Source organism: Heterocephalus glaber, unplaced genomic scaffold (assembly GCF_053883595.1).
Source record: "Heterocephalus glaber isolate CG9 unplaced genomic scaffold, H.glaber_assembly_v1.0 deba00001781, whole genome shotgun sequence".
Classification (NCBI taxonomy): Eukaryota; Metazoa; Chordata; class Mammalia; order Rodentia; family Bathyergidae; genus Heterocephalus; species Heterocephalus glaber.
The window spans coordinates 11,541,980-11,763,609 of NW_028258467.1; the positions used below are offsets into that span (position 1 = coordinate 11,541,980).

Here is a 221,630-nt window from a genome sequence, read left to right on the forward strand (position 1 = left end):
CCTTCGTGACATGATTGCCGCTGGGATCTTGGGACCTGGATTAGATGCCCTTTCTGGATGGGGATCTCTGTAGATTGGCACATAAGTTGTCCTGAATCTGCCCATCTCTCTCTGACATGACTGTGTCACTCCTCTCTGTATCGCTGTCCAGCATGGGGCTTTGCCTGACACACAGGCAGGCAGAATGGGTTGGGACTGGCTCTTAGGCCAGGAGACAGAGGAAGACAGAGGAAGGTGCGATGTTCCTGAATTTACACTTGGCTCACAGGAATTTTCAAATGAAAGGAGGCCCTCATGGGCCTTTTGAATCAAGCACCCTGTGTAGTCTATGTGGGGCCTGAGAGTGCCCTGAGGTACAGAAAGAATACTTGGAAAGGCCTAAAAGGATGGCGCAAAGGGAGTAAGGCAGTCGAGTCCAAAAGAGGACTTACGTGGTTCGGGAAGAATCTGAAATGATAGTCCCATGAGAATCACTGAATGTCTGTTGATAAAGATGCAAATCCAACTAAGAGCTTCGTGCCAGGGGCTGTGCTGGAAACTTCCACCACATTACTACATTTTATTTCCTTTCTCTGGGAGATGTGTTTTCCCCTTACAGACATGAAAACCTCAGCCATGGAGATGAAGTCCTTTGTCCCGGGGCATCCAGCCAGCAGGCCACAGGTACAGGTTGTGAGCCAGTAGGTTGTGTCTTCCCCCCTCCCTGTTGTCTGGAACCCTCTGTTGGTGGCAGGACCTTCTTTCTTCACCGAGTAGCATTTCCTCAGGGCAGTTCTGGGATGGGCGCTAGCACCCCCTGCTGGCCTGTCCCTGGGAGCTTGGCTGGCCTGAGCTGCCTGAAATGGGAAGACTGCCAGTGACCAGAATGAAAAGCCACAGAATGAAGTAAAGAAACAAAATGAGGCCATGGGAAGTTTTACAGATATCCACCCTGGGAGATTTGCCAGTTGGGGCCTGACCAGGGTAGGGGGTGGGGAGAGTGCTGGATTTGACCACCAGATGAGTTCTTTGGGGCCTGATTGTGAATCCCAGCCCTGCTTATTAACTAGACAATGTTGGGCAAGTTATTTCATTTCATCGAGCCTTCTTAATCTGGAGAGGAGTGATGATTGTGGTCAGAGAAGTTAAATAGCTTGTTCACAAGGCTGATGACCAGAATCCAGGCAGGCTGAGCAGGTGTTTAAAAATGTGTTTCCTTGGCCTTTCTGCTACCAAGCACACACTGAGCGGCTGTGTGCTGAAGGCTCTGGGGACCCAGAACAAGACACGTGACCAAGACACGTAACTGCTTCCTGCACACGCAGTGTCTTCTCTGATGCTCATCAGGCCTCATCTCCCCTGTATGCACCCTGACTAATTTCTCCATCTCAAGGCCCTTATTTAATCACATCTGCAAGGCCACTTCTGCTACCAAAGTAACATTCACAGGTTCATCATTCCAGCACAAGGGTGTTCTGCCTGCCCTCCGGCCCCCAGAGATGTGCATCTGTGCAGAGCAGGTTAAGCCCCAAGGTCTGGTGCCTCACTGCAACACAGCCTCAACTCAGAGTCCCCAGACCTCCCAACTGTCCTCATCTCCATCATCTCCATCTGCCACCGGGCAGCTCCAGGTGCTGTCCATCCTGTTCATCTGTGGCCCTGGAGAGCTCATGAAGCAAGTTACCTGCTCCCCAAACCATGGGCAGCCACCTGGAGGGTGCAGTCTAGTTCTCTTCTGATCCAAGGGAGCAGCACAAGACATAGACAAGAAAGATAAGAAAAAGCAAGTGCACGTGTAATCCCAGCTACTCACGAGGCTGAGGGAGGAGGAGACCACGTTCAAGGCCATCCTGGGCAACTTAGCAAGACCCTGCCTCAAAATTTTCAAAGGGCTGAAGATGGAGCGCGATGATAGGGCACTCACCTAGCATGTATAAGGCCTTGGGCTTAATCCCCAGCATGGAGAAGAAAAAAAGTAGCAGCAGTTTAGTACTTTTGAAAATACTAAACTCAAGCTTCCCTTCTTGCTGGCCAAAGAGGATGGAGAAACATTTCTTTAAAAGATCTGTCTGCATCTAACTGAAATGAAGACCAGGCAGAACCAGGGCTTCCATCCAGCAGTTGCTAGTGCCTGTTTTCAACTGACAGAGTGAGGCCCTGCCCTAGGGTCTCCCAGCGCACCCTGGGCCCCCCTTACAGGTGAAGATGTCCTCCAGTTATGGCCAAGCCTGGCCTTCCTGCAGGTAGGACTCGATTTTATTGTTGAATGTGGTGATTATCCGCCCCACCTGAGGCCACATTTTAGTTAGAATCCACGTGGGCTGGGATCAGAGAGATCTAAGCATTTAGAAAGCTTTTAGCCAGGCACAGAGGTGTACACCTGTGATCCCAGCACTTGGGAGGCTGAGGCAGGAGGACTGCCACAAATTTAAGGTTAGCCTTGGCTACACAGTGAGTTCAAGGGCAGCCTGAACTACATAGTGAGACCCTGTCTCGAAAAATATATATTTTTAAAGCCCTTGGGTGATTCTTCTAATCCAACAGGTTTGCAGCTGAGATCTGCAACTCCCTGGGCTAGAGACCCTGGGAAGGAGGAGTCAGAGCCGATGCCCACAGCACTGGTGGAGGCCTCCTCTATAGGGAGCCTGGAGTCCTGAAGACTAGGAGTACGAGCCACTCAGCCCCAAGGCCTTGGAGGAGGAGAAGCCAACACGCAGGAACCTGGCCATCTCCCTCCCCAGCATCCCAGACCTTCTTCAGGGCTGGGCTGCTGCCAAGGATGTCAGGAGGTGATACCAAGTTCCCTTGTCTAAAGTGAGTCCATTTCCAGTCAGATACTAAGTAAACAGTGATGTGCTTGGCACGTGGGTGAGTAGAACATTTGCTTCTCCCCAAATGGGACAGAGCTGCGCTAACACAAGGCCGTTGGCCTTGTGGAGCTGTTGAGAACTTGAAATATGACTGGTGTGCCTGGTAGCATGGCCAGTTAGGAAACAGAAATAGAGAAGCTTCCTCTCCTTCAGGGTGGGCTGTGCAGAGTGGCTTACAGTGGGGAAACCTGACACACTGCCTTGGCCAGGTGACCAAGGTGAACATCAACATTACATCAGTTGTCAGTGTGGTGGCACAAACCTCTGATCCCAGCACTTGGGAGGCTGAGGCAGGAGGACCACTGTGGGTTTGAGGCCAGCCTGGGTTACATAGTGAGTTCAAGGCCATCCTGAACTACATAGTGAGACCCTGTCTCAAAGCAAAAAATACAAAAAGCATTCCATCAGTGACATGGCTAGAATGCACCGGTGACCAAAGTTAACCGTGTGTAACCCACGAAAGAGTCCCGGTTAGGCCAGGACCTAAAATCGCCTAAGGACTTCCAAGGCCAGTCCTTTGTGTGCTCGTACAGCTCTTGTAGAGAGCAGAAACAGTGTCCTACAGGGCCCTCAGGAGGCTGTGATAGCCCTCCTGGAGAGCTATCGGGAGGTGTGACAGCTGGGACTGGTACTTGATACCTGTGATCAGAGACTCATAACAAACTGCCACAAATGTATGAAAACAACACAGACTTCTCATCCTGTCTTCCGTGGGTTGGGGTCTGACGGCCTGGTTGGATTCTCTGCTGAGCTTGGTGTCAGCTGGCCAGCTTGTAGGAGACTCCTACAGAGCCTGCTTCCAGCCCCTTCGGCTCATCAGCGGACTTCAGATTCTCAAAATTGTAGGACTGAAGTCTTATTTCCTTGCTGGTGGTGAGCAGAGGGCTCCCCTTGCCTCTTAGAAGCCCCCTTAATCTTCCTGCCAGGAATTTGAGTTGAATATTTTCTAAGCTTCCAACCTGATTTCCTATCTACCATCTGGGCCGAAATTTAAAGTATTCAGGTGATTAAATCCAGCCCCTCCTCTCAAGGTCAGGTGATTTGGGACTTCAATTACATCTGCAAAAATCCACTCAGAGGGGTTTTTTGTTTTGGCTTTTTGTTTGTTTGTTTTGTTTTTTTGAGACCAAATCTGGCTACTACATAGTTCAGAACTCACAATTATCCTGCTGCCTCAGCTTTCTAAATGCTGGAATCACAGGTGTACCCCACCATGGCTAGCTATCAGCACCTGGTAGTTGATTGAACACCTGGGAGAAGGCGTATGCAAGTGGGGGAATTGTGTGGGCTCCGCTGACCCATGACTGGGGCACGTGCCTCTGAGCCTGTTTTCTCATCTACACAATGGGAATGAACACAGGCTTGTCGGATTCGTCTGTGTTGATGCCCTGGCCCGGACGTTTCTTCCTGCTGTTACTGGTCACCTGCCTGCAGAGCTGCCCTGCCCGTTTCCAGACCTGCCTTGTCTTTAAAAGTATGAGAAAGGCACTTTCCCTGTGTTTCCACATTCTCCGCTTTCCTGGCTGGTGGCATGGCCCTTTAAGGAGAGAGAGCTTGCTGGCTCGGCTGGCTCAGGGATCTTGGTCTCTCCTTTTGGTAGGCTGGCTCAGACCTGGCATGGGACAGAAACATCAGTGGGAAAAGGCCTTTTTATAAACATGCGTAGTAAAATGTATATCCAAGTCAAACATACACGTAACTGCGCATGTCCAGGGTCCTTAATGAGCTGGGAGGAAGTCAGTTTCCACCTCCTCCCTCCCTGCGCAGCTCATGGGAGATGAGACATTTGGCTTTAGCCTTCGTTTCGCCACGAGCATCCTGTTTGTTCCATGGTTATGGGCCCTTGTACCAAATTTATCTGAAAACCTTGTGAAATTATTTATGGAGAAAGAAAGAATGAGGCATCATGGGGAATGGGAAAGCAACCAGCCAGTTTTGCAAAAGTTCCAACATGGGTGGTTTCTAACTAATTGGAAAAACATGTCTCTTCTCAGTTGACTTAATCCTTTCCACAGAGCCTGGGGCCTTAAGTGTTCCCAGAAGGCTGAGGGGCATAATCATCTCCCAGGGTGGCCACTACAGGGACAAAAAGGGCAAAGAGTTCCTGCTGCCTGAGGGTCTTTCGCGTGTGGCCAGCTTATCAGGAGACCCTGTCACCAGCCTTCCTGGTGGCATGTAAGGTGTCGTGGGTAGCAGACAGCGGGGACTCCTCCTGGCTTGAAATTTAGCCTTTGAAACTAAAGTTTCCAGAGACAATTTAGGGTGCAGACAGGAAAAGGAAGCAGCAAGGGTTGAAATGGCCAAGGTGAAGACTCCCTGGCCCTTTGGTTCCACAGTAAGCACAGTGCCAGGAACCTTCCACTCTTTGACAGTCACTTCAGAGGTGTGGAAGTTGATGGTCTTGCCCTCACTTCTTTGGAGCTCTCTGCAAGAGGCTATTCCCAGGAACAGATGATCTGGCTGGGCCCTTGCCCACCAGTGCCTTCGAGAGAAGCCTGTGGGGAGCAGAGGGAAACTCTGCCCTGGCTGACCCCCGCACCTCTGGCCAGGCTCTGCAGGAGCAGACAGAATGACCTAAGCCCACACCCCGGCTTTTCTGGCTGCTCTCAGTCCCTGGGCTGCTGGGCTGTTGTTTATGAGATGTTAAGAGCGACCCCTTCCCCATTTTAGGATGAAATGCAGCACGTGGACAGCCCTGTGCCCCGTGTGAACCAAGGGGGTGACCCTGCTATTAGAATTGTATTGGTCTGTGGTTTCCTCTCATCTCCCCACTTCCTTCCCGAAACTGAGAAGAGGCTTTACAGGAAAGGAAGGGCCTTTCAGATCCTGAGCGAAGCTGGGAATGGACCCTTGTTGGCCACGCCCCTCTCGCCCAGGGTGACTGCCTGGTTTGTGGGTTTGAACCATTGGGGCCACTGAAGCACAACTGGCCTGCCAGTGGGTACTGCCAGCCATCCTGCAAAGGCCACCTTTGTCCCTGGGAGGTGCTTCAACATTGACAGAAAGCTCTGTCAGGTCTTGTCCTGCTCAGCACAGGCCACGGGGAACCTATGGCACATGTGCCACAGCCGGCTCTTACCCCTGAAAGCTCTAAAAGGTTCGCCATCACTGGCCTATAGTCACATCTAAGGACAGGTCTGCAGGGGATCGTTGACACAGAGTGTGTGGGACATGGCTCCCGCCCTTCGGTGTTGGCCTCTCATCACCTCGGATTCTGCAGTCATGTAGGACGGCCCCACATGACATGCCCCCAGTCATTAAAACAGTGAGGGGCAGGTGGCCAGGCTGTTGTTCTGCAGCTAGCGATGAGCCTGCTGTTTGCAGGGACAACTGCTTCGTTTACAGGGCCCAGCACAAAAGAGACATGCTGTCTAAATATGGAGGTTCAAGATTGCAGCAGAAATGGATCCTCCTGAGCACAGCCGGGGCTCTGCAGTTTGTGCCTTGGCTGGGGAAAGAGTGCAAGGAGGGCAGCTGGCCACAGGTGTGGTGACTTTGGTCACTGCCCTTTGGGCGGGCGAGGCTCAGCTGAGCAGTGTGCTGTGTGCAAACATGAAGTGACAGAGCTGGAGGAGGTCCATACAGCAACAGCTCTCAGGACCTGAAGTCCCGAGCTTGGACACCTGACTTGATCAGCTGTCACAGGTTTAAAGTAAAACCTGGAAGACCAAGGGTTGATGCATTAATATTGTCACCACACAAGTCAACATTTTCTAACACCATTTAAAAATTTTTGTTATATCTGTGACTTTGGATTATGTGTCTTTTGTACTTCAATCAGAGAAAATTGGTGAACTTCAAAGCAGATCTATCACTGCCAGGTGAGCTTACTAACCATGGGCATAAAGGAGGCAAAAGAGTTTTCTGTTTTTTCTCTTGTTTTGTTTTTTTGAGATAGGGTCTCACTATGTAGCTCAGGCTGGCCTTGAACTCCTAGTGATTGTCCTACCTCAGGCTCCTGAGTGCTAGGATTACAGGCGTGCTCCTGGTTGTCCTTGCCTTTGACCTTTGGCCCCATGCATTCCTGCAAACTCTGCCTATGGCAAACCTTTGTGGGGACCCCAACTCTTCGGTTTTCTGTGAGATTTTCAAATGAACTTGTGTTATCTAGGAAGGCCAGTGCCACTCCTGGGGAGCAGTTTGTATCCGAAGAGAATGGGTGAGGGGTTGCAAAGGAAACTGCTGTTTGCAAAGTTTGGTTTATAGGAATTATGGATGGAAAAGAAAAGTGAGTGCCATTTTATTCTTTCTCCCGGATGGTAAGTGGGAGGGTGGCTGTTCCTGGGTAAAGTGAGTCATGGAGGGTGGAAGGTGAAGATGAGGCAGGGAACCAGAGCCCCTCCTTTCTTTTGGGGGGACCCCTATCTGATTCACCTGCCAGGCACCAAGCTCGAGGCAAACAGATGCTCTAATCTGACTGGAGGGGCAGATACAGATTCTCTAGAGGGGTGGTGGTATGGTTTCTACCTAAAACGTTCCCCAAATCCCCATGGCTCACAGCTGGGGCTTCTGAGAGGCAATGGATCATGGACATGTGATACTGGGTCATGGGTGTGTGGTGCTGAATTGGTCCACTGATGGTTTATAGCTGGGTGTGATGTTGGGCGGTGAAGCCTGGAGGGAAGAACTGGGTCACCAGGCGTGGCCTGGAGGGGGAGTGTGTGTGTATCCTTCCTCCTCTGACTGCTGCTGCTTCCTGCCTGACTTGCCATTAACTGTTTTTGGTTTTGTTTTAAAATTTTTATTAGTACATGTCTGCAGTACATAATGATTACATCCATTTGGGGAGTTGGTACATGTACATCTCAATTATTTTCCCCTTCTTCACACTCCTCTTTTTGCCAGCATTGACTTCATTTACTTATCTTATAAATCCTTATAAAGTTAATTATATATACAGATTAACAACCAGATTAATAGGCCAAAAAACATGTAAAACATATAACACAATTATAGTAACTCAAGGTACATTTTTAGATACATTGTCCCTGCTGGATTACAGTAACTGCTTTTCGTCTCCTTTTTTTTTTTTCCTATTATCTGTCTTTTATGTTGCATTTTCTTTATATAGCCATGGACTCTTTCTCCTCTGTGATGCCCCTCTGCCATGCTGCCCTGCCTTTGAGCAGGCCAACTATGGGCTTAAACCTCTACAAACTGTGAGGCAAAATGAACCTCTCCTGGGTTGGTTTTTTTTTTTTTTTTTGGTACTGGAGATCAAACTCAGGACCTTGCGCTTAGGAGGCAGCCAGCGGCACCACTGAGGTAAATCTTTGGCCGAAACCTCTCCTCTTTTAACTTGGGAGTGTCAGATACTTTCTCTCAGCAGTGAGAGAAGTACCTAAGACAGGTGGGTAGGGGACGGAAGAAGGGAGTCTGCAGAAACTGAAAGTCAAGACTTTTGGGGGGGAAACTTGTTTCATGACGAAACCAAAATATCATTTGTAGGTCTTCCTACTGGTCTTTTTAAAAATTGAGATGTAATTCACAAAGCATAAAATGCACCACTCTAAGTCAGGCATGGTGGCGCAAGCTGCAATCCTGGCACTCTGGGAGGCAGAGGCAGGAGGACTGGAGTTTGAAGCCAGGCTAGGGAACTTAACAAGACATTGTCTCAAAATAAAAAATAAAGGGACTGGGGGTATAGCGCAGTGCAAAGGCCCTGGGTTTAATCCCCAGTTCCATGCAAAACAAAAACCACTCTGAAAATTTTAAAGTTGTTAGGTGTATTCTCAAGGCTGTGCAACAATCACCACTAATTCTAGGGCATTTTCATCACTCTGAAAACAAACTGCTCACTACCAGTGATCCCCCAAAGCTCCCATCCCCCTTGTGCCCTGGTAACTACCCAATACTGTACATCTGCTTTCTGTCTCTATGGATTTGTCTATTCCAGACCTTCTACGTGTAGAAACCCAGAATATGTGGTGTTTTGTATCTAGCTTCTTTCTTTCAGCATAATGTAAAGTTTTCAAGGTCCATTCCAGCTATAGCGTATATCACCGAGTACTTTGTTTCTTTTTATGTCTGAGTAATATTCTACTGTGTCGCTATGCCACATTTTATCTATGCATCAGCTGATTGGTGTTCGGTTGTTTCCATTTTGGGCAAAAGGGACTTTTTGACTCCTAATGAGATTGTAGGAATCCCAGAGCTGGGCCTGGGTTTTAGAAAAGACTTAAACAGAAGTGAGGAAAAAGCACAGTATCTGATATTCCCCATGGAAAAAAGACATTTCTCAGTTGTTGTTTTTTTTTTTGGTACTGGGGATCTCTCCATTTTTGATTGTGCTACCAAAAAGTACGAGGCCCACATATTACATATCTACCTTGTCTAATATTAATGGAGCCCCCTTTTAATTCATATTTGTATAGATATCTTTCTCCTTCCTGCTGCTTTTCTTTAATTGTTTTTATATTGGAAATGTGTTTCTCCTACACAGCATATAGGTGAGTCATGTTTTGTGTTTTTTTCCAATTCCTTCTCACATTCTCTGTCTCTCTCTCTCTCTCTCTCTGTCTCTCTCTCTCTCTCTCTGTCTCTCTCTGTGTTGGAGTGCTCAGTTCATTTACATTCAGTGGGATTCCTGCCATCGGTGCTATTGTTAGAATGTCTTTGTTCCTTGCTCCTCATTTTCCTGCCACTCTTTGGATTAGTGGAGTGATTCTGAACATTTCCTTCCATCTCCTCTCTTGGCTCCTTGGCTCTGTCTTTTAGCTCTGTGTATCCGCAGACGTGTATTTTCAGTGGTTTTTATAAGGGTCACCGAGTATATCCTAAGTCATCACAGAACTTCCAGTTCCTGTGGCCCGCTTTGGCGGTGAGGCAGTAACAGAACCAACTCCGGGCTCAGATGGGCCTTGGAAACCTGCTGGGAGCCAAAGAAGTCAGTCACGAGGGCCACGTGCTCCACAAGGCCATTTACATGCAATGCAATGCCCAGCACAGGCAGACTAAAGGACAAGGAGGGGATTATGGGACAGTTACCTGGGGCTGAGGGGAAGGAGGGGTTGGGAGAGCTGGTGACCCAGGCCGTGGGTTCCTGCCATCGTGGGCATGGCTGCATGCTGCTGTAAATATGCTGTACTGAGAGCTGCTGGGCTTTCCACCGTAAGTGGGTGAATTGTGTGGTAGAGGAATCATCAGTCAATAAAGCTGTACTAAATAAGATGAGAACCTCACAACAGTAGAATTCATTTACCTTCTTCAACCTACTGGCTATTGTCACCATATTGTCTATTCCTGTGTATTACAAACCTTACCAAAAATTGTTACATTGGCTCTAGATAGTCAATAGGGTGAAAAATTTAAAAAGTCTTTTATATTTACCACATATTTCCTGTTTGGAAAGTTCCTCATTCCTTCCTGCAGCTTTGGGCTTCCACTTAGGGTCATTTGTCTTCAGCACGAAACACTTCCTTTAGTTTTTTGGTTTGTTTTGGTATTTTTGAGACAGGGTCTCACTATGTATTTCAGGCTGGGTTTGGACTCACTATGTAGCCCAGACTGGCCTCTAACTCACAGTGATCCTCCTGCCTCAGCCCCCTGGGTGCTGGGATCACAGGCGTGCCCACCACACCCGGCTCTTTTAGTGTCTTTTTCACTGAGTGCCTGGTGTTAAATTTTTTTCATTTTGCTTGAACTTTTTTTTTACGGGTAGCAAACTTTTATTAAAGGTAGGAAAAGAAACAAGTTCTATAGAGTAAGTTTCGGCCAAGTAAAAGTAAGAAAAGAAGTACACCCTACAGCGTGAGTGTGGGCTGAACTTTTTTTGTTTTGTTTTGGTACCAGGGATTGAACTCAGGACCTTGTGCTTGTGAGGCAGGTGGTGGCACCACTGAGCTAAATCCCCAGCCCTGGCCTACCTTTTGGATAGGTGTTGGCTCCTAGGTTGACAGCCCACTCCCCACTGCTCCATTTTCTGCTGACTTCCACTGTTTCTGATGAGAATCCAACTGTCATTATTATTATTGTACCCATGAATGTGATGCCTGTTTTATCCTCTGGCTGCTTTTAAGATTTCTTTTTTCTCTGATTTTCATTAGTTTACAATAAGCAGGTGTGGTCTCCTTTTTATTAATCCTGATTCAGCTTTGCTGGCTTTCTTGCATCTGTGGATTGGTGTATTTTTGTCATGTTTGATAAATTATAAGCTACTCTCCTCCCTGGTCTCTCTTTCCTTCCGGGATGCCAGTTACATGCATGTTAGACAATTTGATTCTGTCCCACGGGTCACGGGCATTGTTTGTGTGTTCATTTGTCCTCCCCACCCCCTTTCTTTTTTAGTTTTTATTTCTGTGCTTCACTTTGGATGATCGCTCTTGACCTGTTTCCTTCCTTCCTTTCTTTTTCAGTTGTTTTGTTTTTTGAGGCAGAGTCTCCCTTTGTAGTTCAGGCTGGTCCTGAACGCACTGTGTAGCCCAGGCTGCCCTGGAACTTGTGGAGATCCTCCTGCCTCAGCCTCTCAAGTGCTGGGATTATAGGCATGTGCTACCACACCCAGCTTGACTGGGTCTGTTAAATCTATCAAGGGAGTTTTTCATTATAAACATTTCTATTTTTCAGTTTCTTTTTTGGTGCCAGGGATCGAACTTGGGATATTGTGCTTTCGAGGCAGACGGCAGAACCACTGAGCTGTATCCCAGGCCAGTCATTTCTATTTTTCAATCTTAAGCATTCTTTTTGGGGTTTTTTCTTTTTAGTTTCCATTTTTCTTTTAATTTTCCATCTCTTCATCCATTTGTTCTTTTTTGCCTCTAAATTTTTTATAACTTTGATTTATATGCTGAACATTGTTGAGATTCTGGATTTTATTATCTTCCTCTAAAGCACGTTGAGGTTTGTTTTTAAATTATTCTCTTTTTTTGAGTCAGGGTCTCACTATGTAGCTCAGGCTGGCCTCGAATTCCTGGCGATTCTCCTGCCTCAGCCTCCCAACTGCCAAGGCATGTAGATAAATTACTGACTGATAACCTTAAACATGTGAATGCCTGGCTTTCGGCCGTGTTAGGATGGGCATTTTTCAGATCCCCCCCCCCCACCTTAGTCCTGTGGTATAGTCACTCTCTTAGCTTCTAGTCTGTACTCTTAAGGCTTAGTTAGCTGTTCTGTTATTAGCTGAATGGCAAAGGTACTCATGAAGGTGCCTCCCCCTAGGCAGAGTTGGAACTGTGTGTGCCTTAACTTTTCTGTTCAGTTTCCAGCCTCCTCCCAGCAGCCATCTCCACTGAAACGTCCCTGAGCCTCATGCTGATTACGCCCTCCTGCAAGGCCTGAGCCCTCGCTTCCTCGTGCTCCAGTCTGTTTGCCCCGTCCGACCAACCTTGGGGTGCCTAGAGGGTTACCTAGCGGGTGCTGCTAAGCGTGCTCAGCCCCAGCTAGCGTGGGTCAGACCTCGACCTGGGGGCCTTCTCTGTCAGGGCTACAGCCCCGTGCTGAGCTTGCCAATTCTTGCAAAGAGTTGTTTTGTATATTTCACCTAGTTTTAGAATTGTTTATGACAAGAGGGAGGATGCAGATTCTTACAAGGTTTTTTTTTAGGGGGGGGGGTCTCATATTTTACTTACATATAAATATTTTATATTTAAAATTTATGTTTTCTAAAACTTTCTGGGTTTTGAGTGACTTTTGAGATGACTTTCTAAGGGATGGTTTAAAAGTTTCTTGGATTCTCTTCTAGTGTTTCATAGTTTCATTGCTGATGTTTAAATCTTTGATCCAGAATTCATTTTGTTGGAAAAAATACAGTAGGGAGATCTGACCATTTTTTCCTAGCTGCTACCCAATTATTCTAGTATCAGTAACTGGAGGGTACTTCTTTCTCTACTTTATTTGAAATGGAGAGTTTAGTTAAATGCTAAGTTCTTAAATGTATTATATATATTTCTTGATTTTTATCTTCAGTGCCATTGATCTGTTTTATGTATACAGACAAACATACAGATTTGTTGGTACCAAAGTGTTTTAATGACTGGGATATCATAACCCGATTTAATATCTAATGGGGTCAGGGCTTCATTATTTTCCGAAATTTCCTAATTTTTGTGTTTTCTTTCTTTTTAGTTTAATGAACTTTAGAATGAATTTTTTTTAGAATGAATTTTAATGAATCTTGTCTCATTCAAAGATGCATAAAATTGCATATTTCCCCCTGGAGTATTTTTATTCAGCTCATGTTATTTTTATACTAAATTAGGGAGAATTTAGTATTTTACTGGCTTGATTTGCATACCACAAACACACATTTTAAGTGAAACACTATATTTTAATGGTTTTTCATGAATTGACGGAGTTGAACATCCTCTGCTCCAGGATGCTTCTTGTACCCCTTGGTAGTCAAGCCTGTTCCTGCCCCCACCCAGGCCACCACTAGGCTGCTTTCTGCCTCTGTCAGTTTTCCCTTTCTGGATCTGATGCACATGGAATCATACAACATGTGGCCTTTTGTATCTGATTTCTTTCACTTAGCATGTTTCTGGAGTCATCTGTGTTGTGGCATGAATCCGTATAGCACTTCCTTCCTCTTTACTGCTGAGTAGCATCCCACACATAATATGAACATAGCATAATTTGCAGTTGATGACCATTCACGCACAGGCCTTTGTGTAGCATGTTTTCATTTCTCTTGGGTGGATTTCTGGGAGTGGAATTACAGGGCCATGGCTGGGCCAGTGGCTGGGTAAATTAATATTTACCTTTTTTTTTTTTGGTACCGGGGATCAAACTCGGGTCCTTGTGCTTGGGCATCAGGTGGCGAAACCACTGAGCTAAATCCCCGGCCCTCATATTTACCTTTTAAGAGATCACAAAACTTAGCATGGTAGTGCACATCTGTAATAGCATGCTGGGAGGCTGAGGGAAGAGGATTGCAAGTTCAAGCCCAGCCTGGGCAGCTTAGTAACTTAGCAAAACTCTGTCTCAAAAAATGTTTTAAAAGTGTTGGGGATGTAGTTTAGTGCAAAGGCCCTGGGTTCGATCCCAACTACCATCCCCTCCAAAAAGAAAAATTTTGTTTTAAGGGCCGGGGATTTAGCTCAGTGGTTCCGCTGCCTGCCTCGCAAGCGCAAGGTCCCAAGTCTGATCCCTGTACCAAAAAAAAAATTTTTTTTTAAATAAAGAAAATTATTAAGCTATTTTCTGGAGTGGCCATCCCATCCTGACCTTCCCATCAGCATTTGTGCGATCTCACTCCCACACATCCCAAGACTTGGCATTGATTTTGAGGGGCACTCAGGGAGTGCTGAGCTATATCCTCATCCTTTTTGAAATGAGGGTCTTGTTAAGTTGCCCAGCCTGGCCTCGGATTTGTGATCCTCCTGCCTCAGCCTCCTAAGTCCCCAGTATTACAGACATTCACCACCACACCTGGCTTAGTCTGTCTTTTTAATGTTGAACCCTTCCTGAAAGAATATATAGCATGGGGTTTGGGTTTTTTTGCATTTGAAATTTTTCTTTAACAGCTTTAAAAAGATTTCTTCATATAGATTGTACATGTTTTAGTGCAGTTATTTCTGAGAATTATATTCCTAGGGTATAATATTGAAATGGAATATTTTCTTCTCTTTTTTTCCTTCTGACTTTTCCTAACTGTTATCTGTACATAGAAAGTCTATTTGTTTTGGTATCTTACTTTTGGACCCAACCCCTTAATGAAATTTCACTGTCTGCCTCATTTTTCAGTTTCTTTTCTTAGATCTTTCCAGAGTAAACATAATTAATTCACCTCCTCCTTTCTCCTTAAATTTCTTTTTTCTTGCCTACTGTCATCAGCTAGGACCTCCAAAATAATAGTAGTAGCAGAGGACGTTTTTTATGGGTATTTTGGTTTGTTTTTTGTTTTTGGTACTAGGGATTGAACCTAGTACCTCGTGCATGTTAGGCAAGCTATCTATCACTGAGCTACAACCCCAGTCCCTTCAGGTGGGTTTTATTTGCTAATATTTTAAATTTTTTTGCACTGGCTTATACATGAAATTGATATCTAAGCCAGACATGGTGACTCACACCTGTAATCCCAGTGTATGTGGGAGGCTGAGGCAGGAGGCTAGTGAGTTTGAAGACAATGTAAGCTGCATAATGAGAACCTGTTTAAAACAACAACGACAACCCCCCCACACACACACACAATAAGAAATTGGTGAGTGGCTTTCTGTCACTGTGCTATGATTGCTGGCTTGTGGTATGTGTCTCCGGTTTCCCAGCACAGAATCTAGAAGTCTTTCTGCTTCTGCTAGGCCCTGTGCAGTTTAAAGAGCCCAGGACTCAGGAATTCTGAGGCTGGGCCAACTTCTTCCCCTCCTGCTCCTACCCATTGTCATCTTTCCAACAACTTTCTCCTGGTGTGGTTCAGCATTTTCCCTTTGGGGAGCTGTTGCTACATTTCCCCTTAGAAAATAGCCATTTGCTCTAAATTTTCAAGTTTCCTTGCATAGACAATCTTGATAGCAACCTTTTGGTCTTGATTAGCTTATCCTGCCCAATAAATTAATTTTGGGGGTTAATTTAAGGTCATGGTTTTGCTGTTTGCTGATTTGTGCAAAAGCGGGCATTCAGGAAATTCAGGCCTGCTTCCAAGTGGGTCTTGGAGAAGTAGGCTGAGACACCTTGGCCCCAATGCCCCAGAGGCCTGGGCTGTCTGGGGAAAGCTGAATTCCAAGCCAACTGCCAGCGGCTCCAGGGTGACCTCACAGCCTGCCCCCCTTCCCTGTGTTTAAGGAATATCTGAAAGTCAAGGTCGGGAGTAAGAACTGAGTCAGATTTTCCTAAGCCATATGGCGCCAGGTGCTTGCCTAGAGGACGCTCGGTCAGACGTGAGCAGTGTCTCCTCTTTGTTTGGTGAGAAGCGCGGTCTCCAATGCGTGGCCACGAGGTCTCAGCCCTGCCGATGGATGGCAGATCGGGCCTGGGGGCTCTTCTCCTCAGGGACAGAACTCTAGTCTAGGGGAGCCTCACTTCCTGTCCCCTGGCTGCCCTCTTGCTCCCCACCCTCTGCCTCCTCCTCCCCCTGCTGTCCCCCTAGGATTCTGGCCCTATCCACTGCCGCCAGGCACCCCGTCCCAATCTCAGAAATTTCTTTAGGCCTCTTATTTTCTCCTTTTTTCCCATTAAAAAAAAAAAGTGGTAAAATACACATAGCATAAAATGTACCATCTTAGCCATTTAAAAATATACAGCTCAGCGGCTTTAAGTGCGACCACCACCACCCATCCATCTCTGAACTCTTCTGTGGCTCCCAGTTAAAGCTCTACCTGTCAGCTGGGTGTGGCGGTACACACCTGAAATCCCAGCTCTCTAGTTTTCATAGTAGGCAAGAGGTTCCCAAGTTCGAGCCCAGCCTGGGGAACTTAGTGACTTAGGAAGACCCAGTCTCAAAATAAAAAATAAAAAAGGCTGTGGCTGTAGCTCAGTGTGAAGGCCCTGGGTTCAGTCTCCCAAAAAGGTGGTAAAGTACACATAACACAAAATTCATCATCTTCAAAACATTTTCCCCGGTTAAACCACCCATCAAATAAATTCTGGTAACCACCATTCTGGTTTTTTTCCTTCCAAAAAAGGGGCTCAAACCCAGGACACATGCTAGGCAAACACTCTACCACTGAGCTACACCCCAGCCCCACTCTTCTAGGCTCTGTCTCTGAATTTGATTGGTCAGATCCCTCATAGACTCACACAGCCCTTCTGTGACTGGCTGATTTCACTCACCATAATGTTCTTAGTGTTCTTCCATGGTATAACATGTCTCAGAACTTCTTTCCTTTGAAGGCTGAGTAATAGTCCACTGTATTGCTGGGCTACGTGTTATTTATCCATTCATCTGCAGGTAGACACTGAGGTTCCTCCCTTCCTTTAATTTTTATTGTAATGGAATTAGTGTGCATACATACTGCATCTTAATCCTTTTACTTCCCCTTTCTCTCCCCTCTTGGTCACCTTAAAAAAAAATTCCCAGTTGGCCATTTGTAATTTTTCATCATTCTGAATAATGAAATTATTTTGAAATTTTTTGGAATAATTTATATTTCTTTCTTCCCTCTTGCACTTTGGGTGAAGTCCCAGGAGTAGGCTTATTAGGTCAAAGGAAAGAATGGTTTTAAGACATTCAGAATGCAAATGTGTATTAATTCAACTACACATTCTTTCTTTCTCTCTCCCTCTCTTTCCTCTCTCCTTCCTTCCTCCTCCTCTTCTCCCTCTCTTTTTTTGGCTGTACTGTTCTGGCAGTTGAACCCAGGGCCTTCACACATCCCTAGTTCTTATTTTTGTTTGGTTTGACACAGGGTCTCACTATGTAGTTCAGGCTGGCCTGAAACTCACTAAGTAGACCAGGATGGCCTTGAACATGCAGTGACCTGCCTGCCTCAGCCTCCCAGAGTGCTGGGATCACAGGCGTATGCCACCACATCCAGCTATTTTTATTTGTATTTGGTGCCCTCTCCTTAGTCCCAGGACCGGGGATGGAACTCAGGGAGTGCTAAGCTGCATCCTTGTCCTTTTAATTTTTTATTTTGAGACAGAGTCTCATTACAGTGCCCATGCTGGCCTTGAACTTGTGATCTTCCTGCCTCTGCGTGCTGTGACAGGCGTATGTCACTACACCCAGCTCGTAGGTGTTTGCTCTTCATACACTAGAGATGTGGATTTTGTTTTGTGTTTTTTTGAAGTGGGTCTCCTTATGTTGCCCAAGCTGGCCTCTAATTCCTGGGCCCAAACGATTCTCTTGCCCCAGCCTCTCAGGTGGGACCCTGGCATGCACCCCTCGCCTGGCCTTGCTGGTCTTTTGCTGTCATTTTCCCCCACCTGTCTTCTTTAAATTCTGTGCTGCACACCCACGTCCACAGGGTGCAAAGTGTTGGTGTTGCCACCACTGCTTTGACATGGGAGAGCTTTGTCCTTGCACCTGCGTGGTGCCCAGCCCACTGTGGTGCTCCTGGTAAATACACTTGATTGACCACTTGTGTGAGGTGGCTTCTCTAGTTTCCTTCTTGGAAGTCACAGATCCCTTAAGCATATTCAGAACCACCAGATGAGGTGGTTGCAAACGATAGGCACATCAATTCTGAACTGCCCCCTGCATTCCAGTGATTTGCTTTCTGTTGTGAACTGTCTTTCTTATACACTCCTAGGCTGAGCTCCCCGAAATCAGGCCCAGCACGGCACTTCTGAAAGGTGTGAGTACATTTCTGATCAAACCTAACTGACGTGTAGGGCACTGGGGATAAGCTTGATGCAGTGTTGCTGGCATCTTGGCCAGAGTTAACTCTTTCTTAAAGTCATGTGGCTCAAGGGTGTGGCAAAAGCAGCTGGGTGATGGAGCTCAGGGAGCCCTCCTGTCAGTGCCCCCTGGCCGTTTGCTGGTTGTATGTCTGGGTTAAGTCTCCTGCTCTCTGCACCTGTGCCCATTCTTTCCTCAAATGGGGACCATGCATTTGTCACTGGGCTATGAGAAGGTCCAAGAAAAGGCTGGGCATCTTTCAGAGCACTCAGAGCAGTTCTTGGGCTCCGGGGTCTTTGGGTTGGAGCTTAGGACAAGGCAGGTGACAGTCAGGAGCGCCCCCCACCCCGAGTTATGGCAATGAGCAGGACCCATGTCCTCCTCCTCCTGGACCACCCCATACCTGCTGTGTGCCAGGGATTAATGTGCGGGAGGCCAGGCACGAGTGATCTAACATCCGCCCTTGCACTCACCCCACTCCTCATAGTGGACACTTGGCTCTTTGCTCCGGAATCCAGACCCTAGCAGCTTGGGTCAAAGGCCTGGTATAGACCTGGCAATGTAGCTCGGTGGCACCTTCATAAAAAGAAATAAAGACTCCATGTATGGTAGGGAGGGCCTGAGGGAGCCCCCTATTGGTGTGTAGATTTCACAGCCACCCAGGCTCCCCTTCTCTTGCTTGATCAGCTGCAGCAATCCAGCGGACACTTTCTTGGATTCTGCCAGCTTTATTTCTCAGTTGAAACCTCAACAGAAAAGCCTGCTCCTGAAAGAAAGTGGAAAACTTGCAATACTAAACCCAGGTGGCCCAAGTCCCCTTGAAAAGGGGGCTCCCCCAGCCCCCCTGAGGCACCCACGTCCAGGCTGCTGATGGAAGGGTCTGAGACCATGGGTTCCCTTCAGAGGAACTGAGGCCTCACCGCACCCGGGGCCAGGCAGAGGAAGCCCTGCTTTCTGTCCACCCAGGGCGTCAGCCCAAGGGTCGGCTGCGGAAGTAGCTGTAGAGCAAGTGTAGCTATCTTGGCAGGTGCAGGGGTGGCCTCCTGGGTAGGCAGAGGGGAGTCCCAGGACGGCTGTCTCCTGAGGAAGGTGGGGCATCACCGAGCCAGTGGGGAGCACAGGGAAGGCAGAGCCTGCATCTCTTCTTTCCTGCATCTGGACCGCATGCAGTTCCGCACAGGGTCCCCTGCATTGCCTGCCAGCTGTTCTGTCCCAGAATCTTGACTTTGTTGTGAAGCTAGGCTTGGGGTGGAAGGCAGCCTGCTTTGGCTTAGGCAAAACCTCAGCCTGTAAGGAGACGAGAAGGAAGGCTGTGCAGGGCCCAGAGGACAGGACCCGGTCTCCCAGAACCCTCCTGGGGGCCCTCATTGAAGGGCAGCTCCGTCCACCCCTGGCTTCCGCCCTGCCTCAGGTAAGTGCTGCAGACTCAGCTGGAGAGCTCCCTGCACCTAGAGGCTGGGGAGGCACCAGGCCCAGTGCTCTGGGACACCGAACACTGAACAAGCACCTGTGAGCGCTGTGGAGACAGCGAAGACCAAGACACAGTGCCCAGCAGAAGGGCAGCTGGGCCTCAGTGCCCCTCCCAGGGTGGGGAGAAAGGAAAGGAAATCGGTGCCACCCTGAATCCTGAAGTACAGGCAGCGCCCACTCGGGGCAGCAGCGCAGACCTTTGGGCGGTTCCAGAACATCTGTGACCTCAGCATGACTCCTCTCCACTTTCGTTTGTGTGTTGTTTGGATTTTTGAGACAGGGTCTCACTATGTAGTTCAGGGGTGGCCTTGAACTTACTGTATAGCCAGGGCTGGTCTCGAACTTGGGGCACTCCTCCTGCCTCAGCCTCCTGAGTGCTGGGCTTACAGGCGTGTGCCACCACGCCCAGCACCTCTCCACTTTGAGAAAGAGCCAGCTCTGCCTCGTGGATCTCAGGCTCCCAGAAAGCAGACTCTCTGCAGACCTCAGGACACTCTCACTACCATCAGGGGAGTGCTACACTTTCTTCCTGGTTCTCCTCTAGGCTACAGTGCATGGGTGGATCATCAGTTCACCATGTGGTGGTAGCCACAACATGGGGCATCTGAATCTCATTGCTGACTTTAATGCATCGCCATCTAGGGTGATGTTCAAGGGTGTACACCAGCACCCCAGGTTTCCAGCTTACACAAGTTCCCCCCAAGCCCTTGTTTGCTAATAGAACTGTATAAAATTTGGGCATTGGAGAACTGTATTCAATGTCTTCCCTGACATCATTTTTTGGATCATTCAGGATTGAACCAGGGCCTTGCACATGATAGACAAGTGCTCTAACACTGAATCCAGCTCCAGCCTTTTTTAACTTTAAAACAGGGTCTCACCAAATTCCCCAGACTGGCCTTGAACTTGCAATCTTCCTGCCTCAGCCTCCTGAGTACCTGGGATTACAGGCACGCATCACCATGCCCAACATGTCATCTATTTTGGTTTTTGTTTGTTGAGACAGGCTCTCACTAGGTAGTTCAGGCTGGTCTTGAACTCAAATCCTCCTGCTTCAGCCTCCTGAGTGCTGGGATCATAAGAGGTGTATACCATGATGCCCAGCTCTATTTTTGGTTTTTATCCGATCTATTGCACTTGGAATAATTTTGAGTTCTCTGCTAGAGTCCACCATCTGTGTCTGATAAACCCAGCCTGGGCATCCCTGGGGCTTCTACCATCTGCCCCACCTGTCTCTTTAGAAGCCTGTTCTTTATCATTAGTTCAGCACTAATTGCATCACCTGCCTAGCACAGAATATGTGCTCAGTAAATATATTTTAAATTTTATGCCAACAGCACAAATTTATTTAGTGTCCCAAAAAGGGAGAAGTGGGAGCCTAACTTACAAATCAACTTCTTTTTTTTTCTTCACAGTACCAGGGATCGAACTCAGGACCTTGTGCTTTCAAGGCAGGCACGGTGTCACTGAGCTAAATCCCCAGCCCACAAATCAACTTAAGTAAATTTTTAATTGTGGTAAAATGCAAGTAACATAAAATTTATTACCATCACCACTTTTCAGTACACAGTTCAGCGGTGGTGAGCACGTTCATAATCATCACCCAGCCAGTCTCTAGAAATCTGTCTTGCAACACTGAGGATCTGTGCCCATCAAGCAACCTATTTCTGTCTCCCCCAGGGCTGGCAACCATCTCAGTTTGACTCTGGGTACCGTACTTGTCCTTTTGTTCCCTAAGCATAAGTCCTCAAGGTTCATCCATATCTTAGCAAGGGTTAGAATTCCTTTCTCTTTTCAGGCTGAGTAATATTCCATTGTATGGCTATACTACATTTAGTGTTCATCCATTCATGGGCATTTGGGTTGCTTCCACCTTTTGGCTGTTGTGGGCAATGCTGCTACAAGTATGTGTATGAGACCCTCCCTCCCACCCCTTCTCTCTCTCTCTCTCTCTCTCTCTCTCTCTCTCTCTCTCTATATATACACACACACACACACACACACACACACACACACACACACACACTGAGAAGTAAAATTGCTGGCTCACATGGTAATTCTATGTTTAATTTCTTTACAAACGGCCACGCTAATTTCCCTAGTGGTCATACCATTTTATACTCTAACCACCAGGTCACAAGGGTTCCAGTTTCTCCACCCCCTTACCGACTGTTGCTATTTCCTGTTTTGATGAGAGCCATCCCAGAGGGTTTCTAATTGTAGTTCTTTAATGAGAAGTGATGCTGAGTATCATCTTTTCATGTGCCATTTATTTATTTATTTATTTTTGGAGAACCGTCTCTTTCAGTCCTTTGGGCCATTGTGAACCAGGTTGGTTTGTAGTTGCATCGTTGGAGTCTTTAAATATCTTCTGTATAACAGCCCATGTCGGGAGCAATGGTACCTAAATTTAGGGGGGAAAAAAATCATTTGATTAGGCCTAGTTCTCCTGCCTACAGGCCAGCTATGGCATTTCGAGACATAATTCCATTTTGGCCTCCGGTCACAGCTGAGACCTCAATGATCCGGTGATGCTGTGATGCTCCAGGACAAGATTACACCAGCTAAAGACAACCTGGGAGGAACAAAATCTTCATCTACTCAGTTCCTCATTGTTCTTGGATTTCCGCAGTCCCCCAGTCATTTGTCACACTTGTTTATCCCGATGTACTGAACTCTCTGCAAGTCATCTGTTACATCTGTTTCTCCTGATGCACTGAATAAAAGGCGCAGTAAGCTGGGGGCTTTCTTCTTTGCAGCCCAGAGCAGCACTGATCAGACCCAAAGCTCAGCTTCGTCTCAGTCTCATTTTTCTACCTTTCCTGTATAAGTTAATTTGCCTTGTGCTGTCGTGGCTCACAGGAGACTAGAACTCACTGCAGAGGTTCTAGTAACGTCCCCTTTCCCTGTTACCTACAAGCCCCCAGAAGCTGCATGCTTTGCACTTTTCTCCCATCTACAGGTTGCCCATTCACTCCGTTGGAGTCCTCTACACAGCCTCATTCATCTATTTTTTCTCATCTGTCCCTTAGATGTCAAATCATTGTTAAATCTAATGGCATGAACCTTTGCCCTATGTTTTCTTCTAAGAATTTTATAGCTTGGCTCATACATTTAGGTCTTTGGTCAGCTTTGAGTTAATGTTCACATAACTTCACTGTTTGGCACTGGGTATCTGATTTTCCCAACACTATTTCTTGAAAACTCATTTGACCGTCTGTGTGAGGGTTTAGTTCTGGCCTTTGTCCTACTGCCCTGGTCTACATGATATCTTTAGGCCTGTACAGTTTTTATAATTACTGTAGCTTTGTAATAAGTTTTAAAATTGGGAAGTATGAAATTTCTAATGTTACTTCTCAAAATTTTTTGGCTATTTCAGGCCTCTGGAGATTTCCTCTGAATTTTAGGACAGATTTTTCTGTTACTGCAAAACTGGCAGGGATATCGCTAGAAAGCATGAAACCTGTAGGTCTGAGTAACACTACATCTTAACCTGTACAGATGCGCTACCTTGACGTTTGTGTCTAATTTTTCAGTAGTGATTTGTAGTTTTCTATGTACAAGTTTTTTTGTCTCCTGGTTAAGTTTATTCATAAGCATTTTGTTCTTATTGTTGCTATTGTAAAAGGACTTGTTTCCCTAATTTCCTTTTTGAATTTATTGTTACTGTATAGAAACGCAGTTGAGTTTGTGTGTTGATTTTTGTATCCTAAAACTTTGAAATTTTATGTATCAGGGATAACAGTTGTTTTTTGTTTTGGTTTGGTTTTTTTGTGCTACCAGGGATTGAATTTAGACCTTGCTCTTACAAGGCAGGTGCTGCACAACTGAGCTAAATCCCCGGCCCTAGCACTAACAGTTTTTTGTGGAATAGTTAGGGCTTTCTACATATATCATTCAAGTGCATTGTGATAATTTTCTTTCCAGTTTGGATGACTTTTTTTTCTTGTTTTATCTCACTAGGACTTACAGTATTCTGTTAATAATTCTCTTATTCTTGAATTTTGAGGGAAAATTTTCAATCTTTTGTCATTGAATGTTTATGAATTTTTCATATAGGGTTTTTGTGTTGAGGTAGTTCCCTTCATTTGTGCCTTGAGACTTTCTGTTTGTTTGAGACAAGGTCTCATTATGTAGCTTAGGTTGGCCTTGAATTCATGATCCTCCTGCCTCAGCCTCCCAAGTGCTGGGATTACAAAAATATGCTACTATGGCCAGTGTGAGGTATTGAATTTTGTTAAATGCTTTGTCTGGATCAGGTGAGATGGTCGTATCTTTTTTCCTCTTCCTTTAATTAATGTGATATGTTACTGTGATTTTTGTGTGTTGAATCATTCTTACATTCCAAAAATAAAACCTACTTGATCATGTTGTATAATCCTTTTATTCTGCTTTCTTTGCTAGTAACCGGTTGAAAACTTTCGTATTTATATTTAGCAAGGATATTGCTTTGTAGTTTTATTGTATCTTTGGCTTTGTTATCCGGTAACACCAGCCTCATAGAACGAGCTTGGAGCTAGCTCTTCAAAGTTTTGGAAGTGCTTGAGGAGGACCGGCGTTGACTCTTTAAATATTTGGTAAAACTCACCAGTGAATTCATTGGGTACTGGGCTTTGTTGCCAGGCTTTTGATCACTGATTTGACCTCCACAGTATTTACAGGTCTGTTCAGATTTCCTATTTCTTCATGATGCAGGCTTAGTAAATTGGGCGTTCTGAGAGGTCCTCCATTTCATCTAGGTTTTCCATATAGTAATGCATTATTCATGTCTTATTTCTGTAAAATCAGTTTAATGCTCCCTTTTCATTTCTGATTTTAGAGTCTTCTTTCCTGTATTAGTCAATCTGGCTAACATTCTTTCAATTTTGTTGATATCTTCAAAGAACCAAATCTTGATTTTACTTTTTTCTATTGTTTTTCCATTTCCTATTTCATTTATTTTTGCTGTAATTCCTTCTACTAGCTTTTGGGTTTAGTTTTTTCTCTTTCCTCTAATAGCCTAAGGTGTAAAGTTAGGTTGGTGGCTTGAAGTCTTTTAATACAGAAGTGTAACAAATTCACATTTGGAGTAATTACCAACAGGAAAAGACTCTTGCCGCTTCGTTGATTTCTGTAAGTCTTAGTTTTGTTTTGCTTTTGCTTTTGTGAGGCACAGTCTGCTACGTATTTCAGGCTGACCTTGAACTCACCACAGTCCTCCTGCCTCAGCCTCCCAACTGCTGGGATCACAGGCATGCGCCACCACGCCTGGCTCTTACAGCAGTTTGTTTTAGGGTTAGTTGATCTTTTTTGTAGTGGATAGACTTTAACTCCCTTCTCATTTCCTTTTGTGTACATTCTATGGATATTTTCTTTATGGGTATTACATTAAACATCCTAAAACTATAAGAACTGGTTTTAAACGGATAACAATTTCAGTTCAATTGAATACACACACTCCTTCACAAAAGCCCCTCGACTTTATTACTGATGTTAAAAATTGGATCATTTTATGCTGTCTGCCCGTTATCATGGGTTTTTAGTGATTTTTATGCTTTTGTCTTTTAAATCCTATAAAAGATTTAACAGAATTTAAACCAAGATAATAATGCAGGTCTTTAGCTCTGTCCATACACTTATCTTTATAGGACAACTGTGTATTCTGACAGCATCAGATTTCTGTCTAGTATCTTTTTGTTTTGATTTGAAGAATTTCCTTGGTATTTCTTTTAAGGTAGGTCTAGATGTAATGAAGCCTCAGCTTTGATCTGGGAATGTCTTATTTTTGCCAGGTAATTTTTGATCAACAATTTTTCGTTGTTGTTTTTTGAGAGAAGGTCTCTCTGTGTAGTTCAACCTGGTCTTGAACTCGGTGATCTTCCTGCCTCAGCCTCCCACGTGCTGGGATTACAAGTATGTGCCACCACACCTGTCTAAGCAATTTTTTTCTTTCAGCACTTTTAGACAGGGTCTGGCTATGTAGTTCAGGCTGGCCTTGAGCTCACTAGGTACCCTACGCTGGCCTCAAACTCACAGTGATCCTCCTGCCTCAGCCTCCCTGGTGCTGGGATTACAGGTGTGCACCATCATACTGGGTTTATCTTTAAATATATTATCCTGGGCTGGGGATTTAGCTCAGTGGTTTCGCCGCCTGCTGCGTAAGCACAAGGACCTGAGTTCGATCCCTGGTACCAAAAATATAAATAAATAAATAAATAAATAAATAAATATACTATAATGGGCCGGGGATTTACCTCAGTGGTTTCGCTGCCTGCTGCACAAGCGCAAGGACCCAAGTTCAATCCCTGGTACGAATGAATGAATGAATGAATGAATGAGTGAGTGAATGAATGATCCTACTGCCTTCTGACCTGCAAGGTTTTTGCTGAGAAATCTACTGACAATATTATAGAATCTATCTTCTATATGAAGTCACTTTTCTCTTGCTGATTTCAAGTCTTTGACTTCTGACAGTTATAATGATGAGTCTCAGTTTGGGTATCTGGGTTTATCCTACTTGAAGTTTGAGAAGTTTTTGACCATTTCTCTTCAAAAAGCTGCCTGCCTCTTCTTCTGTGAGTCCCATAATGTATTTGTTGGTCCACTCACTGTTGTGTGCTAAATGCCTTAATTTCAGCATTTTTGTTCTTTCTCCTTTTGCATTTTAGACTCAATAATTTCAAATGACTGTCTTCAAGTTCTTTGATTCTTTCAAATCTGCTGTTGAACTCCTCTAGTGTATCTTTTGTTATTACATTTTCAGCTCCAGAATTGTCTTAAGACAATTAATTTTCCTTATTCATTTTCATATATCATTTTCCTGCTTTTGTGTAGTTGTCTCTGGGTTCTCCTTCAGCTCACTAAGCACATACATTACAAGATCATTGTGTGAAAACTCTTGTCATGTAAGTCAGAGCCCTGTGTTTCTTTAGGCTTGCTTTCTGGAGATTTATTTTGGTCCCTTTTTTTTTTTTTTTGGTACCAGGGATCAAACTCAGGACCTTGCGTTTGAGAGGCAGGTGGCATCACCACTGAGCTAAATCCCCAGGCCCTTATTTTGGTCCTTTGAATAGGCCTTGTCTCCCTGTTTCTTTGATGAATACTGAGACAACTGCTACTTCTAGTCTTTGCAGACTTCCTCTGTATAGGGAATCAGGTCCTCTTGAACCTTTTCCAGGGGCATGGGGCATGCCTGCCTTCCCTCATTTAAACGTGCTTTCACCAAGTGCCCCTTGTACTTGGCCATGACATTGTATTCCTCTGCCCATAATCTTTCCCCCGAGTCACTTGCAGTTCTGTCGCCCCCTGCAGCTCTTGCAGTGGCACCCACCACTGCTTTTAGAATCCTCCAACCCTAAATGGCAACTAGGCTGCTGTTGTCGGCAGAACTCCAAGCCAAGCAAGACACAAACCAGCCTCCCACGTGGGCCTGGACAGCACAACTACTGCAAACAAGTTCACTCTTCCCTTCCATCCCTAGGGAGGAGCTGGGGTTTGGGTGGTGGCAGACAGAGGCACCATCTCTGGATTAGGCATTCATTTCACTGCTGCTGCTGAACCGATTTCTAGAGTTTTCACAAAGCTACCTTGGTTCATGTACATTTTCTCTTCTGTGTCTCTATGGGGCAGCGAGGGACTGGTGCTTCCTTCCATCTTGCTGATGCCGCTCTGTCTTCCTTTGGATTTTGACAAGATGTTTCCAATATGCCATGCTCTGTATGGTGTCCAGCATTATTAGCTATCCCACCAGAAGGGCTGTTTTGAATTACCTTGTACAAATGCAGATATTCCTCATTTAACGACCTACCTGTTTAATGACTGTTTGGACCTATGACCAAGGCATGCTATTTGGACTTACAACCCACTGCTCAGACTTACGACCTGTCTTTTTATTTTTATTTTTTGGGGGGTGGGGAGAGTTCTGTACATCCTGTTTATAGAGCCTTAATGTGTTTTCACCTTGTTTATACAGTACTGTGAATTTTGCTGATTTTACGATACAATGCTGTAGTTTTATGTTCTGCTATACATTATAGTACTGCGTGTAAGAGGTATGTAGATAAAAGCAAAGTCATCAAGTTGGAGTTTCCTTTGACCATTTCTTTGTTCTGAATATTGTAATGTACATACTATGTACAATTCCTCATTTAGCGACCAATGCATTTAACGACCCAGTTGCAAAAACAGAACCTGGTCATTAAACAAGGAACATCTATACCATCTCTGGACTCCAGCGATTAATCCCAGTTGGTTATTTATTTTTTATTTTTTTGGACCTTGGGCTTGTGAGGCAGGCAGTGGCACCACTGAGCTAAACCCCCAGCCTCCGAGTTGATTATGATGATTTGTTTTTATCTGTTAGTCTTAACACATTGAGTTTTGCTTGCTAATGTAACCGTAGCATCTGAGTTCAACATTAATATGTGCAATATCTCTGTTCAGGTGGGCAGCTGGCTTCTAATATTCCTCCCTGGCATTGCCCTTGTAGGGTTCTGATGTGCCAGGATAACAGTAACTTATGAGTCAGGTTTCATTTTGCCATTATGGAACAGTTTTACAACTTGTTATAAAGCTATCTGAGCCTGGTGTTTTAAATTTTTAGTAATTTTTATTTGGAAATAATTACAGATTCACAAGAATTTGCACAGATAGTACAGAAAGGTCCTATGCTCCTCCATCCAGGTTCCCCTGTACCCCCATAGTTACATTACCACAATTACACTGCAGTAGCAAAGCCCAGAAACTGGCCTTGGTAAAACCTATGTACATAGTTCTGTGACAAACTGTTACCTTTCCTATGAACAAGATACAGAGCTCTTCCTTGACCAGAGTCCTCTCCTGCTGCCCGTCCTAGTCACACTCTTGTCCCATTGCCCCTGACCCAGGCAACCACCAGTTTGTCATTCCGAGAGTGTCCTATAAAGAGAACCAGGCAGTGTCTTTTGTGATTGGCTATTTTCAAGATTGCACTTGAGGGCTGGGGTTTTAGCTCAGTGGTTCCGCTACCTGCCTTGCAAGCGCGAGGTCCTGAGTTTGATCCCCGGTACAAAAAAAAAAAAAGAAAGATTGCACTTGAGCTCCAAGAACACTGTTGGTTGGCTTAATAATGTAAACGTTTTTATGCTAAGTAGTAAGTAGTCTAAGGCAGGGATATATCAGAGTGGGATCCTCCACCTACTGTGGAATATTATAGTTGCTTCCAAGTTTGCGCGATTACAGGTAATGGCGCTATGAATTATTGTGTGAAGATACACTAATTTCTCTGGGATGACTGTTCAAGAGTGTAACTGCTGCACCAAAAGTAGTACATTCAGCCAGGTGCATACCTGTAATCCTAGTACTCAGGAGGCTGAGGCAGGAGGATTGCTGTGAATTTCAGGCCAACCTGGGCTATATAGTGAGACACCATTTCAAAAAGAACCCAAACCAAAACAAAACAAAGTAGTCCATCCATCAGTCTAAGAAACTGCCACACTCTTTTCCAGAGTATCACCAGTTTACATTCCTGCTAGCAATATTGTCCCGTCAGCACTTGGTGGTATCGCTATTACTTTAACTGTTCTAATAGGTGAGTGGTGTTACCTCCTTTCCATAAGGCAGACTGTTGACCACTTTCTGCCTGCTTATTTGCAGTCCATATATCTTCCTGGGTGAAATGTCTCTGTATTTTGCCCCCTCCCTTTTTTGCTGTACTGGGAATCAAACTCAGGACCTTACACTTGCCAGGCAGGTGTGGTGCCACGGAGCTACATCCCCGGCCCTGGCCCATTTTCTATTTACATTCATTTTTCACTGTTAAGTGTTAAGGGCTCTCTACATATTCTAGTGAAGTCCTTAGCTAGATGTGCTTTGGAGTTCTTTTCTCTTGCTCAGTAGCTTGCCCTTCCATCCTGATAACATGGTCTTCACAGAGCAAGTTTTGAACCTAGATGAGGTCCAATTTCTTGATTTTTTTCCTTTCATGAATCTTGCTTTGGGTGATGTCTAATAGCCCTCATTGAGCAGGGCCTGTTTTTTTCTCTTTTTTATGGTTACATTTTTAACTATAGATTCGTTTTAATAGCTGTGAGATTCTTCAGGTTTGATATTGTCAAATCGGTGTAGACAAACGATGTCGTAGACAGTAATGGAATCTCTGTCTTCTGATGTATCTGAAGTCATCGTGTCCCTTCTGGAATTCTGTCTTGGATCTGAGGTTTTGACCCCTGCTCATTCCCAGTACTGTGTCTTTTCCCTTTTACTCATTTCTAGTCACATCTTTCCTGTTTCATAAACTTAATTTCTTCCTTCTGCTTTCTTTGGAGCATACCAGAGATCAGCCAACTTCTTCTATCGAGGACCAGAGAGTAAATACTTGGGCTTTCCAGGCCACACGGTCTGTGTGGCCTCTGTGGCGCTGCCGATGCAGCAGGAAGCAGCCACACGTGGGGCTGGGCTAGTGTCCAGGACTGGGAACAGCGTTGGCTGAAGCCACTGCTGAGAGCTTAGTTCGTCCTCAACCCTAAGTAAGAAGTGAACTGGCCTAAAACCCAACTTGACACTCTCTGTTAGGGGTTTACTCCGCTCCCTTCTGCCATTGCTGGTGGCAGAGCTCTCATCTGCTTGTCCTTCCATGAAAGATCTTCCCTGCCTGTGCTCTTGGAGGCCCTGGGACTCGCGCTCCAGTTTTCCTGCAGGTCTGCAGATGGGTATGGAGTGAGTCCTAGTGTTTGGGGCTCCTTGTGCTTCCTGACTTGGAGGGGACTTGTCTCCAATACCGCATTTTCTCATCTGGAACTTTTAGACACAACGGGTCCTCTCCTGCCGTCTTCCCTGTCATATTTTCCCGTTCATTAATTTTTTTCCTCTGCCATTAAATCTGTTAAGTTTTAAATGTCTGTGAAAATTAGTTCTTCAGTCATTTGGGGCATTCTGCTTATATCATTGTTCAATGTTCTTTTATGTCTGTAATGATCTTATGCAGCCACTTGTTCTGGCTTCGTTTGTGATTGGGGGACTTGGTGGGTGTTGTCTTGCTGTTTGCCCACTGTCGTCTGTGCTTGTGACATTGGTGGAAGGTGGGTTTCTAGGCACTGAAGGTGGCATTCAGCTCCTCTAGGGCCAGTCTGTGGTTATAGGTTTCCAGGTGACTCCTTTGGAGACAGGGTCTCCAGGTTGTGTAGGCCAGGCTGGCCTCGAACTTGTGGTGCTCTTCCTGCCCCAGCCTCCCCAGTGCTGGGATTACAAGCATGTGCCACCACAGCTGGCTTCCAGGTGACTTCGAGGGTGCTCTGGACACTCGGTGTGGGGAGGCTTTGGACTTGTTTCTCTCTGCCCAGTGTTGCTCTGCACATACCTTTAGTGTGGATTCCCAGCTCACTGTACGATAATCGAGTCTGTGTCCTCCTTGTCAGGGCTAAGAGAAAAGAACTGTTTCCCTTTAGGAGGGAGGCGGAGGCCAGACCAGGGTCAGAGTGGCTGTGGGCCACACTCACCACACTGGAGGAGGGCCCAGGGGCACAGCACCCCGAGTACACAGGGGGATGTAGGCGGCCGCCAGGTTGCAGGCAGGTGGCAGCCCCTGGGTGTCCCAGGAGCCCTGGAGGCAGGGGCTGAGGAATGGTGCAGGGTCCACCTGACATCGGCGCCAGCCCCAGTCACTGCCCTCGCTCAGGGCACCCTGGGTGGCAGCCCGAAGGATGGGCCAGGCTCTCTCTTGCCCTGTGGTCCCTCCAGGGGCCTCCCACCAGGCTTGACCTTGCACTCAGCAGCCGGAAGCAGGTCCCCAGGCTGGAGTGGGGGTCCTGGAAGAAGGCCTGGCAGATGGAGCTCTGTCCGGGGCATGCCTGCTGTGTCCTCTCCGCAGCCCCGAGGTCTCCAACCACCTTTGGGGAAGACTCGAGACTTGGGCCTCCTGCAGCCTCTTTCCCTCATGGGCAGACTCCCTCAGGGCATCTGCCTCTGCAGAGACACCAGAGGGCCCCAGGTATGCTTCCAGCGAGAGGACCCCTGGCCCTGGGTCTGCACCCCGGCCCCAAGGCCTGGTGATACAGAGGCTCACCTGCCAGGCCCGGGCCAGCTCCCCCAAGGCTACGGGCCAGAGTGCCATCCGGCAGCATGAGCTCGTCACCTACCTGTTGTTGTTGGTTCCCAGCAGGCCAGCAGAGACACCTGTGGGGCAGGTGGGCTTTGGGAGAGGCCGTGTCCCTGCTTTGGCTCCAGCACCGTACGTGTGGGAGGAGCCTGCACAACCCCACCCACCCCACACTGGGTGGCCACAGCCGGAGGGGAGGAAGTGGGAGAGAAGGCCAGCCTCTGTTCCCTTCCTGCCCCTGTCCTGGCGATCACGGTGTTCCTTGGTCACCAGCTGCTGGAGAGCACCCGTGAGAGCCGACCCCACTCTGGAGCAGCCTGGGACTTTGCCAGCTCATCTGTAAATGGGATGGGAACTTCTAGGACTAAGAAGTGTGGGGCTCATGTGTTTCGCTAAAGATGAGGCCAGTGGTTGTGGCCTTCACTGGTGTCAGCCCCTGTGGAGGGACTGTCCCGGCAGGGGCCTGGCCAGTGAGGTTCCCCCCTACTCAGAGCCTCTGGGCTGAGCTCCTCTGGCTACGTAGGCCATGTGCCCCAGGAGCCTGAGGCCCCCACTGCAAGCTAGGGTCTGCTCGGAGGCCCGTGTCTCCCTCAGCCCTGGAGGCCTCTGGAAGAGCCCTTTCCAGGCAGGTCCGATACTTGGGACGCAAACCCACTGTGATGCCAGAGGCCCAGGTCAGGCCACAGAGCCCAGTGTGCACGTCACAGGAGATGGAGACACCGTCCTCACTGGTCAGCTCGATCCTGGGCACATCCCTCCTCATCTTGGCAGGCGGCAAATCAGGGTCCAGACAGCTGTGCCCCGGCAGGGAGGAGTCATACAGCACGTAGGCCTGTGGGCCACATGGTGGCTGAGTCGGATGTGCAACCCTCAAGCTGATGTCAAGCTCCAAGTACCACCCCCTGGGGAGGCTTTGTCTCCTGCACCCCACTCTCACTGACCTGCAGGCTGGGCTCGAGGGCAAGGATTGTATGGTTCAGCTCTATGTGCAGGGCCCTGATGCCTGAGCCCACCTGGCGCAGCTGCAGAGAGAACATGTTGTGAGCAAAGTCCTTGGCCAGCAGGAGGCTGTTGCAGTGGGCACTGAGGTCCCACACCCAACCGTCGAAGGTCACCACATGCCGGGCCCCGGCCACCACGGCATGGTCTGGGGAGAGGAGCCAGGCAGGCTTAGCACCCGAGAGCCAGGACCTCAATGTCATGCGCCCCCACCTTGAGGGTGATTCTGCCTGTACCAGCCTCAGGCTGACCCCACCCAGATAAACCACTCCTGGCTCTGTATCAAGGGGCTGGGCTTGGGGCACATGCTCGTTACCCACACCGGGCAGCCCAGCCGTGGTACCACCTCTGCTTCACACAGGAAGAAACTGAGTCCTAGAGAGGTCAGTGGCCTTGTGGGTCATCCAGCAAGCCTGAGTAGGATGCAAACTTCCCCTAGGGTTCCTAGAACAGCCCCAGTCCCAGGAGGGTGGTTGGCTGCAGGCCCAGCCTCACAGCAGGTCTGGACTCAATTAGCGCCTTCCGCTGTGCTGCAACTGGAGGTCAGCCTTCTGCTTCCCCAGCAGGGCCCTCGGGGAGGGAGCTGGCCTGGAGCCCTAACTGCTCTGCACACCCTCTGCTGGGCCTGGGATCAGGTCTTAAATTCTGGACAGAGGTCAGGCTGTGTGTCCACAAGCGCCCTCGAGGCCTAGCACAGTGATGCTGAGCCTTCCAGGCTCCCAAAGAGCAGAGGGGCTCCCAGGGTAGGACTCACACTCCAAGGGGCTCCCCAGCAGGTGGTGGCGGAGCCCATACCACTCGGCCAGCATGTTGGCCCTGTACAGCTCTCGGAGCAGCCGCAGCAGCTTCTCCTCTACCAGGTAGCTGGTTACCTGGAGCACATCCAGGGTCTCGTCCGCTGCAGGCAGCAACGGCAGCGGCAGCGTCACCACCACTGAGCAGTCCCTGGAGGAACAGGGAGGAGCTGGAGACCCCGCCAGTCAGGGGTGAACCTCCCTTTGTTGTTTAGCAGGAGCATCGGCGCCCCTCTTAGGGCCTGGTCTGTTGTCACAAGCTGAGCGGAGGTGGCTGGGCATGCAGGCAAAGCGCCCTGGTGTCAGGACCCTGCTGTCTGGCCTCGTGCTGGGTGCCCACATGCAAGCCCTGCCCCAGAGGGCGTAGACACCCAGGCCCAAGCCTGCACGCTGTGTCCTGGGGGCACAGGGGCACAGGAACATCCACCATGGAACTGAGGCCGCTGAAAGTTCTGTAGTTGAGAGGAGGCCTTGGCGCCTTCTGAGGTTGTGAGACGGGGGTCAGGCCGACCTCAGCTCACAGGGACGGTGGAGGGGCCTCATTCCCCTTCTCCTGGGAAGTGGCCCAGAGCCCTGCCTGCTGCTTGTGCCCCTTCTCAGCACCCCCACCTGTTGGCGACGGCTCCCTCTCACCAGGTGGCCCCTAGTCCCATTTTCCTTCTCCACACAGGGGCTAAAGGGAGGGTTTTTTTGGTTTTTTTGAGACAGGGTCTCGCTAGTTCAGGGTAGTTCAGGCTGGCCTTGACCTTACTGTGTATCCCAGGCTGGCCTTGCCCTTGGGTGATCCTTCTTCCTCAGCCTCCCAAGTGCTGGGATTATAGGTGTGCACCACCACGCCCAGCCAAAGGAGGCTTTCTCTTATTTTGGTACCAAGGATGGAACTCAGGACCCTGCAGGCGGAGAACCACTGAGCTAAATCCCCAGCCCTAAAGGGAGCTTTTTAAATGAAAAGCTGGTCACATCCTTCCCCAATTCAAACTGTTCTGTGTGTTCCCGTCTCAGAGGGACACCACAGACTTCTTGAAGACCTGGGCCCCAGGAGCTATCAGTCCTAGGCTCATCTACTCACCCTCCTCCACGGCCTGCTCGGGTCCCACCAGCTTCCCGGGTTCCTCAAGCAGGCCTGCACGCGCCCGACCCGGGGCTTTTGCAGTGCCAGAACTCCTGCTTCACCTCCTTCGAGCCCTGGCTCACAGTCCACCTCGTCACCAGAGCCACCCACAGCTGTACCACTGATGGTGCCCCTCAACCCACAGTGCTGCCCGCCGGTGTACGTAGCACTTGCTCCCAACCTACAGGTCAGGACTGGTAAACCACGCAGCAGACCACAGCCAGCCCATGGCCTGGTTTTGGATGGCCTGCAAGCCAAAAATGGTTTTTACATATTTAAAGGTATTAAAAATAAGCTAGAATGTATACAGTCACAGAGCCTAAAATGTTCACGGTCGGGCCCTCAACAGGGAGGGGGCCCACTGTGTCCATCTCATTCAGTGCCCGAAATGCTTGCTTGGAGAAAGTGCTCCTAAAATACCTAAGGAATGAAGACTGGCCCTCAGTTTTCTCATCTGTAAAATGGGGACTGCAGATGCTCGTGGGGCAGGGCTGCTGGAAGGACTAAGTGGGCTCTAGGTGTAGAGGCGTTCGGCAAGGTGCCGTGTGGGCAGGGACACAGATGTCTCTCCTGGTCCCGAGTTACCTGGCTGAGAAGTGGAACATGCGCAGCAGGGGTCTGCAGAGCCACCTCAGTGCCCTTGAGAGCGTGGCTTCTGCCCAAGACAGGGCCTGCTGGGCAGCCGGGGGGGGGGGCGGGCGGGGGGGGGCAGGTCCACCGTTGCCGGGCCAGGCCACCTCCCACCCCCTTGCCTCACCTCACCAGCTCTAGGGCTGCCCCAGTGGGCCTCAGCCCCCGGCCACCTGGCGGTGTGGGCACCCAGGCCTGCAGCCACCGCAGGGCCTCTTCCGCCTGTCCCCACCACACCTTGTCCAGGGGCTGCAGTGCCACCTCCAAATAGGCATCCTTCAGCGTGGCCAGGGGCCCTGCAACAGCCCACCGCCGCCTGCCGTGAGGCCTCGGGCCTGGATGGGAGTCCCCTGCCCACAGCCCTGCCACCCAATCCAAGGAAACAGGGCCTGCTCCAGAAGGTGGTGGGAGAGAGGCACTGCAGACAAGAGGGGTGTCCTCTCAAAGGCTCCGCTACAAGGCTGGCGCTTGTCTGGAGCCAGAAACCTGCCTAGAATCCAGTCTGAGGGGTCCTTGAGCCTCAGCTGTGTTTGGGTGGCGTGCTTCACCCTGCACGCCTGCCTGCCTGCTGGAGACACAACCTCGGGGCCAGAAGGCAGAGGCTGCCCATGCAACAGTACCCACCAAACCCAGGGCGCTGTCTCAGCAGGGCTTCCCTGGTGGGCAGCATCTCTCAGGGTATTGTCACAGGCACCTGAGTGCATCCTGTGTGACGGCACTGGGGCCTCCCTGGGCGTCACCCTGGAATGGTGAGGGCCTTTGGGTACTGAATGTTTGCTAAGCAGGGCTATTAGCTTGGGGTCTGGAAGGACGGCAGTGGCATCCTGCATGGGGATGAAGGCCAATGAGGGGCGAGGCCCAAAGGACCAGGCCTCCTTCCTGACCGAGACAGTGCCCGGTCGCGGTCCTGGTCCAGGGTGTGCCCCTCCTGCACTCATGGTCCAGCTCAGTCCGCAGCTGCTCCAGCTCCGCTTGCAGCCCCTCCAGGTGGTGTGGCAGGTGGCGGGTCAGCACCAGCTGCACCTGGCTGCGGCCCCACCAGGGGGCCACTGCCTGGCTGCTCGCCTGTAGAGTCCCCAGCCCTGCCTCGGACAGCTGCAGCAGGAAGCCCGCCGTGCTGTCCAGAACACCCATCGGCTGCACCTAGGCAGGGAAACTGAGGCAAGAGCAGGGTGGAGGCCGAGGATACAGCACTCCAGACCCTCGTGCCTGGGTGCGGGGGGCAGAGCCAGGCCAGAGCGGGCTCCACACACATGCTTCCCTGTTCTGCCTCATGGTCTACCCATCAGCTGCTGGAATCTTCTCACTTAGTCCCCCATGCTTCTGAGCTTCTCTTCCAGCTGGGTTTGCACCTGAGACCCAACCGCTGCGATCCTGGTCTGTGGGGACAGAGGAACGGCCTGGGGCTCTAGGCCTCATGGGAAGGAAGTGGACAGAAGGCTCTCAGAGCCAGCTGGAGGGCCCAGGATGGTGTGGGCTGTGCTCTGGGGCCGTCAGTGCTGGTTTTCTGGGCATGGAGGCACCTGAAGGAGAGACCACCAGCAGCCCCGGCCCTGCCCAGCCCTCTCCCCTCCACATGGTCCAGCAGGGGCCCCGGGCAGCCATGCGCCGCCCGGCGGAGGCTCTGGTTGGCAGCCTGCAGCGCCAGGCGTCCCAAGGGCTGGAGCGGCTGCTCCTCGTCCTGGAGAAGGGCCTCCACCTCTGCTGCCCACCCATGGGCACACACCTGCAGCACCATGCTCTCCTCTCTGCCCCCTGGCACCAGGAAGAGACCTGTGGTTGCACGCATGCCTTCTCCATCTGCATCCCCAGCTGCCCACTCCTCCTGCACTGTGCAGCCTGCTGTAGCTCCCCAGTGGTCCAGGCAAAGCCTCAAAGCCCTAAGACTCAGGGTCTTGAGCTGCACCACCTGAGCTCTCCTGCTCACCCGAAACTCCCATGTACCCGTCTCCATCAGCACGACCAGACCCTCCCAGGGTCACCTGACCCGGCAGTAGCACAGGCAACTACGGGGGAGTGGGGGTGCCATGGAGTCCTAACAGAGGGTCCTCAGGGTTCTGAGCACCCAGCACCCCACCTGTCTTCTCTGGCACCATGGCGGGGCCTGTCCCAGCTAGCTGAGTAGGACCTGGCCACTTCCACTTACCATCCTCGGGGGCCACGGAGGCTTGGAGGCAGCTGGGGATGCGTGACACAGCCAGCCTCACCTTCTCTTCTCCTCTGCTCTGTTCGTGCTGCCCTCCAGCTGGGCCAGGGTTTGGGAAGCTGAGGTGGAGAGCCAACCCTGCAGGCCAACCCACTGGGTCGTGGGGCCTCGGAGCTGCAGGGGATGGAGGGAAAGCAGTGGGTACCCACACCCCTGGGGCAGGGGACCTCCACCCTCACCCTGCTGCAGGGCTCAGAATCCCCTCCAGGTGCAGAAAGTCTCAGGGAAAAACCCATAGAGCCCAGCAGCACAGTGGCACCTCCACCCAGGGGCCCTGAAACTTCCTGCTGCCCTGGCTGCCCTCCAGAGATGGCTTTAATCAGTCGGGGACCCTGGGTACCAGCCCAGGCTTTAGGTTTGCACCAGAGCCGCTGCAAAGGTGTCAGCAAGGTCAAGGAGACCCTGTGGGGGCCTCCCAGCATCCAGCGCAGGTCACCGAGCAGAGCAGCCAGGTCTTGCAGGGAGGGACACAGGGCGGGGTTGGTCTGCCAGGGAGTTGGGCAAAGTCAAGAAAAGCTGCAGAGCCCCAAGAGAAGGTGACACCCTGCAGTGGGGAAACAAAAGGCTGGGGAGAAGCCCCCTCCCCGCCCTGTATTCTAGTTCAGACAGCCAACAAGCTGCAACCTTGAATCAGGGAGTCACCCTCTGGACCTCAGCTTCAAAGTCTATAATGTGATACAGAGCAGTGGTTCTCAAAACTCAGCAAGAATCAGAATCGCCCTAAGTGTGTGTGTGAGAGAGAGTGAGCGAGAGGGAGAGGGAGACTGAAATAGATACGGGTTGTATTCCTCAGGGATATGTTGAAGTCCCAATTCCTTAGGACTGTTACTGTGACCTTTGGGAATAAGCTCTTTGTAGATGTAACTGAGGAAAGACGAGGTCATACTGGACCGAAGTGGGCCAAGGATCCGATGGCTGCAGTCCTTATAAGAAGGCTATGTGACAGCCAAGGCAGACTGGAATGACTGCCCCAAGCCAACACTGCCAGTGGCACCAGAAACTGGAGGCGGCAGGGAAGCACTCTCCCCGAGGGCCACTGCCTTGCTGACGATTTGGCGCCCAGGGCATCCAGAACTGTGACAGAAGTTTGTTGTCTTAAGCCCCTAGGTTGGTGGTAATCTGTCACAGCGGCCCCAGGACTCTAATGCAGCTTAGTAGACACAGGCTCCTTCCCCAGAGGCCTCCGGGTGCTGGGCGGGGCTGCAGCCCAGGGATCTTCATGAAACCTAATGGGGCAGCCTGATTGCAGTGCGGAGGGCATCTGGCCTGGTGGCTGCCCATCCGCAGCTCACCCCTCGGTATTGCTGGGTAAGGACCCCACCGCCTGCTATGTGGCTGGGTGAAGCCTGACCTCCCTGAACCTGTCCCTCGCTGCCCAGGGGCTACCATATTGCTACGAGAACCAAACAAGACAGGGAGAGACTTCTATCCTCTCTAAGGAGGAGGGCCCCAGAGCGGGGCAGGTGACACAGGCAGGAACCACCAAGAGCTGCTCGGGATGGAGAAGGCAGAAAAGTAGCTCTCACTAAGTGCCCAGTGTGTGCCAGCCCACAGGGGTCTCTCTCCCAGGCTACCCTGGCGAGTAGAGGGGACTGTCAGCCCCACAGAACGAGGGCCTCCACTGAAAAGCTGCTGAAACAGCCAGAGCTGCTGGGCCAGTGAACCCCAGCCCAAAAATACAGTCCTTGTCCAGCTCCGGATGCCAGGGAAGGGAGGGAGGCGTCAGGCGCAGCGGTTCAGCAGAGTGAAGCTCTGGCCCCAAGCTTGGGGCGGGCCTGCAGTTCCAGTGATGACCACTAGATGGCAGGGGAGCCCAGGCGGTGGATCACAGCCCAGGGAGGATCGTGAGGGACAAGGGGCATGTTCCCCAGTGCAGTCTGTGGCCCACACTCACTTCCAGCTCCCCAGAGAAGTCAGATGCATGGGGCCTGCTGTGGTTGTAGAGGGTCAGGCTGAGATTCAGGCCATGGTCCAAGTCCGGAGCGAGGCCCAGATGGCAGTGGGAACGCAGCAGGAGCTGCCCGGGGCCCAGGCTGAGCGCGCCGGAGACAGAGAGGTCCTGGCAGGGCGACCCCAAGCCGGGAGTGACGGAGCTGCAGGGACAGCAGCGTCCTCTCCCTACTGGGACCGTGCACAAGAACTAGGGCAGCAGCCTGGGGGGTCTCCCAGCCTCCACTTCTGCCTCACCACAGCCCTCCCTTGCCTGGCAGCAGGACAGGCCTCTAAGAAATGCATATCCAACATTTCCTCACACACAGAGCCTCATTTTCCCTGCTTAGAAGAGAAGCCAGGCCCGCTGCTGGGCCAGTGGGCCGCAGTGTCTCCTAACTGCACCTCCTCGTCCGGTCGACCCCACCATGTTCTTCACACACCTCACCCCCGCTGGTGCCCAGGGCCCAGCTCCCCGACCTGTCCTTCCCGTGTCCATCCCAGGCTCTGACCCAGGCCACACAGCTCTTGCCTGTTCTATGGCCTCCACCCCTGACTGTGCCCAGGACAGCCACCTGCTGTCTCACACTCACAAGGACCTATTCATTACTCGTGGCCTAGGGGCTGGGGATGTAGCTCAGTGGCACCACGCCTGCCTGACAAGCACAAGGTCCTAAGTTTGATCCGGTACCAGGAAAAACAAAGTTTCAGGCTCGTGGCCTAGGGTGCTTGCATGGTACAAGGGAAGTTACTGCAGGGCACATAAAGCCTGGGGCACTTAATATCTGTCCCTTAGGAGAATGGGTGGGGCAGGGGGCGGGAGGGAAAGAGGCGGACAGAGAAATGGGAGGATAGGAACGCCGGGGAGGATGGAGGGACAGAAGAGCCAGCTGACATAGCCAGGAAGAGCCGGGCAGGAAGAGCCCCGGCAGCTCCCCACCCACAGTGGCGCCAAGGTTCTCCTCCTTGCACTCCCGAATCCCAGGCACCCTATGTGCTGGAACCGAGAGCCTCTTCCACCCCCACACAAACACCAGAAGCTCCCGAGAGACGTGCCCTGGCCAGTCACCCAGAGGCCAGATGGCAGAGCCACCACGCTGGCATCTGACCGCCCCCCAGGCCCTGCGCCCTGCACGAGCTGCCCCCCACCCAGGGCCCCGGCCCTCCCCTCCGGCGGCCCCTTCCCCAGGGCACTCACCCTGGGCAGCTCACACAGCCCCAGAGTCCACGTGGAGTGGCCGGCGCCTCTGGAATGAGGGGACACACAGGGCAGGGCTGTGAGGGGGTGTCCAGGCCAGCCCTGGGGGACCTCAGCAGGCAGCCAGAACCCCAGCGTGGAGCCCTTGTCACAGCGGCTGCCAGGGCTCTGGGGCAGGGCCCGGTGTCTCAGAGCGGGAGGTGGCGCAGGAGGGAGGGCCTGCAGGGCAGCTGTCCTCATTTCCACATGGCCGGTTCCTGCCTGGCTCTGCAGAACACCCCTCGCGGCGAGCGAGAGCCCCAGATGGGCAGCCCCATGCCCCACCTTCAAGTCCATGTCCTCTGCTCCCAGCGCTAGTCTGAGGGGCTCTGGTGTGCTGTGCACCTGCCTTATCCCCCAGAGTCCTCACTGCAGTCCACTGGGAAGGGGCTGTACTCACTTCATAGATAAGAAAGCAGGCTCGGCACAGAAACGAGGGCCGGGGTCGCACAGTGCAGCTAGCAGTGAGCCCTGGACCCTGGGGCCCCTGAGCCGGTGCTGTGGGCAGCAGTGGCGCCTGTGGTCACTGCCGACCTGGCATCTTGGCTTACCTTGTATGTGGCGTTCTGCTGCACCCGGTGTCGGCCCCAGCTCAGATCCAGCTGCTCGCTGAGCACAGCCGGGGGGTGTGTGAAGGCCCCGCAGGCCCGGAGGGGGCCCAGGCCCCAGGGCCCTTGGAGCTGGCAGGGAGACAATGGGGTGTGAGTGGGGCCCTCGCAGAGGCTGGGAGCCGGGTGGCCCAGGCGTGGCCAGGCATCAGCAGGTACATACCTGCCCCGAGAGGCGGCCAGGCAGCTGACCCAGGCCGAGCTGTGTGCCGAGCACCTGTGGGCCCAGGTGAGCTGCAGGGTCAGGGGCTGTGCTCTGTCCCAGGCCAGCTGCACCTGCATGGGGGAGGAGAAGCTCATCCCATCCCTGGAGGACCTGGGGTGGGGAACCCGCACTGCTGCTCTCTGCAAGAGCCCGGGCCCCACAGATGGGAGAGCAGGTGCATTTGGAGAAAAATGCTGAGCTTCAGGGCCACACTCAGCATTGCCAGAGACAGAGCCAGGGGAGGCCCTGCCGGTGCCTCAGGGCCCTGTGCAGTCCCTTGTCTCACCCATCGCCTGACCGCATCTCCCATCACTGCCCCTGCCTTATCTCTGACTCGGCTGCGTGCCTGGCTTTCCACCCGCAGGGCCTTGGCACTTGTCATCCTCCAGCTCCACGCAGCTGCCCCCCCAGTCCTCCGCTGCTGAGCCACCTCCCCAGGGACCCTCACTGACCGCTGGCCCAGCCGGTCAGACCCTCAGTGTCCTCAGCTTGCTTTGTGGTGCTTATGGCAACTTCTGAACGGTTCGTTTTCTCATTTGCTTGGGTTCTGCCTGTTCTCCCTGACCTGCTGTTGTGCACTTCGCAGATGAGAAAAACTGGCTCAGAGAGGCTCCGGGTGCTGCCGAGGCTGCCCGCCAGGTGGGGGTCCAGTGCCCTGCACCCCCTGCCCACCCCGAAGGGCAAACGGTTCCCCCTTAGGCACGAGACCAAGCTGCAGGTGCAACGGAGCACTGCTGAAGGAACGGGCGAGGGCGGGCCCTTGAGGTGCCTGGCCTCAGACACCCCCGATTCTGGAGTCACTGTCACTGAGGAATCAGTCACCTTTCCTCCCAGCCACGCAAAGCTCCGCTCACTGGCTGGCTTTGCCTGCCATCCCTGCTCCTGGCGAGGACCCTGGCCTCAGCGTGCCACCAGGGCAGGGTGAAGGGGTGGGCCAGGGCCAGGCGGGCAGCCAGCTCACCCTTCCTCAGCTGCAGAGAGGAGGAGATCGCCACCTGGGGAGGGCACAGCTGAGCCAGGGTCTGCTCCCAGCCGGTCCAACCCCAGTGTTCCCTCCAGTCCTGCTGCCTACCTGGTCCCTGCTGTCCCAGCTGACAGCCAGCTCATCTTGGTGGCTTCCGCCCTTGTGCTCTGCGGTCAGGAGGAGGCTGCAGTGCTGCGGCAGGAGGAGTGGCAGCTGGTGGGCGAGGGCCACTGGGTGATGGGGACATAGAGAGTGGCCCATGAGCTGAGGACAATGCTCCAGACAAAGGCGCACAGGGGACTCTGAGTGGACACCAACTCAGGCAGGCAGCCCCACCCTCGGGGAAGTTCTCCCAAACTCAGACACTGCATGCACACTCAGGCCCCACCCCACTAAACTACCTGCTGTCTGTGGGAGCCCCAAGGCTCCCTCTCCCCAATTGGGCTCTGTCCCCTAGAGGCGGAATCTGCTTCCCCAGCCTGGTCTGGTGCTGGCCTCATGACCTATGGGAACTTGGTGAGATCAGTGGAGCCCCAGTCTGGAACCTTAGCTTCAAGAGGCATCAGCTTCCACTTCCTCTCTCGCTCCCCTGCCCAGCCTCCACTAGACAAACCCAGGCTGGCCTACGGGACAGTGACATCATGCTGTTTCAGCTGAGGCTGTTAGGTTAGCTAACAGCCAGCCAGTCCTCAGGTGGGTCAGTGAAGCCAGAGAAACAACAGAGCTGCCCAGAGGATCTGCAGCCTTGTGAGCACTGACAGTGATTTTCACCCACTGAGATCAGGGATGATTTGTTACACAGCAGTAGCTAACAGATGCAGCCCGACACCTGACAGCCCATGCCACTCCGTACACCCATACCCCTCAGGAGCACCCCTCCTGTGCCTCAGCTGGGCATCCCCTGCCCTCACTCCATCCTGAGCCGTGACACAGGAGGTACCTCATCGCCAAAGCTTCCCAGCGGACAGTCTGCACCCCAGATTTCATCCCTCACCTTCCAGGGTGAGTCCAGCTCTGGCCCCCACCAGGCAGTCTGCTTTCCCACATCCCAATCAGGAGTCCACTGTGCCCCTCAGCAGAGAGCAGACTGAGTCCTCTGCATGAAGCTCCATCCATCACAGGTCACTCACAGGCCCAGGAAGTTGGGCCCCGAGGCCCTGGCTGATTCTCCTGACATCAACATCCTGTGGGTGGCAGCCACTTCCGTCCCCCCAGGCAGAACTGGCGTCCCTCACTCCCTCCAGACTCTGACCCCAGCCCAGGCTCCAGACACCACGAGGGACTGCAGGCTGTTCAGCCCCTCAAGGGCCATGTGCCCTCACGCATGCGCGCACACCCACTGTGTGCACACCCACGCGCCAGCTGCCCTGGCTTGCTGAGGATCTGCTCCTCCCCATCCTCTCCCCTGGCACACAGGTGGCAAACCCACAGGCCACCCAGCAATCTGTGCCCCACAGGACGGGGTCTACACTGTCCCCACAGCTGTCCTTGGGATGCCTGCCCTTCCATCTTAAGAGAACCCCAGCTCCTTGTGTGACTGGGTCCCGTCCCCACAGCCCCTGCAGTCTGGCCACACTGGCCTTGCCGCTGCTGCTCTATCCCAGGCTCACTGCCACCCCAGAGGCTTTGCACCTGCTCCCTGTGCCTGCAATGCTGCTCCTCATATCTCCACCTTGCCGGCTCCTTGTCATTCAGGTCTCTGCTTGGACATCACCTCCTCAGAGGGCCCTCCCAATCTACCACCTAACCCTGCAACCCCATAGCAAGTTCTGCTTGTCTCCCAGCTCTCCCTCTCCCCTCCTGTCCCCTCCCCCTCTGTCTCTCTTTCTCTTTCTGTCTCTCTCTCTCTTTCTCTCTGTCACACCTGACATGTTTCCCTGCTCACTGCCTGTCTCTGAGGGCCCAGACCTGGCCACCTTGTTTCCCAGTGGATCTCCAGTGACTGGAACAGCAGCTGGGACAAGCCACTGCCCATGGATGGCTTGCTGAGGTATCAAGTGTGGGGCTGAGCCACTTAGAGCCCCAGGGACACTCACCCTGCAGGCTGAAGTTCTCAGAGGGCTTGGGGACCAGCCCAGAGAGGCTCCCATTGAAAGCCACCTCCTGGCCATCCCACAGCACTGTCTGGTACAGGTGCCAAGTCCCCTGGGCTCACCTGTACCTGGTGTGCAGGACCAGCTCCCTGGAAAGGGCGTTGAGCTGGAAGGGAAGGGTGGGCAGGGTCAGAGCAGAGCAGGAACAGGCTGCAGAGAAGGGACTGTGTGTGGATCCTTCACAGCTTACTACGTGGTCACGTGTGTCAGGGGTCCTAGAGCCAAATGCTCCCTAATGACCAGAATTTGGCTGAAGGAAGAGGCACGGAGGAGTATGACCAACAGGACGTGGTGGCACGGCACACCCCTGTGGAGAGGACAGCCACCTCTTGGCTCTGCCTGCACACGGTGTAGCTCTGGGCAGATCCCCTAAACTTGCCGAGCCCCAGGTTGCTCATGTGTAAGATGGGGGCAAACACAACAGTGCCAAGTCAGGCACGGTGGCATACATCTACCAGTAGTCTGGGAGGCTGAGGCAGGAGGATCATAAGTTCAGGCCCAGCCTGGACCACACTGTGACACAGTGAGGCACTTTATCAAAATAAAGAGGGCCAGGAATGTAGCTCAGTGTGAAGGCCCTGGGTTCAATCCCCAGTACAGGAAAAAACAAAAACCAGTGCCAGGCGCTGAGGGAAAGACTGAAACCTCAGGGCCTGACCAGGAAGGGGGTCCTGGGCTCAGTTTCCTGAGCATGGAGGGAACAGGTATGATGCCTCCGCCCAGCACCCAGCCCCGGGCAGACAGCCAAGGCCTAGGCCTGGCCCTTAGGAGCTCCCAGGTTGTTGGGGAGAACCCAGAGACGGGCGACGTGACGGGGTGACAGCGGTGGGCGCCAGAAATACTCAAGGGATTGAGGGATGTAGAGGAAGCTGGGGGGTGGCGTGAGGGTACTGGCCAGGACTGCCAGGGAGTGGTTTTCTCCTAAATGTCGCAAACCCCTTTCCTGTTTCCTCAGTGGTCTCTCTGCTGCCACCTGTAGGCCCCTCTCCACATAGCAGCCAGAGATCTGAGATTTCATCCGGGCCCTCCAAGGCTCGCAGTATCAGAGTGAAAAGCTGCTCCCGCTGGCTTCCACCACACCCCACCCAGATGCCTGGCTCCAGTCCAGTAGCTTCTTGGCCACTTTTCAAACTCATTCCTACCCCCAGGCCCTTTGCATGTGTTGCTCCTTCTGCCTGGAATGCTCTTCCCCCAGATTTTCAAATGGCTGACACTTGTCATTGGGGTGTCACTTAAGCGTCACCTCAGGGATGCCTTTCCTGGCTACCTGGGATAAATCAACCTCAGAACATGGGCACTCACCTGGATTTGGCTTTTTTCCACAGTATATATCTTATATCACCATTTGGCATATACAGTAACAGTACTGGGGATTGAACCCAGGGCCTTTGCACTGAGCCACACTCCCAGCCTTTATTTGTCTGTGTATTTTTGAGACAGGGTCTTGCTAAGTTGCCCAGGCTGAGCTCAAGCTTGTGATCCTCTGGCCTCTGCCTATGTGCCATGCCCAGCTCGTATTTTATTTACATGATGTTATTTTGTCAACTGTTCCTACCAGACTGTACCCTTGATGACAGTCAGGAGTCCGAATCCTGTTCTAAGCCACATCCCTGCTTCTGGAATAGTGCCAGGCATGTAGTAGATGCTCAATTAATAATGCAGAAGGAAGGAAGGAAAGATGGATAAGAGGAATAGCTGAGACTCCATCCCAGCAAGCCTGCCCATTTCACAGGCTGTCTGCACTGGGTCTTCCCAGGAAACTGCACTCTAGCACAATTCCTCTTTTCACAAAGGGCTGCTGCAGGTGGCCCCTGGCCTGCCCAGGCCATTCCCCACTTACCTGGGGGAAGGTCTGCTCCGGCTTGATGGTGGTGGTGAGACCAGCCTCAGGGGCCAACAGGCTGGTGCTGATGTGGAAACGATGGTCTTCTACTCCTAAGTCAAAGGTGCCCTCAGCTTCACCCTTAGAGGACTGTAGCTAGTCACAGAACAGCACACACGAGATTTCATCAGGTCTCTGATGAACATTCAGGCAGATGCTGGCTCAGGCTGCAGGCCCTGCCTCCCAGAGCTCCAGACCCATGAGAGCCTCAGCTTCCTGGTCTGGACAAACTCCAGTGAATGAGGGTCTTGAGCCTCCGCTTAGGCCAGCAGGTGTGGCCATGGCCACATCTTTCAGCTCTCTTCCCATCCCCTGTCTACTGAAACACTGCCTTGAAGTTAGCTGCTGGCCTAGGGCCAGCTGGCAAGAATTCTAGTTGCAGTACCGCTCTCGGCAGCAGGGGGCAGTGTAGCACAGAGGATAATGCTCAAGGCTTGGCTTCAAACAGACCTGGGTTTGTCCTATGTGGGAGTGATCTATAGCTGGTTCCTTAGCCACTCAAGTCTTAGCCTTCTAATTTGATAAATGAGGATAATGATACCTACTTTATTAATGGATTATTGTGAAAATCTTATGAAATAATGTGCCAACTTCCAGGGTGGCTGAATAGCAGAATCATTTGGGCAGGTACTAAAATATAGATCCTGGGCTCCTGCTTGAGACCCATAGAAACACACTCTCTGGGAAGAGGGTCAGGAGTTAGTATTTACACAGGGCTGGCCAGATGCATAGGTACTTTCGTGGTTAGCGTGTAAAACTGTTCAACAGCATCTCATCTTGAGTGAGCTATCAGACAAACACAGATGAGAGTGTTTTGCAAATGAGCTGCTGGGATGCATTCAAATTGTCAGTGCAGCAATGTCGAAGGTGGTTAGTGATAATGAAACGTTTGAAACATTTACAAAAATATGATGGGGGAAGAGCAGTATGATAAAGTAAAATGTGGGTAAGAGTTCACTGTAAAAGCATCTCAATTTTTTTGCTGCCTGAAAGTTCCATTAGAAAATGTTGGTGGGGGAAGGTAAGATTGGGGAAGAAAGTTCTGGATCAGGAGTCACTCCCTTAGGTCAACCTAGGCCTGCAGCTGGATTTTGTAAATAAAGTTTTCTTGTCACACACTCATGCTCGGTCACTGACACATTGTCTGTAGCAGCTTTTGTCTTACAATGACGGGGCTAAGTCTGTGAGAGAGATGGGATGAGCAGCAAAGCCAAAAAAAAAAAAAATTACTGCCTGGCCCTTTCTAGTGAAAGTCTGCAGACCTCTGCTCTGGATTAAGGAAATGAGACACAAGGCAACAAGTGTACTGTGTGACCCTGGCTTGCATCCTGCAGTTAAATCCTGGGTTTAATGTTTGAAAGAACATTACTGGGACCCTGGGAAACATTACCCTGAGCTATATTTAGGTAATAGTACCATTTCAGTGTTAAATGTGCTGAATTTTGTAGTAACACCATGTTTTGTTATGGAATCCTTGCTACAGTATTTACAACACTTGCTGCAGTATTTATGAATAAAGAGGTTCAGCGTCTCCAGATGACTCCATGTAACTCTCAACAATGCAGAAAAACGTGCACGTACATCGGTACAAACTTTTACAACATGGCTCTATATATTCACTATCCTATAACTGTTGAAATATGGGTTGAAATTATCCAAAGTAAAACTTGGGGTGAGACAGAGACCTTCCCTGCATGATTGTGCAGTGCTGGGGAAGACTGGGGAGCATGCACACAGTGCACCAGCATGGGAGACGGCTGGTACACAGTAGCCGCCTACAAACCCCGGTGGCTGTGGCCAGGACTCAGGAGGGCATTTAACAGGACCCAGTGGGTAGTGGGAATGTGAGGGGACCAGGTGGCCTGTGTGATCACTGTCCTTCACTGAGCAGCTAGTATGTGCCAGGCCTTGTGTCAGGTGTAGGTATGCCTGCCAAGAAGCAGGACAAGTGAGGACACAGTGACAACACAGAGGCAGAGAGGAACTTGAGTGGAGTCTAGTGGACCCTCCTGTCCACCCCAGGCCCCCAGAACACATGCAGGGGTGAGAAGTAGGTGCAGACAGATGTGGATGGGCTAACACACCAGGCGGCCCTTCCGCCTGGGCAGGGCATCCGGAAGTACTTAGGTGCCCAGCAGTGGTCGGGGCACAGTTACCTTGATTGTGGCGGACACTGTGCTGGGACAGTGGCCCAGGAGGGAGGAGAGGTGGTGCCGGGCCCAGATCTGTAGCTCTTTGCTGGAAGGAAGGAAAGAGAGGACTTGTACCAAGCTCAAGGGCACCCTGTCCAGTGCCAGGCCAGGACCCACCCACTGCCCCCCAAGAGGCTCCATGAGCCATAAGACCCTCAGCAGCTCCATGAAGGCCTCCTTACCTGCCTGGGACTGGGACTGTGAGTCAGGGGACCACACCAGGATCCCAGCACGGTCTCTGCCTGGTTCTGACACCCTGAGCAAGTGCCTCCCTGAGCCTCAGTTTCCCTAACAGTACAAGGGCCAAGTAGCTCTGGGATTCTGGGACCCGAAGCCTGTGCGTTGCCTAACAGCAGCCAGCCAGGTCTGGGTGGTGGGAATTCCCCCTGGCCTCTTCTCCACACAGCACTTGGCCCTCGGCCCTCCCGCAGCACACCCACGCCAGGCCACCCTCAGGGTCCCCTCCAGAGGTTTTTAGGGTCTTAGTGCTGGAGCCAGGCAGGAGGCCAGGTGGCTTAGTGTGCAAGAGCTCCATGAACTGAGCCAGCCCGAAAGGTCCTCCAGCCTTAACAGCCTCTACTGACAAGCATGGAAGCACAGGGAGGACCGGTTCATGGACCAGAATGCATCTGTGCTGCTCCCAGAGGCTAGGGTTTTTGTTTTGTTTTGTTTTTCAGTAGTGAGGATTAAATCCAGGGCCTTCACATTCATCCCTGGTCCTTTTTATTTTTTAAATTTTGAGACAGGATCTTGCTAAATTGCTCAGTCTGGGATCAAACTCACAACCCTCCTGCCTCAGCCTCCCAGAGTGCTAGGATTACAAGCATGCACCACCACACCCAGATACAGCTCGGAGATTTTTTTAGAGCTACCTGAGTTTGGAACAGTGGCTTGGCCTGTCTCAGCCTCCCAGCCTGTGTCTGTGAGTCAGCACTCTGCAGAGGGTTCAGGAGGTGCCATGTGTTCAGTTGGGCACGGCAGGCACCTGGCCCTTGGCCCCTCCCCTCCCAGGGGACCCCGGAGCCCTGAGAGCCCCTCACCTGTCTGCCCGGTTCCAGCCATAGATGCAGAGGACCAGGTGGTCTTGCGAATCCAAGGTAAGCTGCAGTGAGGAGCTCAGTTCTCCTGAAGCCCAGAGTTCTTGGGCCATGAGCTGAGGAGGGGCAGGAGGAGAGCACGAGTGTTGACGCACTTGATTCTCCACGTTATGGGTACAATTGCCATCCTTACTGTGCAGACGAGATCGAGGGCACAGAGAGGCTAAGGAATCTGCTCAAGGTCACACAGCTAGCAATGGTGAAGCTGGGATCTCAACTCCAAAGACAACCTTCGTAAGGGTTGTGCTGTCTTGCCTCTTATTGGATGTCAGGAGAGCAAGCCAAAGACATGCACGCAAACCCTGAGAACAGCTAAGCATGGTGGTGCACTCCTGTAATCCCAGCACTCTAGGAGGCTGAGGCAGGAGGATCACAAGTTTGAGCCCAGCCTGGGCAACTTAGTGAGACTGTCTCAAATTGAGAGGTAGAGGCAAAGGCCCTGGGTTCAATCCCTAGTGCCACAAAAAGAACAAAAACAAAATAAAACTGAGAACAGCAGCAAAGTGAGCAGATATTTGGCAGGGGAAGCTGGTCCTTTGACTGAGGACTTGATGAGCAGAAAGAACATGGGGAGGGGCTCTGGACTCCAGCTCCTTGACTGAGAATAGAGAAATTGCTCAGTGCACACAAATGGCAACTGTACGTGGTACTAAGAGTGCTTCTGCAGACAGAAAGCGCTGGAGAAACATAGGTGTGAACGCCGTTCAATCACACTCAAGTGGGACAGGGCAGTGGGGACTGGGCGGAGGTGGCTGCACAGGGCACCCCATCAGCCCCTCACCTGGCTGAGGAAGGGCAGGCCCAGGCCCTGGAGAGCTGGCTCTGTGTGGCCGGCTGTCACCACCAGCTCCCGCATGCCATTCAGCTGCTGGGCCACCAGGGCTGTCACTTTCACGCTGAAGTTAACGTCCCCATCCCAGGCTCTCGTCTCGTCTGGAGAGGGAAGAGGACGTGGGCTGCTGGAGACTCTGACTCCCCCCTCCTAGGACAAGGACGAGGCCCAGGGACACAGCAGAAAAGGCCACCACGTGTGCACAGCCCTCTGATCAGCCCAGGATGAGCCTGCCACTCCCGGGGCCTCCCAGACATCATCAGTTCCAGCATCCGTGCCCCAGATGTTGCCCTGGGGCTCACTGCTGAAATGACCCCTCCTCCCAGAAGCCGCTCTGAGCCACCTCCCCGCCCTCAGCTCTGGCACCCTCCGTCTATCATGGCACAGTGAGCCCCAGTAAGGAGAGGCTGCTCCTGCCTGCACAGGGTTCCTCATCCTGGTCAGGGCTTGTCCTTATCACAGCTGGGGCCAGGAGCCCCAGAGAAAATGGGCAAGGCTGTTGCGCAGGGTCCTGCAGAGTGCAGCTTACTGCCTGGCCCAGTGCGGAGGCCAAGCCTGGCAGCTTGAGCCTCAATCTCCCCATCCCACCCGAGGGACAGGTCCAGGTTAAAGAGTGGCCAGAGGACCTGCGAGGACACAGGTCTCAGGAAACATTCTCATCTGCCCTTCACTGTTCAGCACTCAACACTGTGCCTGCTGTGGGGAGGTGGGAGGGGGTGTGGCCCCCATCCCAGGGACCCCCGAAGAGCTGGGACAGCTGAACGTGCCCAGCAGCGGGTCACCATCACCGGAAGGGGCCACCCTGGCCTCCTTGGGCTAGGAAACAGAGGAGCCCCCGAGAACCTGAGGCCAGCTCAGACTGACCAGAGCGGGGGCCCACCTGGTGGTGCTCACCACAGAGCAGGCTGAGGGCCAAAGGTGGAAAAGTGTAGGTTGGAGGAAGATGGCCCAGGGCTGGTGGAGTCTGCGGGATCCTTGTGCCCACCTGGGCCAAGGCCTGAGGCTGTGTCCTGGACAGGCATGGGGACACAGGCTCTGTAGCCCAGTGGTTCACCCTGCATCTGCAGCTGGGTATCAAGGTGCACCTGGCCAGGGACCCTGGCCTGCAACAGGGCCTCACTGTTGTGCTGGCCCCAGCTGGACAGCACCAGGTGCCCTTCGTGGTACCAGCAGCTCAGAGAGTAGTTGAGGGATGCGGGGCCTGACCAGATGTGTCCGGAATGCTCCAAGCCGGAGCCGCTGCTGCGGATGTCCACGGAGACCTGCAGTGACACTGAGGAGATGCTAGCCTGGTTGGCAGCACCCACAAGCCCTGGGCATCTGCAGTTCCACCCAGGCTGCGTGGGAGAAACTCAGACCCCAGAAGGAGCAGGTCCCCTGCAGATCCACCATGAAGAGGTAAGTCAAGAAGGGAGCAGGCTGGGGATGTGGCTCAGTGGTGCCACACCTGCCTGGCAAGCACAAGGTTCTGAGTTCAATCCCCGGAACCGGGGGTGGGGGGTTGGGGGGGGTGAGCAAGAGTGGCCCAGGGACATGATGGGAGATGAGACCAGCAAGATGAAGATGCCCTGGGTGGTGTGAGACAGGCACAAACTGCAGCCTGCAGCCACCAGGGACTGCCACCTGGTTTTGCAAATAAAGTTTTATTGGGACACAGCCCTGTGCATGTATTTTTCTCACAGGGTACTGTTGTCCCACTACAGTGGTGTGCGGGCCCCAGCTGAGACCACAGAGTCACAGAGCTGGAAACACTGGCCACCTGGCCCTTTATGGGAAAGGTTTGCTGACCCCGGCATGATCTGAGGATGTGGAGCGCTTAGGAGAGGGTCAATGTGAGTCAGTGCCGGATGACCTCAGCCCTGGCACACGCTCCTGAGCAAGGTGTTCTGGCTCCCAGTGGTGGACCAGCATGTACCACTGCCCCCCATGACAGAGACCCCTGTACCTCAAGAGGCCACCCAGGGCTGTCCCCTTGGCATAGTCCCGACAGCTGGGTAGAAGAGGCATCTCCGTGGCAGGTGATCTGTGGAGACAGCTGGATGGGAGACAGTGAGCTTTTTCCCCCGCCTAGACCTGGGGCCAGGCCGGGGCTGGGGAGAGGGCCACTGCTGTGAGCACTAAGATGGGCTCCACACTGTTGGGGACGACATCATGGGGAAACACTCCCCCAGGACAGATCTGCCGAAGTCTGGGGACTAAGCCCCCAAGCCACAGCAAATAAGAGGGACCACAGCATGGTCCTGCAGGGCCTCTATGCACCAGGCTGGGTGAGGTGGTTCCTGGTCTCAGCCTCAAAGTCACCACAGGAGGAAGGGATTATCAACAGCTTGCTTTGCAGATGAGGAAACTGAGGCACAGAAAATAACTTGCCCGAAGTCACACAATCCCGGGGTGGTAAGTGCCCGGCTTTGGCCCAGCTCCGGCCACCATTCACACTCTACCTCCCACACACTGACAGCACAGATGTAGCTTCTTGCTTCTCTTTACTGAGAGCAGCACAAGAGACAGCAGGGGACGCAACTGCCTCGTCCGGGAGCAGGTCTCTCAGGGGCCTGGGGGACCTGCAGGACTGCAGGACAGGGGAGCTGGGGGAGCCCGCCCAGCAAGAGTTTTACCAGGCAGGGCCCAAGGGCCTCACATGGTGGCCCTGGAGCACTTCCGGCCCTGGTGGGAGGGGCAGAACGGAAGAAAGAGAGGATGAGGAAGCTGAGCAGCTTTTTAAAAAGATCAAATTACGTCAGCTGAGCAGGTGTGTAGAGGGGAGGGCAGGTGGGGAGGGTAATGGGGGGGGTGTCAGGAGTGTGGATGGGAGGGCAGGCGGGGTGGGGAGGCATGGGGAGACAGGTGGGAGCTGGAGGCAGGTTTAGGGGACAGGTGGGATGGGGAAGCAGTAGGACTCTGAGGAAGGACAGTCAGATGGGGCAGGTCGGGGAAGGAGGCAGGGGGAGGCAAGTGGCGATGTCTGGAGAAGGAGCAAAAGAGGAGTCTGGCCACAGCTGGGTACACGGGCACCAAGCTGACTCATGTGCAGCAGGGAGGGGAGGGCAGGGCACCCAGCAGCCCCAGGCCCTGCTCTGGGGTCGCCCTCAGCCCTCCTCCCTGGGGCTGCAGGGGCCTGCTTGCCATCCAGGCTCACGTCAGCCCAGCCACTAGACCGTGTCCTGCCACCTGAGCAGAGAGCTGTGGGGGTCCCCTAGACCTGCTGCCCCAAGTGGGGCCAGTCCAGCCCCTCCTCACCCATCTGGAAATGCCCATGGCCATCCATGAAGGGCAGGCCCTGGTGCCTGAGGCCGGGCACTGTGTGGCTGAGCCTGGTGTGGAGCTGGCGGCCAAGGGTGCCTGGACTCGGACCCCACAGGCCAAGAGCGGCGTCCAGCTGACCCCTCGAGGTCCACAGCGCCAGGTGTGCTGAGCCGTTGGAGTTTACCTGGGCCAGCAGCAAGCGCATCCCTGCCTCCGAGGGGAGTCCTGGGGGCAAGAGGCCAGGGTGGGCTCCAGTGGACGGGACCACTGGGCCGTCCAGCCCTACCCAGCTCATTTTGTCCCGGCAGGGTCTGGTCAGCCCACCTGTCTCTGAAGGTCCCCTAGTCCCGGTGTCCCCAGACACACCAGGTAGGACCACATTCCACAGAAAAGGCCACCTCATCCAGCCCAACCTAACCCCCCAATTCCCACACGCAGCTCAGGTAAGAACTTTGCCTTTCTGCAGTCCCTGCCCCTTGGGACAGGACTGACACAGTATCCCCCTCCTGCTGTTGCACCCTGGGGGCCTCCAGGGCACGACCCAAAGAAGTGGCAGCCGGTGGTGTTGGAGTTATTTGTAACTGGAGACCAACTCCGATTTAGGTTTTGGGGCTCCTTCATCCCCTGCTGGGCTCCAGTAATGTTCTTTCAAACATTAAACCCAGGATTTAACTGCAGGATGCAAGCCAGGGTCACACAGTACACTTGTTGCCTTGTGTCTCATTTCCTTAATCCAGAGCAGAAGTCTGCAGCCTTTCACTAGAAAGGGCCAGGCAGTAATTTTTTTTTGGCTTTGCTGCTCATCCCATCTCTCTCACAGACTTAGCCCCGTCATTGTAAGACAAAAGCTGAAGGCGGCCAGGTTCCAATGGTGCTGTTGGTTATGTTCCATTTACACAACATTCTCGTAACTTAGAGAACTGAACCGTTAAGCACCAAGAGCGAGCACTTGGGGGCTGGAGGGAGAAGGGTGTGGGAGGGGCTGACAGCAGCAAGAGGGAAGCCTGGGGTGATGGCACGGCCTGTGCCGTAAGTCAGGCCTGGTGCTGGACATGTGTCAGACTTACAGAGCTGCAGCCTAACAAGGGCTCTCTCGTATGTAAATTATACCTTAATAAAGTGTATTTGCTTGTTTTGCAGTACTGGGAATCAAGCTCACAGAGTGCTGACCTATACCCCACTCTTTTCAATTTTTATTTTGAGACTGTGGCCCCAGCTGGTCTCAAACTTAAGATCCTCCTGCCTTACCCTTCCAGGTAGCTGGGATTTCTGTATAAGTGTTGTCATGCCTGGCCTATACCTCAATAAAGTGGCCAGGCCTGGCCGCACATGCATGTAATCCCATCACTCTAGAAGGCTGAGACAGGAGGATTCAACTTCAACCTCAGCCTTTGTGACTCAGCAAGACCCCAACTCAAACTAAAAATTAAAAATAATAAAGGGCTAGGAACCAGGTATGATGGCATATGCCTATAATTCCAGCGCTTCTAGGAGGCTGAGGCAGGAGGACCACAAGTTCAAGGCTAGTCTGGGCAATTTAGCAAAACTCTGCTCAAAATAAAAAATAAAAGGGGTAGGGATAACTCAGTGAGGAGGTCCTAGATTCAATCCAAGAAAGAAAGAAAAGAAGAGGAGAAAGGGAGGGAGACAAGAGGAGAGGGAGGGAGAGAGAGACAGAGAGGGAAAGGAAGAAAGGGAGAGAGGGAGGAAGGAAAGGGGAGGGAGGGAAAGAAAGAAAGAAGAAAGAAAACAGAGAGAGAGAGAGTAAATTGACTTTCAAAAACAAGGCAGAGCAGGCCAGGGATTTAGCTCAGTGGTTCCATCACCTGCCTCGAAAGCTCAAGGTCCTGAGTTCGATCCCTGGTACCAAAAAAAATAAACAAACAAGGCAGAGCATGTTCAGAGGCCAGCATGAAGCCACATGTGCATCAAGCACAGAAAATGCACTTCAGACAGGCTAAGGAGAGGGCATGACTGTGACTCCAGGGAGCCTGACAACTCCAGTGCTCCTTGGTGATGCTTTTTCTTTGACTGTGCTTAAATTTTCTCAAGCTGACGTAATTTGATCTTTTTAAAAAGTCTTAAGAAATTTGGTTCTGCCATAATTTAACCAACGGGGGGCTGATCAATTTCCATGTCACTCCACGACTAGAGAGGAAGAGGATCCCTGCTAGGTAACTGGGTTCACTTTCTCGGGTGTAAGCTTGTAATGCTGAAACTACTCTATGTAGTGTAGGGGTGAACAGTAAGTAAATGTATCCTGGATAAGTGGGGCCAGCTTCCTCACAGCTGGACATGGGAAACTGAAATGGGAAAATGGGGAAACCAGCACGAGCCCTTTGATGGAGGACAGGCGCTGTGGCCGGCTAGGCTGTGGTGTGTGGGTTCCCCGGAGGCTCACGTGCTGGCAGCTGGGTCCCCAGTGCGATGAGGCTGAGGTGGGGGAGTTTTAAGAGTGGGGCCTAGTGGAAGGGGGTTTGCTCACGGGCCCCAGTTCCCAAGAGGATGGGCTGGTAAACAGCAGCTAGCACCTCCCCGGCCCCCTTTCTGCATGTGCCATGTGCCACTCTTGCACACACTTCCCCCACGGTGGTGCCATCTGTCATGAGGTCCCCACAAGAGCCGAGCCAGCACCGTGCTCTTCAACATCCAGGACCACAGGTAAATAAACCTCTTTTTGGGTAATAAAGTAGCCAGCCTCAGGTGTTTTATTGTAGCAACAGCAAACAGATTAAGATAACTGGACTGGAGACAGCAGTGTGAGCTAAGCTTGAAAGTTACCTGTCTATACAGATGTGTATGTAGGCACCTAGCATGGCTTTACAAAAAGCTTTGTACACTTGTATCTGCGTAGACAGACACAGATACATGTGCTCCTACCTCGGCTTTCCAGGCCTGTCCACTGAGGACCCAGAAGCAGCAAAACCCTGTTGGGAATGAACACCCCCAGCACTGAGCTCTTAGTTTCTAAAACCCATTCTCCAGCGGGAGGAACCACAGAGCCTTTGCAGGAATGGTTTGTTCCATCTTGGGGAAGATACGAGACTGGGACATCGTCTGGTCATCAAGGAGGACGAGCTTGCAGAATGATAGGGACATAGCAGGATATGGGAGCGAATCCACTTCTGGCAGTGGTGGGGAAATTTAACTAGCCAATCCTTCCAGGGCAACGGCTAGAAACTAAAGACAAAATATAAGAACCTGTCTGAGCCAGGCATAGTGGTGCACACCTGTAAGCTCAGCACTCTGGGAAGCTGAGGCAGGAGGATCGAAAGTTCGAGCCCAACCTGGGCAACTTAGTGACTTAGCGAGACCCTTCCATCTGAAGTGACTGGGGCCTGACCACCAACCGCAGGCCCCCACGGGGGAAAGGACATGCCATAGGCAAGCCCTCTTCGGATTGGCCAGAAATCTGCAGTCTGCCTGAGGAAAGTCTCAGAAGCTACAGTTCAAGGTGAGGATGGAAGTCGGGAAACAGAGAGGGGAATTCTGAAGGGTCAGATGAGTCATTATTCCCACGAAACACAACCCGGTTCATTTCTGTACTTCATTTTTATAAACTCTGTCCAGGGCTGGGGGTGTAGCTCACGGCACAATGTGTCCATAGCACGCACAAGTCTCTGGTTTTAATCCCCAGAACCAAAATTAATTAAACAAAATAAATTCTGTACAAATCTCCAGCTGATCCCTGAATTTCTCATGTGTGAACAGACTCCAAGAAGCACAGTTAAAACTAAGAGAAATGAACTGATTTTAGCTATAGTCCATCACAGAGAGACAGAGTCTAGATTTTGAGCCTGGCTAAATTAATAACCTGCTAAAAGATAAAAAACAAAAATCAGTATTCCTCAGAAAAATATGAAAGAATCCAGAGTCTCTACATCATTTAAAATGTCCACAATACATTTTTTTCAATACTGGGAATTGAACTCAGCACCTCATGCATTCTAGAGAAGCTCTGTATCACTCAACTGAATCCCCTGCGCTTTTCATTCTTTACTTTGAGACAGGGCCTCTCTACATTGGCCAGGCTGCCGTTAAACTTGCTGTTCTCCTGCCTCAGCCTCCCAAGTAGCTGGTGTTATAGGTGTGTGCCACCACGTCCACTTCAGAACACAGTGGTTTTTTTTGTACCGGGAATCGAACTTGGGACCTTGCACTTGCGAGGCAGGCAGCAGCACCACTGAGCTAAATCCCCGGCCCAGGACACAGTTTTAAATTACTAGAAAGAAATCAGACAATGTGACCCGTATTTACAAGAGAAAGCAGTCAATGATGGTCAATTCCACAACGACTTAGACACTGGAAAAAGACAAGGCTATAAAATAGCGATTATAACTGTGCTCTAACTGTGCTTGAGGTCATAAGGAAAATATTGCATTGAATGCACGGAATGAAAATCCAAGCTGAGAAACAGAAACTGGAAAGAACCACTCTGGTCTTTTGTTTTTTTGGTACTGGGGTTCGAACGTAGGACCTTGCACTTGCGAGGCAGGTGGCGAAACCACTGAGCTAAGTCCCTGGGCCTAGAAAGAACCACTCTGGTTCGATACACTGTATCTTCCAAGGAATCCCATGCTCCACTTCTGGTCCCCAGTGTGGCTATGCTGAGTGGTGAAAGTTGAAGGTCAGGACCTGAAGGAGAGGTCAGGTCTGTAAGAGAGTAACACTCTCCTCACAGGCATGAGCCCCAATCCTGAAAGAAGTCTGCCAACAGCCTGTTAGAACAAGAACAGGCATTCTCTCCTGCTTCCTCACTCTTGTATGAGACTCTCTGCCATTTGGCTGCTTCTCCTTATGCTTCTCTGCCATGTTGTAGCACACCCTGGCCAGAAACTGGCACCATGCTGCCTGGACCCTCTAGTCTGCAAATAAACCTCTTTACTGAATAAGTTACCCAGCCTCGGGTCCTTTGTTATAGCAGCACAGAATTGACTAAGACAAGGACCCAGAGGTATTCTAGATCTAAAAAGGTACAAAATCTATAAAGAAACATTATGCTGGGGTTGGGAGTACACACCTATAGTCTCAGCTACTTAAGAGTCTGAGGCAGGAGGATCACGTAAATTCAAGTAGTTTGAGGCCAGCCTAGGCAATACAGTGTGATACTATCTTAAAAAAAGAAAAGGAAAAAATTTCTGGCTGTTCTCAACAGGTGTTTAAGGGAGACAGAAGAGTCAGTGAGATAGGTCAGTAAATGCCTGAAGAAAAGAGAAAAAGGACAAAAAGGGGATAGAACTTTAAACAGATGATAGGACAGAAAAGAAAGCCTAGAAATAGACACCCCTGCCCCAGGCATATGGCCAAGTGATGTTTTCACAAAGTCGCCAAAGCCATTCAACAGGGAAGAGGAGGTTGATCAGCAAGGGACATCAGGTCACCGGCATTAGTGTGGGAAAACAAAGCAGGGCTCATACTTCATATCAGGCCAAAAACCAGTTCCTGATGACCTCAGGCTACGTATCAGCACTATACACAGATCCACCAGAACAGGAGATAGGAGAACATTTTTGTAACCTGGGAAGATGTCAAGTTTCTTAGGACACAGAAATCAACACCCCAAAAATGAGAAAAAGATGGCTAATTTAGACTTCAGAATGGAAAACGAATGCCTATCAAGATGCTTAACTAATGCGCAAGCCACAGGGCTGGGGATTTAGCTCAGTGGTTCCTTCACCTGCCCTGCAAGCACAAGGACCAGAGTTTGATCCCCCATACCCCCCCCATATATATATATAATGCACAAGCCGCAGTGGGAAGCAATAATTGCAAAGCATGTATCTGTCAGAAGCCAGTGTCTGGAATGTGAAAGAATATATTTAGTTCAGCCAGGTGTGGTGGCTCACAGCTATAATCCCAGCACTCTGGGAAGCTGAGGCAGGAGGATTGCAAGTTGGAGCCCAGCTTGGGAAACATAGCAAGACCCTATCTCAAATTAAAAAATAAAGGGCCAGGGATTTAGCTCAGTGGCATTGCGCCTGCCTGGCAAGCGCCAAGTCCTGAGTTCAATCCCCAGTACCAAAAAAAATTATTTTTAAATAAATAAAAATTTAAAAATAATAAAATGACCTGGGTTCCATCTCCAGTTTTTAAAAAATACCCACAATTCAATAAAAAGACAAATAACCAATTTAATAAACAGGTGAAAACACTGACCTGACGCTTCTCAAAGAAGTTCTATGAATAGTTCCTGGGGACACGAAGAAGTATTCCATGTTATTCGTCATCAAGAAAATGCAAATTAAAGTCACAGTGAGCTACAACAGGACACACTAAAATGACTATTTTTTTTAAACACCCAAATGTTAATGGGGATGTGGAGGAACCATAATGTCACAAAGGAATAACAATGCAAAATTGTTTGGAATAAGATCTGGAAGTGTCTTAGAAAAGTGAACATAACAATCACCCCATCGCCTGGTAAATTCCATGCATAGGCCTCTACCAAGAGAAACGGAGATTCTAAGTCCACAAGGCGTCTCTCAGGATATTTATAGGGGCTCTGTCACACAAACCCCGAACTGGAAATAACCCAGGTGCCCACCATTTGCCTAGCAACGGGGACGCGTTCTGAAAGATAAGTCATTAGGTGATTCCTCATGTGCTGTGAGCAACACGGAGGGTCAGTCCTTCACAGAGTAAGATGACGAGGACATCCGGGAAACATAACTTCATGGTCTGCCATCATACATGGGTCCACTGCTGACCATAGCATCCTTAAGTGGTGACTCAGCAATATGAAGGGACTGCTAGTAGCACGGAGGAATGTGGGTGAACCTAAAACATCACACCACGTGAAAAGAATATATATTCTGTTTTCTATTTACATGAAGTTTTATGACAGACGAAATTAATGTACGATGAAGACATTCAGAGCAGGAGCCCCTGGATGGTGGGGTGGAGATGACAAGGAAGGGGACCAAGGGGCTTTTTGAGGGCTTGGCAATGTCTTCTATCTTGTTGGGGGTTTAGGTTTCAGGGGGTGTGCAGCCATCAGAACTCTGTTCAAACGTTTGAGGCTTGTATGCTACACTCAAGGTCTGTATATTTCACCATAAACAAATTTTACATGTACTAATTTTAAAAATATGGCACATTTAAATTTAAAAATTATTACAGTAAGATACATTGCCATGAAACCCCCTCAGAACATTCCCTTCCCTTCAAACACATTTATCCCATCGTTCTTGCCACTTTCTGAAGCAGTTCTGGAAGTCCTTTTTCGGGATCAGAAGCACAGTGAATGCTGCTGCTGAGTGCCGTCCAGCCAAAAGGCATCCACCTTATTCACCAGATCTGGCACCATAAACTTCTGGCTCTTCTCCAAAGTGAAGCTGACCATGGAAGATCAATATTCTGAATCGATTCAGGACATTGAGGTAGCCACCACAGGACAACTAGAGACACTCAAGAAGGAGGGTATCCCAGAACCGCTTCAGAAAGTAGCAAAAATGATGAAATGAGCGTGTTTCAAGCCGAGGGGGAGAATTAATGGCGATGTGTCTTTTACTCTAATAAATTTTTAGATGTAAACATTCACCATGAGTCACCATGATGTCGCAGAGCCCTTTTGAAGGGTCTCCTTTTTGGCCAAATTGGGGATAACTGAGCTTGGAAATTAGTGGGAATGGTAACAGATTATTGAATAAAATAAGAATGAAACAACAACATGAGTACATGTTTACTAAAGAAAGGGAGGGTTGAGGATTTAGCTCAGTGGTGCCATCGTCTGCCTCGAAAGCTCAAGGTCCCGAGTTCAATCCCTGGTACCAAAAAAAAAAAAAAAATACAACCCTACTAAAGAAAGGGAACAAAGGAGGAAGGGAGGGAAGGAGGAAGGGGGTAGGAAGGGAAAGCTCTTCCTACTGTATATGTAATAAATCAAAACCCAACAAAGCTCCAGAGTCACCACTCGGCCCCTCGTCAGAAATGACAGGTTCAGACCAGATTTACCAGAGGCCACTCAAGCTCATGGGTTACGATCTAATGAAGACACAAAACATTTACACGACCTCAAACTCTCTTGCCACAAGTTACTTATACTTTACACAGGAAAAAAATCAGAGCTTTACAGTGGAGAAACCTAGCAGACATCAGCCTAAGGGATCAAGGCTAAGGCACCAGTACTGGGACAGAGGGACCTCCTGGCCTCCCGACAGGACTGTTACTTCTGTGGCATTCTGAATGCAGGCCCCAGGAAGTGTCCAGTGGAGCCCAGGAAGGGAAATTCCACAGAGTGAGCACAGCCAACTCTAGAAACGTAAGCACCCAGCGGGGGACACGCGGAGGGTGGGGGTAAAGCCCTCCTCACCTGGCACACAAGCACGAGGCCCTGGGCAAAACAAAACAAAGCCCAAATGTAAAATCATGAAGAGAGAAGTAAATACGGGAACTGCTCCAGAATAAAAGAGACAGGAAACTGCACAATTGAACACTACGAGGCATGATCTGTGATTGTCTTCTACTATAAAGAACGTTAAGGACCTAACAGGACAATGGGCGGAAACTGAATAAGGCCAGTATGTTGCACCCAGTGGGAAAGAACCAACCAGAGACGGATATTAAATCCACACAGGAGTTTATTACCGGCCGGGACCCGAGCCGAGCATCGGACTCCAGCCCCGACTGGGGGAAGACAAACATGTTTTATACACCTTTGAGGCCAGCAGTTTCTAGGCCCCCTATGGGATAGAACTAGTAAAGCAAGCAAAAGGTACAGAAGCGGAACGTCCTGGTGTTAGGACATTTGTAAAACAATAGTTGATTGATTGTTATTTCTAAGAAGACTTTCTAAGGGGAGGTTTTTAAGTTTCCTCCTTCTGAGTTCATCTAAAGGGCAGGCAGGTGGGTCAAGCAGCAATATGGAGTCAGTCTTGCTAACTAGGGTCTTTCAGGTAGATCGGAGAACAGCACTGTACTCGTGTGCATTTTGTGATTCTGTTAGTGGAACTGTGGAATACAAGAGGAAGTCTATGTGTAGGAAACAAATGCTGAAATGTTTAGGAACAAAGGTCCTTTATGATGGCAAAATCACACTTCTGAAACTAAATATTATACACAGGGTATCATGAGTATTGATGTAATTTGTGGACTGACTCTGTAAATATAGAAAGAAAATATGAATATGAGAATAGTAAAAGAAATATGTTAGCACCTAGCGAATCTGGGTAAAAGGGCTAAGGGATTCTTTGTACTATTCTCGTGACTTCCCATACATCTAAAATTATGTCAAAATAAAAAAGTACAACAGAGCACCAGACCAAAAATCATAAATCCGAAATGCTCCCAAGATTTAGAATGCCTTGAGTGGGCCGGGGATTTAGCTCATTGGTTCTGGTGCCTGCCTCGAAATAGCAAGGTCCCTAGTTCAATTCCCGGTACCAAAAAACAAAAACAAAAAACTAAAACGCCTTGAGCACTGACATGAGACTCAAGCTCTTTCCCATTCCAAAACATTTCAGATTTGAGGGTTAGGGATATTCAACTGATAAAATCTATGCAAATATTCTAAAATCCAAAAGACTGAAATATGAAACACTTTTGGTCCAAAGCATTTTAGATTAGGGCTACTCAACCTATATTAGAAAAAAAATATGCTAGGGAAACTCTGCACCCAGCTCTCCCCACAGGAGATACACCATGCCCATTAGCATGTTAAAGGCTCTGACAAGTCCTGCACAAGGGAACCTGTACAGTTTGGAGACAGCAGATTTTCTGTCAGGAGAAGAGGGAGATAATCTCCAGCCCTTTATCTACACCTGCCTGATGTGCAGTATGAGGCCCCGGAATAGAGCATCAATGGACTTGTGTAGGGTTTAATCTACCCAAGGCTCCATGCACAGTGCTCACCCACGACCCCAGCCCATGCCCTGGGACCAGCACCTTCTCGGAGCACCTCCTTCCGCTTCAGCATGCCCCTGAGGCTCAGCAGGTGGGGCAGTGCAGCCCAGCCAGCCACCGAGTGCCGGGCTTGGCTCCACAGGCTCAGGACCTGGCCACCCCTGCGCGCCTCTGTCACCCTGAGGATGAGCTGGGCTGTGCTCTGGTCCAGCAGCGCTTTGGAAAACAGCCAGAGCCTAGGAGGAAAGGGAAGGGGTGGTGAAGGGCAGCGCCATCCCCCCAGCATGGGATTTCTCTGCCTCATGTGACAGGCAGCTCCTAAGAGGCAAGTTCCAATCCCCACTCTGGAGGCTGTCACAGGATCGTTTCTACCGAGCATGAGCCCCCAGGGAGGCAATGAAGGAAGGGGGTTGGGATGATGGGCTTTGGGGCCAAGCAAACCTGGGTTCAGATCCCAGCAGTGCTGCTGACTGTGTGTCCCCGGACACGGGTACAGCCTCTCTGGCTTTTCTTCTTCCATAAAGCAGGGAATGAAACAGAAACAGTGACATGGACACTGATGCTGACGTGTACTGATCTATGTGTGACAGAGCTTTGCACAGGAGGCTGTCCCTCCTGTCCCCTGAGGCCCTGGGACCTGGGTGACCACTGGAATGGGGTGGAAGCAAGGCTGAGTGACTCAAGGAGACTGTAGCTCTTGCAGATTGATGCCCCTAGGGCCCCAGCCACCTGCTGAAAAGTCTGCCTGGTTCCTCCAAGCCCATCATGGCAGGCAGAAATCCAAGCAGCCATGTGAAGGGCCAGGGTGTGGGGGACATCACAGTTCTCAGGACATGAGGGAAGCCTTCCTTGGACCTCTTGTCCACTCCAGTCACACATCTGGCTGGAAACTAGCTGGAAGGGATCTGACTCAGCTGGAGAGGGACTGTAGAATCTTGAGTTAACAAAATGATTGCTACCTAACCATGGTGGTTCAGGGTTGCTTGTTACACAGTAGTAGCTGACAAGTACACTGTACACTGATAGACTGACACCACCCTTTAGATGCATTATCTGATTCCTCACAAAAGCCTTGTGAGGTTTCAGTATTAGGATCCCCATCACACAGAGATAACCAGGTACACAGAGTCAGGAATTTGCCCAAAGCAGATATAAGCAGGCAGCAGTACCTAAAACGCAGAGTTGTTTTCAGACTAAAATGAATTTGAGACCACGAAGTGTTTTGGTCCTGACCCATCGTGAGTGATCAGCAGACAGCATCATGTTGAGCAATGAGAAAAGAGCACCCCTGAGAAGCTGCTGTTGGACTTATCCTGCTGGGGGAGGGGCTCCTGTCATTGTCAAGGGGGGGGTGGGGCTGGGGATGCAGCTCAGAGAACATGCCCTGGATTCAATTCTCACTACCGCAAAGAAAAAAAGAAAACACTCACATAACCATAGACCCTAATTGAGGCACTTTGGAAAGTGACTGCCTGGGAACCAGCTGCACTCCAGCTGTTAGAACATCACTAGAGGAACGTCCTTGCCCTTTGCTCTCTTCAGGGTCTCACCCAGGAAGGTGGGGCGCGTGAGAAGTCCATATACATCTGTAGACACCATTGCCCCGACCCACCGGAAGAGTATTCTCACTGTCTCACCGCCGCTGGGAGACAGCCCAGGGAACCCGTGGAGAACACTGCGCACGCGCAGAAAGGGCGGGGTGGGGGGGAGCATCGCGCAGGCGCGCCTGTCCCAGCCCACGCCTTTTTTCCTCTCGCTGGGCTAGGGTGGGGCCTAACTTCCCTCCCTTCTCGCACCCTGCCCCTTGCGTTGCCATGGGGACCCAGCGCCCCCCCCCCCCCCCCCCCGCCCCAGCCGGCCTGTGGCGTTGCGCCTGGCCTGGTCTCCTCCGACGGTGGTGGTGGTGGAGACAGTGGGAGGCCATGGAGCCTTCACGAACCAGCGTGGATTCGACGGGTAAGCGGTCGAGCCTGGGCCGCTGCAAGCATTTCTTTTGGCTGGGCGTCGTCTTCGACACGGTGGGCGTGGCGGTGCTGTTCACCGGCGTCTTCGCGGACCTGCTCTTCTACGACATGCTGCTGTACCTGGGTTCCATCATCATCTTCCTCAGCCTGCTCTGGTGGATCTCCTGGTACACCGGCAACATAGAGCTGCTTCCCGAAGAGTCCTCCAAGAACGGCTCCCATATGCCCCCCGGCCCCACGGCCGAAACTCTTCACCAGAGCGTCAGCCACCGCTTCTCCTGGACCATCGGGAGCATCTCCAACACCTTCCGGATCCAGCGGCGGCACCTGCGGAGGTCCCTGAAGAGGAGGGCAATCCTGACCATGACTGTAGCGGGCCTGGAAGACGAGAGCAAGGGCAAAGATGGAAGGGAAAGCGTCAAGGACAGCAGTGACTCTCAAGAAATCTGCAAAGAGAATTTGGGCCCCAAGCCTGAAGATGGTAACAATCCAGAGGCAGTTGGCTCCCAGGGCCCTGAAGCTGGTGGTGGGCTGACCCTTCCGATGGGGCCTGTGTTCCCACCATCCCATCTGGACCAGCCCCTGTCTTCTGCTATCGTGGCCTCAGAGAGTCCCTCTGTGGCCCTCTTGGTCTCTGCTCAGCCACCTCTCACTACTAGGAGCCAGCCTGCCGTGTCTGTGGCCTCTAAGATCCAGCCTCCCGTTAACCTTTCCTTGAGCCTTCCTGCAGCCCCCGTGGCCTTTCAGAGCCACCCGGTGATGCCTGTGTCTCCTCCGAGACCCTTCCAGGTCCACGAGGCCTCTGAAAGCCAGCCCTGGAATCTTCCTTGGATTTTTCAAACTCAGCCTCCAACTGTTCGAGCATCTGGAAGTCAGGCTATGGCCACCCACGTCCCAGTGATGCCTTTTCAAACTGTGGATCCACGGGTCTCACAGGCTGTCCAGGACTTTCAGCCCTTCCTTCCCACTCAGCAGACCTACCACAGCAGCCCTTCAGTCCAGGAGATTTCTCCAAATCAGTCTGCAAGCATCCTGGAGGTTCCTAGGGAGCCAGTTGCTCAGGATTTGGAGGTTCTGCCACTACCCAGCCAGAAGCTATATCAGAAGTTTCCTGAGGGTGCAGCTTCTGCTCCTGAGACCCAGCAGTCCAGCCCCTCTGAGAGCACCCCAGAATCTGGGGCAGTGAAGAAGAGTCACCCACTCCTGTAGGGACCAGACCCCAGCCATTTGCCTGGCTGACCAGACCTCTGCCAAGTAAGTACCTCTGGAGAAAAAGTCAACTACATTACCTTTAATCATTTCAGGTCTATGTTATGTGGTTTCCTCAACTCCTCCTATCCAAAAAAAAAAAAATTAAGTGGAAGGGAAGTAGCTTTGGCCTTCAGGGATTAGCTGTTTGGAGTGCTCTGAGTGGATGAAGGCTAAGGTTTTGCCTACTCTACCAGAGACAGGGAGAAAGTGAGGAATAATGACATCATTTTGGAGGCTATAAGGTCTGGGGTGGATGGGTGGGAAATTTGACTTCTGCAAGGTTTTGGGAACAAGACAGCTTCAAGTGGTACAGGGATACAGCATTGAATGACATTGTCTTCGGACGGGAAAGTTATTCTTTTTTCAGTCATTTTAATTTTATCAGGGGGGCTTGTCCTTAGTTTGGGGTAGTGATCTTTAATACCTCTCTCATTCTTCAGTGGGCAAAAAGTGCACTCAGCTAGAATTTAATAACATTTCATGTTCACAAACTTATTACAGTGGATTTACTTCTACTTAATGCAAGTGATACTGGTTTTTTTGTTTAAACAGTGATAGTTGCTTTTTGAAAATAAATTTATTTAAATAAAAATGTTTTACATGAATCAATTTAAAAGTAAGAGATCATTGATCAAGTGAAACTCAAATGATTCTCAGGTTTGGAAAACATTTAGCTATACATATTGTCCTTTTTTTTTTGCTTTTTTTGGTACCGGGGATCAAACTCGGGTCCTTGCACTTGCACAGCAGGCAGTGAAACCACTGAGCTAAATCCCCGGCCCAGCTATACATATTGTCACATGGCCTTTCTACTAAACTGCAAAACCCTTGTGGTACCTGTTTCGTGGATTTATGGATAAGGTTGCTGAAGAAGGCCACTTACCTCTCCAAATTGAAAAGGTCTTGTGACAGTCAGAATTGGTGGCCCTGCTTCTCTGTGGGTTAAGTGATCATAATGATATTGCTGTGCATGGATTTCTGCATCAATTTTCATTCTCCAGCCCTGTTTCAAAAGTTAACTGCTCTGGGGTATAGGACATAGTAGTATGGTGTACTCCTTGTTATTTAAACTGTACTAACATACTATCCAGGAAGATATTCATCTTTATTTCATAATTGTTGGTTTCATTCCAATAAGGGAGAACACTGATCAGGTAGAAGTCAAACTCATTATCTCCTTACAGTTTTCTTTAGCTCTCCTTTACGACAATGTAGGGCTGGGGATTTAACTCAGTGGCACCATGCCTGCCTGGCAAGTGAAGTCCTGAGTTCGATCCCCAGTACCAAAAAAAAAAAAAAGACAGTGTATATGCTTTCTCTGTAGAAGAATAAATGAACATACTCTATAGATAATCTTTAGGGCCAAAGTGTAAGTGTTTTGGCTGTTTTGAACACTTGGATTTTTTTTGTTCTTGGTCCCAAGTTCTATTCAAGAACTTACACAAAATACTACAAATAAATGTTAACATCTAGGAGTCTGGAATTGAACACTTAAAATTCTAACATGAAATACATTCAGTTACTTAATGGTTTGTCTATTTTGAAAAATAGAGAATGTTGGGGGCTGAACATAGCTTAGTGGCATAATTAGCATGCTCAAGACCCTGAGTTCAATTCCCAGCACCACAAAAAAAAAAAAGAAAGAAAGAAAGAAAGAAAGAAAAAGAAAAGAATGAAAGGAGCAAGACACCAACAAACCCTAATTCCGGAAGGAAAGGACTTAGTGTTATTGTTTGATGTCACCCCTCCCTTAACTCTAGTCTTTGGGGTAATTTATATGATTGAAATAATTCTCCATGCAATTGTTAGAGACTTGAACACTTACTAAGTGTCAGGAACAATGTTAGCATAAAGATAAAAGGATGCATATCTTGCCATCCAAAAGAGTTGTATGCCTTGTTCTCTAAATTAAAGGAATAACTAAAGAGGAGAGAAGTTTTGCCAAGGAGAGAAGAGTAGATTCTTTACCAGACCAGCAGAAAAAATTATCTTTTTTGACAGGATGAGCCACACAGTGCCCTTCAAATAATTAACTGGTCAAGTATTTATAGAATTCTTAGCAAGTGCCAGGCATTACATTAGGCACTCCCTAGTGGGGATTTCAGAGACAAATATAAAGTCCCTGTATTCCTAGCACTCACTATCTGTCAAGGCAGACAGACCCAGGAATAACTACCACACTGTGGTACTGAAGAGGATGGGGAAGAACATTCCATGTGAAGGGAAAAGCATCAATGAAAAGATTTAACAGTGTACAGCAATGATGGTGAACCTTTTAGAGACCAAAATGTAACCCAAAAGCACTCATTTTTTGTAAAGTGCCAACACAGAATGCTGCGATGCTGGAGTGACCTGGTTTGCTGATGGACAGAGAGAGCTCTGCATGCCCACTGTGGCACGTGTGCCATAGGTTCACCACCACTGGTCTGTACCCTGTGGCTTCTTGAGAATGTTACCTGGGAAGGAATCCCTGATGCTGGTCACAGGTGATTGAGACTTGGAGGTTGGAGAGGGAAAGGAATACGGAGTGTCTGAAGGTGAATTCAGGGAGTTAAATGGGGCTAGATGGTGAAGGATCTTTCCAGGGAATACCATTAATCCTATAAGCATTTGGGAAACCTTTGAAGGGCTTTAAGCAGGCTTGTGTTGTGTTCGTAGTTTCCAATTCTACCTTTGGCCTCTGCTGTAAAGTAATGGTGGTAGGCCAAAAATAGAGATTAATTGCTAAGGTCTCTCTCATTAAGTTATAAACTGAAAATAGACCTCTTAGATGTTAACAACAGTTCCTGAACAAAATGTAGGCTCCGTGGGTACTCATCTTGCAAAACACTTTCAAATGTTTATTTTCTAGTATATAACTTTTGTGTCTATAGAGACAAATAGACATTATATAGAATAAACACAAAGCTGTAACACTTTGTCTGTGTTAGTGGTAAGATAAATGCCTATCTAGGGCTGGGGATTTAGCTCAGTGGCGCCGCACCTCACAAATGCAAGGTCCTGAGTTCGATCCCCAGTATCGCAAAAAAAAAAAAAAGCCTATCTAAAACAGGAGTCCATCCATTTTTTTTCTATAAGGGAAATAATAGTAAATATCTTAGGCTTTGTGGGTCAAAAGGCAAAATTGAGGATATAATGTGTCAACTTACATAGCACAAAAGAAAACTGCCCTGATCTGCCTTATTTGCTTGGAGTAGGCTGTACAGTTTCTTTGATGCCAGTTGTATCATCTGTAGTCATTCATCTGACCTAAAGCAACTGGCCCAAAGGAAAGGAGACACGGAGAAGCAGACTTCACTTGGCCCCACTCACACCCAGAGTACCTAGGCTTCTCAGCTTGGTTTGTTGGCCTAAGAAGAGGTGATGTATTGAGCTTCTGACTCCCTACACCTTTCAGTACCTAACATTTCCAATACCAAGGTCCTCAGTGTACATGATGCCCAGGTCTGGGAAGCCCACTGGCCAGGGAAGAAGGCCTTGGGAGTGCTTGGCTTGGAACTTGTACCTCAGATTGGTCTTTGAGGCTCACATTGAGAGTATGCAGTGCTACAAAACACAGGGGTGGGGAGGAATGCTCTTGGTAGGAGCCCAAGATGTTGCTAAGCATCCTAACAATGCACAGGACAACTCCCACAATACAGAATGATTTGACCTGAGGTGTCAATAGTGTGAGGTTGACAAACTCCGATCTACAGTAATCATAAAAGAAATTCCCCTAAGCCAGATGTAGTGGTGCACACCTGCAATCCCAGCACTCTAGGAGGCTAATGCAGGAGGATCACAAATTTAAGCCCAGTCCAAAGCTTAGTGACTTAGTGAGACCCTGTCTCAAAATTAAAAATGATGGGCCAGGGGCCGGGGATTTAGCTTAGTGGTTTTGCCGCCTGCTGTGCAAGCGCAAGGACCAGAGTTCGATCCTTGGTACCAAAAAAAGAAAAAAGAAAAGAAAAGAAACAATGAAGTGCCAGGGATTTAGCTTAGTGGTACCGTGCCTGCTTCACAAGTCCAAGGTCCTGAGTTCGATCCCCAGTACTGGAAAATAAATAAAAAATTAAAAAGGGCTGAGAATGTAGCTCTGAGAAAGCCCCAAGTTCAGTCCCCAGTATTACCAAAGACTTAAGTAAAAAAAAAAAATCTTAGTTTGACTCTCTAGTGACTCAGTACCTCTTAGAAATGGTACCTTCTCCCATAAACTATAAGAATTTTATTTATCTTTGTTTCATTCATGTTTTTGTCCTCAGTTTGTATGATCTTTGAATCAATACACTTACATGAGACAGTCATAGCCATCAGATGTTTATAATACACTATACGTGGTACTAAATGATTTATAGGCATTTGTCACAATGGTCAGAATTGGGCACCATTATTATCCCACTTCAAGGACAAATTTGATATTGAGAAATTAAGTAATTTTTCCAAAGTCACACGAATAGAAGAGCTGGAATTAATGTATAATTGAGGTGTATTATAAGGTATTTATGATTTCCTTCCAAATTAAAGTGACTAACGAGCCTTCTTCTCAAGCTTGTTAATTATAATTTAAGCCGAAATATTCCATATCAATCTATGGGTCACTTCTCTGCTTAAAATCTTACAGGCAGAGAGAAAATGAGAATCAGCAACTCCTCAATTCCCTTGTTCCATTCTAGACTATCACATTTATAAATATCGTCTCAAATAAAATTGCCTTTTTCTTTCCAGAACCCACCAGTGTTTCTGCAGATTTAGCTGCCTACTTCATAAAAGCACAAATACTTAGTCATATTTTGGAAACTTCCATCTGGAGTCCTGATCGATCACAAACCAACAGACTCACTAGATTGCCTATGCCAAGTTCCACTGTGGACAAATTTCTAGCTTCTGATAATATTTATTGCCAGAATTTTAAACCATAATAAACTATACTGTTTCAAATGAATGTTGCTTTAAAATAAATTTATTTTAACAATAAACTTATTGGACCGGGGATTTAGCTCAGTGGTGCTGCCACCTGCCTCGCAAGCTCCAAGGTCCTGAGTTTGATCCCTGGTACCAAAAATAAATAAATAAATAAATAAAATAAACTTATTGTGAAACCATTCCAGCTCTCATAATGGAAAATGATGTCTCACACACTGGGTGAACATGTATGTAGGTAAAATTCCTACAGAAATTGACATGGGAAAATAAAACACCTTGTATTCACCGTTGCATTATGAAACAGCTTTCAGGAAAGTTTAATGCACTGAATGTGGTATAATATGTTACAACTTACGGTAGGTATATACATTCACAACTTTGGAGATTCCCATTTTTCCAAGGATTTGAAATCTGACTCTTTGTTTATTTTATTTTATTTTTTCCAATATTAGCCAGGCATTGTAGCTAAAAAAATTATTTTTCGCAGTGCTGGGGATCAAATCCCGGGTCTTCAACATGCTAAGTAAGTGCTCAATCTGTGATCTGTAGTCCAGGCTGGCCTTGAAGTCATTGCAATCCACCTGCCTCAGCCTCCCGAGTGCTGGATTACCACCATGCCCAACTCCCTGATTGCATATTTTAATGATAATCTAATAAATTAATTTGGGACTGCTTTCCTCATAGGGACTGCTTATGTGAGAATGTTCTAATATAGTTATAGCTTTCTTTTGGAATTTCCATTTATGGGCAAAAGTGAGCGTAATTTTTTTTTTTTTTTTTTAAAGATAGAGTCTCACTGTGTATTGCCCAAGCTTGCCTTAGATTCTTGAGTTCGTGTACTTCTCCTGCTTCAGCCTCCCTACTAGCTGGACTTTGAGGCACATGTCATCATGCCTGGCTAAAGTGGATTTTTAAAAAATGGTACAACACTTTGGATGAGAATTTCCAACAATTTTAGCTGTTTTAATAAAAAAGTTAAGGTTACCACACACCTGTAATCCCAGCACTCAGAAGGCCAGCCTCGGCTATATACTAGTGAGTTCAAAGCCAACCTGAACTACGCAGAGAGACCCTGTCTCAAAAAGATAAATAAGTCAACTCAAGCTTGAAGACTTCATCCATTGCAGATGTTTGGAGAAGGAGACACAATTAGAAGGACATGATAAACGAAATAAGCCTACTGTAATGACAGGGCTGTCGGTGAAATTCAACAAGAGAGCATTACTTAGCATGTGCGAGGGCTTGATTAGCAATTTGTAAGCCATATGACACGCGTTTTTTATTAAGATCTATGGTATCAGATAAGCAGAGTTGTTTTAATAACTGTAGAAGTGTAGTTAGGAACCTAGAGAAAAGTCAGTTCAATGTACTGTAGAACAAAGGACATAGAAGAGTGTTTGTATGAATCTACAAAAAAAGCTTTATTATACAATGGCTAATCTATTGTACTAGTAAGACTAGATTTTTATTGTGTAAATAATGATTCTTAAAAACTGATTAGTAAAAAAAAATGATTGTGGGCCGGGGATTTAGCTCAGTGGTTTCGCCCCCTGCTGCTCAAGCACAAGGAGCAGAGTTTGATCCCTGGTACCAAAAAAAAAAAAAAAAAAAGATTAGTGAACCTATAGTGTGGCTAGAAGTAGAAATTGGTCACCCTGCAAAGAAAAGAAAAACTACGTTAGTCTTAATGAATATATAAAGAGATGTTAATGTGTTGTAAAAACAATAAACTTGTCTGGTTTATTTTTTCCAAATTTAAAAAGGAACATTTTTATAGGATGGACAGATGTCAGGGGTGAGGGGTATAGCTTAGTGGTAGAGCACATGAAGCCCTGGATTCAGTCTGCAGCACATAAAAAAAATGGAGGACTGAGGATATAGCTCAGTGGTAGAGGCCTTGCCTAGCATGTACAAGTTCCCTGGATTCAATTTTAGCATGGCAAAAGATAAAAATTTAAAAATGAAAAAGTAAAATGGCAGAAAGTGAAATCTCCCTACCTCCCTAATTCTATTCTTCAGAAAAGTTCTAAGAAAAGTTCTTCAGAAAAGTTCTACTGACAGACATTAAATGTTATCAGATTTTTGTCAGTCCTTTCACTCATATAAACATATGATGAAGCTGGGTGTAGTTCCAGGTACTCAGGAAGCTGAGGCAGGAGAATTGCAAGTTCAAGGTCAGCTAGGGCAACATAGTGTCACACTCTCAAAAAATATGTGTGCATGCTTATATATGTATATATGATTTATATCACTTGTAGATATATAAAGTGCTCACATAGTCCCAAGAACCTTTGTGTACTGTGCAGAACCTTGGTTTTTCCACTTAACATATATTTTGGAGATACTAGTGGATATATCATTTTACCTGTTTCCTATTGATGAACATTTTGGTTGTTTCTAATCAGACAGGGTGTCACTATGTAGTCCAGGCTGGCCTCGAACTCACGGCAGTCCTCCAGTCTCAGCTTCCTGAGTGCTGGGATTACAGGTATGTGCCACCAGATCCTCTCTAAGAAATGTTTTTAAGCAATTGTCTTAGTTACTTTTCTCATTGCTGAGACAAGATACCCAACACTCAAAATTAAAGGAGGAAAGGTTTATTTCAGCTTACAGTTTCTAGAGGTTTCATTCCATAGTTGGCTGGCTCCAAGGTAGGGTGGCATGGCAGAGAGATGTCACAGAGGAGAAACAGTCCATAGCATGGCAGACAGAAGGCAGCGAAGTAGCAGCAGCAGCAACCAAGCCTGCCTTTATATTCCATCTAGGCTCCCCACCTTTGGGTAGTGCCACCCACACCCAGGGAGGGGCACTCTTAATCACATACCCTAGATTCAGCCACCTCTGGAAAAACCCCATCTATAACTACATGAGGCTTTGGAGGGACACCTAGCTACAAGTCATAACAGTAACAGTAAGTGTGGACCTTGGTGAACTGAAATGAGTGACCATTGACTCTAAGAAGCCCAAAGGCCATGCAGTCCTTCACACAGCCTGCTCCCACCTACAACCCAAAACTAACAAAAATTATAAGTAACCTGCCCCAAATCATATAGCTAGTTCATAGCAGAGGTTGGACTAAAACCTGAAAGAACAGTTTAAGTTCTCTTTCCACCATATCAGTATTATCATTTTACTATATTATAAATAAACTAATTTTTTTGTTTTTCTTTTCTGGTACCAGGAATCAAACTCAGGGCCTCATGCTTGCCAGGCAGATGCTGCGCCACTGAGCTGCATCCCTGGCCCTTATTTTTCTTATTTTCTTCATTTTTACTTTTTTGGGGGGGACAAGGGTACTGGGAATCATCCCTAAAATCATCCCCCATCTCCCCCCAAAAAGATTAAAAACCATTTAAAATTGGGCATGGTGGCTCAGGCCTGTCAAGCCAGCACTCAGAAGGTTGAGGCAGGAGGAGCATCTCAAATTCAAGGCCAGCCTGGGCTTCATAGAAAGACCCTACAGCAGCCAAGTCTCAGTCAGTCATGGGTGGACAACTGATCAGACCATGTTCAAATAAGGCAGACACATCCAGGCTGCAGCCAATCCAGCCTTCTCTGTGTGTCACTTCTGTTTCCTGTCCATGAATGGTATCTGACCACATTACAGGCTGGAATTCTGCTGGAATGCTTTAAACCTATTCTGGATTTGAGATCTGCCTGATTAGTGAATTGTTCTTTGCTCAAACTCAATTAAATTCCATATATATATATATATATATATATATATTTTTTCTTTCCTGTTCTCTGTTCCAAATGCATTCTGTGTTTATACCAATGGCTCATGACTAGGATGATCAAGAGACATGTGGCAATGTCTGGAGACATTTTTGCTTGTCACCACAGGGAGGAGGAGAGTGCTACCATCATCTAACCAGAGATGGTGTTAAATATCTACAATGCACAGGATCGGCCCCTCCCTCATGACAGAGTTATATAGCCCAAAAAATCAATAATGCCAAGATTGAGAAACTGCTTTTTACTTTTCTGTAATACTGTGATGAGGAAAGCTCTAATGGTTTTGGAGGGGGAGAATAAATATGTATGTATGTATATTAAATATGCACATATATATAAAACTAAAGATAGATGAGGTCTTACATTTTTGTTTATGGAGCTTTTGAAAGGTAACTCAAAATAAATGCTGACTCTTTTTCAGAAAGAGGAAACAAACAAATGAGATATCTACTGTTGGTTTTGCTATTTGGATATTGTTGATAATGGATCCTCCCTACTGTTCAGCCATTTGAAAAACATTTGCTGAACATATATTGGGACCTTCTCCATAGCAAAGATTCATCTGGTAGTGTGTGTGTGTGTGTGTGTGTGTGTGTGTGTGTGTAAAGGGGATTTCACTATGTTGTCCAAATGATCCTTCTCCCTCAGCCTTCCAGGTAGCTGAGTAGGTATGCACCATCACACCCAGATCTCTACATTGGCTGATTCTAGGGGGGGAACTGGACCCAAATTTGACCAAGGAGAAATTCTTTTTTGATACCTAATAATAGCCACATATCTTTAGAACAATTAACCTTTTCTGCTTAAGCTAGCTAGAGTTGGTTTCCAGAGTTATCTCTTGCAAGGCAAAGAGGGTTAACCAACCGAACTACTCCAGGGATGGTTGTGAAAATCATCCCTCAAGGAAGACTACTCTTTTTTTTTTTTTTGGTACTGGGGATCGAACTCAGGACCTTGCACTTTCGAGGCAGGCGGCAGAACCACTGAGCTAAATCGCTGGCCCATGACTACTCTTTTGAGAACACAGTTTAATAGGTCTTCTGAGTATATGAAAGTAAAGCAAAAATTCATTCTGGATGACGTTCAGAACAGTCACCAACAACTGCAATGCATGATGTAAATAGACTGCTACATTGTGGGCAAGGCTGTGTCTCTGGAATTAACACATTAACACTTGTTTGCTTTTTTTGTTATTGAATTTTGGAGGGAAAGATTTTTATTTTTCTACAGTTAAGACTGGTGACAAAGGAAAATGGGACTCTGGGGAAAGCAAAACTGGATAAAAGAGATTTTTATCCCAGGAAGATGAGTTGGCCCATGGAATGAGGTAACTGGATAGAGGCCCAAGGAAGGGACATGCCTAAAGAACTTCAGTAGTGAATTATGTTATTTCATTTTAAGTGGTTTTTTTTTTTTTTCAGGGCTGGGTATTGAAGGCAATGCCTTATGCTATGTTACTCCACTATGGGGCAACATATCCAGCCCTTGATCTAGGTTTTTTTCTTATATTATGTTCAAGGTTACATTTAAAAAGAATTTTATTTTTAACATGGCAGTCTAGTCTTGCTTGTATTTTTCAAAAATAAGCAGCTGTGCTCAAGCTTATGAAAAGGAAATTGCCAGGAGTGTGTATTGGCACAGCCACTAAGGCAAAAAAATTTTTTGTCTTGTATATGCAAATAATACCATGTAATATGGTAGAGAAAATAAAGCATAGCTATATACAACAAGGAAGTGGACTTCAGAAGCATGCTATCGAAAACAAATAGCTGTATAATGTAGCATGGAAATAATTTTATCATTATTTGTCTTTTATAAAGACAAGCAAAATTAATAGTACATTGTTGGCTAGGTGCGTAACTCAGCCATGGAGCACGTGCCTTTGCAAGGCTCTGGGTTCAACCCCTAGGTGCACACACAGAAGGAAGGAAGAAAGGAAGAAAGGGAGGGAAAGGAAAGGAGGCAGGGAGGAAGGAAGGAAAAAATAGTGCCTTATTTAGGAACAGAGATATGGTGTTTACCTAAAGGAAATTTAAAATTAATTTTTTTTTCAGTACCAGGGATCAAACTCCGGACCTTGCACTTGCCAGGTAAAATAAATTTTTAAAAAATCATCTTAATAAAATGACAGCATAGTGATTACTTTTGGGAGGAAAGCAAGGAGCAAATGGGATCTGGGAGGAGCACAGAGGGAGCTTCTGATAGTATTGATTCATGTCCCGCCCTTCCTCCGGGAGTTGAGGACTGAACCCAGGGCCTTGTATTTAGCTACATTTCCTAGCCCTTTTTATTTATCTTGATACAGAGTACCACTAAATTCCCCAGGCTGACCTCAGACTTGCCATCTTCCTGCCTCAGTCTCCAGAGCAGCTGGGATTACACGCGTGTACCACCCACAGTGCGTAGCACTGTTTCTGAAATTGAATGGTATATTCCCAGGTGTTCATTAAAAAAACACATTAACATTCTTTTGGATACATCTGACTTTTATTTTTTATTTATTTTTTGTTAAATCAAGCTTTATTGTTAAAATGGAATTCAGAATATCTTACTAGGAACAGCAGCAGGCCCAGCCGATCATGATAGCAAAAATGTGGCAGTCTCCTACTTTACATAGGAAGCTGCTGCTTATCAATTAGTAATTAAATGTAAGGACTTGTAAAAGAGGTGCAAAGAATGAAGGCATTTTAGCCCCAAGATTGCTCTTCATATGAATATACTGTGTTACCTGCAATACTTGTGGCAACATGGAGACAACATTCTGAAAACAGTGAAGTGAAGTGAAGTGAATGGCTTTACCAACCAGTCCTCTGCCAAAGACCATGAAGGCAGTTTTCCATAACTCCTTGAATTTCAGCTTTGTAAGGTTTTGAAATTATTCTCCATCATCGTGTGGATGTTTGAGCATATAGCTGACATGGCTGCTGCTCTCCCTGTCCCAACTCCAAATCCAAACACAACATGACTTGAAAGAACTATTGCATCACACAACAAGCCAGACATTTCTTATATCTTTGATAGTGAGACGTCCGACTTTTAAAATGAAAGACTAAAGTGTAATTGTTGAATAGCTTAACAGTTTAGTTACACTTCTACTCACATGAATTGCACCTATGGATTGTATTTATTTATTTTTACTTTGCTTTGTTGGGGGTGGAGGGAGAGAGATTTCTGCAAAAACAGCTATCTTGAAGCTCCCTTGTGAGCTACAATGCAATTATTTCCTTTACTCTTGTGACATTGATGATTTCTGCGCGACATTCTACAGCCACTCCATACTGGTACCAGATGGAGACAGAAGAAAGTTACTGATTTTACAGTGTTGCACAACAGAACTGTGCTTTATATTTAACAAGTTACTGTAACTGGTTTATGTATGAGTAGTTCTCTACAGTTTCCCAAAGTTCCATTTAGCCTTGAGTACCAAGGGGCAGGGTGTGGTGTCGCACACCTGTAATCCCAGCACTCACTGGAGATGTAGGAGGATCCCTGCAAATTCAAGGCCAGCCTGGGATACACAGCGAGTGCAAGGCCATCTTGAACTGTGTAACGAGACCCTGTCTCAAAAAAGAACTAAGGGGAGTGGCAGTTCCCAAACTTTGGCCTCTGCTGCTCCCTTTGCCAGGAAAACCCTTCTCTGCTTTGATGGTCTGACAGACTTTTGTTTCTTTACCCATTTATGTTTGGATTTCAGTGGTAAGGCACTTGCTTGGCATGCACCAGGCCCCAGTTTTGATCTCCACACGGGGGTCGGAGAGAGAAAAGTATGTTTAAGGGGTAATGCCTCTGATTTTTCACCACAGCCTGAGGCTGCTGGGTCAGTCCCTGGGAGCGCACAGCGTTTCTGAGAGGATAAGATTATCCTGGGTATCTGTAAGGATGGAGAGTGGGTACAGAGCCCAGGCTCTGGGTCACAAGTCGAGTACGAATCCCGTTCCTCTGTGAGTTTGGGTTAAAAATATGGTCTCTCGTTCCTTCGGTTTGATTGAGGAGGCTTGCCTCCCCAAAACCTAATACTAGGCGGGTTTGGGGGCGCACGCCCTTAATTCCAGCGCTGTGGGAGCCTGAGGCAGGGAGAAAACTAAATTGGAGCCCAGCCAGGGCAAATTAGATAGACCCTGTCTCAAGACACAAAATTTTTTTAAAAGGGCAGGGATGTAGCTCAGTGCGAAGACCCTAGGTTCAATCCCCAGTGGTGGGGAAACAAAACAAAACAAATCACTGATAACCGCGGGAGCCGAGCCACCGCTTAGCCCTTCTCGGACATTCCAGTGTAGGCCCCGCGCTGAGCCAGGAAAGTCCTCCCAGGTGAAAGAAGGGCCTCAGGCGGGGAGGGGCGGAGAAAGCTTTGGTGGCGCTCTAGCTTGCGGACCATGGGGGGGGGGGTTGTCACATGTGGGGACCTGATTGGCTGAAGGCCGCGCCTCGCAAGAGCGACTTCCGGGACAGAGGCGGGAGCTGGAAGGAGCATGATTTCCTGAGCGAGGCCCAGCTGGCCCGCTTCTCAGGAGGAATGGCAGCTCCGCTTCTTCGCACGCGGTTACCCGCGGAGGCGCCAGCTTCGGCACCTGCGGTAGCAACGCTGGGCGCGTCAAGGACTGGGTAAAATTCGGGCTTCTTCTGACTGGGATCTGGGAGTGGAGTTGGGGGAGCGGATTTGAGCGTCTGAGACAAAGCTAATGGAGTGTGGATAAAGTGCACGCATTTGAGTGTGGTGGGGGCAGGGAATAGAGAGTCATCTCAGCTTCGCGAGAGTGAGCCCGTTCCCCCTTCGTAGGTAAAGGAAATGGGCACAAATGAGTCTCCCACCACACTGGATCCCTCACCGAGTCCCAGACCTGGGCATTGCCTTGTGCTGCTTTACTCTTCCCTTCCGCGTCTTAGTCTAGATTTGGAAGGAATTTTCTGGACCACGAATTTTTCAACCGAGTGCTGTCATTGATGGCAGATCCTAAAAACCTAAAATACTGTTTTGAAATTTCTTTTGACATACGTATTTAATACAGTAGTCTTTATCCTGCTTAACTTTTAAATTCTCTAACTCTCCTAAAACACTTCGGAGTTTAATTCTCAGAGTTAGGAGGATGCTGTCTTTTTTTTTTTTCCACTAACCTTCTGTGTTTAAATAAAGCAGACCTTGTAAAACCCTTAGCATAACATTCACAATTACCATTAAGTATTTACTCTCAGTGTTAGACACTGGGGACAGGTCTCTCCAGAGACTAACAGTCTTTTTCTCAACAGACCTTACAGTGTATGTGAGTGTGAGAGACAGTGAATTGGCCAATAAATAAGCCAACGAGATAGTTTTAGATGTAAGTGCTGTGAAGAAGTACAGCAAAACAACAGGGTAATGGAAGGGGTAGGGGAGAGGATGGGTACAGTAGATTTCTAGTGGGAAGGCCTCTGACATTTGGACTTCAGCTTGAATGAAGGTAAGAATCTAACTTTGCATACGTCAGAGAGGATTGCTTCTGATAGCGTGAAGAGTAAGTGAAATGGGAACCAGATTGACAGGTTTGAAGACAGAAAGGACACTGCCTGTAGTAAAACAAGTGGTTGGAGATGAGGTCAGAGAGGTAGGGAGGGGCCAGATGTAAGTTCTTGTGTGATTAATGTCAAAATCTGGCTTCTTTTTGTAAGTGCATCTGGAAGACTACTTCCACTGAGTGAAGGAATTATCCCGGGGCGAATGGATTATTGGGGGATAATGAGGATAAAGGGAGACCATTTAAGAAGCTATAGGAAGCATACATGCTGTGATTAAAAAATACGGTGAATGTTTAAATATAGAAGGTATTATTAAAGTAAAAGATACATATCCACTGGACTTGTGATACACTCCTGTAATCCCAGCACCCAGGAGTTTGAGGTGGGAGGATCACCTTGAGTTCTAGGCCAGCCTGGGCTACATAGCAAGTTTGAGGGCGGCCTGAACTACAAAGTGAGACTTTGTCTAAAAAAAAGACACATTGCCATCAGTCCTCCTCAAAACACTCCCCATTGCTTTAAACAAACTTATCCCACCATTCTTGCCATTTCCTGAAGCAGTTTTGGAAAGCCTTTGTTTGTGTCTTTAGTTCTGCTGTTGTGACTGCCTTTGTGTCATGAATCAATTCAAAATATTTACCTTAATGGTCATTTTGACTTTGGGGAAGAGCCAGAAGTTGTATGGTGTCAAATCCAGTGAATAAGGTGGATGAGGACACCTTAATGTTTTTATAAGCCTGCTTTTTTGTTATACAGTACTCAGCAGTGGCAATCACTGTGTTCTTTTTTTAGTCACACCTCAGAAAAACAAGTTTCCCAGAACTGCTTCAGAAAGTGGCAAGGATGATGGCATAAGTGTATTCAAAGCAAGAGTATTTTGAGGGTGATTAATGACAATTTGTCTTTAATGATAATAATTTTTTGTAAACATTTACCCATACATTTTTGTCACACCTTGTAGGCTCACTGAATGATCTTGGTTCAATAAATGTTGGTTATTTTATTTTTCTGTGGTTCTGGGGATTGAACCCATGGCCGCATGCATTCCTGGCAAGTGCTGTATTAGTGACCTCCATCCCCATCCCTGGCTGTATTACTCACTGTCATAAATGTAATAGCTTGGTAATCTTGGTTTTATAGGATTTCAGATACACTTTCATTAAAGAATGAGTTCTTCAATTCTCCTCCAAGAAAAGCTGTTCGGTTTGGTGGAACTGTGAGAGAAGTCTTGCTGAAATACAAAAAGGTAAGAGATAATGTGTGAGGTTTAGTTTTTGTTGCTCATAATATCACCTGGTAGCTGATACACTAAAGATCAGCCTAGGAATTGACTAAATGTCAGCTCAGTGGTGGGCATGTGCCTATTTTATATAGGCCCTGGGATTAATCCTAGCACCAAAAAATAAAATTAAAAAAAGAATACACATAATAAAATGAGTTGTAGTCAGGTGTGGTAGCACATTAAAAAAGGGCTGGGGTGTAGCTCAGTGTGAAGTCCCTGAGTTTGATCCCCAGTGCTGCTTGTGGAAAAAAAAAGAATATCAACTATAATATGTCAGTATACAACTATAGTTAAATGTGAATGGCATTTTTCTCCAATACCCCTGGCTCGACTAACATGAGTTTTAAAGTTATTATAGTCATGATTTTGTTATCACAAAGGATGTGTGAAAATTACAAGGTTCCTTTTGCAATTTCATTAGATGTTAAGGTATAGATAGAAGTCCTGCTGTTTAGCACTTGGGAGGCTAAGGCAGGAGAATCACCTCAAGTTTGAGGCCAGCCTGAGCTACACAGAGAGCTCAAGACCAGCCTGAATTACAGAGTTTGACCCTGTCTTAAAAAACAAAAAAAAAGTTCTGTTGTTATTTAACAGGCAACCACAGCAAACATTTAATTTTTATCCCCTTCTTGTTCAGGGTGAAACAAATGACTTTGAGTTGTTGAAGAACCAGCTGTCAGATCCAGACATAAAGGTAATTTTTTGTTTAACAGGCAACGAAGCAGAGTTACTGGCACTTTGTACAAGGCGTTGTCTGCATATTTGGTCCTAGTCTGTCCTCCAGAGCTTGCTTTCTCCAAGGTGTCTGACTTTAACCTAGTGATTTCCAACCAGGGGCAGTTTTACTTCTTTGGGGTCGATTGGCAGTGGCTGGAAACATTTTTGTTGTTACAACTGGGAGGGAGGGGTGCTGCTGGCATTTAGTGGATGGATAATGTTGCTGTAAAACCAAGAAAGCAATGGAAGGTTTTTTTTCAACATGGAGATTTAAAAGAAAAATTTTGAGTAAACATGGGAATTTTTTAAAAAGTAGATTCTATGAGATAATAGGGCAGAATCACTTAGAATAGCTTCTCACCCAAAGTAAGGACTTTATAATTGTTAGCTGTTACTTTGTTCTTGTTGATAATCTGTATGTCTTCATTTCTTTCTTTTTTTAGACAAGGTCTCGCTCTACAGTTCAGGTTGGACTTAAACTCCTTATGTAGCTCAGGCTGGCCTCAAACTCACAGCTGTTCTCCTGTCTCAGCCTTCCGAGTGCTAGGATCACAGGTGTGGGCCACCATGCCTGTCTTTGTCCTCATTTCTCATTTAAATTTGAGTTCACTATCATTATGACTGCTGTAATTAGCCCAACAGAGGTTACCACTGATTTCTTACATGCTGATTTCAGTGGACTTTCTGTGTGTGGTACAGGGCTTGAACCCAGAGCCTCTCGCCTGCTAGCTGTGTCCCTATCCCTTTTTATTTTTGCAGCTCTCCTGCTCCAGCCCCCTGAGTAGCTGGGATTGCAGATGTGCACAGCTGTGCCTGGCTAGCGTGAGGCTTTAAAAAAATCCACTGAGCCACGTGCAGTGGTGCACATCTGTAATCCCAGCTACGTGGGAAGAAACACAAAAGCCCAGCCTGGGTAATTTAGTGAGATCTTGTCTCAAAATAAAAAAAAACAAAAACGACTGGGGATGTAACTCAGCAAAAGCCCTGGCTTCAGTCCCCATTAGTACACACAAACACAAAAGCCAAAAAACCCCAAAACTGCCTCATAGCAATTCTGTCAGTTGGGCTGTTAGCCACCCATTTTTTTTTTTTTTTTTGGTACCAGGGATCAAACTCGGGTCCTTGCGCTTGCAAGGCAAGCGACGGAACCACTGAGCTAAATCCCCAGCCCGGCCACCCACTTTTAAAAACCCTCCTTTAGTGACTGTGATCCTTTTCTCTTCTGCTAATATCTATTTTCTTTTATAAGTCCTTAAATGTAATGTTGATTGGGTGTCCAAACTTAACTTTTTCCCCAGTCTGTAGATTCTTCTTGTGTGATTCCCTTATGCATCATGCCTTTGAAATCTGTGCCTTGATAACTTCCCAGTTTATATCTGTAGCTCATTTCTCATGGGCTTCAGACTTGTCCATCACTTCCTGTTAGATGTATTTACCCAGAATTGTTACAGGTGCCCCAAACTAGCAAATCAAACTCATTTTCTCCCTCCTAGATCCACTGCTCTTCCATCTTCTTTTGTGCTTAACTATTGTTTATCGAGTTCTTGAGATAGGAACCTTTGAGTCTTTCTGGACTTTCTCACCTCTCATATCTATTCATTCACCAAATCCTTTTGGGGAAAAAATCTTTTAAGTCTTTTGTTTTGGTGATGCTCTCTTTTCTGGATTCTTCCAATAATTCTTTGGTGGCTTCTAGGTCCTGTATGGCTCCGGCTTTATCCCCAAATTATAGCCTGACACATCTCACTGGAACACAAGTCTAGACATGTCTTTCTCTTACTAAAAAAACTTCATGCCTGTGGAAGAATGAAGGGTCAAACTTCCTAGCACAGCTTACAACATATTTTCTATGTTCATTTCCACTAGATAATTCATTCCCTGACTTCACCCCTTTTTTTTTTCTTTTTTTCTTTTTTTTTTTGAGACAGGGTCTTGCTGTGTGGTTCAGGCTGGCTTGAACTGACTGTGTAGCCCAGGCTGGCCTTGGACTTGCAGCGATCCTCCTGCCTCTGCCTCCTGAGTGTTGATATTACAGGTGTGCACTACCATGCCCAGCTCGCCTTTTGCCCAGTTTGTTTTGCCTTTGCATGTGACTTTTCTCTATATCCACTTTGTTTGAGCGGGGACTCTAGGTACATTGCTTCCCTCCTTTGCTAGCTATGTGACCAAGGGCTCATTCATTCGTTCGTTCATTCAATTATTGGTAATAGGTATTGAACCCAGAATCTTCATACTGAGTTACATCCCTGCCTCCTCCTCTCCCCGCCACATCTTTTTGTTTTTGTAGGGGTTTTTTTGGTACCAGGGATCAAACTCAGGACCTTGTGCTTTTGAGGCACGTGGTGGAACCACTGAACTAAATCCCCCCACACACCTTTTTAAATTTGGAGACCATATTGAAACTTGCAATCCTATTATTACCATCGTTACTTTAATCTACAAAACTACTCTTTCAGACCCAGTTGCAGTGTTCACTTTAATGAAGATTTTCTCCTAAGCAGTAGTGCTATGTTCATTCAGTCCATTGCCCACACTTCTAGCAGATCTTTCTTTCGTTTGTTTTTTGAGACAAGGTTTTGCTATGTAGTTCAGGCTGGTCTTGAACTCACAGTGATCCTCCTGCCTCAGCCTCCCAAGTGCTAGAATTACAGACATGGGGCATTGTGTCCAGCAGATCTTTCTTAAATTATGTATCTGGCTCACAAGATCCTCTGTCATCCTGTGTAGTTCTTTGCTCCCAAGATTTATCTGTTGACTTACTTACCAGTGATGGCCAACCTTTTAGAGAGGAGTGCCCAAACTGCAACCCCAAACCACTTATTTGTTACAAAATACCAACACTGCAAATAAACCTGAATTCTGAGGATTTAGTTTTCAAAAAAAACAACTCATACATTAACATCTTTTGGCTTAAAAGAAAAACAACACACCTGCCATACATAGGTTCAGCACCACAGCTCTAGGCATACTGAACTACTTTCTGTTTTCAAAAACACCAAAGTGCTTTTTTCTCTGAAAGGAATGTAACCCCCAGAAAATACTGTTACTATTTAAAGACAGCTGAGGTATCACTTCCTCTTTAAAGCTGTCCCTGACTCTCCCCTTCTTTCAGGTACAAAGATCAAGTTCTTTGTGTTCCACCATATTTTATGGCAGCGGATTCTTGGCATACCAAGACTCATACTGGGTGTGTGTTTGCTTCTTCAGAGGAGTGTTGCAATTAGTCTGCTCCTAACAACAGTTCACTACTAAAGCATCAAAGTCTATGACTGGTTTACTTTTTTGCTTTTTCATTCTTTTAAAAATATTTATCATTATTATTATTTTTTTTCCTCAACCCTTGTACCTGTTTTTAAGTGGAAAAGGAACAGGATACGTTTTACTCATTGTTATTTGTACATAAATACAGGTCTTCTCTGTACCTGAGGTCTCCTGAGCTGCCATTAATGCTATTCTCCCCCACTCCTTCCCTTTTTGTGGCACTAAGGATTGAGTCCAGGGCCTTTGCATTCTGTATCTCTTTATTTTTTATTTTGAGACAGGGTCTTGTCCTGGCTGGGCTTGAACTTCAGTCCTCCTGCCTCAGCCTCCCAGAGTGCTGGGGTTATAGGTGTGTGCTTTACACAAGGTTTAATGTTATTCTTAATGGTTGTGGGAATTATGCAGTTAACATAGAGCAAATGAATTGTGACTTATTTCATTTTCCTGCTGTTACTTGGGGTTTCATCAGAAAATGGTCAAGCCTGTGGAAGTCTGTTGCATCGATAACATAGAAAGCACCAAGTAGTTGGATGGAAGTGGGGGGAAGGTGGCAGCTCTTTACATGGAACAAGGCGTCGTGAGAGGAGGTGGAGCATAGCCTTGATCCTGGTAGGAAGGTTTGAACCTTGCCCTTTATTGGCCTCTTGGTTGGGCAAGTTGTTTATTAATCTCTTAATCTGAGATTCCTCTACTGTAAAATGAGAATAACTAATCACCTGCCAGAGTATTTAGGATTAGAAGAAGATACACTGGGCATGGTGGCTCATGCCATAATCCCAGCACTCAGGGGGCTGAGGCAGTAGGATCCCTGTGAATTCAAGGCCTATTTTTGAGAAGTATAGAAAAACAAAAACAAAACAAAAACAGATTAGACACTGCCTCACACATGGTATGTTCTCATAAATAATATTCTGTTTCACATCTTTCACAATCTGTTGTAGGTATAACACTAGATTGCTTTTATTTATCTCTTTCCCTTACTAGATCTTACCCAGCATTAACCATTTTCTTTCACAAACTGGAATTTTTCCTTATAATTTTTTTCTGTGTGTGTTGTATATATTCATGAATATAAATGATATTTTTAGGGGGCTGGGGTGTAGTTTGTCACAAGGCTCTGAGTTTGATCCCTAGTACCACCACCCAAAGAATTTTCATTTTATGCTTCTGAGAAATATTTTATACATGGCTTTTTTTTTTTTTTGTATTGGGGATTGAACTCAGGACCTTGTGCTTGCGAGGCAGGCAGCAGCACCACTGAGCCAAATCCCTAGCCCTCTACATGGCTTTTTTTTTTTTTTGGTGCCGGGGATCGAACTCTGGTCTTTGCGCTTGCGTAGCAGGCAGCGAAACCACTGAGCTAAATCCCCAGCCCTACAGGGCTTTTTAAAAAAGCAGTTTTTTTCATGTCACTTAAAACTTTTAAAACAGTAATCTTACCAGAAAAATATTTCATGGTGGAATAGAAACAGCAATAGTATTTTGTGGTTGGGGACTGAACCTAGGGCCACATGAATGCTAGGCAAACACTCTACGGTTGAGCTACATCCTCTGCCCTAGAGCCATTATTTATCCAAACACATCCTAATGTGTTTAAATCAGCTGCAGGTTGGGTTTAGAAGAACTTTTTGTTGATAAACACTAGTCAGGTGGCTTAAATATAGAGAAAATGGAGGTAGTTATGGCTCCTCTGTGAACTGGTATTTGAATATTTTAAAATTCTGGAGTTTAAAAAGTTCCAGGGCTGGGAATTTAGCTCAGTGGCACCATGCCTGCCTTCCAAGTGCAAGGTCCTGAGTGTGATTCCCGTTACCAAAAAAAAATTGCGGTGTCAGATGGGTGTAGTGGTGCATGCCTGTGATCTTAGCACTCTAGGAAGCTGAGGCAGGAAGATCCACAGTTGGAACCAATCTGATCAGTTTAGCAATTTAGTGAGACCTTGTCTCAAAATAAAAAAGGGCTGAGATGTAGCTCAGTGTGAGGGATCCACGTTCAGTCCTTAGTACCAAACAAACAAGTCCTGATGTTATTAGGTTACCTTTCTTTAAAACAGGAAAGTTTATTATGACATCTTTGTTTGGTACTCAATTTTTATATAATTCCAAGTTTATCTTTTCCACCTAATTTATTTATTTATTTATTTATTTTTGTTTTTTGTAGGGTTTTTTTGGTACTGGGGATCGAACTCGGGTCCTTGCGCATGCATAGAAGGCGGCGACCACCTAATTTAAATAATATTATGTGTGTATTGTTGGGGCTGGAACCCTGAGCTTAAAGCATGCTAGGCAAAGCAAGTGATCTACCTTTGAGGTACAGATGTAGCCCTTTTAATATATATAGATATATATATATCTATCTTTTTTTTCTTTTTTTGAAATAGGGTCTTGCTATGTAATGTAGGCTGACTTTGAACTCATTATGTAGCTCAGGCTGGCCTTGAACTCCCCAGGGCTGAGATTATAGGAGTGCTCCATTCTGCCAGGCTTAACTTTTTTTTAAATTTTAAGACTGTTTTGCTAAGTTGCCCAAGTTGGCTCTGATTTTGTGATCCTCCTGCCTCAGTCTCCCAAGTACCTGGGGTTATTGATGTGTACCATTACACCCAACAGATATATCATTTTCTGTGACCTCAGAGTATTTGTGATTCTGAAAGTACTTCTCTTTATTTAATTTAAGGATGACCAGATCATTAACTGGCTGCTGGAATTCCGCTCTTCTATCACGTACTTGACAAAAGACTTTGAGCAGCTTATCAGCATTTTGTTGGTAAGTTCTTTATTTCCATGACTAGTAGGTAGTTCAGCACTTTGAAAATAGTGTATATCAGTGAAATGCTCCTCTTCTCCCAACTGTAGCGGTTGCCTTGGTTGAACAGAAGTCAAACAGTGGTGGAGGAGTATTTGGCCTTTCTTGGTAATCTGGTGTCAGCACAGACTGTCTTCCTTAGACCATGTCTCAGCATGATTGCCTCTCATTTGGTACCTCGTAAGTGGTTACTCTTTGACTTGTTTTTTCCCTTCCATCTCTGTCCCTCCCCCTTTTCTCCTTTCTGCTCTCCTTTTCTTGTAAGGAAAAGAGGTGTATTTTGGCTCACTTTTCTGGTCCCAGGTCAAGGGACCCCGCCTTGTGATGGCTGCCTTGCTGGCAGAGTGCTGAGGCAGCACAGGATGTCACAGGCAGGCAGAAGTGGGGATGCATGTGGTGTTTTGGGTTTTGTTTTTTAAATTTCTTTATTCAAAGAAGTTGGTTGATTTGGAGATTTTGCCATATGGAAGATTCCAGGGATGCATGTTGGCATTCTGGTAGACATCTGTCCCCTAGGGAGGTATCTAGATTCATTTGTAGCTAATTTAAATTTATTATTAATTTTTGATGGATTGTAGTTTCCTGTATTGAGTCTCTGACAGTCTTCGAACTTATCTAGGAATTTGTATCTTAAAAATATATCAATACTTTTATATATATATATCAAAATATATGTACTCCCCACCCCCAGCAATATAATCATTGTACTGAATTTGGACTGTGAAAAAATTGCTTTTTTTGTATAATTGTTCATTGTTCAGAAGAATAACATATTTCTTTCTCCCCAAAAGCCCGAGTGATCACTAAGGAAGGTGACATAGATGTTTCAGATTCTGATGATGAAGATGATAGTAAGTATAAAAGAATTAAAGCATAGAAGGCCCCCTGTGTCTAGAGAATGTATGCTGAATGATAAAATGTACTGGATCCCTGTCCAATAAGTAGATGGTGAAAAATAATAACTTTTGGTAGAGTCTTTGTGATACACAGTTGCACTAAATGTGTTACTAATATAATGAGTCTATTTTGTCTTCCTTGATAGTTGTAGAGAAAAATCTTGAAATATTTCTCTGAGAAACTGCCCAGTTTTGGTTAGCAAGTGTTTTTAGCTTCCAACATAAGATTTTTCAGTTTTCAATTTTGTTTTGATGTTCATACTCTCTGAACTTTCTCCTTACAGACCTTCCTGCAATTTTTGACACATGTCATAGAGCCTTGCAAATAATAGCAAGATATGTCCCATCGTGAGTATACTTTTGTTACTTTGAATTATGTTGTGTTTTTCTTAAGAAAACTGTCCGATTGGGTCTGTTGCTTAGTGATAGAGTGCTTTCCTATTATGTGCAGAGCCCTAGGTTCAATCTGTAGCACTGCAAAAAAAAAGAGAAAATTATAATTTACTAGTAGAAATTTATAAAATGTTCATAGCATCAAAACTTGGGTTGTATGCTATGTTTTAGCAGTGTATTGATGAAACATCAAGTTTTACCAAAAATGGATTTTCTGTTTTCTATTCATTCTCTTTAATTATTTTTTATAACTTATATGTAGATTCTCCCCAGTTCTGTATAGTGGTTAGAATTTTGCTTTTATCTTCAACAGATATGATATCCAAATATTTTCACTGAGAAACCCCATATGAATTTGTGTCATGCCATATGAATAAAAATTGCAGTTCTAAGAAAAGCTTTGCAGGTTTGTGAGTTTCTTTGGAGGGGTGGACTTCTAGTTCCCTCTGTAGGTTTATTTGTTAACTTAAAAAAATCCAAGTTGATGATTTTTTCCCCCTTTTTAAAAATCATATATGTATGGTGGGAAATGCTTAGCTTTTAAACTAAAGTTCTGTTAAATTTTTGCAGAAGAACCCCCCCTATGATTTGCTATTAGTATCAAAGTTAATAAAACTTGATTTTCTCTAAGCTGTTTTAGATTTTCTCTGAAACGGTACATTTAACTTTCATTTGCTTGTCGTAGAGACTCTGGTTTGCCTTCTGTATCTGTCCATGTTTGCTCTTAGAATCGAAATAATATCTTCCTAGGAATTCAGTTAATATGGATTTTTTTTTTTTTTTTTTTTAATAGGACACCATGGTTTCTTATGCCAATGCTGGTAGAAAAATTTCCGTTTGTTAGAAAATCAGAAAGAACATTGGTAAGACAATTTTTCATAGGGGAAGTAATGGAAAGATTGTTCAGTCATTTCATTTCAAATGGTCTTGGTCTTTTTTAAAAAAAATGTTTTCTAGATTTTTAAACTCAAGGTTAAAAATTTGCCTCCGATAACCTTCTTAGCAGGTGACTGCTGGGGATTCCCAGTGCCTTTTTTACCTCATGTGCAAGTCAGGCTCAGAGTCCATTTCAGAAACATCTTTAGAGGCTTAATGCTTACCCAGCTAAGAATTACTAGAAGTTAACCATTCTACATTGCTAATTATAAATGTGTTATTTGAACATGAAATCAGAGACTTGTATAAATTTTGCTTAAGTTTTTGTGCAATATTTGTGTGATCTTTAGAGTTTTCAGTAACTGGTAGTGGCTACCTTCTTAGCATACATGTTTCTCTAAGTAAGGTATTACATGTACAGTGTTTTGAGGAGTTAATAACTTACGTTAATGTTTTTGATAGTATGTTTCAAGTGGATTATTATAAACGATGGTATTGCTTATGAAAATAGATGCAGAAAATCTGAACAAACATTATAAAACTGAATCTCAACATATGAAAAGAATCAAGCACCATGACCAAATTAGATATTAGTAATGCAAGGTTAATTTAATACCTAAAAATCAATTACATACACCATGTTAATAGAATGAAGGACAGAATCCACATGATCACCTCAGTAGATGCAGAAAAAGTATCTGACCAGTCCTAAAACCCTTTTGGAACAAAAGTAAAAGGGAACTTCGCTGATGAAGGGCACCTATGAAAAAACCCACAGAGTGACATACTCAGTGTTGAAAGGCCAAACTCTTTACCCTAAGATAAGGAACAAAACAAGGATATCTGATTTGTGTGTGTGTGTGTGTGTTTATGTGTTTGTGTGTGTGTGTGTTTTTTTTTTTGTGGTACTGAGGATCAAATTCAGGACCTTTGGACCTTTTAGTTTGCAAGGCAGGCAGGGTGCCACTGAGTTAAACCCAGCCCTGATACCTGGTTTTTATCTGTTTCTGGAATGAGGTCTCACTATGTTACCAAGGCTGGCCTTGAACTGGACTCAAGTGTCCTTGGGCTTCAGCCTCCTGAGTAGCGGGGCCTACAGGCACATGCCATTGACTATCTCCTCTTGCCCCCAGTCTAGCCAGGGGTTTTATGCAAGAAAAAGATTTTAAAAGCATTCAAATACAAAGGAAGAAATAAAATACTTTAGCAGATGACATGGTTTTATATGTTGCCTTGAGGAACCCACAAAAAAACCTATTAAGAGATAATAAATTCAGCCTGGTTATAGGGTATACGGTCATTATACAGATCCAGTAATGGGCTGGGGATTTGACTTCAGGTAGAGGGCTTGCCTAGCATGTTCCAGCCCATGCACTAAAAAAAGAAAAGAAAACATACATAAAACATGTTTTTCTGTTTTTGTGGTACTGGCTTTGAATCCAGGGACTATCTACCATTGAACTATATCCCCAGACCTTTTAATTTTTATTTTGAGACAAAATGTCACTAAATTGTCCAGGCTGACATTGAAATTGTAATTCTGTCTTGGCCTCCTGAATAGATGCGATTACAGGCATGCCTAGCATGTGTATGGTCCTGGGTTTCATCCCCGGTACTACCAAAAAGAAGTGTATGGGGGGCCGGGGATTTAGCTCAGTGGCTTTGCCACCTGCTGCGCAATCGCAAGGACCCAAGTTCGATCCCCAGTACCAAAAAAACCCAACCAGACAAGAAGTGTATGAGTATCAGTATACAAAGATGAATTCAAAATGGATGGAAGAGCTGGGCATGGTGGCCCAGTGAGACCATGTCTCAAAAAACAAAAACTTAAAACCAAAACCAAAAATGGATGGAAGAATTAAATGTAAGAGCTAACACCAAATAAAACTCTTAGAAGAAAACATAGGTGTAAGTTTTCATGACAGTGAATTAGTAACTTCTGGATATAACACTTGGAGCGTAAGCAGTCAAACAGATTAATTGGACTTTAGAATTAAATACTATAGTGCTTCGTAGGGCACCGTCAGTAAAAATAAAAAGATATATTTGCAAATCATGTCTGATAAAGGACTTCCATCTGTAAAAAACCCCTCAATAATAGAAGAGCAAATAGGGCTGAGGATTTAGCTCAGCAGTTTCGCCGCCTGCTGCGCAAGTGCAAGGACCCAAGTTCGATCCCCGGTACCAAAACAAACAAAAAAATAGAAGAGCAGATAACTCAAAGAATATAAATAGGCATTTCTCCAAAATAAGCACATGAAAAATTTAACATCATTAACCATCAGGGAACTAGAAATCAAAACTACAAGGAAATGCAAATCTAAACTACTTCACATCTGTAAACTAGCATAGTTATGGCCCAAAGGACAAGACAGTAACAAGTGATGGCTTAGGTGTGAGGAAACTGGAGTCCTCATTGATAAGAATAAAATCATGTAGCTACTGTGGAAAACTCCCCAGTCCTTCAAAAACATTAAAAGTAGAATTTAACTTAGCTCCACTGGTAGGTACACACCCAAGGAAATGAATACATGTCTACACAAAAACTCATACATGCATATTCCTAATAATCAAATGCTTGGGTAGGTAAACAACATGATTTGTGCATACAGTGAATAACTATTCAGTAATAAATTCATATTAAACATAAGTGAAACTTAAAATCATGCTAAAAGATCACATTCCATTTATATGAAGTGTCTAGAATACAAAAATTAATAGCATACACTCGGGGTTATGTAGGGGTGCATTTTTTGTTTTTATTTTTTTAAGAGAACTGCTGGTTTTGCTATTTGAGTCCAGGTTGGCCTCAAGACATCCTGCATGCGCCATCACACTCAGCCTAAGGCTACTTTTTTAGACAAGATCTACTAATGGATAAGGGATTTCTTGGGCCGGGGATTTAGCTCAGTGGTTCCAGTGCCTGCCTTGTAAGCACAAGGTCCAGAGTTTGATCCCTGGTACCAAAAAAAAAAAAAATTAACCCATGATAAGGGATTTCTTTTTAGGGTGATAATGTTCTAAAATTGACATTGGTGATGGTTGTACAACTTGAAATATACTAAAAACTTTATACTTTAAATGAATTGTATGGTATGTGAATTAATAACTCAAGCTGTTTTTTAAAAGTGTAGAAATATGTAAATTTCAAATTCAGTTTATTGGGGATAATTGAAGGAATTACACTGAAATTTGTGTATTGAAATTACATTTTCTATATTGCTGGATAATCTTTATTTAAACTGTAGCCAGGCATGGTAGTGCATGCCGGTAATCCCAGCACTTGGGAGGCTGAGGCGAAAGGATCACCATGAGTTTGAGGCCTGACTAGGCTACATAATGAGTTCAAGGCCAACCTGAAGTGCATGGTGAGACCCTATCTCAAAAAAACCCCAAAAAACCTCTAGCTATATAATTGATACTTTGCTTATATGATTAGGAAACTTTCTGTGCCAAAACATTTTATTTTTTGATGCTTTTTGTTTTAGGAATGTTACGTTCATAATTTACTGAGGATAAGTGTCTATTTTCCAACCTTAAGGCATGAAATTCTAGAACTTGTTGTTGAAAAGCTACTCAGGTTGGATGTAAGTATTGAATAATATATTTTTTCTTCTTGATTTTCATTTATTGAATATATTGTACTTGTTATAATTACAGTATGTGAAACAATAGTAGCAACAGTGCAGAAGAATCCAGTCTCACTATTATTTGCTTCATTTAACATTTCTTGAACTCTGTGTGCACAAGAGCATATAATAATGATGAAGAAGTGGACATTTTGTTTAAAGAGGCCTGCAGTAAGATGCGTGGAGATTATGAAAGGGAATGGTAGATTCTAGCAACATTGTAGAGAGAAGGTGAACTGGTCCTTAAGACTGAGTTGGAAGTGGACAAGCAGAGGGTAAGGGAAAGAAATCCTTTAAAGGTAGTTACCTGTGGAATAGATTCTTGGTGTTTCCGTAAACAGCAAAAAGAAACAGGAGGTTGGAAGATGCTTGTTTCTTTCTAGGCAGTTGAGTTGCTGATAGGGATGGTAGTTGAAGAATATGCACCAGGTGGTTGTAGCTGCAGGTAAGGGACTGAGAACAAACCTGTGGAACCATGCAGTGCAGGCCAGAGGAGGGTGAGAGTGGTCAGAAGGTGGAAGAAACCAAGTAAATGCCACAGCAGCCATCTGAGGAATGGTCCACACAGCCCCATCACAGATTGCCGACATTTTGAAGAAGGTTGAGAAAAGCAAAATGCTTGCATTTGCTGATGAGAAGGAGGTCTTTTGTGCTTTCTGGAGGGCCTTGTCACTAAAGAGACAGAGACTATTTCAGGAGACAGTGTGGATGGTTAGGAAGTGGGTCTGGTAGAGACCTCCTTGAGTGCTGCCCTCAGGGGAAGGGGACAGAGCAGGGGTGAGAGACAGGTCAGAACTGGGAAGACCTGAGCAGGTTTGTGGCCTAGGGAGATCATAGCCTTGGTGAAGAAAAATATTTTTACTGTAGGGGAGCTGGGAAGTGGAAAAAAGCAGGTCTGGGAAGAGCTGGAAGTTGGGCAAGCTGGCACTTTCCTCTGGGGCTCTGCCAACTGCTTATGTAATCTTCCTAGTCTTTCTCTGGTACATTTTAAAGTGTGCCTACAAAGATCCTGCGTTGAGCCCGGGCATAGTGGTGCACATCTGTAATCCCAGCACTTGGGAGGCTGAGGCAGGAGGATTGCTGTGAGTTCAAGGCCAGTCTGAACTACATGGTGAGACCCTGTCTCAAAAAAATAAAAGATCCTCTGTAGAAAGTTTAAAAAGGCATGATTTGAACAGTATGTTAAAGTGAGGTATATGAAGTGTGGTACATACTTAATCATTCACATTTGGCTTGTACTTTATCATTTTTCTATTCTGATGATGTGCTTACAGAGCATGTATGTGTCGAGGATACAGAGGTTAAAGTAAATGTTGGTTGTGTTGAGGCTGATTTAGAGTATCTTGTCACAGTTTGTGTTGATTTTAAGTTTGCAGTAAAAGGCTTGGGTTGTAATATTTAATACTGGATAGAATGTAATATTGATGCTTTAATTCCTCCATGATGAAAATCAATTTATAGGTTTGTACTGTAATTGTTGTGTAAGGTGCTAATGTGGATGTCTTTGAAGTAGGTGTGGCAGAGGAATTTTCAGCCCTCAAATAGTTACATGTTAAATGTCTTTATTTTTTGATTATTATTATTTTGTTGTATTGTAGGTGAATGCCTCAAGGCAGGATATTGAAGATGCTGAGGAGACAGCAGCTCAAGCTTGTGGTGGGGCAGATTCCATGGAAGGATTGTTTAATATGGTTAGCATTTCTGTTAAAGCAGATCTGTGACTGTGAATTTCATCATTTCAGAGTATGGAAAGAGATACCTAGGGGCTTTTTACCTTTTTCAAGGCTTTAGGTTAAAACAATTAAAATAGTTTAGCAAATCTAAAAATAATTCCTTAAATGAGTATTTTGCTGCCATGTGATTTATTGCCTAATACAATTAGCTTATATCCAGGGCTTTGAATTAAGGTTTGGTGAAATATGCTTTGTTTTCATTCATATAGTTTTTTCAGTGTTTGTGTTTGAGCAAATGGGAAGTAGAAAAGCATAGTAGCTTAGCTTTGTGTTGCCAGTTGGATACCTTAAGGCAGCACTTTGCCATCTTGGGTGTTACCTGAGCGCTGGTGGGTTCTGTGGAAGAAGAGCCTAAGTCTTCAGGCAGGTGTTCTAGGGGACAGAGTGTGTCAGGGAGGAGCAGAGGGCAGGAGAAGGAGCTGAGCGAGGGCCTGGTCTCCCTTGGAGAACAGCAGTAGTCTTGTCCTGCAGTTGGGGCCAGGGACACAGGCTCTTCTAATCCCTTGTCAGTCAGTCTGTCAGTGGTCCTGAGGGATGGTCGTGGCTCCTTTTCTGCTGGCCAAGGGGGGAAGCTGTTGGATCTTGGCAGCCAACACTCACAGCAGTCTTGTGATCAGTACCCTAACCTGGAAAAGGGAACCCAGCAGCAGGAGTGCCCAGTGCAGTGGGCACCAGGAGCAGGGGCAAAGGAAGCCTGATGTTTGCATGGTCAGTTCTCCTGAGGTCTTTCAAGTGAGAGTGTAGGCTGGGATTAGCTCAGGGTTGGAACAGAGGCTTAGCATGTGCATGGCCCTGGGTTCAGTCCCAGAAACAACAAAAAAAGTAGAATTGAGCTGGCTCTCTGAATCTGCTTTTATCTCAAATTTCACAAGTGGCCCTGATTCACATCCCTGGATAAGAGCCCCTGCTTAGGAACATACCTGAGTATTTTCTCCCTTTTCCTGTGGGAAAATAACCACTTGTGAGGATTTTCTCCCACTAAACCATTTCCACTGAATTTTTAAAGTCAGTTTTTGCTTCTTCAAAGGATGAAGATGAAGAAGCTGAACATGAAACAAAGGCTGGTCCTGAGCAGCTTGGTCAGATGGTCCATCCTGTAGCTGAACGCCTGGACGTCCTGCTGTCCTTGCTTTTGTCCTATATCAAGGACGTCTGCTATGTGGATGGTAACAACCTGTGATCATCTCAGTAGCTCAGCAGCTCTAGGCTCTGCACGGGGCATCTTCTGTGTATGATCTCTAGTACTAATAAAAATCTAGTGTGAGATGAAAAAGGGTTTAGAGAGATCAGTTTACTTCCCAGTGTCACATAGGTTGAAAATGGTGGAACTGGTATTGAGACTCAGTTTTATTCATCTTCAAAGCCCCTGAGCTTTTCATTATTGTATTAAAAGATTATGGAGTTTGGTTAGTTTGAGGCAGAGACTAAATTATATGTAAGTTGTCAAGGCATCTAAGAATGGGGTAGTAGGTGTTCTGCGCTCTGCTTGCCAGCCTAGCCGTGGATGGTTGCGGGCAAGATGGCGGCAGCTAGTATGCGGGAGAGGCAGACAGTTGCTTTGAAGTGTATGTTGGATTTCATGTGCCTCATGTTAAAAACAGCACAGGAGAAACAGTATGGAAGGTTCTCATGACAGATTTGGTCAAGATACAGTCTCTCCTCTGCTGTCTGTGAAGGAGCTGAGAGACATGGGGATCACTCTGCATCTGCTTTTATACTCTGATCGAGACCCTATTCCCGATGTTCCTGCAGTGTACTACTTTGTAATGCCAGCTGAAGAAAATACTGATAGAATGTGCCAGGCTCTTCAGAATCAGCTGTATGAATCATTATTTAAATTTTATTTCTATTTCAAGAAATAAATTGGAAGGTATTGCAAATGCAGCATTAGCAGCTAGTGCAGTAACACAAGTAGCAAAGGTTTTTGATCAGTATCTCAGTTTTATTTGGAGGATATGTTTGTATTATGTAATCAAAATAAGGAACTTGTTTCATATTGTGCCATTAATAGAACAGATGTCACAGACACAGAAATGGAAACAGTTATGGACACTGTTGTTGATAGCCTCTTCTGCTTTTTTGTTCCACTGGGTGCTGTTCCTATCATCAGATGTTCAAGAGGAACCACAGCAGAAATGGTGGCAGGAAAACTAGATAAGAAACTTGGGGAAAATCTAAGAGATGCAAGAAATAGTCTTTTTACAGGTGACACACTGGGAGCCGGCCAGTTCGGCTTCCAAAGGCCTTTATTAGTCCTTGTTGACAGAAACATAGATTTGGCAACTCCTTTGCACCATACCTGGACATATCAAGCATTGGTGCATGATATACTGGATTTCCATTTAAACAGAGTAAATTTGGAAGAATCTTCAGGAATGGAAAACTCTCCAGCTGGTGCTAGACCAAAGAGAAAAAAACCAAGAAGTCTTACGATTTAACTCCAGTTGATAAATTTTGGCAGAAACATAAAGGAAGTCCATTCCCAGAAGTTGCAGAATCAGTGCAGCAAGAACTGGATTATAGAGCACAAGAAGATGAGGTCAGACGACTTAAAAGCATTATGGAGCTGGAAGTGGAAGATGAAGGGGCCATAGTGTGCTTTCTGACAATATTGCTAAGTTAATGTCAGCTGTGAGTTCTTTGCCAGAACTTCTTGGGGGAAAAAAAAAAAAAGTTACTGATCTCCATACAAATGTTGCCACTGCTGTTTTGGTTTTTGGTTTTTTGGTTGGTTTTTTTTTTTTTTTTTTTAGGTACTGGGGATCAAACTCAGAACCTTATGCTTGTGAGGCAGGCAGTGACACCATAGCCAAATCCCCAGCCCTGCCACTGCCATTTTAGAACATATGAAGGCAAGGAAGCTGGATGTATATTTTGAATATGAAGAAAAGATAATGAGCAAAACTACTCTGGATAAATCTCTTCTAGATATAATATCAGACCCTGATGCAGGAACTCCGGAAGATAAAATGAAGCTATTTCTTATCTGTTGTATAAGCAAATAGCAAGTACCTTGTGAGGCTGGTTTGGAGCAATATAAAAAACCTTTAACAGATGCAGGATGCAACCTTAACCCTTTACAATGTATCAAACAATGGAAGGTGTTTACTAAGATGGCATCAGCTCCTACCAGCTATGGCAACACCACCGCTAAACCAGTGGGTCTCTTATCACAAGTCATGAATACAGGATCACAGTTTGTGATGGAAGGAGTGAAGAACCTGGTATTGAAACATCAGAATCTTACTGTAACTCTTACTGTATTTTGGACAATCTCACGGAGGTGAGGTCAGACCCTGAAACTGATGACTATCGATCCCAAAATGCTGCGGGGCAGTCACAGCTCAGTTCCTAGAAACAAAAATCCATTCCAAGAGGCAATTGTTTTTGTGCTGGGAAGAGGCAACTACCTTGAATATCAAAATCTTGTTGACTACATAAAGGGAAAGGAAGGCAAACACATTTTGTATGGCTGCAGTGAGCTTTTCACTGCTGAGCAATTCATGAGAGAGCTGTCACAACTTGGACAGAAATAACACAGAAGAACCTAAATAAGAGAATCTACTTGGAACTTGGATAAATGTAAAAAGTCAAGAGCCAGATACTTTCCTCTCCATAACAATGGTCTAATAGGGAAACTCAGATTTATTAATTTTTAAGGAAATTCTACACTTAATATGATGTATACTGATCAAAAGAATAAAGCATTTCAGAAATTTTTTTTTTTTAAATGGTGCACTAGAAGGCATTGCAGTATGGTCCTTGGTGTAACACATTTAGTTTAGAGGATCTCTGCTTGGTACCATTGTTGCGCCAGATGTTGGGACTCTACTGGGCAAACCAGTATGCTTCTTGCCCTCATGAAACAATCTAGGGACTTTGCTATGAAAAAGGGCAAAATTTTTGTCCATCTGCTGTGCTAAGATTTAATAATGAGGCTAGTTATATGACATAACAAGACTTGAATCTGGTTGACACTGCTACTGTTTTTAACTGTTTTGCTATTTTAAAAATAAGACATGTTGATTAGAGAAAATTTGGAACGTACAGGAAAGGATAAGGACAATTAAGTGGCCACATTCCTACTAGTCAAAAATCATTAGCACGTTGATGTGTTTCCCTTTCCTGTTAGCACGTGTGTATGTATGACTTTATTGATTGATTACTTAGGTGCTAGGGTTCACACCCTTGTGTATAAGCGTTCTACCATTAAACCATATCCTTAGCCCCACAAATCTAATGAATTTGAGAGAATCACACTAAAAGTGTTTGCCCTTTACATGAATTATGACCATACTCTCATACAGTTCACTGTTCTAGAACAGTTTTCTTTTTTTATCTCCAGTATTAGGGACTGAGCCTAGGGCCTTATGCTTGCCAAGCAAGTGCTCTACTACCTAACTACATCTCAGACTTTTTGAATTTTATGACAGGGTCTTAATAAGTTGCCCGGGCTGGCTTCACACTGGAATTCTCCTGCCTCAGCTTCCTAAGTATCTGGGGTTACTGGCGCATTCCCCTATCCTAGCCTAAAGTGGTGGGTTTTTTTTGTTTTTTTTTGTTTTTTTGATCATATGAATTTAACTGGTTTCTCTTTCTTCACTAAGTAACAGCATGATGAAATTCTACACACCTGTGTTCAGTTATTTCCTTGTGATAAGTTCTTGGCAGTACAGTTAATCTATCAAAGAGCTTTTGCTTCATGAATTATAAAGTTGCCCTTTAAAAAGATTCAGATTTAAAAAAAAAATTTAGATTTATAGCTTCACAACTGTGTGTTGTGAAGTGACAGTCCACTTGCTTCCTTGTCAGTACTGGGTACACTTCTTGTGGGATTAAACCAAGGGCTTTTGCACCTTTGTGTTTTGAGACAGTCTTGCTGAGTCATGAGTTATTATACTTCAAAATCTGGAGTCTGCTTTGTGTTTTAATCATAGCCTAGTAGGTAATGCCATGTCTTGTATTGTGCTCTGTTTTAAAATTTGACAGATGAAATGGTAGCTTGAAAATAGCTATTTATAAAACTGAAATGCCAAATTTTCTCTGCAGGTAAGATTGAGATCAACAAAACAAAGGATTTATATCGTGATTTGATAGCCATCTTTGACAAACTCCTATTGCCCACCCATGCCTCCTGTCATGTACAGTTTTTCATGTTTTACCTCTGTAGTTTCAAGTTGGTAAGTAAAAAGATTATCTTATTTTTGCCCACAATTATTCCCTTAAAAACCAGGTGGAAGGAGACCATTGTGATTTCTTTTACCTGAGCTTGTTTTCTAAGTACCCTTAATACCCTTTTCACCAAACCAGTAGCTGCCTGTCAGTGTAGCTGGAGTTTCTGAAGATGTCACCATGCCTTTGGTCACTAGGTGGTGCCCTTTGCTTCAGAACTTTATATTAAAATCTTATATAGGGCTGGAGGTGGTGGCACAGGCCTATAATCCCAGCACTCAGGAGGCTGAGGCAGGAGGATTCCAGGAATTCGAGGCTAGTCTGGGCTACTAGTGAGTTTAAGGCTAATCTGGACTACATAGCAAGACCTTGTCTCAAAGAAAAGCATCTCATGGATATTTAACTGTTTCCTTTGTTCTCTCTCAGGATTGAGTTCTAACTAGCCCCAACCAAACTTTTTAATCCCTAATTTTAAAACTTAAAGCTTTGGGTTTCTTTTGGTGTAGGGGAAGAGAATACAAAAGGCTGTTACCTTTTCTTTGCAACTCCGTTGCCTTTAACAGTTAGGTCATGGGTGAGAAAGTTAAATTAATCTACCCAAACCTGGGGTTGCTAGCTAGTTAAATCCATTATGCACAAAGACAGGAAGGCTACTTTGCCATTTGAACAGGTACTGTAATTCCCATTCCAGGGAAGGCAGCTGATTTCTTCGGTTTCCAGTTTGGACTGGAATCACTTGAAGCATCTTACAAAATGCAGATTTCAGGGCTGGGGATTTAGCTCAGTGGTTTCGCTGCCTGCTGCGCAAGCGCAAGGACCCAAGTTCGATCCCTGGTACCAAAAAAAAAAATGCAGATTCCAAAGCCCTGTCTTAGATCTACTGAATCTGCACCTTCAGGATTAGTTTTTTGTTGAGTCGCTATTTTGCTCAGCCTGGACTCCAACTCCTGTGCTCAGGTGACCCTCTTACCTCTGCTTCCCTGGTAGCTGGCACAGATGGGCACCAACATGCCCAGCACTTAGCTCAGCTAGGATTAGGTTCCAGTGGACTATTTGTTACCTAGGATGCCTTTAGTTTTCAGTATTATTTTATGATGTTTTAAAAATAAAAACCATGGTCACTGTATTCGTTATTTAGTGGTGTTAACTGAGATACTAGAAGTTACCTCTCATGTTGGAGAATTTAAAAATCTTAGGATTCTGATAGCCAGAATATCTTAAGCATTAATAAGAGATCAGGCTAACACGTTCTCTTTTTATAGGGATTTGCAGAAGCATTTTTGGAACATCTCTGGAAAAAATTACAGGATCCAAATAATCCTGCCATTATCAGGCAAGCTGCTGGAAATTATATTGGGAGCTTTTTGGCAAGAGCTAAATTTGTTCCTCTTATGTAAGTAACCTAATTTTTGGAGTACTTGTTAATCATGCTTTTTAAAGATGATAGTATTGTGTCAGGTCAAAGAAATATCTGTCTTTTTTGGAGAGCCTATCTTTAAAGTGAAAAAGATCTGTCCCCCATTCTATGTAAGACATTTAAATTTCCAATAAGCACTTTCAGAATAAAGTGTCTTCTGTTTTAGATGTAAAACCTCAGGCAAAGCTTTTGTTAGCTGTTCTGTGTGGTTTCGTGTGAATGTGAAATACATTTGTCTTTGTGGATAGAATACAGCATTATATAGTATTTTGATTGATTTTGTCGGGTTGTCATTTTTCATGTGCATTCCAAATCAACTGTATCTGTTAGAGCTGAAGAAAAGCCCTTTTAAAGGTGATAGAAATGATTGAGGGTGTGGGCCAATGATAGAGCATGTGCTTAGCATGTGTAAGGCCCCTAGGATCAAACCCTGCACCAAAAGAAAAAGTAATGCAAAGCCAGTTTCTTCAGGTGATCGGTGAAGATCACTTTAGCCAGAGATACTGTTAAAAACCCTTTTGGAGGGCCGGGGATTTAGCTCGGTGGTTTCACCACCTGCTGCGCAAAAGCGCAAGGACCTGAGTTCAATCCCTGGTACCAAAACAAAAACAAAAAACCCTTTTGGAACAACTAAATCCATCTTGGTTAAATTGTTGACCATAGGACTACATCAGAATATCATGCGGAGTAGTGAAGCCCACCAGACCCTTGTTCGTGAGGTGTTGGTTCTTTGGCCATGTCGTCCTGAGGGCTGGGAGCCCATCCAAGAAGCCCCTTAGAGTTGGGGATTAAACCCAGTGCTCCATGCATCCTGGGCAACCACTTTACCACTGAAAAGCTGTACCCTCAACCGTGGGTAGTATATAAAGCCTATGAATTTTCTGTGGTTTGTAACGAATGGCAGTTGTGTATCTTTATGTCCCTGGAGTTTTCTCATGAACAAGTAGAGTTGACCTGAGCTTTTCTTCTTTCCAGTACTGTAAAGTCGTGCCTCGATCTTTTGGTTGATTGGCTGCACCTGTACCTTAATAACCAGGATTCAGGAGCAAAGGCTTTTTGTGATGTTGCGCTCCACGGCCCATTTTATTCAGCATGCCAAGCTGTGTTCTACACCTTTGTTTTTAGACACAAGCAGCTTTTAGATGGAAACCTGAAAGAAGGTCAGTATGTGGGACTGGTGGCCTCAAATTGGGTTTTCTTAACATACTCATCATACTTCAGAATGATAGTTCTTTTCTTTTTTTGAAATTTTATTGGAAACTATGGATTCAGAAAACTGCATGTGCACTCACACTTTTACAAATAATTTCAAGCATTTCACAGGCTCCTACAAGCCCTTTAAGCCTCCTCCTCTTTAACTGTTGATTGGTTTGCAGTTGATCCCTGCTTTCGAGAGTGGAGCGCTTGTGCTGTGTCGGTGCCCTGCACACTTCCGACGCACCCTGTCCCTGTCCGTGGAACAGCCCACTGGAGGGCTGTGCTTGGGGTCACATAGTTATTGCCCGGATTAGAGCCCGAAGCCATGCCAGGCTGATTATAAAGCTTGTGGTCATAGGATTCTGCTCCTCTGAAGTGTGGAGAGATAATTCACCAGTGTTCCATTTTGCTGACTTCTGAGGCTTATTTGTAACAAACCTACCAGATGAGATGTGTTAATGTATTTTTCAGGTGAAGAGAATCCCAAGAACAATGTAATTAAGTCAGTTTAGGTTATTTTATTTTCATGAAAAATCAGATAAATTACAGCTGTTTCCCGTAAGCCGAGGTCTCGGCCTTGACACTCTTGACATTTTGGGCTGAATAATCCTTTGCTGTGGAGGGCTATCCCGTGAGTTGTTTAGCAATATCCCTCACATCCACCTACCAGAAGCCTCTAGCACCGCCCCCCCCCCCCCCCAACTGTGGCAACTATACTCCAAGTACCTCCAGGCACTGCCACCTGTCCTCTGGGGACAGTGTCCTTAGGGCAAGAACCAGAGTGCTGTACTGAAGTGCTCATGTGTTGTTTCATGTATTTACTTATACCCTGCATACTAAAAAGATGTGGGCATTGACGTGTGAACTAGTAGGAAGATGAGGCTTCACAAGGTAAGGAAATCTCTGCTTTTTGTAAACATAAATATCAGGGATCTTGAAGTGTCTTATTTTACCAGGGTAGGAGAGGTGTATGAGAGAGGCTATCATGGTATCACCAGGCTGTCCTCGAATTTGAGATCCTCCTGCCCCAGCCTTCTGAGTCACTGGGAGCACAAATGACCCTAGCCATGCCCAGCTTCTAGGAGATAATTAGTTCCAAGGTAGGGGTTTTGTCTAAAAAAAAAGAAATACAAGCTGATCACACCTGAAAACATTGGTGAACTTCACTCATAATCCAAGATATGCAGTTTAAAACGAGGTAGTTTTGTAGTTTTGTACCTGTTAGGATTTTAGCTGTAATCAGACCTCGTGGTTTCCCCCTCTCAACAGCATATGGTATGTGTGCATTCCACATTTTCATAGTCCTACAGCCCACAGAGACCATGTGCTTACTTGGGTCTTGAAAGGAATCAGCTGTATTCAGAAAAGCTGTTTCAGTCCTAAGTGAATGCAATCAGTTTCATGGTGTGTCTAAGCGAAAAAAGCCAGGCATGATGGCACACACCTATAATCCCAACACTCTGGGAGGCTGAGGCAGGAGGGTATCAAGTTTTGAGCCCCAGCTGGGTAATTTAGTAAGAACTTCCCTCAATCAAATAAGGGCTGGGATGTAGCTCAGTGTAAAGGCCCTGGATTCAGTCTTCAGTACAGTACAGCAAGAATGAATGAAGAAATGAAGGGTAAGGCACATACTATACTACTGGCCACAGGGTCTCACTGTGTGGTTCAGGCTGGCTTCAAACTCCAGATCTTCCTGTCTCAGTCACACAGTGGTGGGATTACAGGTATGTGCCACCACCCTGGCCCTAAATTGTTTTATCAATATGTGGTAATTTGTGTTGTTGAAGATATCTTAGACTTTTCGAATGTATTTGTACCTTTCTAAAAATCTTGGGTTTTTTTCATTTAAATTGAAGGGTTAAGGTACCTTCAGAGTCTAAATTTTGAACGTATAGTGATGAGCCAGCTAAACCCTCTGAAGATTTGCCTGCCATCAGTGGTTAACTTCTTTGCTGCTATCACAAAGTAAGTTATTTCTTTTATAGATGTTATTTAAAGGTAAATTTCTGAGGCAAACTGCTGTGTTAAGGCACTAAAAGTAAATTTATGTTTGTGTTTGTCCTGTAAAATTCCATTAAATGTTTGAGAATTAATAATAGAACAGTAGAAGCCAGGCGTGGGAGTGCAAACCTGATCTCATCACTCGGGAGGCTGAGGCAGGAGGATCACCTCATGTTTGAGGCCAGCTTGAACTACATAGTAAGACCCTGTCTCAAAAAAAGAAAAAAAATTGAAACACTAATAACCTAGCCCCTACAGGAACTATTTCATTGCAGCTATTGTTTTTGTACCTTGGTGTCATTGGAAATGGCTACTACTTATTTGAAGGGGATAATTTGACAGAAGCCTAGGCAGTTTGCATAAGGCAACTAGTAAACTGAGGACATGTAAACTGAAGGTGCTTATCAGAGTGCCACAATAGCAGTAATAATAAACTGGTTAGGAGGTCTGTATTCCCCAGGAGGTTAGTTTCGAAGAGGACTGTCTGCTCTCAGGCTGAGTAATGATAGCTGATCCATAGCCTTTGCTGTGTGTCAGGTACAGTCCAAGCACGTCACATAGAGCTCGTTTAAGCCTCACACAACCTTGTGGTTGTCTTATTTCCCCATTTATAAATGGGGAGGTGGAGGTACAGAAAAGTTAAATTCCAGGCTTAATGTCCCTAGCTAGGCTGCCGAGCTGAGATGTAAATGCACGCAGCTGGGGTTGGGCTGTTGCTTAGTGGTGAGCCCTTGCCTATCGTGCATGAAGTCCTCAGTTCAGTCTCCAGCAGCAGAAATTTAAAAAAACAAGTGTACCCAGCCTGGTTCCTTCGTTAGCACTCACTAAGTCACTCTGCTTCAAGGAGACAGTGATTTAGACTTTGGTCACTTAAGTAGGATATTCAGGTAGGGTCATAGCTTAAAATCTTCAGCAGTTCAGACTTCTTTTTTTATGGCTTGTTCTCCTTAGCCTGCTACTCTCAGCAACCTCAGTTATTTGTGGGGCATCTAGTTCAAGGTATCCTTTCTCCTGAGATCTCAAAGTGATAGGGCTGAAGGTTGTAGCTCAATGGTAGGATGTTTACTTGGCATGTGTGGCACCCTAGATGATTACATTTGATCCCCGGCACTGTCAAAAAACAGAAGAGAAGATGAAGTAAAGAGTTTAGAAAAAGAACCTAGAAACAGTGGTATTGAGTGGGTGAAAGATGCACGCACACTGATACAGACAGGAAGCAGCTGGAGGAGTATAGACTGATGAGGTAAAGCAGAGGAAGCAGCCCTCCAGTAGCCCCGAGGGGCAGAGGCTCGAGGTTCAGGGTTGGCATGTGCGGCTGAGAGCAGAGGATTGAAATAAAGGTCTGTATCTAGGAATTTATGTGTATCATTCTGCAGCCGTTGGTTTTGCTTACTTGGTGGTTCTGAGCTGCGCCTATATTGACTGGTAGAACTTTTATTTTTAACTACTGTGTTTTTTTGTATCATCAGGCCTTTTTTGAGATTTAAGCTGTTTAGTTTTCCAGTATTGGGAACAACAGCTTAGGAACATTCTCTGTATGTCCCGGTGTACAAGGTCATACTCCTTGTCACACACCCAAAGAAGTGCAGTCGCTAGGCTGTAGGGGATCGAGGGCTTCCCCTGCACCTTCCCCTGCGCTTTGCTGGTTTACTCTCCCACCAGGAAGGAGAGAGATGCCTGTCTGGGCTATGTGTTTTTACAGTTGCAGCAGTCACCTCCTGTGAGAGTGGAGGGTTTTCTTCAGCAGCAGCCAGGCTTCCCATCAACAACCCCTATCCCCCCGGAAGCTGCCGACTCCCCTCTTCACCAGTGCCCCGGAGCTTTTGCAAACAAACCACCTATCTATGTAAACTAAGAATTTTGCTTTGTAGACAGGTTAATTTTTCAAAATAGCTATTAAGCTAAGCCCACTTTCATATTCTAAGCAATGATAGCCACATTTTCTTTCTTTGCAAGCTTGTAATAGGCCAAGGAAACTGCCATAAAGGTGTTTTATGCTATTTTTTTTGTACCAAGTTCATCAGTAGCTCTGTGGTCATCACAATTGTCACACGTGCTATGTCCATACAGGAGTAATTCCAGCCTGCTAATTGTCTCCATCTGTGTTGGTCTTGCTTGTTCCACAGTAAATACCAGCTAGTCTTCTGCTACACTATCATTGAGAGGAACAATCGGCAGATGCTACCAGTTATTAGAAATACGGGTGGAGGGGACTCAGTGCAGACCTGCACAAACCCGCTCGACACCTTCTTCCCCTTTGATCCTTGTGTGCTTAAGAGGTAGGCGCTTCCAAACACCAGACAGTGGCAGCAGGGAGTTTAACTGTGATAGATACTTGCTTTTGCTAAATTTGAGAGTTAAGAGTGTCTTTGAACCCCACCTGAAATACTCCCCCTCACTTTGAACACAGTCATCGTTCTTGGCTATGTAATTTTTACTATTAAAACTTTTTTAGGAGCTAGGGATGTAGCTTAGCACTACACCTTCCTGGCAAGGGCAAGGTCCTGGGTTCGATTCCTGGTACTGGGGGAAAAAACTTTAAAAAAATTTAAACATGCACTGTATGTTTTGATCACCCTTTGTAGCTTAGAAACAGTTCAACTTGAAATATGGGAAACAGTATTTTGAAATCTCATCTGTAGGAGTGAATGAAGTCAACAAAAAAGCCTCATCAGTTACAGTACTTACGTGGGATATTTTCTTTAATATTATTTGAGCTGTAGTCTTCTTGGTTTTGGAAAATGGATCTTGTGAGAGAAAAGCATAATGTGATTGTGATGAAATGTTCAGCCTGACTGAAATGTGATCCCTGTTGACAGGTCAAAGAAGTTCATCGATCCCATTTATCAGACGTGGGAGGACATGAGTGCTGAAGAGCTTCAGGAGCTTAAGAAGCCCATTAAAAAGGTACATGTATGAAGCTGCACTTCCTCAGAAGGCTTTGGTGGAGACAGGCCACGGTCACATGGTAAACCGCAATGTTACACTTTATTAATGCTGTGTTCATTTTACCTTTGCAATAGCCTAGACCTGAGTTAATGTTCTTTTTGTTGTTGTTTTGGTACTAGGGTGGAAGCCAGGGCCTTGTGCTTGCTGGCCGGTGCTCTACCTGAACTGCCTTCCCCTGCCCTGTCTCCTTTGCTTAATAAGTAACCTTTGGGAGGCCTAATTTATTTTTGTCTTTATATTTTGCATCTTGGGGTTCATTCATTCACTCAGTCTGATTAGGTACAAAGGCTATAACACTGAGCAAGAATGCCATGTTATTTTATCTGCCTTCATTGAGATTAAAATGTTTGAAAATCAAACTTTAAACAAAATAATTATAAGGTGTGTTGAGCAGTTGTTTGGATAATTTGTAATAATGGACTAAGTATCAAAGGAAACTTTTTTCCTCAGTACTGGGGATCAAACTCGAGACCTTGTACTTGTGAGGCAGGCATGGCGCCACTGAGCTAAATCCCCAGCCCTAGGAAACTTTTGAAATTAAGATATTTTATCTTTATCTTTGTAGAAATAGCACATTCCTGCCAGGCGTGATGGCACATGCGTGTAATCCAGCATTCAGGATGCTGAGACAGGAGGATTACCACAAGTTCTAGAACAGTCTGGAACACATAGTGAGTTCAAGGCCAGCTTGAACTACATAGTGAGACCCTGTCTCAAAATATAAAAAAGAGGGCCAGGGGTTTAGCTCAGTGGTTCTGCCGCCTGCCTTGGCAAGCACAAGGTCCTGAGTTTGATCCCTGATACCAAAATAAATAAATAAATGAAATAATAGAAATAAAAAAGAACTAGCCCATTCCCGTGGAAAGGATATTTTGAGATGAGGTCTGCTGTGTTCACCAGGCTAGTGTTAAAACTCCTGGGCTCAAATAATCCTCCTGCCTCAGCCTCCCAAGTATCTGGAATTCAAGTGCATACAACTGGGTCTAGCAGGAAAGGAATTCTTGAAAGCTTTCAAACCAGTGTTTGTGATCTTATTGATAATCTGGGTTTTGTATCCTAGGAGATGGTAGAAGATGAAGATGATGATTTTTTGAAAGGTGAAGTGCCTCAGAACGATTCCGTGATTGGGATTACACCAAGCTCCTTTGATGCACATTTCCGAAGTCCTTCCAGTAGTGTGGGCTCCCCACCAGTGGTATACATGCCTGGCCAGTCCCCGCTTATCTCAAGAATTTGTGATTGAGGTGCATTGCTCTTCCTGGCATGGCCTTGGTGTCCAGGCGTGTACTCTTGGCGCTGACTGGACTACAGTACAGACTGCGGGCACTGTGTGTTCCACTTAGACTCCTTAGCGTCTGATAGACACTTTTTCGGTTATGTTTTTTTTTTTTCTCCCCTTACAGACAAAAGGAAAAGACTATTATGTGCAATATTTTATAGAGGGGTTATGATAAATGTTGAAGACTGCTTGTTTAATGTGTATCTTTTTTTAATGTTGTGTAATTTTTAGTATCAGCACTAGCCCATTTTAATAGAAGGCCTTTTTAAACATCAGTTCTTTTTAGAGCCATAGTCAAAAAACTTTCTTGATCTGATTTCAGTAAAAAATCCTCGGATAAATCCTCTGTTTAAAAGCTAGAATGTTTATTTTGTCTGTATTTGTTTACTTTCTGCTGTAATTGTATTTGTGTGTTGGGACTTTACTGAGTTCAGAGAAGATGAAAGTGGGGAGATGCTGGAGCTGGGCTGAGAGGCCACATCTCCAGGGACTTCCGAGGACCGTAGACGACAGGAGGGAAGAGAGAAGGCATTTATGGAAACAGGGTCACACAGATGGTGTACTTATCGGTGTAAAGATGGATTTGGAAGAAAAGCAGAGGTCAGGTAAATGTAATTTGTGTTGACAAAGTGGGTTGGGCTTTTGTAAAACACACCAAACACTGCTTCACCCTTCAACTTCCAAGCATTCTATTAGAAATGACTCTGCCAATTTGCACTAGTTACATTTGGTTTTGACCAGTATCATTTGGTTATTTTGAAGTGTTTCTTGATTATTTGGTGGAATGGTTGCTGTCCACAATAGGCCAAAGTTACTCCTGCTGATCCATCTAATGGCTGTGCATATCATCGATTTGGCCTGATGAAATCCTTCTGGAGCAAGTCTCCATATTTTTATAATAAACCCTGAGAGAGGGCTCGGGATTTAGCCTAGTGGTTCCGTCGCCTGCCTTGCAAGTGCAAGGACCCGAGTTCGATCCCCAGTACAAAAAAAAAAGCCCTGAGAGAGGAGTCTTAGCCTTGCTTTGAACGACTTTGTGCAAGTGCTTCCAGAGGCACTTTGAACCTCAAGTATGTTTCCCTTTTGTTCCTTGTATGTATACTTTGTGTATTTGTGAAGATGATCATCTTTAAGCATATTTATTTATCTGCCATGTCTATTTAAAGGCAAGCAGTATTTTCATGATCACAAATATTTTGTAATATTACTTCTTTCCTAGGCTCTTGTATATACTCTTGTATGATTACATTGACAGCAATGTAGAGTTTGAATTTCAGTCTGTAAATAATCTTTTTGGAAAAAGGAAACTTACTGCTTTAAGAGATTTTGGGTGCTCACTTCAGCACATACACCACAAGGTTTTGGATATTGGTGACTTTTTTCTTGGTGACTTGATTCAAAGTCATTAAAGAACCTTCAAGGTTCTCTGTTTTTTTTTTAACTGCTGATAAAAACATGGATTTTTGTATATTGGATAAAGTAAATGAAATTGTATCCACAGAAATTGGGAGGAGTGGATGGGGTCTTTGTGGTTTGGGAAGTAGTTATAATATAGAATACATTTATTTACAGATAAATCGTAATTTTAAAGGGGTTTGAGGAAAATATCCATTGTGAAAATAAAACGATATGGTTAATCTGGAACTTTCATTCTTATGTCAGTAAAGAGGGGTACCTTAATAAAGACTTCTCACATAGACATTCTTTTGATGTGTGTGTGTTACTGATTTGTTGTATTAATGTATTGTTTTTTTATGTTGGAAAACTGCTTCTGAGTCCTCACTGTTAAGTAGGGACTATTACCAGTGTATACTTTGGGAGTGTTGAGAAATAAACGGCACACCGTGATGAGGATGGCTTCCATGTATGTTGTGTGAAGTGTCCAGGGCTTTCCCTGAGCACATCCAGCCAAGAGTCACAGGCCTGAACCAGGTACAAGGAAACAAACATCTCTCCAAAGAAAATTACATGCTTTGAAAGAACAACTATACAAAAATAGTGAAATGTCCTTGAAATTACATGAACATAATGACATTGTGGGTAGGTGAGCAAGATTTTCTTCATATCTGGCCAGGCAATTTAATCCAAGATGCAGACACAGTCTAGAGCAGTGATGGTGACCCTTTTACAGCTTTTAGTGATAACAGCAGGCTGCGGCATGCATGCCATAGGTTCGCCACCACTGGTCTAGAGATTCATAAGCCTGAAGTTACTTGGAAAAAATCACTTACTGAGACGGTCTCACTATGCACCCCAGGCTGGTCTTGAACTCATGCTTCCCAGGATCCTGCCTGAAACCTCCCCAGCGCTGGGTTTACAGGTTTGCGCCCGTGCCCATCAGGCTTGGAGAGATGTTAACTTGGTCAAGGTTACACAGCTGATAATTGATCACTGAATTCAAACCCTGATCTTGGCTCAGATATTCCTACTTGGGATTTACTGAATTTTACCAGCATTACAAGTTGCTTATAATCCTGTCTAGGAATATATTAAGGTGATAGCACTAGCTTTGTACACAAAGTTGAGTTTAATCTTAGCTCTACCACTGACATTATTATTTGTATAACTGGGCAAGTTAAGGCCTAATAGTGGTTGATACTGACCCGTATTTTGGGCACATGGGTGTGTTAATATAGAGAAGTACTTTGGTGATAGCAAGAAATAAAAGTTATTTGGGTGAAGAAGCTGAGGAGGCTGGGGCCACTCATGAGCGTCTCCTACCGTCACTTCTCTGATTATTATTTTGTTGAAGGGGGCTTGTAATCTGAGGGGGGAGTGGATGTAGCAGACATGATGGAGTTCCTGCCGAGTGAGGTGCGTACCTTTCATAAAGCTGCCTTTTGTTCAGGTACTGTGGAGTTGGGTTGGTTTGAGTAATGATGGGCAGCCATCTCCCACCATGGGTGCCTGTCCTCAGAGCAGTGACTGTTTCCCAAGAGTCCCTAGCCGACTTGTATTGTGTCCCCTAAGCGCCACGTGTTACTGACGACCCAACCCAGGGCCTTTATAATTGACCTATGTACCCAGTCCTTTTTTTACTTGGACTGCTAAAGTTCTCAGACTGGGTTCGAACATATGATCCTCCTGCCTCAGCCACCCAGAGTGCTGAGGTTTCAGGCAAGCGCCAGGACCAGTTTTCTGATGTGTGGGACTAGCACAGTATGGATCTGTTTTCTCAGTTTAAAACGGTTTGTGTCAAGTCTAGCGTGGTGGCACATCCCCGTAATCCCAACACTCGAGAGGCTGAGGCAGGAGGATGGCCGCGAGTTCGAGGCTAAACTGAATTACATAGCGAGACTCTGAAAAAAGAAAAGAAAAAAGATGGTTTCCGTCAATTACTGGTTGTGTACGATCCTATAGGGCAGCACAGCAGACACTCCAACTCAAGCCTGAGCAATAGCAAGGCCATGCACCGGAGAAAAGGTGGGGCAGGGACCTGAAGGGAAGCTGGCCAACCCAAAACCCGTCCTCAGGCCAGGCCGCACTCCGTGTGGAAAGTGAGCCAAGGGTCTCATGGAGTTCGCTTCTCCCCGTTCCCCCTCCCTTACTCCCACGCTTTCGAGACTACATTTCCCAGCGCCGCTTGCGGAGGAGGCCCCTGGCGCCCGCTTTCGGCTCCGTTCCGCGTTGGACCACATTTCCCGAGAGGCCTTGAGCCCGGTCCTGCTTTTCCCGGCCCTCTCGCAGCAACACTGCCTCGGATCGGACTACATTTCCCAGCAATATCCGCGGCGGGGCGGGACGGACAGGATGCGGCTGCTCAAGTCGGGGGCGGCGGCAGCGCCGGACTAGGGCGGCCGCCGCCTCCCAGGGCCTGTCCCGCTCCCTTCTCCGTTATGCCCCTGCTCGTGGACGGGCGGCGAGTGCGGCTGCCACAGTCCGCCGGGGAGCTGGTTCGAGCGCACACGTCTCTGGAGGTGAGTGGGTCCCAGGCGGGGGCTTCGGGCGCGCCCGAGGGGACCTGCCAGGGGGTGCGAGCCCTGCTCGCCTGCCGCCGCCGCTGCTCTCCCGCTTCCCCTCGGCGAGTTTAAACTTGGCACATCCGGAACCTGGCCGCCGACTGCCCACTTCTGTTTTCACTTAGGGTCCGCGAAGCTTTTACCTTCTTCAGACCTTAGAGGGCATCTGTTGAGGTTCCTCTTACCGAGGAGGGGAGCAGACCCCGATGTTAGGTGACTTGCCCAGGGTCGCACAGCCCCGCAGCGCAGCTTGAGGACCCTCGGACGCCCGGGCCCCCGGCGGCGCCCCCGGAGTCGCTTCCTCAGTCAGATTAGCTTGTCCGCGCTCCTTATGGCGCGCAGCGGACTCCTCCCCGTTTGTGTGCGCTTGCACGGTCCTGGGTCGTCCCGGCGTGGCTTACGGACAGAGTTGGGAGGCGGTGTCCTGGCGAGGTCATCTAGTTCTTTTCCTCTTTCCCTCCACCTCTGGGGGGATAGTACACCCGGTTATTTTTAGCCAGAAGAAAGGACTCTGCTTTCCCTCAGCTGGGCCTGGTGAGGACCACGCCCTGATGGAAGGGTGGTGGGTTTTTTTGTTTTTGTTTTGTCTTTGTTTTTCTTGCTCAGTCCCAGACTGGATCTCTGAACCCTTAGTCCACGCTCACGCAGGGAATGTTGAGGAACAGGGTCCGCGGCGTAAAAAACGAGGCAGACCAAACATCCCACGTGCCACAGATCCAGTTCAGTCCCGCTGATTTCAGAGACTAGTGTTGACCTAGTACGTGCTGGACACCCGTACTGCCCACTGTCCGCTCTCAGCATGTTGACTGTCTAGAAGGGGAAATGTTTTTTAAGCACAGAAAAGGCTCAAGTATAAAGTGCCATGAAGAAATGATGGAAAGCAGATGGCCGGGAGGAGTCTGAGTCTGTGGGGCTAGGAAAAGTTACAGAGGTTTCTTCCGTAGCAGCTGTATAAGTTTGTCATTGTTTGTTTGTTATTTTGTCTGCTTCCTTGTTTTTGTTTATTCGCCCCTTGATCTGTCCCCCAGATGTAAGCTTCCTGAAGGAACATAGTGTCTTCACTGTTGTGCCCTCAGAACCTCGTGCAGTCTCTGGAGTTGACTGCTCTCAGTCAATATTTGTTAGTAAAGGAACACAGTGACCCCTGAACATGATCTGCAGGATAGATCTTGGAATTCTTGACAGGGAGAAGGTGGACGGCTCCCTGGGCTTCTTCTCAACTTGAACTTCAAGACAATTGGAATATTAGCTAATTCATGCTGGGCTAAGCATTCTGCTGTGTCACTTTCCCTGTACTTTGTCACTGTCACAGTGTTAACTTTGAAGTTAGGAGTAATACCAAGAAAAAATTTCAGCCACCTAAGAAATTTAGGTGACTCTCCTTCTGTGTCTGAACGTGACTGTGATAAAATGTTAGGTCAGTGTCCAGGCCAGCTCACTGTGGAGGCAGGGATGTGGTGACAGCCTAGGGCCTCTCCTCTCCCAGGAAGGTTTTGGCCTATTTAGGGAGACTTGGCCTAGAAAGCTGTATCATGAGAACCCATTCGTGTTACAGGATCACAGAGGAGGGACAGGATGAGCAGCAGGGGGGCCCTGTGTGGAGTGGAGTGGACTGGCCATTTTCCCTGGCCCCACAGTGTGAGGAGGAGAAGGGAAATAAAGCTAGAGAGGGCAGTTGTTCCTAGTATGTATACTGAGGACTCCATGGATCTTTTACCTAACTTGTAAGGGGGAGAAAAGAAAGGTTTAATTATTTTTATTTAAAAAGCATGATGTAGCCACTCGTGGTGGTGGATGCCTGTAATCCTAGCACTTGGGAGGCTGAGGCAGGAGGATTGCCACAAGTTTGAGGCCAGCCTGGACTCCATAGTGATTTCAAGGCCAGCCTTAGGTACATAGCAAGACCCTGTCTCAGAAAAAAAAGGGCCGGGGATTTAGCTCAGTGGTGCCGTCACCTGCCTCAAAAGCATAAGATCCCAAGTTCAATCCCCGGTACAAAAAAACCCCAACAAAACAAAAAGCATTATATACTCTTCTTCATAGGGAAATAGAAAATGTAAAGATCAACTTTGGTCATAACGATTCTGCACGTTTTGGTGACTATCTTAACAGAAATTTTTCATAGTATATGATAGACTTAAAAAATGATAGCATATGTTGTTTTCTCATGCAACAGTATGTTATATATAATACCAGCAGTGTAATGATCCTGTGATTAGCATATACAGCCATTCCCCCTTATTTGCGGTTTTGCTTTCTGCAGTTTTAGTTACCAAAGTCAGCCACAGTCCAAAAATACTGAATGGAAAAATCCAGAAAAAAACAACTCATAAGTTTTAAATAACTTTTATTATTGGAGGGTGATCAATCCTCCGACTGCCTAGAAAGGAGGATGTTGAGAGCTAAAGAAAAAAAGACAATAGAGACTTCTGTAATTTCAAAGTATAGAGGCGGGGGCTGGGAGGTCAGTGCCTCAGAGTGGCCAAAGACAAGGACACTCTGAGCTAGCCACTGTTTATTGGGTACACAATAATTGGAGGTAGCATCAGGTGACTGGGCAGGGGGTGAAGGTGGCTCACATGCTGAGGAGGATCTTAGGTCAATGAGGACCTTATGTTATGAAGGCTGTAGGGAGAGCATTCTTTGTTTTTTTGGTACCGGGGATCGAACTCAGGACCTTGTGCTTGTGAGGGAGGTGCAGGTGCCACTGAGCTAAATCCCCAGCCCCAAGGGAGAGCATTCTTACAACAGTAGGTGGGATGAGTTAGGCTGATAAGGAATTTGCCCCTCCCCAGGTGAAACCTTTCTCTTTTTTGTATTACTATTGTGTTCTCAAAGAATCAGGATGTCTTTAGCTGATGTAATCTTGCCCTTGAGTGCCACAGCTTCACAGGGGACCACTGAGGCCTTAGCTGTGACTGTGACTGGAGACAAAACTGAGTTGTTTCCCAGGCCATAGCTGGCTCGAGGGCAAGGTGACATTGAGCATTAGACAGCTATTGTCATACTTTAATTATGAAATGATTTCCCCCCCAAATTTATGTAGAAAGACTCACAACATTTCATTACAGAATATTGCTAGAATTGTTTTATTTTGTTATTAGTTGATCTCACACTTAATTTATAAATTAAACTTGATCACTGGTACATCTGTGTGGGTAAGCATATAGTATATGTAGGGTTTGGTCCTGTCCGTGGTTTCAGGCATCCACGGAGTGTTGTGGAAGGTATCCCCCTGCGGGTGGCGGGTAAGGAAGGACTGTAGTAACGACAGTGAAGCTTGCTAAGCACTGCTGCCCTGTGGAGTGAGTGAGGTTGGGATCCTCACTTTACAGAGGACACTGCAGAGCAGAGGTTGAATGACTTGTTCAAGGTTCCATATCCTATAAGTGGTGAAGCCAGGACTGGCACCTAAATTCATTATAGTAGCCACTAGCCATGTGTGGCTGTTTTGCAGATCAAGTAGAATTTAGGAATTAGTTCTGCAGTCACACGGGCCACATGGCGGGTGTTCAACAGCTGCACGAGGCTCCTGCATGACAGTGCAGGCACCGACTGCTGCCGCCCTGCAGAAAGTTCCTTGGGCAGCAAAGGCTGCAGCCTTCACTCCTCACCAGCCCCATGTCATCTTATTCAGTGGTTCTGAGAATTCCACGGTACAAATGCATCATAACTTCATTTCTGATGTTATTAATTTATTTTTGTGGTGCTGAGGATGGAGCCCAAGTCCTCACAATGCTAGGCAAGCACTCCTCCACTGAGAGACACCCCCAGCCTTGCATGCAAGATGTTTGCAGTGGTTCACCAATATGGACATTCTCAGACCTAGTTTTTGTAAACAGGTTCAGGTTCATGAGCAAAAAAGTGATGGAACCAAATCACTCTTTGGAAGCAGTGAGGCTGGCAGCCAGTGAGTAGGACAGACTGGGCAAGGCTGACTTCGGAGTCAGGAAGGCACAGCTGAGGAAGATGGACACCCACCCATTGGTGAGCACTATTTTAGGGACCAGGTGCAGTGTAAGCCCCTGACACTCCCTCTCTTAATCCCCACCAAGCTAACAAGGTGGATATCCTCACGCCCACTGAGCAGGGAGGAAACAGAAGCAGAGGACCAGCAGTGTGCCTACAATCACTTGGCGAGTGTCAGGCTGGATCCAGTGCTCAGAGCTTATGTTGCAGTGTTGTATTTGTGGGGAACCTAGGGCCTCAGGCACTCTAGGCAAATGCTGTCCCATTGAGCTGTACCCCCAGCACCACCACAGTACAAAGACTTGACAAAGGACTGATAAGGCGTGATGGTGGGAGAGAAGTCTGTTGTCATAAACACCACTGTGTTTTATAACCTGTGAAGCACTTTCACACTTATCTAGGCATGGTCTAGGGCAGTGATGGCAAACCTTTTAGAGCTTTCATTGATACAAACAGCCCGATGTGACACGCGTGCCATAGGTTCACCACCGTGGTCCAATGCAAGGTTACAACTAAGTGATTGGCTTGGACACAGTCAGCAAACTCACTAGACAAACTGTTTTGTACAGTTCCATGAGCCAAGAAGGGGCTTTACATTTTTAAATGGCTGGAAAATAAAAATCGAAAGAATCATTGTATTTCATGATGTGAAATTACATGAAATTCAAGTTTTGGTGTTGGCTCTAAATAAAATCTGATTGGAACACAGCCATGCCTGATATTATGTGTGTCTGTGATTGTTTTCATGCTACAGCAGCAGAGACCACGAAGCCTTAGTATTTACTGTCTGTTGCCTCTTTAAATTTTGTTGCTATTCTTAATTCCTGGGTTAGGAAAATGGTGCCATGAATAGGAGTTGTGGAATGAAGATGAGAGACTGAGAGAATTTTGCAGAACATACTAGCATCCAAAGAAATTAGAAGTTGAGAAACTTGGGGCTGCTTTTGTTTCAGAAAGCACACCATGCTGGAGCTCTGTGTTTTCCCAGGGAGAAGCTAGACTAAGCTGCTCACACGTCTGGAAAAGCAAGTCTACTGTGGCATTATCACTTCTGGCCATTTTTGCTCTTATTTCTTTGGGAAATAGAAGCTGTGTTGAGAGAAATGCTTTTTGGTCTCTATGAAAGTGATAACTCGTTGGCACGACTGCCTTTGGGTGGTGACCCAGCTGTAAAAATGAGTCTTAAAATTTGTCTTTATCCCTTCCTTCCCCAAAGAACAAAGCAAAAGGTAAGTATTAAAGGAACAATAAAGAAGGAAATCTGGATTTTCTTTTCTGTTACTGTTCATTGAGGTGAGATGAGTAGTATGAGAATGAATCGTGGTGGTCCCTGAGAGGTTTGCAGTGTTTAAACAACTAGCCATATTGATTTCTTCTACAGCAAGCATAGTTGCCAGGCATGGTGGAACATCCTTACAGTTCCAGCACCTAGGAGGCTGAGGCAAGATGATTGTGAGTTCGAGGCCAGCCTGGGCTACATACTGAAAGCCCATCTCAGAAAAACAAAATTAACAAAAAAGCAAAGTTGCATTGCCAGTCTCATTTTACATTGGACTTCACTAAATTTTTATTAGTTGTTTTTTTGTTTGTTTGCTTTGTAGTGCTAGAGACCAAACCCAAGTCCTTGTAGTTATTTTATTTAGTGTGTGTGTGTGTGTGTGTGTGTGTGTGTGTGTGTGTGTGTGTATGTAGTCAGGGTCTTGCGCTATAGTTCTGGGTGGCCTTGAACTCACAGGGATCCTGCCTCAGCCTCCTGAGAGCAGTTGGCATTATAGGCAGGCACCACCACACCCGGCTAAGGTCTTGTAGTTTTTTCTCTTTTTTTTTCCCATTTCCTTTTCCCTCCCTCCCTTCCCTTTTTCATACTGGGGATTGAACCCAGGGCATTCACAGTGAGTGGCATCCCCAGCCTTTTTTATTTTTGAGATAGGGTCTTGCTAGGTTCCCCAGGCAGGACTCAGTCTTGTAGTCCTCCTGTCACAGACTCCCAGAGTGCTGGGATTACAGGCAGGCAGGGGCATCCCAGCTTCATTTCTTAAACTTAGGGGCTTCTCATGTTAATGACAGCTTTGCTCCCAATTAATGGAAATTCATTAAAAGAAGAAAGCAATGAAGAACTGCTCACGCTGGTTAGTAAATTTAGCACACCCCATGCTGGCCTGTAACCCTGCTCTGGGAGGCTGAGGCGAGATGATCACAAATTTGAGCCCAGCCTGGGCAATTTAGTGACTGAGACGCTGTCTTTAAAAAAAAAACAAAAAAACGAGTAGTTTGGGGATGTAGCTCCACTGGATTCAATCTCTTGTATTTTATTAAGTAATTGGATATAAACTTAAATTAGCACTGGACTTGAGAAATAACAAGCAGCCTATATAAGACTAAAACTGTTCTCCAGTGTAGATATTACACACTCCTCTGTGTTTACACATTTGAATAAGTTTGCTCACTGAGATTGTTGCAAGTTATGATGCTTTTTGGGTTTTTTTGTCTTTTGTTGAGCAGGTCTCACTGTGTAGTTCAGGCTGGTCTTGAACCCACTCTATAGCTCAGGCTGGCCTCAAACTTGAGCAGACCTCCTGCCTCAGCCTTCTGAGTGCTTGGGTTACAGGTGTGTGCCACCTGCCAAGTTGGAAATTATGATACATTTTAGTGTTGTATTGGCTTGACTTTTTAAGACAGGAGGGTCTCATTTTGTAGTTTAGGCACTCATGTTGACCCTCCTGCCTCAGCCTACCCAGTGCTGGGATCACAGGTGTGCACCACCATGACCAGCCAGTTTGACATTTTTGAAAAAGTTTAAACTTTCCTGAAAGAATTTAACCACCTAAGTTGTTTATTTATTGGGTGTGGGTAGTGGATTGAATCCAGGGCCTTGGGCTCTGAGCATGTTAGGCAAGTATTCTGCCTTGGAGCTACATCCCCAGACCCTGTGTTCTCTTCCTTTTTTAAATTTTTTTTTGGTGGTTCTTGGAATTGAACCCAGGGCTTTTGCATTGAACTACATCCCCACACCCCCAACCCTTTTTCATTTCTAGGTACTCGCTAAGTTGCCCAAACTAGGTGTAAATGAACTTGGGATCCCCTTGCCTCAGCCTTTGAGTGCTGGGGTCACTGGTGTGGGCGACACGCCAGGCTTTTTTTATAGGCTTACCTTACCGCGTAAACATTTATACAGGTCTCTTACGCTTAGTATTAACAAATCCTTCATAAATTCACATATCCTCTTTGTTCTACTGTAATAATGGCCTCATAGGACATTTAGAGACTAGAGTGTGACAGTAGCAGTGGTCACTTGTGTTTGCTGTGGCCCAACCATGCTTCTGTGGGTGAATTTTTTCCTGTGTGTATAAGCATTTTAGCACAGCTGTACTAACAGCATATTTATACAACTTCACAAGCTTTATACATTTGTGTTTTGCCCCTCATTTAACATCTCAAAGGTGTTTGTCCCCAATCTTCTTTTTTTTGTGGGGGATCCAACTCAGGACCTTTCGATTGTGAGGCACGTGCGCGCGGTGCCACTGAGCTAAATCCCCGGCCTCAGCCTTCATTATTTATGACTGGGCAGTGAGTGGTTGAGTTGGTTCCGCATAATCTGCTCATGTTTGGTGATTCCCAGCTTTTTGCTGTTCTGAGTAACACAGTGGTGGGGCTGTTGGTTTCCAGGGCGCAGACTTCCAGCTGTGCATTGCTGGATGCTGGAGAGGGAAGTCCTCACCCATCTCCTCTTGGAGGAAGTGAAGGAGGGCTGTGTGCTCTGGGCCACCAGCTGCTCCTCTGCCACGTCCGATTATCTGCACTAGGAAAGCGGTCAGGAGCCTCACACTCTAGAGAACTGTGATAAGGGATTCTTGCATCATATTTCATAGGTACTAAAATCTTGTTTTAATAGGTTAAAAAAACCAGTTTCATTGTTTCTTTTGCATTATTCCAAATGAATTTTGGGCTGGGGATTTAGCTCAGTGGTTCTGGCGCCTGCCGCGTAAGCACAAAGTCCTGAGTTCGATCCTCGGTACCAAAAAAACAAAACCAAAACCAAAAAAACCCCAAATGAATGTTATTCAGCCTCTGTCAAATGGTGCATACACACCCCTCAGTCACGCCAGCATGTTTCCCAGAGTACACTTTGGCTCTCTCCACCTTTAGTTACTTGACCCTCACTAATTCACGTCACTATTTTATTTTTTTTTTTAATTAAACAGGAAAGAGCCAGACTTCTCAGAGGTCAGTCTGTTCAACAAGTGGGACCCCAGGGCCTTCTGTATGTTCAGCAAAGAGAGCTTGCAGTGACCTCCCCAAAGGATGGTAGGTTAGGAAGCAGTGAATTGGGCATTATCCCAAAAGGCTACTGGATATTTTATTCTATTTCTTTTTTAAACAGGCTCCATCTCCATTCTGGGTTCTGATGATGCCACCACTTGTCACATTGTGGTCCTGAGGCATACAGGTATGATGAGGTGAAGGAAACTATTGCTTAAACCAACCCAACAATGTGGGACCATTTAATTTCTCAATTGAGTTTCCTGATGTTTGACTGGAAGCCTGACTTCACTCACCTCCTTTCTGGTCTGCATGGTATCTCCCTGGTGCCCTGGTCAGAATGGGTTGGCTGGGCAGCACGGACTTCTCTGTTTCTTGCAGGACATTCAAAGATGCCAAGCCGAATGGACAGGAGCCGTCCTGGCCTGTTTGCCAAGTTCTCATCGGAAATAACTGGAGTCGTTTTACCCTTGTTCTTCAGGTAATGGGGCTACCTGCCTGACACACTGTGATGGAGCGGATACCGAAGCCGAAGTCCCCTTGATCCTGAACTCCATAAAGTCCTTTGCTAACCACGCTCAATGTGGAAGGTGAGCTCCACGCTGCCTTGTTATGTGAACTGGGAACTTCGTGGCACTGTGCAGAGGTGACAGCCGTGGGGGCTGTTTCAGAGACACCTAATGTCACCGCCACTGCAGCTTAGAGCAGAAGGTGGCACAGCGTTGGCACTGCACAGCAGCTCAGTGGGTGGATGATGGGTACAGGGGAAGAGTTAGAGCTGGATTGTAAATGGACAGCTTGACCGGCACTTTCCCTGTTTCAGTGACAGGGCTCAGCTGTTGCTCTGTTAGAACCCTGACGTGTGGGGTGTGACACTCAGTTACTGGACGGAAAGCTTCCCATGAGCAACACTTGTTACAGGGCCAGGGGCATCCTGCCCACCATGTCCGCACTCTGAAGCAAGGCAGGAAGCAGCAAGGATAAGGCAGGGGCCACAGCCGTGGTTTCAGCCTGGATTGCTGGGCTGGAGCTGGCCCCTGCCGCCCCCAGTGAGGGGCACATTTCCTCCTCCACATAGACTTGGCTCACATTTGGTCGGTGGCCGCCGAAAATTAGACCATCTACAAGTGCTTCAGGGCCCCAGAACACTGTCACTTTCACTAGTGCAACACACATCGGAGAATTTTTCTTTTTGGTGCTAGGATGGAGCCCGGGGCCTTGTGCATGCTAGGCTTGTATTCTCCCAGTGAGCTACACCCAGCCCAGATGTTCACAGTTCAGCTTCCTGGCTGGCTGTGTCCCAGCCTGGCCTGCTTCCTGGGTGTGACCTAGCAGTAGCAAAACTCTTCACTTTGCACCGGGCTCTGCAGATGGCATAGCCAGGCTGGACTCCTTGATTCCAGGAATGTGGGTGTCCCTGGTCTGTTCATAGAGTTCATTTGGTCACTCTGGAAGGTATAAGGCAAACCAGGCAGTCTGATGGCACCAAAGCCACAGCAGTCACCGCCCCTCACTATATAATGTTCCTTATGAGGCACTGGACGCTGCGCCTTGTACGAGGTACAGCTTTTGGTTTATTCCCTGGAGAGCATTTGTCTCTGTAGAAGGCAGCATGAGTGTGGCAGCACTTTCCCCAGTTTCAGTCCTGCAGGTGGCTGTGGGCTGTGGGAAAGGGTGAGTGGGAAATATGGGGCTAACAGAATTGGTTTGGTACTTTCAGTTGTAGGAGTCGTCTATTCTGTGACTCTACCAGGGAGGGGCCGTGGTCGGCAGGGTTCCCCAGACTGACACCTTGGCCCGCCTCACAGGGCTGGTGTTCGGGGGAGGACACTGGGAGCCTGGTGTCAGTTCCCCGGCACGTGCTCTGCGCTCAGATGATAATCCGCACCCTCCAGCAAGCTCTGGATGGCAGGAGCTCCCTGCCCTCTCTCTCATACCTCAGTTCCTCTCTGGTGAAGGCATTAGGAGACTCTTGGAAGTGCCCCACTTGGGGTGGGCAGGCGAGGAGGGATAGTCACATTCCTCTAGAACAGTTTTCCATCTGTGTTCACACAGCCGTCCCCTCAGTGCTCGGGTACCCGCGCAGGGGCCTCTGAAGCTCCTGCCAGGGTTGGCAGCCTCACTCGTGCCCAGTGTACCCCGCACACTTCATGTGTGTGTCACATATGAAAAAGGCAGAAAGCTGTGGAGCAGGGCTTCATGGAGGCTAAGAAAGCGAAACCAGCACACACCAGAGGTGGGAGGTGTCGTCCTGGCCCTCACCAGCGCCCCATCTCTTTACCAGGCTGGAAGTGCACCTTGTGGGAGGCTTCAGTGACGACAGGCACTTATCACAGAAACTTACTCATCAGCTTCTTAGTAAGTTCACTGATTTTTTTTCTCCAAGTTTGATAAAAATTCGGACCTGTGTTCCTGGGTTAAAAATCCCACTGAGCCTACAAGGGACATACTTGGAGCAGATGAAACAGGGCCATTCGACTGGAATTGGATGCAGAATGGATGGAGGTTGATAGCATGGAGCTGGGGACCTAGGGGCCCTGAGATAGGGACAAGATTTTCTTTTAAAATAGCAATCGATGCATTCTAGAATAGTAAATCCTCTGAACTGTATAAAACAATCTGTTTTAGCCTATGAAAATGAAGACACTGATGATACCATTTTCCCTACTGAATTAGCAAAAAAAAGGTCGGGGGCTGTTCTTTGTTAACCACCTCCCCGGCAGGGAAGCAGGCTTGCCAGCCCACAGTCCCGGAGTGTGCACTGGGGCAGCTGGCAGCAAAGCCTCTGCTGGCAGCTTACGTCGTTAAAAGGTTCAGATCCTTTGACCCACTCATTCCCCTTCGGGCGGTCTATTTGAAGAAGTACCCTAAAATATGCACAGGTTTATGTCCAGAGATGAGAGAGAGAACACTGTGTACAATAGGAAATAAACTGGTGTCCATCGATAGAATAATAGCTATGGGTCACTAAAAAAATACGAAAAAGATTATAGTTTCCTGCACTTTCCAAATTTTTTAATGGCCCTGATAATCAGGAAAAAAGGTGACTTAGAAGACTGAAAGTCTTTCCCTGAGAAAGCAGGGAAGGCTGGAAAGGCTGGAAAGGCTGTCGTCCACTGTGGGCGTGGGGCTGAGACGGTCAGTGGCTGCAGTCGGTGTGGCGTCTGCTCACCTGGGTCTGGCCACAGGCTGTCGCAGTGGTGGTGGAACAGCACGCTCAGCGGTGTCTTCTGCTAATTATAGGAACTTTTTTGACATCTAGTTTTAAAACTCTAATTCTAGGTGAATTTGATAAACAAGAAGATGACATTCACTTAGTGACATTATGTGTGACGGGTAAGTTCTGCCACTTCCCAAAACAGTGTAGGTTCAGGGACATTTTGCCCTCACTGTTCCTGCAGGCCTAGCACCAGGACCTGAGCTGTACAGCACACACTCAGCATGTCCCACTCTTCCCGTGGCTGGCACAGCCTCCACCCCTTGCCCATGAGACCCTGTGCAGCCTCACTTCCAGTGCGGCACCCCTGCCTGCCGGTCTGTGTCTGCAGTGGAGCCACCCCTCTACGGGCTGCGTGTGGGGAGGGCCAGGGCCTGGCTCTGTGAGGGGCCTTGTTCCACCCAAGCCTGCCCGCCCCGCGACTCCACACGACATCGTCCCTTTCCTTCTCGGTTTTTCCCACTTTGCAGTGAGAGCTTTGTTGCTTTTATTAGAAAAACAAAAGCATTCGTTTAGTATTGCTTGACAACAGTATCTTAACTTTTCAGAGTTAAATGACCGGGAAGAAAATGAAAACCACTTTCCAATAATTTATGGTATTGGTAAGTAATGTGTTTTACCTGAGGGTTGGAGGCTTGGGTGAAAGGCTGATTGGGCAAAATAGCGATCCCACGGCTCGGTATGTGACAGCCTTAAGCGCAGATCCAGGCTCCTGGGTTACTGTAAGGCCTGAGCAAGTGGCCTGCCTGCCCAAACCTGTGGGAAACTGTGGTGATGCAGGAAAACAGGGACCACGTGTCCAGCACAGGCCTGCCCTCCACACCTGCGGGGGAGTCTGTTCTTGGGGCTGCGGTGTGCTCTTGGGGGAGTGACAGGACATTGGGACCTTTGTGCACTTTGCAGACCAGGTAAGGTTCTGAGTGAGAAAGGTCACACAAGAGAAAGTGTACAATTGTCAGGCTAGAGTTTAAACCTTCCTCCCTCCACCACAGCCTCGAGGATCCTGAGGATGTGGCCTGAAAGGGGCTGTATTTGCAGAGGGCTTCTACCCTATCTGTAATATTTTGTTTAGCTGTGTGGTGAGTACACAGGTGCTCAGTATTTTATTCTCCAACTTTCGTATACCTAAAATACTGCAGTGCCTTGGTTCACGGACTTCTTTACACGATTCTGGTCACAAACTGAGTTGGATGAGAACCAAATCAAAGTCAGTGGTTAGGTTCAATGTTGACTGACCTTACAAGGAAATTTGATTCTGTTCTCCTTTTTTTTTGGTATGGAGGATCAAACTCAAGACCTTGCACTTTGCGAGGCAGATGGCAGCACCACTGAGCTAAATCCCCAGCTCTTGATTCGGTTCTTACCTGGTTCGCTTTGTGACCAGGATCATGGAGAGAATGGAGTTCGTGAACCAAGGCACCACTGTAATAAACTAAAAACTGATGGTCTTTGCCCGTGGCTGTACAGGAATGGATTTGGTCACAGGGCTGCCCAGGGTGGCTGTGCACCTGCCAGTGGAACAGGGAGCGTCATTCTGGGCTTGGGAGTCTGACCTGGCCCAGGCCAAGCCTCAACCCCTTTCTGGAAAGGGGAGGCATAGATGCTTCAGAGTCGTTTAGTCCATTTCCGTTCTTTTGTCTCCATGTCTGGCTCTGAGGTGGGACCGTAGACTCCCCGCCCGCTGTGCTCCCCTCAGTTAAAGTGCTTCTGTTGCCCTTGCAGCTGTCAATATTAAAACTGCAGAGATTTTCAGAGCCTCCTTTAAAGATCGAGGCCCAGAGGAGTTGCTGCGTGCAGCGCGGGCTCTAGCAGGAGGCCCGGTAAGTGTGAACTCTGTGTTAAGGGGTAGCAGGGATGCAGGATGAACTGCCCAAAACTCACCTTAGAAAGGTTCGTCTGCCTCTACAGCTGTGAATTATCAGGGACTCCCACATGCACACTTTCTCACGTCATTGTAAGAAAAATTTCAGGTTTTAAGTTCAAGACCCCAGTTGTCTGCCTAGAAGGTGCAAGAGGTGGTGTGAACCCATGATGTCTAGATCCAAAGAGTGCTCTTTGGAGTATTTTCGCTGCTGAACTTTCTGTGTAACCTTTTCAAATAGAGGAGACCAAGAAAGGGAGAAGTTTCTCCTCTCTGGCTTGGGATTATCCTCCTCCTCCCTCTCCCCCCATTTCCCGGTTCTGAGGATTGAACCTAGGGCCTTTCACACCCAGCCCTTTATTTTTATTTTGAGATAGGGTCTTAAGTTGCCCAGGCTGGGCTTAAACTTGTGCTCCTCCTGCCTCAGCCTCGCAGAGTGCTGGGGTTACAGGTATGCATCAGAGAGCAAATTCTTTTTTCTTGTTTTTCAATTTTTTGAGGCAAGGTCTCCCTTTTGTAGTTCAGGCTGGCCCTGAACTCACTATGTAGCCCAGGCTGGCCTTGAACATGCAGCGATCCTCCTGCCTTAGCCTCTGGAGTGCTGGGATCACAGGTGCGTGCCACCATACCAGGCTATAAATTCTTTTAGACCAAGTCACTGACCAATTTGCCGGAATCACTTGATTAACCAAAAAAGAGTGACTAAGTTAACTTAAAAGTCTAATTTCCTTGTTATTTTGTTTCTGTGGTACAAGGGATCAACCCCAGGACCTGGCATATGCTCAGGTAAATGCGCCACCACTGAGATACATTCCAGGGTGCTTTTTAATTAAATATTTTTAAAGTTAGAAAAATAAGTCCCATTTGAATTCTTTTAAAATGCTCTGAGTAGAGGGTATAGCCCAGTGGTACAGCCCTTGCAGGCCCTGGAATGATCCCCAGTAATGCACCAAAAATGAAAAAGTGACTTTTGCTGGCCACGGTGGCACCCAGAACCCCAGCACTCTTGAGAGTTCGAGGCAGGAAGATCACAAGATCAAGCCCAGCCCGTGAGACCCTATTTCAGAATAAAAAATGGGGCACTCAGCATAAAAACAGAAATCAGAAACATGTTTGTTGAAACACTGGAAAATGTCTGGTGTCAGAGTGATTTGTTGTGCCAGACTTTTAACATTTTAAGGGTTCCTTTTGTTATTCCTCAAATAGCACAGCAACCCTAATTTACCTAGTACTCAGAAGATATTTCAACCTCCATAACCAAAACTGAATATTGCTGGTTAAGCTGAAAATTATCATTGGCTAATTTGGGGAATTTAGGGAATGGATCATTTGGCAAATTAGCTTTTTACAGTTTGTGTTTTTCCTTCCTTTTGAAGGGGCATCAGGCATTGTGAGTTTTCAAGTTGCAAGATTAGCTGCTCAGGGGTCAGTAATGAAGCAGTGTTTTGTGCAGCTGTGGAGAGCATCCACACCAGACACACTGGCTGTGAGGCCCATCTCATGCTCAGTGCACATGGGAGCTGTCGGGTGGGTCTTCACCCCAAGTGGAAAGAACGCCATCTCCTTAGAGGACTGTTGTCGGCACTGCATACCGTGGTACACATTACCCACAACGTGCAAGGCCACGCGAGGGAAGTACCCAGTAGGTGGCAGCTTTGTTATGAGACGGTTTTTAAGTAGTTTATCATCTAGACCAGTGCCTTGCCTGAGACTACACCTCTCTCGCACAGTAACGGGAGGTGAAAACAGGTAAACACTCCCTGCTTCCTATTCTTGAATTACTCTTTCAGATGATTAGCATTTATGATGCAAAGACTGAACAACTTCGAATAGGCCCATATTCCTGGACACCACTTCCACATGTGGATTTCTGGTTACAGCAGGATGATAAGCAAATACTAGAGGTAAGAATTTACAGACCAAGTAAATCTTAAATCTCTGGGTCCTGGTTTCCTCATCTGTAAGGAAAAAAAAAGGATTTAGACTAGCTAACAGCTGCTTCTCCCTCAGTGAGTAGCAGTTGTTTCTGGAAGCCATGAGCAAACCTTAACTTTCTGCCAGCTGGGGCTAAGTGCTGTCCTCAGTAGAAGTGTGCATAGGTGGACAGTAAGCAGCCACCTACACACATTTCAGATTACACGTATTGATTTGAGAACACCCTGACAAATATTTAAGGAACCAGGGAGAAAGGAACAGAGGCAGGTTCATCTCTGTCATGCCCACTTTTTTTTCTCCCCAGAATCTTTCAACTTCCCCTTTGGCGGAGCCCCCCCACTTTGTTGAACATATAAGATCTACCTTGATGTTTTTAAAACAATACCCATCTCCAATGAACACACTGTTTCCTGGAAATAAAGCTCTCCTCTACAAAAAAAATGAAGATGGCTTATGGGAAAAGATCTCTTCTTCAGGAAGCTAAAAATAGGAATTACCAAAGCAAGCAACTTTTTGGCATGACAAAGACCATTGGTGGGGTTGGAAAGAATATGAATTTGGAATCTATATCCATTGAGTCTTAGGTCTCTTTCCTTACTCGTACCTTTCAAATGACTTTCAAAATAAAATCTTATTTTGGCAAAGGCATTTGTTTAGCTTTATTTTTTGCTTTACTAAAAAGTCAGTGTCCAACCTTTTCTTTTTGGTCAGTAATAATGGGCAGAGGAGAAGCTACCTGTATCACTGGTCTGTAAGCAGCTATTTCAGATACGTGGGTGAGTACTCCTAATTCTTCTCATTAGTGCAGGAAAACTTGAGTTTTTAAAATGCAATAAAATTTAGTGAGAATTTTTAAACATCTCAATTTTTTTTTGGCTCAAAAATACTTTAAAAACTTCACATCCAAAACTGACCTATTATTTCTAGATAAATGAAAGGTTGAGAAAGAACAAACATAATTATATTTGAGAATAGTGAGATCAAACCCTAAGATAATCTGTGAGGCTAAATTTGATCAGAGAATTATACAAAGCCACTGATAAATCAGTTCTTTCGGATGTAAGGTCATTAAAATGCCCAAATTCATGCTCGCTTTGGCAGCACATATACTAAAATGCCCAAATTGTAGTTATTATACAAGTTATACTTTTAGAAACCTGTTGTTTCTAAAGTTCCTATTCAAAAGGAAATCACAATGTTTGATTAATAGTAAGGTTTATAAACTGAGTTCCCTAGTAACAATTTCAAGAACCTTTATTGAAACCAACATTCAAATAGTATCTCAAGGGTGAAATTCTGTTTCAGCAAAACTGATTTAACAATTCCAAATATATATATAAAAACATTTAAAAATTAATCCTGTTAAAGGTGATGATTTACCCCTCTCCCATGTTATCTGCTATACTTCATTGCACCAGATAAACAGGGAAGACTGTTTAATCTGCACCAAAAAATAAGAGGAAAATTTTTTGACAAGTGCCAAATGTCAAAAATCACATCAAATCAGTGTAATTACAGGCTTAATGTGGTATAACTAAGGCTTCCCACACTAGTCCACAAACCTAGTGTGAATTCCCCACCATCTTAACTTTCCCATTGCTCGACTTTGCGGGTCTAAAAAGGCACAGGGCCCAACCTTAGGACAAAGGAAATGACGTAGTACTTTGGGAAAATAGAAACTGGTAGGAATTTCGGAACTTACTTCCAGTCATTTCAGCCTGGGAGGGATGACTTTTCTGGCTCTCATTTCTGAGCAGGACCCAGGGTGAGCTGTGAGTAGAAGAGAAGCTACAAACCTCTCAAGTGAGACAGTCAAGGCCGAGCTTACTTTAGCATTCAACCCGTGTAGTGCTGCACAGCATATTAGCATCAGGCTCTCTGGGACAGAAACGAGCGCAGTCTGCACCTTTATGTTGATTTAAAAGCTTTACCAGTATTTAAAAATAGACACACGTACACACACATAAATACATGATCAGGAGGAGACTCAACAGTTATTCCTAATTAGACAAGTCCTTAAATTTGTATACAAAGAGCATAGAAAGGGAGAAAAGATTTGTGGCAAAGGACAGCTCTAGACAAGCCCTGCCACGGCTCAAGTGGACACAGTCCTTACTTAAGTCTCCAGGAAAAGCAGCGGTTGGGGGCGGCAGGAGAGGGCTCTGGACAAAGCCAGCCAATCCAGTGTCCACTGCAACACCACTGCACTACAGCCCATTACAACAGACCAAGGCCACCACTGCCTCGCCTCTGCGGAAGCACAGCACAGAACCTGGAGAGTCCTAATAAAAAGTCACTGTGTGCGATCTACACGTAAGCTTATGTTAGAAAGATGAGAGTGAGTGTTTCAGGTGGCAAGCACCTGAAACTGTAAGTGTTCTTTGGGAATAAAAGTGGGAAAGTCGTTTTACTACCTTTGGGCAGGCCAGAAACAATGTGGTTTTACATACACATAAAACAATCGATTGCCCTCCTGGAAAGCCTGGCTTTCAGGCATGTATTTGTGCAAAAATCCCAGCTCAGCACAGGTCATTTCTACTGGATGAACATGTGGCACAGTTCACACTTTTAGTGTAACTTCTTCCCTGAAATGACAGTACAGTCGCAATCCAACCCTGAATTTTATCTCAAGCTCTCCAGCTCCTCCACCTGCGGGTGGTCATCTTCGGGATGCTGGGCCCTGTTCTGGAGGGCTTCAGTCTGGCTGGCCTGAGGGGCCGGTGCCCCTGGAGGTTGCTCTGGGCTGCGGGCCTCTAGGGTGCTTTGCTCGGGCCCATAGGACATGTCCTCCACCTTTTCCAAGTCTTCAATGTGACTGACCGAGCTGGTCTCACTCATGGCATCTGAACCTCTCAGGGACCTCTTAAAAGGCTTCTGACCTGGGAAAAGATGGGATGAACAGTGCTGACAGCTTGGAGAGGAGGCCTGGTGACAAAAGCTGTCTGTGCACCTGGTTATTGCTTTGCTTTATAACTGCTTAGGCAAAAATCCTGGCATTTCTGGTCCTCAAACATTCTAGATGAAGAATGAACTGAGAACTGCTACTGTGATTCTATCATGCTCCCCAGGCTGGGAACTTCTGAAGTCCTCTTCATGAAGACAAGCTCAGGAGAACCAGCACCATGGTTAAAATAAGCCAGCTCTTCAGACCCCACCTCACCCCCACAGTGCCACCAGGGCATTTCTTTAAGGCAGAGTTTCAAGGCTACTGAGTGGTTATTTAAAGGGACAGTGATACATGGTCTTAAGTACAGAAAAATAGGAGTCGGGGTTGAGGAACCAGTAAAACAAAGGAATGCAAGTTAACCTCAAACAAGGGAAAACTGTTAAACATGACGCAAAGGTCTGTTTTCCTCCCCCCAAACAACCAATTTTCTTCCAAGTTACTGAACTCAAACTGTTAGGTAACGCACCTGGCAGTCTCTGTTTGGTGCGAATGCCTGAGGGTGTTGGAGGTGGTGTCACTCCTGTGCCTTGTACTTTGTAGACGTATGTGTGTTCTGTGGACTCGAGAGAGCCTGCCAGGGAGAAAGAAGCATGGGCAGAAGCTCCTGGCACAGGTTGCCCTGGGTGATGCCACTCTGCCTGTGCCTTCCCAAAACATGCCAAGACCCAGAGACAGCTGGGTTGAGTGGCCCCGCCCTGAGTGTCAGATCTCCCTCCCTACTCTCCCAAGTCCCTGGGGACACTGGGGCAGTGGTGTACACAAGCATGCCTGGGGAGCCAGCCTCACCTGGGGAATGTGCTTTAGCAACAAGGAATGGACGCCTCTGCTAAAGGCTGAGCCTTGGCAGATTATCTCCTGCTATTGTGACAACTCGGTCATTTCCTGGGGAAAGGACCTTGGGTTTCAGGAATGTTATTTCTTTGGCAGAACAGGAAAGGAGGAGTCTGGGCTTTAATATCTTCCTCAAATTCTAGCAACTGATTTTACTTCTGGCTGCCTGGTTTGAAATTAAATGTTGTAGTGCTGTGTGCTCTGACCTTAGGATTCCCCTTTCAAAAGCAGCCCTGTGCTGGGCAGGACACTCGAGGACTGCAAGGACCAGTGACCCTGAGCTCAGATGCCCAGTGGACCGGTTCTTGTGGATTCAATGGAGAGTACTCTGCTTACTGCAGGAACGAGCATCTGCCTTCCCACTATTTTAGTGGTGGAGGGGACTGGAAAAATGTAACAGGGCAGCAGGGACTCTCCAGAAGACCCAGGGACAGACACCAGCAATCGTAAAAGACTGCAGCATGAGGGGTGTTGGTACTAACGGCATCTGGTCAAAACTCCCATGTAAATGAGATCCGAGCCAAGATGAGTTAGTCCTACCTGCTGTTAAGTTAAATGTTCTTCCCTTTTGTGAAGCTTGTACTGGAGAAAACCAATTCAGCACAGATCCTACTACGGGGATCTGCCGCAACACCCCCTGCAAAACATAACCCTTGCTCAGGGTCAAGCGGCCGAGCTGGGCTCCCTGCCCAGTGCGGCCCCAGAGTTGGCCCCGGAGCCTCACCTCCTCCAGAAGTCGTTCCTCGTTTGCTTTCTGCAGCTGGACCTGAGCTTCCTGAATTCCTTTCCGGACGACTTCTGTCATGTTTTCCAGAAGCTACATAAGACCAAGAAAGGCATTAATGGCCTACACTTCTTTCTGGGGCCTACAGGAACCTCTGGCACAGCACTGGGGATGTTTTACAGAAGTATATCAGGAATGGAAGTCTGCATTTTTAGGCCAGAGTGAAAGCCAAAGAGAAGACAGTAAAATGCTTTGTGGAGGCCCAGACACACACCTCAGTGACCACCCTTACTTGATAGGCAACAGAGGAGAAAATACATCCCAAATGTCCTGTCACTAGAAAACAAATCACCCACTCAACATTCAAGGAGAAAAAGGTGGAAGTCATACTGTCAGGTTTGGAAGAAACCTTGAGGGTCCACCCAGCAGTGAATGGAACTGGTTCCTCAACTTCACTTCAAACTCCCTTCTCTTCTGACCCCTACTCAAAGCAGGACAAATGACAAGCATGTGTCTGCTCTCAGACACATCTGGCTTAACGAATGGCTTTCCTCCTGGTCCTCTGTGCCAACTGGGCAGGCAGCAAGGCCTGTTCCTGTGGGAGCCCTGTTACCGGAGATGCCCGTCTCACCTGGCTTCAGGCCCAGCTTCTTTCAGGAGCTCCGCACTGAGCTTGCAGGCAGGAGCCTTCTGGCATGTGCAGCTACTGTAACTGCACAGCACTCACTACACCTGGGGGTATCTCCCCACTGCCTGCTCGGCCCGAGGGCAGGGACTGTGTCAGGCCTCCTTGGCACTCGTGTTTGGCACAACGCCTCAATCTCAGGGACATTTACAAACTTTGTGGGAATGAGTGAATGGACATTTTCCATGGCTGCTTCCTCTCTCATGATCCCAGCTAGCTGAGGAGGCAAACCCCCGAAAAAAGCACTGATCAGTCTTACAGACCCTTGAGTTTTCCTCAATTTCCCGAGCTGTGACTGCAATCGTCTCTACCAGTTCAGACACATCTATGTCGTCACTTGCCATGCCAACATAAATGCAGCTCTTCATACTCTTGTACTCGGGGCCTGCAGGAAGAAACAGCAGACAAGCTTGGCTCCCTTTCTGTGGAGAGTGAGGACTGGGCCACTCCTGTTTGTAACTGTAGGACCATGAAGGAAGCCAAGAAGAGCTGCACCTTCTCCTGGACCTAACCTGAAGCTTCCTCCAGATGGATGAAGCCGTCTAAGCCAATTAGAAAATGCCCTTGCACAGCTGAGTTAACTCACAGAAGAAGTAATTACCCATTTTAAATGTAAGGTCAGATTCCAGTTCATTTAACTTTTTCAAGAGTCCAGCATGGATTTTTTCTCCCTCTGGATCTGATTTCAAACTGCTCTTATCATCATTTGCATGTTCATACCTAAAAACAATATCAAACAGCAGCACTTTAGTCAAAGACATCAACTGTCTCCTGAGATACAGGGTTATAGGCAGAGATTGACAGAATATGGAGACCAACGGGCAAAGGAGCCACAGACTGTGTCTTTTTGTTTTGGTTTTTTGAGACGGGCTTGCTATGCAGTTCAGGCTGGCCTTGAATTCACCATGCAGCCCAGGCTGGCTTGAACTCACAGCAGTTCTCCTGCCTCAGCCTCCCGAGTGCTGGGATTATAGATATGCACCACCATGCTTGGTTGAATAGTGTCTTGAGATTGAAAACTCTCAAGAATATAAATAAGGCCTAAGTGTTTGGCTTTATAGGAAAGAGAGGCAAGGTTTGGAGGTCTCATATATACAATGAAAAAGATATATGCAATGAAAAGTCCTCATTAAAGAGGACAGCGCTGCATGCACTGATTAGAGGCCAGTGGGGTGCTGTCTCCCTGGAAACGGTTGTGTTTACCAACGTGAAATACTCTATATACCCTGGATGGTAAGCATTTGTCCACTACATATGCCCACTGGCATCTCCCCACAGGCACTTGTGAGTAGGCACATCCAGAGCACACACTCACTCCAAGGGACGTCTGCCTTGCTGAATGCAATGGTGGGCTGAATCACCTGCCGATACTGGGCCTTTGTAGATGCCCGTAAGTTCTAGTTGAATTTTTGACAGACAAGTATATTGTGACTCCATATACTCATCTCGAATTTCAAAGCAGGTTCACAAAATGACCCACCATGTGCTTTATTTGGAAAAGTCTTCAACATCAAGAGGCAAGCCAAGCCTTTACCTGACAACCCCTATTCCAGGCCAGTTGGGGTCATCAACATATAGGAGACCTGCAGTCCCTTCTACTTCCTGCTTGAATTCTTCTCGAAGCTGCAGCGTACAGGTCAGGACAGGCAGTTTGCTTTGGATGCAGGCTACAAGCTCATCCACATCCTCTCCTTGCGTACCTAAAACTGAAAACATTCACAGAATATTTGAGAAATGTGTAAGGAACGGCTTACAGGGAATCAATCCCCTCCTCACTCTCATTAGCACACCCAAAAGCTCTAGGTATAGTCAGTTTAGCTGGAGCTGAGGAGTCAAGAAAAAGGCCACTCAACCCAGCTATGAAAGAATCAAGGGTTAAAAATGAGCACAGCTGGCTGCTCCAGCCAGATTTGGTAAACAATGAAACTCCAGTGTAGAAATCGGACCCTTCTCACACACAGCACTGCTTTGGTCTGGTGATAAGCATCCTGTTACAGATTAAAACAAGTGGCAGCCAGAGGTTCTCTCTACATTACCACAAGTGGAGGGAAAGGGAAGTACTCCGGTGTTCTGTTCTGGGACACCAGGAAGGGCAGGGCAGCCACAACTGGAGTCACTTCCAGGGCTCAGGCCTCCTTTTTCTGCCCGCTCCTGCTGCCTCAGGGTGTCCCGACCTTGCTCCCCCAGCTTTACAGACTCAGCCCCAAGGCTGCTGGTCTGGCCATCAGTAAGTCCACAATGGCTTTTTCTTTGCAGGATGAATCCTTAGCATTTTCCTACTTTCATATCATTAAGAAAAATACTTGCTGGGGATTTAGCTCAGTGGTTCTGACACCTGCCTCGAAAGAAAAATACCTTTCAGGGCTGGGGATTTAGCTCAGTGGTTCCAGTGCCTGCCTTGCAAGCACAAGGTCCCGAGTTTGATCCCTGGTACAAAAAAAAAAAAAAAAAAATATATATATATATATATATATATACACACACACACACACACACACACACACACACACACACCTTTCTAAAAATGCTGAACATACTTTATGATAAACTACCAAACATTTCCTGATAATGTTTGAGTCACCTCACAAAAAAGCACAAACGAATTTATACTATCTTTTTTTAAAATCGTTTTTAAGGCTTGAAAATTACATATTTATGGGGTACCAAATGATGTTCTGAGACATGTATATAGTGTGTAATGTTCAAATTGGGATGAGCACTTCTACCTCCTGAAACATTGGCCAAAAATATTCGAAGTCCTTCTTTCTGGCTCTTTTGAAATACACAGTACATGACTGTTACATATGGTTGCCATATTCATTCCTCCTGTCACTTTAGTCTTCACATCACCATCAGGTAGTGAGGACTGGGCCTGGAGAATGGTGCAGAGGCCACAGTCGCCAGGACTTTCTGTGGTAAAATCCACACCATTTCGGCTACAGTGCTTTCTGAAGTGTCTAAAACAAACAGGGGCTGTCAACTTTCCCTGGCCTATTAAAATTCCAGGGAGATTTTTTTTTTAAGAGTAGGAAAAATTTGAGAGAAAGATAGCTTCTGTCTGAGAGAGACAGAAGGGGGACTGGAAAGTGGGTTGTCTCCCACTTTTAAGATGCTGATGGCCAGAGTTTCTGAACACCTGGGAGATCCTGGAGGGTCCTGTGCCTGCAGAAGGCATGGGAGCTCTGTGCCCCTTCCTGATTCTCATCTTCGCCATGTACAATCAAAACATCGTATACTCCTTAAGTATATACAAGACAAATAAATGCATTTGAGAAAAGACCTAGGAAATCAGAATCTCTGTAGGTGGCCCAGCCACTGGTAGTTTTTAAAGGCCCACAGTGATTAAAAAAGGCAGTTAGGAGCAAGAACCCTTGGGATAGAAAATGGAAGGTCACACAACATCAAAACACAGGGATTCAAGTGACTTCAGAAGTCTGCTATTTTTGAGAAGTTACAATGGAATGCTGATCTAAATTTAGACCTGAAGAAAAGAAACAGCTGACCCCTAATCCACCACATCTTAAATGTGCACCTATTAGGATCCTGTTTTTAATTAGATCCATAATGTGGGTAATCTTGCTAGGGCTACAGCTCTTAGGCTCTTGGTAGTTTTTCTAATATTCCTCTTCGCCATGCTTTCTCCTCCACAGGAAATGTAGAAATCTCTAAATTGCTGCATCTGTCAGAGCCTACCTTTTATGACAGCCAGGAAATATTCTGACCTGCTCCTTCTTGGGCTCTGGATTCCAACCCAATAGTAAAGTTTACCCATTCAAGGCTTCAGGTGTGATACACACTACAGCCCAACTCTGACAAATTCACCAACCTTTCTCCCACTGAACAGGCAGCTCAAACTTGACATACAGACACACACTCCTGTCTCAGTGCCTTCAGGCAGGTTTTTAGCCCAGCATGGGCCACAGCATCCCCAGGTAGTTGGACAGCATGTAATCCCCACAAGGTAGCCCTGCAACCCCTATCAGCTGGAAGTAGCTACTTGAACATAAGAGACCTCCACACCCTCAATGTGGGTGAACTTTGGGGAAATGAGGCAGGAGGTGAGGGTGTGGCCAGCCAGCTGGGCAAGTGGGCGTGACCTGTCATGGAGATCCAGGACACAACGTGGGGGAAAAACAGTTCCCAAGGGCTAGTCATGGGACCAATCAGAAAATGCTATCTTCACTTCTGGTGCAAGATCAGCAGGTTTCCGATGAGGCATAGACCTGATGTCAGCCTGGGGGCTGGGAGATAAAGGGGATGTGGCCATTAACCTTGTGGCCACTGTGCTCTCTTCCACAGGGGCCCGCTCGCATTTGCAGAATGTACTACTTCTACCTCAATTGTCCCACACATGCGCTTTTCCTGTCTTTGATAAATGTAAAACTTTTGCTACCTTAAAAAAAAAAGAAATAGCTCCTCCAAAAACTGATGCTAGAAACCACAGCAAAACAGTATCATAGGGCGAAAAAAAGAATTTAGATTTGTTATGTACATGTATCAGTTCCCTACAATGAATGTAATCATTTACTGCAAACATGAACTAAAAAACAAACAAACGAAACAAAAACCCCAGCATATCATAAAGGGAAATTAAGTGGGGTGTGGGCAGCACATGCTTGTGATCCCGGCACTTGGAGACTGAGGTAGGAGGACTGCAAGTTCAAGCCCAGCCTGAGCAGCTTAACAATATAGTCAGGCCCTCTCTCAAAAAATACAAAAAGGAATTTCAGGGCCGGGGATTTAGCTCAGTGGTGCTGCAGCCTACCTCGAAAGCACAAGTTCCCACGAGTTCGATCCCCAGTACCAAAAGAAAAAAAAAAAGGAATTTCAAATTCCCTATGATGAATCTTATCATTTTGTATATCTAAAATGTACCAATAAATGTTTTGCTAAAAAAGAAAAAAAAAGGGCTGGGGATGCATCTCTGTTCCAAGGCGCTTGGTTCAACCTCCAGTGCGGCAAAATATAGACAGACGGACAGACAGATTTAATTGGCCCAACAGCCTGACTTTAATGGGCATGGAGCTGTTTTCCCAGAAGGAAGGGAAACGCGCAGACCAGTTACCTGCTGCTGTCGTCAGAGGGCTGAACCGCACACACATGCCCTCGACCTCCAGATCCATGACAGTGAGGCCACTGGCAGGCACCAGCTGTTTCAACTGTTCTCCCAGCTGCAGGGAAGAGGACAGCGCACGCATGTTCTCACACCACAGGACACCACGTCTTCCCCACCTCCCCTCTCTACTCAGCACAGACCGGAAGGGCTCCTGGAGCTCATTTCCTTTCATCTTCAGGTGGTCTTTGACTACTTATGGCCACTTTTTTTGTTTTTGTTTTTGGATACAGGGTCTCACTGTATAGTTCAGGCTGGCCTTGAACTCGAGGTGATCCTGCCTCAGCCTCTCAAGTTCTGGGATTACAGCCATGTGCCACAATACCCTGTGCCACTTTTTTTTTTTTTTTTTTAAAACTACGTATTACTTTTGGTGGTACTTGGGATCAAACCCAGGGATGCTCTACCACTGAACTATATTTCCAGACCCTTTTATTTTTTAAGACAATGTTGCTAAATTGCCTTGGAGGGACTAGAAATTGTAATCCTCCTGCCTCAGCCATCCTCAGTGCTGAGATTACAGGTATGAGCCACCGAACCTGGCCCCAGTCCTTTCATTTTGAGACAAGCTGTCACTAAGCTGCTAAGTGGCTCTGGTTGGGCTCAAACTTGCAATTCCCCTGCCTCACCCTCCAAGAATGGTGAGATTATAGGCTTGCACCACCACACCTGGCTTATTTTCCTTTTTAATAATAGAATTCATTCTATAAAACTCTACAAAATGCAGGTAAACAAAATATCAAAAGTATCCACAACACGCCACTCAAACACTGACTGCTGACATTTGGTACACTGCCCCAGTGTTTCTCTGTGGCAAATGGTGCATTTACCATAAAACATGATATTCTACAGATTCTAGGAATCTGCATTCCTCATAATCTATGCCGACCACTGCCTGGCTGCCTAACACACTCGGCACCATGGTTTATAATGGCAGTTGTGTGACCATCCTTACGCTGTTCAGGACACCCAAGACTAAAGCACCAAGAGGTGCTATTTCAGTGTCCACAAGGCGCTGAAGCACAATGCCTCTGGCCCACACTGCCCAACTGCCAAAGGTGCTCATAGGCTCGGCCCTGATGCCCTCTGAGGCAGCTGCATGCTCCCCAGGGCACCGTGTAGCCATAAACAGTCCCATGTGGAAACTAAGGGAATGATGCCATGAAGAACTGTCAGGAGTGACTATGAAGCGATCTGACTGAGAAAAGAACCCCAGGGCAAGTTGAGCACTTCTGTTACCCCAGACATGCTGCTCTGGGATGTAAAGAGAAAGGCAGACAACTGCCACCTTACCCAGCGATTCAGAGCGTCACAGGAATGTCTCTCCCGGCCGACTGTGGAGGGCGCCATGCTGGGCACTGGGACGGATTTAAAGACTGGATCTGAGGCCAAAACAGAAGGGATTCACTCCCCAAAACATGGCCAATTTAAACACTGCAATTCAACTCCGCTTCACTTAGATGCTATCATTAGCCCCAAGGGAATAGCCTCATGATTTCCTACTGAAATCAGATATAATTCTGCCAGAAGTCTTATCATAGCACACGTTTTTTTTCTCTCAAACTATATAACACCTGAATACACTGCCAGAAAAAGAATTTACTCTACTTTTTGAAAGTTTGTTTTGGAGGCCTTTGGATGAGTCAACTCCTAGTCTACCAAGCACTGTGCAGTCAACCACAGCACCAAGCATCCAAGCTGGGCTTCCCAAGACTTATCCTGACCCATCAAGTAGTCTGCATGCCTGCTCACACCCAGGACTATGCCAGACACCTGGGATGGACAAAGCAGGCAGGGCTTCTGTTACCTTCGAGCTTATATTCTAACTGGAGAAAGAAAATCACTATCTGCCGGTCATTGCTGGTGCCATGAAAGGCGACCATAGGCCACAGCATAGTAGGATGGAGCCCTTCAGTCAGGACATAGCAGATGCTCTGAGGAGGTGGGAGCTGAGCAGAGACCCAAGAGTGAGAGGACATGCACATGAGGCAGATGGGACAGCAAATGCCAAGGCTGTACACTAGGAAGGGGAGTGTGTAGGACTGAAGTACACTGCTTAGGCAGGGTGTTAGAGGAAGGCAGGGGCAAAACACACTGGCCTCGGGGGCCACAGAAAGAGCCTGGCTTCATTCAACCAAAACAGGAGGACACTACCATGCTCTGGGCAGGAAGTGGTATGATTTGATTTCTGCTTCTAATGCTCATTCACTGCTATGTGGCATATAGTCTGAAAGGGGCCAAGCACAATCCAGGGAAGTCAGATCAGTAGAGTGGGGACTGCAGTCATCTCGTTGAAAATTAATGGTGCCTTGGACGATACTGGTAGAACTTGGAGCAGTTTTGCTGAGGTACTGGGGATTGAATCAGGGCCTGTGCACCAAGCTGCATCCCCTGGACATTTTAAAATTTTTGACCTTGAGATAGCATCTCACTAAGTTGCCGAGGCTGGGCTTGAAGTTGAGATCCTCCTGGCTTAGCCTCCCAGAGTACTGGGATTACAGGCATGCTCCACATCCTGCCAGGTTACTCTTTAAAAACAGAGTTTCCCAGGTCTAACCTACTCAATCAAAGTATCTGGGAACTGCAGCACAAGAAAGCTATTTTCAGTGACTCTCAGCCATTCTAGCACAGGCCCAGAGACCGGTATTTGGGAACCAGTGGTATAATCACAGTAAACTGAAGCAATAAAAATATTGTGGGCTCTGTATTTAACTTGAAATTGTGCCACATTTAAAGCCTTTAAACAAAGACACAAAAATATACCCTTTTAAAATCACCTACCTGAGTTTGCTAATTCCTGGCAAAATCTGAACACCACTACTGGAGAACTGAGCTCATCTTCCACCTGCATAAACAGAAGTGTGGTGTTACCAGTGACAGTAAATGCTGACAACATCATGGACCAGACGGTCGGCTGGGAAAGTAGACTGGGCATGCTGTTTTGTACATAAACTTTTTTTTTTTTAATTGGTATGGGGGATCGAACTTGGGTCCTTGTGCTTCCAAGGCAAGCAGTGGAATCACTGAGCTAAATCCCTGGCCCCTGTACATAAACATTTAAAAACTCAAAGGTTAATTTTTTTTTCTCAAAGGTTAATTTCAGTTGCTAGAGTAACAAAAAACAAATTAAATTTTTTAGAAGTAAGTGTGACCCTCCCTGACAGTGTGCTGTGGTTCTGAGATTACTACTGGACACTGAAATTAAAGCAGGGGAAAATATTTATAAACAACATTAATATAATCAAAAAGGTAAGGAAAGAGTTGAACTAGAAGCAGTGCTCAGGGTGTAAATGCTTTCAAAGAATCCTAGAAAGCATTCAAGATTTACTAGAACTGGCAGAAAAGAAAATAGAAAAGAAAAAGAACAAGTATTAAGAATACTAAATCAGTATGGATACTGGAAAATAAATTATCTTTTTTGCTGATATAACTGTGTATTTAGAAAATCCAAATGACAATGGCAAAAACCTATTAGCATTAATAAGGAAATTTGCTAAGTGGCCAAATAAAAGGTAAGTGTACAGAAAAAAAAAAAAAGAAATAGAACAAGTACTTTCTCACCTTGTAAAACTTTCAGAAGAGGATGCCAGTGCTATTGGCAATGTACACTGTCACAGTAGAACTATATGTATTTTCTAAACATAGTTACTTATGTACGTAGATTCAGCACTTATGTGAGACAGGCATCAACCCACTTTGCCAGTGAATTTCCTAACAGACAAAAATGCTCACTGCACTACGCCAGCCCTTTGCCGGACTTTCCTTTGGCCATCAGCTGTAGCAAAGTTGGGGCACGCAGGCCACAGCAGTGTCCCTGTGGTCAATGTGGTATTTCTGTGGGGGTGAGGCCCTGGGGGACCAGCTCTCCAAGCTTTCAGTAACTGTAGTACTATTTATCTCCAGTCCTGAAACCTGTGTTCCTAGACTGAGTGTGCTGACTGACAAATTGAGCCACAACAGGAAATACTAACTTGAAGAGACAGGAAGTTAATCGGTCAAGAACTTTTCCACCAATTTTTAAAAGGACCATATGGATGTAATTCTGATTAAGAAAGAGTTACATTCAAATCTGCCAATAATTTACTGAGCTAGTTCCTGTGCTAAAATGATTTCCTGTCACCTCCTATAACTTTCACACAAATATTCATTCATTCATTCATTCATTCATTCATTCGAGATAAGGTCTCACTATGTAGCTTAGGCTGGTCCTGAACTATGTATAGCCCAGGCTGGCTTTGAACTCAAGGAGATTCTCTTGCCTCAACCTCCTGAGTGCTGGAACTACAGGCATGCAACACCATGCCTAGCTTCCCCTTGTTTCTTTAAAAGTAATAATATTTATTGAGCCTGGTGGTGCGTGCTATAGCAAGACCACGTTGGGAAAAAAAAAAAAAAAAGAATCAAGGGCTTAATATTTAAATAAACTGGAGTAAGCCCAATAAGGAAGTAGGAACAAAAATTGGTGACAAAATATTCTAACCATTTCCCCATCTTTAGTTAAGATAAAGCAATACAGGGCTGGGGATTTAGCTCAGTGGCACTGCACCTGCCTCATAAGCGCAAGGTCCCGAGTTCGATCCCCGGTACCAAAAAAAAAAAAGGAACTATCTTTAAACAGGGTCTTGCTAAGTCACTAAGTTGCCCAGGCTGGGTCCGATCATGTGACCTTCCTGCCTCAGCCTCCCAGAGTACTTGGGATTACAGTGTGCCACCATGCCTAGCCTTTTTTCCTTGAATTCTCATCTCAAATGTCTGTGTGCATAAGAAAGATTATACAAGGTTACACACATAAAATTCTGGTACTAGAAGCATGGTAGACTGAGCTAATACTGAAGTTATCAATTCTAAATATCAAATAGTGCATTAAATGTAACCAATAACCAAAAACTTTTAAACTACTGATGTACCTCTGTCATCTCAGCACTCGGGAGGCTGAGGGAGGAGTATCACCATGAGGCTGAGGCCACCTGGGCTACATTTCAAGTTCAAGGGCAGCCTGAATTACATAGTGAGACCCTAGCTCAACCACCACCCACCCCTCCCAACCCTGCAAAAAAAAAAAAAAAAAAATCCCTGGGCTCACAACAAAGGTAAATCTATAAAAAGGAAACAGAAACACGCAGCAGGAAGAGCAGAGCATGAACTCTGGATTTCATAGCCAGAACCCTGGGTTTTAATGCCCACGTGAGGCACAGTGGTAAATCTGCATAAAGCTTCCATAAGGCTTCTATGGGAAAAAACACACAATGAACACATGTGATTTCTGAGAGCAATAAGGAAGAAAACCTCTCAGGGCACAGAATGATGGGTTGCAGGGGAAGGTATCTGGAGTGGTCAGGAAAAATCTGTCTGCAGTTGACAGAAGATTCGAAAGCTAAGGAACTGTCAGGAGAAGAACTGGGAAGGGGGCAGAGGTCCCTGTTGTGAGGGCTAAAGGAAGTAATGCAAGTGAGGCACTTAGTAGCGTGCATGGTGTGGAGCATGCATTTTACAAAGCAGCAGCTACGGCGACAGTGACGATGAGGGACAGACCACAGTGCTCTGTGGGGTCTGCCAACTAGTACATCCGCTACTGAAAGAAGCAGCCACTGGAAGAAAGGACAGAGCAGGATTTGTGCCTGGGCTGTGTGTAGCCTTACAAGATGCTTCAAAAGAACTCGTGATGAACTAGCTCCATCAGACTCCCGCTTGGAGGAAAAAGGACACAGAGCCCAGATGGGTTTGGCAAGGCAGGGATTCCCAACTGCATGCTTAGTCTGAGTATCTCTGCCATCAGAAGAGTCCAACCAACAGACTTCATTTGACAGCCGAACTCACGTGCTCACGAGGGTAAGAAAATGACTCACCGTCACAGGGCCATCCCGTGGCATTCCAGGGTGCTGGCTGGGAGTCCTCTCCTCCATGCCTCTCCTGGCCACCCTATTTTCCCAAGGTTCCCCAGCCAGAACTCAGGCTGGGTGGCTCCAAGCTGCTACTGTGCAGGCCATGCACAGGAGTCCCCACCCCACCCTGAGGCCTAAGCATGTCCTAAAACAGAAAGGAACTGTACCAACTGGAACCATGCACAAATATTAGTTTAGAGCTAACTGTACTCTGTGAGGCTATTTAAATCAAAATCTGGCCTGCAATTGTAAAACGCAATGAAGTGAAACATTCCTGCCTGAGCCCATGCTCATTCTTGGTTGTGCTTCTAAATTTTCGTCTCCTCTGAGTTATTATCCCAAACATGCAATCTGAGAGTTTCATTTTAGGAAGATATTAGGAGAAGAAAAGAGCAGGGCTACTTGCTTTACTATTCCTCATTATCCCTTGGGCAAATACAAACTCCGGTGTCAGAAAATTTCAGAAAGGTAGCCCAAAGCATTCTGAGACAGAAGGATTTTTCTTTTCAGAAAATGGGTGTTCTAAAGTCCTTGCTGAGGTGAAGTCAATGGTGTTTATCAGATCTTTGTGCAATTCTAAATTTTCACAGGATAAACTTAGGATTATATGAAAGGCATTACAGAAATTTAAACCTTGTAAGGCACAATTTCTTGGTCTTGGGCTGTCTAAGTCATAAACAAATGCATGATGCTTTTGAAAAGGCTGCATTTTTCAAAAAAAAACTGGAGCTGTCACAATTCAATTGAAATGGATCACATTTGGAGAAAAGCATTTTGCGCTGCCATCCCAGGCTCCTAGGGCCAAGAAGATGAGCCGGTCCCAGCACCCGGAAGGAAGCTCCCCGCCTCCATCCCAGGCTCCTAGGGCAGTGAAGCTCAGCCAGTCCCAGCACCCAGAAGGAAGCTCTCCGCCTCCATCCCAGGCTCCTAGGGCAGTGAAGCTTAGCCGGTCCCAGCACCCGGAAGGAAGCTTCCCCGCTGCCATCCCAAGCTCCTAGGGCAGAGAAGGTGAGCTGCGTGGGTGCCAGAAGCACCCCCCCCACACCCGTGGAAATGAGAAAACACATAAACAAGCCTCAAAAACAGACTTCTGGATCACCTACAGCAACCCCAAAGGGAAACGAGATGGAACAATCTGATACTCAACCACCTGGACTCTCTGAACTGGCAACAAAAGAGGATCTGGGAAAAATGAAATCAGAAATAATTACTCAGATAACAGCAAAGATTTTGCTCATGCTACAAGACATGATTAATAAATCTAGAGAAGACACAGATAAAAAAATAGAGGATCTGAGGAACATGATGGAATCCCAACATAGGAAACAAATGGAATCCATAACAGATACAGATTTCCAAGAGATTAAAAACTCCATCAAAAGTCTGCGCAGCAGAATGAACCAATGTGAGGATAGAATTTCACATATAGAAGATAAGATTGCAATTAGTGAGGAGGAAAAGAAAAACTGCTTTAAAATTGTAAGGGAACATGAGAAATCAATCCAGCAGCTGCTAGACAATGCAAAGAAGAATAACATAAGACTGGTTGGAGTCAATGAAGAAAGAGGAGAGAGTGCAGATGACATAAAAAAACCTGTTCACAGAAGTGATGGCAGAAAACTTCCCAAAGAGGGGAAAAGAACTTGACATACAGATAAGTGAGGCATATAGGACTCCAGCTAGCCTTAATCAAAAAAAATCTACACATAGGCATATAATAGTTAGGATTCCAGAAATCCAACAGAAGAACAAAATTCTACAAGCAGTGAGAGAAAAGAAACAAATCACATACAAAGGAAAGCCCATCCGAATCACAGCAGACTTCTCAATGCAAACCCTCAAGGCAAGAAGAGCTTGGAGGGATGTATTTCAAGCCCTAAAGGAAAACAGCCTCCAACCCAGATTGAGGTACCCTGCAAAACTATCTTTCAACATTGATGGAGAAATAAGATACTTTCATGATAAAGAGCACCTCAGGAACTTCATGAATACCAAACCGGCACTCCAAAAAATTTTAGACAATACCCTAGACAATGAGGATCACAACCCCAGGAAACCCAGCAGAATGAGTCCATTGGGCGTGACAAATTAAACCCAAAGGGGAAGAATCCAACAAAAAGAAAAAGTCATGACAAGGCTTTTAAAACTTTTAACTTCATCTCCCTAATGAGTGTATAATTCAATCTTATTATTGTACTGATTAGTAGTTTTCTGATTCTAGAGTTGCACACCATTCCTTGTGCTATATTGGCTATCATCTTCTTATGTCTACATTTTAATTGGGTTGTCTACTAATGAGCTCTAAGAATTCTTTATATAGTCTGGTCATAGGTTATATGCATTGTTAATATGGTCTGTTTAAGGACTTTTCATTTTAAGGATGTCATTCAAAGTTCTAAATTTTGATGGAATCTCATTTATCAATTTTTTTTCTTTTATACATCATGTTTTTTGTATCCTAGGTAGTTCTTGCCTACCCTGAATTTATAAATATTTTCCCTTATAATTTCTTCTTAAAGTTTTATACTTTTAGGCTTTCTTATTTAGGTTCATAGATCCCTACAAGTTATTTTCATGTACGGAAAAAAAGGGTTGAGGTTAATTTTTTATATACGAATACCAGGTGTTCTAGTGCTGTTTGCTGAAGACACTATCTCTTCCTCAGGTCTTGAATCGAGTTTATATTCTATAAAATGCTAATGTTAAATAATCTTTCAAAACTCAGTGGACCATATATGTGTGGTTCTATTTCTAGATTCTCTGTTTTATTCAAATGATCTATATGTCTTTCCTTACACCAACACTGCCTTGATTACTGTAGCTTTAGAAGAAGTCTTAAAATTGGGTGCTAAATGTCTTCCAACACTGTTTTTTTGTTTTTGGCTTTTCTGGGTCCTTTGTACTCCTACATAACTTTTAAATTTCACTATCCAGTTCTTCATTTATAGCAAGTATACACAGACCTGAATTTTTATATATATCTTGTGTTTTCTAATCCTGCTAAATTCAAGTACAAGTTCTAGGGGCTCCTAGAGATTTCTTAGTATTTTCTCTGTAGATGATCATTTCATCTACATATAAAGATTTTGCTTCTGCCATGCCAATCCTATCCTAGTTGTGTCATTTTATTGCCAGACTATTTTGGTTTAGACCTATGTTTCAAAGTCTGATGGACAGATGAAGAGTAGGCATATCTGCCCTTGTTCCTCACTTTAGGGAGAAAGCACTGAATCGTCTCCATTCATAGAAGGAGCTTTTGTTGGAAGTATGGAGTACATGGTCTTTGATCTGTTGAGAAGGTTCTGTTTTACTTCTAGTCTCCTGATAGCTTTTACCATGAACAGCTGTAGAATTTAGTCCAATACTCTTTCTCCAACTAGTGACAGGATCATATGGTTTTCTCCTTTCCTCGGTTAAAATGATTACTTTTTTTTTTTTTTTTTTTTGGTACCGGGGATCGAACTCAGGACCTTGCACTTTTGAGGCAGGTGGCAGAACCACTGAGCTAAATCCCGGGCCCAATTACTTTTGGGGGTGGATCTTCCCATGCTGAACCAACACTGCCATCCCTATAATAAAACCAATTTCTACATACTGCCAGATCTGACTTCTAAGAGTTTGTTTTGTTAAACAAATTTCTATCTATGTTCATACTTTTTTCTTCTATTATCTTTATCCAGTTTTAGGATTAGCACAATGTTGATATCCTAAAATGAGGGGAGAAGTGTTCCTTTTTTCTGCTTTAAATGTTTGATATAATTTATCAGTTAAAATGTTTATGAGCCTGCTGTTGTCATATAGGTAGGTTTTCAAGCTAGGAATATACTTTCTTTAATAGTTGTTATTCAAATTTTATATTTCCTCCAGAGTTAGTTTCATTAATTTGACTTCTAAGTTACTTCTTAGAAGTTGTCAAATTTATTTCAAAAAAGATTTTTGTAATATGCTTTCTATATCCTTTTAAATTCTGTAAAATCTGTGGTAATGTCTCCTAGATCTTAATATTGTAATTTTAAAAATGTACAACTGGTACTGTGTAACAGGAAGAAAAGGTCTAAAAGAGCAGGGGAGTTGAGAGGGATAGGGTAAGGGAAAAAAGCGAAAGGAAAAAATATGAGAAGAGGAAAAAAATGGAAACAAGGTCTTTGCAAATAGGGAAGGGTGGGCAAGGGAAGGGGAAAAAAAATAAGAACCAAGAGACTCATGTAATGGTACAAGATCCCAATGATGAATTAACTGTATTTTATACCTAAAATGTACCAATAAAGTTAATGGGGGGGAAAAAAAAAAAGAAAAGCATTTTGCTGTTGAAATTTTCAAAAAAGTATTTCAAAATAGGCAATTATATACCATACCAAGAATTTGATGTGGTTCACTTTCTTCAAACTTTCCTGCAACCGTTGACTCTGCAAATGACAAAGACAGCTTGTGTGATTCCACTAGATCAACATGCGTACTCACAGTTTTCATGAGGGGATCCAAGGCCTGCAAACAAGGATCTTAGGCATCTTCAACTTAGTGATTTCTAACTTTGGCTGCCAAGTTTTGCAATTCTAGATCTGAAAATATTCCCCAGTCTTTCAGGTAAGTTACACATAGTGGGGCTGAGGGTTTAGCTGAGGTTTTCCAGAGCCTGCCGCACAAGTGCAAGGTCCTGAGTTCAATCCCCGGTACCAAAAAAAAAACCCAAACAAAAAAAGTTATACATAGTGTTTCAAGAAAACCTGTTTCTGGCCAACCATGGTAGTGCATGCCTATAGTCCCAGCACTTGGAAGCCCGAGGCAGAAGGGTCATTGCAAGTTCAAGGCCAGCCTGGGCTACATAAACAGACAACAACAAAACAAAACAAGAACAAAACACCTGTTTCTAATGAGATGTGTGAATCTATCCTATTAGTGGTACAAGCCATTTATTTAAAAACCACTGAGTAGAAATGTGAGCAATGCATAGTACTATTAGGGGAGGAGACTGGTGATACATGAGAACACAGCTGGCCTAGGAGCAGGTGAAAAGCACAGCCCTGCCCATTAGGATCTGCAAGACTAGTTCCCTCAACATAAAATGGGAATGACAGTATCTATCTTTCTGGGTCGTCCGGAAAATTAAATGAGCCGACAATACATTATTGGGCACTCAGAAACTGTGTCTACAACAGAGTGCGTTTATGTAAGTGCCTGCTATCTTCATCTCTACTGTACGCTTCAATTCCTGCCTCCTTGTCATCAGTATGAGGACAGTAACAGAGTCTGACTCAAGTGTAGGGGTGCATTTATTCAACCAATACTCACTGAGCATTGGATGTTGAAAAACCCCTCATGAAACCTCATTTTTAACATGTTGTCATCAGTGGATCTTACATTCCAGGGCATCAATTGAAATTAAGCATGTAAAGTGCTTCATAGTAGTTGGTACTAAATAAATGCTACCACAAAGAAGAAATGGAGACGATGACAACTTTCTGCTCTCAGAATGCATGGAGTGTAAGGCATAACACTCAGACAACCACGCCCGCTAGAGAGCCACGTAGCTTAACATGCACTCAGCATGAGGTGCCAGCAGTATGGGGTCATTCAAGTCCTCTTGAGTATTTGAAATCAGCTACAGGTTTTGGTTGCAGGAAGATGCCAGCTTTTGTGACCTCAAGGGTTTGGTAATTAATGTCATCATTTATTTTCATGCACTTCACAGGCCCCGGTGAATTGAAGAACTCTTCCCTTGATGTCTAGACTCTCCCTAAATTAAATTACTATGGCAATGAAGGCTTCTCTTTCCTAACAACCAAATCAAGATATGACCTAATGGCATGATAAGAACACTTTTTAAAAAATAGAGCCTTTATAAACATAAATCTTACAATTATTAATGTAAAAAGGAACTAACCTATGAAGCAAAGAACTATGCTAGTGAAATATGAAAATGTTGATTTTTCTTAAATATAAAAATGATAACTAAGGAAGTGCCAATTCCCCAAGAAAACTGACTATGGGGCTGAGGGGCAAACCCAGGGCCTTATTTATGTTAAACTTGTGCTCACCACTGAGCTACACCTCCAGTCCAAGAACACATTTAAAACAGATATTTAAACCCATATGCATAACTTCCTGTAAGCAGGACAATGCTTTGAGCTTTACACACATCAACTCATTAAGTCCTCACATAACAATCCTTACTTGCATTATCATTCCTAATACAGGTGAGAAAATGGAGCATCAGGTGGTGACATCATGCTTCTAAATTTAGCAGTGTTCTGCTCTCATCACATGAATATTACACTTTGCTCTATAAATCTATGGTCTGAATGTCTGAATGTTTGCGTCTGCCCCAAATTCCTGAACTGTAACCCCCAATGCAATAGTATAAAAGAAGTGGGGTCTTTGGAGGTGATTAGAGGGTAGCACCTTCATGAATGGGATGAGTCTGCTCTCCCTTTGCCATGTGAGACAGAGCAGCCATCATCTAAGAGGAATGGGCCTTTACCAGATACTGGATCTGCTGGCATTTTTTTTTTTTTGGTACCAGGCATTGAACTCAGGACCTTGTGCTTGCAAGGCAGGCGGCTGAACCACTGAGCTAAATCCCCGGCCCCAACTGACATTTTGATCTTAGATCAGCCTCTAGAACTGCAAGCAATAAACTTCTGTTGTTTGAAAATTACTCAGTCCAAGGTATTTTGTTATAGCATGCAAATGGACTAAGACACTAACTATAACATAATTACATATTTTCCACAATTAGAACACCTGGAATGCAAAGATAATCAGCACTGCCCCCAGAATCCTGCAATTTGGGAAGCTAATCCAGTGCACTTGGAATATCTATGGCACTGAATCCCACTTTTAGCCTCCATATTCCCTTATCCTGAAGGCTGTCAGTCTACGGGAGCATTATCCTCCCTTCTGCACTCTTCCTCCTTCCCTGGAAGTCACTTGTGACCCCAGCTCTCACTCCAGGCTGCCAGTGGTATTCCTTTTCATCTGATTTCATCTGGGCCATTGCTGGTCAGTGCCAGCAGTCTCTCCCAGAACTTACTTCCAACAAGAAACATGCCCACAAGGCAGTCATCTGCTTGCTTATGAGATAGTAACCCTGATGACAGAACACTGGATGGAATGAAACATTTTCTGCTTTTGTTGAGGAGTCTTTGGACTCATTTAAACTTTAGGTTTCTACTCACGAGTTGACAGGCATGCTTTATCTTCTCCACAATGCCATCGAGTCCCAAGTATTGTAAAGACAACCACAGAGGCAGGGCACGGAGTTTGTCTGCTGGCTTATTTGATGTAAGACCAGCAACTAATGTCTAAAAAAGGCGATATGAATGCATCAGTCAAAGCCACTGGAATCCCAGGGACTAACTAGCTACCGTTTATACATGCTTTGTATTTGACACTTAGCTATACACTTGGCTTACATTATCCATTCAATCGTCCAACAACTCCATGAGGTAAATATTTTAGGTAGCTTAGCTCAGAGATCTGGAGGAGCAAAACCAGGATGAGAATCCTGATAGATCCCAGAAGTAGAACTAAGCTCCTTCAAGCAGCAGCTCTGTGTAGGGTTGCTCTGAGCATTCTCAAATACCTAGTCATTATACTGAGCAAGTCATCAACTGTTCTAGGAATAAATCACTTAACATTCATTTTGCATGTGCCTGTCACTAACCCATCCACTACCAAAACCCTAAGAGATTTGTTTAAAAACATCATGTGACAACCTATTGGACAATGTACATCAGAAGCCCTAAAATACTCCCAAGTCAGCAATCCTACTTCTGGGAACTTATCTAAGGAAATAATTTAAAACTGAGAAATATGTTCATCAACTCATTATTTCAGTAACAAACATTTGAAAACATCTTAAAAGTTCACAAATGGCCATGATTAAATGAATTGTGATACTGAAGTGACAGAATATTAAGTAGGCATAAAACACCACAAAATCCTTCATACACATAGGGAAGTACGGGGTGAATAAATAGAAAAACACATGTAATTCATATATATACCTATATATAAATTAAGTATAAATGAAGTGGAATTAAGTGAAAAAATTCACCCTTTCCTTCATTTCTTTGTATTTTGTCCCTAAAGCCAATAATGACCACATGCCCCTCCCTTTCTCCTCCCCAAGGAGAGTAAGCTCACCAAGGCTGGGTCATCGTGTTTGTACAGCGTCACTGCAGGAACCGCAGGCAAACCCAGCCATGAGCCAGGAGTCAATGTCATGCTATCACATTTAGTTGCAGCCTACCAAAGAGAGAACAGCATTTCATTAGATTATCAGAGTGCAAACCCAGCTCCCTCCTCCATTCACTAAAACTGAAAAACCAAGAAATAAGAGATTTTAAGTTCCTTCTCAGGAACACTGATATTAAAGAATTTTTTTTTTTTTGGTACTGGGGATTGAACTCAAGACCTCGTGCTTGCAAGGCAGGCAGCAGCACTAATGAGCTAAATCCCCGGCCCAACACCAATATTAATAAGTCAGTAACATACCAGCACTGATGAGGAGACATAACCTAGAGCCAATGTTGCCAGATTCACACTGGAAGAAAAAACACCAATCTAAGAACTACAGTAGTTATTTCCTGTTAATTACTAAGTCTGTGCTTTCCCCACATAACGAAAACCATGACTGTGCTACTGCAAAGTGACATGTAAATGTCTTTTAGCTGCGTGATTCTTTTATTGCAGCAACAGATGTGGATTATACAAATTCCGGGAAACGCTTCAAAAAACATTTTTAATAAAAATGTGCTTCAGAGGATAACTCATTTATTTAGTACGATGCGTGCACTACTCCATCTCTTTCACAACTACTACCTTCCAGGCATCATTCTTTTCAGAGACATAAGAAAGGAACCCCCTGGATGATGCAGTGGCAGTGGCACTCTGCCTGCCCTGCATCTCCTCCTCCCTCTTCCCTTAAAGGCGCTCCAGTAGACTTCTCAGAAACTACCCCACTTTCTTCCAACAGACAGAAGCTCTGAACCAAAGAGATTCCATGAACTGTCAGAGGACTCCGTTTCCCTGGCCATGGTGATTGGTTCAACATGAGACTTGCTGGCACTTCTGACCCACTGAACACAAAGTTGGAAAGAAAGATGGAGTTTCTGCAGCTACTATGCCCCAAATAGCACAGGCCCTCCGCAGAGCCAACAAACAGGAAATCAAGCCAAGTGACTGTGACTGGGGGAATGCAGTGGGGAGGACGACAATGAATTCTGGTTGACATTATGGCTAAAGTCAGACCTAACAATCGTCTTTTTAGTTATGTGGGGTACTGGAACCTCTCTTTGCTTTAGCCAGTTTGGATTATTATTTTTTTAATCTGCAACCAAAAGAGCCCTTAGTGAGCAGGGTATGGTGGCACATGCCTGTAATCCCAGCACTCTGAAGGCAAGGTAGGAGGGGCGGCAAAAGTTCAAGGCCAGCCTGGGCTACACAGCAAGACACTCTCAAAGAGCAACAACAATAAAACAAAACCAAACCAAAAACAAAAGAGCCTTTAGTGATAAATGTCACTACATGATGGGCCTGGATGTCCACTCTTCATGAGGACAACACAGAGCCAGCCAATCCACGTACCCCTCCACATGAAGCCATATGCCATACTGCTCACAGAGCTCTCTCAAACGTCCAATCTTGTCTGTGTGCCCGACTGCTGCAGTTCCTACCAGAAAACAAATAGGCAAGAAGATTAAAAGGAACAAATATCTTCTGAATGTTTATGGCATAAGAGATTTTATATACAGTATCTCTCCAGGAGGGAAGTAACATACCCGTTTCGAGAGTCTGTGGACCAAAGTTAATTTCTTTTACAAGTTGATTTACGTAAGCTTTGAAGATATGCAGTCTCCATTATATGTATCTAATTGTTACTGAAATCTTCTATATAGTGACTTTCTATATACTCTTCCTGTTAATTCATGAATACAGTGAAGTCTCCCACCAAGACTGTGGATCTGTTGACTTACACTTGCAGTTTTTTCTTTAGTTTTTCTTTATTTCAAAGATATGTCCCATAAGCATTTCTACTCTTTTAGCAGATTGTCTTTCACCAAACAAAGTTTATTTTATATACTAATACTGCTACAGTATTTTTGTTTTGTTGGTAGTATTTGCCTAGACCAGCAGTGGTGAACCTATGGCACACATGCAGCAGTGGCCTGTTTGCTGTTACTGAAAGCTCTACAAGGTTCATCATCCCTGGGCTACACTATCCTTTCCCATTCCTTTCATCTTTTTTTTTTTGTCATTTTACAGGCTACTGTGATTGAGGTGTGTCCTTTATAAAAATACACAGATGAATTTGTGTATTTTTCCATTCTGAAGCCTGTTTAAACATACTAAACACTTTGAGCCCCTCCTTTGGTAATCTGATTGCATTACAGATTTTGCCGGCAGATCCTTTTTCACACCGAGCTGAAATAAAACTTAGTCATGCATTTTTCCCATTGGTCCTCACTTTCCAGTTAGCAGAATCCCCAACTAGTAAAAGTTCATACCCTCCCCAAGGACCTCCACAACCCAGCTAAAGAAAATGGCTCTTTTGCACTGTCTGTGCCAGGAAAAGGGCTGAAAACTTCCCCTTTATACGTAAGTCTCTCTCAAAGTTTAAAAAATGTCTTAACACATTTAGGTTGGTTGAAATAAGATCAAATGCCAGCACAGTGCCACATGATCCTTCCCTCCAAATCAAGGCCCAAAGTTGTTTAGTGACTGGACCACATTCAGATTCCTTTCCGAATTTTTTGGCCGTCCGCTGACTAACCCGACATGTGCACTCTGGGCACAGCAGTGTAACCACTGACCACCCCTCAGGCACATGCCAGCTGCAGCTCCTTGCATCTAGCAGGTGACTGGATATGGGTGGATTTATTTCCTTATAAACAGACAGCAGAAAAGTCAGGCAGGAAATGGTGGTTTTCTTGCTCGCAATAAGGTGGACAGTTAAGTATTTTCTAATTTTAAATAAATAGCTTTATTGAAGTGTAATTCACAGGCCATAATTCCGCTCATTTAAGTGCATAGTTCAATGAGTTCTGACAAACATAGATAGGGCATAACCACCAATATAATCAAGGTATAGACTATACCTATCATCTCAAAAACTCCTTTATTCCCACTGTAGTCAGTTCTCTTCCTAACTCCTCACTGGCCCCAGACAATTCTATCTGTTTCTGTTAGTACAGTTATCTTTTCTAGAATTTCATTGTTTTGTTTTGCTTAGAGTCTTGCTACATAGTTCAGGCTGGCCTCAACTCTCGGCAATCCTGCCTCAGCCTCCTGAGTGCTAGGATTGCAAGCTTGCGCCACCAAGCTCAGCTAGAATTTCTTACTAAAGGAATTATATATTAAGTTGATTAACTTACTGTGCCTGGCTTTTCATACTTAGCATGTTTTGAAATTCCTCTATGTTGATGTGTAGGTCTACATTGCCCAGGTGAGGCCTGAACTTGTGATCCTCCTGCTTCAGTCTCCCAGAGTGCTGGGACTGTGGGTACACACAGCTGTTTATTGCTGAGTGCTGCATTACATGGATACACCCGTTTCTTTATCCATTCACAGACGAAGGAAAGCTGTGTTGTTTTATTTATGAACATTCTCACATAGGTTTTTGTGTGGAGATATGTTTTCATTTCTCTCTGATAAAATACCAGGAAGTGGAACTGATATATGGTAATTTAATATTTAGCCTTTTTTTTTTTTTCAGGTACCAAGGATCGAACTCAGTACCTTGCGATTTCGAGGCAGGCGTGGTGCCACTGAGCTAAATCCCCAGCCCTATATTTAGCCTTCTGAGGAACTGATGAACTGTTTTCCAGAAGGACGGCAAGATTCTGCAACCCCACCAGCAATCTATTAGAGTTCCAGTTGCAGTGCATACTCACCTGCATTTGGCACTGCTATTATTTTCTGCATTCTAACAGATACCTCATTGTATGTTTTTTGTTTGTTTTGGGTGTGTGTGTGTGTGTGTGTGTGGTGCTGGGGATCAAACCCAGATACCTCATTGTATGTTTTTTGTTTTGGGTGTGTGTGTGTGTGGTGCTGGGGATCAAACCCAGAGCCTTCTGCATGTGAGATAAACACTGTCACTGGGTGACATCCCCAGCCCTCATTGGTTTTAAACTGCATTTTTCTAATGACTAAAGATGTTAAGCATCTTTTCAAGTATTTATATACTTACATTTTCTTTGGTGAGGTGTCTGTTCAACTCTTCACTTTAATAAACTGTATCAGCTGTCTTGAGTTTAAGAGTTCCTTACATATTTTGAAATATTTTCAGAAAAATGTATTGCAAATATTTCTTCCAGTCTCTAGCTTGCTTTTGGTTTTTTTGCGTTTTTTTGGTACCGGGGATTGAACTCGGGTCCTTGCACTTGTGCAGCAGGCGGCGAAACCACTGAGCTAAATCCCTGGCCTGCTTTTTGTTTTCTTAATAGGGTCTCTCAAACAGCAAAAGGTTTTTTTTATGTTGTTTTGTTTTGGTGCTGGGAACCGAATTCAGAGCCTTGCATATACTAAGCACATGCTCTACCACTGAGCTATATATCCACAGCCATGCAGTTAATTTCTGATAAAAGTCTATCAAAACTGCTTTTTGTCTTAAATTTTTGCCTAACACCCAAGATCACAACGATCTTTTCCTCTATTTTCTTCTAGAAGTTTTGTTACCTTAGTTCTTATGTTTAGGTCTATGAATCATCCATAGTTATTTCCAGACATACAGACAGACAGACACGAAGGTTCAATGTTTTTCTATATGGATATCCACTTGTTTCAAAACCACTGGTAGAAAAGGCTACCGGACTATTGTTCCTCCCTTCAATTATGTTGATATCACTGTTAAAAATTAAATGATTAGCCGGGCATGGTGGCACATGCCTGTAATCCCTGCACTCCTGGGCAACCTAGTGAGACCCTGTCTCAAATTAAATAATAAAAATGAGCTGGGCCAGGGATTTAGCTCAGTGGTTCTGCCGCCTGCTGCACAAGTGCAAGGACCCAAGTTCAATCCCTGGTACCAAAAAAAAAAAAAAAAAAAAAAAAAAAAAAGAGCTGAGAATGTAGTTTAATGTGAAGGCCCTCAGTTCAATCCACAGTACAGCCACCGAAAAAAAGTGACCAAATACATCACATAAGTATTTCTGAACTCTATTCTCTTCATTTAATCTCAGTTTTGATTATTTGTAGTTTTGTATTTATGTGTATTTATGTGTGCGTGTGCTGGGACCTGAACCCATGGCCTCACACATGCTGAGTGTGAGTTCTACCACTGAAGATACTCTCAACTACTCCCCGAAGCTTTATAGAAGTCTTAACATTAGATAGGGTAAGTCATCAAAATCTGTTCTTTTTCAATATTATTTTGGTTATTCTTAGTTCCTCTGCATTTCCGTGACTGGTTTAGAATCAACTTACCAATGTCTGTAAGAAACTGCAGCTTCCTGAGATTCTGACAGGGACTAAATTGAATCTATAGATTGGTCTGGGGGGAACTGACTCAACGTTAATGACCCACACATGATGTATCAGTCCATCCGAGTCTTCTCGAATTTCTTTCAGGAATATTCTACAATTTTCAATGTACAGATTCTGTGTGTACTTTGGTAACTATAAAACTTTTTCATGTTTTTTATGCTATTATAAATGATATTTTACATTTTATTTCCACTTGCGCTTGCTAGTAGGCAAAAATCCAGCAAGCCTGCTAGGTTTACTAATTAGTTTCAGTAGCTTTTCCTTTAGCTTCCTCAGAACTTTCTACCTATACAATCATCAATAAAGATACTTTTACTTCTTTTCTAATCTGAATATGATCTAATTATTTTTCCTGCCTTACTGTACCATCTAGGACTTCAAGTACAGTGTTGAATTCAAGTACCTTCAATATAATAAACAGCAGAAAGCGGAAGTTGACATGCTATCTACAAGGTAAATGTTCAGGAGTAGCTCAGTGGTACAGCACTTGCTAAGTATGTGCTAGGCCCTAGGTCCAAACACCAGCACAGGGTTAGGAGTATGACATTTCAAAATTCAATTTAGAAAGGAGAAAGGAAGTATGTAAGAGAAGCATTTACAACCTAAATGAAAAAATACACAAAATAATTCTCAAAATAAATCAATAGCTGAAAAATCTAAATAGCTAACTTTTAATATTATAGTTCTAGCTACCATGTGGATAGACTACCTTAAACACGGAACACCCAAACATTTCTTCAGATTTGGTATTTTTTGGCTAAGCACTCCCCTCATACATCCAAATCGAAGATTCAGATTCATGATACCTACCAGCATTTGCAACAAGTAACAAGGGCAGTCTTCCTCTTTCTATATCATCTTTAATCAGTTTCTCCAGGAAGGCAACATCCTGAAACAAAACAAAACAAAAATAAAACCTCACAAAAACATGAAGCAAACAGCTAAAAGTTATACAATAAAAAATAATGACTTCCAAAAAACCACATGACTCTCAGCATTAATCACTCAAGTCAATTTTTATTCTTGACCATTTGTTTTCCCTAACACTAGATATGAAAATCAAAATTTTCCTTAAAGACTAATGAGAAAAATTAGTTAAATGAGAAAAAGGTAAGAAATGTACTGCTGGGTGTGGCGGCACATGCCTGTAATTCCAGCACTTGGGAGGCTGAGGCAGGAGGACTACCATGAGTTCGAGGCCAGCCTAGACTACATAGTGAGTTCAAGGTCAGTCTGAACTACACAGCAGAAAAAATAAAAAAAAGATTTGAAAAATAAATAAGTATACATATGCAGGCCCAGTTATTTCTCTAGTTTTAAATATTTACATTTAATGAAAATGTTTTCTCAATCTCCTCAAAAAAACAGCCAAGAAAGTATCTATATTGATACTGATGTACCTAAATTAAAAATGAAACTACCTTGAAAAAAGAATACAGATGTGTGGGATTTATTCCTTTTCCTCTGGCTTCAATACACAGAAATTTATCACTTGTATGTCTAAAAATAAGAATAGCTCAATCCCAACATTACAAAAAACTTCAATTTCAAAATCTGCCATTCATAACTACAAGCCATAATAATAACTACTTAAAAGTATTAGCTTTAGGAGGAATTTCTGGTGCTTAGTTGGCTGCCATGTTTCTACTGGGAGAATGATCGGGCTGGGTAGTGTGTGCTTACCATGCGTGATGCTCTGGATTCACTACTCCGCCCCTCCCCCGAAAAAAAGAAAAGAAGCAGGTGACAATGATTGTAAGATTCCTTAAGAGCCAGGTGTTCCTGACCTATATATCAGCCCGCCTTACGGACATTCAAACATAGAAACAACAGAAAGACTGAAGCAGCAAATGAAAGCTAGTAGTATGTGGAAGCCAGCAAACAGAACTTCAGTTGAAAAGACGGCATAGTTTCAAAACACAATTTCATATTATTTTATAAATCAAAAGGAGAACTCACCATCTGATGCTGGGACCCAAACATAGTGTTACAGGGCACACGACACAAGCATGGGAAGGGCAAACCAAGCTGCAAGAACAAACACTCGCCTTTAGAAGGAAGATTTTTATCCCCTCTCACAACTGTGAAACACCCAGGGTCTAAGACAACACACAATTATTCTTTCAAAACAAAATCTCAGTAGGGTGTGGTGGTGCATGCCTGTACTCTCAGCGCTTCAGATGCTGAGGCAGGAGGGTTGCTGCAAGTTTGAGGCCAGCCTGGGCTACACAGCGAGTCAAGGCCAGCCTAAACTACACAGCAAGATCCTGTCTCAAAACAAAACAAAACAAAACAAAACAAAAAACTCTCCCCTTAGGAATTAATGTTAATATTATGAATATATGTTAAAGTAATTTGGAAAGTCATAACAATAAAAGTGAATTTCCAAGTGCCTTACAAGAGGATACAATGTAAAATTTTCTAAAATAGTCAAGCAATACACCAAAAAGCAAAAACACTTTTCCAAAGAAACTCTGAGTGCAGAGCATTTTGGAGGATAATTTAGGATTCCTCCTCCAAGCATTTCTGGTAAATAACACTGGCTAAAGGCATGTGAAGAACAATATCTTATTTATGGGTCCACCCACTCCTAAAAAGAAATATGTATTAGCAGATGTACATTTTTTACAGAAACAAAGTCAGTGTTATGGTGACAGTTATTGTCAAATTAATTTTATATTCTTCATTTTTAGCTTCCAAATCCTTGAGGAATGTCTAGTTTTAGAATTATAAAGTTGTAGTATACTGTTTTGTAAAACTAAGACTTGGTAGCATTTAAAGGCCCAAAAGTTAGTAAGTACTTTATTCACACATTTTTCCCCTTAAAGGATTTCTTTTTAAAGCAGCAATGGGGCTTGAACCCAGGGCCTTACACATGTTAGGCAAGTGGCTCTGTCACTGGGCTACACATATCCCCAACCCTAGGATTTTTTAAAAGGTTACAAAAGAGATACCAAGTAAAACAAATCACTGAAAACTAGACTTTATAGGTCATTAATCCTACACTGTTAACAGTTTAGTATATAAACTTTCAGGCATTTTCTAGATAAAAATATATTTACAGATAAATCTATTTCTTGGGTATTAAAATAGGTATATAAACACATACATACTTTTTTTTTTGAGACAGGGTCTCGCTATGTAGTTCAGGCTGGCCTCAAACTCTTGGAGGTCCTCCTGCCTCAGCCTCCCAAGTGCTGGGATCACAGGTGTGTGCCACCATGTCCAGCAAAAAATGTACACACTTTTAAAAACATGAATGCAACCACCACACAATCATTAGTCTGCCACTTGCTTTTCTCAGTTAACAAAATACTCTTACAGCTGTTTTGATGATTAGATTACTATTCTAAGTCAGCTTCAGATCCACAGGAGCCTAGTTTTCTGAAGGTACGCAACTAATTTGTATCCTGTCTCTACAAAAAACACAGAACTCCCACTCTGGGAAAAGGTGGCAGGAGGATCAAAAGTTCAATCCCAGACTGAGCAAATTTGCAAATTATTGAGAACCTGTCTCAAAATAAAAAATGAAAAGGGCTGGGCATGTAGATCATTGTGAAGGCTTTGGGTTCAATCCCCACAACAAACAAAAACCACTTCCCACTTTGTATAACCTCAAAAAGAGGACAATCTCTTGTGATCAGTCTTTGTAGCTCAAAATCAGCTGAATTTCTTCTGTTCATCTCCAAGTGCCTTCACATCACATCTCATATCAACCCTCAAATCCTACGGGTTTTATGTTCAACATTCCTGGTCAAGAGGTTAACAATTTCTTATCTCAAGGAAGTTCCCTCCAGTTGGGTCACATGCAATCACGAACTTTAAACATGGTAATGCCCATTGATCTAGTAATTCCAGATTACCTCTGAAAACCTATCAACAGAATAAAACTCCAAATTTAGACAAAACTTTTTTTTTTTAAGAGAGGGTTTTGCTAAATAGCCCAGACTGGCCTTGAACTTGCAGTCCTCCTCCCTCAGCCTCCCAAGTGCTGAAATTACAGGCATGCGCCCCAACATCAAGCCAGACAAAGCTTTAAGTACAAAGATGTCCGTAACAGCACTGCAGAGAGCATTACCTGAAGGTGGTCACAGAAACCAAGGGACTGGAAATACTCCAATTGTCCAAAGGGGAAACAATTACATTACTATTTATTCACATGAGGAATTATCATAAACATATTAAAAATATCTTTATTTACTTGAATTCTTGAAAGATGATATAGTACTTCTGTTACAGCAGGAAGTTTTTAAAAAAGCCGTATACAACTATGTAACAACACACACACTTTGACTACTGTCTGGAAAAAAAGATAAAATACTCACCTTGGTTGCCTCTAGGCAATCAAAAAAGTATAAACTATCATACATTATTTCTGAATTCAATAATGCCAGATTTTTAAAATAACAAAATAAACATACAAGAGGACCATCTTTCTTTCAACTTGAAAACAATGCCAACTAAAGAAATGTGTCTGTAACTTTCAAAGTTACTCAGCTACTCAGGAAGCTGAGGCAGAAAGATTGCTTGAGCTCAGGAATTCAGAGCCAGCCTGGGCAACATAGTGAGCCCCCATCTCAAAGAAAACAAAAGTGAAAACAGAAGGAAAAATGGAAATGAAGCTTTTGTACATAGAGAGGGGAGGGGGCTTGAAGGGGAAATGGGATAAAATTTTTAAAAAAGAGAGAGAGAAAATTACCTGGTTACAAAGGTACTGGCCCAGGCCAGGTCTAGCAGCAGCACTAAGATAGACAACAGGCTTTTTGTTATATAACACGTTGAATCCATCTACTACAAAGTCTTCATATCGAGAATGAATGGCAAGCCTACAGATCTTGGCAAGTCCTTCTCTTTCTTCTTCATGGAAATAAGCACAGCCATTTTCATACCTGTTAAGAGACACTTACTTATTAATGTTCTATTTCTGATTAATTCTGATTTATAATCATACAATCATGGAGCAATTCTTCTGTCCAGCTAGACATTTTCACCTAGGTCAAGCAGAGAGGATAGGAATGTGGAACACCCCCATTTAGATGGCTGACAACTCCTACAGCTGGAGGTTATAAAGAAGAGAGGCAATGACCTTTCTTGCATGCCTACTCTAGAAAAAGCAGAAAGTACAGAAAACAAGTAGAGATTAGGAATCCTCTGGACACAAAAAGCTTGAAGATCCCAGTTCTGGCTGATGAGGGCAGCACTGGAAATGCAGGCATGACTGTCAGCAGTTTCGGTCCTAAAACATCCACACTAAATAAAGCTGCCAAAAATGCTAGTTGGGCTAATTTTTGGGTTTATTACAATCTACTTGGGGCTTTTATTCCCCTCCCAGAGGAAGGATAATACAATGAAAGTATTTGATTCAAATCACTGCTCTATTAACACGTGGGAATCAGGAGGATAACCAAAAGTAAACGGTGACACTATTGAACACACGTCTTATAGTCCCAGCTTTCTACATGTATTAATCCATTAGCTCATTTAATCTACATAATAATTCCAGGAAATACACGAATGCTCTCTCCTTTTAACAGATGATAAAACTGAGGCACGGGGAAGTTAAGCAACCCTTCCGAGTGGTATATTTGAGCCCACTATAGCTCCAGAAAAAAGATCCCTGTATTTGACTCATAAATAATTTTTGCTGGAAAGTAAAACTCATGCCTTTACCTGAAAATTCTGCACAGCCATAAGGTAGCATCTGAAAGTATCCTGGTTGTAAGCTTTCTCAGTCTCTCTTTGTCCAGAGTTGAAATATAAGCTCCCAGACTATGCCCCAACAAAGCCATGTGACCTTGTTCGCCAATATTCTGGATTCTGTTAATAAAAATTCATTAGGTTAAAAAAAGTGTTGAGTCAAAGAATAAAAAACAGAACTTAAGAGACACAGTGTTCCACAGAAATCTGGCAGACTTGAAATCCACTTAATGTCTCAGAAGTTTCACAGAAATTCGGCTAAATTCAGAAAATCCAATGCATATAAGGGTACTGAAAGTTTAGAAGGAATATAGTGTTAAAATCTGAATCCTCATGGTACACCTAAAAAGTACCAATAAAAGGATATACAAAAAAATTTTTTTGAATACTCAGAGATTAATATCCTTCTTTTTGAAAAGAAGATTTATTTGTAGCTTTTGGGAAAGAAGTATTCTCAATCTTAAAGTCTTCAAGTGAAAAAATAAATATCTCTTATTGAGCACATACAAACTACTTTTGAATAATTTCCTCTTAAAATATTTTAAAAATTAAATACCAGCTTTAAGAAGTACAGAGGAGGGCCTGGGGGGCTAAAGCTCAGTGGCAGAGCATTTGTCTACCGCACACTGGGCCCTCAGTTCTAATCCTTGAATTTAAAACAAAACAAAAATATATAGAGGGTATAACTAAGATAAAATGAGTAGAAAACACTTCTTACAAAATTACTAAAGATAAATTTCTGGCATTAGATATATTGAAAATAATACAGCATACTCAAGGAGAGTTAGGTACTTTTTTGTTTTATATTTAACAATGTTTTATATTTATATTTGTTTTATATTTAAAATGGATGGGTCAATTTCCCTTATAAAGAGTAACTATAAATACAAGAAATAAGTTACAACTATTAACTGTAAACAATGAGAAAAAGACAAAGAACCAAACAGGGTAACAAGCAAAAGACAGTTCACAAAATGGGAAATATAAATACTGTCAGTCTTAAAATATACAAAAAGACACTTAACCTGGTTCAAAAGAAAAAGTAATTTTAAATTATGCTGAAATATCTCACCAGAACATTGTTTTTCACTTGTTGAAGATCCTTAAGTTTGATAACACCATTGCAGGCAAAGGTATGGGAAATGAAGTATTCTCATATATTGCTAGTGGGACTGTGAACTGGCATAACTGCAAGGAGGAAAATTTAGCACTATCTATTGAAATTCCAAATGCACATACTACCTTACCCCCTATTTATACTTCTAAGATTTCACCTTCCAGACATTTGCCTCTGTAAGAAATTACACATGTCCAGAGTGCTAATATCTCAGCACTCTGGGAGGCTGAGGCAGGAAGATCACAAGTTTGAGTCCAGACTGGGTAAATTAGTAACTTTGTGAGACCTTGTCTCAAAAAAAAAAGCTGGAGATGTAGCTCAATGCAAAGGCCCTGGGTTCAGTCCCCACTATCAAAAGAAGGGGAGGGGAGGGGACAGGAGGGGAAGGAGAAGCAGGGGGGAGGGGGAAGGGGGAGGGAGGGGAGGGGGGAGGAAGAGGAGGGGAGAAGAGAGCAGATAGGAGAGAGAGGAGGAGAACAAATGATACATGTCCAAAGTCATTAGCTGCAGCATAGTTTTTTCCCGTAAAACATGAACAGGAGACTAGTTAAATAAAATACAGTTCAATCATTCCAAGTAAAACTAAATACCTCTCAAAGATAAAGCTCCTTTTATACTGATAGGCAAAGAAACTCCAAGACATGCTGGGAAAAAAGCAGGGTGCCGACCGTGGGCATATTATTTATGTTTTGGAGAGGGGGGGATGGGGACATTCTGCTTGTGTATGCACACATGAAATAGCTGGGGAAGGAAGCATATTTAAGAAACTGGTAATTCTGTACCTCTAGAGAAAAGAGGTAGGGAAGCAGGGGTACAAAGGAAAATTGTCTTTGGACACCCTTTTTATCTACTGAATTTTGAAAAAGGAGACCATATTATTACAAAAATTTGAAATATTAAAGACAAGATGAAATTAGATAGCTAAGTAGATGAATAAATAACTTAACTGGATGATTCCCAGACAATGTAGACTGTCACCAAGCAAACTGCAGCAATTCTAGCAAGCAGAAGGGGAAAAGCACAAACTTACTTTCCAGTCCTTCTGGTGGCCCCTTTTGGTAGGACCTCATACCACAAAAACTACAGGATCTAATTTAATTTACTTATTTATTGAAATATTTTTTCTGACATAGGGTCTCATTATATAGTTCAGGCGGGCCTTGAACTCATGGCAATCCTCATGCCTCAGCCTCCTGTGCAGTCGTATTACAGTTGTGTATCAATATGCCTGGCCTAATTTTAGTAAATGTCTTCCTTTTGCAAAATATATTACCTAAAATACATAAATTATTTCTGAAAAGAGGAAGTATTATCTTGGTATGACATGTAACTCTTAATGCAATACAATTTCTTATTAGAGTCACTTGTCAGAATGGAATTGCTACTGAAAGCAAGAATGAGGACTTTCACAGACAGGGGAGCTGCCAGCCACCCTTCATTACCGGGCACTCTGGGGTTCCTCATCGTCATCTCCGTGCATCAGATTCTGGACCAGCTGCAGGATGCTCACCATATCTTGTCCACTGCAGAATAAAAAGAGCTGATGGGCTGGAGGAAAAAATGTATGCATACAGACTCATGTCTGCACACATACCTCCCCCCACTCCACCCCAACTGTTTCTCTCATCCAGATCACCTGTTGTGTTTTGACTTGTTTTTGAGTATCTACATGATAAAGGAGGTAAGATACTTAAAAAAATAAACCTCAAATTAAACTGAATTCTGATTGCCTTACTTGCAATTAACTCTTCTATCTAAATGCGAGTTTGGTTTTTAAAAACTTCACCAGCAATATATTTTTTTTTTTGTACTGGGGGTCAAACTTGGGACCTTGTGCTTTCGGGGCAGGCAGGGGAACCACTGAGCTAAATCCCCAGCCCCTCCAGCAATATTTCTATACCGGCCCATTTGAATTTTGGAGTAGAAATAGAGAATATTTAGTAAGAGTTTTAGAAAAGTCAAAAGTCCTTATAAGACATAGAAGGCCTCAGCACAGTGGTGCGCTGTGCCCATAATCCCAGCTATTCAGGAAGCTGAGGCAGAAGGATCTCAAGTTTGAGGCCAGGAAACTTAGTGAGATGCTATCTCAAAATAAAAAAGTTCTAGGGATGTAGCTCAGTACTAGAGCATTTGCCTCACACAGGTTCAATCCCAAGTGCGCATGCGGGTGTGCACACACACACACACACACACACACTCAAATGCTGGAAGGTCACAAAAACAGCAAGAATATTCTCATGCTACTGGTACATCTTGTTTTATTCCATCTAGGAGGCTTGTCTACTTGCACTGCCTTAAACATGTACTTCATTATTACAAACTCTTTCCCAAGCTGGGAAACTTGAGATCCATTTAGAATGTAAACAGATTTGTTTCTATCCAACATGTTACCAACTGCTTATCACACAAGGAGGCATAAAATTATGAGAATTCAAATGGCTGAAGTAGTAAGCAACAGCAAGGCAACTTGTTATGTACTAATGTAAAAATGTTACTTCTACTAATAAGAAAATGACTAATAAAAATGTCCTCTTTCAAAAGAGAAGTACTGTCAAAACAATGCTAAAAACCCACTGTGGTGGACTGACTAATGGTCAACTTATAATGCCCAGCTGAACTGAATCATTGTGGTCTGGGTGTGAAAGGTCCATCTGAAGATTGTTACCAATAGCATAAAAAGAGAACTAGAGGGGAAGATCTTAGCATGTTGATTTGCTAGGAGAACCTTGCTGCGGATAGTTTTTCCGATGCAAACTAGGATGATCTCATCAGAGAAGCTCGGCCCACTATTTCTGGGAATGGTTGCTATTTTCATCAGGGGAGCTCTAATCTTCACCGTGAGCATCACTTCCTGGCTCTAATGTGGATCCCTCAGCTTGGTGGCACAAATCCTTCATCTCACCAGCGTAGATTTTCTGGCTTCCACCACTGGCCTTTGGGCCTTCCAGGTGCAGATCCTTAATACAGACAAGCATGAGACACTGCTGTGGGCTCTAGGCCACTGGCTGGACTCGAGGAGGACATTGCCTTGGACTCTAGGACGTCAGCTGGACTTGTGTGGGAAACTGCTGGGATCCAGGCCCTCAGCTGAATCCTTTGGGCTTCTAGTGTGCAGTTAATCTCTTGCACTCCTTTGCATAATTATCATAAAATAACCTTATAAGTTATGTGTCCGGTATTTAATGTATTCCCTTGCTGAATCCTTCTGACTATAACACCCACCTTCCCCAAGGTGCTTACCTTCAAAGGAGAGGGAGCCCCTCAGTCACTGTAGCGATTAGGGCAGGGAGGAAGGCTTGAGGCACACTGAGGTGCTGGCCTCTCGACCTTGAATGAGCTACCCCAAGCTGCTAAGCCCTCACATTATAGAATGGTGAGGACAAAACCAGACAGTGCCTGGGAAGCACTTAACCCTATGCCTGGCCTGTTAGTGGTCTCAAATGCTTGACACTAGCAGTAAGTGTGAATACTCCTACTGGTTTTTTAGTATATGTGCTGCCGAAGCAAGCACTCCTACTGGTTTTAATGTACTGCCATTCTGAGAATTATACATGTTCTTGGGAGTATCTCTTCCAGGGAAACTTCTGTGGAATTAGAAGAAAAAACAAAACTTAAACTATTTCTTCTCTTTAAGGAGATCTATAGGATTTGCTTCCTACGTTGAGCATTGAGCCACAGAAAGCAATTCACACCTAGAGGGCTTTATTGTTTTTCTGAGGCAAGGTCTTGCTATGTAGTCAAAACTTGCCTTGAACTTACTATAGAGGCCTCCTGCCTCTTCCTCCCAAGTGCTGGAAATATAAACATGCACCATCACACCCAGCTTAGAGTGCTTTAAATCAGCACAATATATGCTACAGGAAAGGGTGACTATTTCGGGGGGGGGGGTGACTATTTTAAAATATTAGTATCCAGGTATGTTAGATGTCACACTGACTACCACATTGTGATCTTCCCCTTGTAACCTTGGACAATTCCTATGCAGGTCAATGTAAATCGAAGGGAGTTGTACTGTTGACCTAAGTGCTGTTTCCTGGTTATAAAAGAAAAAAAATGTTTGTCTCAGGAAAGCTAGCTTGGGACCTTAATTCCCAGATTGACTGCGAACATCCTGTGAAAATTGCACTCAGCTACTCTCCCACCCCCACCCCCGGGTAGTTCAAACCACAAAGACATGATAGATTTGCTTTAGTAGCCAAAAATTAAATCTTAACTCTGCCAATCAATATTACAGATGAGATTTTCATTTACTATATTATACAAATTATAAATATTACCAAATTAAAATATCTCTCACAATAAAACTCAGTTTATTGAATACATTACAGATTTCAAGGATGAACTAAATCTGATATTCATTCCAGTTAATAATTATAAATTTGTGCATGGCTTTTGAGTCATGAGGCTGGATTAAGTTTTTTGAGTGGGAAAGAGAAAGAGGCTGGTAAGGCTCAGCACTATCAATGCCAATGGCATTTCAATTTTCTAATGTTACACTGCACAAACTATATTTAAATATTCTTTGAGCTCATTCAAAGTAAAATTGCAAGTAAGAGAGATGGTAAAACCTTGGGTTAGGAAAAATTTATACCTTTAATCTTCATTGCCACCTACCTGCCCTGGAGTGGCCCTGGAATATCCTCTGATACAAGCTTCTTTTCTTTTTCCTCCTCTATTCTTCTAATGTAAGGGAAAGAAAAAAAATTTATATTAACTTGAACTTGTACATATGTGACCACATTATTTAGAACTTCTTAGTGACTGATGTAGGAATGGAAACACATTTATCACATCTCAGACCCCAGTTCTGGGCAGTCTGAGTTTCAGGAAAAGAAAAGAACATGAAAAAATACTTCAACCCATTTCTCAGATGATGTCCTGTATGATCTGAATCTATAGTAAGAAGTATTCATAGATTCAAATTAGTATACTATATAAATGAAACTTAAGAAACAGGAAAATTAAGGGCTGGGGATTTAGCTCAGTGGTTTCACCGCCTGCCTTGCAAGCACAAGGACTCAAGTTTGATCCCCAGTACCAAAAAACAAAAAAAATAGAAAAAAAAAAAGAAACAGGAAAATTATAAGTTCTTCCCCCCAATTTCAAAATCTTTTAACTACAAAGTACCTTCTACTGAGGCAAATACTAATTTTAAAGTCAGCAGAAGCTATGCATGGCATTTGGGAGTTAAAGGTGTCCTTAACAGAAGGAAGCCAGAGCTACCAGTTCCCAAATAGGCTGGACGCCTTGGAGGCAGAGAGGCCTCTGCCTGCGCACTTACCTCTGACTGCCCTCCAGCATCCTCATTGCCTCCTTCAGGTTTTTCCCCATTTCAGCTAATGTGGGGTCTGCTATCTGGGAAACCAAAAGAGGCTAAATTTTAATTCTCCTGTATTACTTCTGCAATATACTTCACCCAGAAAGAGCAAATCCAAGCCTTCGGGATTATAAAATACAAAGATTATAAAACACATATAAAATTTCCAACAGTATAAAAGTGTAACATAAAAAGTAAAAATCCTCAAGTTCTACTCCCTACAGGTATCACTTTAAAGCATGATACATCTCTTTCCAATCAGAAAATGAGGACCCCAGATGTGGGGCACACTAGGCAAGTACTCTACTACTGAGCTATATAGTTCTTCTCGACATGTACTCCCACATACACACCCCCGTACTGGGGATGGAACTCAGGACCTCGTCCTTGCAGGGCATGCCGGGTGCCACTGAGCTAAATCCCTGGCCCCTAGACCAGGGTTCTTCTGAGCCTCAACTCCCATGAAGAACTTTGCGGGGAGGGGTAGTAAAAAGTTGGGATCTTTAGGTTTTTAGCTTCTTAACCCCTATTAAGCTTTGTTTATATGTAGGGATTTGAGCAAAACTTGATTTGTAAAAAGTTTCAAGACAAAGTATAGGGCCGGGAATGTAGCTCAGCATCGCTGTGCCTGCCTGGCAAGTGCAAGGTCCTGAATTTGATTCCCGGTACTGAAAAAAAAGGGTGGGCCAGGGATTTAGCTCAGTGACACTGCACCTGCCTCTCAAGTGCAAGGTCCTGAGTTCAATCCCTGGTACCAAAAAAAAAAAAAAAAAAAAAAAAAAAAGAGAGAGAGAGAGAAAGTATAGTGAGGTGAGGAAATTCAGACAAAGTGATTTGCTGGTGGCCACTGGGCTAATAAATGACAGCATGGTGCTGAAACCCTGGGCCTCTGACTTCTGCTTCTGGCCTCTGTTATAGCATACTGACTCTCACAAGTAATCATGTAGCCATAGCCACTCTGATTTAATAGAAAAATCATTTTCTAAAAGGTATTTTCAATAAAATCCACCACTTAAATATAATCATGAGATAGGTTAAAAAGCAATCTAAAAGGTCTCAGTGATCTGAATTAGGAAGAAGAACAGATAATGGTCCAGAGAATTTATCTTAACTCCTAAGTCTGCTGATCATGTTCCTTATTATCCTCAACTCCTGAGACTCCAATCTGTGTCTGCTACTATCCGGCCCAGTGGAAAAATAAAGTTTTGCTTGATCACCCTCATTTCCATGCTTCATGCTTCTGACACTTGTCCAACCTGAACTGAACATCTTTGAGCCTTTTATCTCTAGCTAACTACTCAATGACCAATATTTCAAAATGAAGCATTTCACACTTTTATGTCCCTCAAATGATATTGATGCCATTTTTTCCTAAACCAAATATCTAGATTTCCTGCCTGATACTCTGAAAAAAGGTTGCATTTATGGGGATAATGGGAAGACCCAATAAAACTGGGGCCATTTTGACATATTACTGCCATTTATCTGCATGATTCCTTCCTTACATCTTTTACTGTGAACTATTTTATGATTGCTCTCTCCAGCACAGATATCCTCCCCAACAAGATCCTGAGTTTCTTCACAAATTTGGGCTTGTTCTAATTCTGGTTGCTCCTACAGGACTAAGGGTTCAAAGTCAGCTCTATTTTTAGCATTGGGTATCAACACACTTTGCCTGTAAGTGCAACCCAGCTAATTTTTCCTATAGGATTAGAATGAACTTTTTTTTCTTCAGTTAAGCATAGACAAGGGCCGGGGATTTAGCTCAGTGGTTCTGGCACCTGCCTTGCAAACCCAAGGTCCCAAATTCGATCCCTGGTATCAATCAATCAATCAATCAATCAATCAATAAAATGCATATCCTATGGGCCGGGGATTTAGCTCAGTGGTTCCACCGCCTGCCTTGCAAGCACAAGGACCCGAATTTGATCCCTGGTACCAAAAAAAAAAAAAAAAAATAGACAAGATAGCCAAAGGTGGTGGTGCATGCTTGTAATCCCAGCACTCTGGGAGGCTGAGGCAGGAGGTCTGCAAATTCTATTCTAGCCTCGGAAACTTAGTGAGACCTTCTCTCAAAATTTAAAGACTGAAGAATGGGGGGTTGGGGGCTGGAGATATAAGGAAAGGCACTGGGTTCAATCCCCAGAACAGGAGGATGGGGAAGAGAACACACAAAACAGCTGACTCTACATGAAATGAACAGTATGAAGTCACTCTACATGACAGTATGAATCTAGAAACACTAGAATCGTACGTAATGACTAGATGCTTATGCTTATACTGTGAAAGGCAGGAGGAAAGTGTAGATTTATCTTCTCCCATCTGAGTCTCTCACTCATTGAGTGTACTGGCCTATGTTTAAGTTGTTCTTGCTCTTACTTTCTTTTGGGGGATGGGAGGAGGGAAAGTAACACTGATGGTTAAATTAAATGTGAATATGATATGACGCTAATGCTGTAGATCCTGAAGTGGTTGTTGCACTAACTGGATAATCCAAAACACAAAGACTTATTCAGCAGCAGGATAATATCAAACTCTTAAGCCAAGGAGTGCTCTAAGAAAAACTGAATATTTATTCACTGGTTCCTTAAAACTAAAAACCATGACTACAAAGCAGCTTCCGCTGGCAGCCACTATTTTCTTATCTGCATTTCATATCCTCAGTATCTGTTACAGTGCCAGACAAGGTAGCTGTGTGATGAGTGTTACCATACAATAGCAGGACAAGAACCAGACACTAAACTAATGAATGAAAATTAAGTTGTCTAAAAATGCCTATTATTCAGTATATAGAAATAGATAGTGAGGGGCCGGGGATTTAGCTCAGTGGTTTCGCCGCCTGCTGCACAAGCTCAGGGACCCAAGTTCGATCCCCAGTACCAAAAAAAAAAAAAAAAAGAAAGAAAGAAATAGATAGTGAAAGGAGAAATGGTATTCTGTGTCAGGTTCTTAGGAAGAATGTCATAATTTCTGTATTTCTTAGCACCAAGCAAGGTTTGCCACAGAACAAGTATTCTGTAAGATTTATAAACCTTAATAACTATTAGCACTGGGCTGCCTACTGTAATCCAGGCATTATGCTAATTAACCCCTTTACACGTATTACTTCCTAATTAACACAAAACCACGTAGTTAGTAGGCTTTACAGCCAAAACTTAAAAGTCTGTATTACTGCAGAACCAGGATTCTTTACAGTAATAGGCCAGTGATGGTGAACCTTTTAGAGACTAAGTGCCCAAACTGCAATCCAAAACCCACTGATTTACTGCAAAGTGGCAACATTACAATTAAACCTGAATACTGAGGTTTTAGTTTAGAAAAAAATTAACATCTTTTGTCTGAAAAGAAAAACAATTAACAGGGCTGATGATTTAGCTCAGTGGCCCCGCACTTGCCTCACAAGCTCAAGGTCCCGAGTTTGATCCTCAGTACCAAAAAAAAGAAAAAGAAAAAAAAAAAACCTTATCTTGGGCCAGGGATTTAGCTCAGTCATGCCACCACCTGCCTTGCAAGTGCAAGGTCCTGAGTTCAATCCCTGGTACCAAAAAAAAAAAAGCCCATTTCATTGATCTCTGTTATTATCTTTCTTCTTTCTTTTTCTTTTTTTGGTACCAGGGATTGAACTCAGGTCCTTACATTTGCAAGGCAGGCGGCAGAACCACTGAGCTAAATCCCCGGCCCAATGAAAAGGCTTTTTAATTGAAAGGTAAAATTTTGCATTTGGCATTCTTTTGCACAATTAATGTGATCTTTGCTGTTGTATGCATGCTGATAATTTGTCAAATCATGGAAGAGGTGACTTGGCTCGTGTGTCCAGAGAGGGTTGTGTGTGCTGCCGCAGCATGTGTGCCATAGAATCGCCACCACTGTACTGGGTGATACCACCTCTTACTCTTATCAAATAAGTAAATGAAGTAACTAACAACTCTAAAAAAGCTCTGCATTCCAAAATCATACTTAGAACTAAGATTTGATTTTCAAGATTATCTTTGCTTGATTAATGTTTTCACTCAGGAAAAAACAACGACTCTCCACATAGGGAAAATGTCCGTCCTACAACAGTCTTGCCTGGATGACTATAAACTTACCCATTTTTAAGAGTAAAAGGGGATACTATTAATAATTAAACCAGGACAAAAGGTATAAACTGGGATGGTCCTGGGCAAACCAGGATGTACAATTACCCTACCCTTAACTAAAACATTTACTTCAGATTGTAGGCCATTATTTGACCTAGGGAAGCCCAGGGAAAATTTATGTGGTGGTGGTGGTTTAAGAGCTATAAGATGAAATAAAGGACAATATAAATTTGAAAGTAGTGCATTGGCAGTGCAAGTATTGCCAGTGGCATCAGTCTCTGTACTGTAGGGTCTTGCAATATTGCTACAAAAGACTTCTTTTCCTACCCGTAAACAGGAAATACACTTTCCTATATTTAAATCTTGAGTAAAATGATTTGATAAAAATCTGGGGCCTACTAGGATCAAATTCAGAAAAATAAGGTTCCTTTTTTAACAAAAAAGTCAACAGCTTCCAACCACTCCTCTGAGGCCAGTTGGCATTTAGTCTGTTTCTTTTCCAAAATTTTTCCTACCAACCTCAAGCAAGCCAATTCAGTTGCAATATATGTGAACGTAGTATTTCAAGGTGCTTTTCTAGGAAAAGGAGCTATAACCAACACAGACTTCTGGGTTGGATTTACCTAGGAACTCTGATTACCTTAAGTCCCTTAGCTTTAAAGAGGCTTGTAACAATTACACCATGAAATGAATTCAACAAAGCATTTTCTAATCACAAAACTGATAGATGGCCATTGTTAAGAATTTAGAAACAATTATACTGATTGCAAATTTACAAATTATATTTGTTATGATTGATTCTGCTGTGTAATGGAGTGGATTCAGTATTTTTGCTACAATATTATGCACGGTAGGACTTAATTCAAGGCTAATGAGAACCATTCCATTGTATGCTTATTGTAATATAACTGAAACTTTAAAAGGGCTAATTTTGTAAAACAAGCCTGACTCTTCATCCCTGTATAAACATTTTAAAATAATCATTTTCATAGCAAGTGATTTTCACCACTTTAGATACAGGGTATTAAAACACCCTGCCACCTGGGCCGGGGATTTAGCTCAGTGGTTCTGCTACCTGCCTCACAAGCACAAGGACCTGAGTTCAATCCCCAGTACCAAAACAAACAAACAAAACACCCTGCCACTAACAGAAGAAGAAATATTATATGTCATGTTGAAATTACTGGACATTCTCACAATTTAAATGTTAGGGGAGAAAAGTCAAGAATCAAATGCAAGTTAAAGTAATAAAGTAGGTCAGGGAGCAATTCTTGACTTTTCAAAAAAAAGGCTAGAAGAAAATTATGAATTTATTTGGAGTACAGCTATATAGATAAATGAAAAAATCATTAATACTTGCATTTGACTAGAATTACATCAACTCAGTATGAGGGAACACTGGTGTTATGTGGAATACATCCTATCTTCTATTTCGTTTTTGTGCCACTGTTTGTTCTTTCTTTCTTTCTTTCATTTTGTTTTTTCTGAGGTAGGGTCTCCCTTTGTAGTTTGGGCTGGCCCCAAACTCACTATGTAGCCCAGGCTGGCCTTGAACTCACAGCGATCCTCCTGCCTCAGCCTCCCAAGTGGTGGGATTACAGGCATGCGCCACCATGCCCAGGTTGTGCCACTGTTTGAAAAGTGCCAGTCTCAATGTGTTAAACTGATTTGGCATCTGGCATCCCACATATAGATGTAACCTACAGTTTGAAAAAAAAAAAAAAAACCCCACCATTTTAATGGGTATTTGCAGTTACTAATAATGGGATAAACAACTGGAGTTGACGGGTGGTTCTTAGCAGTACTAGGGACTGAACTGAGAACCTAAACAATGCTAGCACTGAGCTACATCTCCAGCCCTTTTATATTAATTTTGAGACAGGGTCTCCTTATGTTGCCCACACTGGCCTTAAACTTGTGATTCTCCTGCCTCAGCTTGCATCACTGTGCCAGCAATCATTTAATAAAGTTTATTAACTAAAAAGATGTTTATCATAACTTTTCGAAAGTGGAAAATGCAGTAGAAAAAATAATAAAAGGAAGCTTTAGGGCTTAAGATTTGGGAATTACTTAACTACAGCCACTTTTACAATTTTCTCAGCTTTCAAAAACGATCAATCAAGCTCTTACACTTACTTTCTTCAGTTAAACCAGTTTACCAAAGTGACCAAAGTGACTTTTCCCAAGTTTGATCCCCGGTACAAAAACAAAAAGTACACATTTACTTTTATGAATTGGAAAAAACATAATAACCTCAAATCCCCAAATTCAGAAACTTAACTGTTTAGCACAAATCCAAGTTAATAACAACAAAAAAGAGGCTGGTGAGTGGGCAGACATGGCCAATGGATAGTGACAGGAAACAGAGGAGGCAAAAAAGGACACAGTGGAGCTTTTTAGGGAAACAGAAATGCTCCATACCTTCTTTTTGCAGAGTTGAGAATCAAACCCAGGGCCTAGTGCATGGTGGGCAAGCACTCTATACCACTGGACTATATCTCTGCACAAAATGCTTGCTATCCTGAACATACTGGTAGTTATACGACCATATACAACTTTGAAAATATAAAATATTTAAAATGGGTATTTTGTTTTATGTAAATCTTCTTAATTTAAAAAAAAACGTGGGTGAACTGATTTAAAGTCAATTTAAAATAAAACATTAAGTAAATGATATAGGTGGTACACTTACGGCAAAATTTACAAAGATGTAATATAAATAACTGCTTCTTGAGAAATACAGAGTTTGGGCAAGGACAGAGTGTTTACCTAGTATTCATAAGGCCCTGGGTTCAATATCCAGAGCCCCTTATCCCAAATCTAACAATAATAATTCACAACAGAAATACAGAGGCTGGAAGTACAGCTCAGTAGTAGAGTGCCTACTTTGCAGTCTCAAGGCCCTGTGTTCAATACCCAGATCCCTCAAAAAAGTACATACTACTTTGGTTTCAATAAATTGCTTTTTCAGGGAGGAATATTCATATTTAGGGGAGGAAGTTCTAGGGCCACTGAATGAAGAAAAACTAAAGAAACCAGCTGTTCATATTGGACGAGGACTCTGGTGTCATCAAACGCTAGTTTACACCATACACATCAAATGTGTAAAAATTACAACCTTTCTTCAGATGATTAAAACAATGAGGAAAAAACTGCAAACTGTTGTTTCTAAGAATATCAATTACTCTTGCCTTCCACAGCTTTTTTTTTGGTACCAGAGATCAAACTCGGGACCTTGCATTTGCGAGGCAGGTGCTCCACTGAGCTCAATCCCCGGCCCTCCACAGCTCTTTAAACAAGGTCAAGTAGCCAGGCATGGCGACACACACCTGTAATCCCAGCACTCAGAAGGCTGAGCCAGGAGGATCACTGTGAGTTTGAGGCCAGCCTGGGCTACATAGTGAATTTAGCCAGCCTGAACTACATAGTGGGACCCTGTTTGTTCAAAAAACGAAACAAAACAAACAATAAACAAAGTCAGTCTTGTACAGTGGTAATCATTCAACATCCATCTCCCCCCAAATTCTGTATTTTTCTTAGGATGAAAACAGTATCTGCTGTCTTGCTGTCAACAAGTACTGAAACACTACCTGCCTACTGTATCCGAGAAGCAATGACAAGAACATGGCAGCAACTGCCCCAGGAACACAACTATGCCTTGTGGGTCAATGATGGGAGAAAAAGATAGGAATTCTCCAAGTGATGACTTGCAAATCTGGCTTATCTTGCTGGAATCTCAATTTCTATATTTGTTAAGTATTGTTGCCTGATTTCAATAAGAGCATTTAAGTAAAAACTTATGCTTTCTTCTAAGAATTGGATACTTCTTGAAATTTTTAACTATCATGGACTCTATGCTTGGCTATTGCTTCACTAAACATAATTTTCCAAGTTGAAAAAGGACCCAAGTTCGATCCCCGGTACCAAAAAAAACACAAGTTGAAAAAAGATACGCAAGTGTTGGATAAAATGTAACTACTGTATTGGTATTTAACTGTACAGATTCTTCAAGTGGCAGAAAAAAATAAGAAAACAGCAAAAACACACAACAGAGTGGTAAAAAATTTTGTAGATAATGAGGCAACAAAATAACATCAGATATCAAACCTCAGTCACAGATAGCAATATGAGGAGGGAGGAAAAACACAACTAAATCACTTCTGAGACACATGTTGGAAATGCTAGAGCTCCAAGTCTAAGTTTCATAAGGAAGTATTCCTATGGATCACTGCTTCTAGAATCCGCTTACTTACACATGAGTAAATGCTTCCAAATAACTGCACAGAGGGAAAGACACCAACACATCAGGCAAGCTTCATTTCTAAAACCTGTCTTCCTTACCCGCAATCACATACTCAGAGAGGAAAAGAAAACTGCTTAAAGAGAAGCATGCTAGACTAAATATAACAACTCTTTCACTGAGATTAACTTCTTTTAAGTGTTGTTGTGGCTTGTCAGTAGGCAATCTTGTCAATAGGCAATCAAATCAGAAAGATAAAGATATCTATTATTCTTTTTTTTTGGTACCAGGGATTGAACTCGGGACCTTGCGCTTACAAGGCAGGGGGCAGAACCACTGAGCTAAATTCTCGGCCCAAGATATCTATTATTCTTGAGCTAGGGATGGAGACCAGTAGTAGAGTACTTACCTAACATGCTCAAGGTACTGGCTTCCATCCCCAGTACCACACCAAAAAAAAAAAGATAATTATCTTCATCAACATCATTATTTCCAAAATTGCACTGGGATTATGAAGGACTAATGCTGGCAGCTGGTACCAGGGAATGACCCAGGGCCTTCTCACTGAGCGGAGTTCCCAGCTCCTTATTTTTATTTTGACACTGGGTCTTGTTCGTTTGCCCAGGATGGGCTTCAGCTTGTTACCCTCCTGCCTCAATCTTCCAGAATGCTCGTATTGCAGGCATGCACTACCATGCTCAGCTGGCAAACTTATTTTAAAAACACTGAGATGAGGACAGAAACACTAAATTTGCTGGAAGATAAGTTAGGTAGAACTCTTGAAGATACTGGTATAGGAAAAGACTTTATGAACAAAACCTCAGTAGCATGGGAACTTGCAAAAAGAATCAACAACTGGGATCTTATCTTATTAAAAAGCTTCTGCACTGCAAGAGAAACCACCAATAGAGCTAAGAGACAACCTACAATGTCGGAAAAAATTTTCAGCAACTGTACCTTAGACAAAGGACTGCTATCTAGAATATATAAAGAACTGAAAAAAATCAGACCCCCCCAAATTCAAAGACCCAATTCAAAAATGGGCATCTGAAATGAACAGACATTTCCCAGACAAAGAAGTAAAAGCAGCAAATAAATATATGAAAAAATGTTCAGCATCACTGGTCATTTGAGAGATGCAGATGAAAACAACACTGAGATTCCACTTCACCCCAGAAAGAATGGCTGCTATTAAGAAATCATCTAATAACAAATGCTGGCGGGGGTATGGGGAGAAAGGAACCCTTCTCCATTGTTGGTGGGAGTGCAGACTGGTGCAACCACTGTGGAAATCAGTGTGGAGACACCTCAAAGAACTAGGACTAGAGGTCCCATTTGACCCAGCTATTCCCCTGCTGGGTATCTTCCCCAAAGAATTAAAAGAATCATACCACAGTGATATATGTGCACCCATATTTATAGCGGCACAGTTCGTAATAGTGAAAGCTTGGAAACAGCCCAAGTGCCCATCAACTGGAAACTGGATAAAGAAGATGTGGTTTTTTAATAAAATGGAGTACTACTCAGCCATAAAGAACGAGAAACTAGAGATATTTATAACTAAATGGATGCACATTGAGGCCATCCTCTTAAGTGAAATAAATAGGACACAGGTGTAAATACTGAATAGTTTCTCTAGTGTGAGAAACTGAAAGTGTAATTAAGAATACACATGATGAAATGGCCTAACAACATATTTCTCGGATTGTGTTTCCATTGTGTGTCATATGACTGTATCGAAATTTAAATTAGGGAGAAGTCTGGCTTATGTGGAGTCTGCTAACTGGAGTTTTTTTCCAGACCACTATTTGTTCAATGTTGGTTTTGGGGATCTTTCTGAAACAAATCACATCCTCTGGTGTCTTGTTGGTGCTTGAGATGCTTTTTTAAGTTATATGGAAAAATGTTTAAGTGCTTTTCAGTTTTGTTTTGGTTGAGTTCTACTGTATTTGAATATTATTGTAGTTTTTTTCCCCTTGCATTGTTTTTCTTTGGTTTTAATTTGTTGTGTGTGTTAATAAAGTTATTTTAAAAATTTAAAAAACACTGAAATTCTGAGGAAAGGAAACCAGCTCCTGAAGCCTGTGCGTATCTTCAGACCTTTAGATTTCAACTGTGTGAAACTGCCAGTATTCTGTTGTTTGTGATGTACAAAAAAACAGCAACTTTAATTTTTTTTTTTTTTGGTACCAGGGATCGTACTCGAGACCTTGCACTTGCAAGGGAGGTGGCAGAACTACTGAGCTAAATCCCTGGCAAAAACCAGCAACTTCAAAGTGAAGGCTTAATTTTGTTGTTTCTGCCTTTCTGTAATAGAAAAAAATTATATGAAAAGTTTAGTTTTTGCCAGGTGTGTTAGTGCACACCTGTAATTTCTGCACACTGGGAGGCTGAGGCAGGAAGATCACAAGTTTGAGCGAGGCCTGGGTACCTAACAACTTAGGGAAACCCTCTTAAAATTTTTTAAAAAAAGCTCAGGGATGTATATCAGTGAGATGGCCCTCGGTTCAATCCCCAGTACCACAAAAAGAAAAGACAGTTTACTTTTGTCTCAGTTATTTGTAATTTAGAATCATTTCTCACAGAAATAAAGCCCAAAGATAGATCTCAAGCACTATCTAACCTCTAACTTTTAAGGTAGCTTAATACTTAGCATTTGCAGCAAAGCAAAAACAAGACAAAACCTACTGCAATAGTTCTAGTAAATACAAGTCAAACATTTGAAATATTATCATGGCATGGCCCCTGAATGCTGGAAGGGGATGAATTTAATTTCAGCTAAATAAACCAAATTTTTTAAAGGTAATTTTGGACATTTTTGGGGGCTTAAATTCTTTTATTGGCACATTTTAGGTATACAATATGTTTATTTACATTTATCATTGGGTGCTTGTACCTGTACATGATGTATCTTGGTTCTTATTTTTTCCCCATTCCCTGTGCTCCCTTCACCCCTCCACCCTTCCCTATTTACAAGGACTTTGTTTCTATTTTTTCCTTTTCTCATAATTTTTCTTTTCCCTTCTTTCCTTTCCCCTTCATGGACATTTTCAATGTGACTGGGGGCACTAGTTCTTTTTATATCTAATTTAACTTTAAAGAACGAAATGGCTTTCCTATCTCAATTTATAAACTACCAACAATGAGGCAAATTATAAAATAAAAATCTACATTTACAGCTAAAACTCTAGAAAAAGCATAATTCTGAACCAAATATTCCACCTAAAGAATCTCTTTCACAGAATCTTTTCTGGCCACTCACTCCATGTACCCCTACCTTGTTTCTTAATTCCTGCGCTACTTTTACCCCTTTGTTAAATAAGAATTGTCTAAAAATGTACATGCCAGTTACTAGAACATAATTCTGGTCCGTTAACACTGGGATTTGACCACAGCTGACCTGCCAGTAAGAAAGTGTCAATCAAAACAGGTTGCCGGGGGTGGGGGTGGGGGTGGGGGTTTGTGCTCAGGGACAGAACTGGCCTAGCCTGCATGAGACCCTCAGTTCAATCCTCAGCCCTGAAAAACAAATTGTTTCTGTTTTAAGTGTAAACCAACAACAATAAAGTCCAGCAACTCCGACCTATAAACTTAAAATCTGAGACTATAACGGAATACACACAGGACTAGGGACCACCAACAGCTCTGCTACTGACCACCTCTGCAGTTTTGAATAAGCCAAAAATCACCAAGGCCATAAATTCTTAGGAGTGGGCACTTTGTACTGGCTAAAGCTCATCAGTCTCCTCGGACACCCAGCATTAGATAACCATTTACTGCCATAGCCACCATGCACCTGTATGTAAAATCCTCGCTTCCTGATGACAACACAGGAGAGATCGGCTTTAAATGAAAACTAAAATTACAGCCTATCATCTCCACACAAAAGTCCTCCCATTCTACCTAAGAGTGGGCTCTGCAAAGGCAAACACAGAAACTCATCATTGAAAGCTTGCCTAAGACAGGTTCTTTTCTCACACTTTGTAAAGAGCAAGGATAGAAATTTGGGGAGTCCTTGTCAATAAGAAATGATCAGGGATCTTCTGTTCATCCTGCTCCTAATTCTCCTTAAAAACATTAAGGAGACAGAGATTTTCCAAATCCGGGGAGGGGCGGGGAGAGGGAGGGAGACAAGAGCTGGCAGGCAGTTCAAGATGAGAATAACTGCTAAAATGGGCTGAGTTGTAATTATTTAGGTAAAAACAGGGTTCAAGTTCCCTCAATCAGAGATAGGATATAAGAAGTAAACTGAACTGCCCAGCTCCACTGCAGTGTCCAATAGCACTTTCTTTCGTAATAAAATGGTCTATAACTGTGCTGCCCATTATGGCAGCCACAAACCAGATATGGCTGCTGAACACCTGGAATGTGGTTACTATAACTTAGAAAATAAAATTTAAACTTTAGTCTAGATTCAAGTTGGCAAATGTGGCTCCCAAAAAAATCAGAATGCAACTCCAGGTTCTCTAAGTTAGTGATTTTCAACTAGAGGTAATTCTTCCTACCCTTAGGGCACAGTTGCCTCCACCTGGAGTTGTTTTTAGTTGTCATAACTGGGGGAAGAGGATACTACTAGCATCTAGCAGATAGTGGTCAGGGATGCTGCTAAATATGTTGCAATGCACAAGACATCGCCCCACAACAGAAAATGAGCCCAAAAAGTCAGAAATACCATTGAGAAACTCTGCTCCGTGTGTGTTCAAGGATGGAATTATAGTAAATGCAAGCCAGGGATTTAGCTCAGTGGTGCTGTGCCTGCCTCACAAGCGCAGGGTCCCGAGTTTGATCCCCGATACCCCCCCCCCCCATAATAATAATAAGGTGTACTGTAGTTTGTTTTGCATTTACTTTATTTTTTTATTTTGTTTTGCTTTTTGGTACCGGGGATCAAACTCGGGACCTTCTGCTTTCCAGGCAGGCATAGCACTGAGCTAAATCCCGGGCAGCACACCTTATCTAAACATAACACACAGGAAGAAAGATTCTTTTTTTTAGGCAACAGGAAAAAGGTTTAAATCAACAAATTGCGACTAAAAAGTGTAGGTGTGTATATGGTGGATAATTTACTAAGAGCATCATTATCATCATCAGCCTAATTTCCTGTGGCATTTTTCTTTTCTTTTTTTTCCCCCCTCTGGTACTAGGATTGAACTCAGGATCTTGAGCTTTCAAGGCAGGCGTGGTGCCACTGAGCTAAATCCCAGGGCCTCCTGTGGCAATTTTTACTTGAATAGTAATGTAAGTAAACTCTGTGAGATTATTCTTCAGGGCCCATCGTCCTTTTCCTCCACTCCTAGTTTTAATTCCCTGTCCCAATTAACCTAATCTGGTTTCTTGAGACATCATTTCAGATACAAGAGAACTGGTATTGTGAAAGAAAGGTAAATCACAATAAAAGTGGCTCTGTCATTGCTGTGTGTACATTTACATACTAACTAAAGGAAAAGACAGTACAGAATTACATTTAGACTAAAGGAAATGCAGGGAGTAATTCTACTGAATGATAGCATACTACATGTTAGAGTGATAGATGTTACTTGAAATTTTAGAGGGTAAATATCAAATAACATTGTGGTTACTGTGGCTTTATAAATTATGCATAGTAGGTTTAAATGTAATCATTCAAAACTGCTCAAATAGGTCTCAAATTTATATTAGCAATGTACAATTCAACTCAGAATAGCCCATTCCTCAAAGAAACTGGAATAATGAACACAATGTTTCACTTTGATTCAAACTATTTTTAAGAACACGTCATCAAAATTCATCTGATGTCAATGCTTTTTTCTTTTCTGCCCACTTAACAGAAATTGTTCTTACATGTACAGCTTCTCCATTACTTCATGAAATATAAAAATAAAACACAATCCTAGCTGTAAAACATTCACATTCAGAGTTTTCACACTGGCCCAAGGTAGGAACTTCCAGCCTACAAGTTCTGAATTCCTAAAAGTTCACTGCAGGTTGGTTTTTTGTTGTTTTTGTACCAGGGATTGAACTCAGGACCCTGTGCTTGCCAGGCAGGCGCGGTGCCACTGATCTACATCCCCAGGCCCCACTGCAGTTTTTGTGAATGCTCCAACCTTGAGTGTCCTGGAGTTTTAGTACCTCTAAAAATCTTTTATTTAGAGAGTTTATAAACTTTTATCATCAATTAACATTTAGGAAGTAACCACTATAATCTATTAATCAAATGTCAGAAAAGTAATATTTATAGCGCGATTCCAACCTACTCTGTTTTGCAGATTTGCCTATAAAGAGGCAAATCTTTTCTTGGAGAAAAGGTCACCCCGGTTCTTTTAGTTTCTAATGAAATGACATAAACCCCACCCTACTTACCTATGAAACTGGAAACAACACAGATGGGGCTTTTTTTTTTTGGTACTGGGGACTGAACTCAGGACCTTGCACTTGCCAGGCAGGCATGGTGCCACTGAGCTAAATCCCCGGCAGAGGAGCATTTTTAACAACATTTTATATTCAACTACTAGTCTTACACACACGATCCTGACCAGGGTTTCTCAGCCTCAGCATCAGTGACAATTTGAGCCAGATAATGTGTGGGCAGTTGTCCTGTGCAGCATCGTTGGCCTCTTCCTACTAGGTACCAGCAGCAACTCCCTGCCCCTCTGCACTCTAAATTATCTCCAGATGTTGCCAAATATCCCCTGGGAAACAAGACTGCTCCATGGATGAGAACCACTTACCTTGAATGAAACTCAAAGTACCAAAAAGGTGGGCACTGTGCTAATCAGAAGTCTCAAGAAAAACATATTAACTTTTTCTTTTTCTTGTCTTCCACTCAGGATATACCATCACATGCACATGATGACACCTTGCTCAACTTCTACAATTACTGCCCTCAACTTTTCAGTGTCAAATAAGCAAATCTACAGCAGTTGCTTTGAAAAAAGACAAAATGTTATTTCTACCAGATCAAAATTAATGAGTCTTAAACATTATCACTACTCCTGAATTCCATATGTAGGAAAAACAGGGTCTGCATCAAACTGGACAAGCAGAATCCCAAGCAGGAAGAGATAGGAGACAGGAGGGCTCTGAGGGAGAAGTCAGAATGTCAGTCACAGAATGCACGAATCCATGAAGAAACCCAAACACCGGTTCTCATTTTTGAGCCCTAAATCTGGGACAATTAGAACCCATTTCACTTGTTCGAGCAGTCAGCCAGGTACATCAGGCTACTGGTTTCCCTCAAGGGAAACCAAGGTAAGGTGGATTTGGGACTGGGCCAAGGTCTCTCCTGATCTGGCGAAAGGTAAGTCAAGAAGGTGTGGAGCAGCTACAAGGCCCGGAACTTAATTCACAATCTACAGAGCACCCGTCCTTTTCAGGATCCCAAAGGTTCCTGCCCAGTGTTTGCATGCTTCAGCATCAGAATCACGTGGGAGAGCTTGTTAAACACGCAGGAACAAGTCCCGCCCCTCAGAGATTCAGACGAGAAGAGGGCTGAAAAATCTGTACCTTTACCAAGAGCTCCAGGTGGTTCCTATACACGCTCAAGTTGGAAAACCACTGCTTTAATAATTCCTCACGTGGAAACCACAGAAAGACCTACAACTTCTCAGCTGTTTCCGAAATAGCCAGAGAGTCTTCCCAGGCGCTTCTGGGGCCCAAACTGATGGCTCCTGTCATCGGAAAGGGCCCAGGCCCTCGTGGAACCTCCGCAGAGCCCAAGGGCGGCCCGGAAAGAAACCCGCCCGGCCTCTCTCAGCCACTCGACCAGGCCTCCTCGGTCTGACCCGTTAGCCCCGACCCCCTCCCCCGATCACAATGGCAGCTCGCGGAGAAACAGCCGCCCTGGAGGCGGGTGCCAGGCTGCAGCGCCATCCACTACCAGTCGTACAGACCTTCAGAGACGCCTCCATGGCTAAGGCGGTCGGCGAAGTCCGGTGGTGACCTGGCCGTCCCAGGCGCTACTTCCGCCTCCCGCGCCAGACAGCTGCTTCCACGCTGGCAGCGCTGACGTCCCCTAGCTGGCGGCCTGCGGGGCGGAGAGGAGGAGGAGCTGACGGGATACACCGCCGGTTAGGAAGCTGCGGATTCCGGAGGCGAGGCGAGGTGTGGCGGGACCCAGTCTGGGTGGGCGGGGCCCTCTAGGCTTCCGTACCTGGCCGTCACGCCGGCTAGTCCCAACGCGCTCAGGTGAGGGGGGGAGGATGGATGGTGGAACCGATCCAAACTCACTTTTTCAAAAAGCCTGTCGAAATAAACAACTAGAAATATAACAACTACAAATTTTAGTTCATGGAGCGAAAGACTGAAAACACCAGTGACGCCCCTGCACTTTCGGGCCCATTCCTCCTACTGTCAGCACCCCTGAGGAATGGAACAGGCCATTTACCTCAGCGGGGTGGGGCGAACAAGCGCCCTTGCGCTTGCGCAGGATTGACGACATCCCGGGCGTTCAATGTTTTGGGGGTTTGCGGTTTTGGGTATCCTAAGCAGTAGCTACGGTTCCTAGAAGGTGCGGGTCAGTATTTGTCTTGGATTTCTCGCAGAACTCTAGATGGGAGACAGCTAATTCAGCTTCCTCCTTCATGTCACATTGATTATGGGCAGCTGCTACTCTTCTATTCTGTAGTACAACAGCCCTTTGAAATAGAGGTCGTTATCCCCATATCACCTTGGCCCGCTAGGTGGAATTTATACTCAAACAACCTGGCTGCACAGACTGTCTGCATCACTGCTTCCATGCCTGCTGTCTGATTTTAATGGAAAAAAAATTTTTAACGTAAGTTTAAACCCGCACCCTTCGCATTGACCTATAGCCTATCTCCCCACCCACCCACACACAATCTTTTTTGAGACTCAGCTTCGCTAGATTACCCAGCCTGGGCTCGAATTTGGGATCCTCCTGCCTCTGCCTCCCATAGTGCTGCGCCATCACGTCCGGCTTGATTTAATGTTTCCAACAAATCAGAGGGCATCATGTGTTCAGGATATTCCTCTGACTGAAATAGATTACCATAGTTGCAGTCAGTAAAACACTTTCCTGCCAGAAGACGGATGATCTTACAGCCAGAAACCTAATTCTTCTCTCTCCTGTTTTATGCAAATCTCTTCTGAAAGCTGTGTAACTGTATTAAGGTTTCTGGTGTAATAATTACACATTTTTAACGTGTCTACTTTGTATTTTGGTAAATTGCCCAGTCATGTTAATAAAATTTTTAGCAAAAGAAACCTCTCGTTGCTGGTTTGGAAACTGTAGAAACTAATGACTCCCCAAAGAGTTCTGCAAACAGAAGGAATGGTGGAGTTAACATCTTTCCAGGAACTGAAAATTGTGCCTCTCTTAAAGTAAAACAATATTAGGAAAATTTTCAAACTTTTTTTTTAAAAAAGAAAGAATTGTACACTAAATAATCATGTATCCACTGTTTACACTCTACAATTAACATTTTCTTATATTTGCATTATCACATATATATCCGTATACCTATCCATAAATATATGTTTTTGTACATTTAACCCCTGAACACTTCAGTCAGCATGTGTGAATCACATCACAAAATAGGTTCTACAAAACAAATACTAGACAGATAAAGGTTTACTGTTTTAAAAGTAGACTTTGGGGGCTAGGGGTATAGCTCAGTGGTAGAGTGCTTTCCTAGCATGCAAAAGGCCATTAGTTCCACCCCCAGCATCACAACAAAAATCATTTGGCTTGTGGATGGACAAAAAGACCTCTACATTGAAAACTACAGTACTCTGAAAAGGAGATAGGAGAGGATATCAGAAAATGGAAAGACATCCCTTGTTCTTGAATAGGAAGAACCAATATAGTGAAAATAGCCATACTTCCAAAATTGTTATACAGATTTAATGCAATTCCAATCAAAATTTCAACAGCATATCTCACAGAATGGAAAAAAAAATCCTGAAATTCATTTCGAACCAGAAGAGACCTAGACTAGCAACGGCAATTCAACAACAAAGGCAAGGCAGGAGTTACCACCATCCCTAACCTGAAATTATACTACAAAGCTACTTTGATAGGGATGCTGGTAAATTATACTGCAACATTCTTTGCTCTAGTCAAGAGACAGTCATAGAATATGGTAAAAATCAGAGTAAAAATGCCAATTGTAGAGAAGTTTATTCTCTACTTTCATGGTTTGTATGTGCTGTTAACAGAACTTTCTTGATTAATAAGCAAAAAAAGGAGTTATTTTCCCCTTCAGATATATTCACGTGATTTTGTTGTGATCTGAATAGTAATTACAGCATGTTGTAGATAAGTTGTTTAGTCTTTACCTTTTAAAATCAACCACTTACGCTCCCCACCTCCATCCCAGGCTCCTAGGACAGAGAAGCTCAGCTGGTCCTAGCACCTGGAAGGAAGCTCCCCCACTGCCATCCCAAGCTCCTAGGGCAGAGAAGGTGAGCTACGTGGGTGCCAGAAGCACCCCCACTCCGTGGAAATGAGAAGACACATAAACAAGCCTCAAAAACAGACTTCCAGATCATCTACAGCAACCCCAAAGGGAAACGAGATGGAACAATGTGATACTCAACCACCTGGACTCTCTGAACTGGCAACAAAAGAGGATCTGGGAAAAATGAAATCAGAAATAATTACTCAGATAACAGCAAAGATTTTGCTCATGCTGCAAGACATGATTAATAAATCTAGAGAGGACACAGATAAAAAAATAGAGGATCTGAGGAACACGATGGAATTCCAACATAGGAAACAAATGGGATCCATAAAACAGATACAAACAGATTTCCAAGAGATTAAAAACTCCATCAAAAGTCTGCGCAGCAGAATGAACCAATGTGAGGATAGAATTTCACATATAGAAGATAAGATTGCAATTAGTGAGGAGGAAAAGAAAAATTGCTTTAAAATTGTAAGGGAACATGAGAAATCAATCCAGCAGCTGCTAGACAATGCAAAGAAGAATAACATAAGACTGGTTGGAGTCAATGAAGAAAGAGGAGAGAGTGCAGATGACATAAAAAAACCTGTTCACAGAAGTGATGGCAGAAAACTTCCCAAGGAGGGGAAAAGAACTTGACATACAGATAAGTGAGGCATATAGGACTCCAGCTAGCCTTAATCAAAAAACATCTACACATAGGCATATAATAGTTAGGATTCCAGAAATCCAACAGAAGAACAAAATTCTACAAGCAGTGAGAGAAAAGAAACAAATCACATACAAAGGAAAGCCCATCCGAATCACAGCAGACTTCTCAATGCAAACCCTCAAGGCAAGAAGAGCTTGGAGGGATGTATTTCAAGCCCTAAAGGAAAACAGCCTCCAACCCAGATTGAGGTACCCTGCAAAACTATCTTTCAACATTGATGGAGAAATAAGATACTTTCATGATAAAGAGCACCTCAGGAACTTCATGAATACCAAACCGGCACTCCAAAAAATTTTAGACAATACCCTAGACAATGAGGATCACAACCCCAGGAAACCCAGCAGAATGAATCCATTGGGCGTGACAAATTAAACCCAAAGGGGAAGAATCCAACAAAAAGAAAAAATCATGACAAGGCTTTTAAAACTTTTAACTTCATCTCCCTAATGAGTGTATAATTCAATCTTATTATTGTACTGATTAGTAGTTTTCTGATTCTAGAGTTGCACACCATTCCTTGTGCTATATTGGCTATCATCTTCTTATGTCTACATTTTAATTGGGTTGTCTATTAATGAGCTCTAAGAATTCTTTATATAGTCTGGTCATAGGTTATATGCATTGTTAATATGGTCTGTTTAAGGACTACTTTTCATTTTAATGACGTCATTTAAAGTTCTAAATTTTGATGGAATCTCATTTAACAATTTTTTTCTTTTATACATCATGTTTTTTGTATCCTAGGTAGTTCTTGCCTACCCTGAATTCATAAATATTTTCCCTTATAATTTCTTCTTAAAGTTTTATACTTTTAGGCTTTCTTATTTAGGTTCATAGATCCCTTCAAGTTATTTTCATGTATGGAAAAAAAGGGTTGAGGCTAATTTTTTATATACGAATACCAGGTGTTCTAGTGCCATTTGCTGAAGACACTATCTCTTCCTCGGCTCTTGAATCGAGTTTATATTCTATAAAATGCTAATGTTAAATAATCTTTCAAAACTCAGTGGACCATATATGTGTGGTTCTATTTCTAGATTCTTTGTTTTATTCCAGTGATCTATATGTCTTTCCTTACACCAACACTGCCTTGATTACTGTAGCTTTAGAAGAAGTCTTAAAATTCGGTACTAAACGTCTTCCAACACTGTTTTTGTTTTTGTTTTTAACTTTTCTGGGTCCTTTGTACTCCTACATAACTTTTAAATTTCAATATCCAGTTCTTCATTTATAGCAAGTATACACAGACCTGAATTTTTATATATACCTTGTAAGGTTTTCCAATCCTGCTAAATTCAAGTACAAGTTCTAGGGGCTCCTAGAGATTTCTTAGTATTTTCTCTGTAGATGATCATTTCATCTACATATAAAGATTTTGCTTCTGCCGTGCCAGTCCTATCCTAGTTGTGTCATTTTATTGCCAGACTATTTTGGTGGGGACTAGGTTTCAAAGTTTAATGGACAGATAAAGAGTAAGCATATCTGCCCTTGTTCCCCACCTTAAGGAGAAAGCATTGTATCTTCTCCAGTCATATAAGGCATTCTCACTGGAAGTATGGAGTACATGTCTTTAATCTGTTGAGAAGTTTCTGTTCTACTTCTAGTCTCCTGATAGCTTTTACCATGAACAGCTGTAGAATTTAGTCCAATACTTTTTCTCCAACTAGTGACAGGATCATATGGCTTTTTCCTTTCCTCTGTTAAAATGATGACTTTTGGGGGTGGATCTTCCAATGCTGAACCAACACTGCCATCCCTATAACAAAACCACTTTCTACATTCTGCCAGATCTGACTTCTAATAGTTTGCTTTCTTAAACAAATTTCTATGTTCATACTTTTTTCTTTTATTATCTTTATCCAGTTTTAGGATTAGCACAATGTTGAGTTCCTAAAATGAGGGGAGAAGTGTTCTTTCTTTTTTCTGCTTGAATTGTTTGATATAATTTATCAGTTAAAATGTTTATGACCCTGCTGTTGTCATATAGGTAGGTTTTCAAGCTAGGACTATACTTTCTTGAATAGGTGCTATTCAAATTTTATATTTCCTCCAGAGTTAGTTTCATTAATTTGTCTTCCAAGGTACTTCTTAGAAGTTGTCAAATTTATTTCAAACAGATTTTTGAAATATGCTTTCTATATCCTTTTAAATTCTGTAAAATCTGTGGTAATGTCTCTTAGATCTTAATATTGTAATTTTAAAAATGTATAACTGATATTGTGTAACAGGAAGAAAAGGTCTAAAAGAGCAGGGGAATTGGGAGGGGTAGGGGAAGGGAAAAAAGCGAAAGGAAAAAATATGAGAAGAGGAAAAAAATGGAAACAAGGTCTCTGCAAATAGGGAAGGGAGGGCAAGGGAAGGGGAAAAAAATAAGAACCAAGAGACTCATGTAATGGTACAAGATCCCAATGATGAATGTAACTGTATTTTATACCTAAAATGTACCAATAAAGTTAATGGGGGAAAAATAAAATAAAATAAAATAAAATAAACCACTTGACACAGATGGATGATTTACTAATTATTCCCTATAACAATGCAAAAAAGATAAATTCCCTAAAACCAGCAGGTAAGAAGCAAGGTGAACAGAGATCTAGGTGGAATCACTACTTTTATAAAATACAAAGGTGAAGGGTTTTTGCAAAACAGGATTAGATGAAGACGAGGGAAAAAATGGCAATATTCCACTGTATGTTTGTCTATTGTTTGCATTTATATTTTTGCCTTTATATTATTTGCATGCATTTCTCATATAAATTAAAATTTTTAAGTAAATTGCCTGTAAGAAATAGATTTCAATAATTTTTTTATACTAATACCAAGCAATTTCAGACAAGTCTGGGATCCCTGATAGCAACTCAAGGTGGCAACCCTGAGACCACCTGTGTCCTACCTTGCTTAATTAGTCACATGGGCATTCACTAAGAGGGTCTATCAGGGAAACAACAAAGCCAAAGGCCCTCTTTTTGTTAAGATGTAAAATGGCATAAAAGAAATGAAGTGCCATGAACTAACACCCTACCACTCCCACAGCTTATGAAAGAAACCAGCCTATAAACCTTTCAAGGGCACCCCCCTAAAGAATACTAACCACTTTCTGACCTTTATGGTAATCAGTTTTTACGTTTTCTTTGTGGTTTTATCACCCAAACGTGAATTTGTAAAAATTAGATTTAGATTTACCTTTTTAAAAAAATATATCTTTTTTTTCAGTACTGAGGATTGAACCTTGGGCCTTCACACTGAGCACATCCCCACCCTCCTTTTTTTATTAAAAAAGTAAAATCAGAAAAATAACATTTCATACAATATTATGTTCTAATTAATAGGTTTCATTCAGATTTTGAAAATTGTTCCAATAACATCTTTTATAAGTAGGAAAAGAAAATCTCAAATGTGTTCTGGAACAATTCCTTTTTAGACTTAAAGGTATAAATATTGGATTATGCTTTTTTTTGTGGTTGATAGCGTAGCCTACTGGTAAAAGCTCACATTGCAGGTCCAAGTAGAGGTGGGCTTTTTAATTTTTTACTTTTTACATGTGGGGCTTTCTTTCTTTCGTTTTGTTTTGTTTTGTGTTTTGGGGATGGTCTTGCTATGTAACCCAGGCTGGCCTCGAACTTGTGGCACTCCTCTTGCCTCTCCCTCCCAAATGCTGGGACTACAGGTGTGCGCCACCACACCTGGCTAGATCTGGGGCTTTAAAGCTGTGTAAGTGAAAGCTATTTGGTCAAATTGCTTAACCTTTTGGTGTTTTACTTTATCTGTAAAATTCTGACCATATTTATGTTTTTGTTTCTGTTTTGTTTTTGCGGTACCAGGGATCAAACTCAGGACTCAGGACCTTGCACTTGTGAAGCAGGCATAGCGCCCCTAAGCTAAATCTCCGGCCCCATGCTTATGTATTTTTAATGCTTTTTAAATATTCTTATGATTCTTACCTCCAAAGGAAAACAAGCAAACAGACCCTTTCATGGGCCCCATCCACATCCCCTTCCACTTACTACTGGGATCTTGGTTTTCTCACACCACCACCTCATTTCAGTCTCACTTCAGCTGCCTTCAGCCCCAGTGAAACGGATCTCATTAAAATCCTCTCAATCTGCCTAACCTGATTTCTCAGCAGTGCCTGGTTCATATGACAGCTTCCTTTTTGAAACTGTGGTTTCCCTTGCTCCGACGAGAACAAACTCTCCGGTTTGTTCTCTCTTTACCTGCTTCACAATCTCTTTTGGGGTTCCCTCTTCCTCTTCCCAACATTTAATTGTTGGATTTCCTTAGCACTCAGCAAGTAAGACCCTTTCTTATTCTATAAGGACTCATCCTCCATTACCTCAGTTAACATCTTTGCCAATGTTTTTCAAACTGAGTCACCCCATCAACAGGTCATAAAGTCAGTTCAGTGGGTCATGACTAGCAGTTTTTAAAAAATGAAATAGGATAGAAAACATCAGTGCACCATGTGATATAAGGTTAACTAGGAAACAATCCAAATTTCCATCAACAAATGAATAAACGACTTTCTTCAATGGAATGGAATACTATACAGCCATATAAGGAACAAACTACTGATACAAAAAAACCCCAGTATGGATTGGGGGGAAAGACTTTTTTAAAGGATCATGTTGTAAATCTTAGACTTTGCATACCATATTTTAGACACTTCTTCTCTCTTAAAAATACTAAATTCTGTAACATGAAAACAGCCACAGACAACATGTAAATAAGTGTGTTTCTGTGTTCCAATTAAACTCTTTATGGACACTGAATTTTGAATTCCATTTAATTTCTGTATGTTGTGAAACCTTTTTATTTTTTTCAGCCACTCAAAAACAGAGTTGTTCTTAGCTCTTTGGTCTCCACATAAACAAGTAGTGGGGTAGATTTGGTCTACAGGCCATAGTTTTCTGCCCCCAGCCCTAGATGAACCTCAAAAACATTATAGCAGTGAAAGAAGCTAGACTATTGTGCTGTATGTATACTTTTTTTGTATGGCTCCATTCATATGGACTTCTCGAAAATGCAAGCTAATTTATAATGCCAGAAAGCTTGATGCTGACATAGAGGGGAAACTGACTGACAGAATGCTAATACGTTTCTGAGGAGACAGAAATGCTCTGTATTTTAATTGTGGCAGGAGTTAATACAGGTATATACATCTGTCAAAACTTACTGACCTGCTCGTGTAATATGGATGTATTTTACTGTAGCTACATCAATAAAGTTGATTTAAAAAATCAGTGCATCATGTAAGGGTAATCATTTCTTCTGACACTTGTGTTCAGTGTCTGTAAATATATAGAGGTGCAGTGATTATATTGAACTTATCCTCTTCTACCCCAAATCAGGGATTCCCCTCAAATATCTTGTCCCATAAAAGGGCCACATCATCATCTACCCAGTTGTTCAAGCTAGGATCTTGGCATGGTCCTCTCTCACATTCCCCTTCCTCAACCCTTCCACTCACTCAGTCTTGCCCCTTCTACCTCCTCTCTCCAAGAGCCGTGTACAGCTTTATGTCTGTCACCACTACCTTGACTATTGCCACATCTAAGCAGCCTCTGCAGCCAAACCATTAACACGGAAGCAGCAGCATCTGTTGGAGGCAGAAATCAGACACTGCTTCGAAGCCTTCAGCTGTTCATCCTTCACGTAAACCATGAGTGTGGTATGGCCTGTCTACCTCTTTGACCTCGGCTGTTGCTTTCCCTATTTTCTTCAGGACAGCAAGCAAGAGCCTTCTTGACAAGCTGTTTTCTTTGATAGGATGAGTCTTCTTACTACAGCTAAGTTAGATAGAAATTAATTTATAGAGAGGGGTTGGGCCCTCAAGGGAGTCGGAACAAAAAATAAAGACATCAGGGCCCAGGGATTTAGCTCCGTGGTGGCGCCACCTGCCTTGCAAGCACAAGGTCCCAAGTTCAATCCCTGGTACCAAAAAAATAAAAAATAAAAAAATAAAGACATCAGAATGTGCCTAGAGACAAATCTGGAGAGAGCCAGGCCTGCATGTCTCCCTGGAGATGCACAGCAACTTGAGATTATACTGTCATTAGCACCACCTGGTCCAGTGGCCCCAGCTAGGGATCAGATACATAGGTGGGTGACCAGAACATCTGAGCCTATACTCCCCCTCTTTCTAAGAATTCCTTTGATCCTTCCATGTACCTTGCTACATGACTCATTTCCCTGCTGGATCGACTTGTAATCCTATAGGTCAACTGTAGTCTGACCCACGTTGTACCCTCATCGTGATTTTTGCTATACAAATTATCCCTGAGAAGGGGCCTCAGTGGTCATCCACGTGGGGACCACTCCTGGAAATCCAGGAGTTATTCTTTTTTTTTTTTCTTAAATTCTTTTATTGGTACATATACAATATGCTTACATTTATCACTGGGTGCTTGTACCTGTACATGATGTATCTTGGTTCTTATTTTTTCCCCATTCCCTGTGCTCCCTTCACCCCTTCCACCCTTCTCCATTTACAAAGACTTTGTTTCCATTTTTTCCTTTTCTCATAATTTTTCCTTTTCCTTCTTTCCTTTCCCCTTCCCCTTCCACTTCCCCTACCCCTTTGGACCTTTTCTTCCTATTTCAAATTATCAGTTATTCATTTTAATCATTTTAATCCTTATTTACACTTTAAATTTCTCACACTAGAGAAACTATTGGTATTTACACATGTGTGTCCTATTTATTTCATTTAAGAGGATGGCCTCAATATGCATCCATTTAGCTATAAATGTCTCTAGTTTGTCGTTTTTTATGGCTAAGTAGTACTCCATTTTATAAAAAAATCTCACATCTTTATCCAGTTTCCAGTTGATGGGCACTTGGGCCGTTTCCAAGTTTTAGCTATTACAAACTGTGCTGCTATAAACATGGGTGCACATATATCGCTATGGTATGATTTTTTTAATTCTTTGGGGAAGATACCCAGCAGGGGGATAGCTGGGTCAAATGGGACCTCTAGTCCTAGTTCTTTGAGGTATCTCCATACTGACTTCCACAGTGGTTGCACCAGTCCCACCAACAATGGAGAAGGGTTCCTTTCTCCCCACACCCCCACCAGCATTTGTTATTGGTTGATTTCTTAATAGCAGCCATTCTTTCTGGGGAGAGGTGGAATCTCAGTGTTGTTTTCATCTGCATCTCTCGAATGACCAGTGATGTTGAACATTTTTTCGTATGTTTACTTGCTGCTTTTACTTCTTTGTCTGAGAAATGTCTGTTCATTTCAGATGCCCATTTTTGAATTGGGTCTTTGAACTTGGGGGGGGTCTAATTTTTTTCAGTTCTTTGTATATTCTAGATAGTAGCCCTTTTTCTGAGGTACAGCTGCTAAAATTTTTTTCCCACATTGTAGGTTGTCTCTTAGCTCTGTTGGTGGTTTCTCTTGCAGTGCAGAAGCTTTGTAATAAGATGAGATCCCACTTGTTGATTCTTTGTGCTAGTTTCCGTGCTACTGAGGTTTTGCTCGTAGTCTTTTCCTATGCCAATGTCTTCAAGAGTTCTACCTAACTTCTCTTCCAGCAAGTTTAGTGTTTCTGTCTCAATATTTAGATCTTTAATCCACTTCGATCTTAGTTTAGTGCATGGTGATAGATATGGGTCTAGTTTTAATCTTTGGCGGATTGAAATCCAGTTTTTCCAACACCATTTATTAAATAGGCTATCTTTCCTCCAATGAGGTTTATTATTACAAAGCATATTTTGAAATAAGAGATGAAAAGATAGGGTGAGGCCTGAGAGGGTCCCAAATGCAGGAGCTTTTTTCCCCAGAGCAGTGGGATGAGTTCTGCTTCACTTTCCTATGAACCTCCACAAGTTCAGTTATGCAGAAGCTCCCTGAACCCAGTCTTCTTGGGATATATGGAGACTTCATTGCATAGACATGCTTGCCCATGGGCTGGGTGGGGAAGTCCATCAAGGTCTTTTATTATTTTTGATCTCTCCATGAAGCATTCCTTCCTCTTGTGTACAAGACAGGACTCCTCTAGAATGAGAAGGGTCTATGATTCAACAAGCGTAGGTCAAATAATTTTTCTTTCTTCCTCTCTCTCTTTCTCTCTATCTTTTTGTGGTACTGGGGATGGAACCCAGGGCCTTTGTACTGAGCTACATCACCAGCCCTTTTATTACCATATTTTAAAAATTTTAGACAGGGACTCCCTAAGTTGCTAAGTTGCCAGGCAGCACTTGAACTTTGATCCTCTTGCCTCAGCCTCCCAGAGTGCAGGAATTATATGTGCCACCATGCACAGCTGGGAATTTCTTTATGCCCAGGTTCAGGACAGAAAGAAGAAAGATTAGAGTTTCTATGACCTATCCTGGGGAAAAGAAACTCCCCAAGGCCTGCCTTAGGGAGGGAGTTTTTAGCCAGGAACCATGGCAAAACCCAACATGTATATCAACAAACACACATTATAATATCACAGTGGGAAGGAAGTCATGAACTAGTGAGGATATCACTTCCTTATCAGCCTTACTTCAGCCTCATTTCAGGTGATAAAGAGGAAGGCAGTTGCTTCTGGCTCCTGCTCTGATCCCACGGCCACAAATACAACATGTCTAAGAGATGCATGTGTTAGGGGCACAAGGAACCTCAATGCCACTGCTACTTAACCAGTCTCCTTTTGCCTACTGTTCTGTATGCTCATTACTACAATGACTGGTCTTGCAAAAGAGAGCTTAGGGCTGGGGTGTAGTTCAGTTGGGGAGCACTTGCCTGGTAAGTGCAAGGCCCTGGGTTCCACCCCCAGCACTTCGGAGTTTACTCACAGGGTGACCAAACATGAGTATGGACAGGAGACCCGAGTCTCAAATCTGCCTCTGTGACGATAGAGTTTTGCGGCATTTCTAGGATACAGAAGCAGGGTGGTTGATGGTGTTGGAAAGGTGAGTGGAGGTAAAGTGATGACATCAGTGGTCTGCACATGCATAATAAAATTTCACTTGGCTCTTCGCTGAATGCATACTTAGAAAACGGCAGATATTTGACTCTTTGATATCAGCAGGTCACTCTCAGGACATTTGAACAGTGGTTTGCAAAAGAAAAGCGTCCTCCAAGTTCCTGGAAAACAACTTAGGCAACAGTTGCCATTGTGGCTCAGGGTCACAGGTGTCATCTGTAGCAGAGGTGAAGGAGAGTATATTGCTCAGCTACTTCACCTCTAAACTTGGGATAGAAGCAAGTCACTAAAAGCAAGTGAAACTAGAAGGTTTATTCAGGTTTTCCCCCTCAGTTTCACACCTGTCGTGAGGGTTGGCCTGTTGGCCTTTTAGGCACAGAAGTCTCTTGGTTGTCAGTAGAAATGTCAGGGTTAGCAAGAGAAGTTAGATTTTAGACACTGTGGCTCAGCTGGTGTTTCTTATCAAGCCCTGATTCATTTAAACAAAATGAAATAATAACAACTATAATAATCTTCATTGTCATCATCATAATGTATTTTTAATGTGACCCTTAGTTGCAAATTGAAGCTCATTTCCCACTTGCTCTGTGCTGAAAGACTTCCTACAAGCTTGAGGTTGACTTCTTAGCACAACCCTGTGTTCCCGTCATCCTCTGCAGTGCGCTGGCCCCGAATGCCAGAGGGGTCTGAATCACAGCTTGCACAGATGATGAACCATCAATGAAATAAATTAATTTATCTTTGAATATTGCCTTTTGTTTGAAGGCCAAAGAGTCTTTTGCCATTTGCTCACTTAATAGATTGTCTTTAGCTACTGAATTTTTTAAACGGCTTTTAAGAAGAGGTAAGTATACAACATTCCATGTAAATCTATCTAAGCCTGTTAAGCATTCATCTTTCTTGCAGTTCCCATTAAGCAAATATGTTGACTTGCTTGATAAAGGGCCCCCCTGGACTTGGCAGATAGATGCTTGTGTAGACTGTTACCAATCCCTGGCCTCATAGAGTTTTTGTAGGGAGTAATGTCAGCAATGTAGAGAACTGACACATACATTAGGCTCCCAATGAACATTAGTTCCATTCCTCTGGGGTTGCCAGACCTAGCAAAAAAATTGTAAAACCACAGAGTACCCAGTTAACTTTGAATCTGAGATGATCAATGGAGAATTTTTTTTAGTATAAGCTTGCCCTAAATAATGCATTTGACATACTCCTGCTTAAAAAGTTATTTATTGCTAATCTGATACTCACACTTAATGGTATAGCCTCTATTTCAGGATTTGGCAAACCTAATCCCTCTCCTACTTTCCAGGTCCTAATCTCCTTTTCCAAGAACCAAATTTTGCCCATTATATCTCTAACAAATTTGGTTAAATGAATTGTGCAGGAAACAGGGGAACTTTTCTTTTTTTTTTTTTGTAGATCATAAGAATTTCCACTAAGTTAGATAGAAATTAGATTTTATAAAAAACATTGCAAATACAGTACCTTTCCACAACATTTAGTTCATTCCCTAGCACAAAATGTTGTTCAGTGCCTTTTTATCAGTTGAATAAAAGAATGAATGATTGAACAAATGCCTGGACAGATAGTTCTGATCGCTAAGTGCTGTAGGTGCTGAGAAATGGGCAATCTGATTTCAGCTAGCATGATCAATTTGTTAGGTGAAACCAGAGGAGAAAAATACATACGCAGGTGTGTAGTGGGATGAAAATGACCTCCCTCCAAATATCCACATCTTAATTTTCAGGACCTGCAAATGTACTACTTTACATGGGAAAAGGGACTTTGTAGATGTGATGAAGCTAAGGATTTTTTTTTAACTGTAAAATTCACATTTTCCATCATATTGCCTATTGTTATGTCTGGCAAATCTAGTCTATGATGGTCAGAATGAGAGGGAGGGGGGAGAAAGAGGAAGAAAGGGATAGAGGTGGGGGGAGGGGGGGAAGGGAGAGAGGGAGAGACACAGAGACAGAGAGAGAAAGAGACAGAGAGACGGAGACAGAGAGAGATAGATAGAGCTAAGGATCCTGAGATATGGAGATTATCCTGGATTATCTAGGTGGGCCTAATATACTGGAAAATGTTATACTGGTGACTTTCACCATGAATAATGCGGCCAAAGGTCTAGGAGCTAGAAAAGCCAAGGAAATGGGCTCTCCTCTAGGACTTCCACTGGGAATGGAGCCCTGCAGTCCTATTTCAGACTTCTGACCTCCAAAACTCAAAGGCAACAGATTTGTTTTAAACCATTAAATTTGTGGTAATGTGTTACAGCAGCAATTGGAAAATAATACAAGGGGGATGTAAACAGGAAAGAAAGAGAAATTTGGTGAGCTAGGAGCACGCCTAGCTGGGAAAATTTCCACAGATTTATTTGGGACCAATATCAAGGACAAAGAGCAAAGAGAGCTAGAAATTGGCAAATGGGTAGATAAAAAAGGTCAAAGAATGTGGAAATTGGCAGATTCCCAAGAACTGATGAGAGTGGGTATATTAATTTGCTAGGGTTACTGTAATAAAATGCTACACACTGGGAGCTTAAACAATGGAAATTAATTTTCTCACAGTTCTGGCGGTTAAAATCCAAGATCAAAATTAGTTTGATTCTGAAGCTTTTCTCCTTGGCTTGCAGATAGCCACCTTCTCGCTAGGTCCTCATACATTCTTTTCTCTCTGTGAAAAGGTGACTCCTTGTGTCTCTAAGTTTCCTCTTCTTTTAAGGACAGCAGGCAGACCCTAATAACCTTATTTTATTATTATTATTAGTAGTAGTAGTAGTAGTATTTTGGTATTGGGGATGGAACTTGGGACTTTGCACTTGTGAGGCAAGTGGTGGCACCACTAAGCTAAATCCCCAGCCCTCTAATAACCTTATTTTATTTATTTATTTATTTTTATTTTGTTTTTTTTGGTACCAGAGATCGAACTCAGGTCCTTGCGCTTGCGCAGCAGGCGGTGAAACCACTGAGCTAAATCCCCGGCCCTAATAACCTTATTTTAACTTAACCATTTCTTTAAGAGGCTATATCCCAAAACAATCACATTTTGAGGTACTGGGAGTTTAGAGCTTCAAGGTGTGAACGGGGTGGGGGGGCATACAATTGAGCCTACAACAGTGGGGTGGATAAAACGAGGGGTGGTCTAGAAAATAACTTGTTAGTGCCCTCAGATAGGAGACAGACGATCGGACAATTCAGTGTAATGCAAAATGATCTAGGGTTGGCTGTCAGGCAGGAGACAGGCACTTTGGGAAAATAATTTGACTCAGGTCTATAGATTAGGTAATAGTATTACATCTGTGCTTATTTCCTTGTTTTGTACTATGGTTATGTAAGACGTCAATATTTGAAGAAGCTTGAGTGAGGTGTATACGGGAACTCTTTGTACTATTTTTGCAACCTTTTTCTAAGTCTCGAACTATTTCAAAATTAAAAGTTAGAAATTTAACTGTGCGTCACTCGGACGGCTGTAATCCCAGCACTCCGGAGGCCTAGGCAGGAGGACTGGTAGGAGTTCCAGGATAGCCTGAACTACATAGGAAGAGGCTGTTTCAAATCAACAAAACACAACGACAAAAAGAAAAGTTAGAAATTTAAGAATTAAGTAAAATGGCGGAGGGAGACCGAGTTAAATGTCACCGTGAAGAAAAAGAAAAGGCAGGAAAAGAAGTAAGGAGAATATAAATTCCATGAGGTCAGAGATTTTCCCTGTTGTCCCTGTGCTGTTTAGGGATAGGGCCTGGGACCTTAGCATTTGTTTTGGGAGGCATTGATCACTGAGGCACAAGCGGAAAGGGGGAAAGCAGCAGGTACAGTGGACCACATTGGGGGGGGGGCAACCGGATATCGAACTCAGGACCTTGCGCTTGGAAGGCAGGCGCGGCGCCGGGCCACATTTCATATTGGCCTGAGGTTAACTTGACATCTCCAAACGAAGTGACACCATCAGTGTATTGTGTATGTTGAAAGAGTGACTTCTTCGCCTGCAAGCTTTTAAGATATATTGCCATTTTGGTAACTGATGTCGGCCTTCCCCTTCGGAGATAGAATTCTTGTGTCACAAAAACTCACAGTTTTAAAGTGTACAATTCAATGATCTTTCACATATTCACAAAATCATGCAACCACCATCCCATCTGATCACAAAACGTTTTCATCACTGCAAGAAAGCCCCATGCTCCGGGAGTAATCATTACCTGTTCTCCAACTGCCCAGCCCCTGAGCACGACTAATCTACCTTCTGCCTGTATTTGCGTCTCCTGGAGGGTTCACGTACACGCACTCAAGCACTAGGTGGACCAGGCACCTGCAAAGGCTCAGCCCCGGGGTTGGAAGGCGCGGAATTGGACGCGCGGGTTGGTGCGCGCCGGTCGGCTGCCCAATCGCGCGCGAGCCCCGGAGACGGAGGTGGAGGTGGAGGCGGCCGCGCGTCGCAGGAAGCCTGCGGGCGGCGGACATGGCGGGCTGGTGGCGGGCGCTTCCGCGCGCGGCCCTGCGCTACCCGTGGCCCACCAACGTGCTGCTCTACACCGGGCTCTTCTCCGCCGGCGACGCGCTGCAGCAGCGGTTGCGGGGCGGCCCGGCCGACTGGCGCCAGACGCGGCGCGTGGCGACCCTGGCCGTGATCTTCCAAGGCAATTTCAGTTACGCGTGGCTGCGCCTGCTGGAGCGCGCGCTGCCCGGCCGCGCGCCGCGCGTCGTCCTCGCCAAGGTGCTGTGCGACCAGCTGCTTGGAGGGCCCATCATGCTCTCAGCCTTCTACGTGGGTGAGGGGCCGGCGACCGGGCGCCATCCGCTGAGTTGTGGAGCTTGGGGGAGTGTGGTAGTCGAGGAGCTGGGGAACCAGAGGTCCCTCGGGTCGGATTCAAGGGGCCCAAGTCGGAGCTGAGAAGCTGGGATTGGGCAGAGTCCAAGGCTGGGGCATAAAAGTGGGGTCCATTTCCCCCTGAAAAAGACACCCTGGAGACCCCAGCTTGACACTGAAGAACCGCAGTCCTGAGGGCCCCTTGTCCTGTGGAAAATCCACGCACCAGTAAAATGTGGGAATCGCTGAGCCTGGTGGGGGACACAGCGGGTAGAACCTGAGGTAGGGACTGATTCCTCAGAAGATTCTTCCTGTGGGTCCTAGTCCTGCTTTGGTAACAAAATTTGACTGAGGAAATTCTATACCCGTGTAGGAGTCTCGTCCTCAGAAATTCCACCCTGGGGCTGGAAGGCCTGGCTTTGGGAACCTTCTCTATGTCTGACCAAGAACAATAGAAGGGGCTCAGTGGCCTCTGTATTCTAGCAATTTCTATAGCCTTGTACACTGGTGAAGGGACTGGGGGCCAGGGGTGGAGACTTTGGGGACCAGATTCCTGTTTAATCTTCAAACAACCCGTGAGACAGATGCGCTCATTTCCTCAGTAGATTTGAGGAAGCTGAGATAGGAAGGAATTGTGCAGTTTGACCAAAGGCAACACAATCTGGGGCTCTCAGTTCTGATGCTCTGGTGTTGAGAGGATTGTCAGCCTGTCCGAGACACAAAGGTGCTGTAGTCCCAGGGCCTCGGCCTCGGAGACGCCTATAATTCAGCCCAGAGGCCCCTGATACGGATTCTTCCCTAGATTGCTGCTTTGCTTTGCTTTTCAGATTTCTGGCCCAGTTTCCCTGCCTTCAGGTTGTAAGGAAAAGGAAGGGTGGAGGGTGGTGGGTTGACTGTTTAAGACACAACTTGGAAGTTGGGTGAACCAGGTGATGCTTGTGCCAGGGCCCCCTTGGGGAACCAGAGGAGTAGGGGATTAAGAAAGGCTTAGGGGCTTAGAAACTGGATGCCTGGGTTGGGTTCTGCTATGAACCCCCATAAGAGCTCTCTCTCTCTCTTTTTTTTTTCTTTTCTGAAAACAAGTTTTATTTAAATAAGGGCTTAAATACATTACATAACATAAAAACTGGGAGAAAAAACCAAAACCAGTACTTCACATGGCGTTGGGTGGCTGCTGCGAGTGGGGTGCAAGCCGTCGCTGGCTACACTGCCAGTCAATCAGGTGGGTTTGTTCCCTTGTCAGAAGTTTAACTGCACCGGGCTGGCCCTTCGTGCTGGAGTTTGGTGTCCTTAGCTAGGCTGTCCGGTCCCCAAGCCCCCGGCAGCCTGCTGGGTGTCACCGCCTTGCTGGGGAGGGTGCCTAGTTGTCACCTGGTGGGGTGAGACGCCAAGGGCTCCCTCTAGTGGCGCCGCCACGCCACCGCCTCACCCCACGCTCTCGGGGGCGGGGACTGTGCAGAGCTCCGAGCTCCTGGCCCGACACAGCTGCCCGCGGTCTCGGGGCCCTGCTGGAAGATCGGGGCCCTGCTGGAAGATCGCCGCACTGCTGGTTAAGGCTGCACACTGCCGGCCCCTCCTGCGTGAGCCCTGTTCAAAAGAGGGACTTCCAGACTAGACAGCATGGCCCTTTTCAGTTTACTGCATGTAGGAGTTACGCTAGTCCAAGGGAAAGCAGACCCCAAATGGTTACATTATACAAGCCGTGAGGTTTTTAAACTCCTGACAAGGGACTGGAGGGACATTCTACTCACTGCAAGGAAATCTTCACTTAAGCTTCAACGAGCCACAAGCATTTAAAACCCATGAACCTTCAGCTGATCGTCCTTAGCTAGTCTCTACCAGGAACTGGAGTATGTTCTCGAGCTGGTCACTCTGGAGCTGGATTACTTCTCCATATTCTGGATGCTCGATTACAGTGCCATTGCAGGCAGATTTCTTCTTAAACGCCTTCACCAGTTTCTTTTTATCGTAGTCATCAGCGATCCCTTGGACAGTGGTAAGGGTCTTCCTGCCGTTTCTCTGTTGGATTCTTATATGGATATAATCCTCAGTGCCGGCAGGAAGCAGGTCATCACCCTTACTTGCATCAGCAAAGGGGTCGAAAGAGTGGAGGTTCTGGATAGCGGACAGACGATATGATTCCTTTTCCTCGGTGGAAATGGCCTGCGGAAGGCGGCTGTGGGAGAAGGCAGGTGCGGATCGCCGAGAAGCAGGGGGCTCAAGGGGGAGGCAGCTGAATCCTCGGCAACGGCTCAGTGACTGGGGCCCCCATAAGATCTTTTCTTCCTTTTAATTCTCCCTACTTCAGCAGATTGGTTAGGAGGATTCAGATGAAATGGTCCACAGAAAGTGCTTAGCATTTAATAGTGCTGGGTAAGTGGAAGACAGTATTACTAATATTTTATAATCTATGACTCTTGTTCTAAGAATCTCCTGCAATTAACTGATAAGCTCTTATCTCCCTCCCTCCTAATCAGGGATGGGAGTTAGGTGTTTTTGTTTTTTTTTCTTTTTTGAGACAAAGGCTCACCATGTAGTTCTGACTGGGCTTGAACTCACTGTGTAGCCCACACTGGCCTCAAACTCATGGTGATCCTCTGAGTGCAGGCATCTGGCACTGTGCCCATCTGGGACAGAATTTTTTAAGCTGTCATTTGTATACCTGCTTAAAATAGAGTTTTGTCCTTGCTCCCAAAATTTCTTTTCAGGGATGTTGAAGGCAAAAGTTTTCAGTGTTTTTAGGAATGCTAAATTGGGGTTTGTTCTGATTAGAATAATCCTGAAAGGAAATTTGTAGTTGCCAGAGTATTTATTTCAGAGTTCACCAGCCTTTTCTAAAAATAATGAAATTAAGTGGGAGTGTAGCTCAGTGATAGAGGTTGTGCTTAGTTTGGATGAGGCCTTGGGTCCACTCCCCAGTACACACACACACACTCAGGCACAAATAAAATTTAAAAAATTTTAACATTTCACCAAAGTTGGGAGTTAGAGAAAAGTCACCTGTAGACTCACTATCCTAATGTAGTTTTTGTGTATTCGTACAGCTCTTTTGTTTAAAAACTATTCTGCTATAACTTTTGTATCCTCCTAGTTTCATTTAATATTTGTCATTCCTCTAACACTGCCCTAATTTTGTGATGGAGATTATTTTCTCCATTGGATATACTGAGTGAATGGTAACAGTGGGTGTTCTGCATGTTGGAATGGGAAACTTGAACATACACTGCTACAGCAATCTTCCTGCTTAATATTTAAAAATGCTTTTGGTGTGTGTTTTTGCTAATAGGTATGAGCATTCTCCAGGGACAAGATGACATAGTCTTAGACCTGAAGCAGAAATTTTGGAATACATATAAGGTAAGATAGGCTTTTGAAAATGCAATCAATATATTTTTGTATATTTTAAACATTAAACACACCTATTCTTAAATTAGGCTCCAGTTTGGTAGGCCTAAGAGTTTAGTATTTTGACAAAGAGATCTTGAAAAAAATGTTTTGTTTTGTTTTTTCCCCATTAACTTTATTGGTACATTTTAGGTATAAAATACAGTTACATTCATCATTGGGATCTTGTACCATTACATGAGTCTCTTGGTTCTTATTTTTTTCCCCTTCCCTTGCCCTCCCTTCCCTATTTGCAGAGACCTTGTTTCCATTTTTTTCCTCTTCTCATATTTTTTCCTTTCGCTTTTTTCCCTTCCCCTACCCCTCCCAATTCCCCTGCTCTTTTAGACCTTTTCTTCCTGTTACACAATATCAGTTATACATTTTTAAAATTACAATATTAAGATCTAGGAGACATTACCACAGATTTTACAGAATTTAAAAGGATATAGAAAGCATATTTCAAAAATCTGTTTGAAATAAATTTGACAACTTCTAAGAAGTACCTTGGAAGACAAATTAATGAAACTAACTCTGGAGGAAATATAAAATTTGAATAGCACCTATTCAAGAAAGTATAGTCCTAGCTTGAAAACCTACCTATATGACAACAGCAGGGTCATAAACATTTTAACTGATAAATTATATCAAACAATTCAAGCAGAAAAAAGAAAGAACACTTCTCCCCTCATTTTAGGAACTCAACATTGTGCTAATCCTAAAACTGGATAAAGATAATAAAAGAAAAAAGTATGAACATAGAAATTTGTTTAAGAAAGCAAACTATTAGAAGTCAGATCTGGCAGGATGTAGAAAGTGGTTTTGTTATAGGGATGGCAGTGTTGGTTCAGCATTGGAAGATCCACCCCCAAAAGTCATCATTTTAACAGAGGAAAGGAAAAAGCCATATGATCCTGTCACTAGTTGGAGAAAAAGTATTGGACTAAATTCTACAGCTGTTCATGGTAAAAGCTATCAGGAGACTAGAAGTAGAACAGAAACTTCTCAACAGATTAAAGACATGTACTCCATACTTCCAGTGAGAATGCCTTATATGACTGGAGAAGATACAATGCTTTCTCCTTAAGGTGGGGAACAAGGGCAGATATGCTTACTCTTTATCTGTCCATTAAACTTTGAAACCTAGTCCCCACCAAAATAGTCTGGCAATAAAATGACACAACTAGGATAGGACTGGCACGGCAGAAGCAAAATCTTTATATGTAGATGAAATGATCATCTACAGAGAAAATACTAAGAAATCTCTAGGAGCCCCTAGAACTTGTACTTGAATTTAGCAGGATTGGAAAACCTTACAAGGTATATATAAAAATTCAGGTCTGTGTATACTTGCTATAAATGAAGAACTGGATATTGAAATTTAAAAGTTATGTAGGAGTACAAAGGACCCAGAAAAGTTAAAAACAAAAACAAAAACAGTGTTGGAAGACGTTTAGTACCGAATTTTAAGACTTCTTCTAAAGCTACAGTAATCAAGGCAGTGTTGGTGTAAGGAAAGACATATAGATCACTGGAATAAAACAAAGAATCTAGAAATAGAACCACACATATATGGTCCACTGAGTTTTGAAAGATTATTTAACATTAGCATTTTATAGAATATAAACTCGATTCAAGAGCCGAGGAAGAGATAGTGTCTTCAGCAAATGGCACTAGAACACCTGGTATTCGTATATAAAAAATTAGCCTCAACCCTTTTTTTCCATACATGAAAATAACTTGAAGGGATCTATGAACCTAAATAAGAAAGCCTAAAAGTATAAAACTTTAAGAAGAAATTATAAGGGAAAATATTTATGAATTCAGGGTAGGCAAGAACTACCTAGGATACAAAAAACATGATGTATAAAAGAAAAAAATTGTTAAATGAGATTCCATCAAAATTTAGAACTTTAAATGACGTCATTAAAATGAAAAGTAGTCCTTAAACAGACCATATTAACAATGCATATAACCTATGACCAGACTATATAAAGAATTCTTAGAGCTCATTAATAGACAACCCAATTAAAATGTAGACATAAGAAGATGATAGCCAATATAGCACAAGGAATGGTGTGCAACTCTAGAATCAGAAAACTACTAATCAGTACAATAATAAGATTGAATTATACATTCATTAGGGAGATGAAGTTAAAAGTTTTAAAAGCCTTGTCATGACTTTTTCTTTTTGTTGGATTCTTCCCCTTTGGGTTTAATTTGTCACGCCCAATGGATTCATTCTGCTGGGTTTCCTGGGGTTGTGATCCTCATTGTCTAGGGTATTGTCTAAAATTTTTTGGAGTGCCGGTTTGGTATTCATGAAGTTCCTGAGGTGCTCTTTATCATGAAAGTATCTTATTTCTCCATCAATGTTGAAAGATAGTTTTGCAGGGTACCTCAATCTGGGTTGGAGGCTGTTTTCCTTTAGGGCTTGAAATACATCCCTCCAAGCTCTTCTTGCCTTGAGGGTTTGCATTGAGAAGTCTGCTGTGATTCGGATGGGCTTTCCTTTGTATGTGATTTGTTTCTTTTCTCTCACTGCTTGTAGAATTTTGTTCTTCTGTTGGATTTCTGGAATCCTAACTATTATATGCCTATGTGTAGATGTTTTTTGATTAAGGCTAGCTGGAGTCCTATATGCCTCACTTATCTGTATGTCAAGTTCTTTTCCCCTCCTTGGGAAGTTTTCTGCCATCACTTCTGTGAACAGGTTTTTTTATGTCATCTGCACTCTCTCCTCTTTCTTCATTGACTCCAACCAGTCTTATGTTATTCTTCTTTGCATTGTCTAGCAGCTGCTGGATTGATTTCTCATGTTCCCTTACAATTTTAAAGCAATTTTTCTTTTCCTCCTCACTAATTGCAATCTTATCTTCTATATGTGAAATTCTATCCTCACATTGGTTCATTCTGCTGCGCAGACTTTTGATGGAGTTTTTAATCTCTTGGAAATCTGTTTGTATCTGTTTTATGGATCCCATTTGTTTCCTATGTTGGAATTCCATCGTGTTCCTCAGATCCTCTATTTTTTTATCTGTGTCTTCTCTAGATTTATTAATCATGTCTTGCAGCATGAGCAAAATCTTTGCTGTTATCTGAGTAATTATTTCTGATTTCATTTTTCCCAGATCCTCTTTTGTTGCCAGTTCAGAGAGTCCAGGTGGTTGAGTATCAGATTGTTCCATCTTGTTTCCCTTTGAGGTTGCTGTAGGTGATCTGGAAGAGTCGTTTTTGAGGCTTGTTTATGTGTCTTCTCATTTCCACTGCGGTGTGTGTGTGTGTGTGTGTGTGTGTGTGTGTGTGTGTGTGTGTGCTTCTGGCGCCCATGCGGTTCACATTCTTTGCCCTAGGAGCTTGGGATGGCAGTGGGGGAGCTTCCTTCCAGGTGCTGGGACCGGCTGAGCTTCTCTGCCCTTGGAGCCTGGGATGGAGGCAGGGAGCTTCCTCAAAAGAAATGTTTTTTAATTGAAAGAAGGTCTCTCTGTTGCCCAGGCTGGCCGCCAGTTCTGCTTATCCAATCTTTCTGCCTCAGACTCCCAAGTAGCTGAGACTACAGGCATACACCACTGTTCCTGACTTGAATTTGTGTTGGTAGATGAATGAGAGGAGGTTTTAGGAGTGAGTCTACTTCTCACAGATTGGAAAGAAATAATATCTCTGCCTTTTAGCCAATGTTTGCAATGATTTCTGACTTATTCTTGTTAGCAATCGCTACTTATTTATTTACTTAATTTTGGTTTTTTGAGATAGAGTTGTGCTATGTAGTTTAGGCTGGTGTTGAACTAACTATATAGCCTAAGCTGGCCTGGAACTTATGGTCCTCCTGCCTCAGCCTCCTGAGTGCTGGGAGGCTGGCTTATTAGCAATCACAACTTATTTTGTAAATTGTGGAGCCTATCTGCAAAGTAGGAATTGTAGACTGTGAGAGGCTTAATGAGATCATTCTCATGTTCAGAGCCAGTGTTTCTGGGTATGTTCTGCTAAGTCCCTGTGAAAAGAATCTTCTTAAGGAAACAAGTATTTACAGAGAAGGATACTGTTCTTCAAGGTTATTCCTCTGCTTAAAGCAGTCACCTGCTGTACTGTTTGTTCATTACAAATACATATAATTCAGTCCAACAAATTATATATTTAATGAAGATGCCTTAAATAGTGTCCTTAAAGTCCGGCACAATCAGGGATGTTTTTCATCTCTGGCCTAGAGCATATTCGATTCTATTAATAACAGGTGAATTTTCAGGATTCCAGAATATATGCAGTTGGGCCTAGTGTTTCACAGGTCCTTAATTCATCAAAAGCAATGCCAAGTGGCTGAGGGTGTAGCTCAGTGGTAGAGCATGTGCTTAGCATGCATGAGGCCCTTGGTTCAGCCTCAGCGCATGCACACACACTTGCATGTGCGCGGGTGCACAAGCAGTGTCACACTGAGCTGTTACTTGAGTGCAAGTATCTTCTAGCATCTTTTGCTGACATCACCCCCTTGGTGGTTGGAGGCAGAAGGCAGGAAGATTTGAAGCTCAGATTTCCCCTGAGGGGAGCAGTTGTGATCACCCCTTTTCTCCAGGGAGAATTCCTACAAGGAAAGAGTGTTCAGAACTCTTACTGGGACAGAAATTATGGGCCCATGGTGCTATCCCATTGTGATTGTCTTCTGCTTTATTTTGGAAAAAGGAACAAGGTTCCCCATTACATCATAGGGTCTAGGCAGGTATGTACATCTAATATTTGAAAAATGAGTAAGAAGTAGAATTGGGAATGAAGGGATTGAAGCAAGGATTTGCAGATGTTTTGGAGCCTCCTCTCTTAATGTAAATATACAGACTGAAATTTGGGGCAGAAACTTGGGAACTTTTGCATACATTTTTATTTATTTATTTATTCTTTTTTTGTGTATGTGTGGTGCTAGTGATCAAACTCAGGGCCTCATACATCTTAGGCAAGCATTCTACCACTGAGCTATATCCCCAGCTCTACTCTTTTAGAAAGAAGGGGTTATAATGAATTAGCCTTATCTATGCCCATTAGAAGAAAGGGGGTTACCAGCAATCTGAAGCCTAGCTCCATTTAGTGACTTTTCTGAAGATCACCTGTAATAAACTATCTTCCAAGTGCTGTTAGAGGCAGATTAAAAAAAAAACTTAATATATACTAACAGATTCTGTCCTTAAAGAACTTGTCGTACACCTGTAATCCCAGCACTCAGAAGGCAGAGGCAGGAGGATCCCCATGAGTTTGAGGCCAGCCTGGGGTACATAGTAAGTTTCAGGCCAGCCTGAACTACATAGTGAGACCCTGTCTCAAAAAAAACCCAAAAGAAACATCTTATTGCCTAGTGAGATAGACTATAGGTAAGTCATGAACCAGCATGCCATGAGAAATGCTCTAGGGTCCCAGAGCAGATGGGCACTTAGCCCAGCATGGAGGTGTGGGGGGAAGTTGAAGGAAGGCCTCCTGGGTTAGACGCTGCCCAAGCTGAGGCCCCTCTCCCCCATATTGGGGATTGAACACAGCTCCTTTGCACTGAGCTACATCCCTGGCCCTTTTTTTTCTTTTAAAAAATAAAATCAATTTAATGGTAGATCCTCACCCCAAGGCTGCCAGGGTATTACCCGGGCAAAGAGAAGAGGTATTTGCTATTGTCTGCAGTGCCTGGCAGTCCACAGAGGGTTGGCTCAGGAGCTGTTTGGCACTGAGATGAGTGAGTAAGTGGATGAGTAAAAGGGCCGTCAGTGTTCAGCATCATTGGATCCTGTCAGCTCTGTTCTTAACATCGGATGCCCAAAGTCCAGATGAACCCTGCGTTACAGTCTCTAGGATAAATTTTTTTGTTCCTTGATATTCTACCTTTTGTTAGCTGTCAGAACCTGGACCCAGTGTGAGGTTCTAAACTAGTTACAGAGGGGCTCAGCCTGACTCACGGTCAGATGTGTGTCCCTTAAGGCCACAGGGCCCAGCATGTGGCTTGTCTGGTTTGTCATGTGGCTGCAAAGGCACAGACGAGGGTCTGTATTTGCCTGAGAGAAGTGAGCAGAGGCACAGCAGCAAGGCACAGGTGCCCCATCTCTCTGGTCTCTCCGGGCCAGAGACAGCCCCTGCCCTGCCTTCCTATGGACAGAGGCTGTTCATCAAGCCGGTTTGTGGATAATGTGAGGCTGTCCTGTCACCTGTGACCGTCTGTGCGTGGGACAAGACCGGTAGAAATGCTAGTCCATGGCAAGAGGGAGTGGACAGGAGTTCTGCCAAGGTCTGGGCCAAGACGCTTCCAGAAAGCAGACAGGCAGGGAGCATGGCGATGCAGAGGACTGCAGGGCCTGGGTAGAAGGAACCTGTACTCATAGGCACCAGGACCCTTAGCGATATGTTACTAAAGGGAACTTTCTGCCTGCTGGCTGGGCTTGGCTGTGGTGAAACCAAAGAATAGGTAGCCCAGCAACCTGAGAAATCAGCCAGGTTCCCTGAGGAAGGGGGCAGCCCTGGGTGCAAGGACTGCAAGCTGGGTTCGATGATTCCCCAGCACCCCAGGGAGAATGGAGTGGCCAAAGGAGAGGCCACCCTAGGAGCATGTGGATCACTAAACCAGTCCTGAAACATGGGCACACAAACCTCTTTCACTTCACAGTGTCCTCTTTCTGCCAATCTGGAAGCCTTGCTCCAGACAGACATAGCGCCAAGCTCCAAGGGGATGGAGAATCACATTTCCTTTAAAAGATCCAGTCAGTCCATTTTGGCTACCTTCAGGTTTCCTTTCTAGGAATTAAACCGCCTGTTTTCCTTTAGTTTTTAAACTTCAGAGATTTCCCAAGTTATTTGTTAACCCATTCAGTTGAAATTTTTCTAAGTAGCAATTACCCTACATTGCATCAGTAATTAAGGAAGATGAAGAGATCTCTTTTGCAGAGCTAGGGGTCAAACTCATACATGTTAGGCAAGTGCTCTACCCTGAGCTAGACACCCTTGCTGCAAAGGTAGTACAAAGTTTAGTACTATATGTATGCAATGTAGCCTGAAAAAGAAAAAAAATCAAGCAAGAGACCTGAAGATAAGTCTTGTCAAGAAGATATGGATAAGAATTCAATACTAGTGCACTTACAGACACTGCAAGAGGGAAGGCTTGGAGACATGTAGCAGCCATGGGACTAGCTGCAGGGGTCAGCAGGCCAGGTCTGGGTTGAAAGGGAACGGGCCTTAGAGAAGTCATCTGCATGTTGAGACAGGCGTTCCCAACAGAAGTCTCCTGAGAGGAGCAGGCAGCCTTGAATTTCAAGGAAAGCATCCCAGCATCCCAAAACAAAAGTATTAATCCCACCTCTCTGCAAAGACTAACAACTTTTAAATAGGTGAAAGCGCACAGAGCTCTCACAAAACTGCTAAGATAGTGAAATAAAGTCTGAACATAAAAAAAAAAAAAGGCGCTGGCAGGAAGGTAGGATTAGAAGGCTTGAGATAGTTACTGTTCTGCTGGCTTTTAGGAGTTATCAGTGCTCCTCCACTCTCCACAGAAGGCAGGATGTGTAAGTGACTCAAATAAGCCGGGGAGACCCTCAATGTCAGGGCAAAACCCAACTCCCTGTTACTCCCCCTGCTGTCCTGCTACATAGTTTCTTGCTGTTGCATCTGGGCTATAGCTCAACATCCACCCATTCATCTAGGCATCCATCCATGCATGCATGCAGACATCTACCCAGCTAGCTAATATGGCTTCCTGAGTCATTTGAAAGTAAGCTATATGCACAATTGTCCCTTACCGTAGATACTTAAGTATCTATTTTCTAAGAACAAGATGTTTTCTTATATAACCACAGTTATGTATGTATATATACATGTATATATACATGTATATATACACACACACTGTTATATATGTATATGTATCTGTATATACATACATTGTATATATGTGCATACACACACACGCACACATATACACATATACAGTTAAGTCCCCAGACATTAGAGTTGTGAATTTTCACAGATACAAACAGATCTCACATTAGGAACATTCCTACATGGGGACAGATCATCGCAGAACATTTGAGTTGTGAACTTTCGCAGATCAAACTGCCCTTGCATTAGGAATATTCCTAGTAGCTCTTGTGTCTGCCAGACATTGTCACAGTTGTATTTCTGTGTACTTAAAAGGAAGAATAGTTTATTTACAGTATTTTGGGGATTTTTTTATGCTTTACATTGTACATTTGTGTCAAAGATGTATAAGACTCACTTTGTCAGACTTAGGAACAAGTTCCTTTCCAGGAGACTGTAAGTTGGATTCGAGATATACCGAAAGTATGTATATATCAGAAAAAGAAAAACTTGTATAAATATTTGAATACTAAATTTATTGAGACATCATGAGATTAATACAAGTAACCTTTGGCCTCTACAATTATAAGAGGTGCTTAAAGTCATGGCCATTAGCTTCCAGACATTAATTAGTACAGTGAACTGCTGACGTGTGTACATTTTTTTGCCAGTCTCTTTCTTTTTTTTGTTTTGTTTTGTTTTTTGTTTTGTGAGATAAAGTCTTGCTATGTAGTACAGTCCAGGCTGGCCTTGAATGTGTGGCTATCCTCCTGCCTCAGCCTCCTAAGAGCTTGGATTACAGCCATACGCCACTGTGTCCGCCTTCACAGTTCTATATGTTATACTTTTTTTTTTTTTTTGAGACAAGGTCTTGCTATACAGTCCAGCCTGGCCTTGAACTCACTATGTAGCCCAGGCTGGCCTTAAACTCATTGTGATCCTCCTGCCTCAGCCTCCCCAGTGCTGGGATCATAGGCATGCACCACCACGCCCAGCCTGTATGTTATATACTTAAGAATTTCAATAAATTGAACATGCACTGGGTATGGTGGTGCATACCTGTAACCCAGGTATTCTTAGTGGCTGCGGCAGGAGGATCAATCCCAGCCTGGCAACTTAGTGACTTGGTAAGATCTTGTCCCAAAAAGGTCTGGGGATGTAGCATGTAACAGTGTGAAGGCCTTGAGTTCAACCCTTAGAACCACCAAAAAAAAAAAAAAAGGCAGCAGTACGTAATACTTTAATATACCATCCATATCCCATTTTTCTAATTGACCATGTAATGGCCTGTTATATCATTTCTTTTCCCTGTAGTACAAGATCCAGCGTAGGATCAGAAACTGCTCATACCTGTCATATCTCATTAGTCCTCATTAATCAGGGGCATTTCCTAGCTCTTTTGTTTATTGTGATGCTAATATTTTTGAAGAATAGAGCCATGCATCCCTTAAAAGAAGGAAAGCCTTTGGTTTGGGAAGTTTGTCTGTTTCTCATGATTAGATTCAGTTATATATTCCTGGCTAGAACACTCCACAAATGGTGAGGTGTCCCCAGTTTCACTTTGGAAGGTAAATGATGCCTTTTGGCACTGACTGGAGACATTGATCATTTGGTTAAAGTGTTTGATTTTCCCCTTGAATATTACCTTTTTTCCCCTCCTTGAAACTAATACATAATCTGTTGAGAAGCACTTTTAAGACCATGCAAATAAACAGAATTTACCACGCTTAGTAGTTCTTTTTCTGTTGTTTATTTATTTATGGGTTTTTTTGTTTTGATTTGTTTTGTTTTGTTTTGAAACAAGATCTCACTTTATAGTTCAGGCTGGCCTTGAACTCATTATGTAGCCCAGGCTAGCCTCGAACTCATAGCAATCCTCCTGCCTCAGCCTTCCAAGTCCTGGGAACCACCATGCTCGACTCCCTGTCTAGTATTTCTGCTTCCATTTCTTTTTTTTTTTTTTGGTACTGGGGATTGAGCTCGGGTCCTTGCACTTGCGCAGCCGGCGGCAAAACCACTGAGCTAAATCACCGGCCCTCTGCTTCCATTTCTGATTCTGCCTGTGCCACTCTTTGCTGTTGTGATGGGCTGCCCATGGTGAGTTAGTTTCTTCAGCCCTGGCCTGCCATGTATCACATGACATTCATATTCCGTGAGCTTGAGCCCACTCTTCTCTGTCAGTTATTTCTCTCTGTGTTAACAGTGCGGGTTCAGGGATTTCTATTTTTTCAATGATTTATAATTCACTGCTGTGTTTAATTATTTTTGGTGTTCAAATGTTCCAGATCTGGCCAGTGGGAAGCCCTTGAAGCTGGCCCTTATATCCTTGCGACATCCTAGGTCTCTTTCCTTTTTTTTTTTTTTTTAAAAAAACCACTTCCTTACTTTCTGGCGTAACAAGATGTTCCAGGCTTGTTTTGTACTATGTGCTTTGTACTTGCTCTACTCCAGCCCTAACACAGCCATTTCTTTAAGAAGTCCTGATTCCTTTTTGTGGAGATGGTATAAAAGATAAAGATCTGAGCATTGGGTGCTTCCACACTCTGACACGAAAGATAATTGACAAAGAAGTAAAGCAGCATTTGGATGGGCTTAGTCTTCTGATTTATTTTTTGCTAAAGTATTAACTTCTTACATGAATTTATACTTTAAAATATGCATTGTATGTAATATTTAAGTATAAAATATATATTGCAACTATTTAAAAAACTTCAGAAAATATAAATTTGGAAAAAGAAAACAATTCCTAATACTACTTTTAAGGACTATTTTGAAAAAACTCCTGGCTTTTTTTGAGATGTAGTTTACACACAAAGACCTTGATCTTTTTCAACAACCCATAATGGGAGCCAGGTGCTGGCACACACTGTAAGTCTCAGGTACTCAGGAGCTTGAAGTGGTAAGATCCCGTAACCCCAAGAGTTCAAGACCAGCCTGGACAACATAGTGAGACCCCCATCTTGAAACCATGCACAGATATTTGTAGTTATTTCTAAATAGTTTCTTTTTCCAGAATTGGTATTGATTCTGTTCCTTTTGCACTTATGAATATAACTAACAAAAATGTCATACACCTACCGGTAATAGCTTTTCCACAACTCTCTGTTGTCTTCTACTCTAGAGGGCTAAGTAGTCTTAATCAACTTACTCTGAAATATAGTATCACCTGGCACCCTATCTGCCTGGTATTTCTCAATCTTTTATGGAACGAACTGCATGCTTGTTTTGTGTGATTAAAAAGCATTGTCATGAGGTGTTTTTGTTTTTTTTTTTTTTATTCCAGGCTGGCCTGATGTATTGGCCTTTCGTGCAGGTGAGTTTCAGACTACACAGAATCTGGGGTTGGGGGTGCAGCTCAGTGGTAGAGCAGTTGCCTAGCATGTGTGAGCTCCTGGGTTTGATCTCCAGCACTGCCAAAGAAAACAGCCTTTCTCATAAGGCTATCTCATAGCTTTGACCACTGTCAGCCTCTAACAGACTCTCTGTGTTCCAGCTGACCAACTTCAGCCTCGTTCCTGTGCAGTGGAGGACAGCTTACACTGGACTCTGTGGTTTCCTCTGGGCCACCTTCCTTTGCTTTTCCCAACAGAATGGGGATGGTACATTGAAGTCAGCCTTCATTCTCCTTCGCAGAAAGGTAGCTGGAGCAGTTGAGGGACCTCCAGAGCAGTGAGAAATCAAGGAATCCTTTAACATGACCAAGTTTTTTTTCCCCTAAAGTGCACTGGATTGCCTGCAGAGAAAATACTTGATTTACCAGTTATGTGCTTCATTTTGAAGAATTACTATTCCCTACACCCACTTGTTTTTAAATTACTAATTATCATTATCATTGTTGTTGTTATTTTGTCTTTTAAAGGCAGGGTCTGGCCATGAAGTTCTTAAACTCACTAAGTAACCCAGGCTGGCCTTGAACTTGTGATACTCCTGCCTCTGCCTCCCGAGTGCTGGGATTATAGGCATTCACCACCATGCCCAGCCCAGTTATTATTTTAAATTTTAACCAAATATTTTCCCTTTAGTCTGAAAGTCTTACTTCTCATATAATTTCACTTCTCTGATACTTTGGTTAAAAATATCAATAGTGAGAAAGTGGCATTTTAGAATTATTAATAAATACTTATATTCAAATATTTCAATATGCCAATTGAGTTCAGGAAAACCCAGTTCTGATTGTTTACATCTCTGTTCTAAAATCTCAGGTTATCTCTTAAACAGTTTGGGATCAGAGTAGCTTTTATGTCAGAAATAGTCCTTATAGTTTTCTCCCTGTTTTGTCTTGTTTTATTTTGTTGTTGAGACAGGGCCTCACTAGTTCATGCTGGCCTTGAACTTGCAGCGATCCTCCTGCCTTGGAGAAATAGTCTTTATAGTAAAATTTCCATTTCCCTAAGATTTAACCAAGGACAAGATTGAATAAGATTTCCCCCCAAAATACTCTGCAATAATTTATTATTCTAACACTAAAATTCTGTAAGTACTTTTTTTAATCATCAAAAAAGAATGATGTATGATTGATGTGTTCTGTAGGAAATATTTTATCAATGTCTTCTACTTTTATAATATCAATATAGAGTACTTTTAATTAATTTTTAAAGTTTTGAGCATATTCATACAGAAGAAAATATTTGACTTCTTCATGACTCCACACACACATACACACACACACACACACATACACACATACACACACACAGTCTCTCTAAGTCACCCTGATTGGCCTCAAACTCCTGTTCTTTTTACCTCATCCTCCCCCAGTTTTGGGATTACAGGTGTGCCACCATGCCTGGCATCAATGGTATTAAATAAACGTTCTAAAAATAATAATTTGGAGTTGGGCATGGTGGTGCATGCCTGTAATCCCAGCACACTGGGAGGCTGAGGTAGGAGGAATCCAAGTCCAGCCTGGGCAACTTATTGAGACCTTTTCTGTGAGGCAGACAGGAGGATCACAAATTTGAGCCCAGTCTGGGCAACTGAATGACTTTGTGAGACCCTATCTCAAAATAAAAAATTTAAAACGGGCTGGACATGTAGGCCCTGGGTTAAATTCCCTGTACCAAAAAACAAACAAAACTAAACTAATAATTTGGGCTGAGGGTGTAGCTCAGTGGTAGAGCATTTGCCTACCATGCACAAGGCCCTGAGTTGAATCCTCAGCACTGAAAAAAAGAAAAACAGGAAGAAATTTTCTCCCTCTGGGAAGAAAAACTGAAATTCATACTGTACCAGGGAAAATAGTTTCCTCAAATTTCATACTGCTGTCATTATTTTCTTTCTCTTTTTTTGGGGGGGGGTGTTGCTGGGGCATTGAATCTAGGGCCTTGTGCATGCTAGGCAACCACTCTACCATTGAGCTATACCCTCAGCCCATAGATGTTATACATTTAAATTCAGTGCTTTAAAATAAATCTTTAAGGGCCGGGGATTTAGCCGCCTCCTGCCTGGCAAGTGCAAGGCCCTGAGTTCAATCCCCGGTATAAAAAAAAAAAAAAGAATTAAAATAAATCTTTAGCCGGGGATTTAGCTCAGTGGTTTCGCCGCCTGCTACACAAGCGCAAGGACCTGAGTTTGATCCCCGGTACCAAAATAAATACATAAATCTTTATATTTTATAAAATATAAATCATTGTATTTTAATGAGACACGAGAAAGTTGACCCAATCTTTCAGATTCATTCAGTGTGTCCAATACCAGCAGGTTTAAAAATATGGGACTGGTTAGGCATAGTGGCACATACCTGTAGCCCTACCTACTTGGGAGGCTGAGGCAGGAAAATTGCTTGAGTTGAAGACCATCCTGGGCAACAGAGTGAGACCCTATCTCACAAAAAAGTAAGTTTAAAAAAATAAATACAAAAATATATATAAAGTTATGTGAAAACCTC

The 221,630-nt window shown here is 44.5% G+C and overlaps 6 protein-coding genes and 2 pseudogenes across 17 annotated transcripts; 5 read left to right on the top strand and 3 right to left on the bottom strand.

The window, feature by feature from the left end:
* Positions 1 to 27,831: 27,831 nt before the first annotated feature.
* Positions 27,832 to 42,344, bottom strand: Apoltp (apolipoprotein lipid transfer particle homolog). 3 transcript variants are annotated; one of them, XM_087202760.1, is made up of 6 exons: positions 40,450 to 42,337; positions 39,217 to 39,381; positions 37,263 to 37,436; positions 33,336 to 33,526; positions 32,524 to 32,604; positions 27,832 to 32,414 (listed from the first exon to the last, which is right to left on the bottom strand). In XM_087202760.1, exons 2-6 carry the CDS (start codon positions 39,243 to 39,245, stop codon positions 32,398 to 32,400), a joined length of 492 nt encoding a protein of 163 aa, XP_087058886.1. In that variant the 5' UTR covers positions 39,246 to 39,381; positions 40,450 to 42,337; the 3' UTR covers positions 27,832 to 32,397. The 3 variants fall into 3 exon arrangements, with proteins under 3 accessions (XP_087058886.1, XP_087058885.1, XP_021100109.2); XM_021244450.2 differs by lacking the exons at positions 27,832 to 32,414; positions 32,524 to 32,604; positions 33,336 to 33,526 and having other exon boundaries at positions 35,208 to 37,436; positions 40,450 to 42,344; XM_087202759.1 differs by lacking the exons at positions 33,336 to 33,526; positions 37,263 to 37,436; positions 39,217 to 39,381; positions 40,450 to 42,337 and having other exon boundaries at positions 32,524 to 33,318.
* Positions 42,345 to 65,187: 22,843 nt separating this feature from the next.
* On the top strand, positions 65,188 to 81,973 carry LOC101724759 (uncharacterized). Of its 2 annotated transcripts, none has more exons than XM_004864898.3 (2): positions 65,188 to 66,662; positions 71,364 to 71,580. In XM_004864898.3, the coding sequence occupies exon 1, from the start codon at positions 65,259 to 65,261 to the stop codon at positions 66,615 to 66,617; it is 1,359 nt and encodes a 452-aa protein (XP_004864955.3). In that variant the 5' UTR covers positions 65,188 to 65,258; the 3' UTR covers positions 66,618 to 66,662; positions 71,364 to 71,580. The 2 variants fall into 2 exon arrangements, with proteins under 2 accessions (XP_004864955.3, XP_087058903.1); XM_087202777.1 differs by lacking the exon at positions 71,364 to 71,580 and adding an exon at positions 81,927 to 81,973 and having other exon boundaries at positions 65,223 to 66,662.
* Rrn3 (RNA polymerase I transcription factor RRN3) lies at positions 79,735 to 112,092 on the top strand. 2 transcript variants are annotated; one of them, XM_004864899.3, is made up of 18 exons: positions 79,735 to 79,898; positions 81,927 to 82,032; positions 82,706 to 82,762; positions 88,723 to 88,812; positions 88,902 to 89,031; positions 89,643 to 89,702; positions 90,032 to 90,095; positions 90,934 to 91,003; positions 94,505 to 94,603; positions 96,244 to 96,336; positions 97,406 to 97,544; positions 101,428 to 101,558; positions 102,813 to 102,943; positions 103,943 to 104,127; positions 106,021 to 106,129; positions 108,292 to 108,444; positions 108,985 to 109,072; positions 110,175 to 112,092. In XM_004864899.3, the coding sequence occupies exons 1-18, from the start codon at positions 79,810 to 79,812 to the stop codon at positions 110,355 to 110,357; spliced, it is 1,977 nt and encodes a 658-aa protein (XP_004864956.1). In that variant the 5' UTR covers positions 79,735 to 79,809; the 3' UTR covers positions 110,358 to 112,092. The 2 variants fall into 2 exon arrangements, with proteins under 2 accessions (XP_004864956.1, XP_004864957.1); XM_004864900.3 differs by lacking the exon at positions 96,244 to 96,336.
* LOC101725128 (sec1 family domain-containing protein 1-like) lies at positions 97,551 to 100,915 on the top strand (annotated as a pseudogene).
* Positions 112,093 to 114,131: 2,039 nt separating the features above from the next.
* Positions 114,132 to 130,242, top strand: Ntan1 (N-terminal asparagine amidase). Of its 2 annotated transcripts, XM_021244352.2 has the most exons (11): positions 114,173 to 114,310; positions 118,195 to 118,339; positions 122,524 to 122,626; positions 122,703 to 122,768; positions 123,063 to 123,171; positions 124,866 to 124,939; positions 125,864 to 125,917; positions 126,347 to 126,400; positions 127,521 to 127,618; positions 129,450 to 129,563; positions 129,899 to 130,242. In XM_021244352.2, the coding sequence occupies exons 2-11, from the start codon at positions 118,322 to 118,324 to the stop codon at positions 130,076 to 130,078; spliced, it is 870 nt and encodes a 289-aa protein (XP_021100011.1). In that variant the 5' UTR covers positions 114,173 to 114,310; positions 118,195 to 118,321; the 3' UTR covers positions 130,079 to 130,242. The 2 variants fall into 2 exon arrangements, with proteins under 2 accessions (XP_004864958.1, XP_021100011.1); XM_004864901.3 differs by lacking the exon at positions 118,195 to 118,339 and having other exon boundaries at positions 114,132 to 114,310.
* A 588-nt stretch (positions 130,243 to 130,830) lies between these two features.
* Positions 130,831 to 187,861, bottom strand: Pdxdc1 (pyridoxal dependent decarboxylase domain containing 1). 5 transcript variants are annotated; one of them, XM_087202775.1, is made up of 24 exons: positions 187,843 to 187,861; positions 187,583 to 187,716; positions 171,360 to 171,433; positions 170,693 to 170,758; positions 167,521 to 167,601; positions 164,935 to 165,081; positions 163,964 to 164,153; positions 161,224 to 161,292; positions 160,075 to 160,153; positions 155,365 to 155,449; positions 154,273 to 154,321; positions 153,922 to 154,023; positions 152,952 to 153,077; positions 150,132 to 150,182; positions 142,676 to 142,739; positions 141,188 to 141,276; positions 139,847 to 139,952; positions 136,316 to 136,487; positions 135,383 to 135,501; positions 135,045 to 135,166; positions 134,097 to 134,189; positions 133,913 to 134,024; positions 133,008 to 133,112; positions 130,831 to 132,473 (listed from the first exon to the last, which is right to left on the bottom strand). In XM_087202775.1, the coding sequence occupies exons 2-24, from the start codon at positions 187,598 to 187,600 to the stop codon at positions 132,217 to 132,219; spliced, it is 2,376 nt and encodes a 791-aa protein (XP_087058901.1). In that variant the 5' UTR covers positions 187,601 to 187,716; positions 187,843 to 187,861; the 3' UTR covers positions 130,831 to 132,216. The 5 variants fall into 5 exon arrangements, with proteins under 5 accessions (XP_087058901.1, XP_004864959.1, XP_012921085.1 ...); XM_004864902.4 differs by lacking the exon at positions 187,843 to 187,861 and having other exon boundaries at positions 133,913 to 134,009; positions 187,583 to 187,811; XM_013065631.3 differs by lacking the exon at positions 187,843 to 187,861 and having other exon boundaries at positions 187,583 to 187,811.
* A 16,096-nt stretch (positions 187,862 to 203,957) lies between these two features.
* On the top strand, positions 203,958 to 219,572 carry Mpv17l (MPV17 mitochondrial inner membrane protein like). 3 transcript variants are annotated; one of them, XM_004864903.3, is made up of 4 exons: positions 203,966 to 204,515; positions 207,840 to 207,910; positions 219,027 to 219,056; positions 219,237 to 219,572. In XM_004864903.3, the coding sequence occupies exons 1-4, from the start codon at positions 204,206 to 204,208 to the stop codon at positions 219,414 to 219,416; spliced, it is 591 nt and encodes a 196-aa protein (XP_004864960.1). In that variant the 5' UTR covers positions 203,966 to 204,205; the 3' UTR covers positions 219,417 to 219,572. The 3 variants fall into 3 exon arrangements, with proteins under 3 accessions (XP_004864961.1, XP_004864960.1, XP_087058904.1); XM_004864904.3 differs by lacking the exon at positions 219,027 to 219,056 and having other exon boundaries at positions 203,958 to 204,515; XM_087202778.1 differs by lacking the exon at positions 219,027 to 219,056 and having other exon boundaries at positions 204,155 to 204,460.
* On the bottom strand, positions 206,347 to 207,180 carry LOC110345748 (eukaryotic translation initiation factor 1 pseudogene; annotated as a pseudogene).
* Positions 219,573 to 221,630: the final 2,058 nt, after the last annotated feature.

Coding starts and splice junctions, on each gene's coding strand:
- LOC101724759 (XM_004864898.3), top strand. CDS start 65,259: ATGGGGACCCAGCGCCCCCCCCCCCCCCCCCCCGCCCCAGCCGGCCTG.
- Mpv17l (XM_004864903.3), top strand. CDS start 204,206: ATGGCGGGCTGGTGGCGGGCGCTTCCGCGCGCGGCCCTGCGCTACCCG. Junction 207,911..219,026: donor AATTTTGGAATACATATAAG/GTAAGATAGGCT, acceptor TTTTTATTCCAG/GCTGGCCTGATGTATTGGCC. Junction 219,057..219,236: donor TGTATTGGCCTTTCGTGCAG/GTGAGTTTCAGA, acceptor TCTGTGTTCCAG/CTGACCAACTTCAGCCTCGT.
- Ntan1 (XM_004864901.3), top strand. CDS start 114,230: ATGCCCCTGCTCGTGGACGGGCGGCGAGTGCGGCTGCCACAGTCCGCC. Junction 122,627..122,702: donor AGTGACCTCCCCAAAGGATG/GTAGGTTAGGAA, acceptor TTTTTTAAACAG/GCTCCATCTCCATTCTGGGT. Junction 129,564..129,898: donor ATGATAAGCAAATACTAGAG/GTAAGAATTTAC, acceptor TTTTCTCCCCAG/AATCTTTCAACTTCCCCTTT.
- Rrn3 (XM_004864899.3), top strand. CDS start 79,810: ATGGCAGCTCCGCTTCTTCGCACGCGGTTACCCGCGGAGGCGCCAGCT. Junction 89,032..89,642: donor TGCCTCTCATTTGGTACCTC/GTAAGTGGTTAC, acceptor TCTCCCCAAAAG/CCCGAGTGATCACTAAGGAA. Junction 96,337..97,405: donor TGGAAGGATTGTTTAATATG/GTTAGCATTTCT, acceptor GCTTCTTCAAAG/GATGAAGATGAAGAAGCTGA.
- Apoltp (XM_021244450.2), bottom strand. CDS start 40,785: ATGGACTTGAAGGTGGGGCATGGGGCTGCCCATCTGGGGCTCTCGCTC. Junction 39,382..40,449: donor GGCTGTGTGAGCTGCCCAGG/GTGAGTGCCCTG, acceptor TCGCCCTGCCAG/GACCTCTCTGTCTCCGGCGC. Junction 37,437..39,216: donor ACTTCTCTGGGGAGCTGGAA/GTGAGTGTGGGC, acceptor CATCCCCTGCAG/CTCCGAGGCCCCACGACCCA.
- Pdxdc1 (XM_087202775.1), bottom strand. Junction 135,167..135,382: donor TGACCTTACATTTAAAATGG/GTAATTACTTCT, acceptor TTCTTCCTGCAG/GCCCCGAGTACAAGAGTATG. Junction 133,113..133,912: donor AACATTTAACTTAACAGCAG/GTAGGACTAACT, acceptor TCTCCCTGGCAG/GCTCTCTCGAGTCCACAGAA.